General features: G+C 39.7%; 6 protein-coding genes and 1 long non-coding RNA gene across 15 annotated transcripts; 4 read left to right on the forward strand and 3 right to left on the reverse strand.

The window, feature by feature from the left end:
* The first annotated feature begins 530 nt into the window (after window positions 1-530).
* On the forward strand, window positions 531-19202 carry LOC146379479 (pterin-4-alpha-carbinolamine dehydratase 2). Its single transcript, XM_084940755.1, has 4 exons — window positions 531-771; window positions 1632-1763; window positions 14438-14518; window positions 16342-19202. The coding sequence occupies exons 1-4, from the start codon at window positions 673-675 to the stop codon at window positions 16435-16437; spliced, it is 408 nt and encodes a 135-aa protein (XP_084796881.1). The 5' UTR covers window positions 531-672; the 3' UTR covers window positions 16438-19202.
* Window positions 19203-28709: 9507 nt separating this feature from the next.
* On the reverse strand, window positions 28710-43432 carry pitx1 (paired-like homeodomain 1). 3 transcript variants are annotated; one of them, XM_084940756.1, is made up of 5 exons: window positions 43317-43432; window positions 42145-42199; window positions 37135-37284; window positions 35754-35956; window positions 28712-32807 (listed from the first exon to the last, which is right to left on the reverse strand). In XM_084940756.1, the coding sequence occupies exons 2-5, from the start codon at window positions 42188-42190 to the stop codon at window positions 32259-32261; spliced, it is 948 nt and encodes a 315-aa protein (XP_084796882.1). In that variant the 5' UTR covers window positions 42191-42199; window positions 43317-43432; the 3' UTR covers window positions 28712-32258. The 3 variants fall into 3 exon arrangements, with proteins under 3 accessions (XP_084796884.1, XP_084796882.1, XP_084796883.1); XM_084940758.1 differs by lacking the exon at window positions 37135-37284 and having other exon boundaries at window positions 28710-32807; XM_084940757.1 differs by lacking the exons at window positions 42145-42199; window positions 43317-43432 and adding an exon at window positions 37393-42137.
* Window positions 43433-50774: 7342 nt separating this feature from the next.
* On the forward strand, window positions 50775-121257 carry LOC146379481 (uncharacterized). Its single transcript, XR_014801437.1, has 6 exons — window positions 50775-50878; window positions 54618-54701; window positions 116924-117051; window positions 118008-118068; window positions 120314-120432; window positions 120906-121257. It is a non-coding gene; the product is annotated as an uncharacterized LOC146379481 (long non-coding RNA).
* Window positions 121258-153376: 32119 nt separating this feature from the next.
* On the reverse strand, window positions 153377-174384 carry macroh2a1 (macroH2A.1 histone). Of its 3 annotated transcripts, none has more exons than XM_084940761.1 (9): window positions 174225-174384; window positions 172718-172918; window positions 172108-172214; window positions 171817-172008; window positions 170904-171011; window positions 165049-165139; window positions 162859-162948; window positions 157033-157207; window positions 153377-154930 (listed from the first exon to the last, which is right to left on the reverse strand). In XM_084940761.1, the coding sequence occupies exons 2-9, from the start codon at window positions 172887-172889 to the stop codon at window positions 154765-154767; spliced, it is 1101 nt and encodes a 366-aa protein (XP_084796887.1). In that variant the 5' UTR covers window positions 172890-172918; window positions 174225-174384; the 3' UTR covers window positions 153377-154764. The 3 variants fall into 3 exon arrangements, with proteins under 3 accessions (XP_084796887.1, XP_084796886.1, XP_084796885.1); XM_084940760.1 differs by lacking the exon at window positions 165049-165139 and adding an exon at window positions 167293-167392 and having other exon boundaries at window positions 170904-171008; window positions 174225-174383; XM_084940759.1 differs by lacking the exon at window positions 165049-165139 and adding an exon at window positions 167293-167392 and having other exon boundaries at window positions 174225-174381.
* Window positions 174385-182127: 7743 nt separating this feature from the next.
* On the forward strand, window positions 182128-194167 carry faxdc2 (fatty acid hydroxylase domain containing 2). Its single transcript, XM_084940768.1, has 9 exons — window positions 182128-182234; window positions 183245-183288; window positions 185840-185937; window positions 186496-186599; window positions 187809-187930; window positions 190575-190780; window positions 191215-191320; window positions 191786-191952; window positions 193102-194167. The coding sequence occupies exons 1-9, from the start codon at window positions 182210-182212 to the stop codon at window positions 193256-193258; spliced, it is 1029 nt and encodes a 342-aa protein (XP_084796894.1). The 5' UTR covers window positions 182128-182209; the 3' UTR covers window positions 193259-194167.
* A 337-nt stretch (window positions 194168-194504) lies between these two features.
* On the reverse strand, window positions 194505-244108 carry larp1 (La ribonucleoprotein 1, translational regulator). 5 transcript variants are annotated; one of them, XM_084940764.1, is made up of 21 exons: window positions 243413-244108; window positions 223143-223207; window positions 221479-221544; window positions 217088-217159; window positions 213784-213934; window positions 210014-210148; window positions 209351-209503; window positions 206474-206636; window positions 204874-205018; window positions 204227-204407; window positions 203878-204044; window positions 203445-203534; window positions 202921-203247; window positions 201867-201990; window positions 199952-200157; window positions 199747-199853; window positions 199401-199558; window positions 199130-199274; window positions 198825-198934; window positions 198587-198714; window positions 194505-197856 (listed from the first exon to the last, which is right to left on the reverse strand). In XM_084940764.1, exons 1-21 carry the CDS (start codon window positions 243807-243809, stop codon window positions 197632-197634), a joined length of 3315 nt encoding a protein of 1104 aa, XP_084796890.1. In that variant the 5' UTR covers window positions 243810-244108; the 3' UTR covers window positions 194505-197631. The 5 variants fall into 5 exon arrangements, with proteins under 5 accessions (XP_084796890.1, XP_084796888.1, XP_084796892.1 ...); XM_084940762.1 differs by having other exon boundaries at window positions 203863-204044; XM_084940766.1 differs by lacking the exon at window positions 243413-244108 and adding an exon at window positions 226881-228445 and having other exon boundaries at window positions 203863-204044.
* Window positions 244109-258083: 13975 nt separating this feature from the next.
* Window positions 258084-261159, forward strand: LOC146379485 (15-hydroxyprostaglandin dehydrogenase [NAD(+)]-like). Its single transcript, XM_084940770.1, has 7 exons — window positions 258084-258246; window positions 258915-259038; window positions 259410-259516; window positions 259595-259691; window positions 259838-259914; window positions 260691-260848; window positions 260961-261159. The coding sequence occupies exons 1-7, from the start codon at window positions 258154-258156 to the stop codon at window positions 261082-261084; spliced, it is 780 nt and encodes a 259-aa protein (XP_084796896.1). The 5' UTR covers window positions 258084-258153; the 3' UTR covers window positions 261085-261159.
* The last annotated feature ends 2667 nt before the right edge of the window (window positions 261160-263826 follow it).

Genomic DNA, 263826 nt, shown 5'->3' on the forward strand with positions numbered 1-263826 from the left:
GGCACAGGTCAGAGGTCACTGGCAGAGTCCTTCCAAAGGATCAAAGAATACTCCGTTAGCTTATACAGTGGTGAAAATGACGTTTCAATCATGGCATATGTCAGATGTTCAGTAGTAGTGTTAATTAATTGGAGAGAAATTCGTCATCATAATTGTTACTTTAGCAGACTGATACCTATAGGGTGTATTAAAACATTCTATATTTATATATTTAACCTAATGAAACGTCTTCAGTAAGTAATTTTATTTGAAGTGAAAAAAACACCTCAAACATAAAATATCTGGCTATAGCAACTCTTTTGGGTTATTTTTATTTATATAAGCTATTTATATAAGCACATTTTAACAACAGAAATTGCATCCAGATCCAGTTTGAAAAACACATGAAGACGAGCGAAAAGTGACTTTTGTCATGTTAGATTATTAGCAGTGGAAAGCAAAAATCACATCATTTACTTGTCCTTAAAAAGCATTCACAAATCCTAATACATGGCTCTCGGCTATATTTGCATTATCATACCACTGCTTCTCAATAGATAACCAGACTCCATTGGAAAAATGCGTGATTTTAATCAGGCACTACGTTAAACAGCTATGGCAAAGTATGAGAGGGCAGTAGAGGAAGAGCAGAGGCATTGGTAGGGAGAGAGGACAGCTGACAGTTTACTGATAATGTTTAGGTTAATGTTTAGCCTGAGGACAGGCAGCCTTCTACACCTGCCGAGCAGCTTGAGGGCGCCTCCGTTCTGCAGCAACAACTCATCTAAAATGGTGAGTAATGCAGTGACGGGCTTTAGCTTTAGCATTAAAAAACAGAAGAAACACAAATTCCACGTGAGGAAAGTCTCTTTTTGAACACAGCTAAGTGTGTGGGTGCACTCCCACGTGACAAGCCAAGCACCGTTCCGACGTGTAGCCTCCAAAGTATCCAGCTAGCGTCGTTCTATCACGTGAGAAACCGTACGCTGAACTCTCCCAGGAAAAATGTAAATAAAAACTTTAAGGCGTCCATTTACGTTAAGGCGCAAACGATTAAAGTGTGTAACAGTTTTATGAATTGCTCTGATGCTGTTCCTTAATTCGGCGTTAGTAGTTTTTTAGATTTCTCAGTTAATTTGGTCCCTTTGCTTTTTACGTTGGCATTTGGCTCATGTGCAATAGAAATGTGAGCGGGGCGAGGTTGGTATTCATATTATTGCGAAGTTGAGATTAACTGTATATTAAAAGTTAATCATCACATTTATTTATTATTTTAGCCTGTGAAATGCCTGCATTTCGTACGCTTTGTTAGGGCTTGGTTGAGACTTTTGGGCGGGGCTTGAGTGGAGTTCCGCACAAATCCGTTATTTAAACCAATCAAGTTAGGTCCCTTATGCAGGTTACACCCAGGTAAGCCTGACCTGTGGTCCTGGAAAGGACGGCGTTAACGTTCATTTTTGGGTCTAGACCGCCACCTTTTGGACGCAGCGTGAATAACAGTCAGAGAACTCCTAATACTAGACTAAGCAAGTGTGTAAAGGTTGAATCAGCACTTTTCATTATAGTGCAAGGAAAAAAAAAATACAAAAAACGTGATTTGTCCTTTATAATTCCAGGGCTAAAGCGTTTAACCGTAATATGATTTTGTCCAGTCATCAGACTCACACTGGCTCTCCCCTGAAGACCGGGAGCAGCTATTGGTCGAGCTCAGGGCCACAGGCTGGATGGAGGTGGAGGACCGTGATGCCATCTTCAAAGAGCTTCACTTTAAAACCTTTAATCAGGTGTGTGCATTTATGTTAATATAGTAATTAGCTTTGTTGAAGTCTTAGATCTAATTTTGGATCTATGAGTTAGAATTTTATTTTTTTTATATTGCTGTTATTTTTTTCATCACTTCCTTTGATTTGAGTTTAGACCTAATTTAGATTATGTTTATGTAAGGCTAGCCATTCATGATCAGGTGCAGTTAGGTGTATCTAACGTCTTCTCCCCTTTCCCTGTCATGCATGTGTGCACTTTTTTCAAAATATGCATAGGTCCTATTCTTGATTTACCACGTATAGTTGAGTTGTGGTGGACTAGTCCACAAATTGCAGGGATGGCAATTCTATCACTGTCTTCTTCTGTCCACATTCCCTTGAGCAAAACCCTGAAACTGTAATTGCTTCCAAAGGACAGGCAGGCGCCCCTCTCTGCCACGATCAGTATGCATTTATGCGTGCAAAAGATTGAAAGACAGACAAAAATCAGCAGCTAATTCGACATCTAGGCACCATTGCATATGGCGATTGAAACTGAAGTGTCTGTTGTCATTAAATCAAGTGCAGGATGTAAGATGCTAAAGGTGTAATAAAAGAAAAGTGCCTCAAAATAACAGTTTTATATAAGTGCTGGGATCACAATATCAGACCACACCAGCCATGCCTGCACAGCTGGATGGTGTGTAAATGGTGTTTCTTTGAATTTGACATAAAGGGGGGGAAAAAAAAGAAACATGCACATCTGTTTCTGTCTTAGTGGTCTTTTTTATTCCAGGTGGCCAGTAGAGTCTGTGATGAAGCAGTCATTTTTCCAGTTTCTGTAGCCGTGAAAATCTGTTCATCTTTAGGAGAGTTGCTGCACGCTGCCAGATGCATGCCCAAAGTGTTGATCGGAAACTCATAATTTCAGCTGTGATTCTGGTAGCATACTGAGCATAAAATTGTGATATTGAAATCAGTAGTCAGACATGTCTCCACAGGTTATAACTGTGTCAAGTTTCAGCATTTTTTCTGAAGTACTTATGAATGACCTAAGACACCAAATGTGCAGGATAATAACATCTAGGGCTTGGTATTGTTTAAAAACAATACTGTGATTAGCGTTCTTCGTGTCAGTGTCATCGTGTCATCAATGAACTATTGTTTGGGGGTTATGCAATATCTCTGACTTGGTTTACGTGAGACTGAATTATAGACATTTTGTGGTTCAAGAAAAGACATGAAGTTGCAGGAAAAAGTTAGTGATTTAAATAATATTACGTCCCCGGCCTGGGGTAACCTGGATGTAACATGAGGTGTAGCTACCCACACCAACCACACCGAAGAAAAGGCCAGAAACAAACAAAAGACAAATCTCCAACCTAAACTCATAACCAATAAACAAGACAAAAATGGTTCAACAAAAAAGTTTTCTTACTCCTGCTACTGCTGCAGTGCTCAATATATACAGTGTAATAGTCAAAATTATCTATTTACAAATCTATTTATGAACAAACTGGTTTGTAGCTGCAATAATACAAAGCACACTGCTCAGTCCAGTCTACTCACTAAAAGACATTCAGATCAGATTCCTCATACTTAGCATACTTATTTTTAAAAAAATGTATTTAAATTAAAACACTTTTCCCTGCAATTATATTGTGGTTTTGCGCCATATACTCTGCTTTTTCGCTTTCTCAACAAAAACTACAATTTTAAATAGAAGCAGTGCCTGTGTTCTTATAATTCCACCAAACTTGCCAAACTTCTCAGTGCATCTGTGTTTAATATTTACTGAAAAAGGGAAGCTGAAGAAAACCTTGCCTTGAAAACTGTTATGATTCCCATTGGGGAATATTATTCAAAGAATAACTAAAACGGACCATGAATCCAAACAAGCCCTGAATGCCAGATTGTTACTTTAGTCTAGAGACACTTTGAGGCGGTGCTCAGGACGTTCAGTGACACCAGAATAATTTGATTGCACATGTTGCAGAGGTTTGTTCTTTATATAATTTGTGCCACTATCCATAAAAACCAGCATGCATCCTTTGAATATTTATCACAAAGTGTTTAAATTTTAAGTGCTTCTAAAGCCACACGAGGACACAGTGCAAGGATACTTTGGGATGCTAATCAGAGTCAACAGTAAAGTATGTATTTGAGTAGGGCGAATATGCCGGGCGGCGGAGTAATCCTTTATTTATCTAGATAAAAGTATCATTAAGATACCCAACCATGAGGGCATCTGAAGTTACACCAAATACAATGCATAACAATATAATGCATAAAGAAACAAATACACCTAGTATTCCATACAGACAAGTGAACCCGATCATGTGAACCATGTGCAATAACAGGATGGCGGTTAGCACTGTTGCCTCACAGTAAGAAGGTCTGGGTTCAAATCCAGCTTGGTCTCTTACTGTTTGCATTTCGCATTCTCTCCTCGTGTCTGTCTGCATGGGTTGTCTCTGGGAAATTCCTGCTTCCTCCCACAGTCCAAAGACATGCATGGGGTTAGGTTAACTGGTGTTTCTAACTAAAATGACTCTAGGTGTATAAGTGGGCATGACAGCCTGAGACGCTGAATTGGATAAGTGGGAGAAAATGGATGGATGGAAAAATATGCAGGTACTGTATGAGGTACTTAGATGAAATGGACAGGTGCACATTGGTGGTACAGTTTAGCTCTGAATTTTCAGGATTGCACTGAAAGTAAGTGTTTCATTTAAAATGAATTATGGCAATTTATCAGAAAGTTATTTATAATATTGGGCAAGTTACTGGTTGGTGACTGTGTCTACTGTAACATAGTTCCTGAGAGCTGCCTGGCAGCTGAAACTAGTTCTCTTGCTTCCTGGGGTAAAACAAACATTAAATATTCTTTTCAAAAGTTTTTTGGCACGTCTTGTAAGCAGCTGCTCCGTTCGCTCACTCTGTGCGGGGCGAAGTAAACTGCAGCATCTCAAGGCCACTTAGCGGACTTCCTCTAATCCCATCGTTAGTTGTTTTAGTCCCTAAAATAGTCTGTTTTTACACTTCCCCATGTTTGAAGTCGGAGGGTGAGCGCTGACCTCCCCCATCTACTCCTCCTGGCTCTAAAGCCTCTCCTCTTACCCCGACACGTCAGGCTGCATTACTCTGAGACTCGCCAGGAGGCCAGTTGGCAGCAATTAGGGTTTTGATCAGAATGATTTCTTTCACAAACAATCAAATTGGTTAAAATGTTTCATCTGGTTCACAAACCACTAACAACCCCATCATTCCTTCTGCTGTGCATCGCTTTCTCTCTTCTTTTTCTCTTCTTCTTTTTTTTAAAATTCTTACTCGTTGCCACCCTCCTTTCCCCTATCTCTGCCTTTCAGTCTTTGTCTGTCTCTCATTCCCATTCTGTGCCCCATGTTATTGGCGGAATGAGCTCATGTTGTTCCAATTTTACATGCTGGCAGCTCGCTCTGTCTGTCTGTCTCTCTATCCTTCCTTTTTCACCCTCTTTTATTCTCTCCAGACACCACTCAAACTCTCTGATGCATTTTCACAAACTCTCCAGCTCGTTTTTCATGGCTGCTCTTAAAGGGCTTTTACCGAAGGGGAATGGAGATGAGGAGCGACATGCTGGCTGATTTCCATTCGCCACTTATCTCCAAGTGATGGGCTTGAGGAAATCAGATCCCCAAGAGTTTATAATGAGAATAACAAATCCCCTTCCTGTGTATCGAAACACTTCCTCTCCTGATCTCTAGGGGGCGGTAGAGCTGTACTCATGCATTGAAGTGAGTACAGCAAGTTGAGTGAATTCATGAGATGCTCAAGAGCTGCAAATGAATTTAAAGGAAACATGGCAGCTGGGATTGCTTCTTTGAGTTTGTTTTTCTTTGATTACAGCAAGTGGAAAGTGTTATGATGCCTTTATAAATGGCTCAGGAGTTTAGCTGCGGCGTGTGGGTATACAGTGTGATGTTTGTGGCATTAGTCTGAGGAGTAACTGTGAGTTATTTTTCCTGTCAAGTCCAGTCTGTTTAATGTGCTTTGAGAGGTGAAATCCTCTTTCTGGAGTCGCTTTGGTCAGTGGGAATTATTGCAATCACATATAGACGTACGTGTGTGTGTGTGTGTTTAATACTGTAAATCTGGGCTGGAATTGAACGTGTTCTAAGTTGTGGTCGCTGATATTGTTTACACATCAAGCTTTATGTTATGTATGTTTACAGATTACCATCTGCTATACATTTCGGTGGATGAAGTGGAAACTTTCATGCGACACAAGTGAAACGGGTAGCTTTCGGGTGCAGCTTGTATAAGAGAGGGTGAGCTGTGCATGCTCAACTGTTGTGTTGTGTTAGCTGAGGTTGACATCGATGGCATTCCTCCTTCTCCCACAAATATTCAGTCAAGCAGCCCTGGGAAAAAAAAATCACTCAAAAGCTACATTTAGGATGGAGGGGAAAAATGGCCGGTTATTATCTTCAGTCTTTCTTGTAGAGTAAACAAGGGCAGTCTTAACCTAAGGAGGGAAATTTTTAATGGTTAAATATCTGCATCCACAGCATGCTCCACTGTTTTTATTAGAGGGATTAAAAAGCAAATGGGTATGTGCACCAGTGAAGAGGTTATTAAATTCATCAGTGATGGTATTATTGGCAATTAATGTTATTTTTGGACAATTTTCAATCGTTTTGAAGTTTTCGTTCATAAATTATTTTAAAAATAAAAGTATTTATTTTTCATTTATTTAAACAGGTAATCCCATCAGATATTGAATGTCTCATTTACTAGAGAGACCTGTTTCAGACGAGCATAATAAAATTACAACAGTTAAATAGAAACAGTAAAATAGTAAAAAATTGCTCAATGTTTACGCAATCATATTATAAATCTGGTTCATTTCTGTTTTCCACACAAAACATTGCCTTGAATGTTCATTTTAATAGTGCAACATGTTTGTTTGTAATTGTGCAATCACTGTACAATTCACAAAACATCAAGGGATTGGTTCATGATTCGGGTCAATTTGTTTTATTTATATGGCACCAAATCCAAATCATCATCATCATCTTTATTTATAAAGCACTTTAAAACAACCACAGCCGACACAAAGTGCCGTACATTTGAACTAAATAATAGAAATACATAATAAATAAAAACCAAATAAAAGAAAAAAGTAAAACCATTAATTAATTATTTATTTAATTACAAGAAAAACTAAGTCACAACAATAGTATGATTAAAACATTTCAATTCAAAGACCTACGATGATATTATTATATGAAATGATAACATATAGCAAATATACACATTAAGATAAAGCATTTAAAAACATTTCCTAACATGTGCTGTATTAAAATATATATGGATTCTGACAGTTTTAGTTAATAGTAAAAGTTAATAGTAAAATGTATTTAATTGCTGTATGTTTAACTATTGTAAAGGGATTACATATTTACATTATTCACTCACTGCTATCTCGTTCTTATAGACACCCCCCCCCCCCCATATTGGGATATAATACAAACATATTTCACTGGCTAGCTTAAAGTATAAACACTGCATCCACTCCTGCGTCCATCGGTTGCTGATAGTACGCTTATTTTTTCACATTTCACTTCAGCCAAGAAATGAAAAAGTAATCCTATCTTGAACACATAACATTAGTGGAACTGTAAATGTGAAATAAGTATAATTTTACTCAAATGCATCAGTAGTTACCTGGATTTCATTCCATACATTATTTTTAAAAATAATTTTGAAAGGCTGAAAAGACTCCCCTCCTACCCTTGTAACTCTTTTCCTCGGAAACGACTTCAAGCTGCTGTGGAAAATATTTTAAAATTAATTTATTGTTATTTTGAAAAATAGTCACTTCAAAAAAAATAAATAAAATAAAATAAATTCAGAACATTTTAGTTTTATTTGTGTGAAATAATTTTTAAGTATCCGGCATACACAAACAACCTCCCAAGGTTGCGGTTTGCCGCAAACAATAACTACATCACAAGCTCTGGGAAAAAGCTTCTGGACTTAACTTCCAATTTCGAGTCTGAGGTAGCGACTCTGATTTTTACTGAAGAGAGCAATGCTGTGTTCAGACAGCTGCCTCTGCTCCTGCTCTGCTCTTGGAGGCTGATCCCCCCCTCCCCCATCCCTTTTTTATATTCAGTCAGAGGCTCCCTCTCCTCCAAATCTCCTTCAAGCCTCTGCCTCTCGTTATGGGACTTGGTCTACTTGTGTTGAATAAGTTGTCCTACAACTAAAACTGAGCCCCTGGGTAAACCAAACTCCCAAAGCCATCCTTCTCCAGCTTCACACACACACGCACATGTTTTCGCATACAGGTTAGACTGATGAATTCATTTGCTCATGCTCCATACCAAACATGCAGGGCCTCTTCTCCCAGGCAAATAGTTGAGCAATCAGATTGGACAGTCTGTTGGGTTGATTTGTCAATTTCCCAGTCAGTCAATATCAATCAGTGAATTTATTTCTTTTTGAAATGAACGTCAATTCCTTTTGTCATATGTGCTGTATTTATGTAGCACTTTGAGTCTTACTGACCACTTTACACTGCAAGACACACCTATTCATACAGCCCTGAATGTTTTTATAACCTCAGCGTCTTCCTGTTACAGATAATATATTGTGGGCAGTTATGACGCTTTGCTGTCTTGCCCAAGGACATTTAAACTGGCGGATCGATTGGACAGCGAATCAAATCACTGACCTGCCAGTCGACCTTCTAGACCTTCCAGATACCAAAAGATAATCAGTTTCCACTTCAGTCGTTACATCCAAGAAGCTGGAACTAGTGAATGGTTGGGACTTTTCCTTGATACATGACTTTGGTGATCTATTATTTTAGCCACCTTTAAGTGGACTCGGGAGTATCCCACATTTCTTGACTATTGTTTGGACGCGATGATTCAGGGATTTGCCACCCTTCAAAGAGTTTAGGCAGTGTTTTACATTCCACCGGATGGGGAGAAAAAAGGAAAGCTAACAAGAAAATGTTATAATTTGTTCAAATGTTTAGAGGTATGCACACAGATTTGCATATACAACTCCTACACTTGTCCTCAGACGAGCGAGAAGCCAATTAATCGGCTCAGCGGTGTTCAGTTCCCACCTTCAATCTCCAAAGTGAAACTTTCCCTGGGAACCAGAGGCATCCTGCGTTCATCCCATCCTGTGAGAATAGCTGGAGGGAAGCCACAAGGTGTGGCACCCAAGCGGAGGTGGTTAGATAATCTGGCTATCAGACCTTGGGTAAAGTAAGATGGCCCTGACGTCTGCCGTCTGTTGACAAGCCCAATGCCTTTTTGAGCCCTCGCTACTAACCCCCGCAGTTAATGAGGGGTTTGCATAAGTTGGCCTCAACGCCATACCTGAGCGTTACGTGACACTCGTTACAAAAAGGAGCTGAGTTGTAACACATGATATTAGTCACTAAATGAGTGTCAACACTGGCGGAGAGTCAAACTGAAACCCTGCTCTGCGTTTCTCAACTTTTAAGAATCTCAATTTGAGAAGATTAATACCGCTGATGTTACACTTGCCCAGCAGAGCTCTCTCTCTCTCTGACTACATGAAAGAACTTTACAGCTGCCAGCTTTGCTTCATAATTATTTGATATTTTGCTTTAAGTTACATGTCAACTCAGCGGGCAGCCCACGTCTGGCCAGCTGGAAGCTCGTGAAGAGCTGTTTGGGGAAAGAAGAGAAATGAGGTGTGGTCATCATCATTATCATCACCACCACAACCACCGCCATCAAAATCACAGCTTTCTTCGCTTGCAGAGGAGCGAAGGTTTTCCAGGGGGCTAACACTGACGCGGGTGATGATGGGGCTAGCGGAGTAATCATCGGGTAGTCACGGCGGTGTGTAATGGAGGAGAGCGGCTCGTCTTCCTGTGCGTGCGTGTCGGCGAATACTCGCGCATATGCCGAGGAGGCTTGTGTGTGTACATTTGTGCATGCACCAGTGTGAAAGTGTGTGTCTGTCAGAGTAAGGGTGGGCACAATCTGCATGCACTTAGTCCTGGCAAAGCAGTGCAGGCGTTTCTAAGCCCTTGGACCGCGGGGTGGTGGAAAGCCGATCTGTAAATAACAGACACATGTGTTTGAAACTGAGTCCTATATTCCAGCCCAGAGCCGCAATGAGAGGGAGAACACCACTCCGCTCCAACGTCAAATTGTCTCATCCAGTGTTGTATGACAATCATGCTGTAATAGCACCAAAATGGCTCCTCAAAAGAGTGTGTGTGTGTGTGTGTGTGTGTGTGTGGAGGGGAGAGGGGCATAGTGGCGGTCTGCTGTCGGGTGTTTCTGATTATTTGAGATGGGGGCCTGCATAATGTCACGTCAAATTATGTGACTCTGACAGCTACAGCTTGTTGGGCCAGTTGGAGAGAACTGCTGGCTGGCTGGCTGAGAGGATGGATAGCCGACTAGCTGGCTGACCTGTTGGCTCGAGAAGTGTGGCCCGTACAATACAAATGGGATAAACAAAGCACTTTGAGAGGCCAAGCCCTTGACCTCTGCTGACACGAGACCTCATCTGGGAGTTGAGGATTGGTTTTAATTTCTGTTTGGCCCAAGTGGAGGGTGTTGAGATGACCTACAGATGACGGACAGGCACAGCACTGTCACTTTGCCTGTATTGTTTCCTCATGCTCTGTTTACTGCCCCCAAGGGAGCACTGTCTGTTGAGAAAAGGCTGATGTAGGGCAGGATTTATTTTCTGGATTTACTATTTCAGGTTATTTTGACATTCAACTCCAATTCATTTGTAGCGAGAGATTACTGCTTTTATTTTTATTTTTTTCTTGTTTCTCTCCATTTTTGTTTCTTTTATCAGGCTTCATGATACTTAACGGTCATCTTATGTTTCCCATTCCCTCCAAATGCTCTTTGGTTCATTTGCACATCACTGACAGCTGAATGGGGACAGGAAATGTCTTGGAAAGTGTGACAATACTTATGATAAAAACAGTGCAGCTTCCATGATATACAGCACTTTTCAAGCTTGGGTTATCAATATAAACTAGTCCGGTTTAGTGCAGTTTCAGTTGAATGAATTAGGGGTAAACAAAATGGATGGATGGTTAGATAATTCAAAATACAAATATGAATACAACATTGTTCTTGATCATTGGCAAACATCATGATACTGTTTAGCTGTTGCAGGATTAAAGTTCTGAAATCTGCATTTACATTTGATGATTAAAATCCTTGAATTTATTAAACAAGAAAAAATAAATACTTGCAATAGGGATTCATTCCTATTGTTTATAATCATTTTAGGCTGTTGGAAACAATGCTAACATGACAAACCTTTCTTTTTAAGAAGTTGCTTAATTGCATGTTCAGCACCAGTGAAACCATTTGTCATGCTTTTAATTTTTTGTTAGCTTGTCACATTTTTACACATTTGCAAATAAATTGATCGTTTCTATGTATTTTATGTAAGTCTTCAGTGAAAATAAGACTGCTAATATTTGTGGTTAGCAATAACTTTAGCATAGGATTGATGAAGCGCAGGCGGCGAGCATGATCAGTAAACGCACACCTACATGTCGTAGCTGTCTGCCGCCAAATGGGGACGGTGTCAAAGATATGTGGAACAGCTGGAAATGTAAGCTACTCGTGTTTGTGTTTGTCCTGCTGTTGATCCTTTAGCTTAGCCCCTGCTGTAGAGAAGACGGAAGTCACACAAAGAACTCGTTGTTTTATTTTTTCTCTTCTCGGTGAACTCTGTTCTGAGTAGTGTCCTGTTGGACACTGCGGTGTTGTGTAGTTTTAGTAAAAAGCTGTCTGAAGGCACTAGAGGACATTGTAGTTTTATGTACAAGTTGTGGCAGAGCACAGGGAGAAGAGGAAGAAAGATGAGCTGAAGCTTCTCCAGCTTGTATTTTTTACTTTTATTTAAAAGTGTAGGATGCTATACATGCATGCTTGTCTCTTTACGGTACCAGCATGGTACTGGGTTGGTAGCCTATAGGTGCTCCAAAAAGCTTTACAGATCCACGTGTATATATTTGTAGCTGTGTACTGTCATTTGGCTTGTTGTTGTTCATGTTTGTGCTGTTGTTGGGCTTTTAGCTTAGCACCTACTGCAGAGAAGACAGAAGTCATTTTAGACAACAAAACTTCTTTTTATTGGAGTGAAATTGAGTGTTAAAAAAGTTCATTACCCATGCCAGCCATTGATTCTGCTTCTCATTTGTGTGTGTGTGTGTGTGTGGCAAAGTATTTCTGCGCAGAGTACCAGGGGCACGAAGAAAAGTTGTCGTACCATAGGCACGAGGAGTGTGTGTGTGGCAAAGTGTTTCTGCGCGGTGTACCAGGGGCACGAAGAAAATGTGTCGTACCATAGGCACGAGGTGTGTGTGTGTGTGTGTGTGTGTGTGTGTGTGTATTGAATTATTTTGGTGTTTCTGTTGAAGCTAGCTTTTTAGCCTAACTAAGACAGCATTGTTGAGTTTTTAGAGTGTACATCAGTGTGTTCTTGTAGCCTTGCTATTGAATGTCTGCATAGCAAAGTGCTACGCTAATGGACACAAACATTCATAAGCACAGTTTTAAAAGCTGTGTAGACTGAATTTCTGTCATCTTTCTCTCTTTGAAACAAAAAGGTACTCAAGCCAAAAAACCCACTTGTGTACAGTATAAGCTAGTTCCTACCATAAAAGATTTACGTAGCCACTGTAATGTACATATTGTTACTATACACTGTGTTTCCATCAGTTTTCTAATGCCACACATTACCACTCTTGAATGAGAGTGTCAGCTAACACTAGCAAATTTGGTTACCATTCTTAAGTTGTATTTTTGTAAGGCACAAATTGAAATCTGCCAGTGAAGTAGCTAAATAGCAAAATACCAGAACTTCATTTAGCAAAACTCAAGTAGAAACCATTTTTTGTCAAATAAATGCATTAAAACTGCTTTATGAGGTCCCTACAACACAAATGCAGTGGAGCAGACTTAAATGACCAAAGGTGTGTGACAGCAGTTGTCTGTGTTAAAGTGGCCACACCCCCAAATCTAGTTTCCAGATAGATGAGTTAGAGAAACTGTCTATAGCGCCCTCAACACTTTCTATACTAGGCTGTGAATGTCTACTCTTAAATTCTGCTGTAAAATTGGGCACTTTAACATTGGATTGTATGGGGATCAATTCACTTTTGGAGCAAGCCTCTAGTGGGCACCAGAGGAACTGCAGTATTTGGCACTTTGCATGGTCTCAGCCAACATCTTGTGTAGTGGAAACCCTAATACCAATGATGGTGTCAAAAAAGAAGGAAAAAAATGTTAGCCTGAAGAATGAGTTATAAACATTCATAGACCATGTTTAATCAGTCAGAAGTATCTTAAAATACCACGAGATGACTTTTTTGTTCTATAACAAGGGACAGATTAGAAAGGGAGTTTCTGAAAAAGCACAGTGTTTTGAACTGGGACATTGTGCAGGAACCAAAAGTGTTAACACAGAATCCTTTTACCTGTCACTTAATGTTCCTCAGTGGTATATTAACCTGAAGTCAGCCCTTAGAGGGAGAAGACATGTTTGGACAACACCTGACATGACAGGCTGCTTAGCAATCTCCATTAAAGCCAATGAAAACTGAGAAAAAGCAGACCGCCCGGCTCTCTAAATTGGTGCCAGTGAGGTCAAGTTGCAGGAATATGTCAATTACTTAAATTGATCGGGAGACGGTTTCCTTGATAACCAATTTGATCAAGCTGCTGATCGTGTTACATGCATAGCACTACACGTGAATTGAGCAGGCTGTCTCAGAAATTGGTTACAACACACTAAAAAGGCTAAACGCAATTTCCTCTTTGAGGCTAATTCTGTTTCGTCATGTCAGGTGGTGGATGGGGCCACAGCCATAGCATGTAAACAATGGCATTTCAGTTGATTTAATTAGGCAGAGAGGAAGCATTTAGGGGCTTAATTGAGATTGCAGTGGGAAATTGCTCTGAAATAGGTCTACCTGATTCTTTTTTCTTCTTTTTTTCCCTCTCCTCACAGAGAGCATGACGAGGGATTTCACTCTCCTCTTTGTAGATAATTAGAATAACCGTAATCACTCCCTGGATGCCCTGTGATTGGAGCGAGTCACATGCCAAACTTATGAAGAGTGTGTATGTTTCTCGGTGTGTGCATGCATGCTCTAAAGTCCTTTTGTGGTTGTGGAAATTGAACACATGCATTCAGGAGGACCTTCTATATTCAGAAATCCGTCTTGTACTTCTCCCCGCCTCAGATGGCAGTATTGCACTTTATTAAGCTTTGGATTGACATTATTTTATTTATATAGTATTAAACTTTTTTATTCTGTCCTAACATGGTTCTCTATTGACATTGTGTTTTAATTGTTGTACCACATTTTGTGACCTTTATGTCAGTGAATGTGCTATATAAATAAACTTTACTTACTTTATTTATTATTTATGAAACTTATTTTAATTTAGATTTTGACCATTAAAAATGCAGGAGTCCTTTTCTGTTTGTTATTCTGATGACTTTGCTTTTAGCAGAATTTGTACATCTGAACATTTGTACATCTTTTTGTATTTTTTCCATTTATTTATTTATTTATAAAAAAGTGGATCAAATTTAATGCAGTGTATTAATCATTTTGTGCTTAAAAACATGCATTTTGAAGCATGCTCGCAATAAATTCAGCCATCATTTTATTTTCCCCCTAACAGGCATTTGGCTTCATGTCACGGGTGGCTCTGCAGGCAGAGAAGATGAACCATCACCCAGAATGGTTCAATGTTTATAATAAGGTAACAGGGACTGGAGATTCATTTACAGTGCTGCGTTTATTTACTGTCAATTAGAGTAAGCGCATCTTGCAAAATCAATAGTGGTTTGTTTGATTTGTTGCCATATTTACAGTTTTGTGGTTTGTTAATAACAAATTAGACACACTGCAACTGATCTTGTATAAAGGCTGATTTATTTACTTATTTACTTATTTATTTATTTATGTCAAACGGTTATCACTGGCCAATAGCCAGGCTTTCACACACTCCTTATGCAAAAAGAAAAAGGAAGAGAAAAAGCCAAAATCAGGTTCATACTTTACTCCCATAGTTTTTTTTTTTTTTTTTTTTTTTTTTTTTTTTTTGTGAAAAGCTCTGCAAATATGTCTGCCTTCCTTCACAGCCCCAGCACTCACACAGGCTCTCTCACGTTCCCTGCCTCACAAATAAAGTAGTGGTTGATATGACAAACCCAGTCCCTGAAAATCTCTCAGCATTAGGCTGTAGCCACTGAGTTACTGTGTGGCGGACCGGGCCGCTCTGGGAGGAATGCTGCTCCTAATCCACTCTTTATTAAAGTCTCTGTACAATGGTGCTACAGGTCTCTGGGCCCCCACAGCACTTTCCACCAGACACTTACACATAAATCCCACACCGACTGAGGTACAGCCTCGACAAAACAGAAGCTGTATGCTGAGCTGCTGCTAATATTCTCTAAAATTCACTCTAAACCTTCTGTTCTGTTTTGGTGGTTGTCAGTTTTAAGGGTATTTACAAAAAATGTTTTTGGAAGCCGGGGGGGTCAAACTGCTGCAGGAAAGGAGTAGTTATCACAGTTTATGTCAAATAAAACTATGATGTGTATCACAATATGTACAAAGTTTCACATTTTGTAAAGTATGATTAGAGAGTGGTTTTTAGGAGAGTATTGTTTGACAACAGTAGGAAGGCTCAGCGCCTGTGGGCAGTTTGCTTGAGTTTGTCATCACAGAAATGTCACACAGACCAAAAACCAAAACCTGTACTCACTGGCTGCATGTGGCAAACCACAGCACAGCTGGGAGCACTGCACGCTGTAGTTACACCTACCAATACACAAGAAGGTCACATTATACTTCCACCAGAATGTGCAAGAGCTGTCACAGAACTAGGTGATAGTCTTAATCTTTTTTTCCAAGGTTGCACAACACTGGATGGGACACATAATGCACTGAAAGCTGTGTCTAGATGGCCACACATATGCTATCTGATTTGTACCTTGCACTCTTGAATACAGACTGGAAATCAAAGGTGGACATAATTACTCTAACATTCCCCCTTTTAGACTGTGACCAGCATTTTGACTTGAGCCTAATAGCTTATACAACTGGAGCCAGACGCACCCATGTTTGGAAAACAGGGTGATTCTAATTAGATTAGTATATTTTTACAGGTAAAACATGGTATTTAATTTGACAAAACTGTATATTGGTTCAGTTAACCACAGAGCAAGCCATATTATTTGTCCCATAACTGATGACTTGAAATTGATCCAAAAGGCGCCACCAAAACAAACAGTTGCGAGACCTCCTGTTTAGTCACTCGAATGAATAAAGGCGAAGCCTGATGATGCAGATAGGCGCCGGCACCTACCTGTCAAAGTGACCACAGTCCTAATAATGCAAAACTTTGAGCTATACCACAATTTAAAAGAATAGAAGGTTTTCTGAAATAACAAAGAATGTAATTTTATTGGATTTTTTTTCTTTGCAACTATTAAACTCTTAAAAGTTGTTTTTAGGAAAATATTTGGATCATGTTGTCATTGCCTTGTGATTGACACTAACGTGTATATGTCTTCACAGGTCCAAATTACACTGTCTACACATGACTGTGGAGGGCTGTCAAAACGGGACATCAAAATGGCCAAATTTATTGACAAAATTTCACTTTCCATGTAGTTTTTTTTTTTTTTTTTGTCTTTAGTCTGCAATCTGTCACAGCCTTTGTAGATACACTGATTTTAGTTTCAACTCTTTAAAAAGACGACTGCACTACAGAGTTAAATGTATTTAGTCTTTCACATGTGCATATCCTGCTTCTGATTTTTGTCCCAAATAAAATCTGTCAAAAAAAAAAAAAATAACCATTTTACACTGTTTACAAATGTTCGAAATCTTTCTGTGACAGTTTAACTTGTTTCATCTCTAATTGTTTTAAAATGATGCAGTGTCTCTTGAATTAACACTGTGTATGAAAGCTCTTTGGTTTAGATTTCCCCAAAAGTCAGAGACTGGAAAGGTATCACTGGGTGATTTTCTCATATGGAATTAAAATGGATCGTGATTGGTCAGCAGTACTCTGTCAAGTTCTCACCAGTGAGCTTTTACATGTGAGTCCATCAGATCACATGCTCTCCTTTTGTCACTTGATCGTGGAAGGGGTCAAAGTCAGTAGGAAGGGAATTAATTTGATTTGCGATTTTGTAAAGGATGAACTAAATTCAGTGCCTTCTACCTCTCATGTGTTTAGTTGTAGTTTTTTGGGGAAAATCCAAGTTTATAAACATAAATATGCATAAATAAAGCATAAATATGCTTCCTTGGTCTTTCCTGATCATAGTGAGTTTAAAAAATGCTGTAAATTCTCATTTTATCGCCAAACTAAATTCAGAGTCAGCTCAAACAGATTTGCTACCATTTTAAATGAGGAACCTGACAACACTTCAAGTACAAGTCAGTGTCTGCTAGTTAAGCATAGAAAGTAAAAATGGGCAGCATGAACTGTCTAAATGTTACAAAATCCATCCAACAGTGACTCGTTTAACATGTTCCATCCCATTTCTTTAATTTCTACAAAATGGGTGAGATGTTGGAGTTTGACACATCCTCAGGACAGTTCAAACATTGGAGGTCTCCTGCCCTGCTCACATTTTCATTTTCTATTACTTAAATCTGATCACAGTCAGTCATATGTGCAATACCTAAAAAAACCTAAATCTTGATCACAGTTCTGGATTGAGGGATTCATGCTATGGGAAACAAAGGAAACACTGAATGAATGGAATGGAATTATCAGAAACAGGGCAGGTTCTGTAATATCAATTTTCTCATTTAATCATATTTCTAAATGTCAAATAGTTTATTTATTGCATCAACTTGAATGCAGCTGGATTTTCATTCATCACTGACCATGTGGTATGTGATTGTAATAAGCCAAACAGAAGCTAATTGCAGTCGTACTGATGCTTGGACTGGATTTTAAGTAACTATCAGCAATTAAAGAGTAAGGTTAAAATGTGGGGTGATGGACTGGGTGTGCTTCTTCTCACAATTAGTGGTAATTAATTACATGCTGTCAAGCCTGGATGACTATATTAGTAATTAGAAAGGCTTTTAGCGCAAAGCATCAGGTAATGACTTTGATGAGGTTTTTCTGGTCACAAACGAGTGACATAAAAAACCCCAAAGCAAAATATGAATTGTCTGTCAGAACAGCTTCAGTGTACTTTGACACTGACTCTACATGTCTCGAAACCTAAGCTGGAGGGACTCTTTCATTTGGTATTTAAATGACGGAGGAGAGCGCTAACTTGTCAGCCAGAAATCTCCCAGAAGTCAACTGGATTGCAATTTAGTGACTGGGAAGCCCATACCATATAATTCATATAATTTTAATACTCATCAAGCTATCCATAATCCCTTTGTCCTGTTTGAATGGAACCTTCTCATGTTGGAAGAGTCCATTCCCATCAGGATCAGAAAATTCACCCCCTAAACCCCGCCAGCAAAATGACCCCCCATGGCATATAACATAACTCTGTACTGTGTAATGCTTTTTTCAGATGGCATTGCTGGATCGCGGTATGCTGCTGCTAAATTCAGTTTTCTCATTGCTGCTAGGCCTCCACTTACAGGGTAACTTGAATATACATATTGTATAATTTGTCAAATTTTCACATTGTATTGCCAAGGCCATCTAAGCCCACACACGCTGGTGAGGTTAAATCACATGCTGAAAGTCATATATATATATATATCATATTACAAAGATTATTTGTGAGCACTAAAGTAGCCCCAGTTTATTCCTCTGTACGGGGAAGTTCTCACCAAAATAAGACGACGGTTGCATCTGTTGTGTGTTACATTGTACAACACTGACCCAAGCAGCCACCCTTCAAACTGCTTTTTGTGCAGGAGGACAACTTTGAGGCTGGAAACAATAGCAGTGAATTCAAGTGTTTTCAATGTTGCTAATAGAGACCACATTTCCTCTGTTTGCACTCTAATGTGTGTGTCATCTGTATTGTCTCAAAGTGAATGCACTAGCTCCTTTTTAACAAATTTCTGTGGAGGTGTGCATTGTTCTGTGGTTAGAAAACTGAGGTTGAAAACAATAATAGAAGACAGAGGAATAAAAAGCAAAGCTCTTTTTCTCCCTCAGAATTATATTTTTCTATTTTTAAATAAACCAACAGAGGAGGGATCTTCCTCCCCTGTTGGATTTATGCCTCCTTGCAACTCCTGCCTCTGCTCCACTAACTCGCTGGCTCTTTCTGCACTGACTGCAGAGACCAACCTGCAATCAATACTCCAGAAAAGTGCTGAGAAGACAGCAAACAAGCTGACCACATACTGTGAAATCAGTAACTGTGGTTTAATTAAGAGTTTCCAACTGTAACCCAATCACAAAAACAGTTACTAAAGAAATTAAAAACTTAATAACCCTTTATGGACCATGTCTTGGAGTCTCGTGTCTCAGAACTTGAACTAGCAAATGCTTCTTGCTTTTCCATGATAAATCTCTTAACTGGTTAAAAATCCACTCATTCATTCATTTCTCTTTATCCCCCTTTGGATTAATCAGTATATTTTATCACTTCAACACTCTATTTTCTCTGAGGAGAAGGAGGAGGGCCACTTTCTAAGTGACCGGACGGACCTTGCTACAAGGCCAAGCTGGACCAGGCCAGGCCAGATGTGGCTCCTTCAGATAATTGACCTCAGCTGATGGCCAGCAGCAGCAGCAGCAGCAGCAGCAGCAGACAACCGAGGCAGACCTCCCATTAGTGAAGTCCCTGGATTCTGGCTCCTTAATCCATTTCACCTACTAATTCTGTGCTGCCAGCAGTCCCGCCAGAGGAAGACAGACAGACAAACAGGAGAGGGAACGAGGAAGAAAAGAGAAGCAGAGAAAGCGGGGAGGGCAGTTAATGGGAGATTGCAGAGGTGGAGGGGAGTAAATGACAAACAGAGAGAGCGGGTAGAAAGGGACAGAGTCGAGAATGGATGAGTAGGACGGGCAGGTGGGGCAGGCCTATGTTTTGTGAAGACCTTGAGATGGAAAAATAATAATTCTCCCTTGCATAAATGTCTCCTGCCCCTGAGAGGAGAAGAGAGACATGGAGTTGGGAGGGAGGGGTGGGGCAGCAAGTGAGAAAAGAAACCACAAGCAGGAGAGAGGCTTTCTGGGATTTTTCCAAGTAGCTGCAGTGCGTGATAGCGGCCCATATTTTTCCTCTCGTGTGTGAACTGCATTTTCACTCCCTGGCCGTGGAGGGGTGGTGGCAATCAGATCCCGGCAAATAAAGATAAAAAGGTCATTGAAAGTCAGTCTTGACTTAAGTCTGCTTTTGGAGCCTCCAGGGGGAGTGCACAGGCCAGCGTTTAGCATGTGGGCTTGTCTGTAGTGGGACTCATTGCAGACACAGTGTGATAGTAATCACAGTGTGCGCTCGATGCCAAAAACAACCAGCAGCCTAACATTTGCACACACATTTGTATGGCAGTTGTTTTTTGATCAAATGCACCTCCGGTTGTACATTTCCCATGTGGTGCAGCAGTAACTACTGAACAACCACTGGCTGTTCTTATCTGTGTGAACAGAAACATATTGTTGTCTATTTACTGATAAATGGCAGTTTCACGCTGTCTTCTTCAATTTAAAAGACAAACCGTCTGTAAAAAGGAAAATCCATTTTATCTGGGATAGGAGGGACTGCAGAAATGGATATCATGCCGATTCCAGAGAGACGAAAAGTATCAGCAACAGAAGGTCCTAAATAAACTCACATCTGTTACCAGTGTCACTGTACTGTTAAAGCTAACTACAAAAATGTAACTTTGTATGAACCAATACAAACACGTTTTTTGAAGCCTTGTCACAATGCCATATTGTATGGAAAATAGGAGAGATCTATCATTTTTAGCATATAAATATTTCAGTAACTCCTCATCATTCCCTCTATAGTACATACCTTTTATAATTAGTGCTAGCATAGCTGGAAATCCAGGTACATAATGGACTCTTGATAAAAGAGTGCTCTGAACTGACGTGAAACAAACTTTTCTCTCTAGAAAGCCAAACTAGTTTAACTTTCCTCATAACTGATGCTATGCTTGGAGAACGGATCTTCCTGTGACTCTGTAAGGAAATCACCTCTCAGTGACATCAACCAGACCCCAGAGTACAAAAAAATGTTAGAAACTAAGAGTTTGGAGCGATCTAAACCTGAGCGGGCTGGCTCATTTGTCATTATGTGTAACTTTGGCTCATAAAAAACAAATAAAAAGTGCATTTTAAGTAGTGACTTGCTACTTCTCCATGAAATTATCATCAAAACCCAACAAAGAGAAAGCAGCAGTTTTGCTCATTTCCCTCCATTTTGATCCGTCTCTCTCAGTGTAACTTTGCACACATTGCTTTGATGGAGGTATATAGGTCAAGAAGTCAGATAACTGGTGGTCTTTTAAAATAAATAATGTTTATATCTTTCATATAATGTGCTTCATTCTTTGCTCAGCCACCCACAGCTTTCTTTGACTAGGCTGTGAAGTCCTAGCAGCTTGACTCAGCACAGTCACTAATCCCAAAATGACAGTCATGTGTCAGTTTTGTTAGAATTATTGCGGTACAGAGACAGAGTCCTGGAGGTAATAACATAATTTTCTCAGGACACATATAATTATAGTAATTCATGCTGTTGTACTTGGGCTTGCAACCATATTCTCGTATTGGCCAAATGCTCTTTTTGATTGTGTGAGCCAATATTTTGTAATAAATCTTCAGCTCCATAAATCAAAGTGTAATTTGCAGCACAGCATGAATTTTGGCTTGTTATGTCACTTAATGTTACAAGCAGCATGTTGACTTTGGCTTGATTGAAATAAACTCATTAATTAAGATAACGTATTGGGCTTTGAGTGTATCCTGAATGTACAGCTCTTCAGACGCTGGCTATGGCATTAACGTGGGAAACACAAGGAAATACTCGTGTGCTGGTGTCTGAGTCAAGAAGTTTTGTTGCCACCTCAGTGAGCCTCTACATATACCATCAACTTTTCCATACTTTTTCAGCCAGCATGTCCACATAGCAGCTTTTTAAAAAAAGTGTTTTCTTTAACCATGACTTTAGTCTCGAAATATTCAACATAAGAAAGTTCTCTCCAAAAAAATATACCTTGGGTCACATTAAAAAAGCAACATTTTTCTGCTGCTTTCAAGCTTTCCTACTCTGGTTGTAACTTTCAGCCACAATCGGTTTAGTGAAGTAGATACACTTCATTAAGTACAACTAGTTCAGGTTCAGCTGCTTGCTAATGCAAATATCTAATCAGCCAATCACATGGCAGCAAATCCATTCATTTAAGAATGTAGACATGGCCAACATGACCTGCAGAAGTTCAAACTGAGCATCAGATTGGGGAATAAAAGGTTGATTCTAGTTGTTTAGCTGTTGATATATTGAGTTTTTCCTGTACAACCATCTCTAAGGTTTAGAGAGAATGATCTGCAACCTGCAGACTTGGTTAGAAACTATTTGTTTTTAGAACTAAAGAAGCCTCTTGCATGAGAGGGAAACAGCTTCACAAACCTAAAGAAGTCCAGTTGCTTTCTTTTTTCAAGCTGCAAAAAACTGTACAAAAGAGTGGCACTTCCCGAGCCAAATGTGTTATGGATGTCAGAGGTCAGGGGAGAACGACCAGTTAGCTTCAAGTTAAAAGGAAATAAACAGTAACAAAATAACTGCTTGCTACAGCCAAGTTATCCTGAAGAGCATCTCTGAATATGAAGCATGTTAAACCTTGAAGCAGATGAGCAACAGCAGCAGAAGACCACCCCAATTGGCCCTCATGTTAGCTTAGAATGCAAAACTAAGGCTACAGTTTGTACTGGCTCACCAAAATGAGATAATACAAGATAAGAGAATCAGGATCAGCATATGACGTAAACAACACGAAAGCATAACTCCATCTTGCCATGCATCAACAGTTCAGGCTGCTGGTGGTGTAATGGTGTGGAGGATATTTTCTTGGCAAACTCTGACACCTTAGTACCAACTGAGCAGTGTTTAAACCCCACATGATACCTGAGTATTGTTGTCTCTGAATCTGCAGCATCTGCATGATATCATGTCAATATAAGCCAAAATCTCTGAGGAGTGTTTCCAGCACCTTGTCGGCATTAAAATTAAAGAAAAACCAAATGGGGTCCAACCTAATACTAGTATGCCTTACATAATGAATAGGCTGGTGAGTGTAAGTTCCAACTGAAGATTTAAATCACTTGATACAGTTGAAAAAGTCTAACAACTGTCTGAAGGTGATATACACTGAATGTCTTTCAGCACCTGAATGTATATCATTGTAATAAACCCACAGCAGACCCGGGTGCACCTTCATGCTTTGCAGCATCTCACACACTTTATTCTTACAATATTCACACGGCAGCTGGCTACACTCAACTCAGTCAGCTGCAGCTCCGCAGCTCACAGCCCGACTCACATCAACAACAACAAAACTGCAGGACCCAGTACCATATTTAAGTAGGCAGGGCATGATTGCGGATGCCGTGCACGTGCGTCCGTCTTCCCTGCACGGCATCCGCAAGCCACGCCCCACCACAATAACCTAGCTCTCTTCTTGGTGAAATGTATTCCTTTGCTTTTTGTGATCCTTTGTAACAGGATAGTGTTGTGCAAACTACTTCTCACCTAGTTTGCTACAAACTTTTATATCAACACCAATATTTCCTTTTTTGCCCTTTTCCCTTAATTAATTCATCCTGATTGGGTTGAAGAAAAATAAACCCAGATACTTATTGGATATACCCATTTTAAAGCTTGTCACAGGACTCAGACTCCGCTACTATGGCACACAACAAACCCTAATATATTACTCTAAGCATCTCTTAATTGGAGTCAAGTATCAAACTCCTAGTGTCATGATGTTGAGTGTTTGTTTATCCACTTTCTGTTATATTTTGTCAATCATAGTCATTTTAGACAGTTGTCAATTTCCCTCCTTTGTGATCGCTTGTCCTAGCCTCATTAATGTTACCTGTGTACAGTCTGCCTCACCTGTTCATTGAGCTAATTACTCCTGTGTGTGTGTGTGTGTGTGTGTACATATACTTCTTTGACTTGTACCCCTTGCAGTCAAGTGTTCTGACATCCCTTGGTTTTGTCCCCCATTTTGTTGTTATTTCTCACCCTGCGTGTGACTTTTTGGACTATTCTTGGATTTGCGTGTTGACAATGCCTTGCTGGATATGTTTGGTCCACTGAGTGATCATCTGTTAATGACCTCAGCCTGTTTTCTGATTAAACATTTGGACTGTGGAGCATTAATCTACCTCTTAGTGTCCTGCAGGGTAAGCACACAAACACATAAATATCCCAAAACATAAATAACAACAAAAACAGTTTTGTTCTCAACTTCCCAAAGTAATGATAGCACCAAATAGCATTGAAATCATCAATGTTAAAGAAACATATTTGATTAAAAAACAAACAAACAAAAACAACCCCAAACTATAGAGACAGGTCCCTACAGTTATCAGCGTTTAGGTTTTTTTATTTTCATCCTTTGTGCAGTTCTCGTTTTCTTCCATAACTGTCACAAACTGTAGACTCATGAATCTGACGATCTTATTCAAACACTAATGGATACATGGCATGAAATTTTCCCTCTGTAGATAAAAACCATCATCATTCATTGTCTGCAATAAAGCAATCATAGGCTTCCTCGTCCAGCAAGCAAAGGTTTTTATAGATGCATTTGACATGTTGAGAACATTTCAAGTTGTGGTTTATTTTTTGGCCAATTGTTTTATTATAGCAGTACACTCACATTCACAAACCTGATACCTGAAAAACGCGTGTTCACCCTCTGATATCAAGTGACGATGAAATCTGTGAATGAACAGTTTATGGAAACTTCCTTTTTGCAACGGCATGCAGGTTTCTGTTCGAGGGAAGTTGTACTAAGGGCGAAGCTGTTTTGCCCTCATATGTCATGCAGGCTGTACACAGCTCATCGCATGATGTGCTTTGTTTGTTACCTCTGAAACATCAGAGTCTTTTTGACATTGGAGCCGTTTTGCTGAATTTAAAAATACCTCCTTACGTTGATCGTGTGCACATGAAACACACATGAATCAGATACATGCCACTCAACATCAGGCTGCACCTATGATGATGATGATAAGATCTGAAAATGGAAAGTCCTGTTCCCGATGCTGACAAGGCAGGGAGCTTGTGCTTTATGTTCTCTCGTGGTAAATGTCACTGGCAGCATTGGAGGCTTTGTCCGTTTGTCAGTATCATGACATCACTTGATTTTAAGGCAGATATAAAATTTGTGGATCTTCTGTCATGAGATCATTATACATTAAAATACAAATAACACTTCAACATTACTGAATGTTAAAATCATCATTCTTTTGTTTTGAATATTTGCTTCTTTTTCTCCACTTAAGCCATTAGTAATAGTGTTGTGGGTCACAGTCAGCAATCTAGCCTTTAAAATGTCTTTATGGAGACAGGCAAGAGAGCTTTGTTTTACTATTCCATACTGGAAGCTTGCGAATGTCTTTCATGTAATGGCGAGCAAGCAAGTTATAAAGTGCTCAATAGAATGCAAAGCAAAAGTAAAATAAAAAAACAAACAAAATGAATACAAATAATAATAATAATACAAAATGAAGACATGGAAAACAAGACAAATATCATAGTAAATAAATATAGAGCTAGAAATAGTGAAAGATCAGCGCTGATCTAATGTAATATGATGAATTTAGTTTTGGATATACTTTCAGTTTCACAATGTAAATTTGTTGATTGTTATTGTTATTATTAGTATTAGTTGATTTCCAAATATTCTGAGTTTTGTGTTACTTCGATTTAGTGACAGCCTATTTATAGCAAACCATTGCTCGACTGTATCAAATTATTTGTTGACAGTATCAAGCAGTTGATCCAGATTTTCTTCACAACCAAACAAAGTAGAATCATCAGCAAACAATATGCATTATAAATTCATAAATACCTTACATAAATCATTTATATATATATAAAAAAAAATAAAGGACCAAGTACCAAGCCTTGTGGAACACCACATGGAACTCTTTATAATTATGAGCTTGTGTTATTTACTGGTACCGATCTTCTAAATAACTGGTTAACCAGTTCTGTGGCATCCCTCTTATTCCATACTTTTCTAACTTTTTTAATAATAATATTTGGTCACTGGTTTAAAATGCTTTTTGTAAGTCCAGAAACATTTCAACTGCAATGTCTATACAGTCAAATATTTTTTCTATAAAAATCTAGAGCCAGTGTTCATTTTTTCCCCTGTAACTGTACTGTTCATGCAAAAGTTGTTGTTTATTTAGGAATTAAATCAACCTTTCATGCAACCTATGAAGCATGAATTAGATGTTATGTTCGTGAAATAAAAATGATATGCTTTAATAAGGTCTTGTAGGTGCATAACGCTGAAAACAGGTCCTTTCAGCCTTTTGTTAGGTGGTTGCTAGGCAATTTTATCTTGTCATAATATTTTATATAGAAAGGAACCTTCAGGAGCATTAAATATGCCTATGTGTCAAGTTTGGTTGCTCAGGTTAATGGGATAGGAGGTTACTGATCCATCCATCGCACTTATCCAGTTCGAGGCCTGGCTGTTATGGGGAGAGAGGCAGGGTACATCCAGGACAGATTGTGAGTCTACAACAACAGTGGTCTTCCCTTTTAACTATATATTATGCAAAAAGATGTCAAATCTGAACATTTGGCAGATATAAACTAGATTTTATGTTTTAAAATAAGTGTGAACCAAAAAAGTAACTGATGGTTCGGATTTCTTAAATGGTGTTTTAGAACGCACTTCAAGGCTGCTTCCATAAGGAAAGAAACAAATCCTGAAAATGTGACTTACAAACTGCCTGCATTTGAATATTTGAACCCGGGACAATGGCAGCAACAGGGGCAGCTGCTGCAAGTTTATCATTCATGACAGTTTGGCTGAGCTGCGGTTAGCTCGCTCAATAATGACACATAACACAGAACAGAAAACTAAACAGTGGCTTAAATTGTGTGTGCGCTGTGGAGGTTCCTCTTCACTGAAATCTCAAACCCAAAGTGTTTGAAATGAGCCAAAGCACAAAACATGCAGCATCTTGAGCTACTATTTGTGATACATGTTTCATGGCAACAGTAATCCAGAAGCAATCTGATGTGAGCAGCAATTCAGGATTCAGCCTGTTGGTTTACTTTGCTATGAATGTCGGTTATTGTTCTCATAGTTATTTGAAATGTAAAAAAAAACTACATGTCTGAGAGAAGAATGAGAATAAATACTTCTTTGTAAACCTTTTCCTACTTTCCAGACAGTCCTTGCTTTAGATTAATTTGAGTGTGGTTTCAAAATCAGTGTGCAGGGATTTAAACACAGTTGGAATGGGGCTATAAAAATGTTATCTGTCACTGTCAGTATCTGCTTTTATTGATTGATTTGAAGCCCGTTATTGTCAACAATTTGCTGATATGCTGATAATAGATGCAGACGAGACGTTGATTAGGATGGATGGCACCCTACTCAGATCTTTGAGGTGTTTGAAATTGGATTTTAATGGCTTCCTAATACACTGAAATATATCTACTATTGCTCAAAATCAACATAATGCCATGGAAAGCCATCATTAGTTATGTTTCATTTGGGGTTTTATAGTAGTATCCTTACACCCAGAAATAAATGTTGATCTCCTTGTGAGAAAAAGTCTATGGGGTCATATTAGACCAAAGCTGCTTTTTTATTTAAATTAAAGTTTTGGATCTAAACGGAGACTTGGCATGTTTACAGGATGCAGCAGCTGTAGTACAGATTTCAGGATCATGTGAACTGCTGCAGGGACCTGGTGGCAGCAGAAGGAGAAAACAAACAGAAGCTGAGCAGCATTAGTGTAAGTTGAGGGGGAGGCCTTGGTTTAGCAGAGATTGTTTTGTTTCTAGATGGGCTGGATTGCAAATGTCAGTCACACAATGGGTAGAATATCCCTGTAACAGCTTTAAATGCAAGTTTTGGACTCCTTCACCATAGTGCTGTATATTCGACTTGTCAAATACTAATAACTGCGCTACACTCATGAAGCCTTTGTTTACATTTGTTAATGTTGCTTCCTCCTTTATGCAGTTGTGTCAGCAAATACCGTTTCAGTCTGGTCTTCTGGTTGCTTGAAAAGATTTCCTCCATAGCCCACTATGGTGAAACTTCAGCCATGGCCACATTAACCTCTTACAGGGCCCAAGGGTGGAAATTATGCTGTCGGGCCCCCACTGATCCCAACGCAGAATGCTGTTTGGGTAGCTTTATCATGTGATCAGAGACACTGGGATGGACCTGTGCTACTGTGGAACATCACCTGCAACATTTTCAGTAGAATTTGACTAATTAAATACAGCTTTATAAAAGAATGAGCACCATCTCATAAAGGATAATGCACTGCAGTGGAAAAAATTCACAACTATGACTGATAATCTGCTTCTTTGTAATGATGTCGACTAGTGTGTGTATGTGAGGTGGGGATTGGGTGTATTTTAAAGCTTTTTCATAAACAACTAGTATTTTTTATTTAATATCACTGTAGATTTTATAATAAAACTACTAATAAAGCTTTGCTTACAAATTAAACTTAGATTTTCTTGTGTTTATTTGTTTCCATGTTAGCATCGGCTTTAAGGCTTTAGCCATTTTAAAAGCTTAGCTACGAGTTATCATGCCACTGTTCAGAAACAGTCCTTGAAATTGTTTTGAAATCCAGCAGAATTTCTTTGTGATACTGGAGTCCTTTTGCTATATTCTGCTGTGGTCTCAAGTTGCTGGGCTTCCACTAAGGTTTTATTTAGGTATTTTCCACCCCACCCCCTCCATCTGATTTGCAGAAAACCATTAAAAACTGCTATTATTTCTTTTTCTTTTTTGTGGGGTTCAAAGGATGCCTTTAAATGTCTTGTTTTCTTCAGCAACCAGAGAGATGCACTTAATCTTCACAAATGAGGAACAGCAGTCAGTTGGATTGTTTTTTTGTAATTCTTCACAATTATTATCAATATAGTTGATCAATTAATGTCTTGTCTAACATGTTCTGTGTGGTTTTTTTCCCTTTTCTTTTATTACATCTGGTCTGTGTTTTAACTGTGTAATGTGGGTAAAAGAAGGGGCTCAAAATGGGATAAAACACAGCACATTATCATTATTTATTGCTGGCTCGGTTGCAGTAGTCACACTTGCTTTCTTGTGTGTCACATTTCCCTGTTTGTGTAGTCTGCAGAATGCAATGTGGGAATTTAGCAGAACTCACTCAAGTATATTTCGAGCACTGGGGGAGAAATAGTATGCAATTAACAGGATATTAAAAAAAAACATGTGGTCATTGTATATAAGGAAAGAAGATTTTAAATGCTTTATCTCATAAGTGATGACCTATCATTTTTATTAATCCCGCACCAGGTGTAGTTTGTTTGTATCTGGATGGATGTCTGGTCATGAAATGTTGGCTAGATTTAGTTGCAGAATTTGGAGAAGTGAAAATAAGTGTTGGTTATGTGCTGTGAATGTGTTGGAGTTTATCCCAAGTGGGGCACACCTCCCTGGAACCTGTAGACCCAAACGTGCAGAAAGTACCGGTGATACAGTGAACATACACCTGGTTTACTTTTTATTCTATTATATTCTTGTATCTCCAACAATTCAGGAGCAGTGGGGATTTCCTCAACAGAGATACTTTAGTTCAAATATTTACCGGCTATAATGCAGCGTGTTGAACTTTGCCCTCCAGGTTCGGGCGCATTCACGTCTTTATTTTCGACTGGAACCGGGTATTATGGGAAAGGTTTACGACGGCCTGCGCGCTTTGTTTTTGTTACGAATCACCGTGAGTCTTTGGCTGCGCTTTGTCCTCTCGTCAAACATTTCTAAATCAAAGCGGATTGCTGCAATTACACCCGGTGCGCATGCCCGTCTAAAGTAAATGTTCCGTGCGTCCGTGCGCTCAGGCGCGCCCTAGGAAAGAATTTGCAGCCGGGCACGCGGTTGATATGACTGTTGTGACTTGTTGTGAATAGTGAAATCTCAATGACAAAAGAGCGTCAGCAAGGCCACGGCAGAAGGTTAGAGAAATAAAAACTGTAATAAAAATGTGCAATAGTCCTTTAAAAGAGGATAACCTCATATCTAATCGGATCTGGAGAGCTATCCAAGAGCCACAAACTCACCCCGTGTTGATATTTCGTTTTAAATGAATAAAACGACTTTAAAAAGAGGGAAGATCTCCACAAACGGTCATGTGCTGAGATACAATTATGACGAAGTTGTGGGAGAATAATATGAAGCCCCCTTAGAAGATATAATTCATTCACACTTACTTTACGAGAATAATTACCACAGAATCAAGGTAAACTTACAGTTGAGCATGGGAAACAAAGAATTTGATACAAAATGTCAGAAGTTGAGTATTACCTTAAGGAAATTGCTGTGTGGACCGTGTAACTAAAAAGTATTAGTATTAGTTAAAAATTATTTTCAGTTTACATTGGAGTTTGCTGTCTTATTGAGATATGTATATATAAATCATTTCTTTTCACTATCCAGTTGTTTATTAAAGTGTTGCCTCTAATCCAATATCCTCTAAGACCCAGCGCTATCAGTTAAAGCACACACTGGTGGCTGCTCCAGCAGCGCACTAATATCAGTCTAATGGTGAGTAATATAGATATGGGGATTTCTGCAGGTGTCAGAAAACAAGATAGGGTATTGACTGAAATCATTTTGTGTGCACGGGCTTGTCGCCAGTTGCATTTTTTCCTTCCCCCGGAGGTGCAAATAAAAGATTCTAGCCCACAAAATATCCATGTAGATGTAATTAGATAAAATGTTCCCTCCAGGTGTGTTTGAAGATGTTTTTATTTATTTATTTTGTGAAATCTGCTCAGTGTATTCAGCCTTTTTCACCCCCTTTCAAAAAGTTTAACTGCCGTGTTTGTCAGTCCTTAATGTTCCTGAATGCGCACTCCAGGTTTCCACACAAGCTGGTGGAACTCTTAATAAGCAGCTCAGGTTTCAGGTGATCTGAAATCATCCTTTTAGTGGGACATAATCTCCGTCCTTTACGCAGACAGAAATAGCTCTGTGTTGCAGCAGAATAGCCAGGTTTGAATGAGCCCCCAATATAATCTTCTGTATAGGGAGTGATGGGAACAAAAGTCGAGTAAAATTAACCATAAATCTATTACTGGAAAATCCAGTGAGCGCTGAGATGTGTTCATTAACACGATGACCAAATAATAATGAGAGCAGTTCATAGAAATGTAGCTGCTGGGATCCCAAAGTTGGGTCAGGCGGATTTATCTACCCACCCTCTTCTGAAATAAAAATTATATTAAAGGAGCTTAAAAAACAAAAACAAAAAAACAAACAAACAAACACATAAAATTAAATATTACAGTTAAAGCTCGGACTGATTCCACTTTGTCGAAATAACCGCAAAAGATTCTTCATCTTTCTAAGATAATCCCCCTTCCCTTAAACTAAGTGGACCACTACGCTGGGGATATTTAGCCAACCTATTTATTTTTCTCATGTTTTGAGGGGGGAAACCCGGAGCCCGAGTGCTTGTCTCCTTAAACAAAGACTCCTCTAAGACATGTACTTGAAATAAACCTCTCTTTTCCTGGAGTTTATTCAAACAAACATGTTACCATAAACACATGAGGACTTTGAATCACCTTTTGTATACAGTTTAGGCTAATGAACGTACTTCTGTCTTACATTATTGTACAAAACACGTTGCACTCAAGTTAAACATGCAGGGTCTCACTCTCTCTCTCTCTTTTTTCTATTGGAGCAAACAAAATGAAAAGCATTTCAAACGGGAGGCGTCGTGGAGTCACCCTGCATATGCGGTAAATAGAAAGCACACAGAAGCAGTATAAAGTATGTACAGTAAAGGCCGGATTTTCTTCTGTTTTCTCATTGATTCGTTACATGCTCGATTTTTTTTTTTGTTATTATTATTATTATTATTTTGATGCAAATCCTCGCTTTGGTCGAGTCAGTCTTCAAAAGTAAGCAAGCACAAAAAAGAAAAAAAAATCCCACCGTCTGTTTCACATGTTAGACCTGTATATATTTACACTTAGATATGTACAGTGCAGCCATGTAACACGTCTTCATCATTTAAAAAAAAAAAAATCCAAAAAAACCTGGACATTTAAACTGCTGTGCAAGTTCACTGGTAAACACATGTAACCCGCATTATCCACGTTTTCTTTTTCATTTTCTTTTTCGAAAAAAAAAAATGATTGCAACTAATCCAGTTTAGTCGTCTTTGATTCCCCCCCCTCCCCTGATCCGCAGGTAGCCCATAAGCTATGACACCGTGTCCGCTTATCACATATTTATATATATATATATATTTGTATTTTTAAGGCCCCCTTTTTGGCCCGTCAGCTGTTGTATTGACAGGCGTTCAGGCTGGAGCCCGGGCTCTGCAGGCCGCTGTATCCAAATGTTGGATGCTGTTTGGATTTAAGTCTGAGAGAGGCCAGGCTGGAGTTGCAAGTGTCCCGGTAAACGCTGTACGGTGAGCCGGGAGGCCCGTAAGGACAAGCCGATGATGACATAGCTGAGTTGATGCCGGATGTCCCGATCCCATTCAGGTTGCTGATGTTGTTAAGACCTGGCGTGGGCATGCCGGGCACCGCGGAGTGGCCCATCCCGGAGGCCATGGTCATGGAGGAGATGGAGTTGGGGGCCGAGAACATGGACTGCGAGGTGAGGGGACTCATGGAGTTGAAGAAGGTGAAGTTCTTGGTGGACAGCGGTGCCGGAGTGAGGCCCTTGTTGGTCCAGTTGTTGTAGGTATAAGCCGGGTACATGTCGTCGTAAGGCTGCATGAGACCGCTGAACTGGGGCAGGTAGCTGTTCTTGCACAGGTCCATCTGCTGGTTCCGCTCCCGCTTCCTCCACTTAGCCCGGCGGTTTTTGAACCACACCTGAAAGGGACACAGAATCGTGAGCATTAACCACAGCAGAACGCTGTAAAATGTAAAATTAATTTTCTTGTCATAAAATAAACCTGCAACGTTGCTACAGATGATACAGGAATAACTCGAGTCCACATCCGAAGCAGCATTTCAAGCTCGTGTGATATTCAGTTCATGAAGCATAAGTGTATTTTTTTTTCTTAAAACGACACTAATGATCATTTATTGATGTTTGAATCATTTATTTCCACATATATTGTGGCAACAAGCTTCAGACCCCGCTTTGGTGCCCTTGAATTGTTGCCTTTAAGGTGAGTTAGTGTCTAGGGTGCTTTAAAACGTCGCGTGCTCATTAAAAGGAAACAAACAACAACAAATTAAAAAAAAAAACATTACAGAATAAAGGCATTTTTAACTAAATGATTTTTGAATTTTATAGCGGTTAATTGTTGATGAGTTAAAATCTTTTATAGGCCCACAGCCATATTCAGCAGTTTCAGCTGCGGTCCCATTTCCAATGTTCTCAGATGTCAAATATCAACAACTGCTTTTTAATTTATGATTAGTTACGAAACACGCACTTTTTTTGTTTTTGTTTTTTAAAAATACCAAAGCAGTTACTTACTTTTGCTTATTAAGATGAATCCGGACATTAAAAAGAAAGGATCCTTTTTTGAGTGAAACGCATATTCAGTCTCCATACCCGAGTCGACAAACTAGCCTTGGAGTCAGGGGGAGCAGTTTCTGCTGACGAGCTACAACCCGGTAAAATAAATACAGAATCAGCGAGACTGAATGAGTGGACATCCTTTAAGTTTATGTGGACGACGACTGCGGGATGTATTACTCCTAATCAGTGGACTGATGTTAGAAATTCGTTTTGGTTATATTCATATAGACTATACAATATATTCGGCACTCTCTTTACAAATGTAATTTTTCCTTCCTGTAGACTATTTTGCCCTTTACAAATAAACTAGCAAATACATTAAATCGTTTATGAAAACTGTTTGCAGGTGTTTTGATATTATACATATTAGTATAAGACTACCACACACTTGTACATCACAACGAGAATGTGTGTTTACACCAGATCTAAGATGGAGGTGCATTAATGTTGATTTTTTTTCGCCTCATTTCTAACAATGAAATAAGAAGTATTTCTAAAGATAAATCAGTGTAAATAAAAGGCGTGTGTGTCTGTGTAAGTCAGACGTAAAACCATCAGGTTCACAGAGCAACTCAAACAGTTCCGCGGATGACTCGAAATGAAACAGAAAAGCGCTTCTGGATATCCTCACACCTTATCAAAACCTAACAAAATACTAGTCGGTACTCTACAATTCATTGCTAATTCTTAGTAGAAACAATTTACAACTGGTATCACCAGACGGCCTCGCGGAAGCTATTTATAGTGGTGCGGGACACTGTGCAGCCGACAAATTGTCCACAAAGACTTGAGCGATGTGACAGAGAGCTGTGGAGGAAACACTCAAGACTGCAGTCAGAGCCCAGCCTCGAGTTTCCTGCACCCAGCTATAAAATGCATACTTTGGATTTTAATGACACTTGCACGACGAAAACCACGTTAAGAATATGAGTATAATCACTGACGTGTCAAAGTGTGCTTATAAATATTATGAAATTATATTTAAAATCACAATTGCATCTTATTTAAAGTAAATTTATCTTTAAAATATTTCCAATTATTTCAAATTTCACTGAATCTCAAATATTCAGCGTGCCATTACCCCCCCCCCCCCTTTTTTTTATTCCTAATATTTTTTTTTATTCCTAATGAAAAAGGGGAACGAAAGAAAAAAAAAAGAGTCTCGCTGTTTAAATCTGAACCTGCTCGTGACAGCAGTGAGTTTCTTGGCTCAAAAAGCATAAAAAGCAACTTATTTTCATTTTACACCTCAAACTGTGCTGATTCAAATCGACGAAACATGTTATTATTGTTATTATTCATTTTTACTCAAAACAGTTTAAAAATGTAGCTAGAATAAATATAATACATGTAAGTCCTATTCTTTAAAATGCCATCTATGTATATACGGAGAGACGTGAACGCTCTCCTCCGTGGAGATAAAAAAACAAGGGTCCAGATTTTCGATGATGTCATCAAAATGCGAATCATCCATTGGCTACATTAGCAGATAAACCCTTTGAAAGGACCTGCAATTTCCAACAGATTCAACTACTTTTTTTTCTCCTTACTTTCTTTTTTAAAGCTTTCCTTTCTTCTAAGTTTTCAGCACGAGACGTGTTAAAATGACTGCGTGCCATTAAGGCCTGTAACGTCCTCTGTGCCAGTATTGGGAATTGTGCACGTGCTGTAATAACGGTAGATTTACTTTTGGATGCACCGTAGCTGACAGCTGACAGTCAGGGATGACTGCAACTTAATATGTTAACAATATTCTTCTGAAAACCTCCGAGGTCTTTGGAGACGGATTTTCGTAAGCGTGTATTTGAAATGTATCACAGATTTAGTTTATTACTTCTGATCCGTTTAAAGTCTGTATGTGACATGGACTCCGTCAAAAATAGGAATAGTGACTAACGCATGAATTCAGAACCTTCAGGGAAATGTACTGACTTTAATATACATCTGATTTCTCGCTGTACTGACAAACAGCATAAATGTTGGGAAGTGAGTCTGTGACATCCTTAGTTGAAAATTTCTACAAAGTTCTGTTTTTGTTTGTTTTTGTTTTTTTAATACTTGAAATTGGGTAAAAAGTTTTGTGGAACCAAGTTCAAAAGTTACATATTTTGACAATTTAAAAAAAGTATAATTTTAAGTTATTAAAAAAATATCTTCTTCATTTTCTTATAATTTTTTTGTTTGTTTTGGAAGTTTAATAATTGCTGTTTTTTGATGATCGTCTACTTGGTCAGCTTGTCTTTATTCAAACTTTTCGTATGGTTTACGCACGGCCGCTATCTTACCCGGACTCTCGCCTCTGTCAGGTTGGTCCATACGGCGATCTCCTCCCTGGTGCTCATGTCAGGGTAGCGATTCCTCTGGAACGTGGCTTCCAGCTCCTGCAGCTGCTGGCTGGTGAAGTGAGTCCGCTGCCGCCGCTGTTTTTTCTTCTTGGGGTCGTCCGCGTTTCCGTCATCGCTCCTGTGTTCAGCGTTTCTTTCCTTTTCTGTGGGTGACAAACCGGTGTGAAACAGCAGTACTCCTATAACATATTTTGAATGGCATGCAAATAAGGGACGCTTAAACAATGAAGAAGTTAGTGTGTGTACGTCGACAGTTCAATATTTCCCATGAGGATTGAGTACAACAACGTGGATTTTTTTTTTAAGTAAAGCAATTGAAAAAGACCCACCGCGATGAAACCAACCATTTTGGCTAATTTATTTACGAAGTCATTCATAAAAAATAAACCTCAAAAGAACAGAAACAAATTAGTCACACATTCACAAACGTGTGTCAGAGTTAGCCATCGGATCTCTTCGGTTTTCGCTTAGAGATCAATATCTTTACGATGAGGTCTGCCCACTCTTATCTCCCAACTGTCTTGTATTTTGTGTCCTAACAATTGCCTCGTTAAACTTAAGAGGCCACACGCGCAAAGGTCAGTCACACACACACACTCGCACACACCGAAAGGGAGCTAGGATTTTGAGAGTTTCCTAAAAACAAAAAAAGCTTAAAATCACGACTCAAGATTGTAATTTAAAACGATTTACTGTCGTGAATGATAGCTAAAAAAAAATAGAACTAACTGACCTTGGTGTATTTTCTATTTGCTTCTCGTGCGCCCTGAAATACGAAAGGAAAGGCCAGAAAGGCCTCTGTTTTTTCCCTAAAATTTTGGAAAAGCTGAATAATAAAAAGTGTCTCCGGGAACTGTCAACACAGACCGCTTGGTTTTTAGTTTAGATTTGTGGATAGCTCCAATATTTATAGTTTGCTCTAATGCATTCACTGACAGCAGGCCAGGCTTCTCTGCACATTTTTCCCTGACACATCTCGGGTTCCTGCCAAATGTTTGGTTCTAGGAGCACAGTAAATAAAAAATGGGGTGTAACTGCACAAAAAGCGCTCACAAACACACTCAAATACTAAGATTTGATGGAAACACATTTTAGAGTTTGTCGTTTTCGTGCACGCTCCCCGGTGACACACGGAAATAAATCAAGCAAACACAAGGGATAGAAAAGTTAAATATTCTTTCTCTTTGTTCTGTAGCTTTTAAGTGCTGGGGATGCCTCTCTGACAGTTCGCCGTAAAAATGCTTACGGACACGTAAAATAAACTGTTACAGCACTCAGTGGGAAAAAGAATGGAGAGGCTAAAAGCACTCTGACTGTGTACCTGCCAACTCTGTGTCTGAAGACTCGCTGCTTGAGTTCTCTACAGTTTCTCGACTGCTGTTTGAAGTTCTCTGTAAATGAAACGCGGGGGTCACGTCGCGGGGCGGCGGTGCTCTCACTGCCTCTGCAATTCTGTCCAAATTCATCCCACCTTGAAGAGAAGGGTGCGTAAAAAGAGGAAACGGGGTGAATCCTGTGGATCGCGAGGCTTTCTTTCAGAGCTACGCTACAAAACATCCACCCGCTCTCAGACACACACCACGACATGGGAGATTTAACCATGCAGGTTCGTTTGTTCTTCCACGCAAAACGTGCTTCGAGAGAATAGAAGAAAGAAAGGACAAAAAAAATCACACGGCCCCGTTCCCCTCCTCTGAAGCAGTGACAGCCCTGTGCGCTCTCCTTCTATCCGCAGCAAGGAAAAGCTTCCACCCGCTGTGACCGAGAACAAGCTCCGGCTCTCCAACCCTCACATCAGACCCACCCATTAGCTGCGTTTAACCTCCCCAAAACAAGTCCCACCCACTAAACATGACCGCTGCAAGAAAATACCCACCCAGACAAGACACAGTCTGACGTCGCGCTTAACAAAGTGAAAAGGTGCATTTAATTAATTTTAGATTTATTAGACGTTTATGTCGCATTTAGATCAGGAAATTTCTTCCAGTGTGAGTGGAGCGAAACTATAAGAGGTGACTCATCTGCTAAACACTCCTAACAAAAAACCTGCCACGGTGGCTGTCTGCTCATTTGTTAGTCTTAAGGCTAGTTATTGTTATTACTTTGTATTTTATTATATTTTATTATTTTTTGCAGTGTACGCTTTGTCAGTTATCGAGAGCGCACAAAGCGAAGCTTTGCTTTCAGGAGTAAAAAGGGGCCTTTTATTCGCGCAGGCATGTTTGAAATGTGTCCAGAGCAATGCAGCTGGGCGCGCTTATACACATACGCTCGGCCACACAATGTATATCTCGGATATGTACCGAGCTGAATAAACATTTGCCATCCAACACGGTCCTGCCCAGTTACTGTGTCTCCAGTATGAAAAGTGCTCGATGATATCAGGCTCGTTGTGTGCATGAATACGAGCGCTGTAACCTGACAAGAGTCGCTCTGTCAGCTCGCTCATTCACAAAGAGACAATCGGGAGTAATACACGGAACATTACATCTCTCATTATTTAACAGGATGTGTTTGACCGTGCTGTTTTTTTATGTACCACATCGTTTGAACCACATCAGTCAAAGAATAAGTAATCTATCAGCAGCAGCAGATCGGTCTGCCCTGCACTTTGCCTAAACAGCCACCACCTCACCACTTCAGACATTACTGATATAATATATTTAAACTCCAACAACATGCACTCAGAATCCAACCGCTATAGATCCCAGCCTTTCAGTGACAACCGCAATATGACAAATGGACCGCTAATACTTCACCTGGTTACGCCTGACTGTGGCTGCGAATGATGACACATTTGACTTTTGTGCGTTTTGTTGGCTCTGACGCGCAAACAGCAGCAAGCAGTGGCTTGATAAAGGAGCCCCAACATCACCAGAACATAACGTCTTTGTATCCATTAGCAGTGCTAATTCAAACCAACCTCATCCCGCTAAAGATGGAAACAAGTAAGATTAAATTAGATGCTACAGGGATTATAATCTGACATTCAGGTATGCTGAAACTGTGCTTTAGAGCTAAGTGAACTGTAATGTTTCTGTGTGCAAAACTGAAGAGCTGAGTTGCTGATCGTCGTCTGTGTCGCACTGGCTATTTTCGTGTCTTTCTTTTAGGAATGCACAGATGCAGGTTAGATAATATTTAAAGTTTTACCCAAGCGCGGGGCTCTTTTATGGGATGGCAGAAATAGATTCCATGTAACTTTTGCATGAGAAAAGCTCTGCAGGCTTTCTGCCACAGACTCGCCAAGAAGTCTCTGTTTTAACCCAAACCATGAGCTTTTCATCCACCAAACCAAGTATTTCGTTCCCTAACCAAATTGCGCATGAAAGCTGAAAATAATGTAAAAGAAAAGAAGGCCAACGTAAAAAGCGTTTGCTTCAGACCACTATGAGTAACCCTTTACATTAAAGCAAAATGTAAAGGCCTTTACTCGTGTAACTGGAATCTGTGGGCAAAAGTCTCCATTTAGCATTAGGGTTTGAATCATTAGACGCAGAGTGTATAAATCACATTTCTTATTTAAAAGTTTGAGTTTGTATTTGAGATAAATATCTTTTCTATTTAAATGTGATGTGCCTATAGGTGGTTTGTTATAATATGACAAACACTTACGGGCAATAATAATTTATTGAGTTAAATCACCTCTGAGTGACCAGAAATCACAGGTTTACTGAATGTAAAGAGTTCCAGATTTCTCTTTCTAAGCTGATTAAAGATCACTATAATTTGGCCACATCTGCGATATGAGACCAGCTGACCTGCTGGCTTGCTCGGCCAGTCTGCTACCTCCTTCAGGTAGAGGCGCACATCAGGCCTCAGCGTCTCAGGCTGACAGACAGTCAGACTGTCACAGGCGCCAGGGTCGAAGACTTTCGGCCATTGTATGAGCGTATGACTTTTGACACGAGATCCTCGTTTTGTTCAAAACGCCCCCGAAGGGTTGTTTTTGTTTGGCAGAGAATTGTGTTAGCTCTCAGAAATCACCTGCCGTGTTCATCAATATTTGCTCAGTCTTTCTGCACAGAGAGTGTGGCACGTGTTTTCACAGACATCTACACTGAATGCACTCAAGAAATTTGAATACAGCGAAACTCATCAACGAACTCTTTACATTTTTAGTGCACAGTGTGTAACTGTTGTATTACTATGGCATAATTATTTGACTAGCTAATATGAATGCGTCACCTTAACCTACTGAGGATCACAGTCAACAAGTTTACCGCCGCAGCTTACCGAAGTGCTTTTGGGCACGACACCAGCATCGCCTACCTGTTTACTCATATTCCAAGATGGTTAAATGGTTTGGACACAATATTTGAAAACAATAAAAGTTCATCTGCATGTAAACTCTGGAGTAAGAAAGCAGAAAAGGCGTTGATGAGGTGAACTCAAGGACCTCGTGACCAGCAGGTGGTCTTTACTATTCAGGTTGCGAAGGTTGAGTGAAAGAGACTACCTGTTGGTAGCTGGTAGGGTTTAGTGGGGAGATAGTCTATCAATGAAGTGCTTAAAGCTCTAGCTTGTTTCAAGATTGCAGCGGACTCCTGAAAAACTAAAATCAGCCTAGAAAAAGTCTTATGTGCCATAAAGTATTAGCAAAAGCAAAAGCAGCGTTAAAAAATAGCAATAAACCCAGTGACTCTTGAGGTCTCTACGGGAATATTATGGGATTTACAGCACAAAGAGATTCGCCATGGCGGAGCTCTTATGAATTCTACTTTGTTCTGTCCACATGTTCCTGGCTGATAGATGGGGGTAATCTAAATACCCAGCCTCCTCAGCCTCCATCTATGCCCGCGTCCCGCTCCTCCAGCACTCTGGAGGGCACTTGCGTGTGATGGATGAGTTAAAAAGCCTTTCCATCCGGCAGGACAGGTTAAAGGCCAGTGGCTAAGCAAACACTCATATTTTTTCCCCCAAGAAGTGAAAATAAACTCGTCGAACGCCGTGAATCACACACAAAAATACAGTCTTGGTTTATTTTTCTCTCCAGGCAAAGCGAGCACAGTAAAGCTAACCACAGGACCGAAAAAACAAAGCATATAGAAAATTAAAGCTGGCGAGCTGATTCAAGAGCAGGACAGCAGCGGAGATGTAACTGGACACAGTGCGTAACTGGAGAAGGACAGAGCTGATTATTGCCTTGGTGATGGTTTCCCTGCTTGGTCCAAGGCCTGTTTGACCTGAGGTCTGACAACCAATAAACAGCCTGTGCAGGGAATGCAGGTGTAAATAAAACAACGTCTAATAACCAGCACAGGGAAACACCCATAGGACAAATCCACTAAACTGCAAGAATATGTAAAATTTCCTTTTAAACCCCTTCATTCGTTGTTAAACCAGAAACAGTCCGCCACACGTTCGGTCGTTTCTTTTAGTTTTACATACACGCAGTGTTGATATTTGAAAAGAGAGTGGTTCTTAATATGTGAAAACATAAAAATATACATATACTGCCTTTTAGGGTGAAACTTGATTGCTACTGCATGTTATTATTTCCTCGGGGAACGTTTTGTGAAATAGGTTGCACACGATGTTTCATTTAAATTTCCCCCAAACCTCGAAATTATTCCATCGTTTTTACGTATCTTTTTAACGAATGGGGGATTCTTGGTTTTTTGTTGTGATTAAATCCAGAAAAGATTGATTGATTTTTTTTATGTGAGCTACGACTGCTGGATCTGAAGACAAAAATTTAATGAAATATTTTCCACTGAATAGATTTGCATGTTTATGTGTCGTTAGTAGCTTCTGGCTTGATGTTTCTTTGTTTTTCCTTTTGTTTTTAGTGTATAAAAGATAAATGGTTGGGATTTATCACCAGAAAGATGAAAAAAGTTCATTGTTTGTATATGTATTTATTTATTTATGGCCGATGCCAATTTGTGACTTTGCTTCAAACGCAAAATACTTTTTCACAGAGCTCCATAATCATTTTGCAACTAATGAATCACAATATCCATTCTCTTCCGGTTATGCAACTGGGGGTCGCGGTCGGGCTGGAGCCTATACCAGCTGTCATAGAGCAAGAGGCGGGGTACACCCTGGACACGTCTCCAGTTTATCGCAAGGGTAACACAGAGAGACAGACAACCACTCACTCTAGACTTGTACTTCACAATCAGCAGTCATCCTAACATCCTTGCGTTTGGACTGTGGGAGGAATCCGAGATCCACAGAGACACGGAGCGAACATGCAAACTCGACACAAAAACGCCTCAGCCGGATTCTAACCCACCACACCACCGTGGATCTGAATATATATATGGATATTTTGAAAAGTCAAACATAATCAACATGTTAAACTGAGCACAGAAAAATGTCATACCAGATTCCCCACAAGAAATCACATTCTTCGACAGATTCAGTTCCATTCCAGTTGCCTGAAAAACACAAAAAAAGACAATTAAATCAAACTTTCTCCTCCAAATAAAAAATATATATAAAAAAAAATCAAAGAGGCTAAACACACTTATTCTCATTAAACCACATCATATTATAGTTACCATTACAATGTTGTTGTTGTTGTTTTTTTAAATATTGAATAAATGAAAGTTTGTTTAAAAAACAAGTCAGAGCAGGCTGTGTAACAATCCTACAACAGCAAGTTTAATTCTTTCTGGACCCTGGTCTCATACATTTGTATTAAAATTGATTGTGAGAAGAAACATGCAAGACAATTAAGGACAATAGCAAAATTAATAAATAAATTAATACAACTTTTAAAAAAAATAACGCGAATTTTGTGGTAATATTTATTCGTTTTTAAAGAAAGGATTTTCATGTTTTCGGCTCGCAGAATGAGAAACACCCTCTCCCTTGCCCATCACAGACCCTCAATTTACCCCCCTCTCTCTCTCCCTCTCTCTTTCTCCCTCTCTCTCTCTCTCTCTCTCTCTCTCACACACACACACACACACACACACACACACACACACACACACACACACACACACACACACACAGACAGAGAGAGAAAGATTGACCCTCTTATCTAGAGGAATCCCTTTGCTGCTTTTATGTCCTCAGTAAATCTTTACTCAGTACCCTTCGTCCTTTCGTCCTTCGCGCTTCAGTGCGCGCACACGCTTGTACTCTATATTAGTTACTCTAAGTATCTAATGTAGTGTTTTTCTGGGCTACAGTGGGAATAATGTTGTAAGGTGCAGCTGGCTGACTCTAATGCTCAGACAAACTATTGTCACACTCGCTGCTGCAGTTCTATGCCAGAAATCGTTGCTGTGCGCAAAGCTCTATTCGCTCTGTCTCTACTCCAGCTTTTTGACAACCAAATGGCCAACAGCATGCTCTTCCTAAAGGAGTCAGCGCTTTTAAATATTTTATTTTCTTCTTCACGCTGGACACATCTTCCCCTCTGATTCACATTCCCAATATCTTGAAATGTTAAAAGGCACAGAGCGACCTGCCCGCCGACCTTCTGACCAATTCCCACAGCTAAAATCCACTGACCTGACACGACACCGTGCGTGCTTTACTCACCAGTTGGTTCCCAGCAGAAGACAGAAAAACGGAATAAACCCTCACGGTTTCCCCATGCAGGTGTTCAGTAAATCCACTTTAGCGTCAGCTGCGCGTAAATGCTGCGTCCGCGGTAATCAGCACTTTGGTCGTCTCTGTGACGATACCTTGGTTTTCTTCACTGCTCTGCTGCACGCCTAGCGTTGACGTCATCACACCGCAACCCCCCGCTGCCGCCACCACCAGCACCACCACCAACACCTCCCCCGCCGTCACCCCCCCAATCACTGGTCTCCTTTTCATCCCATCGCATCTTCATTTGAACTTTTCTTTAAAAAAAAAGAAAAAAAAGACATCACTGAATTCCTCACCTGCGCTGCCATCATCACCTGACGTCACTCTCTTCTTCCTCCCCATCTTAATTCACGATTTTCTTCTCCACAAAATATGTTCTCAAACGCTTTTTTGTGACTTTTACTTTAACATAGGAAAGCAACAAGTGATGTAATAATAATAAACTTAGGTGTGTGTGTGTGTGTGTGTGTGTGTGTGTGTGTGTGTGGCGTTGACGAAGGACAGTTTCGGCGCAAAAAAAAGGTGAGAAGAGTTTTCTTGATTTTCATCAGAGGGTGTTTGTCCTCACACCGATGACCATCAGCTTGAGGAAAGAAAAAAATGTATTTTGAAGAATTCACATAAAAGAAGACGCACATCCTGTTATATGTAGACATATATATATATGTGTGTGTGTGTATACATATAAAGATAAAGATAAAGATTTATTTGTTTGTTTTTTTAAATAAATTTAAAAAAACAAAAACTGTAAATCACACATAACCACACATCTTAAAGTTTTGTGTAACACATAGGTTAATTAATTAATTAATTTATTTTTAATGTAATGACTTAAGTTGTTTTTCAAGCACGAAAAGATCCCAATATTTTGCTGACACAGGCGACAGCATTTTATTTCTATAAGTTGGCATCAGGCTTTTGCGTGGTTGCGCACTGGCCGTATTTTCCTCTTCGATAATGAACCGGGTCGGCAAACAATAAGCCGTCTGACCATTGTGAACCTCTCTGTTAGCAGATGATTATTTAACGACTAATTGTTCATTTTTGCACGCAGGGTCCAGATTTGTTTTGTCCTTCAAAGTAAAACATTTGATCTGCATCCCATTAAAAATGGTCTGAGGTTTTAAATGGAGGAAATATGACCGAGCTGTGAACAAGCGTTTGCGCCCTAAAAAGGGGAAATAATTAGGCTAATGTTTTCTGTAAAAGGAAGACGAAACCATTCAGGCCTTTGTGTGTCCGTGAGCGGTTGCAGAGAGAGCGAGAAATAGAGTAAAAACGCCATGCCAACAAAACAACTCTTGCAAAAGCAAATAAACGGAAGATTTAGGTCGGGTAAGCTCTGCAGCGCTGCTGTATCAACGGGCAAAAAGCTTGAAGAGAGACGCAAAGTAACAGCGAAGGCCACAAGAAACACAGACAGAGATTAGAGTAGTTACACCGTAGCCGTGGAAGGACTGCATCACCGATTAGGCCACGAATGGAAATAAAACAAAGAAAATACAATAAAAAAAAAACCTAAAAGAAATTTATTTTAAAAGAAAAATGAGTGACTGAAAAGTTATTACAAGTCCTAATTGTCTTTGCTAGATAGTTGATCCTTGGGACAAAACACACTTTCAGGCCGGATTTCAAGCGTCTGCAGCCAAGATTGTGCAGCCCACGCACACAGCCGGCCCCACCACTGAACCACCGCAGAGTTCGTGTGGCAGGGAGTATTTCCAGCTTCACATACTCAATTTACAAGCTCCTTCTTTTGGCCTGAGACATGGGAGAAAGTGCGAAATTTGTCCCACCCTTACACTTTCCTTTTTAACTCGGCCAAGAGCTGCGCACAAAGCAAAGCCCAGCTCTGAGAGAGGGATCCCGGAGGGATTAAAGGCGAACTGCAGGCCTCCCTTTAGGACTCGGAGAGACCTGCTTCCCAAGGTGCCTCTTGGAGACAGGGAAGGCTGTATCTGGTCATGTTAATATTTATCCTGTGCATGCAGGAGATACTAAGTGATGGAATCCACAGACCCGAAACTGCAGAAAAGCCAGACAATTTGTACCATAATCATTTACTACCAGGAGGTGCTTGTGCTTAGAATCAGGAGCCACTTTTTGCTGGATATTACTGTCACAATCAAGTTTATTATGGTAAAAGACAATAATAACAATTAAAATATATTTCATATATTTTAATGTAAATTAAAAGTTTGCAGTTAAACCAACTTTATGCCTCAGACATGTAAAATTTCTGCTTGACTGGAGCAACAAAGTAAATGTGTTATGGCTCCTTTAGACTCCAATACTGACTCCAGCTACTTCGTATGAAATTGTATCCAAAAAATAGTAATAATACTCCATAAGCATGTGTAATTGTCAACCTGTGAGACCTGGGATGCTAAATAATGAGTCTTTTACTCTCTCTCTCTCTCGCGCGCGCACACACACACACACGCTCACACTCTAATTAGGCAGTAGGCTGGCAGGAGAATGCTGTGATTACTCCACGAGTTACTCGAAGAGTTAAGTAGTACCCTGAAGGTGAGGCAGTGGCCTCTTCTCTCCTGTGCAAATAGGTGGAGGGATTGTTAGGGCTGTTAAGAGTGTATGTGCGAAGGGGGAGGAGGTGTGTATCTGTGGCCAGGAGCTGTCTGATGGTCACCTCTGCAGCGTAAATAGTTATTCCTAAATAACACAAGGGCTAATCCAAGTTTGAGAGGTGGAAAAAAACAAGCCCAGAGTGCACAAAATGCCAGATTGCTTTTTGGAGAAGTCGGAAGGGTGAATTTGTGTGTTTGGGATACATTTAACACGCACACGCACACACACACACACACACACACACACACACACACACACACACACACACACACCAAGCATTGCACATTTTATATTTATTGTCTTTTTTTGCTCTTGCCAAGCCCACAAAAAAACAGAAAGAAAAGAAAAAGCTCACATTTTTGTGTTTTTCTCTTCACTGTGGCCTTTTCAGCAGTGACGCTCAACAAAGGCCCCATCCCTGATGATCATAGTAAAGCAGTGCTGGTTGCATTAAGGCCCATTTCCGCTGAGCGAGGCTTATAGAAGTGCTTTTGCACCACGTGCAGTCCAGACTCTGTAGAATCAATCAGGAAGGTCTTGCAAGCTTGACGCCAGGCTGCTCGATGGGATGGAAAACCTTTTGTAACATCACAGCCGACCTTCTAACTCAGAGCAGAGCTGGAGAATCTGCCGGCATGTCAACAAGCTAAACACCCAAACAGCCAGCCTGCCCAGATGCTCAGACGGACACACGGCAGCCTGTTATACACACTCTCAGCAAGCAATGCCGAGGTATTTACTGCATAAAGTTTCCACTACTGTGGATATATCCTCTTCAAAACATTTAAGTGGACAAGGATGAAGTCATCCTCTCATCACTAGGGTTATTATAAGGAATGGATGCTTCCCAGTTGCCTTTCCCCCCCTTTGAAGAAGTCCCCCTTGAAGTGTGTTGAAAACACAGATGTCACAGTTTCCAATCGGCAGTGAAATTAGTGATGTTTTGATTACACTGGGCTTGGAGATTACTAACATAAACAGGTCTGGTGCATAGATCATCTTTTCAAGAGGAGGCATCATTCCCTTTTTCCACTCTGTCCAAACTCGGCAGCTCTCTCGGGCTTAGTGCTGATGAGAATCGGACGTCCAGCTTCCAGTTTTTCATCTGAGCATAAACTTAATGCTGACTAAGTGATATTTCCTTTTGTTGTAATGTTTCACTGGCTAAACTAAAACCGGCTGACCTGGAGAGCCTTACTCAGCACCAGAGTGACAGAGTTTCACTTCTTTATTATATAAAGTATAAGATTTACTCATCTTATTTCATTCATGCTTTTTATATCTGACAGACTGACTTCAATAACAAATTAGTACTGTAAAACAAAAATCTGAAAATGATCAGCTGAATACATGTGTTTGTTTTTTAGCTACAATAATAAAATTACATTTAATTTCTATTGCACCAAATTACAACAGCAGTTGCCTTAAGGTACTTTATATTGTAAGGTAGAAATCCTACAGAGAAAGCCCCAACAATCAGACGACCTTCTTGAGCAAGCACTTGATGACAGTGAGGAGGAAAAACTCCCTTTTAACAGGAAGAAACCTCCGGTAGAATTCAATTCAATTCAATAAAACTTTATTGATCTTGAAGGTTGACCCCAAAGGAACCGGGCTCAGGGAGGAGCAGCCATCTGCCGAGGGGAGGAAGACAGGACAAAATCAAAGCTGAATTGAGTTATTGTGCATGTTGATTGGATGACATAGCTGCAACAGGTTAGCTGCGTGAACCCCATTTTCCAGTATTTGGAGTAATATCTGTGGAGCCAAAAGAATTTAGCAGCCGACCACACTGACCTAATTTCCTTCAACTGACCTGACACCATAATTTCAGCTATGAAACGGAATAATTCTGTGTGTTCTATGCATAAATTGTTAAATTATAAATTATATAAAAGACAGATAGAGCTTCCAGGTCTGAAAAGCAAAGTCAAGCGGAGCCACGGAGAATTCAGGGTATACTGATTATGTACATTGTTACTGACAAGTTACCACAATATAAGCGTGTATTATCCCTCTGTAAACACTCGATGTAAGGCTTCACTAAACAATGGAAGCCATTATAGTCCATCCTTTATTTCCAGTTTATAGGTCTAAGTTGGCATTCGATTCCAGCTGCTCAAATACAAAACAAAACAAAAAACTTCACGCAGTAGCTGCACATCTCTCGGTGCTCTCTTATTACATTTTATTCATCAAGCCAGCTGAAAGTTGAGAAACGTGCAGTAGCAGCATTGACACAAGAGATCATCAGCATCCAGCAGGAGTTCATGTCCAGAGGCAAAGAGTCTTAAACAATAAGCCATCGCCATGTTCTGGACGATAAGATGTTAAGCCTCAGATATTTGTTCCACAATGAGGCTTCCATATCTGTTTATCCTTCCAATCCACGTGCACCATAAATGATAAAAACTAATCCAGAGGAGCAGGCCTGTTTTTTATTCAGGAACACCTTGGGCTACAATGGACCAGTGGTGCTATAATATCTATGTTATCCCAAATGGGATTAACATACTGATTTCACTCACTGAGGGAGTTTCTCTATGTCTGCCTGTTGCTGTGTATGCTATTTAATTTGATAATGATTTAAAACAGGTAGAGAATTTGTGCTTTTTAATATCAGCTACACGAAAAAAATCCTATTTTTCCCCCGTTTTCAGTTTTGATAGATTGTTTTATTTACTATCTCTTTCTTCAACATCTGGATTCTGGCCTCTGGAGCAGCACACAGCACTGAAAAAGCTTAGCTGTGGACGAGATCTGAGATTTATGGCGGTGGCTTATAGCACTCTGCTGTGTTTGGGATAGCGTTGTCCTGCTTCGTCCCACTAAGTTCGCTGTACTCTCACCCGCTTTCACTCCAGGCTCTGGCTCATCGAGGAAAACTGTCCGCCCACTTTTCCCCCTCTCCCTCTGCTTCTGTCACCAGCGAGGGACAATAAAAACCTCGAGGTCATGTGGCTGCTCTGGTTACAGGGTTTTGACTGTTGGATTTGCAGGAAAGTGGCTGAACTTTGGTGCTTCACATTCAGATGATTTAACTGATTTTTGATGGGTTTTCTCACCATGGCAGTTCATTTGCTTGACAGAATAAACCTCAAGTATTTAATTTACTTGTCCACTTTTGTGTAGCAGAAATAAGTTGAACACAGTGCCAACTTATCATCGCCTCTAAAATTGATGTGATGAACTACTTTACAAAATAAACTATTAGAGAAAACCACGATTGCTCATTTAGAGCCCTGCATTTGGGCAATCTGATATTCATTCTCTCACTACCAACTTATGTAGGAAGCATAGCCATCACCATCTTGGTTTTTAAAACCGGCTGTGACGAGTGACAGGCTGATCTGACTGAAAACACTGCACACTTGGATGGTAGTGACTTGTAAAGCATACTCTACTTTATCCTCCTTTTTGACTCAAATGGAAACCACAATTTAGAAATGAATACCATCATGTGTTCAACTAAATCGAGGGAGGGTGCAATCTTTTTATTTTTATTTTTATAAATATCTGTATAATCTGGCTTCTTTTTGCAACCACAGGAGTTGCTGCCTGCTGACAAATTGGAGAGAATGCAGATTTAAGCCAAATGTGTATTGCTTTTACTTTTCAAACCCAGAATCCTCATCCATGTTTTCATTTCAGTCAGTGTTGAAATATATATCTTTAGCTGCTAAAAACTCCACATTCATCTGTTATGTGCCTCATTTGAGTATACAGTGGGGCTTTTAGAGCTTTTATTCTGAAAAATGCTGCTTCTGTGAGGCTTTGCTTGGGTGAAGTTGCCAAGAAGTTGTTGAACAGTGAGTACAATAAGAAGTGCCAAAATCACAGTTCGTGGAATGGCCACTTGAGGCTGGCTCCCATGCTAAAACATTTGCAGCACGACACATTAAACATGTTTTTAATCTGGTAGAAAAACAGATTTTTGTTTTAATAGCTACTTCATCCCTTTGAAACCACAGTAGTATGGAAGCAAAGGTGTTTTTATGACCTGTCCATTTAAAATGTGTTAATCCAATTCAAGTTTGCATTATTAGGGCTGTGGCCGCTTTGATTGACAGTTGGATACCAGGACAGGTGAGTATAGCTGGTAGATGTCTGCTGAGCTTCAAGCCCTTTTACAGCATTTTTTATGTAATTATTTCAGGAACAATGTGGCCGACCATGCGGTACTCTAAGGAGCCTGTATATTAAGACTTTTTAGCAGACATCCTTCTGTTTGCCATGAATTCACACAGTCAATGCCAACTTTCTATGGCACTTAGCATTAGCTGATAACTCCATAACAGCAGTCCACTCTGTTGTCCATATATGGTCACCTCAGGTGCAACCCCCCCTCCCCCAAACAAATCAAAAACATAACTAATAAATAAAGAAAATAAAATTAGGAAAACCCCTTAAAAGGAGTTTGCAAACCAGTGCGTGACTTTGGCCATCTTTTATATACAGTTTATGTGATAGCGCCTTCAACCGCTCAGTTTTTGCACAGAAAATGACAACAAATACAAGATTACAAACAGTATAGTATTTCATACCTTTGTGTACTGTCAGCTGCTCGATGTTCCAGTTATCAGTAATGCCAGGATCAGATAACACAGTTTTAAAACACTAAACTATTTGGAAATCGGGCCAGGTCACACATGTAAGGAGAAACTTGACAGATATTCTACTGTCACTCAAAGTGACTTTGGCAATAATAGAATAACATCCACACTGCAGGAAATTATAATCGTCATCTTGTCAGAGGACAACACGCACGACCTCACGTGATGTCATGGGGGCGTAGATGTAAACAAAGATGGAGGCTGTGGTTGTAGCAGCATTACTTTGCAGTGAGGTGGAAAAACACAAGGTTAAACTGACAACAAAGTGGTTGGATAGACACTGTCAGCAAAAGTTGTCTATTCAAGGTAAGACTTTGACTGCCAACAGTATGGTCGCTTATATTCCCTTTTATATTATGGGTCTCAGATTTGTCTTTGTCGCGGCTGATACTATCAGCATGCCAGCAAGCAGTTTGGGAGGTTACCAGATAATCTGGGATGACCACTGGCACTCTCAGAATAGAAATTAGCCTACTTTAATGTAGCCTTATTGTGGTATAAAGGCTTCCCAGTGGGGTGGTGCACACTGTGGTCATACCCATATCAGAGGTTAGTTATTTGTGCAACTGTGTTTTTCAAAAAAGTTTTAGTTTACTGGTTGAAATGGACTGGCATACATGTCATTTTTCTACTTTTAGTGACCACGAGTCCAGGAGGGCAAGGTTCTAACCTCAGTGTGTGGTGAAAGTGTCAACTTCTGCTCCACTGTACCACATATATGCCAGAATGTTAAAACATAAACAAGGAAACATTCAAACTTCGTTAAATTAAATTTTACATCATTTTGTACGTTTTCCTCATATTGCACATTAAAGGAAAAATTGTGTTAGTACCTTTTACTGCTTAAAAATATACACAGCCTCCTTGGAGTCCAGTGACTCATGAGAGTGTAAAGGCCAGTGTCGGAAATCTAATTAGGGGTGGATTGTTGCTAAATGTTAAATCCAAAACTCTCATAATCTGAGCCTGGCATTGTGCAACAAGGCCAATGCATTAAAAAAAATCATAGCTTTTATATAGAAGCATATTTCTTAAACTTGAGTTCTATTTTAATGAAGTATTTTTTATATAGAAACCTCACAAACAGTTTTTAAACCACTAACACGCTGAAAGAGAATTTGTTTTAAAGAGAATGAACTCTGTTGTGCATCATGCACAATATTAGCAAAAATTCTTTTTGGCCATCTCAAAAAAATTCAGTTTAAACATAATGGAAGTGTAATTGACGGGTATTTTCTAAATAAGTTGTTTTTGGCTTTAGTCAAAGAGCCCGAAGCTTGCTCAGCTTGATGATGGATTTTTCTGGAACACTGAAGCAGCTAATGTTCAGTCTTGCTTTGTATTTGAGTCATACGGCAGAAAAATGTTCATAGCATGATTCGCTGTTTCACGTTGTGCATCTCTGCAAATACTCCTCCAGCTTACTGTACCTGGCCACGTGAAGTAACGATACATGGAGAATGAGAACTGTTAAAAGAGACAGCTCCAGCCTCTGCACCATGCCTATATAAACCTACTGACAGCAGGCTGGAAAAACAACTTGGCTAAGAAAGAGAATAGAAAGTAGAGGAGAGTTAATGAGGAAAAAGAGAGAGAGTGTGACCCACCCAGGTTTTGACCTATAGCTCTCTTTGTATTCCACTGACACAAAGATTTATTATGCAAACATCACCGGTCCCAAAAATACATATTGAAACAATTTTTGGGCAAACATGAAACAAAGTGAGCCTCCTGTGCTGTCACGGGAGTTTGCAGCTCAGTGTGGGCCGATGAGGCGGCAAAGAGAGCAGCAAGTGCATTAGTAGTCTCGCTTCACGAGCGCTGAAAAGGTATGCAGGCCGGGGCGACGTTGTGGGCCGTCACACAAGAGCGAAGGACTGTCAAAAGAGAAACAAAAAGGAGGGAGACATGATTGAGAGGCTGCCATGGACTCCCTGCCTGTTGGTGTACCTGCTTGCTCGGAGGAACCAGGCTGAGCAAAGCCGGAGAGTGTAAACAGTTATAAACACACTTCTGTGTGCATGTGCACAGACTGACACACACACATGCAAACTGAGATACTCGCACAGCTGCACGTTAACTCTTTCCCCCATAAAGATGGCATCTGATGACCTCGCCTGTGTGATGAGTTTTGCCTCTTCAATATATATCAATAAAGATGGCAGTTTCTGGGTTTTTTCCAAAGGTAGCTGCACAGGCAGGGACCACGCTCACTATGCAAACTCAGTCATTTTGTTGTATAAGCAGGCCTGAAACAGCTCAGTTCAGAAAAGAGCTTCAAGGCTTACTCCTAGTTGAGCTCCAAGGGGTAAAGGTTTAAGTGCATGGACCCACAGATATATGGATAACTGCAGCTTTGAGCTCATTTACTGACTAGGCTGTATGCTAATTTATACATCTGAATCCAAATGTTCCTGTACTCGCTCTGCCAGTAGGGTGAGGAACATTTTTCAAAGACAAGTTTGTCCAGCTACGGCAGAATAGAAAAGACAAACTGGCCAAAGCGTCATATAAGTAAACACAGTTCTCACGGGATGTTCGGCATCATGTCATGACTCACTGCAAATCTTTGCATAGTTCTTTGGACAGAGAACTATGTAAACTATCATATGCTACTAGAATAGCTTTGGCCATTGTGGACCACATATGGACCTCACCCCATGAGAGAGATGTCTCTTTACAACTACATGTCAAAACATTGCAGGGGGTTAATTAAGGTAGCCCAGGTGTCCTTATGTCCCATGATGCTCCCAGATCAGATTGGGTGTCTTATAATCTTGTGTTATTTCAGTCTCATGGTGAAGATAGGTATTTGATTCAGTTTTATTCATGATGTGCCAGATCACAACAAGTCACCTCAAAGCACTTTATATTATCAGGTAAAGACCGTCAAATAATATAGAAAAAACTCCAGCAATCAGATGAGTAAACACTTGGCGACAGTGGGAAGGAAGAAACCTCTAGCAGAACTAGGCTCAGAGTTCTGCCAGACCGCGTGATGCTAATTCTGAAATTTTCTTCGCTGAGATGGTGTGAGGAGAGATCTCAGTGATTAATAATTTGGATCAAATGAAGTGAATGTGTAAAAAAAAACCTGATCACAAACCACTTTAGAGCTTTTCTGCTAATTCAGTTTCTTTGCACCTTTGTCACGCTGAGTAATGCACAGGACATTATCATTCTCAGGTGGCTGCAGTGACTTCCTGTGTTCTTGTCATGTCAAATAACCAAGATTTTTCATCTTTAAAGAATTTCTTTAATGTGAAAATATTGATGATATGTTTAGGAATATTTACCTTCTGATTAATGGACAAAATCTTTAAAGCTTAACTTTAAAGAATAGCCTTCCATTTGTTAGATATCCCGCTTTTTATGGGTTTGGTCTGTTTTGTACTTGAAATATGATAATAGCATTACCTGCTACGGCACTGCCACATTAAAGGTGCCGACATTTACTTGGTTAAGCAGTAAATATTGCAAATGACTCCTCCTGCACCGGTAAAAATGAGTCTGCCAGTCATCCATATGGTGCACTGACTTACACCTCAGCCTTTAGAGAGCTGATAACAAACCCTGAATTGACCACAGCATCGCCTTGCGGATTTAATTTCTTTCTGAGATGCCAATACATAAATATCACATCCTGCACATTAGCCAGAGGTGCTGACATGTTCTTGGCGAGGTTTGAACTTCTCTGCAGCGAGTAAACGTTGCAAACTGAACAAGAGGTTGAATCCGCCTCTTTCATATTTGCTCTGGAGCCTCAGTGATGTTTGTCCATCAACAAAAGGTCAACCACATATTTAATTTCTCTGAAAGTACCGCACTCCCCATTCATCTCAATATAATAGGTGGTGGACCTGAGAAAATCATGGACTGAATGCATTTAAGCAGATATTTACATGAACACACGCAGATGCTACTCCACCTCAGGCCTCCCTCGGAAAAAAAAAAGAAGAAAAAAACGAAAAGTGATGTATGTGTTTTTCAGAAAGGACACATGGGTGAAACTCAACATGCCTCCATTCTTGTCTCGTTTTCTCAGGGTGAAAGGTATTCAGGAGGGAGAGGACAACGTCTCCCCGCTGGACAATTTACTGCCCTTCTCTGGGAATTCTACATGATCCAGGTATGGGAATGGAGAGTGGGAATAGCTGGAGCAGTGAACTCACTCTGGCAGTTTTATCTTGATTGCCAGATAAAACAGTATCTGGTGTTTTAAAGTCCTACACGAGAGTCTTTAGCAAGAAGCACTTTAGCTCCTTCTCACGTTCTGGTTTCTGATAAAAATCACAAAAACACTGTCATTAAAAAGGCCAAGAAAGGTGCAGGGAGGCTGGAGATTCCTTAGAAGACTTCTATTTAAAGCAGCAACATATTTGTGGAGAAATAAAAACCTTTCTTAGTTCATCAATCAAAGACTCAAACGCTGATCCTTTACTCTGTGAAAGCAGTATATGTCTGGCTGTTCTCTTTGTAAAGTGTTTTGATTATGAGGGATAAAACTGATCCTTTATAAATATTAAGGCGTATGAAACAGCACCACAATCACTTCTTTGGTGATTAAAATTTGCTGTACTTCTTGATTTTTAGGCACAAATGTTGTGTAAAACATTCATCCTTTAATGGGTTTCTCTGTATTTTGCCCTCGTTCTTTCCCATGCTCACCGCCGAGCCAGATGCACAAACACAGGTATAGATCAACACAGGTATATACATGCGCTAATACCAGCACATACACACAGTAGCCTGACCCAGCAGCCCAGGTTAAATAGGGAGGAGGAGTAGGAGGATGAACTGCTGGGACTCTGGTTATCTTCAGTCGGTAAAATGCATTTTCCCAGAGCAGCACACGCAACAGCAGATTCACATGGCTGCCTGTGTGACGCAGAGTTCAGCTCTTCTTTCGCTCTGTTAGTTTTATCTGATCATGAAGATTCCAATAAAAAATAACCTATGACCCCTGTGCTGCACCGTGCATACTATACATTTAAATAAACCAAGCATGTGCAGACACCAAGCTGAGCAGATGAGCAGATTTTAATATGTTGAAATGCAAAAATGTCTCTAACAAAATAACAAAATGGGCCATTTTTTCACTTTCTCAGAGAGACACACTTTTATGTCTCCATTATGTATAAACATATTTTTGTTTCTTTTAAAAGAGTTACCACTAAACTAGACTTACCATGTCTCTGTTGTATGCTTATGTCCACTTACAGCTTATATCTATGCCATTCTGTGACAATATAATTTGAAATATAACCCTTGACCTTTGACTTTTTGCATCATCATCATTTTATCCTTGTGCTAGACTTTTTTTGTGAAAGCTTGTCAGTTAGATTATGAATCCTTATGCTACAGGCAAAAATGTGTTTTGTGAGATCGTTGTGTTCTTTGACATTTTACTACTAAACCCATCGTCATCTTTAAATCAAAGTGAACAGTCGTGTTAAATTTGAAGAAATTTCCTCAACATAGTCTTTTTCTAAATGCTTATGGTAGCACTTTCGATTAAGGATGGTCCGTCCGTCCATTAATCCATCCGTCAATCGATCAATCAATGCATAATCTGTGATTTATTGAAACGTGGAAAGGCAAAAGGCCAGTTTCTTGAAGGAAATCCAAAGCTCTTCTTTGGATGTTGGTTGCAATCCGATGGTGCTTGTCTGTGTTTATAATTTTACCCGTTTTCAACAAGATCCACCACTGGTTGAAATGTAGCCACAAACCATGACAGAGCCTTACGGATGATTTACAGATGGCTGTAGGCACTCACTGATGTAACTCTCTCCAGACTCCTCTGTACATATTGGTGACAATTTGAACATAAAATTAAGTAGCTTAAGTAAATGAAGTCCCACTTAAAAAAAAAGGTTCAAATATTTTTATGACATATCCTTGGCGATTTTAATTTGGTTTTGGTACTAACTGAGCAGGAAACAAGAGTGTTTAGATGTTTAGACGTCATAACATAACAGAGGGAGAAATGGATAAGAGTATAAAACTTAGCAAACCAATTCAGTTATGAGAGATGAAAATGACTAACATTAGCCACCATAAATGCCTGCTGATATCAGACTGGCTACATTTGTGGCAGTAAAAGATTGTGTTGTGTGTGTGTGTTTTAATCCTTTTTAAAATTTAAAAGGATTTACTTTTTAAAATGAAATCTATTCTAATCATTTTAAAGCAATTTGTCCATTCTTAGCTAGCTAAAAAAGTGTTAAATAATTAGGTGAGAAAACCTTTTCTTGCTGATCATTTATCTTTTAGCAGGGTCTTTGTACAAAATTTCTAAATACATTATTCATTCAGTTCACTCAGTTTGTTTTGGAACTATTAGCCTCTTCTTCCCTCTCTGTCCTTGTAGTCGTGGTTTTCCCCTTGTCTAACATCTGCTGTGCAAAAAAGAGCAAACCCGTTTCCAATGTTTAGTTGGAGGGAAAACACTAGAAACACACTCCAGTGATAAAACAGGTGTGGGTGGCTTTTGTTAGACTCTTGTCTTACGCTGCTCGACTTTATTCCCAAATGTTTTGAATTGTTTGGAAAGGCTGAAGTTGACAGGGATTTGCTGCCTGAGTGTGTGTGTGTCTGCATGTGTGTATGTGTGTTCATCTCTGTGCACTTAAAATAGCAGTGTATAATACACTTATCAAACAAAATGTCACTGTCCTAATGGCCTGGTTACTTGGTTTGATCAATATTTGTCAATTAGTGTGACGCATGTTCAGTTTCCATGTCGAAACTGACAAACATACAGGGTTTCGTGGCATTTTTAAACATGTTGCAATGCAAACGATGAAGATTGGTGATATGCTATTTTTGGTTTGAATTTATCGGAAAAGATTTTTACACAATTCAGCATTGCAATTAAAACCTTATTGTTGGGTAGGAAACACATTGAATCGACAATGTGCCATGCCAAATTCATATTATAGCATCTAAAAGTGCTTTATATATTTATATATTATATCTATTACAAATTCCCTGATTTCAATATGGATTTTAAGTTATTTTCTGACATTTGACTTTTATTACCAGCTTTGATTAAACAAGACCATTCAGAGCGACTCACACTGCCCAGAAAAATGGTTAATGCCTCAGCTGTTGTTCTGTCTTGTTAAAAATGTCTTCATTTTTTTGTTTTGTTGTAGCTTGTAAGATTAAACATCTTTGCCCCGATCTGCACAGTGAACATGATACTGGAACTGTTGATTCTCTTAGGAGTCATGTTAAGTATGTAAATCCAAGCCCTGAGGTATTTTGTATTTTAAAAAAACATTTACACATAAGTTAACTTGTTAACACAAGTCTGCAGGATAAAACGTGAAGCAGTCATGGCAGTCCTTTACGTAGATTCTGAGTGATTTTAGGTAGAGAGTCAGCTGACACCGCTACTTTCAGAGGAATCTGTGATATAATAATACGATTTCATTAGCTAGCTTTACAATAAATGTGAATATTTTGAATTATGATGTACTGTGCACAGACGCAGTGCTAAGCATCGTCTCTTTTCCGAACCATGTTGCACCAAATTAATGCATTATGAAAATGCAGGCCTACATTTAGAGCCATAGCCTAGTGGTGTTATGCTGATAGATGTGGGCATCATAGTGTATTATACTATATTGCATCCATCAGAATATGTGCAGCCACTACAATTTCAGTGTCCTTCTTTTCAAATCATAGCTGTATGAGCAATGGGGATTTATAGTAAAATATTTTTTCTGGTAGGTTCTTATTAGTAAAAATGTTGTAATGTTCTTTACACACTGAAGCTGTTAAATGATGAAAAACATAAAAACCTTTGCACTGCGTTTATATCCACTAACACAACTTTCTGCAAGTCTGCAGATTAACACGTAGGATGGCTGGAACATATTTTGTTCAAAAGTTTTACAATTGTAAATGCAATCAGTTGGAGAGCTGCGGAGCTCAATATGGCTGCTTTGTTACGTCACTTGCGAGGCATCTCATGTGTAGCACCTTAACAGTTTCAGTTGAGAGCTCTGTTTTCCTTCAGAGCTATGGATTGCATCAAGGTACGAAGTTAAAGGCTAGGCAGATGAGGTTTCAGACATGAATCGTAGACCCAGGCAGGGGCATTGGGAAGTTAGAACCACTGGCTGGAGCTCCTGACAGTGGGAGGAGGGTGTGATGGGAGAGGCTGAGAAGGGTGAGAGCTTTACTCAGGTAGGTCTGCCCAAACATGACTGCTTGTTTACCTGTCAGTTTGTTGCTTTTGTCTGGGCCTCCCACGAGAGACAAAAAAAAGGAGCTTTAGCTCTTTGCAAGCAGGACCACCAGTGTTGCCAATGTGTGTGCATTTTCCCCAATTGTGTAGTACAATTTCCTAAGAGTGTGCTCATGCTGAAATGATTGTCTATAAGTGTGCCCATCCATCTATACTTTCTCACGTGTTTCTGAGCGTGTAATTGTACACATAAGGTTTTTTTGAATGGCCTGTTACATGAATGCATATGAATTGCACATGCAAGGACAGCCCACAGCTCCTGTTGTGTTTGTTGCCGGGCGGATTTGTGTACAAACGTAAATACGTGTGACTAATGAGCTTTTAGGAGGAGCAGACAAAATATGCAGTAGAGGGCTGAGGAATTGGGTTTAGGGTTAGCATTGTGTGTTTGTGTGTCTGTGCTTTTTTGTTTCCATCTATATGCAATGTAAGTGTTGCAATTTGTCATTTAAGACATGCATTTATTATGAGGTCCTGCCTTTGAGTTATTGTCGCTGATGGTATATAGCAACATGAACACATAGTGGAAATAATGATCTAAATTGCATTCTTCTGGGAACTAATTGACATGAAAAAGGATAAATCAATCAATCAAAATTAACATCAGGTCCATCTTTTTTCTTTTTTAAAGCTTTTAAGAGACTTAGCTCATGCAAAACATAACATGTCCTTGGCCGGAAAAACACTGAAGAAGACATCCAGCCTTCACATCAAAAACCCATCTTTTAAAGTAGTTCATGAATAAGTGAAAAATTGTTTTGGTAATAAAACAACAAACAAATCCTTGTTCTGTTCATCTGCTATGATCAAATGTTAAGTTCTCCTTGCACACAATGGAAATTTAGACAGAAAAAAATCTATACTATATTAAATGCCGCAATATGTTTTAAGAAAAAAGTGATTAAAATGAATCTAATTATTTTAAATTATTAAAAAAATATTATTTTATTTTATTTTATTATTTTATCTATCATGTACAAGTAATTGACACATATTACAAGAACAAACTATTTCATTTCAGCTTTTAATGTAAAAATGTTGATCTTTTCTTTTTTGGAATAAAATTAATTGTAACTAAATGAAATACCTTTTTAAATTGAACTGGATATAAATCTGTGCTTTTCAAATTTAGTTTGTGAGTTGTGACAGCTTTGTACATATGGAAAAGAAATTTTCAGAACATAATAAATCAGAAATGCTTAAATTTTACACATATTTTTACTCAAAGGACTTATATGTAATAGTATGATTTACTCATTAAAGCAGGCATTTTTGCCTATAACACAATAGGAAAATTACAAGTAAGCAGAAATCATAATCCAACAGAGCCAGATGCAAGTCTTAAAAAACTATAAAACCACATAAACATGTATTACTGGAGATAAGATTATACATATATATACGTGTAATAATAATAACAATTGTGTTCTTGCCATATGACTTTTTTCACAGCACAAAAAGGGTGAAACCACATGTTTTTTAATGGTGACAATATCTGTGAGCTTATATGCATAACCTTTAAAATGTTTTCATCTGACTGGTATCCAGTCATATCCAGAAATCAAAACTGGACACTATGACACATGCAAGCCTTATAAAACCTTAAACATTTATTACTGGTGTGAATATTAAATTAGTATAAAAAAAAAATATTTCTAGTTCAACAAGCTCAATGTAATGTTTGTTTAAAAAAAAAAATCTGTTCTTGACATTTAATGTTTTCCACGGCATAAAAACATTTTTTTAATGTCTGCAATACCAGTGAGCTTACACGCACAGCCCTTAAAACGGCTTCATTTAAAAGGAATCCAGTTATTTACACTTGTTCTTTTCCTGCTATGACGAATCAAAATTTCTGCAGTAAAAAAAAGTGGTATTATTCCACAGAGACTTTTTGTTTTGTCGTTACGTATGCTGTAGGCTCAGCAACATTCAAACGAGATCATCGCTAAAAGTTCCATGAGCAGTGTTCAATGGGATGCTGAGTACTGCTTTTAAATGGGGAAATAATGTTGAAGACATTACTGATCGGAAACCCCCTAATTGGTTACATTTTGTTCTCAACAGTTTGGTCAAAGGTTATTATTTGAACTATACATAAAAAAAACCCCGAAAAAAACAAAGGTTTAAAGAACTTTTGCAGCTCCTTATGTGACTTAGTTTGTGGATCCAGCGTCATTTTCTTAAAAGAACAAAATTTGGTTTAAACTTTTTAAGATTTTTTAAGTAGAATTATGAATATGAAAATCAGCTATTCCAATATAAAAATTACTAATGTACTAAAAGTATTTGCTGGAAAAATAAATTTAAGCATACGTATATGGCTCATTAAAAAGCTATGGGGCTAAAAATAATACAGTCTTTCTGGTGATTAATAAATAATCTGTGGTCTTAAAAACAATTTATATAACAAAAATCATGATATCTGTGTTTGCTTATGGTCGAACTCTTCTGGGTTTACCCTGTATAAAGTCTTTCCTGATTCATTTCAGCAGAATCCAGTGGTTTCAACGCACCTCTTTCCCAAGATCCATGGAAACCACAAAGTTGCTAAATGTTTTTTATATAAATAAGAGACAACGACAAAATTTTCACAATGCATCTTCTGAAGTGACGTAAGGGCTCTTTTCAAAAGGGGGAAATAACCCTTAAACTGAAACGGCGCTTTCAATTCTAAGAGGTAAAACATTAAACAAGTTTTCTTGCAAAATTGAGCAGCAGTTCAAAGGGATTGCAACAGTGTTGGATCCATTTTCATGTGTTCGGTGCTTGTGCTTAACTGTGTGTATCTTAAGGCTTTAGCTGCTGTCTGTGTGTGTGTGTGTCTGTGTGTTGTGAATATGCGTTTGACAGAGTGTCTACCTGTGTGGCAGTAGGTAAGCCCAGTAATCTCTGTTTGTCTCAGTCTGAGAAGTATAATGCTGTGACTCATTCCTAGAGCGGGTGTGCTAAAACCCAAAGCACTCGATCTATCATTGAAATCAACAGTCGCCACTGTAATTTACTAAACTAATCCTCAAATGCCAAATTAATATGTTAAGTATAGGTGTGATTAAATGATGTGAAAGATGAATGTAGACTGCTAATGTTCAGCCAGTGTTCCCATCTGTGGTGAGTGAGGATGAGTTAAATGTTATAATCCCAGAGATCTTTGCTTTTTCTTTCATTCGGGCCTGTGTCTGTGATGCTGTGTGTCCTCTTTTTTGAAATGGAATGTATATTGTTGAACGGTTGGAATTCTTTCCTCTTCGGCATTGATAGTTGTTGTTGGCAGCAGCTCTAAAAGCTGTTGTCTACACTGAGCTTAAATCTGAATTTTGGAGGCACTCATCTGACATTGCTTTCTGTCTTTGGGTTCAGTGTTTTTGATATCTGCACTTTACAAGCTCTTATTCAGTCTCATGGCTTTTGGAAGTCCTCTTATGTGCATGTGAGAAATGCCACGTACACAAGCAAGCAGGCATAAATCGCAAGAAACAGTGCCATGGATTTTCACTATATGTAACAAATACATGTCCAGAGGTTATTAGTTTATTTCAATTGTGAACATAGAGACTCAGATCTTCTTGTTTAGGTGTGGTAAACATGAACATGTGGCAACATCTGCAAATAGCAGTTGTTAAATATCATACTGATTTAATCCACAGTTGTGGCTCAAGAACAGTCGTTCAGATACAGATAGTCAACCAATCTATTGCTCTGATCCAGACTAGATTATATCTGAAATCATCAAATAGACTGACAATATTTAATTCTATTTATTTATTTATTTATTTTTCATTTAAATTTCCTTGAAAACAACTTTATTGACTTTGAGGGTCCTGATGCATTAACTCTTGGGTCAGAATGAAAAGGTTCTGCAATGGCCCTCTTTTGATGTTAATTTAAAAAAAACCCCAAAAACTACAGTTTGTTTTTAGCAAAGCAGCACAGTCATAGTTTTGCGACTGAAAGATATGGGCACAGATATTTTTCTGACTGACCTTATTACATATACTCGCTGGTCACTTCATAAGGTGTACATGTCAAACAGCTCATTAACTCTAATATCTAATCAGCCAATCACATAGCAGCAACTCATTGTATTTAGGCTTGTAGGCATGTTGGAGATGACCAGCTGAAGTTCAAATCAAGTTTCCAAACGGGGAAGGACAGTGATTAAAGTGACTTTGTTGTTGTTGGTGTCAAATAGGCTGGTCTGAGTATTTGAGAAAGTGCTGAAAAAAACTGAGAAAAACAAAAAATATGCAGTGAGCAGCAGTTCTGTGGGAGAAAATGCCAGAGATCTTTATCCTCTGGAGTATGTGCATCAGACTGTTTTGATGTTAACTCAAATAACCACTTGTAGCAAATAAGGTGTGCAGAAGAGCATCTCTTAACACACAGCACATTAAACCTTGAAACGATCTACAGCTGCAGAAGACCACAGTGGTTGCCACTCCTGTCAGGTCAGAATAGGAAACTGAGGCTACAGTTCAAACAGGCTTACCACTGGATAGTAGAAGGTTTAAAAAATGTTTCCCGCTTTGATGAGTTTTGATTTTACAGTCAGACAGAAAGGAACACACCGTTGAGGTGTTTTGGCTTTAATCACAACCTTTAAGCAAATTAAGCAGGACTTGTTTATGATTGGCCATTTTGCTATTTAGATGACATTTATCAACATGCATATATAAATAACACAGATTCTGGTTTATTAAGGGTAATGTATGGGGTGCCACAGGGTTATGTATTTGGACCATTGTTGTTTGCATTATTTGTTTTCCAGGTTTCTGAAGTGTATTTTATTTGCTCATGACCCAACTGTTTTGTTGCTGGGAAAATTGAAACACCTTGGAAATCAGTAGGTCTACTGATTGTTTAAAAATGGCTTGAGTCTAATAAATTGTCCCTTTGTCTTGGAAAAGGGAAAATAAATTAATGAAAATGAAAATGAACAAAGCTGAAAGTTCTTTAACCTGAATTTGTGGGAGTTAGTGTTGATAACAAATCTAACAGAAATTGCATATAAGTTATGCCAAAGCTAAAATGCCTAAACCTATTCCAGTACTGTACAAAGTGAAAATTCTTATGTCAAAAATTACTTCACGTATTGTTCCATATATGACTTACTGTTTACTGTGGACTTACTGAGGTGTGTGGAAACACAAGACAAACATCAAGTTTTGCCAAAAATCCATAAGAATGATAACAAAAAAACCTATCAAGAGTCAACAAATCCATTATTTATTCAGTTAAATATACTGAAACTTAAAGATTTTGTAGATCATAATCCAAATTATATACAAAGCATATAATAGACAGTCACCACTTAATATCAACAAGCTGTTCAAAATCATAATGAAAGCAAATCAATAGGAAATTGTATTTTTGAATACCCCGAGGTTGGCATCAATTAGAAGTGTCATTCTGTTACTGGGGTTAAACTTTAGGACTGTCATCCTGAAGAAATTGACATTTGCAGCACACTGAAACTGTTTCAAAAAATTATTTAAAATAACATAATTATTCAGTATTGTGATAAATGTTTACTCTAAGGATATTCTTGATACAAAGAGGTTATCTATACCCAGATTTAAAGATATAGTTCATTTAATTTCTTTAACGTTACGTGATGATTGTTGTATTGGGCTCGGTGTTATATAAGCTGTAGCTTCGCCCTTTTGGTGTGTTATTTACTTTATTTTTCATCATTGAATTTCTTGTGATGCAAGTCAACTGAATAAAGATAATAAATCGATCTCAATCTCAAAATGCTAAAGATGCTAAAAATGACAGCATCAACACAGCGTTTAATCTGTTATTAGACTCAATTGGCTTCTCTCAAAATATATATAAAAAAAACCCCACCCACCACTTTAATCACACTCTAGATCTTGTTTTAACATATGGCATAGAAACGGAACATTTGGCAGTGTTTACTGAAAACCCTCTCCTGTCTGATCATTTCCTAGTAACATTTACATTTACAATAATTGATTACACATCAGTGGGGAGTAGACTTCATCACAGTAGATGTCTTTCTGAAAGTGCTGTAACAAAGTTTAAGAATATAATCCACCCACTATTGTCATCTTAGATGCTTTGTATCAACACAGAGCAGCTACCTGAACACTACTCCAACAGAGGTTGATTCTCTTGTTAATAATTTTGCCTCTTCACTACGTACGACTCTGGATACTGTAGCTCCTGTGAAAAATAAGGCCTCAAATCAGAAGTACCTGACTCCGTGGTATAATTCTCAAACATGTAGCCTAAAGCAGATAACTCGTAAGCTGGAGAGGAAATGGTGTGTCACAAATTTAGAAGATAATTTAGCCTGGAGAAATAGTGTGATGCTTTATAAGAAAGCCCTCCGCAAAGCCAGAACATCTTACTATTCGTCACTGATTGAAGAAAATAAGAACAACCCCAGGTTTCTCTTCAGCTCTGTAGCCAGGCTGACAAAAAGTCAGAGCACTGTTGAGCCAACCATCCCTTTAACGTTAACCAGTAATGACTTCATGAACTTCTTCACAAATAAAATTTTAACCATAAGAGAAAAAATTACCCAGCTAGTTTGAGTACCATTTATATTTATGTAGAGTCTTTTTCTCCAATTGATCTTTCTGAGGAAACTTCAATAATTACTTCCTCCAAACCACCCCATTCCCACAAAACTGCTCAAAGAAGTCCTAACACTAATTAATGCTTCAATCTTAAATATGATCAACCTATTTCTAATAATCGGCTATGTACCACGGGCCTTCAAGCTGGCTGTAGTTAGACCCAGCAGTCTTAGCTAATTATAGGCCAATCTCCAACCTTCCTTTCATATCAAAGATCCTTGAAAGAGTAGTTGTCAAACAGCTAACAGATCATCTGCAGAGGAACGGCTTATTTGAAGAGTTTCAGTCAGGTTTCAGAGCTCATCACAGAAACAGCTTTAGTGAAGGTTACAAATGATCTTCTTATGGCCTCTGACAGTGGACTCATCTCTGTGCTTGTCCTGCTAGACCTCAGTGCAGCGTTCGATATTGTCGACCATAATATCCTATTAGCGCGATTAGAGCACGCAGTACGTATTACAGGTACTTCGCTGCAGTGGTTTGAATCAGGTCAACTCCCTGAGCCTGGTTCTGCCGGAGGTTTCTTCCTGTTAAAAGGGAGTTTTTCCTTCCCACTGTTGCCAAAGTGATTGGTCACAGGGGGTCATATGATTGTTGTTTTTTTTTTCTCTGAATGTATTATTGTAGGGTCTACCTTACAATATAAAGCGCCTTGAGGCGACTGTTGTTGTGATTTGGCGCTATATGAATAAAATTGAATGGAATTGAATAGAATTGAAATCGATAATAGATCTTAAACTGAGCATTTCTTTAACATTTTCTGTCATGAGTTATTCAAATGGCTTCCACAAGCCTCAGATTTCAATCCAGTAGAGCAGCTTGGGACAAAAATATCAGAATTTTTTTCCCAGTATCTGGTTGAATATATGGCACAAAGAAATAAAGCAGTTCTGAAGGTAAAAAAGTTATCCAACCGATTAACAGCAATGCGTACCTATTTGTAGGAGTGCAAAATTTTGTAATGAAACATAAAACTTTAAGGTTTAAGGTTTTCAACCATCAATTTACTGCAAATTCAGCCAAATTTAATGGTGAAAAAATTCATGTTTTATGCCCCTTGTTGTTCTGTTCTTTATTTGCAATGAGAAGGTGGCATGTGAATGATTGTGTAATTGGTGCAGGTGGATGACTGAAGCCTAGTAGCAAAGTTCCTGAACTTTGGTTCTGTGCTGTAGTGCTTCACTCAGTCTTCACCCTCCATGATTAGAGAAGCCGAATCCTATGTATTTGTGATCTTCAGTAATACTGGCATTTAGATGAAATGGAGCGTAGCTTAACTGAAATGAACTTAATGTTGAGTGTCTTTCTTAGTGAGTGGGAGAATCCCAATAAAAGAATGCAATAAAAAATAAATAAAAAAATGCAATGATCGAGCTTGTTTTGCAGGCCAAGCCAAGTTACTTTTCACAGTGAGCAGAGCGGTTGGCAGTTTTTCAGGTTTTTGGTCACATTACTACACAGGGCTGTTTGCACAATGAAAACCTTTGTGTCTTGTGCATGTCTTCTTTCAGCAGTGTGTACACAAAGAGGGACTTTTGAAATATAAACTTATCTCAAGTATCAATTCTATGAAAATCTAAGTTGAAATGTCCTTCAGCATCCAGCAATTAATGGCACTTGGAATGACCTGAGCTGTGTTAGATTAATGGCTGAATGTATCAACATATCTCTTTCTGGGTTCCTTTGTAACCTCCTAGATGAGTTGTCGATATGCTAATTTTGGTCGCTCCTGTGAAGCTTCACCACTGTTCCAAGCTTTCTCCATTTGTATATATTGGCGCTAGAAATGAACCACACTGCCTTATTAGGCTTTGTAAACTTTTGCAGATTGTCAGTCACTTTGTTTCTCAGGTGTTTGTTTGGATGTGTTGCTTTTTGAGAATTTTTAGCCTCCTTGGCCCAAAATGAAATAATTTCTTGATTAAAATTTTTTGAGTGTGTGAAGCTGAACTCAGCTTTCCAAAAAATGTGGTTAATCACAGACCATTCATTATTTAACAAGGGGGGCAGTTACTTATTTGGAACCTTTCTCCTTTAATCAATGAAATCATCATTTAAAAACTGCTTTTTGTTTAATGTATGTTAAAATTTGTTTGATGATCTGATGACTAAACAATAGTAAATCAGAAAGGAGGGAAACACCTTTTCAAACCACTGTTAATGCATTAAGGAACCTATAACTAATAAAGTGGCCACTGCATGTATAATTGGACTAATATTGCCTAACAACAAACAGCATTAAGCCTTAAATTTTGCAAGTTTCTTTTATTTTATACTTTTTTTTCTTCAGTTGTATGTAAGTGTTACAGGCGGTTTTTTAATATGTAAAAAGTGGTTAATGGTAACTGAAGGTTAAATGCGTATTTTGGCGAACTTAACAGTTGTAGCTTGTGTTTGAAAGAGATTTATGAAATGCTTAATCTCCTGATCTTTAGTGCGGGAAACAGGGTTGGTTTACGCCTGGAATAATTTGGCAATAACAGTGTGGCAATGAGTGGTAAAGAGTTTATAGCCTGGTGATTTGCTCTCTGAGCTTGGAAATAATTTGGATTTTGGTGAGTAGATGGCAGAACTGTGGAACTTTAATAGGAAGTGAGTGCACTACAGGATCCTGGTGGTTTGTCATTGGATAAAGATAGATGTAGATTGCTCTACATAAGTTAATTATATTATTTGTTCATGTTTAAATGTGTTGGTTTGTAAATTTTTAAAAGCCATATTTATATTGAAACATATGTTATTACACTAGAAGTTATGCTGCTGTTACATCGCTCCACTTGTGGGTGCGATACGATTTTTGGTTATGTTTTAACATCTAAACTCTTACTTTCTGCCTCGCTGTATAAATTCCTTCATTTGATGTGAATGTTGGATGTAAATATTAAGGATTGGTACAACATGGACATAATTCTTAAGATACTGGGAACAAATTTACCTTCTGTAGTCATTGCTTTCATCCGTCTCCCACTCTTCCTTAGTCACGCTCTGCCATATATCTCTATCTCCCACTCCCTATATCTCTCTTCCTATCTACATCCATAACCCTCTATTCTACCCCTTCCCCCTCTCCATCCATCTATCCTTTCCTCCTGTTGTGTCAAACCAGCTGCTTCTCTTTCTCCCTCCTGGGTTGCTGAGTTGAGTGCTGAGGAGGAAGAAGCTAAATCCAGCTGCACATATTTCACAGGGACAGAGAAAGATGTGGATCTGAAAGAGAGGGAACATGGTGAGACAACACATTAGACATTTGGGGATGGATGAGGTTCATATGCAAGAAACTGGATAAACACAAACTAATTGTGAAGAGCAACAAAGAGAGACACGATGTGGAAACCCAGAGACAAATTTGGAGTTTGGAGGGGGTCTGGGGAGGCTTTTGAGCTTTGATCTGGGCTACGCATTGTGTGTAGGTGTGTGTCTGTGTGTGTCTGGCCTGTGAGAGAAACTTATTGCCAGAGGCCAGGGCTGCAGGATTAGGGAGCAGCTCTTGTCTTCTGGCACAAAAAGCAAAAACAAAAAAGTACCCTCCTTCAGTTTTTGTCCACTTCACACTTATTTAGACACTGCTGTGTGAACACTAGACTGATGTTCTGTAAAACCCTTGATTTAAAGAATCTTATTTATTACAGCATAATTTAAATTCAATTTTTTGTATAATTAAAACAATTCAGCTCTTTCATACTCAAGCTATTTTTCATGTTTAAGTCAGTTTACTCAGTCTGATTGATACTACTCAGGTTGAAAGAAACTGTTGTGGAACATCTCTTATGTCTGTGAGGAAGTTTTGTCATGTCTGAAAAATAATCCTGTTTAAGTCTGGAATTATCAGGATGCCACTGATTCTTTATATGTAGGTGAAGGAAGCAGTGTTTGATTAAAAGTCAGAGTTTCTCAGGCTTTCCTATAATCTAACCTATTAAAACATAATATAAATATAATTCTTTAATATAACTGTTTATTGTTTGTATGTATTTGGGATAATAGCATTATATCTTTAAAATTAGTCCAATCTGAGAGATGTAAATACACCGGATGATCTGCCGCTGCTGTGAAGGCAAAATGTAGTTTTCCTGCAGGTGTGCTTTTCATGAACGACGTTTCATGCTCAGTCAGTGGATCTAACCTTTGCTCTGTTTTAATCAGGTAAAGTAGTGCTCCAGTAATCCATTGTTTGCAGCCGTGCTGCTGTGAGATACATGAGAGTGTGTCTGTGTATGCCTGCTAGTCAGACTGAGGTCTTGTAGAGATTGGAGTGGCCTTCAGGTCAAAGGTCAGATAAACACAGCTGGCACTCTCCTCCTGGCTGGCTTAGGAAAGCTGTTTTCTCCTCTTTTTATTTTCTCCACCTCCTCTCCCTCTCTCTTCCCTTATCTCTCCCTCCCTCGTCTGTGTCAGTCTTATTTTGTGTCACGTCTGCCTCCCTCGTGATCTTTCTTTTTCTCTCAGTCTTTTAGTTCAGCAACTTTCTTGCCGTCTTCATGTTTCCTTCTCTAATCCCTTTGCAATTTTCTCACCCACCTCTCTCTTCGCAGCCCTTTAACTCTTTCATTTGCCTTTTTGTTACTATTCTTTCCTGCTAGTTCTTCTTCCTTTTCTGTCACTGTGATACTTTTTTTTTGTTTTTACAGTTTGCTCTGATTTTCCTCTCTATCCCTCCTATTTCCCTTGTTGCTTGTTGCTACTCCTCTTCACATCTGTTGTCTCTTTTCTCTCTCTGTCTCTTCATCATCTTGGTTCAGACTGGAATGTTCCCCTGATCGCCAGATCCCTCTCATCATCTCTACACTTTTATTAATAAATCATTTTTTTCTTATTTTCGTCTCCTTTGTGGAGCTATCTACACATTGTGGCCAAAACTATTTGGATACCTGATTTTTACACGTGTACATTGACTGGTTTGAATGCAATTACATGAGCATTATTAAACCTGGCCTTTGATGTTGGACTCAAAGTCAGAGCTATCAGTATATCATATGGACGTATCCTTTTCTTTAGGATCTTAGGAGTCTTTCAGAGTTATTGTAAATATTATCTTGTGGTTTGCAAGTTAAGCTGTTTATTATGCTTGTTTATTATACAATTTCTTTTGTTAACCCCTGTTTATTGTTTTACTTTTACTGTATCTGTATAGTTTTGTGGCTGCAGTATTTGTGGTAACTTATTTATTGTGCCGCACATTGTGCTTCCACCTGTAATGTCGTGCTGTATATAAAAAAAAAATTTCTTTCTTGTTTGCTTTTGATCTGTATACCTAAGCACATGTGTTGTCCAAGTGTACAAAATCCATTGTTTTTGATAAATGTTTTTGAAAAATTATTAAAAGCGCAGTATTTTTGTAAGCATCTCAAACAGCCTGGAGTGATCTGTTTACTTGCTGGCATGGACTGATTTTCATAGATCATCCAGCAGACCTGTATGTGACAATGCAAATATCTGATTTAGACATTACACAGTCTTTAATCTGCCAGATTTTTAGTACAAAGTCTTTGTAATGTAATGTGACTTTGCCCTTGCAAGATTGGCACAGGTTACTATCTGGTGATTTCAGAGAGTGGCCGTGAGAGTCATGTTTCCTGCCTCCTCAACCACCTGCTGCTTGCCTAAACCAACCAAAGTTAAGAACTGATTTAAGGTTGCTGTCCAAAACTGATCCTCCTGATAGTGTCTGGATTTAATGAGTGAAAATGACTTTCTTGTCCATGCAGTGGCTGAGATATTTCAGCAGACCAGCATTGCCATCCTTCTGAACATAGCATGGGTAAAAGAAATAAGAAGTAGCTACTTCTTTTTCCTGTGTTTCCTGTGTACTGTTTGATAAATACAAAGGGTTTACTGATGTTTAAACACCTGATTATGCGGGCTGTTGTTGGAAAATTTGTATTGGATTAATTTACACTAAATTGTGTCCTATAATAGGTCATTTCCCACGAGTCTTTGTTCTCAAGATCTTAAGGCTGGTTCTGTTATGAACTGAAGAACAAGTGGACACCTTTGACAGGCCGTCAGCATGTTCTTATAGAGGCTTCCCCTTTCAGTCAAGAAGATTAGAGTCTGTGCACAAGATTTATGTGTCTAAGTGCTTTGGTGTGTATGTGCACGCATATGTGCGTTAGGAAATATTTGCTCTAAATTGTGTGCACATCTGTAAGTTTGTTTCAAGATTCTGTGAGCTACACGCCGGAGAGTCTTTCATCCAGTTATCATTTCTAGTGTCTGCTTCCCTCATACAATTTAGTTGATGAAGATGTCTCCCCAAGAATGTCAAACAGCAGCTTCCTCATTGTCTTTAGTTGCTGAGATTCCATCCATCAATGCCATCTCGTAGGGGAACCGTATCCCAAAAAGCAAAATGTGGGCAAAGAATATCTTTGTGTGAGGCTCACATGTGTGTCATATTATCTCCATACAAATTAGAAAAAAAAAGAAAAAAAGAAAGCTTCAGGAAGAAAGCCACCAACTTTCCCCTAAATAGAAACAGTTTCATGTGCTTTGTTATTGCTGATGTTCAGCAAATTCTGCTAAAATGCCTGCCTTGTGCCTTTGAACAACAACATTATTTTTGCTTTCATCACAACTGCTGGATTATAGCCAGACTTTAGAAAAGTGTTTGTTCTTTTAAAGGCTTTTAAAAGCTATCTGTCCATTCATCCATATACTACTGCTGCTCGGCAGACTCAGAGCCACCCAGACCTCGATATGAGGCTTTGACATAGTAGTTGTCCCCTAACTACTGCCTACAGCACACTGAGGGGACACCAAGGTAACTGAGCCTTTTCATGGTATCTTGGATCTATGTAATTTCTTTTTGGTTGGTCTTGACCAAAACACATCATGACCAGATCTGATTTCTTCCTACCTGGAAAACAAGAGCCAATCATAATGTAGGACAATCTCAAAATGTGAGATCATTCCCACAAAAGTCCCACAAAAACTCCTGCCCACCTTACCACCACCCGATGGGTTGAACATGTTTCTCTCTTTTTGCAGTGCACTGGCACCATGGCATGTGGTACAACAGCTCTGTGGGCTGCTCTTGCTTGTGCTGTTGCTGGTCCGACAGCTGGTTACAGAGAAGAGCGACGTTATAACGTTAATGTATGTTACAATGATGTTATAATATGCAAACAGCTGAAATGAAACGAGTGTTAAAAACAAAGAAAGTATTTTTTCATGCGTCTTCTGTTCCTACTGAACTCAGTTGCTCCTTTCCCTGTTCTGCCCACTTGTCAACCAGTCAGCTATTTGACTGGTTGACATGTAGGTGAGCTGCTAACTATTGGGTTTTTGGAGGACTGCACGGGGGCATGTTTGCATAAGTTGAAAACCACTCTTTGCCTCCACGAACGGGTTTGTATAGGCAAATACCTACACAAACATGCACAACCACAGTACCATAAAGCAAGCATTAGTTATCAGACAGCAAATTGTACATTATCAAATCTATGAGAATAGCTGGACACATAAGAAGAAATGCTACGTCAGTACATTTGAATTGTTTTAGCTGAGACGTGAATTCCTGTATCAACTTTGAGAATCATAGCAGGAATATTATAAGTGTACAGTTCTTACTTCTGTGTGTAAAGTACTTTTGAATGGAGCTTGACTGCCCGGCTGGTCAGCAGACAGCAGCACACAGTTGTGGGTTTATTGATGTAAAATAGACAATTGATAAAATATCAGCACAGAACAATAGAAGACAAAAGACTTAAGTGAAAGCTGTGTGCTTAAGTGAATAAATATTCAAGCGGAATTACATAAAGGTTAACAAAAGGTTACACCTTTCTGCTGGAAGATGTCAACTGAGAAAATATCCTGTTTGTTAGAGTTGTGGTCTAACTGAGTGAAGCACATACGGATGTGGTAATTGTGTTTAAGGACATTTCTACAGTAGGTGTGCACTTTTTCTTTCTTTGGGTGGTTTCAGCATTTGATGTTATGAATTGCTGCCCTTTTCTCAACTTTTCAAATACTGTTTTTAAGCACACAGGATCCGTCACTGTGATGCAGTTTGTTGTTTTGTCTCAGGAGGCGTGCCTGACCTTTGGAACTTCCAGTGGTTTCAGGGCATTTTCTTAAAGATCTCTAGCATGTGGCAGTCTTTCCTCTGCTCGGTGCTGGTCTGATTGCTTTTCTGTATGCAGATGTCAAGGCTATTCAGAAACACTGTCTGATTAATTCATACACTCCCCGCCCTTTCCTAGCGCTACAACTAAATTTACACCTCTTCTGATTGTCTCCAACCAGCTCTACCTGCTTAATATGAAAACTGGCTTGCTTCAAGGTAGGCTGGGGCATCTGCATTGCATGCAAAGGAACTGGTTGGCTCCTGACAAGAAGCCACAGCTGCCAAATGAGAGACAGCTTCATCATTGTCTTCACGTTTCAGATGGATGGCAGTGCTGACAGACAGGTGGAATAAATTGGCAAGGAGATCAAGGAGAGACAAGCTTACATTTCACCCACCCTTTTGCTCTTGTTCTTATAGATTCAAGGTGTATTTTTATTCAGATTCAGCAGGCAGATGATAGAGACCGTTGGCCTGGTGGTGCATATGTTTTGTTACAGTGAGTGAATGCAAAGCATTTTCTTGTACCAATTTCCAGAGTATATAGCACAACACACTTTGCATAACTACGCGCTGTCGTGTAGAGCCTAATAGCTATGTACATGTGGGGCACGCCGTAAGATAAAAGAAATGAACTTGTACAGTTAAGTTCAGAGTTATGAATGAATGCACATCAGACTACTAATATTCAGTTTTCTTTCCTTTTCACAATCATCTGTTGTTGTCTTTGTGTGAGGCTGGCGTATAAGAAAACAAAAAAGCGGCAGCTTCTCACCTATAAGTCATACATAGTGTTTCCTACATTTTTAAATGCTGTTACTTTATTTTTCCCTGAAGTAAACAAACCTTGTTCAGTGTGATTCCAACATAGTAACTCATCAGCAATGACCTGATGACTGTGGGAACCATGGGCAATATTTCAGAGTTTCTGATGAAGTCAGCAGATATCTGGGCCAAAACTTCCTGTTATGCTTGCAGGTCATTTTACATGAAAGTGGATACATTTCAAACGCTAGTATTGTGTCACAACAATGATGCAATATTAGCGATTCTGAGGATATATTTTAGCAAATGTGTCATCAATGATAATAAATTCCTCAGAAGACTGTGAGTGGTATAAATAGCTGTTGAGTCCTTCATAGTCACTGTTACATGCTGTAGCAGCAGAAAAAGCAACAACAAAAAAAAACCTGAAGGCAAATGGTGTTTGTGCACGCTAAGTCTTTTGAAAAGCTGCATCTGTATCACGTTCAGTTTTCACACATTCGGCACCTCCCATATAATGAATAATATGTTCAGTTTGTGCTGAAGATATTAGATTATGGTTGTAAAATAGGTCAGCATACATGCATAGAGGTACGGGGTCATAGATGTATGGGGTCTAAGCAGGCTTTTGCACACCCCTGTCCTAGAGACCTTTGGTTTGTAGTGTGTTTGTAAGGTGGGAGAACTCACTGGAGTGTCTTTCCAGATCATTTTGTTTGGCTGTGCTTCCCAAATCTAAGCTTGACTGCTATTTCTAGATTGCTTTGTGTAACTGATGTCTTGTAACTACATGTCTGTAATGAGTGATGAATCATGCTGCAGCCCTACAACTTGACTTGTGTGGGGTACAGAAAGATGTCACAGGTTGCCATTTGTGTGAGGAGAACTGGTGATTGGCCAAGTTTGTGTTAGTGTGGCCAAAAATACTCGTGCTTCTTCAGTGCCTTGTGTATAGTTGTACAATGGCAGGAAAGTTTTTTTTCTACAGAAAATCTTTCCCCAAATGGATTGCAGTAGAACTCTGGCAGTCTAACCCTGAATGAATGTGCAAACCAGTGAAAAAAAAAGTAAAAAGAAAACCAAAGAGAGCCCTTAAAAACAAACAAAATGCCTACTTTGCATCTCAAATAGTTGATTCTGTTCATCTGTACGTATCGTTTTCAGTGGGAATAACTTTGTCTCCCTTTGATTTAGTTCCTGATACGATGCATCACCTTGACATTCCCACTAAAGGCTGCTGTTTGGTTACATATATACACTCTTATAAGCAGTGATGATTTTCAACAGGCCAGTTTGAATCAGAAGTCACTGTTTGTTCTCTGTGCAAATGTGATGTCCGTGGTGTGCACTATAGATGCAGAGTGCACTGTCAGAGAGAAACCTTAAAAACAGCAGCCAGAGATGCACAAGCTTGAAGGAGAGGTCAGCCAAATTTAAATTGGGTATGGCTGTTCACTTTGCATGGATGGAATTGCAAATCTTTGTGACTGCACCTTAAAGAGATGAGACTTGTCTCTTTCACATCAACCCACTTAAAGCAAAACTTCATAATGGAGCACCTAAAGTACTTTTTTTTTGCCATCAGAGCCATTAATAGGGACCGTTCTAGCTTATTTAAAGGATGGTGTCTGTTTTCTGGACTTATGGTTTACTTTTCAAACTTTGTGTCAAAGTCGAGTAGTCCTCCTGCGTTTTGGAACCACATTGCAGCATCACATGTCGTTTCAACACCCATTTTCAGTCTTTGTATAGGCAATACAATTATACAGTACTATATAATCGAGGCACTCAAAGAAATAAAGGGCAGGCTTTATAAGTCCAATTGCCATAAGCCATACCCTAAACTAGATGTTTAGTGGTGTTTTAAGTAAAACCTGAAAGGAGCAGAGGCCAGAGTGGAACCAGATAGATCATTAATATATAGCGTGACATGAAGGCTGTTTATTTGTATCATACAAAAAAAGAGTTAATTGTGGAAGTGTGCATGTGAAATCTTTCTGCCCTTTGCGCATTGGCATGGTTGTAACATTAATATCTATTTGTACACACTTGGCAGGATTTTTGTTGATCCATTTGGTGTAAACAATCAAAAGTAGTGTGTTTTAACCTAATGAGCCATCATGTAGTGTTTGACAGATCTGGGTTTGTAATCAATATATAACAAAGGGGGATATCTTAATCATCAACCGTTTTAAGCGACCTGAGCACTGAACCGTGTGAAGAACAAATCATTTGCTTTTTTCACAGCTATAAAACAAACAAACAAAAAAAGCAAAAGAGATTTTATGGCCCACGTGATTACCTCTGTCAAAAAACGTGACCGCAGTGGCAGTTTACGGCTTTCAGGAGGGCCGGAAGCCAGGTATTCCCCACTATACATATAATTAAAACTGATTATATATCTGTATCACTAGCTTTGCCTTTCTCAGCGAGTCCTTGTTTTCTTTTAGATATTCTGCGCAAGCTGTTGAAAACCATGAGTGTGGGACTTGATCCTCCTTAGGTTGCTTTTCTTTTCCTAAGAGAAAATTGCATGTGATTAAAGAGAAATGTCAACATTTTCCGACAACTTGTAACCCTGCACTGCATAGCTTCTCTAATAAAAACAGAAATTATGAAGAATGCTCTTCAGCCGAAGTGACGAAATGTTTTTTCTGTTGTGCATTCTCCTTCACGATGAAGAACATTGAACTGTAGAGATTAATTCTACTGTTGAGATCTAAGAGTTACCAAAAAGTAGTGCCATTCTGCATAAAGAGTGCAAATGACAGCAGCTGTACTACAGTGCACTGTACTTCTAACAGAACATGTCTGGAGACTTAAAATTTGGCTTTTAACGGATAATCATTGTTTCTTGTAGTCACGGCTGGTCCTCACCTTTACCTATATTATTATAAATATAACAACAAAGGTCCTATTTACATTAAGTACTTTACTATCCCAAGCATGATGTTTTGCCTATCCCAAATTCTTAGTGATGTGTTTTTTAAAAAAGCTATTAATATATAATAACTTTAGTAATAGTAATATATATTCTATAGGTTATCCATATAGAAATCCATCCAAAATCTATATGGTTGCTTAAGTCAGAGGATCATTTACATTTAAGTAAACAATATCAACTCTTTGTCAGGTAAATATCAGGGGAGGGAGAAAATATTTTTCTTTTGATCAGTCTTTCCTTTTTTCACTAAATGAAAAGTTTTATTGTGTGTATTTTTATTTGCATGTTTATCGTTTGTGGGGGGGTTTGTCCATATGCAGACATTCTACAAGACAAACTTTCTTTGCTTCCCTATTTATTAACAAATTTTGGAGTGTTGTGACTGAATGATTGTGGAAAAAATCCAGGGGGATTCAGGTGTGACAGTGATACTGTTGTTTTGACAGCATGTTAAGGTGAAGTCCCACCTGAACTATTCAAACATGGCAACTGAAGTCATTGCACACGAACCCCATGTGAGCCTTTGATAAGCCGTGTTTGGAGAGATGGAAAACAGAGAACAATAAAAACTAAAATCGTAGACGAATGCATGAAAAATGGCAAGAAAGAAAAAGACAAAGATGGTAAGCGTGACTGGAAAAGTCATGAAACAGAAAAGAAAGAGCTGGAAAGACAGAGCGAGGAAGAGACACTGAGAGAGTAAGGACTTACTGTGGACTTATTGTAAGTCCTCAGTGTGTCACTCTGATATCTAAGCCTAATGCCGACACCTAAGTGGCCCTCATTTAGTCCGTTAGGAGCCACCCCGGTCAGCACATGTAAGTGAGGTGGAAGCAGACACAGAAGAGGACAGGATGTGCAGGTTAAGGTAGGGATTGACTGGATATGGTGCAGCGCAGATGTAATCCTGTCTCTCCGCTGCTTGAGTTTCGATCTCTGTTGACGAGGCCATGTGTTGAGATTTGCTCCCGGGCCTGGAGATACTGCATCTTTGAATTTGTATCACAAAACCGTGCAGCCAATTTGCTACAGGACAGTGACAGAATATGCGGAAGAGAGAGTTTACATCTGTATACCTGCGCAATCCTTCTAACCCCCTCTGGGGAGATAACCGGTCATTTTGGATTCTGCACTGTTCAGCTTGAGGTCCTGGCTGTGTGCTTAAGGCAGCAGCAGAGAACACAGTGCTTCACTGTCTTAGTAGTCTTCACACAGGCTTCACAGACAAAGTGCAGACAAAAGTCTGAGCTTACACCTGTAAATGTGCCTCACTCAGACTACCTGCTGTAATCCTGTGAGCCGCCACAATCCGCCAGTACAAAGAGAATTGATGATAGGGTATTATTGCAGTATAGTAAATACGGCCCACCCTTAGAAGTGCCTGAGATTATATATTAACACTGTTTTCCTAGATGCAACTGTACCAACACTGAGCTGCTCTTTAGTTTGTAATTAGATGATGGATTTCTAGATCAATCGTTGGATGAAACTACGTTGTGATTATGGTTGTTTGTGTAGATTTCAGCTGCTTAACGAATAATAAATGTTTAGCCTAAATTGTTTTGTTCACTCTATCATGCAGCGTCATTAAGATGATGATGTTCTACAAAATCTGCATACTTAAAAGGTTAAGTAATGATGCCAGTATTTCACTGTAATACCTGCCGATCATGTCTCAAAGCTTTTCAAAATATAGGTTATGGCAGAACTGTTATTACAGTCACAGATGTCAAGTGTCTTATATAGTCTTACCGTAAACTGTAAGATTCCTGCCATCAGAGATGGTGTGGTGAATTAAAAGATTATTTAAGAAATTGCAAACTTTTCTACAACAAACCATGTCTTGGAATAGAGTAAAATAGATTATTAGAAGTGTGGCTATGTTGACTGACAGGTAGATGTAGATGCACATTGTTGCTACTGCTGCTATCTGCCTGCTCAGCATCACCTCAGCTAATTAGAGTCACTAACCTCGCCTTTTGCATTGTGGAGCATTTTTTAAAAATCCAGCTATTTGACAAATATCAAGGCTTGTGTGATTGCTATGTGATTATTTGTAGTAACATCCTGCATAAGGGGTCTGTGATCAAGTTGTGGAGGTTGAAATTCTAGCATTTTTGTTTATATGTTACTTAACACTAACTAGTATGCACTCACTAGCCAATTTGTTAGGTACACATGTTCAACTGCTTGGTAACACAAATATCTAATCAACCAATCACATGGCATTAAGACATGTGCCTACATGTCTAAATGCACTGAGTTTCTTTTCCTGCTCGTGTCAGCCTGCTGAAGTTCAATGGAGCATCGGAACGTGATATGGCTGTTGGTGCCAAGTGTGCTGGTCTGAGTATTTCAGAAACTTCTGATCTACGGGGACTTATCATAATCATGTCAATGGTTTACGGTCAGAAAAGGAGAAAGTAGCCAAGTCAGTAAAAATGATCTTTTGATGTCAGAGGTGAGAGGAGAATGGCCAGACTGCTTTGCACTGATAGGAATTAAACAGTAACTCAAAAAAATCACTTTTACAACCAAATGCAGGAGAAGCAGATGGGCTACAGCAGCAGATCATCATACCGGGGGTCACTCCTGTCAGCTAAGAACAGGAATCTGTGGAAAATCTGTGATCTGATGAGTCTTGATTACTGCTGCGGTATTTAGAATATGTCATAAGCAACATGAAAGCCTCAATCCATCCTGAATTGTATCAACGGTTCAGGCATTTATGTATTTCAGATGCACCCCTACAGTCTGTTGCTCTATAAGCAATCTAGCATTAACTGTTAGCTTACCCTTCCGCAGCCTGCTCGGTCCAAATGGTCATTTCTCACTCGAAAACACTGATGGAAATGACCAAAAAGCATTCTTCTTTAGTTAGTCGAAGTCTTTAAACCTTCACAAACTAAAGAGTGACGTTGTGATGGTGACTCTTTCTATGTAACAGGATGATGGTTATTTGTCTTACCTTAAGGGTAAATGTTTTTATACATTTAATTGAATCACTTCTGGTGATGATCTAAAGAACTTTTTCTTTTCTTTCTTCTTTTTCCCCCCGTTCTTAATTTATAAACTCAACATGGTCACTTACTTTACGGATGATAGAAACTAAGTTGTTTGACTGGCTTTTATAATCAGGTTGATGTTTCTTAACCTGATTGAACTAACAAGTCTCAGTTAAAATAAGCAGATTTTCAATGAAGTAAAGGCAGCATCAGATAAATCCTCTTGATTCTTGTTTGTCTCATTTGGACTCCAACAACAACAGCCTGGCTCAGGGCAGTAATAACTTCCCAAAACTATTTAGCAGAAGTTCAGTGGCTTTGAATAGCAGGTAAATCCGAGTCACAAAAAAACAATGGAGGCTTCAATCAGAGACATTACAGCCTCGAGTTAAATGTTTTGCCTGTTTGTCACAAAGTCACTTCGGCGAGGATGGGCTTTGAAATGCACAGATGCGCAGAGATCCTGCAATGAAACGTCACAATAACTCAGCTAAAGAGGCATGTGATTACAAAGAAAGCTGGCACACACATGTGCGCACACATACACACGCTCTTCCCGTTTACCGTTCTCCCTCTTGTTCTGGCACAGTCGGTGTGTCAAAGTGACAGAGGAGCATTTGAATAGCTGTAGCAACAACATTGAAGGCAGGGCGACCGCGTGATGCAAGACTGACACTCTTAACCTGCCTCTATCAACACGCACGAACTGCTTCAATGGCAGAGCGGCAATTCTCTCACGGCTCTAGTCAAAACAAGGTGTTCACACACTTTGCATTGGCCAGAAAGCTCCTCTCTTCTACACACAATGCTTATTTGTTGTATTCACACACATAAAGAGCACAAAAAACAACATGCTGTTCTCATAAACTCAAAAGAGCCCCTGAATCCAGGTGAAAGCCCTCATTTCCTATTGATTTCACCTGTTAAATCCACTTCAAGCATGAAGGAAAAATGGAAAAAATGAAGTTTACAAAAGAATTTTCAATTCCTAAGAAGATTTGGAAGCTTACTATGGACAGGCTGCAACCTAATATTGAAAAGATAGTCTTTATAGTTTGTAAATTCATGGTAGAGTACAACAGTCTTTTTACTAATCTGTTAAGGCCTAGAGATAATTAAATTTAGCTTTCTGAGTCAATCTTGGGAAACTGATATAAAAGATTATTGGCAGGATAATCCCAAGAAAGCACTTTAGGATCTTCTTACATGCACAAATTAATGGATGAAGTGTCATGCTGTAACATCAGAGTTATGCCTCCACTGTCTTTTGTCAAGTAGTAGCTTTCCAGGACCAAAATTTGACAGGAAGTGTACAATGTGCCAAAATACAGTCACAGAATGTGACCGCATTCAGATTATACAGATATCCACATTAACTACTTACATTCAGAACTGAAACAGAAATTCTGAAATTCCTCAAAAAGTTGCTGCAGAGTTTAAAAAATTTTTTTTAGTAACAAGAAGGTTCAGATAGATCGATAGAAGATAGATACACAAGGGAAATTGTTGAAATAGTCTGAGGTTTAATCTTTTCATCGCTCTTTCTAATCATGCCTCTGGTCATCATTAAAACTCTTGTTTGTGGTTTGCCTCAATCAGCTATGGTGTTTTCTTACCCTGGAGGAGTTATGACTAAATTATTTTTAACCTGTGACGAAAAATAAGCCCTTGAAAAACAATCTGCCTTACAGACAGCCCACATAATTTCCACTCTGAAAGACTGAGAGAGATTTTACACCAACGGTGTTTACATTAGGCAACAAACACGTGTAAATGTAGCATGTTGGTTTATGAATCTGTATCCCTTCATATAGCTGCACGTGGTAAATTACATGGTTGAAGGATGGTTGAGTATAGAATAAGGGTTGAGAATAAAGGTTGAGAAAGCTTCGTCCAAAGACACCATTAAAATTAGCACGTGCGCTGGAGATGCTGAAGAACTTTGGAGGATTTCTTGTCCACGCTTGATTAACCTGAAGTCCAGATTTAAATCTTTAGCTCAGAAGAACAGCCTAATCACAAGCAGTTGTTCCCTGCAGCATGCAGTGATACTCTAACAATTAAAAGTAAAAAATGAAGATGATTAAATTAATAAAGTGCATGCATATGTTGTACATATTAACATTATCATATTTTACAGTGAGCAGAACAAGATCAATGGACTTTTACACTTTATTGTGGCTATCTTTGATATTCCTTATAGAGGTCAGTCCCCCTTTAGTGCTTGACTATCATTACCTCACAGATAGTGCTTCCTGTAGAGTGACAAGAACGATTTTGGTCTACATGATCTTGAGGTTAAGTAGAGGAGGTGAAGGACAGTGTAATTATCACCGTGCAGATTTTCCCTAGAGTCCTTTGCACTGTCTCTCTCGCTGTCTGCTTTCCTTTCCTTAGCATGACAGAATTCCCCGAAGCGTGACCTGTCAGTTACTGCTGTTAAAAGAATTCGCTCACAAACAAAAACAAAGGAGCCGAGCATTGGCGAAAGCATGCACACGTGAGTAGCTGCAGTAACAAGTAAAGATGCAGGAAGTCTAGTTTAGAGCACACCCTGGGAGACTATTACTCTTAATGTCTGGCTTTGAATTGAACAGTCAAAACAAACATAATCATGCACATACAGTGTGCGGGCATTAGTACACAAATAAATAGATTTACATTATGTGAAGAAGTTTTTGATTCTGCTTTTTTTTTTTTTTTTTTTTTAGAATGCACGCAGTCAGCTGGACAATTGCAAGAGCATGCATGTGCATGTGTAAACTGTGGCTCATGATTAACACTCCCAAATGACTCATCATGACATGAAAATGAGAGAGCGATCAAATTATCTTTTATCCGCCGGCTGCTGCCTGACAGAATCGCAACTGTGTTTGAAAGCCTCTAAGGCTGGGCTGAAGTTCAACGGTTTCAGGATGTCTGCCATGCTCCACCCGTGTACTATGTAAATCAGACAAATGAGCAAGATTGCATGATGTAATAAGGGAGAAGACTACAATGTTTGGGTGTGTCAGAGCATGGAAAGTTTAAACCAATGAGGTACCTCGAAGACAAAGAAAGGCATGAAGTCACCTTTGGAGAGCCTGTTTTTGATAGGCATGAGAATTTTGAAAAAACTATTCAGTGCACTTCCGTGAATTGACGTATTATCGAAAATCACTCATACTCAGTACTTTTCACTTCAAGTTTCACAAACATGCCAAATGTTTTTGATTGGTCGCCTTCATTTAAGGAGTCATAGTTTGTGTGCAGAGAAAGTTCATTATTTTTTGCATTATCGTCTTGATGCATTTAGTTCAGCATGTTAGATTAGAGGCAGTTATTGTCATTTGTGATGGCTGTCCTTTTCATAACGCTACTGAAGGTTTGCGATATTACTGTCAGTTCTTGGATGTTGTGTTTTGGAGTGCAGAGCTGTGTTCAAAGTGCTTTCCTGCTTTCCATTATAACATTAAGGGAGATATATACAGAATATCTTATATTTGATCATCATTTTATAAGTCATGATTTCCAGAAAGCCTCATCTTGTGTTACTTCTAATATTAAAAGATGAAACCTTAGTCTTTGTGGCTTTTGATCAACACATTCTTCTTGCTCCTGTAGGTTTGTCTACAGGTTTAACCTGATTCTGCCTGTGACATGGACAATTGCCTTGCAAGTATTCGAAGAAGCAGAATTTGCCAGTCAGAGTTTCTAGTAATAACTCCTTTCAAATATCATCCTCCATTTTACGCACGCCATCGTTTGAAGGTGTGAGATGTGTAGCTCTAAACATTTTGACAGTTTATGGAAAGTGTTCATGCTTTCTGCAACTATAAAAAAGCACAGTGAAACTAAGGGCTTGTCATATTTCATACCTACCTCTCAGGGTTTTTTCCCAATCTTTTGTCACATTTGAAAAAGAAGCGTACAGCCGGGCAAGTAGTTTTGTGAGGGACAAAGTGGCATTTTTGTCTTATGCTTCCACTGGATGCCAAGTCATGGAATCAGCGTTACTGATTATAACTTCAATTTCACGGTTATCAAGGCAGCGGCTATTGAGATTTCGTCAAAGAGCTTAGACGTGAATCTCCGAGGAAACATCAGGGGAGAAACATAAACAGATTATAGTCATAGTTAAATATAACACATTCAGATATGGGTGTGGAGTTGGTACAGCGCATAGCTACCACGAAATTCCACCCACGCTGTTTTATACAAATGGTTTGTGTAAGTTCCGTGAGCTTTGTTAGATTCAGACGTGCATGGCTGAAGTCAGTCTGTCAAAACTCTTTTGTGAGTCATGCATCTGTCAGTACACTGTAGCACGTTAACAACTAGTGCCAACTTTGTAAAGGTCAGTTCACAACATCCCATGTGGTTCTTACTGTATTTTCAAGGTATTTGTTGTGACTTGCTGGTTTCAAGTAGTCTGAACTCTTGAGTGTTATAATAGAATTTTCAGTGAGTGACAGGTTATGTGGTTTTTGTTAGAAATACCTCACCTCACAGTGACATCTAGAGTAACACTGATCCAGTAGTGCTCTATAGATTATAGGTTGGTGTAAAGGATACTAAAAGATTCCTGCATACATGGAGTGGAGTGTTGGATTTTCCTGAATTCCTAAATTGCTGATGTAGATTTAGATGACCTCCATTAGAATAACTAGGCAAAAAAAGGTATTATCAACATAGAAATTTTGCAGAAAGCTGAATTGATTGTCAGGTGAATGCCATGTTATTACTGAACCACGCTGAGCTTGTCAAACAGAATTCTAATCAATTCACGTGAGGGTGTCTGTTGGTTGTATTTCAAGTAAAGCTGCCTCGGGCCAAAGAGATATCAAAGACACTGGGCTGTGACAGCTCACACCAAGAACAATCAACACCTTTGGATTTTCAGATATTAAAACATTTAGAGTCTTTGTAAAGGTGGATCATGTAAAGGCATGACTGCCTGAGAATGTGAACGTTTGTTTTTGATCAGTGGAATCTATCTGCATTTTTCGTCTTTTGTCTCTGCAGCTGTTGTTTGTTCTCTTGTGACCTGAATCAGGATGAGAGCTGATTTAGCTAAGCTAATGACACATATCACACTGAAGAATCATCACTTCAGTTCCAACGCATCACTTCACTTTCCAGCATTTTGAACTGCTGCTTAGATCTGAAGCTTCCACTACGTCTGCTAATCAGCATTACATGCAAGTCAGGATCAAACTTGACAACAAGAACAATTCAGATAGTAGTTCTGTTTTTTTTTCTCTGCAATCTGTTAAATTCTTTGGCTTGTAAATATTTTATACACACACACACACACACACACACACACACACACACACACACACACACACACACACACACACACACACACACACATATATATGAATTGTTTAAAACTCAGTTTGCAAGTGTGTTTAAAACCTTGCATCAAGCAGGCAAATACTAAACTTTCACTATAAATGTCACTGAAGAATAGCTGCATTATTTTTGTATAAGTTCATAATAACTTATAAATTGGCAGTATTGGTAAATCTACCACTTTGCTGGAAAATGCTTTAAATAGAAAAGCAACTTGTAATGGGACTTTAAAGGAGCCAAAGGGCAACTGTAAAAACTTTTCCCTCTGCAGTGTGATCATTTGTCTGCTCCAGAGAGCTTTAACAACTCTTATAACAAATGTCAAAGTCTCCATTTAACAAGTGTTTTTCTCCTCTTGGCATTCGCTCCCACCTGTCTGGTGTCAAACTTGTCCTTTAATTTCCCGAAAACATATATGTCTATATGCATTTTTCACCCTTAAAAAAGTTCCCATCTTTTTTAATTGACTTGTCTAACAGATGGGCTGTCATATAGGTTTCTCTTAACAGCCACATCCACGATTCACCCACCAGAGGATAATGGCCAAGTGGAAAGGTGCCTTTAGGTGCCTCCGAGCCCTTTTTCTCCTGCTACCTTGGCCTGATTAAAACAATTGAAGGGGAACACACAGGATACTTGACCCAAACGGTCTATCGCAGTAAATTGCTTTTGTTAGGTGAGGCTAGTGCTATGCCTGGCCTGCCTATCTGCCCGTGTCTAGAGGGGATTTGAGATGCATATACATGAGCGGTGCAGGTTGGGAGGGGAGTCAGGTGGAGTCCTGGAGTCCAATTTAGGTCTGCTGGGAGAGGTGAGGAGCACAAAGGAGAATGGAGAAAAGGGCATGAGGCGAACCTAATAGAGCTTCCTGCTAACAAGCCCCATCTCTGGGCTTTAAGTCTGATGTCACCACATCTTCTCCTCCTCTTCTAGGAACGCTCACTGTTTGCCTCTGCATAATGTCCCACACTCATTTTGTTATGCTGTAATGCTACTTTCTCGCCTTTCCTCCTCTCACACCAATTTGGAAGGGCAGCAGTGAGTTAAAGACCATTTCTCTTTCTGCCTCATTTGTAGAGGCATAGAATAGCGCATGTTCTAGTGTTTGTTTGCATGTTTGTGTATCTGTGCATGTGTGTGTGTGTCGTCTGTCAGACAGGTGCTTTGTTAAGCTGCTGCCAATCATTGTCTGGGTTGTCTTCACCTCCCACGGGAGCGAGGTTTTTTCTTCCACACACTGTTTGTTTGCAAGTGTAACCAAAAGGCAGCAGACAGGTTCAGGAGAGGAGATTACATCTCTAGTGGGTTTTTTTCCCATCTTTTTGATATTTCTCATGCGTCCCACACTCCAGACAGTCACAGGAGTTCATTAAGGTGGAGTCCTTTTTAGCAGTGCTTGGGGTCTGATAGGAAACAGGTCAAAATGTTTCTCTTAGGCAGCATCCTTTTTTTTAACAAAGTCAAAAATCTTTTTACTTCTTTTTGTTATCTAAGTTCAGGTTATGGAAGTCATACTTCTTGTATGTGAAAACTAATTTCATCCAAGATGAAAGTGGAAAAACTGACTGAGGCATGTCTATATCAATTAAAAATGTGAAACTCAAAAAGCGAAATCAACATGGTCACAGCCTCTTTAGCAAATCCCCTCCTTCCTAAAAACTGATTTCTCTCTAAACTCACTGTATTAAGGCTTAAAGGACGCTACTTTGATTCACTGGTATCCAAACACATTAAGCAGGAGCCCAGCGCTTTCTGCTGGGACAAAACTCTTGTAACTCAAGCTAGACCCTTCCACCGTGTTGGTGGAGTTGGTGGCTTTATGATCATTTTAATTGCATTTTCTGACAAATAACACAGCGTACTGTAAGGTACAGACCATCTAAGAAGTTGGTGCTCCACTTTTGACGTTCTTTATTCTGTTACGTGATCAATACGCTAACGTTGAGGTTTCAAAATGCAGACATCAGAAGTCATGGTGACTTTGACCATATTTATATGCACAGTGTATATGATTGATTATTGTGGTCATTATAGTACAACCTAGTACCATTCATTAGTGTACCTTGTGGGCCAAAGTCTGACACACATAGTTGACCACATACTGGACACTCAAAGGAATGCTCTGCAGTGTTGGTTCTGGTCCTTGATGCTGCACGCTTTTTCACTTGGCTGCTTTGTCTCTTATTTTCTGTAAACGTCTCTTACCTTATATCATCATATCACATTTCCAGACGAGTTATTTCAGGGTGTTTATAGCGAAGCTTTTAGTCATCCTCTTGGCTGTTATGCAACCAAGATGTCCAGATCGCTTTAGTTTATGCTTGGCATCTGGGCTTGCAAATTGTTAAGTTGCAATTGATCTATTGATCTGTATTTCAGGCATGTTTGCTGTTTAACCCAGGGGTGGGCAATCTCAGTCCACGAGGGCCGGTGTCCCTGCAGGTTTTAGATCTCACCTTGGGTCAACACACCTGAATCACATGATTAGTTCGTTACCAGGCCTCTGGAGAACTTCAGGACATGTTGAGGAGCTAATTTAGCCATTTAAATCAGCTGTGTTGGTTCGAGGACACATCTAAAACCTGCAGGGACACCGGCCCTCGTGGACTTAGATTGCTCACCCTGGTTTAACCCCTTTCCAGGTTGAAACATCAGTTCAGTATTCTTAGTGCTTATTGTTAGTTCAATTGTAGGATTTCTTTTATTTCATTACTTTGTGACAAAAATGCTAACATAGAGGTTTTTAAAATGCAGACAGCAGAAGTCATGGTGACTATGACCATTTTTTATATATAGTGAATCATTGAAGCCAATAAGTTCTGCTCTTTTGATTTAAATTACAGCATAGCTGCTTAATAGAAAGTTTCACAAACTCGTCAGCCCAAGACTGTGAGGCAATACGTTTTCAGTCAGGAAAGGTGTCTGTACACAGCCTGCACCATATGAAAAGATAATGCCAACCCTGCTGCTGTTTGGCAAATGATGCAGAATTGATGGATCCAGAGATTTGGATTTATTTCTTAGGATAAGTGAGCCATTTGATCTACTGCTCTTGGCAGTAGAGAAAAGTCAGCATGTTCACATTCTTAAGACTTTTAAATTTTGCACATATATTCAAGCAAATTTATCCAGTTGCTCTGAGATATTCTAGTCTTAACCAAACTGTTAGACTGGCCAATATGTCCATTCTTTCATTTGCTAGCTTAGTTGAAATTGCCCAGCATATGTACCGGTCTTTCTCGCACACGCACACACCAAAAATTGTGGTCGATTCAAATGCAAAACCCTTTTTGACCCCACAAAACCTCTTGAATGTGAACAGCTGCTTAAATTGAGTTGTGTTACCACTTGATCATTCAGGAGGTGCTCTGTCAGTGTGCTGGGTTAAACTGGGAGCTTGTCTGCTTGTCAATCAAAGCAGTACAGGATGAAACATCTCTGTCAAAATCAAATTCACCCCCGTCAGCTGCACCGCACTGCACTCATTTTGACATCTTTGTTAAACAAGGCCTCTGACAAGTCCTCTCTCTGCAGGCTTAGATAGGCTACCTGGGGAAATCACAGCTGTCTGGGTGTGTGATTGTGTGTATGTACATGTCATACATATCCATGATGCCACCTCTCCTCTACCTAACATGAAAGAATGGCTGCGCGCAGGTCTGTGTTAGAGCATCGATGTGCTTGGGTTTAGTAACTCCTGGGGGTAATTGACAGGCTCAGGCTCCCTTGCTAATGCTGGTCTCACGGGGAGCAGTTAGGCTGCCTATGCTCAAAGCTGCAGACCTCCACTCATGGAGAATGCATAAAGGGATCTCTAGTGGATCTGTGGATTAGCTGCACTGTAAAGAACGAGGGGGCAAACAAGGCCACAGCAGGTGAAGTTATTCATCATGCTTCACTTGTGTGTATTTGTATGACTTTACAAATTGCACCAAGTATTATAAAGAGAAAGACCAATTATGCCTGCATGATATCAAATTCAAAAACCTATAATTGCAGTCCAGTGAATTTGGGCTTGAATGCAGAATTTTAATAATTGCACAGGGTATTTCTTTTTACGTTCTGAAACCATAGTGATGTGTTTATCTTGATTTATTAAAGGTTTTACTGATTGGTTTAGTACAGTTTCATTATTTTATTCAGTATAACTCAAAATATGAGCAGTTATAGTATGGTAATAGTATGGTAATATACAGTATAGTATTATGTATGTATTTGTACACATTTGACCCTCTGTGTATTAGAAAAAAATGTAAATACATTCAAACTTGTGCACCCAATACTTATTTAAGTCATTAAAATGTATGCTGTATAATAAATTCACCCTGGAAAAAGAGCAGTTTAAAGAAATCATTAAAAGTTCAAACGTACCATGACATTCACACTCGTGATGAATACATGTAAACTTTTGGGCACAACTGTACAAACACAACTCAAACACACAGAAAAGAGCACACCTCTGTCCTTTTTTTCCACAGCTTCTCCTTCCATATCTGAGTATTTCTAAGGTAATGTTTGCCACCCACAGGCAGCCTGACATGACCCAACTTGAGGTAGTGCTGACCTGGTGGGTCTCTGCCAGTAGTGGCAGCATTAACAAATACTATCTCTCATCCAGAACATCAAACAGGGCATGGCCTCAAGGAGGAACTAGGGGAAAGGCTAACAGGTATTACTAACGTTGTGTTTGTAGATCTTATCATTTAATATTTAATGAGCTCTTGTATTTACAATGACCCAGTTCTCTACCAAATCAGGCGTGCATAATTAATTTACATAGCCATAAATCAAGTATTAGTATTACGAGCAGAAGTAGCAACTGACAAAACACCTCAAACACAAAGGGTTTTTTCATCACTCTGGAAAAGAAGACCAACCATCCAGGCAAGTGCATCAAGCAAAGAAACAGCAGGCACTGTAGTATGTAATACCCAAGTTCTATATTTAATAGTAGTAACTAATAAATATTGAGGGTAAAATCCATTTGGTCACACTTACATGTTTCAGAAAATCAGAGCAATGTTAATTTATCTGTGGCAAAGATGACCTGAGTAATTAGAAAATGCAGTTTTTAAAGCTATGCAAACCTCCCTGGCCTTATGTGGAAAAAGTAATTGCCCCTCTCCTTGCTAAAATATGAAGTAACTGGGAGTAACCAAATTTTCTTCAAGTTCTCTAGCCACACCTAGGTCTGATTACTGTCAGACCTGTTGAATCAAGAAGTCACCTGTCTGACAACACGAACTAGGCTAAAAGATTTCAATAAACAACACATCATGGCGTGGTGTAAATGTCTGTTTTTAATGAGAAACAAAGTCACTGACATCTGTCAGTCTGGAAATGGTTACAAAGCCATTTCTAAGGCTTTGGGACTCCAGCAAACCACAGTGAGAGCCATTATATGGAAGTGAGGCCTGCAGGTTGCACTTGCCTCAGTTAATGTCAGTGTGCATGATTAGAATAGACTGGGCAAAAATCAATGGGAGAATTCCACAGCAAAAACCACACAAAACCCCCCACAGAGGCTTGTTTCATATTTGTCAGAGAAAAAAAAAACATCTTTATGATTTCAAAGAATTTTGGGAAAACAATCTTTGGATTGATGAAACAGAAGTTGAACTTTTTGGAAGGTTTGAGTCCCAAAACATCTGGCATAAAATTAACACAGCATCTCTCAAAAAGAGCATCATACCAGCCGTCAAACATGGTGGTGATAGTGTGATGGCCTGGAGCTGCTGTACTGCTGGACGACTTGCTGTAATTGATGGAAACATGAATTCTGCTCTCTAACAGAAAATCCTGAAGGAAAATGTCCAAACATCAGTTTGTGTCCTGAAGCTCAAGCTCACTTGTTGCAATCTTCATTTAAAAATGGCATTTTTTATGATAACTTGGGTTATCATTAAAATTTGGTTGGTGATCTAAAAGATTTAAGTGTATACAAAAAAATAAGAAATCAGGACAGAGGATTTTTTTTCCTGGAAGAGAAGACTTATAAGATGACAATTGCTGTTTAAAACTCTCCAAATATCCTTTCCTATGATGCATCGACTGCTTTTTACCTCCATCCATTTCCATGATGATTTATATTCTTGTGATTTTATGATTCTTGAGCTGTGTGTTTAATGCTGGATCACAAGACCCGATAAAGACTTGCACACCTTGCTGTCTTCATAGTCAGACCTCACAGAGATAAAATATGAAACCAAACATAACACGCAAGACACTTGACACAATTAGCTGTTCATCAGAACGGCAACCGTGCCAGCAACACCTCTCCTAACACATCTGCTGACAGAGCAGGAGAGCATTACATCAAAAAGCGGCATGCCCATGCTTCGTTGGGTTCTGAAACTGCAGCGTGGCACAACTATTTTATGACTGTATGAAATACATCTTGTTGTCAGTGATGTTAACCAAGCATGGCTGATCACAGAGGATGTGTTTATTTTCTCTGTCTGAGCTTGGCGGTTATGTCTAAAGTCAGCAAAAGTCAGAGCAGAACGTGGTCATGTTAGATGGTTGTAATAAACTGATTACGATCTGACAGCATGTAGATAAACAATAGCTGATATATCACTCAGTGTGCCAGAGAGATTGTGTAGAAACTGGTGTGTTAGAGGAGAACTTTTGATGTCGCTGTCTAGACTTCTTATTGTCCCGCATTGGGAAATGATTGGTATAAATATCTAAGCAAAAGTAAGTAGTTCTGCTCCACTCTGTTCAGTTAGAGTCCACTTTTCTTTGCCCTCTTCAGCCCATTTATATGTCATTTCAGGTGGCTTCATAGCTATAGTCTAATTGTACAATAAATTCAAATTCCAGACACTGACAGTTTCTTGTATCTCTCTTATTTGTTGAACAAAGTACGACTGTACCTGTGTAACGCAGACAGGATGTGGGTGGCATAGGTTTAAGTGCTCCCGAGCAGGTAGCCCTGTACAGTTACAGGTCTGCTTTTTTGGGCTTGGCTTGGCACTGTACGGATGACATTCTTCTGGGGTAAACAAGACATAATCTCTCCCTGCTGCGTGTAATTAATCTCTGTCTTTTGAATATCCCATGTGGCAGAGAAATATACAAATATGTGTGGTGGAAGGCCACACAGTGCTAAACCCCAAGGCTTGGTTGCCTGGTATGGTTGCCTCCTCAGTGGATGGCTGTTTGATTGGTATGTTGGCAAGCTGACAACTTGATTGATGGTCTTTTCTTTTTTTCCCTCTCCTTTCTTTTTGCTAAGCCATCCGACTGTTTGTCGTACTCCTGCTATGTTTCTCTTAACTTAAGATGATTGGTTGGTTGGTTGATGCTCATCTGGCTGCTTGTGGTTCTTGCCCTGTGGGAATGAATATGATGTTAGCTGGTTTTCTTTAAACCTTAGAAATCAACCTGATGAGTAAAATGTTAATGTAATTATAGCCAATAATTAAAAAAAGGTGAAAATTACATTTATAGATCTGTCTTTATTCTTTGAATATTAAAACGAACATGGAAAAATGAAGAAAAGACTTAAGTTTAATGTTCTCGATAACAAAATCTAAAAAAACGAAGTTAAAAAACATAGCGTTTTGTTTCATTTTTAATATATAAATCTTATTCTTTCTTAGTAGATGGTGTAACTTTATTGTGCATTCACAATACAATGTTTTTTCTTAGTCTAGAACTAGAAAAACTGAAAACCTCCCCAGTTGGTTAAATTTCTTACTGTAGGTAGAGTGGTGGCCCCATGATCGGAAGGCTACCCTGAGGTACCCCTGAGCAAGGTACCATCCCTACACACTGCTCCCCGGGTGGCCAGTGGCTGCCCACTGCTTCACTGAGTGAATGGGTTAAATGCAGAGAGGAATTTCCCTGCGGGGATCAATAAAGTATAAATTATTATTATTATTATTTTATGAATATACAAAGGCAGCCACTGGTTCAAAGACGTTATAATGCCACCCACTACTACTCGGTGTTGCAGCCTTGACAGACAGCTGTGCTGTATCCTTGAATGGAACGATAAACAACAAACAATGTTGAAAATTAATTAATTATTTAAAAAATGCATAAGTAAAAAAGAACAAAAAACAGTGGCTGTCTGTTGGCTTCATTAGAATAAACTTGACTATCTGAAACTGAATCTAATCACATTCGGCACTGGGATGTGGACTCTAGCTAAGGTTAGCCAAACTCTACAAATGACTCTGGCATTGTGTATCATTATATGCAATTATATATTATATAATGATATTATGTTATTATATACAATGTAAAGTTTAAAATTGAAAACATGATTTGATTAAGAGTTTCATACAACTTCCTACACACTGAAAAAATATGTTATAAAAATATCAAATAGATAGATTGATTGATTAAATTAGGATTTAAAATTATTAGTGGCTGACTTGTCTGGTTTTTATTTTTCTCATTTAACTACTGTTAAATTTACCATTTGTAAATTAGTTGCCATGAACATCCCTAATTTTTCTATGATGGCATCAAGAAAGTTTCCATTAGAAAACGGAAACAAACATTTTTTTTTACCTTATAAATAATAACTTGATTTATTTTTTATTGTGGAGTTGTACCATTTCAAAATATTAAGAATACTGCCCAAAAAATTCATTTTTAATCTCCATGAGTGTTTAATGTTCAGTATGATTTAAAGTTTTTTTGGCAACACATCGTGAGTATGTCCAGACTTGCCCATAAGTGGTTCGAGAGACTCCTCTTCAGAAAGTTGGTGAGAAGGACGTTTGAGGACGTGATGTTTAAAAAATTAATCCCTGGATCTTTAATGAGGTATGTGGCTCTGCCGCATGTGGGTTTCAGCTGTAACAGTCATCACTGGGTATCAGCCACAAACATTTTTATTTTATTCTATTTTTTCCTGGAGAACTTTAAGTGTTTGTGGGTACAGATTTTTTTTCTGTGAAATGCAGAGATGAATAACAAAGAGAAAAATAGGACTGAGATGACAAAACCTACAATGTTTTCTTTTCTTTGTGTGATTTATATACACGGATGTGTATTGAAAAAGTGTATGAGTTTCTTGACACGTATGAATATAACTGATATATCTTTCACAATGCGACCCTGTCATTTAAAGTGATTTAGTTGGAGAAATGCAGAATCACACAAAGAGTGTAATTAAATTTGTTACAACAGGAACATAGAAAAGATACAGTGCACACTAACTTTTGTGTATCTACTTCTGTACATGAATACATAGAGTCATAACAAACAAACTTGCATAATATACCATTAAAGATTGGTATATTATTGATATATTACCATTTAAATTTTACAGTGAGACACAATTATAGATGACACAATTTCAGTATTTAGTCCTGAGAAAAAAAAACTAGCTTCATGATAGGCAGATTGAGTCTTTTGATAAGATGAAAGTGCTATAGAGTACTCTCAATACAAGAATGGGTTGAGGACATGGCAAGAGTCGCAGCATTTAAAAACATGTCTTACAAAATGCACTGAATATCTACTAATATGTTTTTTGTTTTTTTTGTTTTTTGACTCTCATCTCGGTCTATAAACTGTGCCAATGTTTTCTAATAATGAATTTGAATAAATATATGATTCATAATGTGTTTTGGGAAGTGAAGGCTCTGTGTTTGTTGTTGTTTTACAATTTTTTATACAGATTTCAATCAGTGAGAGAATGTGTGTAAATGCGCATAAATGTTATCAGCAAAAGAACCATAACCTTAATCATTGTTTTGATTTATATTTTTGTCGCTTTGCTTCTGGAGGATTTCTTATCTGCTAATCTGCTATCTTTTTTGCTTACTCCTTCAGCACAGGTGCGTAAAACACTTTACGAGAAAGAAAAGAGAGTTACTATAAGTTATGACTAGGACTCATCTTGGTAAGCCTGACTTTCATGGATCATCAGCAGCCTCTTTAGTTGATCCAACATCAGTCATGAAGTTCATGGGTGGGTTGTTGTCAATCGCCACTGTGTAGCTTTTGCTCTTCCCATTTCTTGCAATAGAGGAGCTAATGTACTTCCTGTAGTCCTGCAAAAAAAAAAAAAAGTTTTACAGTTTTTGGTTGTTTCAGTGTTTCAACTGGCAACATTTTAACACAGAATTGTACACATGCTTTGAAGGTAGGAAAAAAAGCATAAAGTAGGTAATCGATCATCCGCCAAGTTAATCAGACCATCATAACATTGTTTATTATTACATTTGAACAATTGTTGTAAGATGAATAATCAGATAAAGCAAGCATCCACAGCCCAGGTCTTCAATTACACAATTACACTGTCTGTAAAATGCGTCTTTGTTCTCATACGTAATTGTCAGACATTGCACTGTTGCTATTGAGCAAAGCATTTATCCATTAATCTTACTATTTTCAATCAAGTGTTTGTTCAGTCAGAATGCAGGATGAAGGTGTGTGTATTCTCGGTGTTATTTCCTGTCCTATTGTGTGTTGTCATACAGCGGCATGGTGGGAACATCGCAAGTGTGCTCTCATCTTTTCATAGGAGTGTTTGTCTGTGTTTCTGTGTGTCTAGCGGCCTCTGGTTTCTCACACAAACTAGTAGCTGCTTGCCTCGCGGCTACATCTGAGGTTGGAAGTGTGTGCGCCGTGAAATGTGTACATGTCTGCTGTGTGTGGGGTATGAAGTCTCAAAGCGTCAATCAAAATTAAATCCAAAGATTAAAGGAAGGGAATGCCCTTCCCTGCCTTTTAATCATAGTGTTTGTGGTGAAGGAATCAGGAAACGCAGAGGCTAATGTAGCGTACAGTAACTTGTGTTCCGCTTACCTGGACAGGCAGACAATACAATTCCCTTACTGGGAGTCTCATGCCTAATTAATCATTTTTATTATGGGTTAAAGGCAAAGAGGGTAGATGCCATTGTAACCCAGGTATTTGGTATATTGTTTAAAGCAGAAGGGAGAGGCTTGAGGCAGACAGGTTAATCCTCTCCAGGCAACCGATTATAGACTTCCCTGTCCCGTCCTTCCTCCCTTGTATCATCTCATTGACTCACCCTTACACTCCCTTCACTCCCTGTTACCTGATTTTTATCCCGAGCACCATACCCACCCCTTCTCTCCTCTCTTTCCTCACACTGCTGTCCAATTTCAACATATGGGATACGTAGCTCATGCCTCATGTCACCACTTTTACTTTAGCATACGTGTAGCTACTAGGTACAGATATAGTAGAGAGAACAAATTTTATTAATATTAACATTGGGAAAAGTTTCAACCAGAGTGTACAGTATAAACGCCTTTATCTATTCTTTTTCCCATGGTATGAAAAACACTTCGAAAAATACTGTTTGGTTTAAACCACTAGTATCTCCAAATTATGCTTACTTGTTCGTGAAGTATAGTCCTTGCTGATGAACATGTGAGTTACTCCACAGCCAAACCTTTAACATTTGCTACAATGGGATGATTTTTCACACCCTCGCAAATAAAAACTGTGTACATCATTTGATCTGACTAATAGACCAACCAACGACTTTACATGGTTTTTTCTTCAGTCACAATGTGCCGCACAATATTTTCTGACTAAGCCAATCAGCATTTTTACCAGCTTTTAGAAAAATGGACGTATGTTAACAAGGTGGGGCCTGCTTTGTTCTTACAGTGTGTTGATGTTCTCTGTTTGCCCCTGTCTGTTCTAAAGACATGCATGTGAGCTCTGAATGTGGTTGTCTGTGTCTCTGTGTTAGCCATGTATGGACTTGTGACCTGTCCAGGATATACCCCTCCTCTCATCTTATGACAACCATACGACCCTGAAAAGGGAAAGTGAGATGGTCTTCTCTGGACCAAAGCTCATCTACAAAGGACTGAGGCAAAGTGGAAAACTAAAAATTCTATGAAACATATGCTGCCATCGAGATGCCATGTTTTCAGGGATTGATATGTCGTAGCTATTACAACAGCATGGCTTCATATCAGAAGAGTCGGGTACTGAACAGTATAGGCTGAAACACTTTACGTCCCTGCTGGTTAATTCCACATATGAACACTTAGGAGGATGGGAAGTGATAGAATTACTATAAATAATTGTAGTAAAGTTGTTGTAAAATAAAATTCATGTCAGTGACATGCATGCAGGAATCTGGCAGTAGCACATGATAATTTATTGCAAAAACCTTCACATTTGTCACAAATATTTATTTATTTAGTCGACAGATGAAGATCCTGAAGTTCAGTGATGATTACATTTATCCCAAGATACATTTCCTGTAGCAAATACATGATTATAAATTAGTATATGAAAGTAATTTGTACAAGAGAATAATTTACAGCGTTGTTAGTGTACTTCTTGTTTTCTATTGTTTGGGTAATTGAGCTGGATTAGCTTTATTTCGAATGCATCGTAAAACAATGAGGCAAGAAAGGCGACGTACTGGAGCAGACGAGCTTTTCTGCTGAAGCTTTGATCTGCAGAATATCTAATCCTTTAATGGATGAATGCTGAGTCATCCTGACAGTCGTCACACGGAGAACCATCTGTCACACACACAGCAGCAGCTTATGAAATCAGGACTGTACCACGTCATGCTAAAATACGATGAGCATTACTTCCTCATAATTCATACAACATATAATGACTTGAACTATTTTTTAATGTGGTTAATACACCAAGATTATTTTTCAGTTTACTTTCTATATCTTTATAGCTTTACTGGCTCTCTCTTGTTTGTCTTTCATGTGGCTGTCATTTCCTTCACTTCCTTTTTCTTTTTTGGTTTACAGTTTCTAGTCACACTGCCAAAACCAGAGATTTTGATTCTGGATCAAACATCAATGTTTATCACCCAACTGTGTTTACTTTAGCACTGACAAAAACATCTTTATTTTGCCAGTTCTCAATAAAGACACAGAACCCACACACAATAAGCTTTCACTTTGTGCAGCTGCCTTGAAAAAACTAACAATCCCTTAGACACGTCAACAGATGTCTCACTGTCCGTTTTATCGTTTCTATATCTCATGTAGATAGCTGCTTAGGATGTAACTGGTTTTTATACAAAACCTATACATGCACTATGTACATGCAAGCTGATCCAGAATGATCTGATTCCACTCCATTCCATGAAATATTAAATAATGTTGATAAAATAATTCCAAGAGGAAACTCACATAATTGGACCCAAATTAAACTTAAATATGTTATGACAGATTTCCAAAGAATAGCTGTCATTATGGACTGACTAGCTTTAAAGGTCCCAATTAGGCCTTTGCTCCCTCAGTGCACCTGAGGGAAGCCATCACCCACAAGATCTCTCCCCCACCCCCCCACCCCTTACGAGATCAATCCCTGTGCAGGGATTAGAGATGGTTTGGATGAAACAGAGGACCCACAAAGCTTCTTGATCTTTCATGTTACTATGTGAGAGAGTAGGTGTTAGTTAGTGAGAGAGGAATGGAGGCAAAGGCTCCAGCATGCTACTGCAATGGTATTGCGTTAGTAACATGTTGGAAATACTTTATTACTAAAGAGCTTTTCATTGCTCCGCAGACACATGCCCGTCTATTTTATGCTGTCTACTGCGACTGGGTTAGGTTTAGGAAGAAAAATATATAGAACAAGCAGAAACGTTGAATACTCATGTGGGACCTTTTATCTCTTCGGAGCCTGCTGCTGAGAATACAGAAGTCAGCCTGGTGTTAATAAATTAGTGGTCGGTGTTGGGGATGAGCTAATATCCTGTATGCTGCATAATAATCAGTTACAAAAAATGCCCATGAACCGACCCATTGTTCGTTAGATTTCTGCTCATCACCCAGTTCATACTTAGCCTGCACATACAGCGGGGCTACGCACTCGATCGAATTCCCATAATCCTACTCACCGCGTAGGTGGAGAGTTGCGCAAATGAACACCAACGGAGATCTAACGAGGTGTGTCTGCACATTTGTGAACTGTCAGCATTCACTGGGAACTGGGTGGACGGTTTCTGTCTGTCTTAGTCTGTTGATGGGTTGTTCTGCTTTTGTACCTGTTTGCCCGCTAACCCGCTTAGGTTTTCATCTGTGCTGGGCTTTACCATAAGGAGATCACTACGCAAAACTTTGAATATGCTAAAATGGCAGACACGTTGCTCTGTAAAGCCTACTTACCAACCGGCTGTCATTACACATCCATTATAAAGAAGCCTACATTGACAACTCTGTCATATAAAGTGCCATAAGGTGCCAGCATCTCCAAGATTAGCCTTTCAATGGGATCATCCGCAACCACAGAACAACAAATAACCACAGATTGTATGGGGAAAATGTGACAAATAACAAACCTCTAAGATCTGAAAAAAACCTTTCCTCTGTTAGCTAATTTATGATAAAAAAAAAAAGAAGCATTTTTTGATTATTTGTACAAATCCCTGTTAATTGCATACTATTGATTTATAATACTGTGGTAATTCTGTGCTGCAGCTGTGGCTTACCCTGTAGCCTGAAATGTATCTATGAATAACAGCAACGCAGAGCGTAACAACTGTGATGAATCCTTTTGGTAGCACTGTGCTGTGTAAACATAATATTTTGATTATCACAAATATCATAGTGCTGTATAACAAATTGTAATTGTATCTAGTTTGCTCAATATTGACAAAGGAACAATAATTTATTGACATTTTTCTCCCCCACATTTGCCACAAATAATTTGGTTTTCTGGTTTTTCTTTTCTTTCATTTTTTTTTTTTTAATTTTAATATTATGTTAATATAAATTCTTAATTTGGAAAATGCTCACTTTTCAAAACTATGAAGACTCTTATTCATAGAGCTGTGATAAACGTCTGCTTCCTCACTTCATCATGCTAAACTACATGCAGTTCATATCTGAAAAAGGCTGTTCTGTTGCTTTATAATTCATTAGTTTGCTTCTTTTTTTCTTTTTAAAAAATCTGATCACAAGTGCTACTTTTCCAGCCCTCTCACTAAACATTGGACGTCGGATAGATTTAGAACTCATGTCTATATTGGGCCTGTCAGTCCATCTGTATGGCGTCTAGGTCCACAATTTGGACGTACAACTATGGCCCAACATGGACATAAATATGATGTTCAATATTTAAACTTAGGATGTTTAAACATTGTTGTAATCAATATGATAGATATAAATATGGATTATATATAAACAAACATGATTTATTATGTGTTAGCCTGTTGATTTATTCAGTACATGTTGGGTTTTTTTGTTTTGTTTGCTATTTTAAATTTTCCTGTTTTTCTTTAACTGGTTTATTTTAATTATTAGACTTATGTGCGTGTAATCAGATTAAAACTGACATTTATTAAGATTTTATGAAATATTAAAAACATTGAAATCCATGTTAAATGTCAAATAATAATGGTTAAAGTATGTAGAAAAAAAATGGGAATTCATGTTAAAAGGAGTACAATGTGTTTAATAAGTTTAACATAACATTTGCAATATATATGTTTGTTTTTGTTTTAGTGAGGTTGGTCTCCTGTTTTATTGTGAAGAGCTGTGTAAGAGGAAGTGAGTGTGAGAAGTTTGTGCAAGTGGCTATGTAAGAACTGGACTATCTGCTCGACAGTCTTTGTTGATGTGCACATTTTGCAAACTGTCTGTGCGAAGCTTAGGACATTTCTGCTCCAAATCTCCTGTGCAGCTGCTCACTTTTGTTTTAAGTCGAGAGCTCATGCCACCTTTGAGATTCCTTCAAACTAAACTGTTTCTGCACAGAAAACATGATCTCCACCCTCTGGAAACCGGGGACTTCAGAGCCTATACATGTGGAAGCAGTATAAAAAGTTTAACCTTGAAAAGATGTCCACAACAACCACATTTGGACTATAAATAGCCCGTACACGGAGGTCCTATGGACATCAACACTAGAAGTATAATAGACATCGAAAAAAAGACGTCGCCTGGCGTTGCAAAACAACCCCTTCAGTGGACCAAAACTGTACGTCCAAAAATGACTTATAAAGACGTCACTCCAACGACACTTTGCGCAGTGGGCTTGGTTGCACTCAAATCTTCCACTGCGTTAAGCCTCTTTGTATTTAGCAAACAGTTAGAGCTAACACAGGACACAAAGACATGCATGCATGCATGCACACAATGACGCTTGTTAGGCCCTGGCAGAGAGAAGAAAAAAAAACTAGTAAAGGAGGGAGAGGGAAAAAAATATCCCTGAGGTAGCTTGTAAATTGCACTGGAATGCTGATTTAACCAATGAAATCTCAGGAATTGGAGCCAGAGTGGGAGGAGCGGGCATTCAGCAATGATGATGTTAATACAGCCAATTAGAGTTGTGCGACCACGCTCAGTTTTCCCCCCTCCACAATGTCAATGGCAACATTTATCCCCCAATAAAACAGACATGATCTCAGGTGCTTGGGCCCTGCCAGGGCTTTCCGTTCCTACAAATTTCAGTTGATTGTACAGTGCTACGCCTGTAAGCACTTGGAGGGCTGATTACTGAGCTTGTGTTACATGCTTAAAGGGAGAATCCACTCATTTTTTTGAGTGGGGTGGGGTGTTTCTCTCTGCAGGTTAAAATATTAGTTCTTAAACAGATTGCCAACAACACACAGAGAGAAAGTTGACACAGTAGATGTATTTCAAGCAGGATTAACCCCCTCGGGTAGGAAACAGCGGGAAGGACACAACAACCTGAAACAGTTAACAAAGGGATGAGATCAAGAATCTAAATCACATCAAACATAAGTTTTTCCAGATCTCACTCTTTAGGCAGTTAATTGGCAATATACTTTATTAGATTTTATTAAGTTGGGTTGAAAGTTAAGTAAACGTGATAAGTTTACTCAAATATTAAAGGAACATATGAACTTTTGTATGTAGCATATGAGCTTCCTGGCAACTATAAAAACCATGCACAACACTACCTACTCAAGCATAACGTCATCAGATAAACTGTACATGGATATTCTCTGTGTGCAGACAAATGAAATGTGAAAACCCCCCAGAAATAAAAGAAAACAGACACGGAGAGAGGAGAGCAGAAAACTTCAGATGTATGTTTCGTATTTGTGCAAAAATTTGTGATTTACTGCAATTACAGTAGCAATGCAGTTAATCTGCGCAGGATTGTTTCATATTTTAGAAGGTATGGCTGAAATATTATTTTAAAATGTTTTGTACTCTAAACATCTAAGTTACCCAGCTGCCTTTGTAGATTGAAATGCATGTTTTTCAGAGGCTCGGACGTCTTTTTCTAAATGAACTAAGTTAAGGTAAAGTTGTAATTATGAATAATGCGTAACGAGCTACATAGATATGTTTATTCAGAGTGTTTTGTTCTTTGCGCTGTAGCAGGTTTAGTTTAACCAAGAATAAAGAATTCAGCCTCAGCGTAAGGACAAAGAAATAAAATACTGGACTCTTTTCTCCATTATGCTGCATTCATGCAGTCAACAAACGTTTAATTGGTAGCAGTTTATCTAATTCATGAAAACATCACACAATATTTAGTCATTTTAAATCTAACTTAAAGGTATTTTTTTCCATTTAATGTTGGCTAGTAGCTCATGTTACCACACCACAGCTTCTGCCCTACATTCATGCTGTTACCTTGAAATTACAGTCAAATATTTGGTTGCGGCAGCCTCACTGTCTAAATGGAGCTCTCTGACGCTGCTTGTGTGTTCTGCACCAGCAAGAAGGTGTGGATGAAGTTGCCGCTAATCTTGTTTTTGCATCTAAACACCATAACGTTTTAATCTGCACGACAATGTTGGCTTAAGCCTGAGGAAGCCTGCTGAATTAACACAGTACGGGCTGTGTGGTGTGTTGATGTTTTGGAGGAGGTCAGTGTGTATGCTTTTCTCTGCAGTACTTTTTTGTAGCTGAGTTTTCAAAAAGTTGTGCGTGATGGTTCAGATCCTTCATGTGTGTTTGTGCGCTCTTGTAAATTGTGTTACTGGTTCAGGAGCAATTAATTTCCTGGAGTGCAGCTGGAGTGCAGAAAATGTTGTGTAGCTACCTCACAAAAGAAGCAAGATTACACTAAAAGTGGAGCATGCTTCAGCTCTCCTAGCTGCATAATTGCACGTGTGCACGGCCTCCTTTTAGAGTTTTTTTGGATATCGAGTAATGGTTTTGCACATAATACAAGCTTACTTGTGTTATATACAAAAAGAATTAATTACATATGTTACTTTTTATTTAGTAATTAAACAAGTCATGCCTGGGAAAGTAAACCAGTTTACCTGTATCCTACTCCTAACTAAGGCAGCCAAAACTCTGACTGAAAGGATTTCAGCCTAAAAAAATCAGCTATGACACGGTGAAGTATCCTGTGTCAAAATAAGATTTAGTCTTATTAGGACAAAGCAGTTTCTAGGTTTGTCGTTGAGTGCGCTGCCAGATTTTGTTGTTTCATTATCACTTTCTGGAAAGGTTTGTCCAACCCCACCCCCCCAAAAAGCACATTTTGGCAAATTTGTCAGATTTCATGCTTCCTGTTAGTTACATCCAGCTGTGTTCTCCAGACCTCTACCTCTGTTTTCTCACTATCACACTGTTTTCATTTGATTGTGTTCCATAAAGACAGGGTGTTCAGCATTATCCAGCAGTGATCTTTACCTCTCCCTTGTCATTAGCAGTGCCACTTAGCAGCTCAGTTATCTTCCTGAGACAATGCTTCATCACTGGATTAGGCTTTAATTGGTTGCATTAGCTGGGTGCCTTCCCCCCGGCTCTGCAGCAGCTGTGATCTCAAATGCCCCGCCGCCTGAGCCAGACACACTGAAGGCTTTGCCTCGCCACTAAGAGTCAGGTAGGAATGGCAACATGTTTTGGAAACTAGTGCACTTTTGGATAAACAATACAATTCAACACTTGCTTGTAATTATGCTGCCATGGTTACTTTTCTAACTAACGCTAATCCTTTACTTTAGACCATAAAACAACAAAAAAGCAAGATGAGTAAACTCAGTGGCTCGTTAGCAACCATGGGGTCAGAGAAAAAAACCTAATCAACGTGTACATTTTTGCTGGGTCCTGTATATTTTTTTATTTTTTTTGATTAATTGGTTTGGGGCAGTTTACATATTTAAAAACACATTTCAAGATGTTATAGTCATTGTTAATGTCTTCCTGGCTCAGCAAATTCAATACAAAAATAAAACAAAAACAACAGAAAAACACACAAAAACCTGCATAATGGCCTTAAAAGGGTTCGGACCAGTACTGACATAAGTGAAACATGAGGTTTTCGGTCCTGGTATTCCAAAGCTGTGAAGGATTCAATTTTTATATGCTCACATAAAAAAGGTAATCAAGTTAAAATGCACAAACACGCTTCGGGTGACATGTTTCCGCTCTACATGCAAAGTTTTTTGCACGTCTATTGTCTTTTTCCTATCTCCGCAAACACATCTGCTAATCTTTAAGGTTTTTTTTTAATGAATCTTATTAGGACTATTTGGTTGAACTGAATTCATTTGTAATTATTGCTTTAATTGAAAACTAATTAAACAATATTAAAGGATCCAGGTTGAGGCTTTAGTGCTATAAAAGATCGGCTCGGCTCAGTCGAGGCCTTATGTAAGGCCCTGCAGCGCTGACCCCACATCTGCTGCACAAGCCTCCTATAGAAGGCAGGCAGAGCTTTGTGTGTGTGTGTGTGTGTGTGTGTGTGTGTGTGGGGCTTATGGCTCTGCTGGCCCAGAGAACAGCCTGGCAGGGTTTATAAGACAGTAAGGACTCTATTATAAAGCACTCTGTCTGCCTGTTTGGAGGTAAGACTGTGCTCTAACATAGTGGGAGACTTCAGTATAAATTTAAAGTCCTTATTACATCATTGAAATTCTTCTTTTTATTTGTTTGTTGTTTTTGTTTCACCCCTTTGCTCTGTAAAGCGTGCTGTTTGGTTTTTAAAAGGTTTTCTTTGTTCTGTTTTTTAGCATTATCTCCTTTAAATTCATGTTTCCTAGTAATTTTCACTGCTGAAGCAAAGGGATTTACAGCCATTTCTTGCTGTCTGCATTTTTATGAAAGCCTGAACAATAAAAGATTGTACTTGCAGCACAAGTAGAGTTGCATGTCGGGTCAGTTCAGAGCAGCTTTCACATTTTTTTAATTCACTTTTTATATAAGTATATGAAAATAGATTTAAAATAATAAAAAAATTAAAGAAAAGACTACATAAATTTCACTGCATGGTGCAGTGATGTTACACTAAAATATACATTGGTGTTATAAACACAAAAAATGATGTTACATTTTGGCATTTGATGCATTTCTAATAAAAACGGACTAAATTGCAAATCATTCACACTAATGTATTTAATTTGATTTAGCTCAATAAATAAATAAATAAATGCACGTTTAAAAGTGTTTTTGAAAGTTCTCGAGATCAGACAGGCTACAAAAAAAAAGAGACAACATGATTTGTTCTGAAATTATAGATACCTCAGCAGATATATTGGGTCTAATTAAAAGAGCGGGCATCCACGTACATATTTCAAGACTTTAAAGCGCAGTGACCTAAGAATAATTTCAAGCATTAAGACCACGAGTTAAGATACTTGAATTCCTTTCAGGAAGACAAATATTCGATGACACGCGCGCGCGCGCACGCATACACCAAGGGATGATTCATGTCTATAATGCGTCCTCAGCTGGAGACTGAGGTTTAAAGCCTGGAAATCGATCCGTGTCCATCAGATCAGGTGACATTTGCTGCCTCCTCTGGCTTCTGTTAGATGATCACTTCTGATATTTGCACTCTTTTTATCTTCCTTGCTCTTCTGGCCTCATGTTTTCGGATCATAATCTCTCTCCTCTTCTTTCTGTGAGAACCAAAACAACGAAACGGTTTCATCTTGTGACGCTTTATGTCCTCCGCGGTGCACTCTGGGACTTCTTTTCTGCCTTTTTTGGGGTCAGAAAAACTGAAGTGCGGGATTATGTTCTCCCAGTATTATTTTCGTTAAGTGGGGTATTTTTCTGCTCCTGGTAAATAAGGAGCTTCATTTGTAATATTTTAGAATACGATTAGAGATGCAAGCAATGTTTATTTTGCTTATCTTCCCGTCCTTTTGTGTTTCCGGTTCTTTAATTGGAGAGGGAAGGTGGACATTTAAACTGACAAGGTTTAAGTAGCCTAATTTTCTAAGAGTGTGTATGAAATAAGAAGCATTAGTTCCTTTTTTTTTCAGGAAGAAATATAAATACACGAATGCCCACATATTTTATAAAATAAAATAAAATAAAATAAACCACGCAGGCACTTTTTAAGGCCAGATAAATTTTACGCTGTGTATATTTTTTTGATGTTTAATTATTTTAAATTCCTTTAGATAGTTTTCCTTAGATTAGAAATATGGTATAAGAAACCGTTATAAAGAAACGATTTATTTACTTCTTTACAGTTACAGTTGGATTTGGTGAGGGACTTTTGAAAAATATTTCAACCGTAACTGACAAAATGAAACAGTAAATGTTCCTTTTTATATTTCTATGATGAATCACGTTCAGTTGAGCCTGAATCTGCCAACGTGTGTCACAGTTTGTTTGTTTTATTCATTAATAAAAGAAAAACTCTTATTTTGGCTTTAATCCCCTTAAATTCCTCCACTTTGTCTAAACGTCATCCTAATTGTATTTTTAACCCCGATGTCTTCTCTGGTTCAATAAAAAGCGTCTCTTGTCGACGTTTCCTTTTGATTAAAGGTTTTTGCTCGTGTTTTAATGAATATTAACAAGCGGAGTGAAATGTCAACGAGGTTCAATTAACGTCGGATTTCTCTGCCTGTCTGCCTGTTTGAATCATCCGTGGAAAGCCGATTTTTATTCCGAGCAAATTAGCTCATAAGATTTTTAGTCGTTTGGCGTTGCTCGTGGCTTTTTATTTCAAAGAGGGAAAATTCACTTGTCGCGATATTAAAATGAATGAAGACGCACACGGATCGTCGCTAATCGCCGTTTCTTGCACAAAATAATTTTCAGCTTTTAGTGGTGGCTCACAATAAAGGCTGTCGTGGAAAAGTTAACAGCATCTGTGGGTAGACTGCATGCATGGGTTAACCAGTGGTCTGTTTATTAGTGCCATGTCAAATTAAACGTGTTTGGCGTTTTAGTTCAAAAGCTGAGCAGGAAGTTAAAATAAGTGTAATTAAACCAAATAGACTGCTGACATGAACGCTTTTCTTTTTTCGTTCTTTTTCTCTCTCTTTTTTAAACAATGCAGTAAAATGATCAGTTATTAGTGCAAAATGAAAAACTGACAATAATCAAAATGCTGAGGTTTCTGCTGCAGGTTTAAATCTCCATCAGCTCAGCTCACTTCTTTTTGTTTCTGAACAAACCTCATGATGTCTTTCTCACACAGAGCCAAGTCTCTTTCTTCTTCTGCTTCTTTTTTGTCTTAAAGGGCGGTAAATTCTTCTCCCCTCCTTCTTTCCTCCTTCATTTTTAACCAAAGGTCTGTTTTTGATTGAAGCCTAAAGGTCAGCTTTGGAGTTTTACTTTTAAAGCATCTCTGACTCCAGCTTTGTGGCCAAAAGCTAACAATAAAGCCCTCAACTCCCCTTGAAATAACGGAGATTTTTTTTATCAAGCCTCTGAACACCCTTTTTCCTTCAGTGGGCTTAAGTGCTTTCATGTCTGTAATAACTTTGTATACAGTGTATGTATACACACTAAGCTACAACAAGGTGATAATAAACCAGCTGCTAACTGCTCATGGTGTGGCTAAAGCCTTGCAGAATTATGACTGGTGTGCCAAAGATTTGGAGATTTCATTAAAAAAAAAATGAGTACATGTCAATAGGTTTTGATTTAATATCACTGTGGTCACTTTCGCCAACTAGTTACAAAACCAGACAATTTTAATCAAATTCCTCCACTGGTTGGAGTAAAGTTGTGCTGCAGCTTCACCATAATGGGGCTATGAGGGATTTCACTGTCATCAAGAGGGAAAAGGTTCTGATTGATGCACAAAATGTTTTTTCTCTCAGTTTGCAGCAAGGTAACCTTAGCTCAGTTGCTTTTCGCTTTATAATGTGTATTTTACTACTTTTTTTTTTCCATCATTTGAATGTACTCCAAATACAATGCACTTACTGAAGTGTAAAGTACTGAAACTACATATATAAAATACATGCAGAGAATTTCTTGTATAATGTTTTTGCCCAAATTAATATGAATATTAAAACAGAACTGATTCTACTAAAAACACAAATGTAACAAACCAATTAAGCTCATTTATTGTTCTTCCATCGTGTATCCATCAGCAGCTCTGCAGCCCTCCCCTGAGCCCAGAGCCAGTGCTTGAGCCACCCTGACTGCTTGTATTTGATATGGTTGCTGGGATTTCTCTCTCCACTCCTCAATGGCCTGTGCAAATGCTTTTCATCAGACCTGAAGTGATCTTCATACTGACAATTGCTGATAACATGAAGTTCACACACAAGGACACAACTGCGTGACCGCCATCTGCTTCCTTGTTACTAAGATTCAGCATTTTTCCATTTGATCAGTAAGGAAAAACCTGATTTTTATCATTCATGTTGTCCAAGGATTTTCCTGGAGTTAAAAGCAGGCCCTCACGCTTTTCCTCTAAATGTACACTCAAGTAGGAAGGCCTTCTGACAGTTTTTTAGTAGATAGTAGATAGACAGTTACCTTTAGGCACGTATGTTTATCAAACTTTTCATGATTATTTTATTTGAGGTCTGCATGTGAGCTTGAAGTTCCTATATGCTGTATATGCACATGTGATAGGCCAAACATAAAAATGTGACATTTAGAGCTGCTGAGGATCTTCTTTTGAGGTTAAAGGTGCAGCCGTAGGCCTTTAGTGTTGACTCAATAAAATACACAAAGTAGAAGTAAAGATACTTGTAATTATATTGCCCAAAATTACAGGTTGGATTTTTAACCTTGGTTTTAAAAAAAAAAGAAAGAAAAAAAGCCTTGGGTCAGTATGGACGTTTACTTTGTCTCTCCTCCTGCTGCCTGCTGTTAGTCATGCACAGGCCTCCCGTCCTGCCTCCAGCTCTGGTAGACACAGAGGCACTTTCTCAGGGCTGCAGCTCGGCTCTGCTGTTCCGTGATAATGATAAGGCCTTAAATCCCTCTGTAGATTTGACCTTTGTCCTCCTTCTCTATTTTTAAACTGTCTTGTGCATTTTGAGAGTTGTGATCTGGCCAGTGCTGGAAGGATTAGGTGTATGTTTGGGCAGAGGTGACTTTGAGAGCCCCCCTCTGTTTGGTTTGGCAACCCAGCAACCACCACACAGCTGCTGGCATAACCCTGCTTGATCTACCAGATACCCAAAATCATTATGTGGTGTTTGTTATGGAGGGAGAAAAGTGAGGAGAAAAGAGGGGAGAAAAAAACAGAAAAGAAGATAGATTTAGTTTTGTTTGAGGAAGACTTTGAGAGTTCGGCCACTCAGACATGTTACAGACGTTCTTTCAAACTTGATTAAAATACTTATCATTCGACTTCCTCTTTTAAGACGTTACCAACGGGCTATTGACCGAGCACGTGCTATACTGGCTCGCGTGTTTAATCCATGCTACTTTTAATCAAAAATCATGCAAAATGATATGGTAATGTCCTCACCCCACCTTTTTCATAGAGTGTCTGGGATAACGGTCACGCCATACTAAAAATTCTTAGGCAAAACTTTACTGAATGCAATGATGCTCATGTGCTGTAAATCTAAACATATATCATATAGAACTCAAAATATATAAAACTCAAGGAAAAAGTTACAAAAATTCAGCACAGGTAGTTTTACTTTTAGCAACTCATTAATAGACTTTAATAAATGAAACTCACATTAAAACTCATTCTACATGATTTACTCTAACTCTAGCCCTTTTGTTGTTTTTGTGTATTTAAATTGAGCTTATTGTCACAAATTAATATCCTGTTACATTAAGTGGCTACTTTGTTTCACATTTTATCCTGTTTTTTAAAAATAGACTCATAACTGAAATCTGGAAAACTGCTAAAAAAAATCTATATTTTCTTCTAAAATGCAGTGGAGCATTAGAGTAAAAAGGACCAGTACATGAAAAATGACTATATGTATCTCAAAATATACTTTAAAAAGCTTGTTTCAGCTCTGAAATGAAGCGGAGGTAGTTTTCAAATTAATCAAATCACAAAGCAGGTTTTGTTCAGAATTTTTAGAAAATACACATCTTTAAAGGTTCTTTGAAGAAACTACAAAGAAGAATGACTTTTTCCAAAAAAACCATAAACAAACAGATCCCAACTCTGTTTCAAACCCACTTTTCCTCAACTGACTGGGGCCGTCTCAAGCATTTGAACAGTCAAGCAGTCTGTCATTCTTACAAAGACAAACTCGTCCTCCGGCTGACAGTTAATGGGTTTGGCCCACTGATTAATTGTGATAAATGGGAGCTCATTCATAACCCATTGTGCAGTTGGCCCCTGTGTGCTGTCAGTGGTGCTGGATACAAAGACAGCAGCAGAAAGTTGAGTCACTGTTTTTACAGTGGAAAGAGGCAAACTACTGCCCCCCATTGGCCTCAGGTGCTCACTGAGAAGACTGCAAGGGCTTTGGCATGATAGATGAAGAGTTTTCTGACTGCAGTTTTCCAAAAAGTAAAATTTAGTACATGATTGTGAGACTTTCAAGACAGATAAACAGGAAGTCAGAGGCCTAAAATACAAACACACACAGGCCCTGATTAAGAATAAGATATTTATCTTCTGTGTCAATTCTTGTGGTAATATGAAAAACACATGAAAAGTGTAGCTGCAAGCGGCGATCAGGGGGTTTAAGCCCATATGGGAATGTTAATAATTTAAGGCTGTCAGGGGTCAAGAGCTACATGGGAATGCTGGGAATGCTGAGAGCAGAGTTTCTGGCAATCGTAGACATAATGACATGGAAACTATCCACAAAAGAAAGGTTGCTGTTGTTATTATTATTATTGATATGTTTATCCTATTTCACATCATTGTTGTGATGGATCCGCTGCTACCTTCCTGTTTTAGGAGTAAATCCTGTATGTGATGTATTTCAGTAGGCGGGCTTTGCGTGCACGACATGTTTGTCCAGGAGTGTATAAATCTACTTTGAGTTATTTTAAGACACACCCAAACTTACAGGCCAGTAGTGCACCAAGACATTTGACTCTAGATTTAGACAGTGTGTTTTTATTGTATGTTAATGCCAAAGTAGTAGTTTTTTGGGTTTTTTTTTAAAATACAAAGGCAGCACGATAGAGTCATTGTTAAAGGGATCTCATTTCTTTCTTCTTCTTTTTTTTTTTTTAACTTTTATACTCTCAGTACTTTTTCTTAAAAAATATTAATCTGAGGATAAAACCATCTGTGGTTTCATGGCTAAATGTCAGTTCTTTTTTGCTTGGACTAACGGTTAAAGTCCATATTCTCCGAGCTGCAGACATTGATGTGGTTGCACGGTACATTTCTCAAAGTGTTTGGTGTTGATTGATTAAAAAGTTAAACCGTGTCACAGGAAATTTAATGTCTCGCCACATTAAAAGTCCATCACTGACAGAAGCTGATGTCAGCTTTGGGCAGAAACTAGCCAAGTTTGACAGGAACTTGGCTAGTTTCTGTCACTGACCTGTGACTGTCTGCTATTTTGTTGGTAAAAACCATCCATTTTTGCTGACTTTTTTTTAACCCCTTTGCCTTCAGAAGTGCAGTAATTAATCACAGATAGCACAGATTCAACAAGGTGCTGGAAACATTCATCAGAGACTTTCATCCATATTGAGACGATGGCATCACACAGTTGCTGCAGGTGTTTTGGATGCACATTGATGATGTCAGTCTCCTGTTCAACCACATTCCAAAGGTGCTGTATTGAACGAGATCTGGTGACTGCGGAGGCCATTTGAGTACCGTGAACTCACTGTCGTGTTCAAGAAATCAGTTTGAGACTATCTGAGTTTTGTGACATCCTGTGTTATCCTGCTGGAAGGAGCTAACAGAAGATGGAATAAAGGGATGGACATGGGCAGGAGCAACAGTCAGGTAGGCTTTGGAGTTTAAATGATGCTGAGTTAGTATTACCCAAATCATTACACCACTGCAGCAGCCTGAACTGTTGATACAAGGCTGGATGAATCCATGCTTTCATGTTGCTTATGCCAAATTATGACCTTGTCGTAGCAGAATGAAGAAAACAAGCAGATTCCAAACAGAATTGTCCCATCTGGCCAGTTGGATTTGAACCCAGGGCTTTTTTTTTGCTGTGATGTGATTGTACTAACCACCAGATGTATCCTCTTTAATATAAATAAAGAGTACACAATGCATTTTTATTTAATAAAATAGTGTCAGTGTATCTGAATATTCAGTGTGTATCTCATCTCCTACATTGACACATTTCCTGTTTGGCTCTGATCACTAGCCATCTCTGGCCATCACAGGTCAGAGCTAACTTTTATTTACTTCTGCCTGTGTAAATGAGCGCAATAGAAACGCCCATGCCAGCATTGCTTTATTTATCTTTAGAAGTTTTCCCAGTGAATAATTTGAAAAAACACATATGCAATCTTTTCCTCACCGAACATGGAGACCTCCTATTAAAAAGACCTCACTGGTATGATGAACAATGGGTATCTTCTATTGGTAAGCACCATTAAGTGGTTGCATGAGGCCAAATCAATCAACAATTTTCCAAAAGACAGCACTCTTAAAAGACTATATATAAATGATATGTGGAGCAAAGCAGGAAGTTTGGTGACATAGCTCCAGAGCCAAAAAGCCTGTGCAGGAATATGGAGGTCAGTGGAGTGGCCAACGCTATTTTGCACTTTAATGCAGCGGGCTGTTTTTTTTTTATACCTATTTTAAACCGATTGTCAGCATTACTTCCTTTAGCACAGATCATTGCATTAATCTTGCTAACTCTTGCTAAGTGCTTATTTTAATCCAAACCATTACCATCACCCAAACCCCACCGAGTTCTTTCCATTTCAGACCTCATCATAGGATTTTCATCTTATCAAAGGCTTATCTTTTTATTTTTAACATGGGAAATATATGTGACCGAATGCGTGTTTACCTCTGGCATAGCTCCTGCTGCCGGTGTCTGCTATTTTTAGATTGGTTAGCTCATTTGAGAGCAGCAGTAACAAAACTGTATTCTCCTTTCCTTCTTTTCTTAAATCTCTTTCAGTCACTCAGGCCCACATAACTTCCCTTATACACACACCCCTGCGCACACACACACACACACACACACATACAGCACCATGCAGCTTGACAAGATCTGAGGCCAGATATTTGATTTACACCAGCAAGGTCAAAGAGAATGCATTAGGACCTTTTGCCAGAGAGGCGCAGGGAACAGGCAAGAGTTATAAAGTGGTCAGATGGATGCTGACACATGGCCCTTCATAACAATCAGTAGAAGAGTTAGTTGCACTGGCCCTGACCTCCTCCTCACTAGCACTGTGATCTATACTCTCCAGCCCCCAGCTCCTATACACCACGCCCTGCCAAACATACCAACTCCCAGGTCCTGCCTGCAAGAATCTGGCTAAAAGTTAATCTTAATGTTCTTAGTCTTCACATTTTTTTTTCATAGTGAATTTTTAGCACTTTTTGCAAGCTAAAGGTGTTTTCTCTACTTCTAATAATTGCTGTCAACTAACACTGGTCAATATACCGGACACATTCAAAGTCACAGCTCTTTTAATATGTGCTATAACTTGGCTGTGAAGAGCCAAGGCTGAGTAACTCCCTTTTTAATGTGTTATCTGAAGATCTTTGGGGTTTTTATGTCTGTCGTTACAGCTCTTTATCTTTGTTTGAGCTTATTACATAGTGAAAGGATCCTTTAGGTCCATAAAATAGTAAAAAAAAATACCTTTGTTTGGTCAGATAAAGTTTTTGCAAACCATCATATATTAAGACAGTCACACACTTTTTAAGTTTAATGTTTACACGTGTACAAAATATTACATAGATTTCTGTTTTTGTGATATGAAGCCTGTTTGCTTTTTGGAAAGATACATACATGCAACATAGCATTTGGATTATGTGTGATTAAAAAAAATCAAAACGTGATTTTAGGAACGTGCAAATTAAAAGACAAACTCTTTGTTTATTGTGTTTTTGTTTCTCCATCTTTGCTCCCACTTCCCTCAATAGCCCCCATACCCAATCAGAGTGATTGAGTGTTATTGGTATTTTGATTGATGCTTTAAAAATCACTTTGCCAACAAGATGGCACATATATTATAATATGATCTATTTATCACAACTTATCACAACTATCTTAGCTTTAGGGTTGTGGCGATAATTTCTCAATCACCCAGTTAACTCTAATGCAATCTGGAAATACTGAGTGATATCCAGAGGGAGAAAACTTAAACCAAACAATTTGAAAATAGAAAATTAATCTCTACATGGGCGAAAACGGTAAGTTTAAAGCATAAAATGATGAACAAAACAAGAATAATAGTTAATAGTGCTCGTAGAAACCAGTGCAAAGTCGAAATGTATATTTCATCCAGCTGCTGCATTCTCCATTTTCATCTTGTTCTTTCTCAATATTTGGACTAAAATATATGAAAATTGTGATGCTGCAATAAGTGCTACAAAAACAAACTTGCACTAGATAAAGCATCAATTATGTACTCCTCAGGTATGTTAAGAAGTGGCTGATGTTTAATGTTTTACTGCTGTTTAATTGTGTCATTATATTGCAGCCTTCTTGATTTCTTCCTCTTCTTCTTGCAGTGATTTATGGTAGCTGATTTGAGAGTTACCTCCAGCAGCTCTCCAACTTGCTGAAGCAACTTCTAAAATTTGCACAAAGCAATTAAGTACATAATCTGCTTTTCATTTGCAGTTTTTTCTTTAAATCTGCCCTAAATTCTGGTGGAAAACCAGCTCGTAATTCACTAACGGTTCAATTATATACAAAAATTTAAATAAAATAATTAGTGGATGCTCTGCAGAACGTAATAACCTGGTCTATGACAGCAGTCTCCTTCATGACCTCTCTCCTATCTAGGCCTCTCTCCCAATGTTTACATCACTTTTTTATAAGTCTGGGATGACATTCACAGACCTACTACAGCCCAAGTTCTGTACATACATACACACATACACTTAGGCAGTTGTGTCTGGACAGCGTCAGGCAACACTTCAAAGTGCAGGATCCCCCTTTTTACAAGCCATATTAGGCTCACATCAAAGCGTGCTCCGCACTTCAGACCAGAGTTTTCTGGTCAGACGAACATCTCTGCTGCACAGTGCAGTGATGAAGCACTGCAACGCAGCGCGTCACGTCTGACCCGAAATCAGACGTGCATGCAGATAATATGGCACGGACTCAAACCAACGTACATATATGACATATTGGCATTTGAGCTATTGCTATTGTTTTATGAGCTTTAGCTGTGTAAAACATTAACAACTGAAGGAATCTAAGTTTTAATGTCGTGCTTGTTGGGAGTGTGTTTGCTCACGGCATCAGTTACCATGACAAGACTAGTGACAGGGCGAAACCGTCTGAAATGGCAAATTCCTTTCATTAATTTATATTTCAGTGCTTTTTTCCATGTGTACAGTGTGCCAGAAAACCATGAAGTAAATTCAGAGCAATCTTCTTTTCCCTCCTCCTCCTCCTCCTCCTCCTGTCGGTAATCTCCTGATGAAATGCACTTCAAAGTGTCACGTAAAGCTTTTGCTTAGCCGTTGTTGCTTTAGTGTGTTTCACGCTTGGATTCTCATGCAGTGCATGGTCCTGGTGAAACGCTGGATGCGTCATTAGAGAGAATGCCGTTGTCAGAGCTTTGAGAAACGTGCTTGCAGCCTACATTAGGTCAGTCCAACTGTAGTCACCAAATAAATAATGAGGGTCATTACGTAAAATAATGTTGACAAAGGGTGACTATCTGTCTTTTTGACAACAGCCGAGTCCTTTGATAAACACTGCAGCACCCATGACTTCTTAGAGATACTGTAGGCTTTGTTCAAAAAAGATTTTTCCCCACTTGAGCATCGGTCTCATTTCAGGTAAAAGCTGATCATAACTTTAAGTGTTGTAAATGGTTGAATAGCAAGGCCACTGTGCAAGAGTTTATTCAGTTGTTTTTGCCTTTACTGTACAGGCATTCGTGTCATTTGCCCAGTTTTAACTTCTCTTCCCTGAATTTTCATATTTGTCACTAAATCTTCTTGTAGACGTCTCCCTTCAACTGCTATATACTTTGTTTTGGACTAAGGCATATTTTAAAGAGTGCATCAGTGGATATTTTCACTTGGCACGAAATGACAGTGAACTTTCTCTAAAGTAAAAGATGTCAAACAGCATTTTTCTTTTTTGCTTTTCACTCACCACTCCTCGCCCCACCAAACAGAACATGTCGTCCACCTATTCATCTACATTTGTTTACTCTTTGTTTCAGACCCAGCTTGTTTTTCCAATGAATGCATTTTAAAGGGAAACTCCCTTCCAAGAAGTTTACTTTGTGCAACCGTACCACCAGGCTTGATGCAAAAGTCCCATAATTCATCCGTTCCTCTCCGTCACAAGGTAGCTGCCACTTACCCACTCACCCCACCCCTCCTCTACCTCTGCACTTGTCTCTGCACAGGTCACCATCCGCAGACAAGACACTTTCGTACTGTTGTGTACTCCTTGTTTATGATGCAGAAAATGTTCCCAACATGCAACATAACAGATATAAATACTAATAAATACTCCTACTACTTCTAATCAAAGTGGTATCTCAGTAAGGAGCTTGTTTTGTTTTTTTTAAATTACTACAGAGTATTACAATTGTTCTGCCATTTTTCAGCAGTTTTTCTTAAAATATCTACTTTACAGATCAATATTTTTGCAAATTACTGCACTGGCAAAAATTAAACCATTGAGTGGTGTTTGAATTATGCTATTTGACAATACAACCACTTACAACCAATTAGGTGCAAAGTCATCTATGGCACTGAGTTCAAATTCTGAGACCGGGAACGAAGCACATTAACTTCAAAGTAAAAGTTGTGCCTTTTGAAACGTGTTGGCTGCAGCAGAAAGGCACAGTTTTTCCTTTGAAGATGAACATTTTCTGTCTTCCATGCAAACTGGAGGTGACCAAAGCAAGCAAAAGAAAGTTTTCGGTGCAGGACACCTTTTTGGGACCACTTTTACCCACAGACTGGCAGCAACAGTTCAGAAACTGGTTGGCAAACACGCATTATTCCCTCCCAGTGGTTGACAGATGGTTGCCGACTGGTATGTATTTTGCTGTCAGGGAAGAGCACTGACACTGATTGAAAGGGGGGCCATTAGGGGGGCAAAATATTCACAAAGGCATTATCTTTTTACATCCTTCAAGAGGAAAAAAACTCCCTAACATTGTTCAGTACAACTCTGGCCTTGTATTAAAGGGTAAGCAAATGTTTTTGATGCAGGGAACACAAACACTCCCCATTTTTACATCTACGTGCTTTCTTCTACCTCTTCTTCTTCTTCTTTGTCTGTGTGTACAGAATGAGTCACTCCAAGGTGTTTTCAGTGCAGACCAGGCAGAAACTCCTATTCATCAAACAGGTATGTGTGTGTTGTCTTTGCTCACAGAAAGGATGCAGGGAGGGGGGAAAAAGGCTAGTGAGTTATTTTAGCAGTGTTTGGGCTTCCCTCCAAGCCTTCATACCATCCCCGGCCATCCTATCTCCTACATATGAGGCCTGGGGCTGGTGGGGGGGCGCAGAATCGGATTAACACAAAGTCCTCTAATGGAGCTCGAGGTGGACAGACACTGAACACACCAACAAAATTTAAAGATCACCACTTAAGCTTTAGGTACTTACTTAGATACTCAGGTAGTCTGGCTCCTGGTGTTCAGCAGTGTGGTCTGTGTATTCTGATGGATAAATGGTAGTTGTTAAAAATGGAAATGTAAAATTCTATAAAAACTTGCCATTATAGCAAGCTATGGCAGGCTCCCTTATATTAATTAAAGTGATTTATTTTCTGACCTTTGATTTAAGTTACAATTAGCTCAAGTCCCAATCTGATGCAGAATTCTGTCATTTCTGTTTCATTTCATTTCCTAACTCAGATATAGAGGCAGTACTTTCTTCTCCGATATTCATTTCTGAAAGTTTTGCATGCCATAAATGTTAAAGCACTCATCGACCAACTTCCTCAAACCACATCACTCCTGGTAAACTGTGAGGAAATCATCATCACCTTCTGTTTGAACAGGGATTTATATCTTCTAAAAAGGACACAGAGGTAAAACGAGATAGGCCACATTGACCAAATACTCCCAGATTCATTCACCCAAACTATCTTTAAGTCATTGAGCATTAACAAGGATCTAATGGGCTAATTGCCATTAGTAACGGTTGTTATCAGTAGGGCTTAGGCGGCCTATCGCCCAGTATGTAGCTTGTGCACATGTGCATGTGTGTTCCTCGCCCTCAGGAGAGGCTCTTGGGTAATCCAGTGTTGACCAGAGGGCTTCGTGGTCCATTACAGGTCACGGCTTGAGACGGAGGGTAAACAAATTCCTAACTAACGAGGGAGGAGGAGGGAGGAGGAGGGAGGAGGCCGGCCTTCACACCCTCCTTCTCCTCCTCCTCATCCCCCATGATGACATGACCCTGCTTGTGTCACAAAGGCAAATCCAGACTTAAATTACTGCTACAGTGGCTGTTGCATAACGGCAATATAATTTATTAAATTTTTTGAGTGCATATATTAGTTTAGACGAGCTAAACTTACAAAATTACTGAATAACAAACTAATGAGGCACTAAATACATCAAGCATAATATCAAACATGCAGAAATCTGGAGAAAATGTTAATAAAATTAATTAATGTTGGGGTTTTTTGTTGGTTTGTTGGATGTATTGTCACCCTCATTAAACTCCTGGAATTTTTTCTGCCTTATTAAGTAAAATTTGGAATAATTGCGTGTATTTTGTTATTTTGCTTTTTTGTAGATCTTCTTGGCAAATTGCTCAGCTACTGCACATTATTAATAAAAAAATCCAAAGGAATGAAGCCGATGCAAACTGTCTAAAACAAATACACGCACTGAAGAAATCCCTTCTCTCTTTAATTACAAGTTGAATAACATTAGAAATCTCAGAATATGCACAAAACCTTTTAATAGCTGCTCTCTCAGTCTTCTAACCAGTGACATGTGATGAGTAGCTGGCACTCGGCAGCAGCAGCAGTACAAAGAGCACTTTCTTACACAGCTCTGGACTCATGCACAGACCTGTAAGTGCTTACTGCGCTCTTTTAGACCACATTTACAGAGGATCAGAGAGAACATTTAACTATTTGTGGAGCAAATGCCACCTAAAGAATCTCTAAACAGGGCTAAAGTTGAACGAATATAGGCTCAGTCTGTGAAGTTTTGATCTGCGCTACTGAAGAGTTAAAAGTGTAATCTATTGTTTTGTGACTCTTTTTTTTTTAACCTTGTTTAGACAGTCAATTAAGGTAAAGACACAAATTTACAGTAAACTGTAATTTTTAGGTACTTTCCAGAAACCATGATTGGTAAATTCATGACTTGTAATAAAGTGAAACAATGAATAAAAAGGGTTTGTTAAATACACAAAACTCTCTTTAGCGGTCATATAGTCTGCTCAGGATCAGACATGTTGGTTTTACTTTAACTGTATTAGAAATAAACCACCACATAAGTAGGTATTTTGTTTATCTAGACTTTGAACCTATTGTTGTTTTTAATATTCTTTAACATCTAATTTATTATCTCAATTAATCAGTAAGTCCTTTAAATTCCAATATGATGATCCATCCATCTTTTTGCCAGGTATCTGGGTCCGGGTCTTTGAGGCAGATCTAAGCAAAGATGCCCAGACCTCCCACTCCCCAGCCAGGGCACCAAGATACTAACTGGAAAACATCACCTAGGAGGCAGCAAGATGCCTAGTGAGATGCCTTTACCACTTTAACTGAGTTTTTTTAATCTGAAGGTCCTTTCAAATGACCAAGCTCTTCACCCTATCTCTGTTATGACCTCATTATTTGAGTCTCTATCCACAGGTTGCTGTAAGTTTAGTGGTTAAGGTGCATTTTCCAAAAACCCAAATCGTCAAATAAAGAAAGATAAAATGTGTATTATGGTTATTTAGAGTCAAAGGCATTTACACCGAATGCCTTTCACTGTTGTTATTTAGACCACATTGAAAAGGGAATCAGCAACATATTTATGTACTGAAAAACTTATTTTTTGTGTGTGTTTGCATTATCTTACTGTGAAAACATTACACGGGAGAGAAATTTGGCCTCTTGGCGGCAAACTCAGCTATCAGGAGGTGAACTTTGCAGAAACCTTTCAGTGTGAATTGAAAATGCTCTCAAGCCTGTTCTGCACACAAGCTGACACTTCCTCTTTTCCTCAGCTTCACCCCTGGTTTACACAAGCAGCTGCTGACAGTGGATTGCTTCCTCCACGCTAAAATGCAGATCAGATAAGGACAACAGTCCCGCTCTCACTAAGACTTTCGAAAACACTAACTCACAAATCCATCCTCTCAGACATTGACAGCAGTGGGAAGAGGCAGTGTTGCACAACAATCTGCCATTTCATCATCTTTAACGCATGATGTGCCGTTACAACATGGCAGTATCCCATCAGTAAGCAGCGATGATACAAACTGATTTGGTAACGTTGTGTTCAAGGAAGTTAAGCAAATAAGTTTGTTAATGATGAGTTCCCTTTTTAGAAATAAAATGAGTTACAGTTACAAAATACATGATTGATGTGTTTTTGTGTGTTTGTGTCTAACTAATCCACAGTAAGAGATGCATCAGTGCTCTTTATTCTTGGACTCTTCCATTAGAGTAGCTTTGTATGATACATGATTTAAAATAATCCTTATTATTCCTGTCACCCCCTCAACTCATCGTCTGTATGAAATGATCCCTTATCATATCCTCTACCTCTACCAACATTCTTCTGATTGGCTGCCCCTAACGAATAAAGGTTTGAACAGCAGGTGAGTGGAGCTGCTGTGGTCGTAGCCAGAGCTGTGTGCTTGGGGTAACTATTTTAATGCTGTTCTTTGTATGTCTGTCATTGATGACACATAGCATTATGTCAACAAATACAGTTTCACATGACTCTGTGCAATTGTGTACAGAGCTGTGAAAAAGTATTTGCCCCGGATCTTACATATTTCAGATTGTCAAACAAATGTTTTCACCCTTTCTTATCACCTGACATCTTATCCTCTTAATTTTGATAAACCTCAACTGTTGTACCTAGCCTGGATTTATGCATATAGCTGGCAATGGCTAATCCTGAGTTCCCCTAACTATGACTGTCTAATTTCACACAACTTTATAGCTTGTCAAAGGAGGCCAGCACACTATAATATGTTTTTACACCACTTTACAATTGTTCTTGTTGTTGACTTTTTGTCATTTTACCAAATTAAGTCTCAAATAATCATAAATAGCCCACTGCAAACTAGTTCATTAAAGGCTAATTGTTATTTACCTACTTAACTGACCTACTTATTATAAGGCCTAAATATGTTTTGCAGCTCCATACAGATATTTTGACTCTTTTGATAGTAAAGGTTGGCAATCTGTGCTCTAACATTAGTTTAAAAAAATTTATTGATAAAATTCAATGAACAACAATTAAAATTTCCTTCCTCAGCTGTATATTATGTTTGTGTCTTAAAAGCAGATATTGTGCCTTTGAAAGCACTGAGGTAAATGAGTAAACATGATAAACATTTTTCCTGCTTGACATCAGTAATCATGTCATCAGCGTCAGTAACATTGACTCTAGATAGTGAAACAAGTCGCTTACAAACCGTTAAACACAGATCATATCTTCAAGATTGACACACTAGCTTTAAGGCCTTAAATACTCATTAAAAGAAACATATTTTACTTTATTGCACCGCACAGACACGCAGATTTTCTAACACACACTTGTCCCAAACGATGAGGCATAACTTGAGCTCCTGTCTAAGTTTTTAGACAGCGCACAAGCCGGACGCCCCGGAGCCGTGCCTCCCACTGACGCCAAACATCATACTTACATGTCACATGTGTCAGTTTCATTTTAACACCTTGGGCAGGTTATGGGTGGAAAAACAGCAGTCCGACTGACAGATGGACCAGTTTGACCTGACTTTCACAGCAAAAGCTGTGACGCATGAGCAAAATATTGAGGTAATGTCAACCCGGGCCTCTGGGATTTGTTAACTTAGTCTGTGTACATTATTTAACCATGTAGTATAATTGTACACACATATGAAGACAAATAGTACAATTAGAGCTATCAATCGTAAAACTTTTCATAGATTTTATTATCTTTATTTTCTAATTAGACTAGAAGACTTTTTTTGTGTGTCAACCATTTTTCATTGATAACAAATGTAACATAATGTATCGTTTTATTGCCAAGATAAGTCACTTTTTCAGTCAAAAGACAATTATTTAACAAGGGATCTGAGGACACACACACACACACGCACACACACACACACACACACACACCAACCCCATTTGTTTTTTAGATGTTTAGTAAAACTTTTTGCTCATTATGTTGCATTTCATTTCCACAGTGACATAGTTGTTTTTGAAATGTTATGATTTTTAATGCCCAATTGTAAACATAATAAAATACTACACCATAAAAATGTAGATATGTGTAAGTACACCATAACAAATGTCCCTGTTAAATGACAGCAAAACACTGACAATGAAAACTAGTGTTGCCATCCTTTAACTTTTATAGCCACAGTAAAAATACTGTAATGTGTTATAAAAAGTGTAACCTTTAGCATATAATACTATAAGCTGTTTGGTTGTTATTACACTGTTATTCTTATTTTATTGTTCTATGGTAATCTCCATAAATAGTTCATAATAGTAGAACATCTAAAAGTATTTCATCTACATGTATAAAAACACCATGACTTGTGTCTTCGTCTAAAGTGCTTTGGGTTTATAGGCTAAAGTGCTCTATGAATTTATGGTTAAATATCACTTATAGTTTAAAGGCTTGGTACTCTTTGTTCTTTTTAAATGCACATAAAGAAATTTGTATTGCAGTACAAATCAGAAAAGTGTAACATGACAGAGGTTTCCTTTGATTGAAAAACATTGTGTAAGCGTAGGTAATGCGGATTATTGGTATTGATTTGTAAATAACTGGACATGAAGCTTGAGTTTATTATATAATTATAATATACTACAGTATATTTCTAACTAACTAGGTAGCTCATTCTCTTGAAAATACTTTAAAAGCAACAACACTTTTTGGGGTCAACTTTAAAGAAATGCAGATGTAAAAGTGAGGTCAGAGGTCAACTGTGGCATGATATTTGAACATAAATGTGATATTTAGAATCCCCACACACCAGTATCATTTCCTAAATGTTACAAATACAAAAAAAAATTATAATTCTAAGAAATTTTTTAATGAAAGCTTGACCTTGTTTGACCTTGAAGAAGAGGTCAGAGGTCCAAAGTAATGAGGTATTTAGAATCCCTGTATATCATTCCCCATATACCTACATGTTGTCAATTCAAGCAATGACAATAAGAAACAGTTTAAATAGCTCGATTATCCTTCAGGTAAATCTGTTGACCTTAAAGGAGAGATCAGAGGTTTGAATTCTTTATACTTAATTCAATACTTTTAATGTGTTGACAATTCATAGCACACTTATAAGAATCACAGTTTTTAAGCTATTAGCCTTTTTGTCAATTTTCGACCAATAAATTGTCAAGTTGAGCTTGATGACCTCGGTGGCTCGAGCCATATTTCAATTAATTAACATGACCCCACTCCCTACAAAGTTTTATATTATATTATTCATTCAAAACTTTTTGAGCTATCAACAGAATGATGACACACACGCACACAAATGCTACCAAAAACAAAACAACTGATATGAACTTTAACCTTTGTATTCGTATGTATTTTTGGCCTCGATCACAAGGAGCTGTGTTTAATGGTTTCTGTTATCCATACTTTTTAAATGTTTGGTCAATGAGGTCAAGAACCGTCATGCAACATATTGCTCAGATTTATGAGAGTTATGAGTTGACTAAAGCAACAAAGAGTGACGTCAGTATGAAAACAATCCTGTGGTATAATGTATAATTATAAGATTTGAAATGGCTCGATTGTATTAAAAAAAAGAGCAGCGCAATATTTCGAATCCCCCAAAATTCTCTGTATTCTCACAGCTGTGATGTAGTTGTCTTTCCTTTAAGGGTTACTATAAAATGAACAGGTAACTGATCCTGTCGTGTTAGCAGGTTGCAAAGCCGCAACTTAATTTAACCTTTGATCTCTCGTTGCCGGTTTAGATCATGCAGGGTTTTTTGTATCTCTCATGACAAAACAAACTGAACATCATCACTATCCAAACATTAGAGCAGGTTCCACTTTCTGCTTTAATGACAGAAGACATCAACGGGGAGTCAAACACACCTGCATACACGAGGTATCAGCAGCAAAGATCTTCATGTAATAAACCTCCAAACAAAACCACATTTTTTTCATGACAGATCACAGATTAAAGGCCTCTTTTCCTGGCATGTAGGTCATTACATTGATCAATAACCAGCACATGCAACCTCTCCTCTGACACAAACCCAGCGAGTGAACAAATGCTTAGTATCGATTACCACAGATCCCAACCCCAAATTAACAGCCGAGGTGTTTATCACGATGGCCTCCTGTGTGTCCACTGCAGTTCCTGTCGCAACACAACGCAGGGGAGGTAAACATTGACTAAGAGTCAACAACACCAAAGACCGCTCGACAAACAGAACTCACACAGGTATGCATATAAAACTATGCGCAGGAATGTCGCAGGTGAAGGCAAGCTGACTGAGAATGAGTAACAATGAGGGGTTAATGTTTTGGCTTTTTAGGTCAAACCAAACACCAAATGTGCGACATTTATATAAGAATGTTTAGATCAGCTGCTTGTAACACCGTTTCTGTTATGACATTTTTTTACTATGAGACAAATTTTCATATATTATAATAAAGAATTTTTTTGGTTCTTTCAAAAAAATGTAATGGGGTAAACAAAGAAAAGAATTTAGTTTAGGTTCTATTTCACTTCCCAGGAAATAGATATAGAGCTGAAAAGAGATATGGTTAGGATTAATAATCCCAGATTTATTCTTTTTATTACAGATTAAATATCAGATAAAATTATGCTCATGGGTTTTTTTTATTTCACTTTTACTTTACTTTTTTACTCTTGTATTTCCTTAGTGATACTAAAACAGATACTAATAAACTTGAACCCAACTTTCTACAAATAATGACATCACAGGTGATGTGCAAGCAGCATATAATTGCTCATAGTTACATGTGAGCTCTAGTTACACCTCCAGTTTTCACCTTTAGATTGTGTAAAATTTGTGATGCTGGAAACCTGTCAAAAACAGCTTTCCAACATGTGTTTGCTGTTGTAAAACTGCCTGTTTGAACCCAAAACATAATCTTTCCCAATGGCTTTGTTTCTGAAACATAACCGAACAACGAGAAAAAACCCAACTTAAAAATAGTTCCAGGCCTGATTTGAACCCCAGGCTTTTGGTCAAAATTCAAATTTGACACTAAAACATTGAAAAAGGATTTTTATCATTATCTGGTGAAGATGTGATGTATTAACTATTGGCCTATCTCCTGTAAAAGCTCAACTCTTTCACAGAGATCTAGATGGTTTCTCAAAGATAATTCCTGAAATGCTACCGTGTAACAGCAAAGTGGTGCAGATGAATGATTAGTACACAATACTGATGCTCAAAATTCATTAGCTAAAGACTCCATTAAAAAAAGTTTCTTCTCTTTATTAATGACAAATCAGTCTCGTCTGTTTGCTCACCTAATTGCACGGCAAACATTGTGAGAGAAGACGAGAGCTTTTACCAACTCCTAGCAGCACATCCAACCTTGTTAGACATCGACGAAGCCCTTGTTAAATAAATATCTGCACATAGTGACACAGACAGAAGGCATAACGGCACAGATTTCGCATCACTGCATTTCACTGTCAACATATCATTTCTCCCCTCAGATAACATGTGTTGTTAATAAGAAGTTAATATGCACACGTGCAGAAGGATTCCCTAGATTATTTCCTCCTGTGTGTGTTTGTGTGTGTGCTAACAAAGTGTCAGTGATTGCTCTGCTATAATCAAATGGTGAAGTTACCGTCTCTCTCTCTCTCTTATTCAGGGGCTGGCTGAGAGAGATGAAACAAATCTCATAAATACTATCATTGAGGAAGGGAATGTACCTTAACACGGTAACTCTAGAGTCTGCTGCAGCACAGCCAATGTGGACCAGCTGTGCAGACTAATCTGTTACCTTACAGAGGCTTTGGGGCGACCATGTCAAATTTAATTGAGCATTAATTATAAACAGCGCAATTTCCCGCCGAGGTCGGCTTGGTGCATGATTGGGGGGGGGCACCTCTCTTTGGATTCTTTGGGTCTGAAGCTCTTCTGATTACCCCTCCTTTTGGTCGCTCACACTCTTTCTCCCACTGACTCTCATTGGTCCTTTTGCTATGTTTATGTCTCATCATGTTATGCAAAGGCTTGGCAATTTGTGGCAAGGCTCTAATGTGTTTGTTGGCTGAAGTGTTGCGTCACAATTTCAGTGAAATATCTGGAACTAAATATATAGCAAATATTGGACTACAGTGGATTGCAGTAACTCTTTAAAACCTGAACCATGAAATAATTGCCAGAAAGTGAGGATGTTTATTGATTCTTCTGACAAATAAAAAAAACCCAGACAGTGTATCAAATATGATACACTAGGTATTAAGTTGTTTATCTAAATACCTGAGAAATTAAACATATTCAGCCTTTTTCATTCAGTAAACACTACACCGCTGCATCAGCCCATGTGCTTTCTTTGTGAACAGGTTAGAGTGATGATGCTTGCACTTCGTTCGTGTACAATTAATGCCCTTCTACTCAATTTGCTGCACCCAAGTCTCCGAGTCATGACAAGCTGAAATGCATAAGGGCGACCACACAAAAATTTGCATGTAGCCTGTGATGATGAAATGTACTCGTCTTGCTGGTTTGCAGTTTATTTTACCCACCACATGTCTAATCATGAAAAGAAGAGTCATGGCCAAAAGTACTGGCAAAAATCTTGTGTTTCAGACGTTGCACCGCTTCAGGTTTAATTCTGAAGATTTTTTTTTACGTTTCTATGATTTTGTGAGGAACAAAAGAGTCAGTATTTACAGCGTTGGCCTTTGCTGGATATCAGCTTTTGAGCCACATCTTGACTGATGGCGATCCATATTTGCCTTACACAGTTTGTGAGTTCTGGGAGTTTCTCTTGCCCCCCTGCTTTTTGAGGTCCAACCAACACAAATTTCATCAAAGACCAACTTTTTCGATGATCTGGGAGCAATTTGGTGACTATGTGCATTTTCCAGCATGATGCAACACCATGTAACAAGGCAAAAGTGATAAGTGGCTCGGAGATCAACAAATTAACATTTTGGATTCATGGAAACTCCCAAGATCTTAATGTGACTGAGAATGTGTGATCAATTCTTAAAAAGCCAAATATTTTCAGTCAGAAGCAATGTAGCTGCTTAAAGGTTTTTAGCTTGGTTGTCATAGGCTATGCTCATTATTCTCAATTTATACAGTAAGTGGTGCTGGTGCTGCTTCTAAATAGATTGTTTATTTGTCTTTATAGCTTTAAAGCCTTTCAGAAATCACGTTGTGCAGGGGGAGCTGAAGAGGTTGGGGGATAGAGACACAGAGTCCTCTTTATTCTTCTGTTCAGTGTTTATGAAACTAACTGCGACGGTCTGTTTTGTGTTATGGTAACACCAGGCCACAGATATATGAGGTATCTGCTAAATAATGCAGATGCAAATGCAGCAACACACACACCACACACAGACAGATACAGTGTAGTGTGACAGGGTGTCGATCATCTCTTATCAGCTTGTTCTCTTTAACTGTGTTTGACCCAGACCTCTGCTGTATGTGTGTGTACACTCCAATCTTTTATATATATATATATATATGTATATATAGTAAGAGAGTATTATGAGACAACACGCCGCTTGGTGAATGGCTGGGAGTCACTGCAAAACTTTCCATATGATGAAATTATGAAAATTACTTATCTTGCTGATTTTATTTTGCTCACCACGTCTAACCATGATAAAGATGTTGACGGCAGAGTCATGGTCAAAAGTTTTAGCAGTGGGACAAATCTTGTGTTTCATACACTGAAACACTTCAGGTTTAATTTTACATGTTTCAATGATATAGTGAGGAACAAAAGAGTCAGTGTTTACCCTTGCTGTTTATCAGCTTCTGAGCCACATCCTGACTGATGGTGATCCATTTCTGCCTGCCGGTTGTCATGGCTTATGCTCATTATGCTCAATTTATACAGTAAGTGGTGCTAGTGCTGTTTTCTAAATAGATTGTTTACTTGTCTTTATAGCTTCAAAGTCATGAAATCGCGTTGTGCAGGGGGCGCTGAAGAGGTTGGGGATAGAGACACAGAGTCCTCTTTATTCTTCTGTTCAGTGTTTATGAAACTAACTGCAACGGTCTGTTTTGTGTTATGGTAGCACTGGGCGTACAGGAATATGAGGCATCTGCTGATTAATACAAATGCAAATACAACAACACACACGCCACACACAGACAGATACAGTGTAGTGTGACAGGGTGTCGATCATCTCTTATCAGCTTGTTCTTCTTAACTTATGTGTTTGTTTCAGATATATATATATTTATACATAATGTCTTTATGTATTATGTATGTATATATATATATGCCCACTTCTTCTTGCAGAGAGATTCAGTGTGAACTCAGTTGGTCTGTGGACAGACAAACTATTGCACTGTTGTCACCAAACGGGTTACTGTAGCAGCTGTGAGGGAGTTTACCTCAGCAACTGCTATTTCCTGTGTAACATGTAGATGAAGTGGAACACCAGTATTAGCAACTGACTTCAAAGCACTTAAAAAAAAAAAACAACCCTTTTCCTCATATAGTGGCTCCATAGTGTAGTGGTTTATCCATTTGCCTAATGAGTGAAAGATCCCTGTTTGATCCTGGGAAGATACACAAATCCCTTTGGAGTTGTGTTGGGAAGGGTATCCAGCATAAAAATGTAGTGACCCCCTTGTGAGTAGAAGTCATCCCTATTCATCACATACTCTCTGCCTTTTTTGGGTCAGCAGTTAGGCATCTATGAGCATTTTTCAATGGCAGCCCTCTGAATACAGGGTCTCACCTGATCTTGATTCCTCTAGTAACATGAAGATGTGTCTACATTTCTTTTGCATATAATGCTCCATTTTTAATCCTGGATTTTGAATCGTGTCCTTCAGCAGAAAGCTGAACATTTTACAGGGGTTTATGAAGACTGAATTTAAAGACAGAAATTTGCTGGTCAGTGCAAATGTTTTATCCGAACTTGAAGCCACTCATAATTTCCCAGCTTCTTCTCATTAGAGTGATAGTGAGAGCGTGCGGTGTGGTGACGGGTGGGGTGAGCAAGTCTGAGGAAATGAGAAAAGGATGAATTGATGGTTAGAGGGCTGAAAGAGAGAGGACAGAGGGTGGGAGGAAAGGCAGTGTTGGTTTATCTTGACCAGCTTTGAGTGGTTGTCCCCTCAGTCAAATATACACGTCTGACCCAGACGCTTTCATCGCTTTCATCTCCCCTCACAGAGAGAGATGGAGTCACGCTGCTGGCCCAGATTATACAGTGAAAAACAAGCTGTCCTCGGCCAAAGTATGCCGGGCTCGTTGGCTGACACGAGAGGGGTAAATGGGAGGGTGTCATAGTATAAACACAACTCAATCCTCAGAGGCCATCAGAAGAGGGAAGTCGAACTCAGTGTAGCATGCGCCCATTTACACCATTAATGTGATCCTCTCTCACTAGGTGAGCAGAGAGAAGCACTAAAGTTAGCGTTGCTTGTTGCTCCTGAGAAGGAAAACATCATGACCATACTCTGATGTCTACATCAGTTCCATTTTCAGTGCTTCAAACAATCAGAACTTGGCTTTCTCATTTTTAGACAAGAAAAACAAAAGAAAAAGAAGAAAAACTCCTTTCTTGCCTGAAATTACAACAATTTACAGACTCATCAATTAGAAGTTTCCACTCAGCTGAGCCGTCAAAGTTTTTTCTCTTACAAGTCCAAGTTGCACACGCATTTGTGCAGCAACTCTAACTATGCTGAAGTGCTTTCTAACATTTGCACACACACTCACACTCTGAATGATCCATCGAGAGAGAGATTTAACCATATTTCATCATAATTACATTAATGAACTGGAACAAAACTGTCACAAAATCAAATTCCAGTTTAACCTGACTGAAATATACAAAACAAGGCAATAAACACAGAAAAGTCTTCTCTCTAACTTGTTAAAATACAAGTTATTTTGACTGTCAGTTATCAGATTTAAAAAAATCAAACAATTTTGTCTTTCTTTCCTTGTTGGAAACAGTTCAGAAATATAATATGGTTTTGTGCCCCGGAGCTCTTGATTTGATCGACGATGTGGTTTCCACGCAGGCCGGTTTTGTCACAGCACAAAACTTTCTCTGTCTGTCCACAGTGTTTGTTTACATTACGCCTGGTAACAAATAGACATTTCGCAAACAAAACCATAGGATCATTTTACTAAGCCAACTGTATTCTGGCTGATGCGGGATATTATAATGTCTGCTACCGGCTCTGCAGAGCAGGTGGGTTTGCACAAAAAAAATGGCGTGATTTGGCAATAGGAAACATGACTGTGATTTTTGCTACATTTTACTTGTTTCTGTTTTTAAAATTGTTCATTTTAACCTGTTAAAGCTTTTAAAATGATTCAGTAACAATCTCAGAATAACATATGACTTTGTAGACTGTGCGGCTCATGGTAAGGGATTTTAGAAAAATATTGTTGACACAGTACTCCGGCATCAGTTGTTATAGCAAATGGCGTACTCTATGTTTACCTTCAAATCACAAAGGCATCTGTTGACCATGGGATTTATCACTTTTGTCCATTCAGAACCAATGAGGAAATAGAGTGACTTTGTTTTCTCTGCTTCACTTATTTAATTTCTAATCCCAACTTAAATATGACTCTACACAATTACTGGCCAAGGAGTCATTCCATTGTGCGTCTTCATCTACTGTTTATTTCTACTCACTTGAGGCAGAGCGGTTGAAATGGTCAACAAGTTACTGCTTTCCACTTCTAATGCAACAATGGTTTCTTTTAACCATGACTGAGAGTGCCATCCATAGTGCATTAAGCTCTCTGTTTTACTCCCTTTGTAAGTTATTTGTGGTTTTCCAAAAATCGATTAAAGTGACAGTTTTCACATGAAACTTTCCTGTGCATTTGGTCTGAACAGAGCTTAACATTTTGAGACATTAAATGGAACTTTATTGAGGTTTGTAATGGAAAATAAGGGTCTGATTACTGTATGATGCAGTGCATGAATGATTTGCACAGTGCACTCGATGTGTTTCTGAGTCCTGATTCTTTATTGAGTTTAGTAGAAATTTTGGAGTATTCCTTTACGGTTACTTGGGGTCGGGGTCAAGTGAAGCAACGTCTGTGCAGTTGTGTTGAGAAAATTTAATGAGTTTAATGCTGTTTTGCCAAAACTTGAACTTCATCTGAAAACCTTTTAACACTCAAAAAAGTAGTGACAAAAATGACCAAGATGGTGATGATATTTAATTAACTCTACTGTTACCTTTATCTGTGTTCAGCATTTTTAAATGTTCTAATGTAATTAATTATGGTTTACAATCATTTTTATGCAAAAAAGGAGATCTTCCCTGGAAAGAAGCATTTTCCAGATTAGACCTATGTATTAAAGGCCATCCATCAATTTTCTTATGCTCATGCAATAGTTGGGAGCACTGGACTGTTGGGAGCTGGAGCCTATGCCAGTTGTCACAGAATGAAAAACAAGGTATACTCTGGTTGGATTGCCGTTCTGTTGGAGGGCTAACACTTTAAAACACACATTTATACCTGTGAACAGCCAGAATCATCAGTTAACCTAATAGGCATGTCTTTGAACTGTGGGAGGAAACCAGAGTGCCTCGAGAAAATCCATAGTCTGAGGGAGAACATGCACACTCCACACAGAGGATTCAAACCCAGGCTTTTAGGCTGTGAGGCAACAGTGCTAATCTCTGCACCACTTTTGAAGGCCTTTAAACCCATTTGGTTACCGGCCTATTTTAAAGACCTTGAAAGTTAAACTTCTGGAAAAAAGATGGTATCAGAATTATCAGAGTTGTGATAGGATCACTACTGTTTAAGATGGACAATGCACTGCATAGGTTTTTTTTAAACAATAGAAGACACGTTGTCATGTTTTACTTATTCACCTTCAAAGTCTTCCTTTTCTAGGTATTTCAGCATGTTGCTCAGAGGTTTGGTTACACATAAATGATCTCCCCCCCGACATGGCTGTGAGGGAGTGTCATTTCACAATCATCCCTCAGTGTCACTGTGGAATGAGCCAGAGCGTGGACGTAAAGATGATCTGAGGTCTACAGATGTGGCCATCGCCGACATTTTCTCTGGTCACCTGTCGCCTCGTCACCATGTGTCTCTGCTCATCAACATTTTTTGTCCCATTCTGCTGCTCATTGCATCTCATTATCTGCATTGTTTGAAGAGACAAAATCATGTGTTACAAGTATCCGACAGCACAATCTGCCCGGTTCCAATCATTCTTCCACACCACATTCCTGAGTGCCGCAGACATTTTTGTATAAACCCTGACCGCATCATTGTGGCCCAGAAGTCAACAGAACCTGTTCAGTAGTTCCTCTCATGTGTTTGTTTATGTTAATATATTCCCAGTTTCTTCTGAAAGCCCTTCATACAGTTTAGCTTACTGATTTTCAGCTCGTCGTGCACGAAGATCAATTAAAGTGTGGTGGATGTTTAGAACTTGAGAACTACTCAATGAACTGTTATTAATTCAGCAGCTGCTGGTGTATTTTCAATTAAATTGATGGCCTAATGCAGCGGTCCCCAACCCCCGGGCCTCGGACCGGTACCGGTCCGTGAGTCGTTTGGTACCGGGCCGCGAGAGTTGAGGCTCAGGTGTGAAATGTTTGGTTTTCAGGGTTTTTATCGGTTTTTAGCGTTATTTTGTTATCGTTTTTATCGTTAACTCGGTTTTCCTGGGTCTTTTCACGTGTGTTATGAATAAATCTTCTTTTTTTCGGTACCAGTACTAGTTTCATTTTGTTGTATTTATCCGCGACACCTTAAAGGCCGGTCCGTGAAAATATTGTCGGGCATAAACCGGTCCGTGGCGCAAAAAAGGTTGGAGACTAATGGATAAATTCAAGTACATATAAAAACATGTTTTGTGAAGCATCAGTTTGGTAAAAGCGCTTTAGTTGAAACTTGCAGTTAAATGTGTACTACATCCCTGCTTCACTCCATGCTACTGCTGCTTTATTAAAGTAACCAACATATCTGCGGCTAGTCGTGCCACCACCACTTAACCAGTACATCAGGCTAGTCGTGGTGTTGCATTATGAGGACCTGTCTGCTGGTAGATGTCTGTTATTTGTATGTTTGTCCTCACAATGGGTGTTTGTGTTGTTGGGCTGCTAACAGGGGTGACGGCAGCTCTCTGGTTTCAGATTGATTCAGCTGCATGTTTCTGAGGATTAGAGGTAGTAGCCAGCCAGTCTAGACTGGTCTCCAGTTACAGTGGACGCACACAATGACTAGGATGCCGACAGTGGGGACACCATGGACAATGTGCTTAATGGGTGGAGGAGGTTTCTCTCTCTCTCTCTCTCTCTCTCTCTCTCTCCGTGTGTGTGCGTGTGTGTGTGTGTGTGTGTGTGTGTGTGTGTGTGTGTGTGTGTGTGTGTGTGACAGAAAAAAAGTATTAACTTCTACAAGCTCCCTAAATATGAGGATTCACTGCACTTCTCTGTTTTGCAAATGGAGTATCTCAAAAATGTACTATTATAGAGTATGGGTATTCAAATGTGGGGCTCTGGGAACTGGATATTTATTGTCATTTTGAAGCTTTATCGACAAATCAATACAAAATAGAAGAAAAGTACCAAAACACTTGTTACCTCAATTTATTTTGTTAAAACTCAAAATAAATACATTTACACTCCACAATAAGGTAATAGACTTTGAAATGAGGATAATGGTAAATAGTGAAGACTCTTCATCCTTGTCAATCTATAAGTACAGTCTGTGGAAGTCGTCTAACAGCCTTTATTTCCTCTTAAACAATGTCGATTTTACATATAATAGAAAGCAGACAGAAAGGCAGGCATTAAATGAAAGAAATACAGGCACAGAGAGATTTCGAGTGTGCTCCCCTGTCAGTATTTGTTAACCTGGCAGCAAAAGGCCCAGATCCCCCTGTAAGCTCCTAATTGAGCTCCATTGTCCTGCTGGACTTTGAACTCTGAGAGGTGATAGATGACACCCAGGGCTGCTGTTTGACTCCTGTACACCCTCTGTGGTGTGTGTGTTTGTGTGCATGCTGTGTGTGCATAGGATGGGTTAAGGCCTCAGATCCTGAAGGTACAAAAAGCAGAAGCTTAAAGTGTCGAGGCCCTGACACCCAAAACACACAGATAAAGGTGTACATGTGTGGCCTGAAAAAGCATGAAAACCCAGCATGTAAATATAAAAAGACTCAAAACTCCTGTGTGACAATAAACACAGAGGTACATGCATCTAAACATGCACTTTTCATGCCCAGACCAAAGTCTTTGTGATTCAGAGTGTCTCGTAAAGCATCCAGGCTGAAGACCACCAGGTTGGCTTCACCTGTCCATCTTCCCTGAAAAGATTTTCTCAGACATAATCTGTCTCCAGGGTCGTTTTCTTATCTCACAGTGGTACGTGTTGTGTAAAGGGGCTGAGATATCTATGACACAGGTTTGCACCATAGATGTTGGAGGGTTTTCTTTTGATATAATTACTAACATAATTGGTTTGTAGAGTCTAAGTTGCAGCCCCTGACATCTCAGAGCAGAAGGATGAAAAACATTATGCGATCAAACACATTTTAAGAAATCTCAGTCTCAACTTCTTTTTTGTTGACAAATTAGGCCTTAAAAAGTGGCCAGAAATTCAAGTTACTCATTATATTGTTCATGCTTAAATAAGCCATGTATATGTAGAAATACATTATGATATATGACATTTTTCAATTGCATTAAAGAGGCTAAAATCTGTTAAGGCGTGTGTATTTTTTGCCTCCAAGATTTTAATTTGACTGCATGCAGCGTGCTCTTGTGTTTTTTAGCCTCTTCACCTGCTTCAAAGCTTTCTGAGTCTTTAGACTGTAGCCTCCCCAAGACTGTAATCGAATGAACAGTTAAGAAAATGTGTGGCATTTGTATTTATTTCATTTCTTTTTTCAGTCAGATTCAGACTTGTACTCGCTGGGATGATTTAATTCCTCCAAATTCAACACTACTCACTGCCATTATGTGTCATGGTGGTCGTTTATGTGAAACCAAATGCATCCCAGGACATCTAAGAATCAATGAGCTGACACGTCCTGACTAATCCTTAGATGTTCTGTGCTGTAAAAATATTTTGTACCCTCTGGGTCATTTATTATTTATGATTATTTTTCACACAGATCCGTAGTGCAGATATGTAAGAAGCAGTGTTTGGCGCGGCTTGTGTGAAAATCATCCATCGTGTGGTTGAGTCAAGTGATTGGCAGTAAATCCTCCCTGATGTATCGGTTGCGGTTTGTTGTGTGATCACAAGCGGTTGTTCTTTGATTTGTAGACAGGTGTTTTTAGATACAAACGTGATTGTATCTGTTTTGGGTTCCATCAGGAAGTGCATCCGGCTAAAAAAAACGGTCAAATGAAATATGTGTCCCTGCCGTGACAACCTTCTGTGAATAAGGAGGAGCTAAAAGTAGCTTTTTATTCTACCTGCCATTCAAACCAAATAAAGACTGGTTCCAGATTCTGTAAAGCATTAAGGTAAATTATTACAAATATAACTATTGCTCCTTAACTCTGAGAAATAAGGAATATATTTATACCATCCAGACATCGTTTGAAAACTAAACAAATAAATAATTATGATTATTATTAATAATAATTTCATCTTATCAGGGTTTATGTTGGGTTTTGCCAAGGTAATGTATACTGGGACCCTAACCTGATTCAAAGCAGGGCCAAAATAATGAGTGGCTGTGTTTTTCAGCTCATTATTTTGATCGAATGGCCCCTCATTTGCACTTCTCCCTTCTATCTAAACTGCTAATCAAAGTGTAGATGCGTGAAACTCATCCATCGTGTGATCGAGTCAAATGATTGGCAGTAAATCCTTCCTGATGTCTCGGTTACTGTTTGTTGTGGCACAGTCTCTGGAGATTTGTGATTGGCACTAGTTGATTGTCTGTCTTGTCTCTGTGTTTGGAAACACGATTGTGTGGAGACGTGGGTCACTGGCACAGGATGTTTTTATTCAATTTTAGTGCAAATTACTTTCTTTGAAATTGTGAAATTCTGTTTGGCAAAAGATGTGGATCTGGAGACTTCCAGATAGGTAGAGCTATAAACTGTTATTGCAACTTACAAATTGTGTTGTGTAGCTATGTGACCTGGAGTGGCCATGGGAATACAACACTTGGCCATAAATAGTGATCCAGTGTCATCAGCTTTGGATTGGGAGGACATCATTGCTCTGAAATCCTAATGAAATGGAAATTGTGGAAATGTTCATATATGCCATTTCAGGAATAGCATATTTATGATGTTGTAGATGATAGAAACAGTGCCCATCAAGTTCTGGTGCACTTCGTGATTATACCAGCTATGTTTTATAAAAGAAGTGATTCAGAAAAGGAAAAACAAATCACAAAAATCTTTAAACACTGGCCTAAAACCAAAAGGAAAATCAAAAACAGACAGTTTCCTACTGATACCTGAGGGATGATCGTGTAAGCTATGATGTCTACACTTGCATTTTCCATCTGTGCACGTGCTGTTGTCTGTTAGTGCCAGTACTCTTGGATATCTGTTTGTAGATGCCAGATGTAACTGCTTTGGATGGAGATTAAGCTCATTACAGATCTTGTTGACAATTTCATTTGAACCATGTGAAAATAAATCCAAAGCCGCTTTGATCCAAGTATTTTTTTTTCAATAGTGTTCACGTAGTTTTGTGGTTTTTACAATGGTATAAGGAGCACCCATCGCCTGCTGTGTGATCACAAGCGGTTGTTCTTTGATTTGTCGACAGGTGTTCTTAGATACAAACGTGATTGTATCTGTTTTGGGTTCCATCAGGAAGTGTATCCGGCTAAAAAAAAAATGGCCAAATGAAATATGTGTCCATGCTGTGACAACCCTCTGTGAATAAGGAGGAGCTAGAAGTAGCTTTTTATTCTACCTGCCATTCAAACCACATAATGACCGGTTGCTCTTTACCTCTGAGGAATAATGAATATATTTATACCATCCAGACACCTGTTGAAAAATAAACTAATGCATAAATAAATTAATAAAAAATAAAAAATAAACTACAGTTTACAGCACACACTCAGAAAATGAACTACACTGTTGTAACCATAGATAGGTGCAGTCCCCTCAAAGGTGTCGCTGAACCGTTGACGGGGGGTAAACTTATCTTCTATTGTATCATGTAGCATAGAGACTCGTCTTCAAGCATTGGTGACAATATCTACTTATTTATTTCACCTACAGCCAGTTTAGAATTACCAATTAACCTAACATGCGTGTCTTTGGACTTTCGGGAAGATAGCATAGAAACAGGAGAAGAAGAAAAAACAAACACCAGGTGACACAGGGAAAACAAAGACCTCAGGAGAGCTCAAACCCAGAAACTTCTTGTTATGAGGCAACAGCGGCCAGATAACAGCAGGAAGGTTGGTAGATCAAGCCCTGGTTCCTCCAGTCTGCATGTCGAAGACACTGAACTCCAATTTGTCCCCGATGAATCCATGTGAGTGTGTGCAAGATTGATAGGCAGGATGTTTAGGATTGAAACATTTTGCTTGTATGAATTTATGTGTGATGTCTGACGTCTTAAATTTGTGCAAACGTGTCAAGATCTTTATCTGATTTATTTTTGTATTTGGGTCACACACGCTCTTTCCTGATATTGCACATAGAGATCTTTAGGAAATGGTGCTTACTTCTATCTTTTCCTGATTGGGAAGGCACTAAAAAAGTAGTTCATCTGAGGTCCAATAACGATCCCTAGGCATTTTATTTTTGACAGTATTTAAAAATGTAATGCTTTCGGAAACGTTTTCTTCTTTTGCTTTATATTCAAAAAGTTACACACCTGACAGTTGACTCCATATTAAAGTGTTCTCGCTGCTGGTGATGCATGTGAAAAGCTAACACGCTATTGTCCACAATTCTCGCCATGCCTCCATCTGTTGCCATCTTTCTTCTGGCCTCGGGAGATTCAGGAAATCAGTTGGCTGAAGAAAGTGGCGTCAGTGGGCCTGCGTGGCTGAGACCAGCTTCAGTGGATTTAGGGTCACACCCAGTGTTTGAAATTAACACCAGCCTAACACCAACCAAATGCTGATAGATGCAAATCTGCAAATGGTCTCCAGCTCTCTGACAATATTCTAGCTGGAAGAGATAAACCTTTAATGTTGGCTTTGTTCTATTTTAAAAATTATTTCAAGTCACTTGAGCACGACTGAATAAATATTATTTTTAAATCCCTTTGTTATTAAAAGGAAATTTAATAAGAAAATACTGCTTATGTAGTGCTTTTGTTAGCACGTATATATATTTTAGGCTCACTTGACTTATAGCTCATTAATTACAATATCATTTAGTTTTTTGGTTGGCGTGTACACTTACAGTGATTTCTGCTAATTTTACTTTGTTGATTTTTACAAAAGTCAGCAAGAAAATGTGTGAGTTAGGAGTTCTGATGCATTTTCTTTGTCTTTTAATGATCAATTATGGCGTTAATTGAGTTTAAGAACTTTTGAAAGACTTTGCCATTCCTGTCAGTTTTTCCCACTGTGTTCACTCCCAGTTACACACCCTGCTGAATCGCAGGAATGAGCAGTCGGACGCACCGAACGCACACTCACCTCCCTGTGTATTCAAAGTGTGCAGGCTTCCACATGTGCATGCATGCATACAGACAGGTATACATCATATATACACTAAGACACAGGTAAAGCAACACTTCCACCAACACGGAGCTGAGCCTGAGTCATGGTGCTAAAGCTCGCCCCGAGGTGAACCCTCATCTTACCTCCACCCTTCTCTATTCTCTTCATCTTGGGTGGGGAGGGGAGGCCTGGCGTCACCTGTCTGTTTCTGAAGGTGTCAAAGCACCGAGGTGAGAGCCCTCTTGCTGTTCTGAAGAAGGTTGGGATCCTAGGTAGCCGTAGGCCAGCATCCTCCTCCACATAAGCATCGCAGTGATGAAGAAATCTGGGGACCAAAGAGGCCAGAGGGGCGAGTCGTCTTTTTAAAAATCATAATGGCAGCTGCATGTTTTTTGTGGCCTGCTTTGTTGAAAAGCTGCCCAGCTGTTGGTGCCTCCCAGCCTCCATTCGCTTTTCTCCTCTCCAGTTCTTTCTTGGCTTTCTCTCCTGCACCTCTCCTCTTTGCCTCTTTTCCCCCCTCTTCATTCTGGCCCTCCCTTCATGCCAAACCCCCATGCTTTGATACCCTTCATTTAGCGTGTCAGCAGCGATGACACATGTACCCATTCAACCTCCCCTGTCTACATTGTTAGAAGAGTATTCCAAGTCAAGCAGGAACAAGCAGAGCCCTTTGCTTCCCATTGAAAATTTTCTGCCCAATAAAGCCTCCAGACATTCGACTGGCTGAATATTTGGCCTTTTGAAAAGGATTCCTCCTTGGAGGGCCCTCGTACAAAGCCATGAGAGAGTATAATTTGCGTGGTGTGTTTACATCAAGATCCCCTCCTGTCAGGAGTGAAGACTCTTTTATCTCTGCGGGTGTCTTGAGCGTGTCTGGTTCAGAACATGCAGGGGCACAAAGCTGAGCGACAGAATAACGTCAGCACGAGTGGCAGTGGGCTCAACAGCAGTGGCTCTGACAAATCCTCCTCTATCTGGCCCAGAATCCCACCGCTCGAACTGCAGTGAATCACACTGAGCTTAACGATTTGCAGATATACGCAGAGAAGAAAGCTGGAACCTCCGGGGCCGGAGTTTATCTCTGGACCTGACCCTTTGATCTGGCCCTCAGATTAACCCCACAGACAAAGAGATAGAGCCTGTGCGCGCGTGTGTGTGTCCCGTCAGCATATATCTCGTGTGAGAATATGTGTGTGGAGATGGTTGAGTGGTGAATAACCTCTGTATGACCCTAAAGACCCTGGAAAGATCAATAAAAGCTATTTACAACTGACCAGCAATGCATTACCTGACCCCGCGGTTCTGTTCCCAGGAGAAATTCACTGTCATGTTTGTCTGTCATGTAAACACCTTATCTATGATTCTGCAGCAATGCTTTTTCATTAATCACTAGAGTAAGATGGAGATGGCAGTCTCACACACACACACACACACACACACACACACACCGCATCATACTGTACTGTATCTCATTGGCTATTGGAGTGATTCTCATTCAGTTCGACCTTTTGAAGCTGGCAAATGTAAATTAGTTGTATATTAATGAAGATCCTTTTTTTTCTGCAAATTTATAGTAAAAGAACTAAATACTAATTTACAGAAAATGTATGATTAGTTCTTAAGCAGTGAACTGTGAAGAATCATATCAAACTTATTTGATATGCTTATTTGATTATTTCTAATCAAACAGTGAATAGCAGGGTGAACAACAGGTTTTTGCTGCCCCCTCAAGCACTAAGTTGAATGGGCAAGCTTCTTGCACCTGAACCTATTGGCTAGTCTGCTGACTTAGCTACTGAGGGCAGTATATACAATTTTTTTGAGGGGTCGACTCCCAGTGTAGACAGGATCTGTCAGACCCAAGACTTCAGTTCTGTCCATCTCTCACTTGTCAAACTATCAACAGCAGGTTTGAGATTACACTTTGGCAGATACAATTCCCCTTTTGCTTAATAAATGAGCCCTTTACCTACACACAACAAAAGCCCATTCAAATGTGATCGCTCATTTGCTCTTTGCCTAAAACCGCTCAACAAACATAACCCATAAAACTTCAGGTTCTAAAAATATTTCCACTGCATTTTCAGATATAAGAGCAGATATCTGAGGCGACTGAGCGCAGCATCACTCTCGCTAATCACATCATGCTACTGGAGAACACGTTTGCATCACTGCACCAAGCAACAAATTATCAGCATGTTACTATTTTCTGCCTGATTATACTGCAGTATAACCAAGCCCAGAATATTCATGGCCCCCAGAAGGTTTTGGTGGCCAGACTTGTGTTTTTTGACATTCTTGCTCCCCAGAGGATGAACTTTTGGACACTCATTGCAGCTTATGCAGCTAAAGTCTTTATTTGAACTCAGGACTTGTGATGCTTTTCATGCCCACAAGGTCTTTCCTGTAGTGCTAAATAGTAACTAATACCTTTTAGTTACTAACAACATGCTGCAAATTGCACAGCAGTGATATATTTGTTTCATCCTTCATGTTAATCTGGCATTGGTCAGCTGGCTGGTCTTGGAGAAAAAAAATGCATGCCCAACTCCAAGCAATTAAACAATCTAATGAGTGTGTAGCCAATAAAATACCAAAATATTAATTATAACTTCAATGCTCGCAATTTCCTCAGAGCTGAGGTAAGCCACAGGCTGAAACAGGTCAGTTTTTTTCCACTACCACGCTGTAATAAATGCATTATATACGTCATGGTGAGTGCTGAAGTTCTTATTAATAGTTTGGTCTTGTTAAAAACCCAGCATGGTATTAAGAAGGAACTATTTGTTCTTTACTATGTTAAAAATGTTCAGAAATTAGGTTTAATATGTTCAAATTGTAGAGTACATCTGATTGCCCCATCATTAGCGTGTCCTTCTCAGACTAACTAAGGTTAAGCTAATTTGCCTGGCAGTAAAGAGAAAGCCTCATGATGGTAACAGATTTGTCCTAGCTGTGTGTTAACGTTTAAGCCAGTGATAAAGTTTAGGATCCTCAGATTGTTATCAAATGTGATTGTGAAGCAGAGTTTATTTTGAAAGATCCAGCCGCAATCCTTAAACTGAAGATTTTTACTGAGGTTATTACACATTTTGTTTTCTTCGAAATAAGTTAGTAAAGGCATTTAATTGAACCTAAAGTTATAAAGTTGTCCCTTTAAACAACAGAGCAACACTGAAAGTGGAGCTACAAGGTCAGCATTCTTTGCACTAAAACCCAGAGGCTTCATGTCCTCGGTGGACAAAACTGGTTTCGCTTTATTCCACTATAATGAAATTCTGTTCCGGTTTGACTGCTCACCAAACGGTGGATGAAGACATCACAGCGGCCACCCACAGCTGCTCATGTATCACACAAGAACAGCACACAGTCTGTGTTTGTCTGCCGCTGACGGATGGAATAAGCAAGAAGGAAGGCGAGAAAGAACCCGAGAGCCAGCCCTACTCTACGTCTCCGTCCACACGTTCATATTAGGCTGGCTTTTGATGACTCGTTTAAATTTGTAATTCAACATGGATGCCTTGGGCTGCGCTGTAAATTCCTCACCCCAAAGCTAGTTTTTGATTCAGCTTTCTTGTCGGTCTCATTCACAGAGACAGACACAGATCTGAATACAGGCAAAAGATTTGCTTTTCTTAACATAAAAACATCCTGGAGTAATGGATGTATAGAAAGTCACGTATGTGTGACTGCAGTGTGTCTCAAACATGTCTTTTTAGGACCATATGAGAGGAAGAGCCTTCAGCTTTCAGGACTCTCTTCTGTGGAACCAGCTCCCAGTTTGAATTCAGGACACAGACACCCTCTCTACTTTTAAGATTAGACTTAAAACTCTCCTTTTTGATAAAGCTTACAGTTAGAGCTGGGCCTAGGCTGCTGGGACTTCCTATAATGCACCAAGTGTTTTATCTTCACTCAACACTTCACTCTCTATCTGTTTATACACCACTCTGCCTTTAATCTTTAGTTATCATTAATCGCTGACTTTCTTCCACAATGTGTGTTTTGTCTTCCTCCCCTCACCCTCAACTAGTCGCAGCATAACTGATGCCCTTCCCTGAGCCTGGTTCTGCTGGAGGTTTCTTCCTGTTAAAAGGGAGTTTTTGGTTCCTACTGTCGTCTGATTGTTGTTGATTGTTTTCTATGCATTATTGTAGGGTCTTTACCTTACAATATCAAGCACCTCGAGGTGACCATTGTTGTGATTTGATGCTATATAAATAAAATTGAATTTAAATGAGTACTTCTTTCCCCTCTCTTTGACATAATGCAGTATCACAGCTGTAAAACTGCAGCTCTTTGGGAGTTTTGTCCCTTTTGACAAAAGAACCGAGGATTATTGCTGCTGTCAGTCAGCATGTGATACTCTGTTGAGGAAATAATGTTTCACAGTTCACAGATATAAAGGACAAAATATAGATGGATTAAAGCAATAAATGAATTACTTGATATCAAAGATAAAAACAGATGATTACAGCAGGTATGGTCAGCCAGAGCTTTTATACCCTCTTCTATATTTACTCTTCCTTGCAGATAACGGGACGTAGTGAGGTCCTGCAGTAATCTGCAGCCTCCACAGATCTAAATAGAAAACATATAAGCAGACACAGAATTGTGTTGTGTTACTTAGACTACACTTACTTGATTCATAATATTTTACCAACAAATTAACATTACACACATTAATGCTATTACTAGGGTTAAAACTTTGTAATCCAGCTGGATGTAAACACTATATGCCATTAAAATATGTAGTATACAATATTAAGCCTACATATTTTTTGACTGTGCTATACAGGTTTTTTGTTATAAGAAGATTTTTTTTATTACAATATTAGCTTATGCAGTTTTAAAAATCTCATCTCAACCACTGTTATTTTTTCTTGTTTTATCATCCTTCAAAGCCCCCATGTTGCTCTGCTGTTCAGAGTCATGGGTGACATTGACTCACAGCGGTAGAATAAACGTATAAAACCGGCCTGTTCCCCTTTGTCCATAAGACTGGCGGCTCTACTAAAGCCCCTCAACCTGGAACAAGACACTGGGGATAAAGACTGAATATCTGGAATCTCAGACTCTTGAGCCACTTGGGGACACATCTCCGTCACTGTCCTCTGTGTAGTCATACCTCTGTTCACCTTCTTAAACTCTTTGCAGTGACTGACAGCTGCACTGAGGCTTTTCACAAAAAGCCATATTTTAAAATGTATTTACCATTTTTCTGACTGAGGTGGAGATTGATGGAGGAGGAGGGGTTGTGGACAAGGAGAGCAGGAAGAGAAGGAAAAGCTCCCCAGATGAAAATCCTAAATCAGTATGCCCTGCTGCTGCAGCTGAGGCCTAGGCTGGGATTGCATTTAATTTATTCTCTTAAGCCTGGGAATCAGGCCATCAAAAGGAACCAAACTATCAGGTTTCCTGCACTAAATGGTCCAACAGTGTGATGTGGCCAGTCTGGGATCCGACTTAACCCTTTCGAGGTGGCAGACAAGCATCAGAGGCAGCAGCCTTGCTTGTCCAAACTAATTTCTTTCCCGACACTCGTAGGCTGCAGACTGAGAAACACATCGACTTGTTTGTGTGTACTGAAGGTGACACCATGTGTGGAAGGATGGCACTCCCTCCTAATGTTTGGTAGATGTTGGCGATCCCTTCTTTAGCCCTGTTTAATGGTTGTGGATCATGGGATTAAGGGACACAGGCTCACAGTAGGTCACAGGAGTTCGGCATAGCCTCCCTTTTAGTAAACTGTTGAAATACCAGCCTGATCATTCAGCGCGGTATATTTTAAATCTAGTTGAGTACCCACACAAGATTTTTATAAAGTAAGGCAAAAACATGAGGACGTTTCTCTACCTCACAATTGAATTTGCTGCTATTGCTCTGTTGCAACACACAGCACGCAAAACTGGAACGCAAGTATGTGCGATGCATTCCGCTTTCGTTCAGGATGCGAGCATTTTCACCCGGTTACAGACCCACACCTTTCACCTTTTCCCAAGCTTTTCCTCAGAAAACTGGGTGTTTTATTTATCTAACCCGCACCAGAGTTTAGTGTTAATAAATTAAATCTCAGCTATGTTAAAGCTAGACTCTGTGGACAGAAAGCATGAATATAAAAACTGTCATGTTGAATGAAAGCTTGGCTCTAGTCCTGTCTGGCAGTGTACTTCATATAATACTGCGCATATCTCGCCTGTGACATGAACCAGTGTTTGCCATAATAAATCCTTAAGTCTTAACCATACTATTATAGTTGTAGCAATTCAGTACTGAACAACTTCAGCTAAATGTGATACTAATACAGTATATATATATATACAGGCTATTTCTGAATAGAAAGCTAGATAAGGAAAAGCACAGAGTTTAGTGTAACACGATACAGCTCAGTTTAACTAAATATGGAGTTGAAGTAGCCTTAACAGTAGTTTAAAGAGACTTTTTAAATATTGAAAGATTGTAGCAGTATGTTAGATAGAGGAGAAGAAGAAGAAGAGCTGGACAGCGTCTCCAGGACTGTGTGGGTGTGATTTGATCACATTTGACTGATGGTGGCATTTTCCTGGCGGCAAAAGAAAACAGCAGCAACTGCCATCAGCTTCTGATTCCAGTATTGCTAACATCTGCCATTTCCCCGAAGAGCGCAGCTCACTTCAAACCGACGGGGCTAGCGCAAGAAAAACAACAAATTTAGAAAACTATCATGTGAAACAAGCAAAATTGGCCTTTAAAGAGGTTGGCAATGATACTTTGAAAAGTTTAACTGAATATAATCCTTGTTTTGCAACTTCAGCCAATATCAACATTTTGTAAAGTGAGTGGAGTTTTTTCAAAATGCAGAAGTAAAAGCAGTCACATGTTATAACCCCCCAAAACTGCAATTACTTTCACATTTTGGATGTTTAGCCAACAAATGCTTAACTCAAATACTGCTAAATATTCAGTAAAAAAAAAAGTTTTCGCGTCACTCTGTGCAGTCCTGTGAAAACATCTTTACAGCTGCTAATCAAATCAGATCATCAAACAAGTGTGAGCACCTCCATAAAGGAGGTTATGGGGGTTTGCTGGTCTGGAGCATTCAGCTGTGTGTTAATACAATTCTACAGTCTTCCCAGCAAATTCTGACTCTAAGGTCAAACCGTCCAGCACTCAGAAAAATTGCAAGAAACAAACAAACATCTGAACAAACCACAAGACCTCTGAAGCAATGTCCTTTGGACAATATGACCAAAGTGGAGATGTTTGGCCATAAAGCACAGTGCCCCACCTTTTGTCAAAGCCAAGCAAAGCCTATCAGCACAAACACCTTATACCAACTGTCAAGCAAAGCAATGGACATGTGATTATTTGGGCACCTTGCTCTCACTGAGCCGTCTGTATACCAAAGTATTCTAGAGTCAAATGTGAGGTCGTTTGACAAACAGCTAAAGCTTGACCAAAACTTGGTCATGCAAAAAAACGATGATCCCAAGCACAGCAGCAAATCTACAACAAAAAGACTGCAAAGGAAAAAAATCATAGCGCTCCGATGTCCCAGTCAAGGTTCAGATCGAGGGAGCTTAAGAGAACTGAATGAACTGAAGCAACATTTAGCCAAGATTCCTTCACAATGATGTGACAGGCTCATAAAGTCATTCAGAAAACGATTATGTCAAGTTATTGCTGCTGAAAGTGGTTCTGCAAACTAATCAGTCATGGTGTGTACATGGGGTTTTTCACATGATTGGACGCAAATTATTGCTGGACGACTCAGCTAATGTTTTACATGGTCTACAACCATATTGTATTAAAACAACTTTTTATTTTAAAACTACCGTAACTGTTAGAAACCAAAGTTTAGTTTTATCTTAGATGAAATTCACCCCTGATGCCAGGGAGTAGAAGAAAGCATGTGAAAATAGAGCTCTTTAGACACTAAAGTTTGTCATTTTTGGACACAATTCCTGTTGTCTTTATGTGGTCAAACTGGGACCATCCGCTCCTCCAAAGAGTTTAAAATTTACAGTATACAGGAAGTGAGTCTAAGTGAGTCTTTTGTTAGGTCTGCTTTAAGCCCAGATTCCATGGTTTTCCCAAAATAACCCACTTGGGTCACATGAGGTCAGATGCAATATTTTTTTGCTTATGTGTAAATCCATCTCTTGAGTTCTTGGAAATTATCAAATTTCTCGCCGTGCTTTTGTCCTCGACCACATGAAACCCCAGCTTGACCAAAAAACAACCAAAGGCTACTGTTAAACCGTCTCAGAGAAGCACAAAACACCAACCATGCTCACAAATATACTTCACAGAGGCTTTATTTCCTGCTCGACTTGAAAACCAGTTTCACCGCAGAGGGTTTAGGAGGTTTTTATTAACTTATTCAAACATGAGAAGCAGTCTGGTACACAGGTTTTTTCAAAATGTCCTTGGAGCTCTGAGAGGCACCATGAAAACGTAAGCTGCGTATTTACACTGGAAAAGTGACCAAACTGAACATGCTTTTTAAAAATAGTAATAATAATATTTCTTTAACTTTATGTTAATGTACAGTTTTGTTTCATTTGGGGGGGGGGGGGGGCATGAGGTTGCAGCTGAAATGTATAAAACTGTAGAAGATAGTGACAATGACATCAGAAAGAAGCCAGAATAGTTTACCATTTACCTTTATTTGGAGGTTTTATGTTTTTTATGCCACTGAATGATCTGTATGTAGGGGTGTTTGCGTTGTAAGCTAACATAGCTGCTAATTAGCAGCTATGTTAGCTTTTTAGAACATCCTGCAATTTGCAGAGTCCGAAAGTGGCCAATTAATGGAAACTGTTTTCATTAAAAGAATAGAAATATAACATTTTCTTCCTCTCTGATTTCAGTTTTATGAAATAATCAAAGTGATAACACCTTTAACACACTTGTTGGCCTTTTCTTTGACCCTCTATTAATGACCCTCTCTTGTGTTCAACTCATCTCGGTGCCAACACGTACACTTCGATGTCCAAAACCAGTAGCAGTTGGAACCAGACTGTTGCTGTTATCAGGCTCCAGTCAGGACTCATGGCTATAAAGAACATAATATTGCTCTCGTCTTATGAATACAATGAAAAGCGGGGCAGATCTCTGATGACCAGCCCTTTACCCCTCATCTTTTCTACTCCTTGATCTTTCCTCACTGTTTGCTTTACTTTATTTTCTGTTTTTCCTTCCCCCCCTCCCCCTGTAATTTTTTCGTGCAAAGAATAAAATTTCATCTGCGCGGGCTCTGGGAAAGGCGACCATCGGATTGGCCCTTGCCCGTACAGATGCTTTGAATTTACGGGGCTTTTCTGCCTGCGAGCTGAAGCGGGGTTGGATGGAGGGATGGATGGTGAGATGGAGGAAAAGAGATGGGAGGGGTTGGAAGGGGGTTGAAACCTGCCTGTATTTCCTGGGGATTAGGCATCAGATGGGCGCCCTCAGAGGAGGTCTCAGGTCCCGGCCTCCCTGGATGGCTGGGAAACTGACCCCCATCTGACTTCCATGGTCTTCCCTGTTCCCTACCAGCATGTAGCCCCAGGACAGGACCAAGGCCTGGGCTCTATCCAATAACCAGCCGGCTCACCTTTTCCTGCATGGTGCACCAAATATAGAACGTTTATTTCATGTTTTTTTATACCTTCAAAGACTTTGGGTTTAGTGTAACTGTTTTTACAGTTTTTCTTCATCATTTCTATCTGAAGTAACAATATGATTACTGAGAGCTGGGAAAATCACTGAAAAAAGACAGCTTGTTTGATTTTGTTGGAGCAATTTTCCTCAGTAAATAAGACCGACATTAAAATGACTGAAATGATCCAAAAACTATTAAACCTAGCCTGATTTAAATGTAAATAAGAGGGGGGACACAAGTATACAGTTGGTTTGATGAGTCTGATTCACAGATAATATACAGATGAGGTTGAAAAGCGTGACATAAACTTGACACAGAGGACGCTCGCCTTCAGAGTAATGTGTTGACATGTGTTGGTTGGAGCACTGAGGCACAATTTTGACCTTTGTGTCAATTTTGTGTCACATTTTTTTTCTCTTACAGTTTCTCTGCTTATAGAACCATTGGTAAGTGTTGGTAGACCAGTCTGTGTCTTCCAAAGCAATCACACAGCGGTTTTCGGTACAGAACCGTATGCCTCACATCAGCCAGCTTTACCTTGGGACAGCAACCATTCAATCGGGGAATGCCAATTTTTCCTGTGGTTGCCAGACTGCCACCAACTGGTCTCCAGGCCTATGTCATTGAGGCCTACTGGTATAATCATACGAGGGAAGCCGGTGGTTGGACACGGCAGCGCAACCAAATTACTGCAACTGTGAGCAATGTTGCCTATGACAAGGTTGCTTTAATGACAGGTACTAGGTCTGTAGTCAATCACCATCAGCTGCTGTCTTCAAAGCAACTTGGGCATTAAAACAGAGTTACAATTGCAATAAAACTGAATTTTCAACAGAATGGAGTCAAGTTGGCATTTACATGCAGTCTGTTTGCGATAATACAGCCATTAACTGAGATAAACCAGCTAAAATTACAAATCTTTTGCTGTTTAGCATACAAAAATTAACATTTACTATTGACATTCAGACTCCAGCCTGAGGCTCACAGATTTGAAATTCAGAGATTCCTTCACAAATAGTGAAACAGTTACTATAGAAACTATCAATTCAACTTTAAACTCATAGACAATCTGCAACCTTGCTTTTATACAGGAATATAACCAGAAAACCACCAGTTGTTGAGTCCCGTATTGCAAAGACACACATCACAGATAAGCTGCTCAGCCCATACTGACTCAGATTGATTACACTGTGTTGGCAATCTGTCTGTGTTTATCACGTAGACCCAAATTATTTCCAAACCCTAACCAATCTGTCTGAGAGTGATTGCAGCCAGTCCCAGTCTGACCACAATTGTTGGGGGTGTTGCACGCTCAAACTCTGGGTAACCAGTTGGTCACTGCAACCACATGGAGTCACTGTGAAAAACACTCAGTGCAATCACTGAGCAACCACCGATTTTCCTAGGTGCAAGGAAGTTGTCTTGTTTTTACTATAGTGTGACTGAGACATACCACAATTTTTTACCAGCAATTTTAATGAATTTTAATATATTATTACTACTGTACCGGCAACATTTGTAGATCAACAATGGATCACATGGTGGTACAATATCCCAGTTTCCTTATTTTCATCTTTCAGCTAATTTTTGATTTTACCTGCTTTACATGCCCAACACCAAACAAGCTAGAGACAAGATAGCACCTGGTGGCTGAAATCAGTTGAGAACATAACTTCAATTTAATTGAATTTAATTGAAATTTTATTTATATAGCACCAGATTAAAATAACAGTCATCTCAAGGCGTTTTAATGAATTTGTTATAAAGAGCTTTTAATATAAGAGTGAGAACATCAACCATATGACAGTCCCCTGTGAACAAACTCTCCTCTCTAGTAGGAAGAGACCTTGAGCAGTAGAGTCAGGAGATGAGAAAAACAGATGAGAAAAAAGGAGTTTAAAAAGTAGAGTGAATATTAAACCTATTCACCACGTGCCAAGTAACACAACTCTAAATGACTCCAAATGTTTTGTGCTTGTTGAACGAGTCGGCAGAAAACACACACTACTTTAAAAATGATGGTGCATCATTATTATGCAGAGGCTTTTTGCTCAAAACACCAAATGAGTATTTCAGAGGGCCAGCTCAGGTTGAGCTAAAATGGTTTGGACATGCAGGGCAATGAAGAGCAGGGATAGGGGAAGAAGAAGACTACAGAGAAGGTTCATGGATGTAGTGAAGGAGGACATGGAGAGGGTTAGTGTGATAGAAGGGGATGGTATGTGTAGGGTGAGATGGAGGTAGATCTGAATGTGTGGCACTTGTAGGTCGCTTTGCTTTCACTCTTCTGTCCAGTTCATCCCAATGATGAACGATGGGGTTTAAGTCTGGAGACTGTTCTGGCCACTCCATGTTTTCAAGCTTACCATCTTGTTCTTTTTTCCTGAGGTAGTTCTGGCATAGCTTAGACGTATGTTCTGGGTCATTATCCTGCAGTAGGATGAACCCCTGATCAACTAGGTGCATATCAGAGGTAATTGGATGGCGCTGCAGGATGCTGTGGTAGCCCTCTAGTAGTAGTTTGGTTCAGAGTGCCTCTCAGTCTATTCAAGTCACCGACCCTGGATCCATCATACGTCCTCGTCCACGTTTGACAGTGGATGCCACACACTGTGGAGCCATCCTTTCACCTACTCAACAGCGTGCAAAGATCCTGCGTAACGATTTCAAATTTAGATTCCTCAGTCCATAATACCTCTTCCAGTCTTCAGTAGTCCAGTGGCAGTGTTTCATTTGTCTTATTCTGACATCTTAGCAGTGGCTTTCTTGCTGCAACTCGTCCTGTCAAACCTGCAGCTCGAAGTCTTCTCTTCACAGTTGAAACTGAGACTTGCTTACCACGAACACTATTAAGCTGTGCTTAAAGCTGTTGTCCTGTGAGTCACCTATCATGCAAGCTGTTAACTCTCAGAAACTTGTCCTCTGATTCAGTCAGAGCTTTGGGTCTGCCAGACCTCCTCCTGTGACAGTTTACCCTATTTTCTGAGTGCCTTTTAACGGTGAAGGAAGCTGTACTCACTGACACCTCGACTTTCCTTCAAATTTCTCTGTAGGAAAGATCGACATTTTTAAGTGTTACGATGGTCTGTCTCTCTTCCATTGTTATTTGCCCTTTTCTCACCAATTTTGTAGCAACACACTACTTTCTGCAGTACAATATAGTGCAACTGATGCTCATGGGGGTATGGTACCGCAGTGTTTTCCAACACTGCTTTCATGCAGACAGAGGGGGTTGTAAGTAATCCAGAAAAGTTGGAACACCTGTAAGAATTAGTAGCACCAGCTGTCAAGGCTTGATTAACTTCTAGCTTTAAATTGTGTTCCCTGAAAAAGGCCTTTTTGTATAATTCTGAAATGTACATTATTTTTCAGTTTTGAGTAACCTTACCTTTTTTTTTTTTTAAACCTCTGGCAGTTCACCACTTACCTTTGTACCATTTTAAGCTATTGATTGGACTTGAACAACTTGAATTGCAATAAGTAACTGGAAAAGTTTGGGTTTTCTATGATTATTATTTTAACATTTGCCTCCTTATGTTCTACTTTACACTGATGAAAATGGGAGATATGCGAGAAGCTCATGTGAAAAATCTGTAGGGAAATAAAAGTTAAGCAACGATGACAAACTCATCCTAACCAAAAACAGTTGCTTTAAGTCTTTTGGATTCATGCACAACTTGAACCAATCTTAAAGTGTGACCCTAAATTAAATTAAAAAAGAAATTAAAACTACTCTGGATTTCTTCCAGTGAAAAACTCGTTTGGTCCTCCTGAACACAGACACGCATATGCTCAATGAGCCGAGGTTCGTGAGGCTTTCGCTGTGGCTCTCAGTCAAATCAAATAAATGTAGCGTGTCATCTTTTTGCCATTTGTTCTGCAACACTTACAATTATGCTCACTTTAATACAGTGGAGAGGGATTTATTATTACATCCAGCACACACACTCTTTTCCAAAGGGGACAACGAAGGCTTCTATTTCAATTAAACTTCACGCTCACACATGCATTTTTAATCATGAAGCTCACAGTTACTGGCAGCATCCCACAGATCTCCACGAAACACAAAATGATCTCAGAATTTTTGAAGGTATTTTATTACCGGAGTGTGTACAGACCTTTTGCAATCATCAATTGTAGCAATTATTAGAAAGCACCTTACTTTTTTTTTCCCATAAAAAGTTAGACTGTTGAAAAGTCTAAATGCAGCAAAACAGTCCGGTTCCTCATATACGTTCAAATAGTCCCAATTCAAATCCAACCTCAAATCAACCGCTGTCTGTGTGAAGAGGTCTGCTGCTGCACAAGAAAATGGCTGAGATGGAAAGTCCAATTTGTGATTATAGGGCGCCATCTGGTGGTGGCTGAATGGAAAGAACCAAAAACCAAAAGCAACAGCAAGACGGCCTCTGAATGAGTACATACTGTATGTTTTATGGCTTAACAAAGACAAACACACTTCTACATTTTTTTTCCTTCCAAATACCGTGCCACTTAGAATCAGTCAGAAAATTAAAATAGAAAATAAAAATCTATGTTACAGTTTATTATTTTACTATAACATTTCACAAATACTCCATCTATATAAACACTTATAGGAACACACAATATAACCCATTGTTGCTCTGCAAAGACCTCCAATCTCCACTTATTGAATGTAAATGTACATTTTTCCAGGTGCAAGTATAAACTCTTAATAGTAGGGTCAAGACATATCAATAAACTCTTTCCAATTGAGGTTTTTCTTGGAAATTGAAGGCATCTGCAGCACACTGCGAAAGCATCTTTTGCCTGTGGAATCAAAGGCAAAAAAAAAAAAAAAGAAGAGGAATTTGCAACACACAACACAAAAACAAAAACTCACTCCTTTAGTCTTTAACACCGGTCTCGTAAAGACCAAACCAAACGGAGCTTTTCTTTACGCTTTTCATTACACAGTGCGATACCAACAGAAATTATCCAAAAATGTAGAATTAATACCCCAAAAAAATACAACACACAATTAAGTGTCCTGTGTTACTAAGCACGAAAGAATGAGGGTAGCTGTTTTTATTGACTGTACTGTGTTTACATGCATTAACCCGTATTTATCGGCCTTCTCTGGAAGCCTTTTGTACTTGAGGTGTAGCAATGTCTCATAGCATCTTTTTAAACTGTATATGTTCTGAAAATTAAATCTTAGAGTGAGTGTTCTCACTTGTTCAATCTGTTTTGTGTGGCACTGTGTGTTAAAAGACCGCAGAATGAACAGTGCACGTCTACATTTAAATGCCAGTGATGACAAGTAAATAGGAAATTAAAAACGATATAGGAATTTCACAAACTTAATGCAAAAACAAGTTCCCAGCCTTAAGAAAAATTTTTCTTTTTCTTCTTCTTCTTCTCTTCAAAATTAACCGATCACTAGTAAATGCCGCCTTCTTTCCTTGCAGGTAAAAACAAGGAGGGGAATATTCCATACTTTTAGCTCGTCTCCAGCTTCGCCATTTCTTGCACGTAGATCCCGATGCTCTCGCTGTCAAACAGCACGAAGTAGACGGTCTTGATGGTGGAAGACATGGTGGCCACAAAATAACTGGAGATGGCCTTGAGGATCAGCTGGGCTGCCGTCTGCTTCGGGAAACCATTCCTGACGGGAGAGTTCGCACACACTTAGTGAAATGTGGTCTCACACGCACACACTGCAGAGATTGTCATTATGTTAGTGGTAAGGATACACATGAAGGTAGTTATTTACTAGGCACATATTATAGATTGAATTTGGAACCAAGTTTTACTGCTTTCAACTCAGGCACCAATTTTAAGCTGTAAAAGGGTGAATGGCGAGGTAAAGTTTTTCCTATAGCTGTTCAAACCTCATGAACCTGAACTTTGGCTGCCCCCTGTTATTCGCTGGTTTCCAACCAGTGGCTTAACAAAGGTTGGGAAGATCAAATCTGAGCTGCTGATTATCAAGATAAGAAATGAGAAAAAAAAAAGGTTTCAAGCTAAATGCTAATGAGAACAAAAGTAAAAGTGCTAAAAAGTTTAGGAGGCTAATTACACATCGTTAGCTAAAAAAGTCAGACGTAGCCAGTATAACATCATCCACTGGTCTTGAAATTGTTGTCTTGTCGGCATTTTGGTCTTTAGATACTGGATGCAGCCACATTTGGATGAGTGGGTGATGTGGGTTAACTAAAGCTCATGCTAACCATCTTGTTTAGACCTCAGTAACACAGGCCTAAACTGTGTGACCATCAGACGAGGTTAAAATAAACGTTGACTAGTTTGGAGTACATGCTGAAGGTTTCTGCGTGAAGCTGAGTTAAATCTGTTGCAAAGAAGGTGCAGCACCAAAAAAAACCTCCATGTGATTGCTTTAGCAGATTGCTGCAGTTGTCTGTAGTTTGCAGGAAAAATGCCGACTTGTCTGCAAACATTCGCCAATTTAATTTCCCAGCCATAGTGAAACTTGGAAGACGTTCACGTTCAGCAGCCTTACTACGGCAAACATCATATTTCAAAAGGCACAGCTTTTACTTTAAAAGGTGAACAGCCTGGGTCACACTTTTCAGAGTTTCACTCCTGCTAAATAAAGACTGAGTTGCAAACAAGTCAGCATATTCCATGTAAACTACTATCACCAAAGAAATCGCAGAGGTTTGCAAAGAATTTCATGCTACCAATAGGCAACTGGTCAAGGAATACACTCTGGATTAAATCACAACCTATTTTATCTCAGTCTACTCTAAACGAGGCCATAATTATTATTTCTTCATTAAAATTAAATATCATTTATTTCTATGAAAATGCAAAGATGTGGCTTTAGACCAGAAAAAGCAATCTGATTGCTATGCAGGAGTCAACTTCTGCAGGCCTGTTCATCTTTTATAGAGAGTTTAAGAAAACAACAAGTGTGTAAAGACATAAGATGTTTGCAGATCACCAAAATTTTGCCAATTTATCCTCAGACAGATGTGAATGTGTGTAAAGTTGACTAATGTAAAGCCACATAGCATTTTACTTTGGAAAATGTTGCTTTATTGCTTAATTTTGATGCTACAACATGCAGAGTTAACTTTTCAATCAAACCTTTGTTTGAACCATTGTCAAATATTCAGTAAAGTAATTCTGAGTAATTAATATCAAGTATGTAAATCTAAAATGAAGATTGGCACTAGAAGCGGGTTTGATTTCAGCCTTATAGGGAAAAAAAAACGCTTAAAATGCAACATCACGTACAGTCAGGATGTCATGTTGGTCATCTCCATCTTTTATATACAGTCTATGACCTCATTGTGCTGCTCTCAGTGTTTTCTATGGGATCAAGCTGGATGTGTTCACCTCTGTTGCCAAAGAATTCGTCTCAATCCCCATTTTAAGTTACAAAATAAAAGGAAAACTGTATGGGTACACACATAAACATGAACAATATTTTCTATAGCCGAAGATCCAAGAATGCTACTCGAAGATGTTATAAGGAGATCTGAGACGTTTCTCCCAGCTGGAATGTTATTTCAGGAGAACTCAGTACAGTTTTTTGGGTTTCCGAAGTGTTCATATTATCCCCTTTTTTAAAAAACCACTTTTAGCTTTAGACCAAAAAAAAAAAAAAAGTAAAAGTAAAAATGTCCTTAAGTGGATAATCATACTGCATACTGGTGATATACAGGATGTGGACCAGATAACATTACATTTCCTAAGAGTGTCTTGTTTTTACAGGCGTCTTTCATCTGCGTGTTGTCTTACCTTCCACTCCCAATGGAGGGAAAGGCCACAGACTTCAGTTTCTTCTCATCTGCCAGAGCGAGACAGTTCTTCACCGTCTTGTCCAGCATCTCCTCGCACTTGTCGGAGCCCCAGCCTGGACTGTTACAGTGGATAACGTACTTAGCAGGCAGGCCAAAGCCAGCGGTCAACACGGCTGAGAGAAGGGGGGAGGAAAGAATGGTTAATCACTATGAAGGAAAGAGGAGAGGAAATAGAGACACCAGGCGGAGAAGAACTGGGAAACAAGTAAGGATAAATACTATGCTTGCACAACATGCCAACATTTTTAGTCTTGTTGCAATGATGACTTTTCTCTTTTTTTTTTTTTAAACACAGCCCGAGATTCATTTAGTCAGAACAGTCAAATGTCAAAGCTTCTTTCACTCCGTTTTGTCAGAAATCAAAACCTACAAGTTGTTTGGAGGCCAAAGGTGCTAAAAGATCACTGCTTAGTGGAAAATCTCCAAAATCTCCAGGATATTTCAGTGAGGTGGGCTGTTCCTCCAGACAGCAGAGAAGAAGGGGGAAAAAAGAAAAGTAGAACAGCAAAGACGGGGAAGAAAAAGGAATGAAGGGAAAGTAAGAGAAAGAAAAATGAGAGAAGCCTGTACTCTGTTGTTTAACATTTAGCTTAGTCTTCCCTCAAACCCAGCAGCTGTAAAAAGTGTAACTCAGCCAAAGCCTCTGATTCTGTGAAGTGCAAAAGCCTCCAGTCAGAGTTTATTAGCCCACAGCGAACGTGTGACTGGACCGAAGTCAAAGCTGAGGACGAGTTCATTTCCAGATGGCTCAGAGAGGACGGAGAGACTTCACACAGCTGAGCGAGAGCCAGTCACGCCGCATGTGTGATCTGGTTGTGAGGTAAAGTCGAAGGACGATGATGATTATGGTTTTCATGACTGCCTGCCGAGTCCAATTTGTTTTATGGTTTGGGTGGGAGGAAGTGTGTGTGGTGGTGTTTGTGCACTGCGCATAACCTGCCGATCAAACGATGATGAAATCCAGCCCTGCAACATTTATGTGGATTTTCTGCATCTAGGTGCAAGGAACTTATCTGGTTACGCCAATGATCGCTGTCTTTTAATCAATCTGCCACTGAAATATGAACACCATCACATTGCTGCAAGAGACGAGAACCTTCAGGAACCCAGCATGTACCTGTGGGTGTGATACTGCCATTTACAGGCTAATAAAAAAAAAAAAACAGTGCCAGCTACTGGTCGATGGCCAGGCTAATCATATTGTGCATTTAAATTTTGATACTCATGTTAACCCTTTATTGACCCCAGGTCTGTCAGTCTTAATTTCTCCTAGAGACCAAATTCAGATGTTTCGGAGAGAAGAACATGCTTTTATCACGTGCACTTCACATTAGCTTACCCCTCAACCATTTTGTGCTAGAGAGAAAATTCAAATGGTTCCTGAAAAGATGAAACTAAATTTTTGTTCAATTTTACAGATGAAATCCATCCATCAGTTCTGTATGAAACTTTGTTGATTATTATATGCATCCACTGGAAACATATGTCTGGCATTATGTGCTGTCATCTGACATATATTACAAAAAACAAAACAAAACAAAAAAAAAAAACACTAAATATTTTTATTACATAAACACCTTACATTTTTTTATTTACCCTCAGACCTTATTTGTTTCATCTCTGCTGGACTGGGATGACCCATCAAGCTGCCTTAGGGTTGCATGGGGCCATCTAGAGCAGCGGGATGGTGTTTGTGGGACTAATTGTGAATAAAGTGCAGTGGCAAGTTCCTTCATTAGTCATGCAGGAACATGTGCAAGAGTGTGACTAATTCCTGCGATTTTATAGGCTGGACAACAATGGAGCTTTATGGCACTGATGATTAAGCCATATCGAGTTTTGGCTACTTGTTAATAGATAAACCCACTGCTGCTTTTTGTGCAGAGTGTATTACAAATGAACCGATTTATCCTCTAAGAACAGTAAATATTAAAGATTTAATGAGCCAACTGTAAATCAGTAAAATTATCAGTTTTGCTGTTTACTCAAGCCAAAATTCAGAATCTTGGCTGCTCATTTATAAAATCCTCTATAATCAGCAGAGCAAGTCAGGCTTCGCAGAAAACTAATGAAGGGAAATTTCATGCACTCTGAGCTTTGCTGTATAAATAAAACAATTAGCTTTTACTTACTCAGCTAACGTTTTATTTTATGTTATTATGCAGGCAGCGGCAGTAATTTTAGAAATTACCACCTAAAAATCACTCGTAATTTCAGAATATTACACTAAATGAATAACCTTGGGTTTGAATAATTCACTTTAGTACCTGCCTGGACTTAAAATGTGAAACTTTGCTTGCAGAGAGACAAAAATGTTGGTAAAAGACATCACTGAGAACCTTTTGGACAGCTGTCCTGAGGCAGGTGTGGTCAGCGTGACCACAGGGCCGATCCCAGAATCCCCGTCAGGCTCTGCTGGCTTGGTGTTCAGTCACCTGGTAATCTATTTACGAGCTCCGCATAGAAAGCAGGATTAGGATACTGAGCGAACTTGGCTGAAGGTGGGCAGCATTTGAAAAAGTGAGTGTGATTGATGAATAATGAGAGAGATAAAGCGAAAGAACCAGAGACAGATGGAGAAAGAATAAGAGAGGCACTAAGAGGGAACAGACTGAAAGATAAAATAATCTTTAAGGACTAAAATAATATTGCTCTCTGAAGGCCGATCCCTGTAGCTGCAGACTAAAGTCGCCAAGAACAGATGTGATGTGCCAGTGCTAAATGTCTTTGATCACAGTCATGACCAAAAGGAAAAAAAAGTTCCTGGATTCACGGTTTCAAGTTCAACACTGAGCTTTTAAGTAAAGAATGAATTAGTCCAAGTGTGTAAAATCTAGGCTTCCATGTCCAAAGAGCTAATCCTGGCTGCGGTGTCATTTTCTTAAGCTGGAAGGCCAAAAAGACCCTGCCCTGCTCTGCATGGTGTGTGAGATGAGAGATTTATGAGACACGCTGACATCACTGTCATACGAGCTGGGTGGTGCTCGAGTGGATCAATATGCACTTTTCCAACCCCTTTCAATCATGTAATCAGATCAAAGTGTGGAAAAATCTGATGCACAGTGTGTGAATGTTAAAGCAATTTTTAAAAAGAGGCAGTTGCAGCGCATCTTAGTGTTACGCTCATACTTCCTTTCCAGCAAACCAAATGTTTCATTAAAAAGATTTAAAAAATTAAAAAAAAATCTAGAAACAACACTGATCAAGAATGTTTCTGGATACCAAATTACAATAAACTTGTTAACATCGTTAAAAAGACCCAGGAACAGTTACAATACACTTCGAAAAGAAGTGAGAACGAAAAGGTGGGAGTTGTTATTGAGCACTTAAAATGTTAAGCTAATCCTGTGAGGTGACAAAATTCATTTTTATTTTATGGACAGTTTTGTTTTTTCATCAGAGTGTGTGTGAAAGCAAGAGATTGTTTATTCCTAAATAAAAGGAAGACTTTGAAAACACACAAGGCCGTCAGGGTAAAGAAAATAACTGAATAATCATGCTGGATTTCTCAACTGACATCATGAACTGGGTGTGTTCAGTGAATCAGTGGATGCCACTTTGATTGATGGAAATCAAAATTGTCAACCTACAGGGGGCTGAGTTCAAAGACACACTGAAAATATTTTGGCAGGTTAGTCAATTTTGCTGTATGGATGGACCAATCACTGACTTCTACAGACATGGAGATGGACCCACGTGTTTGTTTGCATGTTTGACAACATCAGGGCGTGCTTCTAACGAGACAATGGCTGTATCCCAATTCAGGGTCTGCAGCCTTAAAGTACACAGCCTTAACGGTCCACAAGGGCCGCGTACTCAAAGACCGCTAAGGCCGGAAGTGCGAGGCTTGTGAAATGGGACGGTCTAGCCTCCGTCGCGCTGCCCAGGTTGCCTAGCAACCATGATACTAACAGCTGGAAACGTTTCATACAGCTTTGTGTGATAGAAATGAAGGAGAAAATCTTTTGTTCATTTGTTTGTTTGTTTCTACATGAGCTTTGATCATTCTCTGTAAGATTAAGCTCAGCTATTGAACGGCGTATATTTTAAAGTAAAGACTTTAAAACCAAGTTAGTACAATCGTCACTAATGTCACATAACTTTGCCGACATGTGGCCAACAGTAATGTTTTAATGTTCTTTGTTATTAAACATTTGCACATAAATAAGTGACATAATATTCAGTACTTAAAGTTTACTCTTCGGGCGCCCCTCATCCGCCGTTATTTTTCGGCAAAATTATCCACACCCACCGCCGCGCTATGCATTCTGGGATATGTTGGGCCACGAAGTCTACACCGCCACATCCTTAAAATTCAGGGAAACGAAGGACGCATTTGAGGGCCGCATTTCGAGCAGCCTTCGAATTGGGACAGCCTTCGTCGCGTCGCTGTGACGTAATCGGCCTTAAAATGCGGCCTTTAAGGCTGCAGACCCTGAATTGGGATACAGCCAATGTCATGGATACAGTCCTGGGGGATCTGGAGCCAGAAAGTCTGAGGTGCAATCTGACAGCATCGGATAGGTCCAAGGATGTCATTCCGATCCCTAACAGCAGTCAGGGTGCCGTCGCCTAGCCCGTAGAAGCCTGTGCGTCCCTCGACTATCATTGACCCATCAGCAAACCAGTCATGCTGAATGTTACAGGCAGCACAGCGTTCTCGGTTGCTTCTCTGTGCTGGGAGGTGCAGCAAACCTTCTGGAAAAGGCACCCTTTGATGTATCAGGAGTTGGACTACCTGTGCCACCTCTGTAGGGTCCAGGTATCACCTCATGATATCAGTAGTGACACTAACACTAGTGGCAGCACCTATGGTATGAATTTAAAATTCCTACATTGCTTTGTTCTCAAGTTATTGCATTCACAAATTTGGGTGTCCATGTCCTCGCCTGCCCAGAGGTGGTGCACCTGTAGTTAATTTCTTGTTAACACCAAAGCAGCAACAAACCCCTCTGCCATTTATCTGACCAGATCAATATCCCAGATTTTTAAATGACTTGATGCCACAGCCTTATTAAAAAGTGTTCCTCTAATTTTTAAATTGAGTAGTTTAAAAGTTTCAAGAAGCACATGCTTAGTTGTTACTGTACAAGCCAGTAACAAGAAGACAGTGAGAGGAGCACTCTGATGTGATTGGAGGATAAGGTTAGTGTAGGCAGGTTAAAGCAGTAGACCTCATCCAATCAGCAACTTTTTCAGACTCCAAAGAAAACTAAACTCTGAACCTGCTGGCTCATCACATGGTCTCATAATCATTACCAGAAATTATAAGAGTTCTTGTCACTCTTCAGAGGATTTATCGAGCCTAAAAAAAAAAAAAAAAAAAAACCCTCACTAGGATTATCTGGATATTCCATCATTAAGCCGGCATTTAGTTTTAAATTTCTGGATTTGGATCTTGTATTTATTTCTAAGTAAAATATATCATTTCCCCTTGTTCAGCTGATACTCCTCTTACTCAGTGACGATGATGTTTCAGTTCACCTGTGTTGCCAGCATCATGTAGCAGGTTTTTATACCCCTGTGTTTATGGCGATTTATCTTTTTATATCATTAAAATACACCAGCGTTTATTTGAAAAAAAAAAACATTCTGCCAAATTTTTATCATTTCCACATGTTTATCTGTATGTGGTGTTAAAATAATGGTGATAGAATGATTTCATGTCTTATTTACAGTACCACAGCGAAGTCCGAGCCAGATCTTTCAGGCCTCTACTTTCTGTGTCCAAAATATAAATAAAAATAATCCTCTGTGCACTTACCACCAGCCACCTCCAGAGGGCCGTTTTTCTTCTTCAGCTCTTGCACTGCATCGGTGAACTCTTTACCCCCCTTTTTCTCCAGAGCAGAGCCTGCGAGGGGAGAGAGGACTGAGGTGAATGCATCCTCACATACTGCAGAGAGAAAAACAGCAGGCAAGAAGAGAGCTGACTGGTGATCATGCAGACAGACAGGCAGGCAGGCAGACACACAACAGACAATGATGCTGTCAATCATTTCCCCCGGCCTCTCTCTGAATCTCTGCACTCACATTTATAATCAAACATACATGTTCCTGTTACTTTAATTTTAAGAGTCTGGGAAAGTCTCATAAATGAAGTGTAAGGATTCAAAGCTGCCATTTTCAGAATGACTCATTCTGAGAGTTAAACTAATGTATTAAAGCTTCAGTCTGTAATTACTTCCCTCTGACCTTCCATAGTGGCTTATATGCAGTGAGGAGAGTATTTTCTTTCACTCTCAAAATAGCAACAAAAAAAAGTGGGTGAGCGAATATTATAGTTAACAATGTAAAAGCTTTGCAGCACTGATGAATGGACTTAAAGTAAAATAGTCCTAGCAATTTAAGTTTAACTAGGATACTTGATTTCATGTGTATTCATGTCTCACTGACAACATTTATACCACTTTAAAATGCACTCAGAGCTAAAGAGAGAAGAGGGGAGGCAATTTAACGTCACCAGAAGCAGACAAATGAATGCTCTGGCTGCAACAATATTAAAAACAGGCAGGGGGGGTAAAAAACAAGATCTGGAAGTAAGAGTAAAAGTCAGCATTTTAAAGAAAAGACCCTCAAATCATTTAACAGTCATTACAAGAAAAGCAGACAAAGGTTGATGGTCCTCGTAGGTAAAGAGCTAGTTAATATTTGTTCAGTCATTAATCCAAATTGCCACAAATCAACCCTCACGGGTTTTAATATGAAGCTTCAGGAAACAGCGTCTTAGACATTTTCTCTCTTTCTAACCGTCTGAACTGACAGCACAGTCAGAGAGGTTAAATGTCACAGGAAATGAAGCGAGTCCCAGACTGTCTGCGTTTCAGTCGAGTGGAACAAAGCAACAACAAGCAGCAGCACTGTTTTAGGATCACACTGAGAAAGTGTGTGTATGCTTTACTTGATGCACTCAACTGCTCCGTGTGCATCGCATTTCTGTTCTTCTATAGGACTAAGAGAATCACTAGGAGAAGCATAAACATTGTGCACATTGTCTTTGGTGGGAATAACTATGAAAGGTTGTTGGAGAGAGCGCAAAACAAAAATATGCGCTACCCAGGTTAATTGTTACACATTCTGCAGGCCAGCTGGAAATAATACCTGGATGATGTGATAATAAACTGGCAAAGATTTGAAAGTTAGCCGAGACCATGAACGTTTACTGCAGCCCGATTTAAGATTTTGTGGCAAGGAGCCAGACTCACAAAGCAGGAGGAATAATTTAGGCAGAAGATATGATATGACTCTGAAAGCTTGTTGAACACGCTTACAAAAAGCTTATAACACACTACGCTCCAGATACATCTCTGAAAAGCTGTCACAGAAGTATGTGGCAGTCCAGCTTTTCATCCACATATAAACCTCACACAGTGTCAGCGCTTCGACCCCTGGTGCTGACGTGGGAGTTCGAGGTCACTCAGCTAACTACAGTTACACTGCTTTGCGAATGAGAACGAGCGGGAACCAGTTTCGAAACATTCTGAATCGAGATGAAAACCAAAATTTACATGAAGCAATTGAGTTGAGTGCCCACGTTTTGTTTGCCTACTGGCTTCGGTTTATGGAAAACATCGCATGTGAATGCAGAACATTTTTTTGGCAGCCAACTTTCAGATCTTGGCAGTTACCCACAAGTATCTCATTGCACTAATCTTACAGCCTTTACTTGCACTTTTCAAGCCTCTGCAAGTTAATTTTTCACTGATAATGAAGGATGGTTTTTCCTCCCTTTTCAATTTTTAACCATTGAGCAATTCTGATCATATATTCTGTGGTTATGCTTTAAGAACAGCAGGGAGCTTGGTCGTGGTCTAAAAAGCGCTTCATTAAAGAATAAAAACTGTGCTGCTGCTGCTGTGATGTTTGCCCACAGACTGCAGCGCTGACCATCTGGATATGCAGAGGGAGAGCAGACAGGCAGTCGTGGTGTCTGCAGTGTCAGTGGTTCCTTTACCTACTTCACCACCTGTATAGAGGGAGGAGTTGGTCGGGTGAACGACAGCGTCGCTCTCCACGATGGAAATGTCGGCTTGGACAACTTGCAACTACAGACAACAACAACGACAGGCAAACAAACATGGTGGTAAAAAACACAGTGAATGACCAGGAGCAATAAGATGGCAAAAAGAAAAGAAATAAATAAATGAATGAAAGAGAAGAAGAAAAGAGAAAGTGAGCACGCTCCTTATTGGCTGAGGACATCACAGGGAACAAGGAGGCAACTGAGGAAATGGTAGGTCATGTTACAGTATGTAATTAGGAAGCAGGACTGCACAGTTGGCTAGATTTGCTTAAAATAAAACAAGAATAGAGTAAATAATCCAAAAGCGTGTAATCGTCAGGGCATATAACCACACCCCAAAATGTTTTTATTCCTACAGTTTTCCAGCAGCAGAATTTAATCCGTCCAACTGTGTCATCCCGAGTCCTGAATGTTATGATCGCACTCCAGGTGAACAACCTCACAGTCAGGCTGAAGTGAGCGCCTAAAAGAGGCTCGTGTCGGGTTTTCTCTCGCTCTACTTCAGTGCACTACACTGATCTTCAAGCATTACAAAAGGTCCTGCAGCCCTTTGAAAGGAGGACAACCTGGAATGAACCGCAACACATTTACACAACAGGAGGAGCAAGCAGGATCGCTGCTCTGAGGAGCTTTGAGAAAATCCTTGAAAGTCTCCACAGAAATCGCTTTCTTCTCCTAGAAGCAGCATTTTATCCATGCTTTTCTATTGATTTGAAGGAAAATTTCCACCTTTCTGCTCTTATATTCACAAGTCAAAGAGCAGGAACGGCTACTTTAAGAATCAAAGCATCTCATAGTTTATTCACACTGTGAGCAGTTCTGTTACTTCCAAGGAGCTGACCATCCAGCAAGCATCGAATAAGAATACTAAGGAACGTTTACAGGAGCATTAACCAAATAGATTATAAGCATAAATAAAAAAGACAGTTATTTAAACCCACACCCAAAAAAAGATCTAATCTAACATTTGGCGTTTACTAAGCTTTAATATAACTGATCTTCTATTTCTATTAAATAGAACATTATACAGTTATATTTCATTTACATATAATTTAGAAAATTTCATTACTTCAGTGTTTTCAGACTGCTGCCACAAACGCTGTGTCTCCCCATGAAACCAATAAACAAAATTAGATTATTAATTTTATTTTATTTCCCTAATTTGTGTGCACTTGTTTCATTTCAGTGCACTGTGAGTGTATCTACTTTTAAATGCAAGTTTATCCCACAGTTCTCTTTAGTGCATGTATGAGGGAGGCACAGGAGAAGCCATTTGCTCCATGTAGCAGAAAAGAGGCAGTGTTACTTAAGTTTCTCTGAAACTGTTGACCTAATGTCAGCAGAAAAAAAAAAACTATTAAAGTATTAATTTGCCCCAAATCAAAGACGAACAGCTGATGTCATACAAATCTTATGGCAGGGAAGTTTTAGCTACAGCACTAAACGTCTCGATGCATTCTCAATCATTCAGGGAAGTAAATCTCCAAAAAGTTGATTCTGTTCATCTGGACGTAGCGTTTTGTGGGAGAAACGTTTCGTCACTTGGATGAGTGACGAAACATTTCTCCCACAAAACGCTACGTCCAGATGAACAGAATCACCTTTTTGGAGAGCTACAGCACTAAAGAACCTCTGCCTTTGAATGACAGCTGAACAGTGTAACCGCTGCAGAGGACCACCTGCCACCTCAAAGCAATCAACCCAGAGGAAACAATGATAAAAATCTTTTCTGATTTTCCCCCAATGGCCATGGGTGAACGTCACTAAAGCCTTTTTGCAGCAGCGTCAGCATAGAAATGCCTTAAGGAACAGAAAATGTAGATAAAAATGCATCTCAAATACCTGCTGATTAGAAATCACAGTTTAATACAATTAATGTCAAAACTACAGACTGGTTGTGCTTCAAATTGCATTTTAAAAACCTGATTTTCACCTTCTGTTAAACCGAAACCTAAATATCCACTGTCCACCATCTGAACAGAGCTGCTCACAGTGTGAAAGAATGGAACGGGTGGAAAAAGGCCCTCTAAGAAGCTTGAAACTTTGATATTTTTAACCCAGTAAGGATTTAAGTTAGAAGAAGCTGTACTGTTGAACCTTCAATGATTTTGAATATCTATGCCCACGCGGACGAGAGGGGGTGAAGGAAGGAGGGCAGGGAGTTGAGGAGCTCACCTAGATCATCTTTAAGTTCAAGTTCAGCATTGGTGGGGTTGATGACCCCCTCCACGTCAAAGCCAGCCAAGTTACTGACCTCGCTGTGGATGAGGTTGAGCTGCGAGGCGGAGAGCAAGGGGGGGGGGAGCAGGCATGCCAAGGAGGAGGTGGACAAGAAGGAAGAGGTCAGGAAGCACAGCCATTAAAACCAGAGTAACACTGCAGCTCAGTAGGGATACCTTGACTTTCTGGTGAATTACACAAATGGACACAGTGCACTTTGTTTCCTAAATTTAGATTCAAATCCAATTTTGCACAGGGCATGCAAGAAAACACCTGAAAACTCCCTGAAAAAGATTTAGTTTGCAAACCTTATATGCATTTATTAAACACTACTTTAAAGCTGAATGTTACAGTATCTACTTGAAAGCCAACTATAAGCACACTGGTCCTTTAAATGACATGATAAAGTGCTTTCATTTGCAACTGTATATTGTCCAGAGGGGATGCAGCCTATGGTATTCTACATCTAAATGCAATGACTTCTTTTTATTGAACGCATTTTAAAACAAGCTTATATTAGTAGGATGTCCCGTGGTGTCCCACAAGGTTTCCAACTCCTACATGTCTTGCAATAATCTTTGTAGAGTACAAAGGAGAATCCTGCTGCATTAACTGGAAAAGATAAATTTGCTTCTTTGTTGACTTGATTTTAAAGTTTTATTTCATGGTAGCAGGACCAACAGTTTCAAGAAAAAGAATTGAAAATGTCAAGGTATTCCTCTGAATGTTTATCATTTCAAACAGACATCCAGTAAAAGCACCTCTCATCTTAAGATTCAATAGTCATCTGCTATTCCCCAGACACTATATTTCAGCAACAAGCATTTGAAAGTCAGAGTTGATGATAAACGCCCAGATTGTCCCAAAGAAAAACAGAAGCCAAGAAGATCAGAAAGAACAATAGCAGTTACAACAATTGAATCTTAAAACACACAGAATAAAAGACTAGATTTTCTATTAATGACTTCATTATCACAGTCAGTGGGAGGTTTATTGCATTCATCTGATTAATTATCATCCACTGATGATAACTGCTGCTGTAATCTTTGGTCAGCTACACAATCAAGCACTAATACTCTGCTGCTGCCGAGTATAATATTTCCAATCCGCAAATGAAAAGCTGAAAGCGTTTAATATTTTCAGCATCTAATCATTTTTTTAATCCTTCACTAAAACACTACAGTACACTACATGCATCATCAAGGAATGCAAGCACTTCATTGTTCTTTGTTCATTGTTACAGCTCATAAAAGATTCACAAGCACGGTGCCAAGAGTCATTATGCTTTTAAAGTACCAGCGGTAGCAGAAGACGGCAGCTAAATCAGGGCAGAATCAATTCTAATTCACTAGCAAGAAAATGTCAAGTTAATTAGTATGAAATGACATATTAGCATCAACATATGCAGGGCAGAACAAAGCATGCAGAGCTGCCAACTGCCAGGTGAAAGCTAAACCCTCGGTCACACCGGGACAGAGAAGCAACTCCCTGGCGCATTTTTCCTTCGCAACCGGTCGTTGCCAGATTGTTGCTGACTGGTTTCCAAGTCTGTGTGACTGAGGCCTGAGGTGAAACCTTAAAGTAAATTACTTCTCCCAATGCGTTTTTTTTTTTTTTTTTTTTTGCATTAAAACAGTGTAAGAACATATTTTATGATTCAAGAATTTGCAAAATAAAAATGAGTTCTACACTTAGTGGACACTTTGTTGGGTAAACCTGTTCTGCGCATGTAGATATGGTCAAAATGACCTGCCGACATTCAAACTGAGCATCAGAATGGTTGAAAGACAGCTGATTTAAAAGGGGTACTGAATATGGCGTGGCTGACTTCCAGGTCTACCAGGATTTTCCTGCACAAGGATTTACAGAGACTAGCCAAAAAAGAAGAAATATCAAGTGAGCCAGGTCAGAGAAGACTGCTTTAAGCTGATACAAAGGCAACAGTAACTCAGATACACCCTTTTGTTACAACTTAGGGTATGCAGAAGAGCATCTCTGAATGCACAACACATCAAACCTTGAAGTAGATGGGCTACAGCAGCAGAAGACCACACCAGGTGCCCCTCCTGTCAGCTACAAACAGGAAACTGAAGCTTCAGTTTGAACTGGCTCACCAAAACTGGACAACATGAATCTAGAAAACCGTTGCCTGGTCTCATAAGTCCTGATTTCTGCTGTGACATTAGGCCTAAAAACAAACGCATGGATCCACCCTGCCTCATATCGGTGGTTCGGCGTGGTGGTGGTCTAACGGCTACTATTGTCTAATACAAGTAAAGTGTCCAGATGTTGTTATGTCATTACTAATGTGTGTTTAATTTGTGATAAAGTACCAAAAAAATGAGTGAAAGGTGAAAAAAGTCAGACTGGTGTTGCCAAACAGGAATGCTGTTCATTCAAATATTTGTCTACACATTAAAGAAAAAAAAAAGTTAGCACAAAGGGTAAGAATAAGGGTCAGATTCATATTAAATCAGCAGTTATCTTCAATTCCCAATGTGTGAAATTAATAAAAAGGGAACCGGTGGCACTTCTTGCATCATTCTTGAGGCATTCATTCTCTAATACACAGTGTCACTTCAGTGCCTTTTATGTTGTTGTTTTTTTTTTTTTAAACCTCCAGTGATTTTCATGAGCATCTGATCTGATGACAGTCTTATGCTCTTGAAGTATATTCTGAGAAAAAAAAAATCTTTTGAAGGGATTCTGATTATGACTTCTTGCAAACTTACTTTCAGGTTTCAGCTCAGCCAAAGGGTTAAAAAGCCGTTTTTAATGCTCAGCAGGACCAAAGCAATGGGAGCTAACAGATCACAAAATATGTAGACACAAAATATCTCTCCCTGTCTCATATATTATCTATCTATAGATATATATATAGATATAGATATACTCCAATTTAAGCCTATTAGACCTTCACATGAGTTACAACAAAACTATCACAATGTTCAGTGTGAGGAAACTTATATTAAACAGAATAGCAGAAGCTTCCTTTTAAGAGACCAACTGAATGGCTTAGATGTTATCAAATCATCTTTGTCGGATTTCCCGTGTTAGATCTAGTTCAGTCATGAGGGAGCAGCACAGATAAAAGGCTGAATAAAAACAGTCGGATGTAATATGGAGGCAACAGTTTGTAGTCTATTGAGTCTACCAAGAGCCTGAGAGACCCTGTGGCAGCGCATGAAGCATTCTTTTCTGCTTTTTATCTGATTTGAGTTGTACACACAGAGCATTTGGTTGCTAAAGAAACACAGGTCACATTGAAAACAGAAGAAAACTCACAACTGAAATAAGAAAAAGATTATCTCAAGCTGTCCATCCTTTAAATGAAAAGTTATTAAACGCTGACCTCGGCATTGCTTTTTAGCACAATAGAGTCCCCTTAAAACCCTCACCAGCCTTTAATATCCAACATATACGTATGTTTTACTGCATCTATAAAAGATTTGTGTAGACTTTCTTCGTAAGCCTCATGAATCACCATCTAAAACTTGAACTCGACTCTGTATAATTAGCGGTGACCTGTGTTGAGGTTAGTGCATGTCTGAATTGACAGGACTGACCTTTTGACCCAGGAAGAGGCTCTTGGTGGAGAGCACGGTGAAGCTGTCAGATGGAGATCCCTCTGTAGTGCTGTCTGCTGACGCCGCCTTGCTCACCTCACCCTGCTTCTGTTGAGGACACAGAATACATGTTGACATGTGACACTTCACTTCTAACTGCAGCAATAATGCCCCCACCATGGGAGGGTCAGAGGTCAGCTACTGCCTCTGTGTTAAAGCTGCAGTCTTTAATAATATCTTGCCTCAGTTGTGCCTTCAGTTGCATTTATTTCTGAAAGTTAAAACAGTAAATCCTGCAGTGCCATTAGTTCCCGTTTTATTTTATTTTCCTACCATGTGGAAAAGGATGAAATCTCAATTTTTAATAATAGTTTCCTGATGTTACCTGAATGCAAATTATTTTGTTCCAAACTTAAGCTCCAGAAGTGTTAAATCCACTCCAGACATAACTGGGGCAAAAAGGTTTGCTTAAACATTGTGTATGTTTTGTTGAAGGCTGGGGGTTTTCTGCTCCTACTTGTTTTTCCAAATTTGATTAGTCTCAATTTGCTTGGTTTCTGTTGTCTGCGTGAAATTTAATTTTGTGTAAAGAGGGTGTATTTCCTCTCTTACAGCCACAATGGGTCAAACGTGTGTTTGTGAAGTGGTGCAGCTCCACAGCTATCAGCAGGAGAGCTGCAAGCACTTTGGACAGGAATAGCTTCCCTGCAATCAGCAGTGGAGTGTCTAGCATCTGCCGCTATGGTCAGTATGGATGCTTTTAAAAAATAAATAAAATAAACCCAATAGTTTGGACTGATTTTGAGACGTGCCCGACAATTAAGCGCAGTAACGACCAATGATACACTTCAAACAGTTAAAATCAGTTACAGTCGCTCTTAAAGGCATCAGTCTTGTTCACATTAAGGCATACCTTAGCCTTGCCTCCTGCCTTTTTCCCACTCAGTTTCTTAGCTGTCGTTTTCTTGACCGACTTGGGTTTCTTCTCGGGGGCAGGTGAGACGGGCGTCTCCAGTTTCCCCTTGGCGCCTCTCTTCTTGGCTAGCAGCTCTGGATGGATGTTGGGCAGGACTCCACCTGCTGCAATGGTCACGCCTTTTAGCAACTGAAACAGTTGCAAATGTGAAATTAGACAAACCAAGACAATGTCCATGATGCCCTGCACCACCTGGAAGTTAGGATCATTATTTATAGAGCAGCTCACCTGGTTCAGCTCCTCATCGTTGGCGATGGCCAGCAGGATGTGTCGTGGTGTCACACGGCCTTTTTTATTGTCTCTGGCCGCGTTACCTGCCAACTCCAGAATCTCAGCTACATGGATTTTTTTAAAAGAAGAAGAAAAAGAAATAATCAAGGGTGCTTTAAAAAAAACAGCTTTGTGTCCTGAATGCATGAGTGAACCTGATTAACTTTCATGAGGTCTTCAAAGAGTAAATGTGCCTCCGAATGTGATTTGAAGCAAACATCAGGACAAACATGGGTGATCTCTGAAGTGTGAAATCCCTCAATAAACAGATTTCCAGTGCTTCCTCATCAGTATCCTCTAGCAGCACCATCACTAATAGCAGCTAATCTGCAGCACTTTGCATTCTATTGGATATCCATCTATTGCTATCCAATAGATTTACAAATATGTAAATAACAAAGCATGCTTTGTCACAGGGATTTTTTTTTTCTTATAGTGCCCTTACATACCCCTAAAATGCTTTTAAAGTAGTCATTTGGTAGTTCTATTGTCTTGATTCTGGAGTCAGTCCTTGTGTTGCTGTCTGTTAATATTTAACCACTCTCTTCCATTGCAAAATAAATCTCACCAGTAAGATACTCGAGGACAGCAGCCAGGTAGACAGGAGCTCCCACCCCGATGCGGTATTTAGGCAATCCCCTCTTGATGTAGCGCAGCATACGCCCCACGGGGAAGATGACCCCGGCCTTGGTGGACCGCGAGGTCTTGGTCGACTTCTTCTTTCCTCCTCGGCTGGACATGATGCTGTCACTGCTACCAGCGTCAGGCTCTGCACGGGCACATCAGCCACGATCCATTGACAAATCTGAACAACACTGATCTCCTTTATTACAAACTATTAATTTGTGCATGACAAAAAGACCAATACCCATTAGCCAAATATCAAAAAGATTTATCTTTACGAGCTTCTTAAATTGCTGCAAACATTGTGGACCAGACCCAATACTCTATTAAGCAATCTGCCAATAAACAGAGTAATCCTTTGATAGGAAAACGTACCCCTGCTTTAACTTTCCCGTGATTGGAGCCCCTTTCTTGGATTTACAAAGTAAAAATTATAAATAAATACACAGATAACAAGGACTGGGTGGAACAGCCATTAAATTCCAGACATAAATGAGTTTGATGTCATGGGGGCTTCATAAAGAGAGGGGGGGGGGAGGGGGGTGTTTTTTAGTACACAGTATGCCGCTTTCCCTCGGGACTCCTACTCTTTTGACCATTTGATGGGAAACTGCAGAGGACCCAAATAAGCCTTTCATTTTATGTCACCATGGGGAAATTGCGCAACCCAAATGTGACATTTTACGGTCCTGACATCTCGAGAGAGGTCGCTCATCAAACGTAAACGCGATACGCACGCGGTGAGGCAATAAAAACTTCCCAAGTCACCCCGCCGCTTTACGAAACGTAAAGATTACTGCGAGCGAAATCAATGCTGCTGCACCAGATGCAGACACCAATTAGCTGTGTGGTAATCAATTAGCCCACAGCACAGGCCACGCCACCCCTCCCCAAAAAAAACCCTTCTCCCAACGCAAACACTCCGCGCGCGATACAGTGTCCAAGCCCCCGTTTCCCGCGGCTCTTCAGCTTTTTTTCCCACCAACAAACAGCAAGCACGTTTTATTTCTCCCGCAACATCTGCAGCATTTCTCCACTCTGACCAGGTGTAAGGTGGGCTGAACCGCCACTGACAGCTATTTCCGCGTGTCAACAGCCCGCCGGATGTCTAGCGCGCGTGCGTTTAATTCCCCCACAGTCCGTGCGCGTGACTAACGCCAAGTACCGAGCTGTCAGACGACCCGAGGACGATTTTAATGCTCGGGTCAGCGGGCTCTACCGGAGTTATTTCCACCCGAGAGTGGCGGCAGCTGCCTGCTCCTCCTTCCCTCCCCTTCCTGCCCGTCAGCCCCAGCAACACGGTCTCCCTGTCGGCCTCCATGCCAGGGGAAAAAAAAGCACGAAATGGCAACGTTAACGTCTCAGCCGGGGTAACGGAGACCGGCTCGATCGACACGAAACGCCAACACCAGAGCTGACACGGCTGTGCGCGAAGCTGGCGGATTACTTACAAATGCGAGAGAGGAGCGGAAAAATTTTCCTCTCGGTCTCCGGTAACAAGCCTGGGCAGTGTCCCCGTCTCCCACAATCCACAGCGAGTTGAAATATCGGAGCGAGCCAGCGCTGCTCGCAGAGCGCGACTGCTGAGAGCAGAGAGCAAAGCTGCTGAATCTGAATCTGCTGCTGCTGAGATTATCCTTAACCCTTTACACCTTTTTACTTTTGTCAAAAAACACGTGGTTTGAGTGGAAATACTGGACGTTTCCCGCGCACATCCATAATAATACTACTGATAATAATATTAAGCAGATTTAAGCGGAGTCTTTCACTGTGCACCAATTAATCCAATATAGGCTACCTTGATTATTTTCAGGGGTACAAATATTTTCGTCTACATCAGACTACAATATGTTTATCTTTTAATAACTTATTTGAACATCCTTTAAATACCCTACCTTATGAATTTATAATAAGTGTCCCACATGGACATCATTCTTGGACGTTTCAGCTAGCTTTTACTTGTTTACCTAATTTCTTTTAATAATGATTTCCCCAATAGTCTTAAATCTGTTGTACTGTTGGATTCATAACCCTTTGGGCAGTTAAATTTCTACCATCACAGTGGATTTTAAATCAAGCTTACATAGTTGTAGAAAAAATAAATATATTTGGAGAGATGAAACCCAGGTTAACTTGTACCAGAATGGTGGAAAGAGAAAAGCATGGAGCAGGAGAAAAACAGCTCCTGATCTGAAGCATATCACATCATCTGTCAAACGTGGTGGATGCAATTTTATGGTAGTGGCATGCATGGCTGCCAGTGGAACCAGTTTATTGATAAGGAGATTTCTGTTAGAAGTAGCAGGATAACTGAATAATGGCCAAAGTCAGTGATCCAATAGAGTAGCTTTTTAGTTAATAAATACAGAAGCTGTCACACTGTCACACCAACCCTCTGCATCCACGAATCTTCTCTGTGGTCTTCCTCTTTTCCATCCTTTGTCCAGTGTATTCACTATCCTTCCTCTGCACATGTCAAACCACCTCAGCCCTGCCTGTCCAACTTTGTCTCCAAACTGCTCAACTATGACTCCCAATGAAAACCTTAACTCTGCCATCTCCAGCTCGGCCTCCTGTCTTTTTGTCAGTGACACTGTCTCCAAGCCATGAATCATAACAGGTCTCCCTACTTTCTCTTTCCCTCTTGCTGCCATCCTTCTGTCACAAATCACCTCTGACACTTGTCTCCACCCACTCCACCCTGCCTGCACTCTCCTGTTCACCTGCCTGCCACCACTGCGAACAAGAAGGAGCTTAAAGCCGATCCCTGATGTAATCCTATCTTCACCCTGAACCCATCTGTTACTCCTATTGCACAATGTCTAGCCATCCTCATATATATCCTCCACCATCCTCACACACTTCTCTGCCATTGCTGGCTTCCTCATACAGTATCACATTTTCTCTCTTGGCACCCCACTAGGTCTTTCTTTATCCACAGACAGTGCAACTCCATCTTTATACTTCTCCACCAACACTCTCAAAGCAAACATCACATCTGTAGTGCTCTTTCTCTGCATGAAGCCAGACTGCTGCTTACTGATCATCAGCTCTTTCCCATATCTTCATGTTATGAGCCATCATACCATGTCGTTCCTACTGCTCTGCATATCACCTTTGCTTTTACATATTTGTGCCAGTATGAATGAAAAGAGCTGTGGCTGCAAAACAGTTAATGCAAACTTTTGTTAAACATTTTGAATTAAATGTTAAAGTCTGCACTTTGATCACATATTGAGTGTTTGATTTAAAATACACCGGTGTGCAGTGTGTGATATGAAAACACAACAGAGGCTTATACAGCTTACAATTTAAGCACACTCCAGAGGCCTGTAGTAATAAGGTAGGTCCAGGAATACAATACATATGTGCACATGCTACATAATGACAGAAGAGATGATGTAGAAAAAATATAGCGCTGATTTGCTACATATTTCAGTTGATGTACATGGACTTTGACCCCCCCCCACGACCCCCCCCAATAATCAGACCCAACCAATAAAACCCCCCCCCAAATAAAATTATGAATTATCTTGTGTAAATAGGCTGTTGATTTTCTTTACTCATTTCAGTTATTACCAGCAAAATAGTTGCATGTTTAATCATCTGGAATTTACCCAGATTTATTTATTTATTTAGACACAGATCTCTCCCCACCCCATGTTCAGCACAAAGTTACACCAATCAAAGTCAAAGTAAAAAAAAATTACGATTAAAAAAAAAATGCCTGAATTACCACCACTGTCTATTGTAAGGTTGACCGAAGCATGCTGTGTGACAAATTTGGTTTTTCCAGATTAGTTTTTACACTCCTAGACCAAAGATAAAACACATGTCATCAACAAGTATGAGCTAAATCTTCAGTGCATCTCCTGGTGCTGAGAAAGTTATGCAGCTAATCCGTCGGCAGAAGTCCCAAATAAAATATGGCATTTATTAGAGCATTAATACTCCAACAGTGGAACCCCACCACCACCCACGTGATCTGAATAAAATATTTAAGCTGCAGGAAAAGCATAGAAACAACCATAAAAACAAACAGATAATGCTGCTGACCACCCTTCTTCCAAAGGTTTATCAGCTGTTTAGGTAGGTAGGTACCAGAAATCATCTAATACTTCATGACTGTTAAAAACTGTATATGTGCAAATCAAACCTGAAAAGGGGAGATTTAACACGAAAATAAACAAACAAAAAAAAAGCTGAAGGATATTCAAAGACAGTCAAGGCTGTGCAGGACTCACATCTGATGGATGTGTGCACCATACTGATGCAGTGCACACAGTTTCTCACCAGAGGTCAGACCTGAGCTGTGTAGTAAATTTGTATCAGTGTGAAAATACGCTGCAGGGACCGGATGAAATCAGACTGACTAGATCTCATTTAGTGCATAAAAATCTAAATCAGACTTAAGATGAGTTTTACAACAAATCTATTGATCCGTCAAAGTCTGCTATGCAGCATTTACAGTGAAACTATTTGACCTAAACTTGTGATGCATACTTCAGTTTTCTGATAAACCAATTAAGTTATTTATAACTTAATATAATAGAAATGTAATATAATAGAAAAGTACTGAGGATCATGTCTCCTCTTTCCTGTGATTCCCAACCAAAAGAAAGACAGAAATAACAGAAAACATAATATAATAACTGATATTATAATTTTAAAAAATGCACTGTAAATTTATATTTATTAAATCAGATCCTATGGCTTTAATAAAATTTGGTCACACCATGAAGGTTGGAGTAGAGTGAGTGGAAATTTGTCGCCCCCTCCTGGAGGGTCTGAGTCTGGATCTGAAAGTGTAGGCTGATAATACAAATAAATAATAAATTAATTAAAAAATAAAATCTGCCGAGACTTTCATTTAGTTCTGGCTAACTGATATCAACAGTAAAATAGTAAAAGACTACACTGCTGATATAGCACAATGTGTCATGTAATACAGGAACGGAGTCATCCAAAGGAATTAATGCAGTTGCCAATTTCATCAGTACAGGATATCATAAAATGTGTCATAAATGCATTAATTAAACAATTTAGAATCAAAGCCAATAGAAGAATAAAACAGCAATAAATCTTCAGACTACAGATGAGAGAAGCTCCTCCGGGATGTAAGAAGAGCGTCACCCCTCTTTCCACATTTTCTACATTTTATCCGCAGAAGTGTTTAAAGCATATTTTTTTTACAGTGTGCCGATTGCCTGTTTGACAATGATCGGTGATAATAAAAGGAGCCACATGTTGCTGACAGATCTGAATGTCTTCTTGATAAGGGAGTATTAAATGATAACTGCACGAGCAGTTACAGCACGGAAAATAGGGGAAAGTGCATGCACGTGCATCCTGTAGACATTCATGTCATCTCTGTAAAGCTGCAGTGTTGTACATGGAAGTACAGCATTGTGAAAAAGTTTGACCACCCCTCATTTGTTCATATTTTGCTAGAAAATTTTAAAAGATTTAGAGATTTATTGAAAAGAGTGCACATATACATGGAAATGCATATACAGAGAGCTTTGTAACGAGCTTGAAAGTAAATATTTAGTACCTTTATTCTTCGTCACCATCTGACATTTGTTAGGCCGCTTTCTTGTAATTTCTTTATGTAGTATTTAGGAACAGTTCTCCGGGCTTCTTAAAGGACATCCAAAGCTCTTCTTTGGTTCTTGGCTGCCTCGTGTTCTATTCTCTATCAGCTGCTTCATGACTGATAGCGTTCCATTGTGTGTTTTTGGTTTTTCTGCACTGGCAGTGTGTTTGGGATCACTGTCATGCCAATTTTGTCATGTCAATATTAACAGGAGGTCTCATTTTTTTCTAAATGATAGGGCAATGAAAGAAATCTAACAACATGGCTCTTTGGACCTAAATTGTGATGAATAAATGTTTAAAACTGCAGAAAAAGCTCTGGTAGCTCATCACCAGCCTACTCAGTGATTAAACAGAGCATTTTTGTTCATTCACAGAAAATGTATTATCTATTTATTTATGTATGTATTTATTTATGTTACTGTGGAATCATTGTAAAAACCTGAAATATATAAGTAATTGTTTATCTCATTCATAATTACTTTGGTGCCATGTGAATGATCACGTGGGAGATCTTTATTAGTAGCAAAAGCTGTAAAACTTGTGAAAATACAGTTAAAGGTCTAAAGTTTATGCCTTTCATCACATTTTCCAAAGCCGTCCTGTGGGACAGATTGGAGACAATTACTCTTGTAACTTTCTCCCGACCTCCTCTGTACATGTTGATGTGTTGATCCAAAAATGTTACATTTTGATTCATCACACCGTCAGACTTGCTACCACTGATTTTTAGTCTGGCTCTTGTGTAATTTGGCATACCTCAGAGCCTTTTCTCACTGTTTCCCTTTCTTAAAAATGGCTTCTTGAAAGCCACCCTCACACTTAGACCATTTCTGGTCTACTAAGGCTTCATTGTAGATTTAGATGGATCTACTGGAGGGTCAGCTGCATCTCTCAGGTCATATTTAGGGCCTTTGCAGGATTTTTTTCTCCATTTTCTAAGAACGTGACTTTCAGATACTGTTTATCTATTCCAGATAGTTTTTTAGGTCTGTCTTTTCCTTTTTTTGCACTCCACTATTAGCTGAAACTGTGAGTTTCAGCTAATAGTTGTTTGGAAATCACCCTATTGGTACAAAAACACTATTTTATTCCTGTCAAACTGTGTTACCGTTGGTATTTTTCATAGGTTCAACTAAAGAAAGTACGACCAAATCATATAGTAACAAAATGTCTAAAGATAAAATTTAAGATGGGTTCTTGACTAATTTGTTATTATGTGTAGCTATAACACTGGTTCATCCCTTGAGCTTTTTTGTTTGTTTGTTTTGTTTTAAGCGATAAGTCTTAAAAAACACTGATATAAGAATTGGATTGAAAAAGCAGCCACAGTCCACAGAAACCAGGTATGCTTTTACTCTACTGGACCTTTGAAACCTTTGAAAGACCTTCAAAATGCTAGAAAGATTCATCACACCATCACACAAATGCCAGAAAGACTGTTGCACACAACTGCCCTTCCAAACTGAAGGTTGGACTTTCAGAGTTAAAGCAATACTTTGAGTGATTAGATAACAATATACTTTGCCTTTAGGATATTTTTACTATAATTGGAAGAAACAAAAGTGATAGTTACAGGTACCGTCGGTGCAAAGCCTTACCTGTTATCTGTGCATTATAGCTTTATTATTGTTCAGGCGAGGGGTGGAGCAAAGGTACGACCACAGCCACCACAGACTAATGTCTCACCGGCCCTCTGACCATTTTACACAACCAATGGTGAAGCCCATTAGGATCAGCAACTCACATGAACCCCCCCTCCCCCCCAAACTTTTCTTTTTCATTGCAGTGTTTTGCAGAACCATGCCTCTAGCATTTCTTTGTATATGAACACATTTTAACAGCACACCCACTCATTTAAATTGCAACTATGCACTGTCAGCATGCACTGCCATGTTCCTCCATTGCCATGATCACTGTAGTTTATTTGGGGTTAGTACTCTAAACTCCACGTTCACAGTTAAAATAAAAATATTCACTGTTAACTCTTGTTTTTATCTGTAAGTTGTAAAAATAAGCGAGAGCTAATTTCCCTCAGGTGGTTTTTACAGTAGGGAATGCCAGGAGCACAATGTGTACAGCTTACAGACCCATAGTGTAGTACAGCATTTTCAGACATACCACTAACCTATTAGGAGATGCTTTCTACAGTAAAACACAGCCATATCATATATGAATATATGTAATATTTATGCACCATTCTATCAAATACGCTTTTGATGTATAGAACTTCAGACACATTTTCCTAAAATCTTCTTTGGAAATTTAAGCATCTCCACTAGAATGTCAACTGGAACTGCCTGCTGGCGCTGTTTGGAAAGAGCATGGCTCTGAATGAAGCGTTGAAGATTTTAATTCAGTTTGAAAGCACAGCTGAAAGAGTTCCAGGTCTGCGTTCACTGAGCTGTGTGAGAGTGAACGTGGCTGCACTGGTTTTAAAAGGTTGGAGTTTTCTTGCATTAATGAAATGTTTGTTTGTTTTTTATTCTTTTTTTTAATCATGTGCTCCCATGTCCCTGCAGTTTCTCAGTCATCTTGGTCATGGTCGTCTACAGAGTTCGAACTAAGAAGACAAGTGGAAGAAAAATATGTGCTCTTAATTTGCAAATTATTACTGTTTTTGTTCTTGTTAATATTAATTTTTTAAGGGTTTAGGTCATGTTCAGTTTTTTCCATTTTTTTTTTTTTGGGGGGGGGGGGGATCTTACACATTTAGTTATTTTTATTTCATTTTATTTTTTTGTTGAAAGCTAATTGCCAGCCTATTCATTAAAAGCTCTTTTTTTGGATCTTGGCTGCCTTTGGTTCTGTTCTCTGTTAAGATGATCTCACTGTTCAGGTTAAGGTTCAGGTCCGGGCTCTGGGCAGGCCAATCCATGACTGTTGGTGTCCCAGTGTGTGTTTTTCTATCTAGGTATGCTTTTACTCTACTGGACGTGTGTTTGGGATCACTGCAGACTATGGTGAAAATTGAAGCTGCTGACAGTCAGATGCCTTCCAGATGGTATTGCATGTTGTTTTAAAATCTGGGCTTCAGTGAACAGTAGATAGATCAAATGAAATTCCAGATGCATCTCTCAGGTCCTGTGGGCTTTGAGCTTTTCCTGTTTCTTAAGGACATGACTTTCAGATGCTGTTCGTTTGCTGTAAATAGTTTTTGGAGGCTGGCCATTTCTTTTTTTGTCCTCTATTCTTTGAGTTTCCTTGTTTTGAGGACACATCGCACACCATGCTGACAAATGCATTGTGTGCGTATATTAGCGTTTCAGCTAATAATTGTTTGGGAACAACCTTGTGCAGAAATATATTTTAGGTCGGTTAAACTGTGTTCTTTGGCATTTTTTTGCACATTTAACTGAGGAAATGAGAATAAATGATGTGGTTTATGACAAGCTGCTAATAATAAAGTGCAATAAAGAGAAATGATCCTGCAGTGAACAGTTATTATCATTAACGATTAATCTGGTGGTTGGTTTCTGTTTTTCTCAGCGAATCCAAATGAAAAACGATTTCCTAAAGACGACAATTTTATCGTGTTGAACAAAGTACGAAAATAAAATATCCAAGGACTCTGACAGCGGTATTCACTTAATGAGACAGCTATCTAATGCATTGGATCACAGCACTGACCGGACTCCGCTGTGGTTTCAACCTTCACCTGGATCTCACGTGGACCGCAGGAAAAAAACACACCGAGCAGGAAGAAGTCTCGTTTTCCGGGCTTGGGTCAGCTGACCGGGAGTCAGCCAGTAAGAAGTCGCTGGCTGTTGTAAATAAACTGCTTCTTTCCAGAGCTGCTGAACAGCAGCGGCCGGTGCGTGACTGTGAGCAGCGGGCAGACATGTCGGTGGAGACAGCAGCCAGCGGTAAGTCACCGCAGACTTGAAGCGCTAACGTCAGGTCAGGTTTGATCAGCGTGAAAAAGCTATTACTAAAACTGGGCACAGCCGTCTTTTTCCTCACCTGTAGGCCCAGTGATGGAAAAACAAAGGCACCTGGTGCGTTCAGGTACACGCAGTTCAGCTCGCAATATATAAACTCTGTATAACACTCCTGTAAGGTGCACAGCTGAGCATCATCTCAGTTGTATTAACGATTTTTTTAAATATTTCTTTTTAGGATTACATGCCTGTTAGTTTTAGTTGAATAATGGCGTTATAATAATAATATAGGTCACCATAATTTGCACGTGATTTAAACTGTGATTTTAAAAAAAAAGTCTGTGAATGATTGCTGTGAAAGTAATTATTAGTTGGATGGATGTTTGTGCTTTTACACCGTTACTGCAAAAAGAGAGGGGCCGAGTGGATGTAGGGCAGCCTGATCCCCAAGAATTTCACTAAAAACGTCCACACTCTAATAATAGGATTATATTTAATCCTCCTGTGGTACAAATTTGCACATGCACTCGGATGATTACTCTACAATGGAAAGATACAAAGAAGTTTGAGACAAAAATGTAAACGTTTTTGAGAAATGACAACATTTCAAAGAGAAACTTAATCTCTCAAATGTAATCACAAAAATGTAATAAAAAAAATAAATCTCCTGTTATCAAAGAGTCTTATTTTGAAGGACAGCTGGAGTTAGACCACTTTACTTTTCCAATAAACCTTTTTGCTCTGTAATTAGTTATTTTGAGATGGTACACTTCCTTAGGATTTTTTGCTTCCAGAATCATAGTTTGATTTTTTCTTTATTTTAAAATGTGCTTCACTGGCAATTACTGATAGATCATAGTGCCTTACAATAAGCGCCTTGAGGTATCTGTTGTTGTGATTTGGCACTATGTAAATAAAACTGAATTGAAATTGAATTAAATATTTGCTGTAGCATCTACATGTTTTAACTCTTGTATGCAATTTTGTGTTTGCAGGTGCGAGGGAAGCTGAGGAGAGCAGAGGAAGCAGCGGCCGACAGGTAAGAACAGGTCGTCCTTGCAGCCAAACACCTTGCTGTTATCACCATTCAACTGAAAAGATTCACAAACGGACAAGGCGGCAACACAATACAGCGAGTCCTCGACAACACAGGCACAACCCTCGATCCGTTATACATTACATGACTTTTTTTTCCTCTTAGCTGTCCGATGTGAATTGCTGGATTACTGCTCATCTGTTTTTGGGGAGGTCGTTGTTATGTGTATGTTATGTAATGTAATTTTGCCAAACAACTGCAGATACTTTGATGCGTGCAAAGCTTCAAATGAAACCTGTCTCATGTTGCCCTACATATCTCTATATTTCCCCCCGGGGGTGGGGGGGGGGGCTGAAGCACACACAGAAGCTGATGTTTGGCAAATCCTTTTAAAAAAAATCAAATCTGGATTTCTCACCTTCCCTGTGGGCTAAATACAAGTCAAATTTTAGCTTATTCTATTAGTTTTCTGCATACACTACTTGTTCGTGCATATTTTTCTAAATCACATCTTTAAAGGTTTAATTTTTATTTTTATAGCTGCAGCCTGATGTGTCTAATTAGGAATCTTTCCATCTGACTGCTGTTTTTAAACCGTGACTCCACCGAGACTCCACCGAGACTTGCCCTCTTTGCTGTATGTTGTTGACAACAGGCTTGACCTGATAGGCACATTCCTTTTTTTTTTTTTTTAATTTTTGAATCTATAGAGCAGCGGTCCCCAACCCCCGGGCCTCGGACCGGTACCGGTCCGTGAGTCGTTTGGTACCGGGCCGCGAAAGTTGAGGCTCAGGTGTGAAATGTATAGTTTTCAGGGTTTTTATCGGTTTTCAGCGTTATTTTGTTATCGTTTTTATCGTTAACTCGGTTTTCCTGGGTCTTTTCACGTGTGTTATGAATAAATCTTCTGTTTTTCGGTACCGGTACTAGTTTTATTTTGTTGTATTTATCCGCGACACCTTAAAGGCCGGTCCGTGAAAATAATGTCGGGCATAAACCGGTCCGTGGCGCAAAAAAGGTTGGGGACCGCTGCTATAGACAGTGTTGCCAACTCCTCAGTAAGGAAAATCGCTATTGGTTGTCCTAAAAGTCGCTAGAAGTCGCTAAATGACGTCATCGCCTAATTTGCATAATTGGTCATGCTAATCTAATTGTAACCTATGTTGTTGGAGAGAGAAATAACATCGTGGAAGAGACATAAAGTGAGTAAAAAACGTCCTAAATGCATTTAGAGTTTATTTAGAACTACAAATTAAATTTATTTTAGCAATTATTGTTTTTTTTAATGTCACAATTCCAACCCTGCTCCTTTACCCGGGCTTGGACCGGCAAAAGTGACCCGAAATAGGCACTCTGGCGGAGTTACTTTGTGTGTGTGTGTGTTTATAAGTAGTTTTAAACCTTGTGATCCACAAAACAGCATAAGAGTAAAAGAGTAAAAGAAGAACTGACTGCGTTACAGCACCCGCTGCTTGTTGAGAGTAAAAGCGATACGCGCTTTCACGTCTTTTTTTAGCGACTTTTTTTTTTTTTTTTTGAAAAAAAGTCGCTAAGGGGTCTGAAAACTCGCTAAATATAGCGACAAAGTCGCTAAGTTGGCAACACTGGCTATAGAGGCAGCAAACAGACAAAAGCAAATACTGGATTGTGTGTATGATCGTGAGAAAAGGAGAGTTTTGATCAGTGAAGCGGTAGAGACGGGTTTTGTTGTCACGTGGAGCAGAAAAGCAAAACGAGAGTGTAGCTCACAGGGAAACGATAGCTTAGTTACTCAATTTTCAGAAAAAATATATGGGTAATAAATGTAGTAAGCAAAAATGTCACAATAAGTGCACAAGGAAGCATGGGTGTATTTGCATCTTCATGATCATGATTGCATCTCTAAAAACGACCAGCTGAGGCGTGAGACCAGCACGGCATTTGTGTGACATTGTTCTCTCTGTTGTCATGGCTTGGATGAGGGCAGCTGAGGTGAAAAGCTGGCCTTTTAGAGAGTCTAGTGAATGTGACATCAATCCTTGGGCTTACTTCCTGCTGAGTGAACTGATCCGCGTTTCTCAGTGCAGATGCATTTTGTCAGAGTCATCGTGCACATTTTCTGTGTAAACAGCTACATTTAGACCTTTCTAAAAAGGTGTAAAATACTGTTATCCTTTTAACTGAGATGCTCTTTATGATGATTGAAAATGCACTATAAATGTGGGCTGTAATTACCTATGTAATAAATGAATAATGCCACACAGTATTTTAAAATACACAGAGTTTTCAGAGTCTTACTGTTTCCCCTCCTGCTGCTTTGCATTCTGGGTTATTAACTTCAGGCAGTTCCTGAAAACCCCACACTCAACAGGAACCACTCAGATCCACAGTGTTCTCGTCCTCCTGGCGAGATAGAGGTTTCAGTAACAGTCTCGCTGTTGTTTTTGAGACATTTCTGTACCAGGAGAGGTTTCTGTGGGGAAATGCTAATATAGCGAAACATCATGAGATTGCATTCTCATCGCCGAAGCAACAGAGGGCTTCACATAACGCTGTTTCTTTTTCTGTCTCCCAGGAGGGCCCCGGAGGACTGTGGGACTCTGTGAAGAAAGCCGGGTTTGTCATTGGATCTGGGATCTTATTCTTGGCTGCGTTCGGGAACTCACTGACATGGTATGTCACATTTGCAAAACAACAGTTTCCCCTGACATAAACTGGAGGAGTGGCATTGCCAGGTTGTTACGTTATGCAGAGTAGAAAGAGGCAGGCGCTACATGACAAGGTGTTGGACCCAACAGATGAGAACTGGATGGGAGGAGTGAGAGCAGGATGGTGCAGAGCCAGGACTGGATAGACGAGGACAGGACAGTACATGTTAGGCTGGTAAAGGGTGTAAAGAGAACACAGCATTACATGAAATTACAAATTTCATCACCTGAAATTACAAATTTCATCACCTGAAATGATGTAATGTGTACAAGTATTCAGATTGGAGTCTTTGATGGACTAGTTGTAGCTGCAGGGTCTCATGTTTGACACACTGTCCATCCCTGGGCGTTTTTATTGGTGGTTAGATTTTTGTTTGGAGGGTTCCATATGGGCTGCTGGAAAGGAGAGAGCATGCAAGCACAAGATGTGTAGACAAGTGTGTAACAAATAGTTTCCACAGAGGTTTGTTTAACACGTAGTCAGTTTTGTGAATTTAAAACTGAGCTGTAATTCCTCCTTCAGGCACCTTCAGAGATTCTGGGGAGCTTCGGGAGATTTTTGGCAGAACTTGTGGACCAAGTTGTACGTGGCATACGAGGGCCACGATGCTACTTTGTTCTTACTGGGTAAGAAATAAAGCCCGAGTGCAACATTGCAAATGACTGTGGATTTGCAAGCACTGCAGACTGCTTTAAACATGCAAGTAACTTAAATGACCTCCTTTTGTATCATATCATTTAGGTGGTTTCATCGATGCATAGATTTTTTCCCCTATATTTTGGATTTATGGTAACCAGAGGAAAGCACTAAAGGTCACATTAGCCAGCACAGAGGAAAAATCATGTTTGTGGAGCACTAAGAACACATTAGTTCAGATTTCTCACTTGCTGTCTCACAGCGAGCAGCTTTTGCACAATAGGTGGTTTACCTCATTCAGATGTTATCTAGAGTATGTAGGACATAGGATGTGTGCTAGGTAGGGTATGTATTTTCAGTTCAGTGTTTTCAGTCCACATAACATCTCACTATAATAACATTATCAACTATAATATAAAAATTGGGCGACCGTGGTTCAGGGGGTTGGGAAGCTCATCTTGTAACTGGAAGGTTGCCGGTTCGATCCCCTGCTCATTGTGTCCTTGGGCAAGACACTTCACCTACCACCTACTGGTGTTGGCCAGAGGGGCAGATGGCGCGATATGGCAGCCTCGCTTCTGTCAGTCTGCCGCAGGGCAGCTGTGGCTACAACTGTAGCTTGCCTCCACCAGTGTGTGAATGTGAGAGTGAATAGTGGGATTGTAAAGCACTTTGAGGGCCTCGAAAAGCGGCATATAAATGCAATCCATTATTAATAATAAAAAGACCAGTTATCCAGAATATCAAAGAACCGGATTTGATATTAACTAAATACTATCAAAGCTAAAAACTCAACACACACCATGCATGAATTGATTCCCTTGTTAAGAAAGCTATCTGGACCTGGATTAGGGTGTAATGATATCATCAAGGGAATGTTTCCATTAATTTTAATTAATGAAAATAATAATCTCAGTGAATCATTCCAAAAATCTCCAGATCGAGTGATTAAGTTTTGGATCGACTCCAAAACTTAATCACTCCTCACCATGCTGGAGCAACACCTTTGGTGATATAATTTAATGCAAACAAACAAAAACAGCAGGGTGCACAGTGATGATGTCATTGTGGAAGATTTTGCCATGGATTTAACTTGAAATCTTCTCCTGATGTGTTTGGAGTTGTGCGTAAATGAACGCATAATGAAGGCCCCGGTTGAGTTAAAGGTTCTCTAATAGTTATCTTATTTATCTCCATAGGGACCATGCTTGTTCCCACTCTGGCCTTTTGGGGGTCAAATGCTCTCCTGCTATGGGTGGACATCACTGGCACACCCTCCTTCATCACCCGCTACCGTATCCAGTTGGACAAGAACAACCCAGTAAGCTCCAGATTTTTTTTAGATTTTGTTTTATCTGCACTGTTACTTGTTTTGTTTTTTCATGCCATCTACATAAAATGTACAAGCTTATGATATGATCACATGATATCTTTTTTTTTTTAAGTGAATATGAGATTTAAAAATGAAAACAATTACATTTTAATTTTCAGTCCTGCTATTGGGCATGCTGCTGTAGGCCGCTGCTCTACTTAAAGATCCACACCATGCGCGTGTGTGCAGATGTGGTTGATAACATCTGCAAACGATGGGGCTCTCCACATGCCCGTCTGACCAAAGTCCTCTAACTGTGTTTGATTAACAGATGTTGTCAGACACCGCAGAGATAAAGAGGGGCATTACTGATAACCAGGGGTTACTGTGAAAAGTGTCCTTGTTAGTGATTGTTTTTCCAGTGCACAAACTGGAAACTCACTTTATCCAATTGAAAAAGACTTCCAGTTTGTTGTTTTCCCATCAGCGAGTGTGTTATCGCTTCAAAAATCCCTCCTCCTCTGATTTGCATGTACTCAGTGGAATTTGCCGCTGTTACAGATTGACATATATTTCTGCGGCCCTTAAATTTTATATCTTTAATGATGAGGTAATCTGCGAAAAGCTGCTGTCACAGTGTTTCTCTGTGACTCCGAGCAGAAATACTGCAGGTCAATGATCGAGAATAGCTGTCTGAACTTGGGATCTACTGGTCATAAACAAACCAGGATGTGCTATAATGGAACAAGATTATAAAACTGGGTAAAAGTGCTTGTGTACTTTAAAAAGCAATATAACTGTCTGGTTAAGAATGATAAAATTATATGACTTTATCAAGTAATGTAACTGTTTATCTAAATTATCTGATCAATGTGTCAGAGCCCATGTAGTGATCACAAATTTGCTTTAGAAACTGCTAAATAACAAGTGCATGTCACTGGTGAGTGAGAAGAGCTGTGAATTTGAATGTATAGTCACACTATCTCTAAATGTAGGAACATTTGTTTATGTTAAAATTAGCATTTTGTGGAGCTATTTACACTAGATGATAAAAAAAATCAATGTAATCTACTATAGGTAAACAGAGCTAATTCAGCATGATAGTTATCTTAAGGGACTTTATACTATAACGCAAACACCCTGTAGATTATAGGGAACCAATGTTTCCCTTGGCAACAGTGGGGAGAAAAAAAGGCCTTTCTAAATGGAAGAGAGCCACACTCGTGGAGCTATCTGCTGCAGCTGGTTCAAGTAAAGGGAAAAAGATGTCAAATAAAAGAACATTGAGAGAGAAAACAAAGAGCATTTGATAAAGAGTCTGCACAGAAACAAAGTCTGCTGTTCAGAGAGCGTGTGTGCATGCATGTTATGGAAAACACACAGATGTACAAAAGTTCAGTGTAAACTTCAGAGACACATTGTTCTCACACTCTGGAAAGTTCATTATGACATGGCATGAGTTTATAACTGGGTTCCAAAGGTTGGAGGTAAAAGGGTAAATTAGCTGATACAGATATCCACTCAAAGACCACTTTATTAGGTACATCTTGCTAGTACTGGGTTGGACCCCAACAGAAAGGCCTTAATTCATCATGACAACAATTCAACAAGGTGCTAGAAGCAGTCTGCAGAGATTTTGGTCCATGCTGACATGATTGCATCACTCATGCACATCCATGATGAAAATCTCATGTTCAATCACATATCCAAAGCTGTTTTATTGGATTTTTAAGATTATTATTAAGATCTCGTGTGGAGGCCATTTGTGATGTGTGTTATCCTGCCTCACGCAGCCATTGGAAGATTGGTACAGTGTGGCCATAAAGGGATGGGCATGGTTGGCAACAATACTCATCTTGCTGATTTGGTACCGAGGCACTCTAAACATGCTGAGAAAATGTCGTCTAGGGCTTTACACCACCACCACCACCAGCCTGAACCATTGATACAAGGCGGGATGAATCCATGCTTTCATGCTGTTTACACTGAATTCTGACCCTTCCATCTGCACATTTCTGTAGAAATTCATGCTGCTCAATGGATATTTTCTCTTTTTCACACATTCTCTGGAAACCCTAGAAATGGTCATGTGGGAAAATTCCAGTAGATTGGCAGGTTTCAAAACACTTTATGCCTTATTCAAAGTCACTTCAGTCGCCTTTCTTCCTCTTTCTGAGAATGAACTTCTGCAGATCATCTTAACCATGGATAAATGTGTAAATGCACTGAGGCGCTTTCATGTGATTGGCTGATTAGATAAGTGCATTAATGTGGTTGGACGGGTGTACCTAACAGGGGGTGTCAGATGAGAGTATAAAGACTTATTTATAACACACTTTGCAGCATAAACAGAAACAACAGTATGGAAAAGGATAAGACATGAAATAAGAATATATATCAAGTATTAAGTGAAGATGATTAAATATGCATGATATAGATACAAATAGAAAGAACTGGTCTGACCTTGTTATTGGTCGTCCTTTTAAAGAGAGAAGCTTTCAGTTTTTAATGTTTTCCTCTCTTTATGAAATAAAAAGTGTCTTTCAAATGAACGCAGTGTCATGCCATGTAAATTACATTTGTCAGTGGAAAGGGAAGCTTGGTAGTTTGAATAGTTTTGATACCTCTTTTGACCTCTCCATTTGTCCTCCAGGTGGATCCAGCTAAGCTGCGCCAAGCCTTGAAGTGTGTCCTCTTCAACCACGTGGTAATCTCCGGGGCCATGGCGGTGGTTGTTTACTACCTGATGAGCTGGAGAGGAAACCCCTGTGGCCCCGAGCTGCCCACCTTTCACTGGGCCCTGATGGAGCTGGCCGCCTTCGCCATCTTGGAGGAGATTTTCTTCTACTATTCACACAGGTAAAGAACATTTATTTTTTACTTTAAACACCCATGACACATCAAAATGAAACATGCAATCAGTGGATCGTTGGCAGTAGATGACATTTCTTCCTCATTTCAGAGATGGAGGCGATTGTGATGTTAACAGCTGATCTCTGCGTTTCTTTTATGTGCATGCAGCATGCAGCCACTCTGTTTTATAGCTATATACTGTTTTAATTCACCATGTTAGATTTTTAGCGACAGGACATGGACATTAGGTGTGATCCGTATAAACATTGCTTGTAGACTCACCCTACATAAAGCAATGCAACCTGCAACATCGTCTATCAGCGTTAATCAGATTTTTCTTATGTGAGCTCAGAGCCTTTGCCAGCGCACAGTTCAAACCTTGACGCAGGATAGGGTGCAGTCGTTTTATGCGTTCATTTTGTTTCTTTGATTTTCCTCAGGCTGTTCCACCACCCCAGCCTCTACAAGCATTACCACAAACAGCACCATGAGTGGACCGCTCCCATCGGTGTCATCTCCATCTACGCTCATCCTCTGGAGCACGTGGTGAGCCTTCCTCTTTCTCCTACTCAACAAAAAGAAATGAACTGTTTCCCCTGTGAGTGTCAAAGCAGCTGGAACTATCTCACGTAAACCAAACGGATTCTTATTTATACCTTTAGGAATCTGGTCAGACCTGATCCTGAAAGAACTCCCTGCACTCTTAGCACGTGACTTTAGCACAGTTAGAGCTGAGCGGATTAGTCCCTGAAGTATCCCTGCTGGCTCCGTGATTGCCACTGTAGTTGATATTTGTGTTAAACAGCAAAAATGGATCAAACGTGCAGATACGGATCACACGTGTACATTTGCTGTAAATCACAGAGACTATTTCATCTTTAAATATGCAAGAGAAGAATAAAAGAAAGAAAGAAGAATTGATAATTCACACCTCCAAGTCTCGCAGCACTTTACTTCTGCTAAGGGTAAGTGTGTTTCTGTTAAACGTGCTGGATTCTTCTCTGCTGTTAGATCTCCAACTTATTGCCGGTGGTAAGCGGGCCGGTTCTTCTGGGCTCCCACGTGTCCACCACCTCCATGTGGTACTGCGTAGCTCTGATCACCACCACCATCTCCCACTGCGGATACCACCTTCCTTTCCTGCCTTCTCCCGAGTTCCATGACTTCCACCACCTCAGGTGAGTTTACCTGTCCTGTCTTACAGAGGTCCTGTTCTGTTGTTTTGAAGGTGATATCTTAGAAATGCTGCTTAAAATGTTCAGTTGGACTCAAACAGGATCTCACACAAAAGTCTGCTGGAAAGAAATAATGATGACTTTGCAAATCCGAAAGGTCAAAGTTCACAGTAACTCGAGCGGATGGGAAGGCGGTGATGCTGGTACAGTTATCTTGTTTAGATAAGACCCGTGAAGGCACACAGAACCTTCGCGTGTGCAAAGACTCGGGTGAAGCTACTCCAAAAACTTTTACCTCGAAGAGATGAAGCTGATAAATGTATAACTTTGAAAAGGCAATGTTATGTACTGCACTTTGTACACAGTGTTACTCATACAGGAAAAAGTAATTATGTACAGTCTGGGAAGTCTTTCCATGTGGCTTAATATGGCATAAGCAAGACACCAGATTAATTAAAAAATATAGTATCTTGGTGTTTATGCTTGTATGACTGTGTGGCTCTGAAATGATTTTTAATAGTTAGTGGGACAGCACTGTAGGAATAATCCACTATCATTGGACAAGTAAATCAATGAAAATGTCCCAACAAGAGGAAGATGAGTAACATTGAGTTGGGGAAGATGACAAATTACAGGAAAATGCACAAGAGTATTTGTTGTGGCATGCACTCTATAGCTGTAATATTGTAAGCAGAGATGATATAATAATACAGAGAATTCCCCAACAATCAGATGAAACCCTAAGAGCAAGCACCTGGCGACAGTAGGAACTAGAAACTCAGTTTTAACAGGAAGAAACGTCCTGCAGGACCAGGCGATGACCAGAGGAAGAAATGTTACTGCGTTTCCCCACATTATTTGTAAATTCTATGCAAATGTGAGTTTGCTTCACAAAGCAGAATGTAAAAGCTTCAAATTAGTATCTGAGTTTTCACTTTGATACACAACAGCACTCACTGTGCAGTGCAGTGAGGATGACAAACTGAAGTCCACTATTATTCAGCTTTTTATAGGTTTTCTGTAGTTGAGTTGTTTAAAACTTAAATCTGACTTTGAAAATTATTATTATTATTATTATTATTATTGGGGCAATTGTTTCTAATTCTGCTTGGTGGATAACTAACAGTTGCCCTCACTTGTCTCGGTTTCCAGGTTCAATCAGTGTTTTGGCGTTTTCGGCATCCTGGACAGGCTCCACAGCACAGACAGCAAGTTCCGTCAGACCAAGCAGTACGAGCGCCACACCCTGCTCACCAGCTTCACCCCGCTGAACGAGAGCATCCCTGACACACAAAAGAAGGGCCAGTGAGGACCTGCGACGGTCGAATCTTATGCGGGGATATGTAATTCCCAATCGATCTTAAAAACTTTAATTTTTTTATTTTATTTTGAATCTTCAGTCAAGTTTGACTGTCAAAGTTTGCCCAGCCTCTGCAGTCACCCACCTCACTTTTATGTGCTAGTGTGTGGTCATTGCACTTTAACATACAGATGTGATTTTACTTTTAAGCTTGGTTACCTGTTAATTTTTAACAATAAAAAAAAAAAAATAAAATAAAAATGAGAGAAGTCAGGATGAAAACAAGCTTTTCCTTTTTCTTGTCCGTTGTCTTGACATTTGCTTCATTTCACATCTTTGAGTTTAGTCTGAATTACAGTCATCGGTGACTTAAGCTACAGCACATTTGAAGTCTTTCTGTGATTAACGGGGTGAAAACAGGAGTGGACCGCACTCTCACTGTCTCACAGTTTGCTGGCACTCGTCCTGAATGCATTTTTACTTGTACCCAACTGTTAAACCGTTTGAGGAAACCACTACAATTACTTGGTTTGGACAACGAATGCTCCCTCGACGGAGGTAAAAGAAGCGATATTATCACCGCAAGAGCATGCAAGACAAAAATGTAAATGTTCCTGTTTGATGTATCTTATTGTAGTTTTAAATGCAATCGTTAATTTCTAATGAATTCTTTAACTTTTCGTAAGTTTAGTAAAAGCACTTTCACCCATTGACTCTTCTGATGCGGTCACTGACCACTGGGACAGACGAGAATCTGTATTCTTTGGCAAATGACAAGCAATTCCTTTGCATATCTGTGGCACTTATACTTTCAGAATATCAATGTCTTTTTGGATTACCAAAAAAGTGATTAATACAAATGTAACAGATGTTCTGATAGAACTGTTTAATATTAAAGTATTAAAAAAAGCATGTGGTCTTTCTGTGGGTTTCATAGACCAGCGGTCCCCAACCCCCGGCCTCGGACCGGTACGTAAGTCGTTTGGTACCGGGCCGCGAGAGTTGAGGCTCAGGTGTGAAATGTATAGTTTTCAGGGTTTTTAGCATTTACTCTGTTTTCCTGGGTCTTTTCACGTGTGTTATGAATAAATTTTATTTTTTTCGGTACCGGTACTAGTTTTATTTTGTTGTATTTATCCGCGACACCTTAAAGGCCGGTCCATGAAAATATTGTCGGGCATAAACCGGTCCGTGGCGCAAAAAAGGTTGGGGACCGCTGTCATAGACAATAGGAATGATCACATGACACCTGGTGTTTGAGGTTTTTTTGTGCGTTTTGTGTTTTTTTTTCTTTATTAAAGGAAAAGCATAATTACTACAAATTACAAATAACACTAATAGCGAATCACGTCAGCCTACAAAGCAGATATTATGAATATTAAATGTTATAATACAAGATCTCATTCAAGTATTTTACATTTTTCCATTTTATATATTTTTTTGTTCCTTTTTTCCTCGTTTTCATCTTTTTTTTCCTCATGACAAGCCTAGGATACTGTAATGTAATGAACTATTGATGTTCATATACAGTTATTTCTTATTCATATGGCTTTATGGAATTTTGTCCTCCCAGTCTCCAGACATCATAGCCAGCCATATTCCTCTGAGCGACATCACATCTTGCTCAGTTTCCTCTCTTCCTTCCATACTTCCATCTTTTATCCCGCACAGCTGGGAACTCTGACCAGCTGAACAGGCAGCGCCCCCTAGAGTTTATATGTTCAGCAGCAGTTCAATGCTGATAGAGATGGATGAAAACTCCCAAAGCACCTGAATCCCCTCAAATGTCCCGAGATGAGTGATGATCACATCAAAGGCTTTGCCGGCTTTGGGAAATGAGTTTTCAGTTCTGAATTATTTCATAGCTCTTTTTTTTCCTCCTCTCCAGTAAACACTTTGATGTTTCAACTGAAACTGATCCAAATCTCCCTGAAGATAAAAGATTAAAGGGGAGGGTGGGCAAAAAATAAAATAAAAAGCAAGTACAGCTTCACTTTGCATTTTCATACAACTCTAAATTTAAGAGGAAGAAACTGAACAACATAACACTGACAGGACAATGTGACAGCCACCTCTGGGGGGAACCCCCCCCCGCCCGCCCGCCCAAAAAAAAAGAAACACAGGCACAGGTGTCTGATGCAGTTTCAAACTGAAGTTATGACTGGAGCAAACATATTAGCTACAAGCACTCAGTAGGTCAGCAGGAAACACTTCTTCCCACATGTCTATTTGCACATGTGCATTTTTTTAATAATTTCTTTTAACTAGAATTTGATGAACTTCTGGTTGAGTTCAAACCCAAAAATCAAATAATTTTCTTCAGTTCTTTTTAGACTTTGCATACATTCTAATTGTAGAAAAACTGAAGGCTGCATAAAAGAATAATATTAGAGATGTTTCTCTCATCTTCACTAAAAAGAAAATATCAAATCAACTGATTTCAACATGAAACACTAGAAGCTTACACATTATTTTTCGTTTTAAACATTGAAGACCCGTTGACGCCCTGATGTCAACTTTCCCTTTTGCGATGTGAGCTACGTTCCCATTTCTGTTTTTATATCAGCCCGACACAGAGTGCTCCTCCAGCATTACAACACTACAAACACTGCAAATTGAAATTAAAATGCATTAAAGACAAATCATGAGACCATTAAAAAAAAAGTTAGAGTACGTACACATGTAAGGCAAATATATATCTGTACTATAGACAATAAAACAAGAGGTGGGGAGCTGTTATCTTTTCTGTTCATCTCTCAAATTTCACATTTACACTCGTGGAGGAAGAGTCGCTCTTCTGCTTGATATCATCAGATTTGATCGTCCTGCACGAAGAGTGACGACTCAACAGGTTGTGAACAAACAATCCAGTCCACGGTGAGGCAAGACGTCGAGCGGTGCATTTTCTACTGAGCGTGCTCACGCTGCTACATCAGTACCTGCCTGTCAGTGTTTTTGCCTGCACCTTACGTTTGGATCCGTGTGAGAACCGGGAAGCGGTGGCGGGCAGCTCGCTGAACGTCTTAGCATCATTAGTGTCTCCACCCAAAGCACCTGCGTCACAGGACGACGGTCCTCTTTGTAACCATCGCCTCTTCAAGTAATCCAGATTGTAATGATTTCCAGTCCTGTAGCGTCACTGATGATCAAGTGATGGATGGATGGATGGACAAACGGATGGATGCAGCTCATCTGACGGGAAGGTGGAGGACGACAGAAAGTCAGGTAGCACCCAAAGGGAGATCAACCCCAACTCTCTATCACGTTTAAGTGTTTTTTTTTTGTTTTTTTTTTCGCGAGGGGTGGGGCGCTGACAAACTTTCACCAGGTTGATGTGTTTCAGCACAAAAAGCCACAACTTGCAATCACAGCGATGAATTACAGGACTTGTAACAGACCAAATGACACTTGGAAGACAGATGAAAGGGGACTGAGGGGGATGGAAAATAAATTTGGCAGAGAGCACCAACTAGTGGCCTCAGCTGGAAATGGTGGTGAGATATATGGGTGACTGATGCTGTACAATCGACAATAAGGTGGCGGGCACAACTTAGAAGCAGTAAAACCATTAAAATAAGGCAACTTTCAATGATCTTGTCCATAGCAAGGGGTTGATGCAAGTCTCTCTCTCTCTCTCTCTCTTTTTTTTTTTTTAAATCATTTGCTTCCTTAAATATTTTCCCCTCAATGTGCAGCCATAAGGTAAATTATTTTTTTCATATATTAGCCCTTTGAAAACTCTCAGGGCGCTGCGGATGACAAAGTTAGTTGCTCGGTTCTAACCACTTTGGTCCAACTGGATGTCAAAGAGCAGTACGGCCTCCAGCGGGCCGTTACTGGGGCTTGTTTTTGTGTTTTTTTTTAGATGCTCAGTCTTGTTCAAACTATTTCCACATCTCAAATTCCACTTCGTGCTGAAGAAATAGTCATCATTAATCTGAGATTTGGATGAGGGATCAAAGATCTTTCAACCAGCAGGACAGTGACGATCAAAGAGGGTCCCAGAGACAGGGAGGGAGGGGCCAAAAACAAGGAGGGAAGAAAAAAAAAATATCCAGAATGTTAAACCTAAACCATCCGGCAAAGGTCTGCACAAGTGTTTTGCAATGGATGGGTTTGCAGACCCATCCATTGCTTGCCTCATTAAGACAAAAAGTTCAGAAACCTTAGCAGTGATCAATAAACCGAGGCATATTATTTATTGTCTCTCTTATTTATCAAACCTTTCACAGGCACAAAAAAAAGAAAAAAAAAAAAAGAAAAAAGATATCACATGCTTGAAATGAAGAGCTGGATGCCCCTCCCCCTCCTGTGGCGCAGAGAGAACCGGCGACTTGCAGACTTGGTTAATTTAGTCTGTGTGGGCCAGTGTGTTTGTGGAGTTACTTCAGTGTTTTGGCATTTGATGCGGGATCAGCAATGGGAGCCGGGGCTTTGTGGCTGGTAGGTTTGGCATCATCCTTGGCTGTGGGAACCTGGGTGGTGGTGGCGTGGGTGGGGCCTGAGCTGGCCTGACTGTGGGGACGGCTGGAGGGCTGAGAGGGGTGCCGGCGGCGACCATCCCCACTGGACGAGTGTCTTCGGCGACTTCCTTCCTCCATAGGCGGCTAAAAGCAGAAATAATCGCATTAGATAACACGCCTAAGGCAACAACATGCTGCGCTTCAAAAAAAACCTTTAAGCTCTTATTGATACAAACGGGAAAACTTGAAGCACGTCAACTCCTGATAAAACAGATAAAACCTAGTGAATCAGCACCAAGGACAGTATCTGTTTCCATGGGACGCCTCAGTCAGTGAGATCATGATAACAGTATAAGGAAACATGCAAACAGCTTCTGCTGCTCAGGCTCAACTCCATTTTCACATTTCACTTGCATCCATTTGGTCCGACTTTCTGTTTTCCTCCCTGTCAGTAGACGCATTGTGAGACCATCATCCTAAATCGAAATGTTGTTTGTTTGCAAGACACCCAACTTTGAAACTGTCCACAGTGTGACATAGGACCACACATCTTTCATGCTCATCTTCTTTGACCTGTCAGAAGTCACATCATCTTCCTGAAGTTAGTTCGTGAACCAATTTTAGGCTCATCTTAGCATTTAAATATCATCAGGTTATATCCTTTATTATCACAGAGAGCTTAAATCCGATATGACACTTCATGTGTGACCTCAAATCTTTTCAGGATAATTTCTTATGAACTTTTGTATCTCAGTTAATCTTTCTTACCTAAGAACTGATCATCGATACTGGAAGTAAGATCATGTCTCTTCAGCCCTATTATACACCTTACAGCCTGCTTATACCTACAAACTTCAAAGAATATTTAACTTACGTCGATTCTGAAATCTTCGAGGCGTTTAAACTTGCCCAGGCACTCCTGCAGCTTGGGTTCAATCTCCAAGTTCTTGGCTTTGGAGTATTTAAGGAAGGCCCAGAACTTCTCAAGTCCATACAGCTGCCCTGTGGTCAGAAAACAAATGTTATTAAACGTGACTGTACAGAAGAGAAGAGCTTGTTCATATAAAAATCTCTGCTGAGGTGCCTCTGAGAGTGTTTTAAGGTTTCCTCACCAGCTTCGTAGTCTTTCATGGTCTCCTCCTGGAAGTCCTTAAAGATGTCTGGTCTGAACTTCTTCTCTAGACCGTAGCTGTAGTACCTGAACAAGCACTCTAAACCGTACCTGCAACACACGCACGTCGAGAGAGGAAAGACAAGAAATATTATATCACACTGAGCTTTGGAAATAACAAAAGCTAGATTCAGACAGCTGCACAGAGCCCGTTTCCACTGTGCTGCCAAAGCTTTACATCTACTCTTCTCCCCATCACTTTCCAATAGTAATGTCACTGCTACATACACAGGTTGCAGATCTTACCTATATCCTTCTTTTCCATCCTCGACCACCAGCTGTCTGAATTCCTCGTACATTTTCCTGTTGAAGTGGTCCCGCAGGAAAAATGACCAGAATCGGAAGAGCGTGTTCATCTCCTGCGACTGGCCGATTCCCAGCCGTTTCCGCTCTGTGATGGAGAAAAAGTGGTCAAATACATGAAGATAAAGGACATAGTTTCAATTAACTTGTAATAATTAATGCTAAACAGTCTCTGATCAGAACTTAAGGGATGTTTAAAAACGAGGAAACGCACCGTTTAGGCAACGCCGGCGGTACTTGTGGTAAACGTGTTGCGTGAAGCCGTTCTCCTTGAGCAGCTCGTGCGATGGGTGCTGGAACTTGGGGAGGGACTGGGGAGTGCAGCCGATGTTACCCAGGGCGGGGGTGCCCTCCGATGGGCTTGCATTAGAGCTGATAGAGAGAAAGGTGGAGGATTAGGTGGAGATCTACTAAAGTCCACCTTCAGTAAACCTTTAGTCTTGTGATCATTTTACGTAAAGGACAGTACACAATATGAATATCTTCTATGCTTTTCCTTTTATGTTCTGGTATTATCAAAGCTGACTGCAGAGCGTGTAACAGAGAGCAGAGTGTCTCACCTGACGGAGGCGGTACGGGACCGATGCTCTCTGGAGTCCATCACCCAACCGACGTGGCACTCCAGGGGCGGGTTGGAGCTGTGCCGGGTCTTCCTCTTCCTAGGCGTCTAAAAGGGCGCGGAAAAAAATCAACATGTTTAGTCGCTGAGCTTTTCATGCTGAACCCAACAGGTTTTGCCACTAAAACACAATTCCAACGTCTCACCTTGGCATCGACGGGCCGACTTTCCTTCACGACTGGGTAGAAGCGAGGCGTCATGGTCGGGTCCTTCCGGTGAGGCGTGCGAGGCGTGCGGGGCGTCCGGGCACTGCGGTAGTTGGGCGAGTCAGGCACGGTAGTTGGCAGCGAGCGAGCTATTGAGGAGGGCTCGGGGGCACCGAAGAGTTTGTTTGCCAAAGCGTCTGTGGGGACTGTGGACGAAGATAGATTTGTTGTAGAAAAGAACCGAAAAACTTCACAAGCAAAGTTTTTAAATCGGCAATCCCGACACACACTTAAACACTTTAAGAGACATCTAATGTCACAACATCTTTGATCTTATAGCTTCATTTATTTCACAGTGTGATGATAATGGACTACAGTAAAGCCACAGCTTGTACCACAGAACCAACATGGATTCAGAACTTCTTAATGTCGCTTTAATGCGAGTGATGTTGAACAAAAATGATAACTCAATGAAAATAATGAGCGTTATTAAAGCCGTTTACAGCACATTTAAAGACTGCAGATTTTAACTGGAGACCAGTAACAGTTCCTACAGAGTACCACCAAGTTGCTGGAAATTGGGTCGTCTCTGTCTTTTAAGTCATAAAGCGAGACCGCATTTCTGTCATTTTAGGCCGACCTCTGGACAAAACACTCAGTGGTTTTCCACAGTAACGTGTGGAGCGCTTAACAGAGCATGTTTAATGGCGAGGTGGTGAGTCGATCACAATAAAACTAATTTTAGAGAAAGATCAGAAGAATATGACATTATTTAGAGCAGCATGCTGCCTCTCTTCTACTCAATCCTTTGTCATTCCATCCAAATTTTCCTCTCAGGAAATTGTTCCAAAGGGAGTTCAAAGATTCCTTCAGACCATTGTTCACATAGGACTATGTCGACATGTTGGCATATTTATTAGCACTGTTGAATGTATCTGCTGTAAAATAAAAATGTGATTTCCATGAATCACTGCTCTGTTTTTGCTGACGCCCATCCTCTTCATTCATTTTCCAGCCTGTTTCTGTCTCGCGTCAAATCTTTCTTTACACAAGCAGCAATACAAAAATCCCCCCAACAACTATGAGATTTATTTTTAGTTTTTTATCTCTTCTAGTTGTGTTGCCATTCTTCATCTGGGTTCTGCTAGGTTGCCTGGTTTTTAAAAATGGGTTCATCTTCTTAGACTTGACCCCCATCTAGGAATTTTTCCAAGATGGGGGTCCTACACGAGGGGGGGAAAAAAGAAAAAGAAAAGGTCTGGGCAAGCCGAGAACTGCCCGACTGTTCTTTCAGTGAAACAGAGCCCAGTTTGCAGCTCTCTCTGTATCTCTTATGGATGATTTAGATGTTCGTAGTGAACTTTGTACAGCTGTGGGTCGTAGCATCACTGCCAGCATTTATGACCGTCTGTGGTACATTATGTGTTAATAACCTTGTGGTCACGAGTGTGGTAGTGTGTGGTCATGTGGTGCCAGCCACTTGATTCTTTGTTGTGGACAATTTGTTTTGTTTTGGGGGGTTTTCACCCCAAAAGGCACTCCTCTTTTATTTCCACTTCTTTGTACACTCCTTCGTGTTCATTTCAATAGTTTTGGCAATCTCCGTCTGGGAATTTACTAGCATTTGTGAGTCCTTATATTGATGCTATGATTGTACTAAGACGATGATTATTATATTCAATGATAAATTCAAAAACTGCATTGAAAAGGTAGCCAGAAATGCAAAGGAGAATTCAACAGCAGTGAACAGGCCTGTCATGGTATTTTCCAGATGTGTAGTTTTCCTTCTAGAGAGGTCTCTAGAGTTTGTGACATGTATACAGCATAGATTTCCTCAGAATCCCCAGATTTGGGTGTGATAATTATTTAAAAACACAAAAGCGTTGTATATTTGGCTGTGTTTATGAGTCCTTACTCTGCTGGGGTCGTGGGGGGCCTGGTGGGACTTCCTGGTTGGGGTCGACAGGCGGCTCAGGGGTCAAGCAGTCAAACTGTTCACGGCTGATCAGGTGGACCTTCTTGAAGTTCTCCACCTCTTGCTGTAAAAATGAGAAAAATCACATGTTAATGCACGAGGCGTGACAAAATGTCTCTTTCTGGGAACCATGATACGAAAACGTCACAAATTAATTAAAATATAAAAGTTTAAAGCCAACTCCAGTCTTCCAGAAAAAAGCACATAAAGTCATTTTCATATTATTTCCCTGTAAACTCCAAAACACCACAGGAAATGTCTCTTACATTCTGGACAAAAACGATTATTAACAGACCTTATCTTCAGCAGTCTGGAGAGTGAGATACAGCTGCAAAAAATAGCTGCTAGAAACACTCTCTTCGCCCTCATATCTGGCATCTGACTGCTCTGACATGAGCGCAACAGCCAGCAGGTTCACGTCAACACAAGTACCCTGAAGTTTCTGCACATGAATACATCCCTAAAGCATGTTTTCTTGTTCCTTCTACAACAAAAGCTAGTTTAAAAACGCCACCAAAACCAAACAGCGATGAATCATCCTCCCTGCCAAGATCATCAAGCGCGACTCACACTGGCTCTATCCCTCCGAGCATCCTCAGATCTCTGACCTTCCATCTTTAGCTCCCCTGCAGCCCATCAGCTCGAGCCCTCAGGCCGAGGCCTTGCGTGTGGGGTTTATTTATAAACAGCATCACTCTGTTCCACACGACACAGGATTTGTGCCGGCGAGTACGTGAAGGTCGCCACAAAGAGTTCAACAATGCAACAATGGGCAGCCACGACAACAAAAAACACAAAAACAACAAAAAACTCTGTTGGGTGTTTTGTTTCCATATCCAGAAACAGCTGAAGGATCTACTCATCACCAGGCTTCAGGTGGAAACGTGTCTAACATGGCAGCGACACAACCTGGACGCTGTCCGACTTCTACATCAGGACGTCGTCGTCTCATAACCCACCAGATTAAGTGCAGAATCAAGCAGAACATCCTCACCTTGATGGTGGCGTATTCGGGCTCGTACGTATCGTCCCACAGGTCCTGCTCGTAGTAGAAGAGCCCGTCGTTGATCACCTTGGCCAGCTCGCTGGTCAACTTGGCGCGCGATGTGTGGTGGCCCGTGCGGTCGCCTCCCGGGTGCTTCCTCAGGTAGGGCGGCGTCTGCGTCACGATCAGGATCTTGTTGACGTCGTGGTCGTCGATCTCACCGTCCGTCTCCTCGTCGGACCAGTCGGTGAAGGTGTTGCGGCGTCCGTCCATCTGCTCCATCTCCTCGTCGAACATGAAGTCGAGCTCCTCGGGTTCGTCCTGCTCGGCTCCGTCCTGAGTGACAAAACAAAGCACAAAAATATTCAAACATTAGCTGATTATGCAAGTTAACTGAAAAACTGATAAAGATTAAAAAGGTGCAGATTTAAAAATCACAGCGTTGCAGAAAGATGAAGCAACAGTCTCAATCTCAAGAAGACTCTAAATAAAATAGCACAAACACATTATATAACACACATTCCCTTCCTCACCTTATTTCCTGAGGTAGCAGCGGAGGGTGAGGAGCCAGGCTGGGGCAACGGGGAGCGAATCGACTCATCCTTTTCCTTCTGCTGCTGATGCTGCAATGAGGAGGACTTCATCAGTCAACCGATCAAACAAGGGGAAATAAAGGAAGGAGGTGGTGGAGGAGGGTACGGAAAGCGAGGTTTGATTAAAGAATGATGTGAAAAGACTAAAACAAAAGGAAAGTGATGCAATGGGGTCATGCAAAAATATATGCTGCAGTTAAAAGAATAAAATAAACTGCAGTGCCTGCTGCTGTGAAGCAAAAGTGATATGATAGACAAAATGAACCTCTAATATAATGACTAACAACCACACATGATCACTTCCTTCTTAAAATGTTTTTAATTCAACATCTTGTTTGTGTTTTGCTCTGAATTTCACCTTTTCTGAGCTGACCTTGGGTCTGGCCGGGGAAGGTCTGGGTCTCTTCTTAACCTCGATCCAGGACTCGGAGTCCAGGTCAGGGAGACTAGCTGAGAGGCCCTTGGGCATGGTCTTGAGGTTGGAGACATCCGGTTCAGCCTTGGTCTGTTGTTGCATTGGTGTGGAGGCCCTGGGAGAACCTGCAGCAGAGAGAAGATTACAGTCAACATTAACTTTGATCACCAGGCAAGGATTACTTATCTTAAAATTCTCACTTTCTTCATGTAAATGAGGGAAATGCACGTTTCAAGCGTGATGCAGAATTGAGGGTCAGTAAATGCTAAACATTACAAAATGTGCAGCTTCAGGTCAGAGTGCTCACCTCTGGGCTCCTCAGCCATCTGTCTTGGAACAAACTCGGGGCAGTTGATGAGCTGGGAGAAGTCAGTATGCGTGTGCGGCATGTTTGGCATGTTCAGGCCCGGCAGCGGCCACTTCTCCGGGTCCACCTTCCGACGGATCTTCATGTCGATAATTTCCACTTCCTTACTGTCCTTCAACGCCTGACGGGGCAGATGAGGGACCGGTTAGCCCAGGTGATTAGTAGAAATTTGCGACCATTCATGTATTGACAAGAAACGGGAAAACTACCCAGACTGACTCTGTCCAAAGGTGAAAATATCCCAGTAGCAAATCTAAAGGTCACTAATTAGAGCTGCATCATTTTTTTAATGTATTTATTCATTTTTTGAAGTTGTACAAAAACCCAAAAATGACCTGCCAAATATTTGTTGTTTGGTACCCTCGAGCTAGTTCTGGACAGAAAACTGTTTCACATAATGAACTACAGAAGCTTCTGGAAAACACAGTTTTAACTTGAACGCTGCTTCACATTATTTTTTCTGCAATTTAATTGCTTGTTTTTCTGTCCTACAGCTGATTTCAGACCAGTTCTGACTGCGTTTAACATGAATTTTTAAATGTGTTCACTGACTGACATCATTCAACCAGTCAAAGAAACGCGCTTACATCCAGAATGATGTTGACGTCGGTAGTGAGGGCCTGAACTCTGTGAAAACTGGCGATGAGTCCGATGGGCAGGAAACCCTCCTGATCCATCTTCCTCCGCAAGAAAAAGTCTCTCTCCAGGTTGTCTAGGCTGAAGTAGTACTCACTGGAAGGAAAAAAACACAGGGAGAAAAGTTGTCAGCAGATGCTGGTATTTCATGCCTAGTCTTTGACATCAGAAGGACTAAAACTAAAGAAGACAAGTAAAGTGAGAAAAGAATAGAAATCAGAGGGAAAGACTGAATGAAAACCAGTCGTAACAAAAATAAGTTATGTAACATTGTCTAGAGGTCAACAGTCATCACATACCTTCCAAACTAAAAACAGAGGATTTAACAAGGTTGCAGAGCCTGAGTAAGTCGGCCAAAAAATGTATTGTTTCGACACACACAGCATCTCCAGCAGCAGGTGCTTTACTGGACTATGTCAGGTATAATCTGAACAGCTTCAGTAATGTTGAAAAGAGATACTTTATTCTTATAAGTGAAGTAAACTTAACCACTTATCAACAACAAGACTGTCAAGCATGCAGACCGGGGGCCAAATGTGGCTTTCTGAAAGAGTCCAAAATCAACTAAATGTGTGACTTTCCAAAGAGTGAAAATGACTCCAATTTCATCAGTGAAATGCACTGCTAGTCCTGCTGTGGGGATAACATTCTTACAACACAGGAGTGTAAACGTATGAAAACTTTGAAGGATTTCTAGACGTCACTTGAAATCTGAACCTCCTAAGATCAAACTGGGCCCTAAGGAGCTGATCAACTTCAATCAGTTTAACAGCTCTGGTTTAAAGCAGTTGACTGTAATGGGAACAAAGATGTGATGAAACCAGTTTCTTTTTGATCCATCATAGTTTGGTTCATTATCTGTGTGACACGGACACACACAATTTGCCTAAAACAAATTCCAGAATATGACACGATGAGGCGGAACAATAGCCGTTTAAATCTGGTGCCAGACAAATGAGGTCACACTACTCAGAGAATCTGGAGAGTGAGATGCAACTGCAAAGTGCTGAAAGATGAACGCAAATGATCAAAACTGATGTTGCAGAACCAGAAATACTGTCTTTTTTTCCATGTTTCCTTATCAAGCAAATCACAGTGCAACTCGGCCACCAACCAGATTCAAGTGTGGAGGCTCAAGCTGCTAGTGTCAAGCACAGATGATGTTTAGCTCCATCTCCAGCGCCACACCACAAATGTCTAGTAACAGTTTGTACCAGTTGAACCCATTCAACTGACATTAGTGCAGCAATTTCCCAAACTAAGCAGATCTAATCTTAGGAGGAAGAAAAGCCAAGCCATGAAGTCAAGATGTGACATCATGCAACCTTAAGGTCTGCCATCTTTGCAAAAGCCAATCATTTCATCTCATTATGCTTCAATGCTGAGATCAGAGTTGTGAAAAATTCTCTCCACCGTCATTTGGTCAGAGAAGAGACATGAAGAGCTCATCACTTCTGCAGCACATCTGCACATAATGTCCGAACGCAACCCAATAAATACGAGTTTACCCCCGACATCGGCCTATTCCTGTGACAGAGAAGCTAAACTCACATTTGCCGCTTGATGTAGTCCTTCAGCAGATCCTGATCGACAGAGTAAAGGTCATTGCTGCTCATGTTGTCGTAATAGTAGGTCACTGAGTTGCTGAACTTCTGTCCGTAGGGTCCGTCTTTTACGTCGTAGGACTTGTAGCTGTAGTGATAGTCGTAGTGGCCTTGAAGGGAGAGGAGCAGTCGGTTAGACAGAAAGCGTGCAGCACGGCGTGCATACATTACTCGTGTGAAAGACTGTGCACGGGAACAGCAGATGCTCTCTGCGTTGTGAACCTTCTCAGCTATCAGTGCTCACATTGTTTTTCCCCTTTACTATTCATTTCTTGCAAAACCAGCCAATCAAAAGATTAAAATTCTTCCACTTGCTATTAGTAGGCAGCAAAATTGATTGGGAAGTGCATCTTTGTTCTCAGATCGATGCTATCTGATGGCTCTCACATTGAAGACCTGAGAGAAGACTCTTATACTGACACTCACCCCCAAAGCATTAATTCTTATTCAAGTACTGTTAATTTTATTCTGTTTCACCATTTCTATTAAAAATCCCCTAAGAATAGTTTTTAAATGTTCCATTTATTGCATCTCTTTCGTACCATATTGTCACTTACGCTGCTAGTTATAGTTAGGAGTGAGAATTATCGACGGTTACACAAGAATGAAAACAGCAGACTGACAATCAGTAAGTACGAGCAGATTAATGAGAATAAGTCTCAAGTTTAACTGCTGTTTAACTCAAAAGCTATTCAAGGCACAGCTAAGAAAAAAAAAATGTGTTAAGATGTAAATCATAAAGAGCGCAGAAGTGAAGGAGCAGTGAGCCTCTTAAAATACAATTACACTGTGTGTGTGTGTGTGTGTGTGTGTGTGTGTGTGTGTGTGTGTGTGTGTGTGTATTGGCATATGTAGGAGGGCACCCACTTGAGGGCTGAGTAAATACACAAAGACAAAGTTCATGTGCTGAGCATTAACTGAAAGTCTCTTCAGCGCTGCTCAAAGTCAACAACCTCAAAAAAGTTGAAAAAAAAAAGGGAGAAAAGTGGAAATAAAATTGCTTCACTCACATTTTTGGCCACCGTTATAAAGTTTATGAGTAGCCGGTGCTTCTGGGAAGGAGGGTGTAGGATAAAATGAGGAAAATGAGTACATGAAGAGAGAGGTGGGGGCAGGAATAAGGGAAAATGTATGTATGAAAAGAGTGAAAACAACAGGGAAGTGGGAGGGAGACTCTGGCCAAAACCAACAAGCCTTCAGGGAAACCAGTTTCTCCTGCTGGAGCCAAGGCCAGTCCTCATTCCAACACTCTCTGGTTGTTATTGCACTTCTTTGTTTTTACTCTAGCCTTGGTGGGGGCCAGATCAGGGTCATCAAACACTCGGATTCAGAGCCGTGGCAGCCAAAGAAACCAAAACTAGATAAGACACTGTCTACCTGTACCAACTTAATTCATCCAATTCACCAGCTTAAATCCTTGAAACACTGATAAAGAGAAAGTTACTGTACTCCATGATTGCAGATGAACAGAAGACTGGACTGGAAGTAAAACCCTCAAACTATACTATTAACACAAGTTCACTTAAGTTCATGGGGAGTCTTTCCACAAAAGCTGTGTGGGTAATGGGTTTGTCAAAGCACTCAAAACACTGACATCACCAACCAAACAGTACAAAATTAAAAACTGAGATGTCTCCTGTGAAAGTAATTTTGAAAGGATTTAGCCCAGGTAGCTTTACTTTCAGTGCTGAGATCAGAGTTGTGAAAGTTCTCTCCACAGATGTTTAGTCAGAGAAGAGACATGAAGAGCTCATCACTTCTGCAGCACATCTGTTATAGTGATACCAAGCGCTCTGCCATATCACAGCGTCTGCAATAATAGCTGTAAATTCTTAAGTGATATAAAAATGTTATATAGCGATACCCCACGTTTACGTCCCCTGGTGTGCACAATGGCACGTCCAAGACCGAGGAACACTCGTGTGCCTCCAATGATGATTCAGTATCTAAAAAGAGGCCTACTTCAACAATCTCCACACACAATACTCTGCAAAAATATCCATGAAAACAGTTCCTGCCAACAGTGAAAAATAAACTTGTTTCGCCACTTGGTGCTAAAAAATACACAGTAGAGTACAGCCAGTGCAGCTCAAATGTAAACACATTCAAACAAGCGTTGCTAGCTGCGGTCCATATGACAGGAAGAACAAATGGTGGATGGAAGTTTCTGCTGCTGCTGGTTAAAAAGCTCCAACCAGGATACGCCATCCAAGGAAGAAACGCTTTATTATGTGACAATACTGTGCAGCTCGTTTTCTCCAGCATTAAGAAATCATGTTATACTTAGAATTTCCAGAGAAAACACTACAAGGCTACTTTTGTGCTGAGATGTGACTTCTGCTGTGTCACTGTTATTGCACTATTATCTGGCTACCACCTTGCTTCAGTGCATTCAGACCTCAAATTAGGAAACATGTCATGAATGACAGTGACTCAGGACAAGGTCTGAACATGCCCTTTGCTTACCTACATTTTTTTCTTGTATCAAATTTCCTTGAAATATTGTGATCTCTCTCTTGCACCAGTGCACATTCAATGAACCCACAGTGTATTGTATTTACATCACATTGTCAATTTCAGTGTGTAAGTATCCTGCATGATGCTGATTTGTCAGTGCAGTCTGGTCAGCCTTTTAACTTAAAAGGGAAAAAAAAAAAAAAAAAAAAAAACAACTTACTGTGCTTAAAAAAACAAAAACGATGTTCATGACCACAAACTATATTAAAAAACTATATTACTTATAAACATTTTGAGGACACCTGCCTAGCGGTGAAAAAAGTGTTCTTTTGATATTTCTGAGTCGTCTAAAACGAGTAAGACGTACCTCTCCCGGCACCTCTGCCTCGTCCCCGACCTCTTCCTCTTCCACGTCCTCGACCTCTGAATCCTCCGCGGAATGGCGCCCCCTCACTCTTCACGCTGGAAACCTCATCGTGGTCGTCACGCCACTCGCGCTCATACTTTTGGCTATGCCAATCTGCAGGGAAGCCAACCATATTCCTGTCAGCAAACACTAAACCAGACTGGATAAGTAGGTCTGAACAAATATCCAACGAGGCTAACTAATTCTCTTTCTTACTAGTTTTCTAAATTGTGATAAAACACATTTGAATACGATACAGCGTCTTCCTAACAGCGAGTAGATTTCATTTCCTGAACACAAGTGGAGTAATACGTGAAGTGCACAGCTGAATGGTGAAGCTATCAAAGCAGAAGTATAAAATTAGCAGTCGAGCGTGCACACACACACACAAATCTCTCCACATCCTGCTGCTGAGTCATGTGCACTTTCTTAACCAGCTAAATGTAATAATATGCTCTGTATTATCAACATCTAAAGACACGGCAGCAAAGCCACTTCCAGTAGTTGCATATTCAGATGTGCTATCATGTGCAAGCACCAGAGATGACCGCCATGTGGAGCCAACTTCCTACTACCTCTCACCCAAAATAAACCTGTTACCAAGTGAAGACGTCACAGACTGACCTCTGAGGTCGTTCCTGGCGTTGGGAGGCAGGCGCGGGTTTTCATTCTGTCTGCTGTTGTTCCTAGAGGCCGAGCGCTCCCTGGGCCCCTCTGACTTCACCTCGATCATCAGAGGAACCCACTTCTGCTTGTTTCCTGTTTTCAAATGACATGTAGAGGAAACACCGTTAAAAGGAAGAACAAATCCATGGACTGTTTCAGATGACTTTATTTTATTTATTCATTCTTACATCTACCAAATGAATATCTTAATCACCACCATGCTTTTTGTGTTTAGAAACAGCATATCTGTAAGCTAGATGATTGGCTGATTCTAATAGCCTTTAGATATGTGCATGTGATAAACATACAACTTTTATTCTGAAAAACTGATCATCGCTTCCAGGACTTTCATAGATGTAAATGTATCCTGCAGTACCCTGGCTGTCCAGCAGGGTGCCTCACAGAGCTGCCATCTGAAAGGACTGCAGGTTGTCAGGGTGCTGTGTGGACATGTGGTTAAGTTTGTGATAGACAGCACGTGCAATAAAGAAGGGAAGTGACTGTCCCTGCAAATGTAAGAGATGTGGTCATCAACCCTCTTGTTCTTAAAATACTTGGTTGCTTGTACTTGACAGCAGGTCTTTGTTTACTTATGCATCTCGCTTAAAAGGTAGCTTGTAAATTTACTTATATTCCACATTTTGTGGCAATTGCAGCCTTCCGTGCAGGCCCGTCATTTCCCTTCTCCCTCCCTCCTGCTTGTGGTATCTGAAAACCTTACCCATGTGTCCACGTGACACCGTGACAATCAGCTGTCCTTTTAAACTGCAGCTCTGCAAGGCAGCCTGCTGGACAACTAGAGCCAATTAAACTCTACTTAAAACAGAGCCTGTTTTACTCAGTCCTGGTGATTTACCTGTGGCTGAAAGCCAAAACCTTTTTGATGGGCACGAAAAACATGATTCATTTGCTTCAATACTGTGATCAGAGTTGTTCAAGTTCTCTTCATTTTAACATTTTAGTCAGAGAAGAGACATGAAACTCATCACCTCCACAGCACATATACAAAAACCGACAAATGCATCTCCAGGAACAAGAAGTTTTACTATTATAAACCCAACTGCTTTAAAATTGATACGAGTACATAAAAATGTGCACTGTATGCACTGAACTTAAATACTGCAATTCAGTGTATAAATAACTTCATTGTTTAAGTCTCTTCATCAATACAACAACTGGCCTGAATTGTTAGGAAAAGAAAACGAACGGGCAGGTCGGTGCTAAAATTCGTGCCAGACCATTTGTATGACGGTATGTTTTTTGAGGGGTGATGAAAACATGAGAGCCAGGAAACGCCCCCCTCCTCCACACACACAGAGCAAATTCAGCCATGCACACTGAGGGCCAGCTATGCTGTGAAGGTCAGAAAGCACTCGCTGGCTGCCTGGCTGGCACGGTTTAAACCTTTAACTGCTGCCAAAACTGCTAAACTATAACCAGCCACCACAAACTTCTCCTAAATGATCTGTTATGGGCATGAATTTAAAAGGCAACCTGTATTTGACTTCGAGTGATACAACCTTGTACTGTAACTGACTCTGCTTATTTAGATTTGCTCCCACACTACTAACGTGGTTATTACAATTAAAACACGCTTTGTTTAAGCAGCCATGAAAGACCCAACTTATCTTGCACTCACTTTACCCTTTACACGTGGAGTGAATGCATCAAGCGACGCATTTGAGACACTGATAAACATAGGCAAAGGTGGCCTTTTGTTCTCTGATATTACACGGGGAGTACGGCGTACAGGGAGTGCAGAATTATTAGGCAAATGAGTATTTTGTCCACATCATCCTCTTCATGCATGTTGTCTTACTCCAAGCTGTATAGGCTCGAAAGCCTACTACCAATTAAGCATATTAGGTGATGTGCATCTCTGTAATGAGAAGGGGTGTGGTCTAATGACATCAACACCTATATCAAGTGTGCATAATTATTAGGCAACGTCCTTTCCTTTGGCAAAATGGGTCAAAAGAAGGACTTGACAGGCTCAGAAAAGTCAAAAATAGTGAGATATCTTGCAGAGGGATGCAGCAGTCTCAAAATTGCAAAGCTTCAGAAGCGTGATCATCGAACAATCAAGCGTTTCATTTAAAATAGTCAACAGCGTCGCAAGAAGCGTGTGGAAAAACCAAGGCGCAAAATAACTGCCCATGAACTGAGAAAAGTCAAGCATGCAGCTGCCAAGATGCCACTTGCCACCAGTTTGGCCATATTTCAGAGCTGCAACATCACTGGAGTGCCCAAAAGCACAAGGTGTGCAATACTCAGAGACATGGCCAAGGTAAGAAAGGCTGAAAGACGACCACCACTGAACAAGACACACAAGCTGAAACGTCAAGACTGGGCCAAGAAATATCTCAAGACTGATTTTTCTAAGGTTTTATGGACTGATGAAATGAGAGTGAGTCTTGATGGGCCAGATGGATGGGCCCGTGGCTGGATTGGTAAAGGGCAGAGAGCTCCAGTCCGACTCAGACGCCAGCAAGGTGGAGGTGGAGTACTGGCTTGGGCTGGTATCATCAAAGATGAGCTTGTGGGGCCTTTTCGGGTTGAGGATGGAGTCAAGCTCAACTCCCAGTCCTACTGCCAGTTTCTGGAAGACACCTTCTTCAAGCAGTGGTACAGGAAGAAGTCTGCATCCTTCAAGAAAAACATGATTTTCATGCAGGACAATGCTCCATCACACGCGTCCAAGTACTCCACAGCGTGGCTGGCAAGAAAGGGTATAAAAGAAGAAAAACTAATGACATGGCCACCTTGTTCACCTGATCTGAACCCCATTGAGAACCTGTGGTCCATCATCAAATGTGAGATTTACAAGGAGGGAAAACAGTACACCTCTCTGAACAGTGTCTGGGAGGCTGTGGTTGCTGCTGCACGCAATGTTGATGGTGAACAGATCAAAACACTGACAGAATCCATGGATGGCAGGCTTTTGAGTGTCCTTGGAAAGAAAGGTGGCTATATTGGTCGCTGATTTGTTTTTGTTTTGTCTTTGAATGTCAGAAATGTATATTTGTGAATGTGGAGATGTTATATTGGTTTCACTGGTAAAAATAAATAATTGAAATGGGTACATATTTGTTTTTTGTTGAGTTGCCTAATAATTATGCACAGTAATAGTCACCTGCACACACAGATATCCCCCTAAAATAGCTAAAACTAAAAACAAACTAAAAACTACTTCCAAAAACATTCAGCTTTGATATCAATGAGTTTTTTGGGTTCATTGAGAACATGGTTGTTGTTCAATAATAAAATTATTCCTCAAAAATACAACTTGCCTAATAATTCTGCACTCCCTGTATTTGCAAAGGCACAAGTGGAGAGCACAAAATCATCTACCACATAAAGTGTACCCCTGTACTGGTTTGCATTAGTCATCCTTTGATTGGCCATTTAAAAGCAAAAACAACAACAACAAAAAAAACCCCAAAAAAACAAAAAAAACCAGCAGCACAATCCTAACATCTTTTAGTTCACAGTTCTGGAGTCATTACTGCCATTTTTAAAGCCGCTTAACTGAAATCCTTTCATTTGTATTTCATCAACCTTACCACCAACTTTAGCACCAGATACTAATGAAGCCAATTATTTAAAAGCGAGAACCCCAAAAGCTCAGAGTGGACTTTTTCCTTCAAAAGTTTTAATGTCAAAACCAGATTCTTTAGCAAGCACTATTATTATAGACAAATTATTAAATCAGTTTAATCATTGGTCACCTTTTTTCTTCGGTCCGTTCTTCTGGGAGTCGTCGTCACCGTTCTTTTCCTCTCCCGAGTCGTCTGACTTGGCCTTCACGTTCTCCTTGCTCTCTTCATTGCTCTCCCTTTTCTCCTTTAACTCCTTTTTAACCATCGTCTTTTTGGTGCCCTAAGTAGACGGGAAACACATTCAAACCGCTATTTAGAGGAGGCGAAGAAAAGTCCATGAAAGGAGACTGAGACAATTTCATGTAAGACTTGAATTATATGGAACTTGCTACAATGAATTCTTAATACACTTGCTTAACAAATTACACTGGCAAAGATTCTGTATAATGTTACACATTTTTACCATTTGATTTAAGTAAAATTAAAGCATTATTTAAAAAAACCTTTAACAGTTGGCACTTTGACTGGACAGGTTAGCTTTCAGTAACCAAGGGCTCATTTTCACTGAACCAACATCGCTTTTATAATCTTGACCTAGAGTTGAGCAACTCGGTATGTTTACATACGCACACACACAGCCAGCAGTTTTTTTTTAGTATTTTAAATCTTTTTTTTTTTTAGTTTTTAAAAATAAAAAAGTTTGCAATAAATCGAATGCAAACAGGAAAAAGAAGCTCCTAAACCAGCAGTCTAGTGTGTAAAATCAAGAGGCTTTGGATTAATAAATATTGTGGGATTGATGTTTAATGAAGGCTAAAACTGCAAATACCCACCAGGTCATAAAGGTGATTGGGACAAAGGTAACTTTGCTTGTGGTTTGGGGTTTACGTGACCTTTTTTTGGGACTGCAGCAGAGTAACACACTGCTCCTACTGCCCTACACCCCAGCCTAACCTGGCACAGTAACGGACACTGGGTAGTTCACCATATATAAAGTGGCTCTGCTGGTTATCTTTGCTCCCAGAGCTGATATAGTAGTTTATTCAAATCGGCCGCTCCTCTGTGTTACGACAGCTCAGCTATCAGCAACATGCATATCTGCAAACTATGGCACTCCTGAGGTCTTTGCACAAGAGTCACGTAAATTTGTGTGAAGTTGGGTAAATAAAAGTTGGGTAAATAAAAGCAAGTTCATTTCCATGAACACACACACAGCCATGCAGACCCTTTATTAAGTTTAATATGATCATACAAACTCAATTCAAAGACCAGACCAACCCAAACAGACTTGGTATTTCTGAACAACAGTAAGAAAGAAAGCAGTCTGTAAAAAAGTCAACATTAAAAAAGTGCAAAATATTAAATTATACTACAAAATAAAAGCATTTTTAAATTAAATTACACCAAAAGCTAAAAGGAACCCATTTCAAATCTTGCTACTGAAAGCATTTGTATTACACATAATTTTATTTGTTTGTAGCTTTAAGAGAGACAATTTGTAATCTGTCTTTTTAACTTTGTACCTCCAACAGAAAATTAAGAATCTTGCAAGGCTTGAACGCTCCACTTTGCTGAAAATAACATAAACCAGATTACTCATAATTCTTAATACAATTTCAGACAGTGACTGCACATCTGACCTTACACACCAGCTAAAGTAATTCCTTTCAAATATATAACTGTGTATTATGCAAAGCTGACACGTGCTGGGCCTAAACATTACATACTGTGAAGTTTATTTTTGAGACTTACCCTACAATGATTCAGTCAGCTAATATATTATTAACCCTTTTAACCAATGTAAAATTTTTCCAAAGAAATCACTGAGCTATAAAGACAAAAAAAAAAGTTAAACCAACTCCAAACGAATGTTAACGTTTTACCTCAGATGGCATCCAACCCCTATATTATACAATATAGAGCAGCGGTCCCCAACCCCCGGGCCTCGGACCGGTACCGGTCCGTGAGTCATTTGGTACCGGGCCGCGAGAGTTGAGGCTCAGGTGTGAAATGTATAGTTTTCAGGGTTTTTATCAGTTTTCAGCGTTATTTTGTTATCGTTTTTATCGTTTACTCGGTTTTCCTGGGTCTTTTCACGTGTGTTATGAATAAATTTTCTTTTTTTCGGTACCGGTACTAGTTTTATTTTGTTGTTTTTATCCGCGACACCTTAAAGGCCGGTCCGTGAAAATATTGTCGGGCATAAACCGGTCCGTGGCGCAAAAAAGGTTGGGGACCGCTGATATAGAGAACACAAATAGCACAAAGCAAAGAAGTCTGGCTTTATTGGGTTATCTCTGTCATCCTCTTTTGCCAACTCTTTCTTTAGGCCAAGCTTAGAATGAACAAATCTTTTAAATCTAATTTGGAATAAAATGGGATAAATGAGAAGGAAAGAAAAAGAACAAAATCCTAACAGCACAACAGGTTTTCCAAATTCAGTAGTGCAGAGTTTTGTAGCAATACTGAGTCTGAAAATCACTTTCTGTTCTAGCACATGTAGTACCGTTTTATTCAACAGTCCAAATTCTTGTCTACATTCATCTACTATGCTGTGCCTTTGATGGCAATCTATGATGCTCATTTCTGCTTTTTGGCTGCACTGCAGCAATTTTTTTATTTTAGCACCCATCTCCTTAACACCCCCTCTCCCTCTGACCCCACTTCCGATTGACTGCCCCTCACCAGGCTTCCAAAAAGAGAGCACAAAACTTGTAGGCTCCGCCTCCTCTGACATCAGCTCATAATAGATTAGAAAACCCTTTGACATCAGCTGCTCAGAGCAGCCTGGAGCTTGAACATCTGACTCAGAGATTACATTTACAAATATGCTGACCTTATTATATGAGCTCCACCATCATATGTGACAGAAACAAAGGAACAACACAACAGGCCCCCCTCAAAAACTGCATAATGAATCAAAAACATGGCACCGGTGACCATTACATGACTCAGCAGATGATGATGATGATGATGCAAAATGACACTGACAGGGAAGAATCATAAAAAAATAAATAAGTCATTAACTTACTGCTCACTGAGTAATGATTGTTGTTAATGGGAAGAAAATACTGAGATTTCCTCTGAGTTTAAATGGACAGAAGTTGACAGTTTGTCTCATAACAAAGGCTCTCCTAAGGTTACCATGGGATACGGCCACTTAAAGGCACAAGGCTTACCCAGTGTCTTAAAAGAAATGTTCAAAAACTTCTTTCACATACAGAAAAATTACAAATAACAGTCACAGCACAAATGCCTTTAGTCAAAAAGTGAATTATCTGGATTTTTGTTTAATTCTAAAAAGGGTAAAGCGATACTTCTGTGAGTGTAATGCTAAGTTTTACATATTCCACTTGTTTTTGGTCTAAAAATCAGATACAGTTATTGAAAGTGAACAGGTAGGCAGGCAGCAGGGTTCATGGGTTGAACTTACAGTGAATTTCCATGAGTCTCTGACCTGCCTGACAGTCGGCGGGCAGGACACGGTCCGTGTCACTGCCTCGATCTGAACAGAGGGAGGGAAGAGCAGTTTAGAGAAGACAATGAGGTGAACCATGATGCACAGACAGACAAACACACAGACACACACGTACGGTATGTAAAGATGTTTAAAAAAAAGAAGCTCTAATGCTAAGCAGTTAAGATGGATCAAAGCTTTCTAGCACCCGACCAATTAATCAGTGTACTTCCCAGCCCTGTAGTTATAATCTGGTAGTTTTCGGATATAGTGCAGATCAGACCTACTGGGCTTTTATAGCCTGCACTCCTCTGCTCCAACAACATCATGCTTTTTATTGGTGTTGTCAAAAACAATGAAAATGCCAAGTCAATGTTGCACAAGCTGTGGATAATAAGAAGCATCTGCTGCAACTATTAGTCGGCCGAGCTCCCTCTGGGCCTTCCACACTACAGCCAAGCTCATCTCAGTGGAGACAAAGCTAATGTGTGTCATAACATCAAGAGGTTTATTGCTGTGAAATCTGTGCGGCTTGGAAGAGGAGTGAGGATACTTTCAGCGATGACAGAATGGTGTGAGATAAACCATTAAAGGATCAGGTGTGAGCGGTTCAGTGAGTTTTCTTAATCAATAACACTGCTGTCGGCATTTTCAGCCGCACAAAGCTAAGATCACAAGGATGCTGAGTCATTCTTCCTGCGCTACAGGAAGGCACTGATGACGCGTCTCTTTCAGCCACTTTCATAATGAGACATTTCTAATCCCAAGCATAGGAACAGTTAACCAAAAACCCATCCCAGAAAGCAGCACCGCCCTGCTATTTACGGTGGGTGAATGAAAGAAAGAAAATTACAGGCAGGACACTGATGAGATGATAAAAATGGGGTGAAAAATGAAAATACAATCAAGTATAGATGACATGACACCAGAAGCCACTGTGGACTAAACAGTCACATGCATCTATATGGCTTTTCTCCCCGGACTGCAGGGGAAGAGGGGCTTACTTCTGCCTGCATGACTCAGACAACCTACAGTTATATATGTGGCAGTAGCTACTTAGGCTGCTGCTCTCTAAGAGGTGTGGAGTGGTTCTGACTGTAATGGCACAAAAGGGCTGATAACATGACACACTGAATTTTATACCATTATTTTTTGCAAGTTTTTAAATATAAAAACATTAAATTGTAATAAATTAAGATGGATTAGAGAGATTTTTGCACTTCAGTGTTCATCATCATAATTATTCCCCACTAGGCAAGTGGGCCAGTGGATCCAATTTTTACTAGTCCACAAGCCAATTTAATTATTTTATGTACCAATATCTTCAATATAGCAACATAGCATAATTTGTTGATAGTGGAGTACATGCATGCTCCTACAAAGAGCTGGAGTGGCTGCGGTCAGCCTGAAGCAAAACATCTGAAAGGTTAAAAATCTAGCACCTTCTTAATAAGATAAGATAACCTTTATCAGTCCCACATGTGGAAAATTTGTTTTGTCACAGCAGGAAGTGGACAGTGCAAAAGTTATGTAGCAAAATTAGAATATAATAAGAATAAATACAGTACACAACTGTACAGAATACAATAAAATACTATATACAGTAGAATAAAATAGAATAAAATATGTTGGTTGTGTTAAACAAACTGGTGGTGGATGGGAACAACTGAGAAAACTGCTTTTCTTCACATGTAAACTGAGGGGCCAGTTCAGCAAGTTTGCATCACAGGTCAACCAATAAGTCGCAACGCCGTAAGTGACCCAAACAGGATCAGCTGCCTAATCAACTTGACTAGTATACGCACGACAACAGTTGCCCCAAAGCATTTTATACTGTAAGGTAAGCATGAGCCAGCAAAATCTCAACAATCACATGACTCCCAATGAGCAAGCATTGGGACGGAAAAAGGGCCTTTAAAACAGGAAGAAGCCTCCAGCAGAACCAGCATCAGTGAGGGGGCCGTCATCTGCAGCAAGCGGTTGGGGGGTGAGGGGAGGAAGACAACCTTTTTATTTGATGATTATTCTAAACATTTGTCCCAAAACAGAGGTGTGTACACGCTTTTCAGTGTTTCACTGATTTAAAGAAGAAGAAGAAGAAAAAAAGTTTAAAAAAAAGTGCAACCTAGCTTGATTAGTATTACAAAACTGTTGCTAAACTTGGATCCAATTTATTCATCTAATTAATCTTACAACAAAAAAGTAGCATAAACCCTTTTATTACTTATTCAAATCTACTTTCAGTGTCTGGACTTTACACTTTGTTAAAAAAAAGTTGTAATGTGTTTTGTCTAAATGTGTTATTGCGCCGCACGTTTCTTTGAATCTCTGCGGGCTGCCCAAACAAGTGTGAAGTACTTTCTGCTTGCATTGCTGTGCTGTAGTTCGTGTTGCATCATGGAAGACAATTCTAAAACTTAAAAAAGCAGATTAACTTTATGCTTACTGACTGAGACCTTAGGTTTGACTTTAACCACAGCACTGGAAAATTAAAGTACACTATGCAAATTCCCCACCTTCTCTTAAATATCAGAGTCCCCAGCATGAGTAATCCGTGGAATTGAGTGACTGATTTACACCTTTGAATGTTGCATGATGGATGGCGAACTTCAGCCCCCCCCCCTAAGAATAGCACCACCACAGATCCAGGGGTGGCTTCTTCGAGGGGGGATCCCTAAAAGGACATCCTTTCCCAGGCCTTGGCCTACCTCCAGACTCCACCCTTCCCACCAGTCCTGCAGGTTATTCCTGGTGCTGATGATATGACCCACATTTTCGTGCTCGAGGACACGCTCTCTCCTTCATGTTCCCTCAGACCTGCCTGCCTAAAATAGGGGAGGTTACCGGGGGTTGCTTGCCCAGTGACATACTGTCATCCAGAGACCAGAAATAGAAAACAGTTCTGGGGGGGTGACTGACTGCTGGTGCTACTGTAAGTGGACACAAATTAGACACATCCCACTGCTGACCTGCAGCTCTAAGGGACAAGTGCAGTTTAGAGGGGAGGGGCTTAGAGTGTCATGGACCTCTGGGTAAAGCTTATATGCAGGCGCATTTCAAGATGAGTTAATCACTAGCAGAGAAGAGACTTTTTTTAAATGTACATTAATGCAATTTTAAACAGACTCCCACCTCCTTACAAGTTATTTTGCTACATGACAGGAGACAGCGCAGGCCCAACAAACCTGTAAACATCCCTCAAATTTGAAGGTTTAACACTAAGGTGCAACTGCAGGATCAATGACTCATTTGGACGTTTTTTAAGGCACTTAAGTAACCAAATAGGCAGCTTGAAGACTCAGAACAGCTTACTCCTAGAAATAGCTAACATTTTAATCACAATAAAACATGCAAAGTCATTTTAAACTCACTGAGTTTATAATGACTCAGGCCTTAGATACCATCACAATTTTCTCTTTTTGAAAGAAAAAAGAAACTAATCCTTAAGAGTAAAAAAAAAATTTTGGCAGCTGCTCGTTTTGTGGTCAGCCATCTTTGCTTTGTCTCCACAGATGGAGACATGGTGGCAAATCTTGGCTAACCCACACCTTAAAAGAATCAATCAATCCTGGGGACACAAAGTCAGGACCAGCAGAAGCAGACTGCTCTGTCTGGATGTGCTGTTTAGCTGGCGTGTAATTACAGCCACTAAAATACCCATTGAAGAAAGCTGCAACCACCCACTACAGCAAAGTGTAGCAGGCTCGGCTCCTCATTTTGCTTGGTGAATATTTTTAACTTAAAAGTTATTGAAATCTGCTTCCAACTCTAAACTGTTGCAACGCTTGTGTTCCCTCCAGTCTTCACCTTCTTCCCATTACTATACAAAGGATTTCCTCCAGACCCCGTAACACCACAGCTCGCTTATAAAGGCTCCAGGTCGCACATTCGTCCCAGAGCAGTCTCTACATGCTGTACCTCAGATTTTGTGACCCTTTACCCTGCAGAAATTTTCTGCAATTTTGGTCCATATTTTTCCAAAGACACAACAACTCCTGAACACAAATTTTCAAAAACCTTTCTGCTAATGCTTTTCTCTACAAGACAGATGTGCTCTGTAGGAATGGGTTGAAATAACCAATTCTAAAAAGAAAAAGTTCTGTAACCAGAATGAAATGACATATCATCATATCCGTCTACAGCTGAAACCTAATGCACCAGCTGAGCGCAAAAGAAAAAAATATGCAAATCAGATACGTCTCATAGCATAAAAAACCTGTTGTGCACGTATGGATGTCGCTGCTTCTACTCAAACATCAAACAATGTAGTCAGCTGAAACAGACCTTAATCTCTCCAGTGTATCTTCTACATATACCAGGCTACAAAAATACAACACGCAGTAATAACAATAACAACAACCACCTACCTGCATGTCTTTAGTTGCAATCTCCCCTGGAGTTGGCCAGCTGTTCGTATCTCCGAAGTCTCCAACCTGAGGACAAAAAACAAAGAAATTACGAAGAAATTCAAGAGGGGGAAAAAAAAAACAAAAAAAAAAAACATCCAAATGCTGCTTTTCTGTTTAAAAATGTCAATTTCTTCAAGAAATAGAGAAAAAGGAAAAAAGGGAAAAAGGAAAAAAGATAAAGTAGTAGTAGTAGTCCTTACACCTTAAGCTCAAGTATAATCTGGTTAAAAAACACTTTACATGAGTGTTTTTAACAGCTTTTTACTGTTTATCTTCAGCAATGTGTTGCCGGCTGATTGCCAGTTTCTGTCTTTTGTTCCTGGGACTGGGTAGTTAACTCCAAACCAGCCATAAAACGTTTATAGTCAAGGTGTGGCTACAAACAACCAACTGTAGAGTACTACAGTGTCAGACAAAAGGGGTGGGAAGTTCTGAATGAAAGGCTTCATCTCGCATGCCATTGGTTCACTGCGAGCACATCTGCATTCCAGCATGTGAGAGGAGGTGACTGCACATTTCTCGAGGCATTAAAGAAATACCTGCACTTGAGCTGTCACATGGGGGGGGGGGGAGAGAACAACTTTCCTTCAGCTCATGTCATAAAATAAAGGTTGTCATTTCAATTTACACTCAGCAAATATTTCATTAGATACATTTTTCTAATACCAGGTAGGACTGCCCCTTTTTCCATCAGAACTGTGTTAATCCTTCACGGCATAGATTTATTAAGTTTATGGAAACATTTCTTGGGTGATTTTAGTGCATATTGACAAAATATCATAAGGTTGCTGCAGATTTGTCAGCTGCACATCAAATTTGCACTATTGGGTTGAGATCTGGGCACTGTGGAGGCTGTGAGCTCATAATCATGTTCAAGAAACCAGTTTAGAGAAGACTTGAGCTTTGTGGCATGAAGACTGATCATGATGGAATAGCTTTACTCGAGCAGGCTGCAGTGTTTAGTTTCAACTAGGCATCATTTTAAAGGGGACCAAAGTGTGCCAAGAAATTACCCCACACACTTTACACCACCAGCAGCAGCTGAGACAATGCCATTAATGCCAGTTTCTGATCCTACCATCCAAATGTCACAGCAGAAACAGACTCAGAACACAGATTTTGTTGATTCAATCTTCTAATTTCCAGTTTTGCTGAGCCTGTGTGAACTCTAGCCTCGTTTTGGCCTTCTGCTACTGCTGACATTTTGACACCAAAGCAGAAAGCCTGATACTACAACAGAAATAAAAAGCCACTTCACCTAAATTTTAATAAATCATTTTTGTTTTTAAATGCAGCACAACAAAAATCTGTTATCTGGTGAAAGTTATATAAAATATTAATTTCTTGGCTGGGAATTATTAAACAATGACAGACAAAAATAAATCTTATAAGCTTACTCGATGGGGGGAAAGTGTCTAATTTTTCCCATCAAGTAAGCTAATTTCCCTTTGGACAAATTCCCGTCAACACAATCTGGATTTTAAAAGCACCGAATTTTCCTTCGAGATTTTTAAAAACAAATTGAGCCATATTAATACGTTTAGAGCTTGTAATTATTATAAACCCTTTAACTGTCCACTGCTTAACATTCAACACACGGACAAACGCATGCAAAGTATTACCTTGCCGCCACGCCTGGCTTTAGGTGGGTTGCCTGCTCTCACTACCTTGGCAGGGCCGGTGGACTCTGTGGGGACACAAAGATGACTGACATTACAACTTGGTCTGCATACATGAACAGAGTAAGATAGAAGCACAAACATTTATATGCATTTGATTAAAAATGTAGAGTCTTGTAGGGAGAAAAAAACCCCCGCATAAGACAAACTTGCTTCTTTCTCCCACAGGTACTCGCTTGTCTTTCAAACAGTTCAATTTACATTCTCATTACTTGTCTTATCTACCAGCAGCAGGCAGGCTCTCGGTGAATAATCTGGCTTTATGCGTCTTATTTCCCCTTTAATAAACTGCTGTGGTGTCTGTTTTCACATAAACTAAACTACAAGCCGACACCATCATTCTTCTTTACTGACTCTGTTGCATCCAGCGACATTCACTGCAACAAACCCACACAACACAATCACTCGAATAAGCAGCCACATCAGGAGAATACAAGTTCAAAAAGTGTGTTGAACAACATGTCAAGGCATGTCAGAAACTCTTCCTCTTATATTTAATATAATCACACTACGAACGGACAATAATAATAATGGATTGGATTTATATAGCGCTTTTCAAGGCACCCAAAGCGCTTTACAATTCCATTATTCATTCACTCTCACATTCACACACTGGTGGAAGCAGGCTACAGTTGTAGCCACAGCTGCCCTGGGGCAGACTGACAAGCGGCTGTTTTTACGTGTTGTCGTTAGCAACAATGATGGTAAAACCATCGCGTGGCTCTGCTGTCCACTTGTTGGTTTTCCACGTAAACCTTTCACAAACAAGCTCAAGATCCTGTTGAGACCTTTAAAAGTAAACTGAATCACATGAAAGAGTATGCAGAGTTTACGGATGAGAAGCAAAAAAGAGCCACCAGGTGCTAAAAAATAAACCTTAGTCTCAATTTTTTTTTTTTTTTTTTGGGGGGGGGGGGGGAAGAGAGATGGTGGCCATTACAACTTATGTCTAAAAACATATAGCTTCATGCATCGGTTGAAACACTCGACTCCAGGTACACGACGCCCAGCTGGAAACACTTCACGCAAGTCGAGCTGCCCGAGATTCACAGAATTTACAGAAAATGTTACATTTTTATGATTTATATCGTTGTCAGGACGATAAATGTCTTATATCGGGATATGAGATTTTCGTACAGCCCTAGTGATGGTGATAAAATTCTTGGCAATAAAAGCGAAAGATTTTCAAGAGCTTGAGGTTATGTTAAGTTAAAGTATAAAAAAAACAACAAATGTTTTATATTTTTCCTTTAAAAATGGAGCACTTAGCATACCGAACACACAAACCAACCAATAAAGGATTAAAATATATATAATACTCAACTGAGGCCTGACAGCTAATGTGTTGTGTATTTTGTTGGCTCTTCCTCAGAACAATAAAATAAAACATATCACAGCAGGATCTGAATTATTCCTTAAAATAAATACATAAAACAGCAGGTGATCTCCATACAACATGACCAGCTCAACAGCAGCACACACCACCATCTCTTACATGAATGTAAATTAGTAGATATAGAATTTAAACAACAAAGGGTTAAACACGTTAGTAACAAATTATTGCTACAATCCAGCTACAATTACAACAATTATCCATAAAATAAAAACAGAACAAAGACAACCTCGGAAAGATAGACACAAACTTGTTACCTTAAACCAGTTCTGAAGAAAAGGTGCACGTTATTATCAGCCTTTAAAGACGTGAGTCTGGTATTGCTGTAGTTTCCCCCCCAATGAAAACGATAGTCAGGCTCGCCACCTCATTGTCTGGCTCATGCCCTGAAATCGCAGATGTTTCCTCCTTTCCATCTCCTCCTGCACTGTCACCAGCCACAGTGACACGAGCGAGGCAACCAGCTCCCAGGCAGCAGTTCACACCAAAGAGTAAATCTTACTAAGCGCCTTGAGGACAATCACCAGGAAGAAAGAGTGGGGGGAATAAAAATCCTCTGGTGGATACATCGCCAAAAGCACAAAGAGAAGCAGCATGCCGGGGTTTCAGTAGAGGCGTCTATGCTCTACATGTTAATGACAGCAAGATATTTCCGGTTTGGAGGACAGTACAGCCAAACAGGAATTTCTAGGCCCAGAAAACCTACTTATATTTCACTTTTCAATGCATATACCTTCTGAATCGCATGTCCACATAACACCCATCGCTCAAATCTTGTCTTTTCACCATTCAGGTAACCGTAAACAAAAGAAACTGTTTCCAACTTGGACAAAAAAAAAAAAAAAAGCATCTAACCTCCCATTTAGGAAGGAAAAAAAAACCAAACAATACTTGGGAATCTGTATGAAAATGGCACAAACTTATTAAAGACCCAGGCAAACAGTATTGCTGATTTCATCGCCATTTTTCAAATTCCCAACGACCTCCAGTAATGACAAAGCTTCTGGTGTCTAAAAAGTTTGCAGTCACAGTGCATGAATGAACATTTAAAAGTAGAAACAACAGGAAACAATGAGATTAAAACCTTAACCAGTGCAACATGTTTAGCTGCTGTAAAGCAGCTGTGTACAGGCGCCTTCAGTGGCGTCTCCTGACTCCAACTCCAAAGGGACTTACCATACTCCTCGTCTCCAACTATCTCTCAATGATCTAATAATCTCTCAAGGTTAAACACCATAGTGTTTTAAAATAAAATGAATAGTTAGCTTAGGACATGGTCAAAGTTGGCATCGGTTTTCAATACTGATGTTTGCAATTAACTAACCAACATCCAATATCAACCACAGATTTTCTATTTTGTTTTAGCTTTGTTCATTTAGCATCGGAGAAACTGATGAGAAAATATAAAGAACAAACCCATTCTTAATCACGGTCCACTTCACAGGTCAGAGCGTTTGCATGTGTTAGAAACAGAGCGACACTATGAATAGCAAAAGGTTGGGCTGGGTGAGAAACCCACAACTGCTGGGTAGAAACTGACCAAGAACCTACAGTTGTTCCCTGGGTGGAAATTTACCAACAGAAGAGTTTCAACTATTTAATAATTTAATAAATAAAAATATTAAAAGAAATGTGTGTCATGACAGTGTAAGAAACCAATTCAGAGGCATACTGAGATTTAAAAAGGCCATTATGTACTTAAAGAACACTGAATGAACTCTAAATGGACACAAATTTACAGCCTTTTGTTATTCAGCTCTGTTAAGAAGTGCAGTAAAAGTGTACAGGGGAAGGATGAGGGAGATAAGTGCAAACACAAGAGTCTACTATAATATAAGTTGGTCTTATAAGCATTCAGAAAAACAAACTAAAAGTCACGTTTACAGAGAGCATGACTGTAGAGAATTCTTTTCCCCTTAAATCCACTATAGGTATCTGTCTGACGCTTGTCTAAGCACCAACAAATTTCCCACGTGTGGGACTAATAAAGGTTATCTTATCTTAAAGACAAAACTAAACATCAAAAGAAAGAAGATCCAGAATTTAACTAGTTCTCCTTTAGTTTGGCTTTCAGATTGTATTCTCTCATCTCAATGCTTGCTGTTGTGCAGTTTCTTTTTCCCAGGCTGGGAACGCCGTCATAAGCCGATTCTGAGGCATTTTAAGTACAAGTGAGGATGAGGAAAACACTGAAAGCCACAGCAAATGCTTCGCCAGCTAATCGCATGGAATTATATTAAATTAGCCACTGAATTTAAAATTTCTATACAGAAATATGTCTACATTACCCATGATGCAAGTTGACCAGTTTGGTTAGCAATTCAATGCTAAAGACCTCAAGATGGTCACATTAAGCAGATGAGGAGGAGGAGGCGGCAGAGGTTTTCTTTTTCAACATCACTCTTCAGCCCATGTGGAGCCACAAATATCCTTACACACAGGCTTAATAATCAGAGTCAATCTTCAAATCAGTTGTTTTTAATCAAATAGAGGACTGCGAGCTGAACCTCATGTCTCTTTACTGTCCCGTAGTATCCCTGGACTTCATTTACATGATTCCTGGACTTCAAACTTAGAGTGTTTGTTTAACTTTGAGCCATGAATTTAGGAGATGGTGCAACAGTGGTTTAATTTGAGCTTCCTGACACTACAGTCTTTAACTTTTGCTTCATGCTAGGCCGTTTAGGAGCCTTGTATCCCCCCGGGATTACTCAACAGAAGTTGCGTAGTAAATAAAAAATGATTTCTTGGAGAGATCAAAGATGGGACGCAACATACGACAGCAATCACGCAACACGAGCTAACAAACAGGGCGAGGGTGTGGTGTCTTTCTGATCGCTAATACATTTGTGCAATGCCTATTTAGATAAAACGGTATGAAGAACATTCAAAAACCACATTTTCTTTCAACATCAACCAGCCAGGAGAATCACAGTGTAACTGAATAACCCATTTAGAAACTAAGGTGGAAGGTGTGTATATTTTTTTATTTTAAACATCCTTCCTTTAAAAGAACAATTTTATGAGCAACACATTTGCAGATCTTCTCTAATAACAAAGGATTTGTTGCAGATACAGACAGCGCAATTTTTAGTCAGCCCCTCATTAACTCCAATCAGAGGACTTCAGGTCTATCTCCCAGGCTACTACTTTTTTTCATCAATGCAGTCTTTCATAAAGAAGCTGTGTGAAATAATTAAACAGCTAAATGTTTGCTTTGTGAAACTGGCAGCTTTTTACCCTTAAACAAAGGCTTCTTATAACCTGGTGACGTTTCAGGTGGCGAACGCAACATCCCACACTTAGCAGGCATAAAGTTGCGTCAGCAGCTGGCCGCTTACACTAATCGTGGCTGATAATGTCACATGAATGTGCCAGTCTGATAAAACTCACTAATGGCAGGTGGAATCCGAAGGATTTCTCCAAATAGGAACCTGATTCTGCGCTAACCTGGTTTGCTATTTTAAGCTGGAACCCCCCAGTGTTAAGCGGCCTCATGACCGGACTTTTCAGTCATCCTGGCCTGTAGTCATTTTACCACATTTTACCACCAAAATTAGGAAAATTCCAACAGATACAATTTGAGACACAAGTGAAGTCAAGTAAACAAAAATCCCTGAAATCTGTTTTGTTATAATAGAATTTAAACCTGCAAAATCACTAAAAGTAGAAGACTTTTACAATTAATGGAAGAAAACTTTGGTTTACTTTGACCTAGATTTGTACATCCTTGTTCCTGACCTTCATAGGAAAATAGAAATGTGCAGCCAAAAGTGGACAAAGTGTGAACTATTACCCCTGCCTCTTCAGCTAAAGAATACACGTCTCCACAGAAGATCCCGCAGAAAGTTATGAGACCAGCAACTGCGCAAAAAGCCTGACATCAAACTTATTTTCCTCCAAAAAAAAAAAAAAAAAAAAAAAAAAAAAAAAAAAAAAAAATCCTGCAACTCTAAAATTAAAATTTGTACTCCCCTAATAGCTAGGAAGAGCAAATGGCACTCCTCAGCTGGATAGTTTGTTCATGGTATGCTCAGCACCAAAAATAGCTTTAACTGGCCTTATAAGTAAAGATCCAAAGACACATGGATCATTTGCTTGTGTCACATTGTTCTGTGACCAAGTCTCAACTACCAAACAGGACTGAACGTATCCTCCTGAGCACAGGTATGCATCTGCAAACACCTAAGATTTCCACCCACCCACCTACTTAAACTCCAGCTACATTTGGGTCAGGTTAATGCATAACTGAAACTCCTGCTCTCCTGTCAGCAGACCCATGTTGAAACACTGGCCAGCCTAACAACTTTGCACTTATTTAGTCAAGGAATCCGTGTTAATTCCTCAAGCATTTAGCCCTCTCTTATCTGCTTAGTGTATGAACAATAGTAGATACAAAAATTTCTCACTGCTCCTTGTTGTGCATGATTGTTCATTTTGTGCCTAATCACAGGAAGTGGGACAACGGAGGAAACACTCCACTTTCCTCGAGTCTTTCTACCTCGTCATCATGACAGAGCACTCTGACGTGGCCTCCAACAATCAGACCACTAGAGGAGCTTTTTCAGTTGGGCAAAAACACCAACTTTTAAAGTGCATTTAAAATCAAAAGTCAGAATACTTTATTAATCCCTAAGGAAATTACGTTCTCTGTAAAACATTACGGTCCTCTGTGAAAGGGGTGATGCCTTGCCCATTTTTGCTATACTCTGTACTGCTTCTGTGATTCAGCTGCTTTTCTGGGAAATCAGCTGTTCGGTGGTATTAGGATTATTAAAGATAGATTTGCATGACCATTACATCAGTGAGCGAGTAAGTGCAGAACAGAAGCAGTAAGTGAGAAAAACAAAAAAAGAAGTGTGATTTTCTCTGGACATAGTATCTATTATAGGTTCTAATCTAAAAAAAAAAAATTGACAAGTGACATCAGGAGCCAGGTTTACCATTAACAGCATCTATCAAGTTACTTATGTTTTGATTACCCCTCCCTTACCTGTGTAAGTGGTAGTGCCCAGGTAAATGAGGCTGGTAATGCAAAAGCAATGGGATTAGAGAGAAAACGTGGCATCTTCCTGTAAGTGTGCATTGTGTTTAGTTTTATTTTAGAGTCACATTGTTTAGTTGATGTTTCCAATTTTTCCCCCCTTTTGTTAATAACTACCAGATACAACTGTTTGTGCACGTGCTCCTGCACATCGTCTCCCTCTTAAAATATGGACTGCACAACTAACATCCCGGAGACGTCACCAGGCGGCAAGATTTGCCACTAGAAGGACTTGCTGATGTTTTCTCACAAACTGATCTCTTTTACTTCTAATTGTTCATACAATTACAGCAATTTATTTAGTTTTATTTTTTTAAATATCGCTTCGACCACTTCTGGGAACCCAACAGCAGCAATGAACCAGTCTAGTTCCTGAAACTGTAATTACATTGCATAGTTAACCAAACTCTGCAAAAAGTGGACAATCAAGTGTTGTTCAGTAGTAAAAAGCTGTTGAGCTAAACTGCCACCTCATGATCATCTGAGCCGCATGCTAGGAATCCTCCTCGACAGACATGTAGGCATTACTTACAGGGCTGCTCAGTGTTCAGTGCACGTCACATGATGATTGCAGATGATAGTTTAAGGTCAGAGGAGAGCCTCCCTGGGCCAAGATGTTAGGCAAACTATAAGCTGATGCTCCTCAGGCAGTTACATCGTCAGTGGGTTCATATAAGATGCTCTTTGTGTATCTAACTACCTTCCAGGGCATTTAAGTAATGCAAGCAGTGACTGATTATTGCAGCAAGACTCCGTGGTATAGCCATTACCTTAACCTCTCTACTAATTTAATGCTTCAGCCCAAGAGTACAAACAAATGCAACATTTCCCTCATTAACAATTATTTCATGATACTTTTATAGTTGTAATGTCACTTGAGAAGCTAAAATTGTATTGTCAACTGTATCAAGGGGACTCAATTTAAACCACAGAAATCCATCACAAATTTCATTGCTTCTGCCCAAAAGCAGAAAAAAATAAATGTGATATGTGGCCTTGTGTTCAGGTCTTTGAAATATTAAGGACGCAACTGTAAAAATATTTTACCACAGGAATTATTGTTGATGTTGGACAGTGGTTGTGGTTTTGTTCACTATTGTTCTGACACAATAGCAGCTGGACAGCGTCTTATCACACAAAAATCACCTTGAAGACGGCACCTGAACGGGCGTGGTTGCACAGCTGGTCACTTCTAATTTCACTAGTGTGACTCTAGCATCAGTTTGAGCATTTAGCTGAAACTGATGACACAACCCTTCAGTTTTCTCTGTCCTGTTTGCGTCATAATGCTTCAGAATTATTACACAACTACTGTAACACCTATTTAAAATGCTCTCATAAGCCAAATTGTAGATTTTAATCTCTTTAATGTGGCCCATTTCACAATACTTTACTCCACCACATCAAAAAGTTTCCATCTGTGATCCCAAACCTTCACTCCTGAGCTTTGCTTCATGAGTTTTAAGTGTTTTTGACTTTTGGCACCTTAAAAACCCCTATCTGCAGGTATGAGTACAGGCTGGTTGTATTTTAAGTTTTATGGGGGCAACTGTAATAAAGCTCTGACAACTGTGCTACTGAATACTCTCAAACTGAAAGATGGGTGTAGGTATGACTATGTGTTACAAAGAGAAATGGCTAAATAACAGAAACCCTACAGAGAAAAAATGAGTGAAGATGTAAATGGGGGAGGAGGAGAGGGAAGTGTACGACAATCACGTCATCAGACCACGTGGTGCCAACGTGAAAAAAGCTCAGAATTAAAAGAAAAGAATTTATTTATCCTGCCCATAAAGAAGAAACAAGAAGAATAAAACTCTGGCCGACTAAAACACCCACAGTGAGAAGAATTAATCAGTGAGCTCATTTTTCATTAAAAGTAAATCAAAATAATACAAACAACTTCACCATTTGCTGTTTCCCGATCCTCAACATCAGCTGTATATGAACTGAGGCAAAGCCACTTAAATACAATCTAAATGCACAACAATTAAACAATGCCGCACTCGCACACAAACAAGTGTTAAAGTAAATCTAAATAATTGAAAGCCAGTCATGAACTAAAACGAACTGAATTTGACTATAAGAAGGAGTGTCCATATTTTGTTTACAGTGTACACAAGACTAAATTATATGTAGCTTAAGCTGCGCATCAGCTGATCAAAGAAAGCACAGCCTGTGGCACACCTTTATTCCCCTTTTAAGTTCACAGTTTGAGTGTTAGACCCTGATGAAAACTCAAGTTTTTCTTTGCTGTGCTTCTATTCATTTTATTAAATATTTTTAATTTATGTCCTAAAAGTTTCTGCTTTTAGGACATGTTTTTACCCCACTGAGGAGCACCTATGCTTTAGAAACCGCACAGCACTTCCATTTGCAAATAAAACAAACAAACAGAAAGACTGCTCCATGTTGATGGCTACTTAAGTTAGCTAGACCTATTCTCATGCATGTTACAGATGAGTCACCGACTGTTACATTTTTAAATGCTTTAAAAAATAAATAAAATAAGATAGACAATGAGTTGAAAGGTGAGTCTTCAGAGTCAGGTAACACCGGGGTACTTTCAGCCTCTGGGAACCTTTTTAAGACTTCTAGGAAGCGTTACAGATAATTGTTCCTGTGTCTGCGTGCCAGATACTGGGAAATAGGGCTGTTCGATATAACAATATATATCGGATGACGATATAAAAACGTCTATAGTTTCATTTTACGCTATCGTATGTTTCGTAGTGTCACAAAATAAACTGTTTACGGCAATATTTTTTCATCGTTTTGATGGTCACTATAATTTCTTCTAAAATGTATCGTTTCATGCATCGGTTAAAACACTCGACTCCGGGTACACGACGCACAGCTGGAAACACTTCACGCAAGACGAGCTGCCCGAGATTCACAGAATTTACAGAAAATGTTACATTTTTGTGATTTATATCAGGATAGAATTCTTATATCGGGATATGAGATTTTGGTCATATCGCACAGCCCTACTGGGAAAGTCATAATTCGACAAAAATCAGCGTTTACAGACGTTTCTTTTAGCTCCTGCACTGGATTAGACATTTTCTCAGCATTGGTAATAGGCCAACACAAGAATAAAGCACTGGGGACAACCACTTAAACAAAAGTCTTAACATTACACATGTAAAGAGCCTAAACACAAAAATGGGGGGAAGAAAGATTTTAACAGACCAAAATGTGATAAATATGCTGTTTGCAATTTCTCTCAACTTACTACTTAGCATCCACCAATGAAGAGGCTGAAACAACACCACGAGAAAATAAAATTGTCACAGCTGACTGGATTTACACCATTACATAATTTTTATTAGTGGTTTGACGGCAGCATGTAGTTGTAGTTGGATTTTCCCTGCAGGTAGTCCCCGAAACCGTTTGCTCCAGCAGCAGCTCACAACTAAGTACTCATAACAACTGCACAGACTGATGACATCCATTAATAATATAGAAATAGCCCCTAAAGGTTTGAGATGCTTGCACTCTCATACAAACTGTAATTTGCTCACATGCTAAATGTAAATTTCTTCAAATCTGTTTAAACAGAGGGACATTTAACTCTTCAGGACTATTAAAAGATTGCTGTTGTAACCAACAGATTATTTTTAGACAGAATGTAAAATGATTATTTACATACCAATGTGAATGTTTGAGAAGCTCCAGCTGCTAGAGGGGAAAAAAAAACCATTCACTGCTTAACTGCTTCACCAAGACCAGCGTGCTCTTGTCTAAAGACATTAGTATGTAGTGACTCTTCTCTCAAGCACTACATCAACTACTTCTTTCAATTCTCTCATTCCACCCACTCCTATGTTTATTCCCCACAGTGCTCACTGAAGGTTGTTGCAGTCTGCTGTGCATGCTGGATTGCCAGAGGCTACCATTAACATTAGCCACTACCAACCAACAGTTCAAATCAGCCATTGTCTCTTAAAGTTTCTCCAGTGGGAGCTTCACATCTGTTCATTTTGTAATTCTAATGCTTTACTGTAATATACACTTAAACTTATTTTGCAGTCAAGTGCTCCAACTTGACAAAACAGATTTCTGCACATTTCTGAAAAGCTCTTCCTCCACATCTCGTCCTTCTTCCTGATCAACAGCCCCAAGAGTGCCTCCCCATCCTCGCAAACCAAACAACCACTCTACACAACGCACATGCCTCATGGGAATTTCTGTTTGGCCTCCACCTGAATCCTACAGCACGGAGCAACTTCAGTACCTGCCCAAAGATCCCACGGGGGCTCTCTTGGTGAATCCTATAAATAAACTTTATGCCACGTCGGCTCTGCAGTCTTATACAAACACAGTCGCAGCATTGGGAAACGGGCCCATTCCTCAGCCAAACGCTGGGGTTTTTTTGTGGTCTGAATCACACAGGTTTTTCCTCCACTCCCACATGTGTTGTGTCATGATTTCGAGGTTGTACATTCAAAAGATTTGTTTTTTTTGACTCCATGTTTGGCTTCTGGAATTTCCCCCATAACTGTCACATTCTTGATATATGGAGAAAAAAAAAAAAGTGTTGAACATAGAATCCCCGTTATGATTTCTTTAATTAAAATAAATCCAGGCAGACCTTGTTTAAATGTTTGAGACACACCACATTTCCCCCAAAAGGCACCGAGGACAGCAAACATCACTGGTTGGATAAAGCAATAATCACCTTAAATAAATAAATAAATAAATAAATAAATAAATAAATAAATAAATCACCAAACACTGGTCACAGCCAACATCTCAAGTTATGAGTGTGACACTTTCTCTTGAGTTTCCTCTACTCACTGTTGCAGTCTGAATTGTTAACAGAGCAGAGTAACCACTGAGGAGGGAAGCCTTTCTGCATGCAAGAACCAAATATGGAGGAAACGCGTACAATCGCAGCGCATGCACATTCGAAGACTCCCTCTGAAGTCACGTGATCTGTAGGATGATGACATCACAAGCTCACATGGAGTAAAAAGACTAGGAGGCGTCTCGCTCAGTATTCTGCGCTGCATTCGCAGCCAGCACAGAGACACACATCAAATGAAGCTCAGGTGAGCGACCCGGGCTCCAACTTCACCTCAGATGTGGAAAGAGTTCAAGTTAAGAATAAGATGAAAACTGTCCAATCGCCAGAGTCACGTACAAGCAGGACAGTGGTGACAGATGATGGTGGTGGTGATAAACAGTAGGCAGAGCGAAGAACACATGACTTAAAGCTTCAACAATTTTTAAATGAACTAAAACCAAAGCTGCTAAACTGTAACAGTAGAATATCCACAGTATCCTGAAGGGTGATGATCAGCTATGATGAAGGGCTGAACAATTATACCAACTTCAACTGCTTAAAAAGCTGTGGCCACTTTATGAGTGCCTGACAACGATTTCTACATCTCAGTACACTGTGTACAGTACTTGAGCCACCCCACATTTCTTTACTTTTTTCCCCCCTTTCAAGGAGTGAGACTTTCTTATTGTTTTAAACGTGCGCTTCAGCAATATTTCTCCATGCTATCTAAAGGTATTCAGATACTTTTCCTTTAGATATCAGCCTTTTCAGTCCAGTTCCTCTGCCTAACGTCTTGCACAAAACTGCCCTATTGATATGTTCCAGATTAAGTTGGAATTTCTGAGTTTCCAGTCAAAATTTTCATCTGGAATGCCCCCGCCAACTTCTGGATTTTGCCACTCAGAAATTAGGAGCAGCCCCACCAACCCGGGGTTAACAATCCAAGATGGCAACAGCGAAATTAATCTTAAATAAATAAACAAACTGCCACCGTTGTGCATTTGTGAGTCGCTAAAAAAGCAATACGCACAGCAAGATCCATGAATGTGCTGCAAAACCAAATTATGTTGCTTCTTAGCAAGGGGGAACCATTGCTTTATCGACTTTCCTACAGGAACGTACCGAGTTCCGACATGCAAGACTTCCAATGTAACTGGAACTGCATATGAATAACTGCAACATAAAAAAGGCACCTAAGTCAGTCGATGAACCAACGTTACAAGGAAATTTAAAGTATCTTCAGTCACTGAATCTACCAAATAAATAAATAAAAATACGAAACAGTCTGACAGGGACAAAATTAATAAAAATACAGGGCTACAGTCATTTTCCATTTTCCTAGCAAAATATAAAGAAATGGTTAATCGTCCAAGGCTTCACAGAACTATAAATGCCAAAAGTGATTCAACGTTTGCATGAACATTACCACAATTATTTCCCCCCATAATGTACACACTTCATAACAAAGGAATAAGATGAAATATAACTGGCACCCACCCACCCTTCAAGCCAATAAAAAAATACAGAGGAGCCAAGTCATATTTCAATGTGCCACCAACTGGACACGTCCGCGATATAAACTGTCCACACCCGAACCTTCTTGGAGGGATGTGCCGTTATCACAGGGTCCAGACGCAAGCCAGTGATAGATAAAAGTAACTCGAGCTGGACAACCTAAGAGAGGGACTATAGTTTGTATGTGACATGTGTGTAGTGTGTGGGGAGAAGTGCAGTACAGTGAGTACAATAGACACTAGGCTGCTACCTAGCTTAGCAATGCTACACTTTGTGAACAAGCCATGATGTTCTCAGTTTTGATATCTGGCACTTTTAAAAAGTTTTTTTTAAGAAAAAAACAACACAGGATTGGTTATGTTGAGACTTCCATTTTCAACTTTTGGTTTTAATTCCTTCTTACTACAGAACAATGTAAAACTGTGCATTACATCCTACTCGTAGCCCAAGAGCACACATGTTAAAATGGCTCATTATGCAGTGGCATTAAAGAGGGAAAAGCAGAAACTCCTAAAATTAGAGACACTGTTACCATATGTATTTCAAATATAAACATTTTTGCCAGTCAACTCATTATTTGACTATGACAATAATGAAATCTTCAGAGAAAAAAAAAAAGGAAAACTCAGGAGCACCAGAGCATTGAGATGCTTCTGTAGGTTCAACAGAAGCTCACAGAAGCTATCAAATTTCCCCCTAACCTCCAACACAGTCTCATTTACACAAGCCGACCAGTCAGCTGAGCTCCCATTAGCACATTAAGGACCCATTCAGCAGCTGAAGCATGGTGGCAGCCTGGTCTGCAGCTGTAGTTCCATTTTACCCATTCAACTGTTAACACTCGTTCAGGGATGGCAACCTTCGCTGGGTCCAGACACCTCGTAAAACCCGCCAACAAACAGATCCGTGGTGTGTGACGACACAAGAAGGGGAGGTTTTTGGGGTTTTTTTTTTTTTTTTGGGGGGGGGGGGGGGGGGGCTCTTCACTAGTGGCATCAAAGATGACAACGAGAGCTACGGGCTGGGACAAATGCAGGAGACAACAGAGTTGTCCATGCTAATTTTACAACAGCAACCCCCTACAAAGTGCTGAGCAGCTCTGAATATCCACAGACTACCAGAGTACTTCAGATTTACAACTGAGAGGTGAGATGAAAACCATACCATGCTACAGAAACAAAAACAGCACATAATCTTATACAAATAGTGTGCTAAAAATAAACAATCTAAAGTGGTGACAATTGAAAGTAAATAAACTAAAGGCATGTGATGCAAATTATAAAGAGAAGACAGTTTAACTGCCTTCCTCTACTCAACTACTCAAAGGTTTCTGTACATGCTATAGGAATGCTAATGCACTGAGCTCAATCTATATTTGCATGTATACTGTAGATCTGCCGATTGTTTCCGACTCCCCAACCAAGCTAAGGTCACACCTCAGCTGACAATTACCACAACAGCAAAAAGAAAACAACACTTTAAATCATTTAGGTGCTTTGAGCTGGAAAAATGCATAAATCACCTCAAAAATTGTGGCTGTGTACACCAATGTCTGCACTAAACCACAACTCTCCAGCTTATACTTTTAAATGTGCCAATTCTCAAAAACACAAGAACACTTGAGTAATTAAGGACAATTCAAGACTATGATTAGCTGGTATGTGCATGTTAGCATGACTTCATCACACAACACAGCAGATGCACAGCACCTCCAGTCCTACTACAACTACGTTTAACTGGAAATAGGTAAATGGAACGCAACATTACACCCACACAAAACTCCTGAGTGAAGAAAAACACCAACTCCTGATCTCTAAATGAGCGAAAGAGTCATATCAATGTTAGGGAGATCCACAACGAGTTAGCCCTGTTGCTGTTTCGACACCATTAGCCAACACTGAATTCCCAACAGATGACAGTGTCTCTCTTCCATCTGTGAAGTTGTAAATTTGAAGCTCAATTATAGAAGAGTATACCAACATAACCATGCTACCCATCCAAATTGTAGCTCAGGGAGTGGACGCAATGTTAGGTACAACACAAAGTGCAACACATTAAAGCAACATTTAATACACTTTGATTATTAGACAGCATTAACCTTAAATACACACGAAATATTTGCATTACCAAAGTTTAGCCATTAGTCTGCCCTCAGTTTATTGTTTTCTGACTTTTAGACTAGACTAACTACCAGGAACATCCATACTGAACATTTTGAATCTGTTATTGCCAATCACATTAAAATTATGTAGTGACCCAAAGAATAAGACTGTAGATACAAGTGGTGGAAATTAATTTCCTCTAAAGGGTGTCTGGCTGTTCGGGAAGGGCTCAGTATAGAACAACTCCTGCATATTGAAAGGAGTGAGTTGCGGTGGTTCAGGTACCTGGCTAAGATGCCTCCTAGATGAAGCGTTTCATATATGTCCTGATAGGCGGCGGCCCAGGGCAGACCTAGTATACACTGGAGAGATTACAGAGCTGAAGAAGAAGAGCTAAAAGAGAAGGTGGCTAAAAGTCAGGTCTGGGCTTCTCTGCTTAGAGTGCTGCTATCATGACCGTTGAAAACGATGGATGGATGGTTGAAATACTAAAGTCATGGTAAATAACTGGAGTGAAATCTCTCCAGAAAACAGCCCTGGTACTGCAAACTTGTTTAATTTTATTAGTACCAGAAGCAACACACAGAGCCAGAACACAGCAGTGAGGTGTTGTGGGAGGAAAGGAAACAGTAGTTTAGCCAAAGTGGCTGCACTTTGCTCCTAATTACAGTTCATTTTATGCACTGGACATTGGTCAGCTCTCTATATCACCTTGTTTTTAGCTAATTGATTTTTGTTATCACCAAAACTACTTTGAAAATTAGCTGGAAAAACACTTTTGTTTAATTGCCCTACTTTGCCTGATAAAGACACACAAAACAACATACTACAGATGTTAAAGAAATCTAAAGGTCATCAGCTTCAGCTTCTCCTAGGTCAGACCTCTCTCGGTAATAGTGAAGGTAGACTGGATTTTTTTAAATGTACTTTGCTGAAGTGGAAAAAAGTAAACAGGACAGGAAGTAGAAACAAAACAGCTCATGGGGTTGGCAGGGCTGACAACTGCAAGCCACAAAGTTATCGCACCCCTCACTCTCACCTGGTTTTGTTAAATTTCCAACAGGCAGCAGTGGTGGGGTACACATGCAAATGTGTGCATGTTACAAATGGAGCTTTCATCGTTTCACAGTTTAAAATATTGCATCAGCCAACTACTTTGTGACAAAAATCAAATATAATCAGCTGTCTGTGAAGATTCTCCACCCACAAATGAACTACAACTCCACCCCGTCTTGTACTGCAGTCTTTGTTAAGCCACAGAGTTTCTTGTAATGGCTCAACCCGTCACCCGTCACTAGAAACGAGCCCATCAGCATGAAGTCCATGGCAGTGGAGTCAGACTACGTCCAACTCAAACGAGGATACGATCCTTGTTTGATGAGCAGCTTAAATTTATTAAGGACCAATATTGGTACCTGGTCATTTATTTGTCTAGTAGGAAAGAAGAGACAGGAAGCTCTGATTTTTGCGCTACCAGTAAAAATCAACTGAGGATGGTGGTGTCCCATCAAGTGGATAACAGATGCTAAAATCAGATGCCACACACATACACAACACTGGCACAGTCCCACACTGCTCCACAAAGAAAGTGAAGGAGATCAAGATATAGTGTACCCTGTGGGAGTTTTGACTTCCAGTAGGTCTACAGAGCAGTTGTGTCATGCATGTGGACAAAAAACAAACAAACATACAAACTTCTCCTAAAGACATGCCAAAGGCACTGAAAAGCATGAGTGCAATTAAGGAAATCCCAAAAACTTGATTCTGTTCATCTGGACACACTAAATCACTTGGATGAGTGCCGAAACATTTCTCCCACTGAAAACGCAACATCCAAATGAACAGAATCAACTTTCTGGGTAGTCTCAATTTAAATATACTCAACAAGCCATTGTTGGAAATGATTGATGAGAAAGGAAATGCTTTAAACATTTGCCATATCTTAAGGAGCCCAAGAAAGTGCTTTGGTACACAACACCGGATGTAAACATAATTTGTGTGCTCATGGTAACTCCACAGTGCACCTTTAAGCCTGTGGTCATTACTCTTTACACGCCAGCCTGGGGGAAACTGGTGCGGTGTGCCTGAGCGCCAGTGGTGGTTTGGGGAGTAAACATTAAGCCACACTCCCTGAAGAACAGCCCCACTTATGTTTACTACAAATATTAACAGTCTTACACTGAAGCTAACAAACAAAAACTGCGCTTTACTAATTTTGATCCATCATCTCTGAACAGAAAGGTTACACATGCCTTTAAATTTCAACCAGAGTGTCGTCTCGTATTTTCTCTAGGACAGCAAATTCAAAGGTCTGATAAGAATGTCCTCTCTGAACTCTGTACGATGACATGGAGCAACTACCCATCCAGGTCCTTACTGGGTCAAACATTTTATCTCTCACTCCTGTTAAATGTTCATAATGAGTCAGCTGATGATCTGTCTTTTAAATGGTGGATGGTAATGGTAATTATGACTGTATATGTAACAACTTTTAACATATAGCAACATACTCCCACTGTGACATGTGGATAACCATCCCCAGTCATGCAGGTTCTAGCTTTATCCATAACAGGATTCCAGGATCTTGTTCAAGGACACACAGAGTACAAACGGCTGATTAGAAACTACAGTGTGATCGCTTACAGGGTTTTAAACTCCATTTCCACCTTCTGTCTTACCAATTTCCATGATGGAGGGGATCCTAGTTTCCCTAAATGATCACTTGAAACTAATCATAAGCCTACTTCTATTAGCTTTTTAAGGTGACACTGATGCAAAGCCAGACCAACATAAAGGTTTGCCAGGGTTTGGCAAAGTAACATCGGTTCAACAGCCATCAGAGATGGCCAAAAAACACCCACAAGCATCCCCTGGCTATTTAAAATATCCCACTTACAGAACTCCACTCAAGAGTAGGATTATTCCCACCAATGACTCTGACTAGCTAAGGAGCAAAATCTTGACCTATTGTTTTGTTTTGTTTTTTAAATCAAAAATCTACCGTTTTATGTCAGGAATTGGTCTGTGTGGTGGATCAAACTGAGCCAAAAGTTCTGGAACCACACAACCACAAAGACTTATTTTATCATTTCTTCAATTAATATAAAATAGCTTATTTGGACCAAATTCAGTCCTTGTGAAACATCTGAGTCGTAAACATCATATATGTGTGTTATTAAGACTATTTTGCAGAAGCAAACACTTGTATGTTGACATATTTTATGCTAAACTTTCTCACAAAAAAAGTTTGTTTTTGTACATATTCCTTATGTGTTCTCATTCTTCTTGGCTTTTACCTGGGACCTGTGTGCAAAAATTAGTTTCACTTCCTGCGAATGAACGTGTTGGAATTACAAAAAACAGAAGAATTAAAAATTCCTCATGGTAGACATATTTCTATATCACTGCCCAACCCAAAACCATGGTTTACCTACATACCCAAAAACTGAAATCTATTTTCAGGGAACTGCTCATAAGTCATGGAGACAAAAACCTGTGACTAGAACTTCCCAGCAACACTGGTAGTGGCCTTGAATCATAAGTAAACAAGAAAACAAAAAGGTTTAGAGCCACTGCCTCAAAAAGTCAACCAGCAAACCGGTTTCAATCAGGATAAAGAAGGGGTGGAGGGGGGCAATGCTGCCTGGCAAGCTACAAACTGGCTCTTCATGTGCTGATGTGACAGATTTAGGAGCAAGAAGCAATCCAATCCACCCTGAGTACAGGCTGAAGTCTGCATGAGTTACACACGCTTTCAGCTCTTGTGCAAACAAAGACTCGGACCTGACTGAGCGGCTGCAACACAGCCGGCGTGCAGGAAATCACACATGGCTGTGAGACATGAAAACCACGTTGCTTTAACAGGACAGGGAACTGTCCCCTACATGTGCATCACCAATTATCACTCCACCTGATAGATTATCGACAAGCGGTGTGGATTCTGGGGCAACTTCGTGTGAATTGTTACAGACAAAAATATAATAGTAATCCGTTTTCTAGATCACTGATCGATAAGATAAAATCCACGATGAAATCTGCCTGCTAGCTTCCAAGCTAACGATACCTAGCAGGGTGGAGGAGCAGACTAGGTACCAGGTTTTGCTCTGACAACACATGCACGACGTGACAACCGGTTTCTTTACCACGAAAACCCCCGGACCGCCTCAGGCAAGACCGCCACATGCGACATCTGCCCTCTAATGCAGCGAAGTCGCCCAAGCAGACAGCTAGCTAGCTAACAGCTCTCATGCCTTTCTCCAGGGGAACACGTGGAGTGAACACGTGACGTCTCACAACAAACATGCTCGTTTTTAGAGCTTAAACCACCAAATGTTTCAGGTTTGACAAGAATTTTAGCACCGAGGAGGGCTCTCTAAACGACTGAGAGGCTGACGTGTTTTACACGGGCTGAACGGAAGCGAGTATTAGCCACATGGGAGCTAGGCTAACATCTGAATGAGAAGGGCCCGGCGAAGGACTAGGCCAAAAAGGGAGTCAGTGTGCTATTGTTAGCCGGCTAAGCTGCTACACAACCGAGCATACTCGTGCCTTTAATGATAATTGATGCAATGCGAGAGACATGGGCGGATGTCTCGATCGACTGATGCGGTTGATGCTGTGTCGAAACCGGTCCCAAAAGCAAACAGTAGTAAATACTGGTTTAAATATTTGGCAAGCTTGGTGTGTGTCAGCAGAGCAGAGATGTGGCTGTATGCAAGGGTGGGTGTCAGCAGAAGAAGGGGGAGGGAGATCATCAAGACAGGGGAGCTTCTTTCAGTCTTCTCCTCCTAACTTGAAAGTTTAAAGTCTATGCAAGCAAGCATGCACGATGACATTGCTAAAAATTAATACGCTCCTTCTCCTAAAAAGCCCCAAGAAAGAGACACCAAAACTCTCTCAAGTAAAAGAAAATGCACGATCTGATGACACACCAGTGAGCAACTTCACAACCTTTGCACCACAACACACAGTGCCCATAAAACGTCCACGCAAGTGAAGGGCTATTTGGGGTACCGGATCCCTGAACTGCACCTTTAAATTTCAGAAAAGCTGCAGGCACTTTAGAGCACCTTTACTTTTTTTTGGGAAGGGTGTGCTCACTTGTGCAATCAGCCACCCATGTTCCCCCAAGAATAGCCTTCACTATGAGGTGGTGGAGGGAGGGCTTTAACTCCAAATATAACCAGCCTGCAAAATACCACAGTTAGAGCTTGTTCATCAATTCTGTTGCCTCTCTTTTTTCCTTTCTTTTTGGTTCAATAACTCACCCCCATGACACCCCCTGTGCAAGCAGGACGACCACACCTGTGCAGGCAGACACTAAACACAACACTGACAGCCAGTAAATCAACACGTAGGGAGGGTACAGACCGTGGTGTGCTTGTCCATTCACGCTGACCACGGTCACAGCATTCATTTTCCTCGTCCACGGGTTCACCTTGGGCGGGGGAGCTTCAGTAAACTCCTTTTTGTTGCCACCGCCGCCTTTAACTCCCTCCTCGCTTTGCTTGTCTTCGCTGTCACAGCCGCCTTTGCTCTCCTCTGTCGCCCTCTTGGAGGTCTGCTCCTCCGAGCCGGTGGTCCCTCCCTGTCCTGGACTGCTGCTGCCGCCTCCGCCGCTCCCCTGATCGGCGACACCCGTCTGCCGCTTGGCCCCGTCGCCCCGGCCGCTCGCCTCCTCCTTAGGCTCACTGCGGATCACTTTACCGTGCTCCTTCGCTTGAGCAAGCGGGTTGCCGGGTAGGAGAGCCTCCACCTGAGTGGCCATTTCCCACCACCGTCTTTCTTCCCCCCTCAGGATTACCAGTCCTCCCCCCCCCGGCCCGAATTCGCCTTCAATTTCAGGGAAACGTGAAGTTTTTCCGCAGAGTCTACCGCCTCTGTGTCGCTCCGAGACAAAAAGAGCTTCAGTCCACGACGCGGAGCAGTCAGCGCCGAGTTAGAGCATATACAAAAACCCAAGAAACGTCTCCGGGGCCTCTCAGGATTACAACCTTATCTCCACCACTAGTAGCAACATGGATGATCCCCACCACGCGATAGAAAGGTGCGCGCACGTACAGTGCGGAGGGGGAGGAGACACGTAAAACGCAGGGAGCGCGCTTTTGGGTCAGGTCGACGTGCTGCTTTCATGCGCTTCCTCGTCATAAAACCTCTTAATTTCCAATTTGGGAAGTCGTAAAGTGGCTCTTTGTCGGGCGCATTCAAGTGCGATCAGTAACGAAATGTATCACTGAGTCACGCTGTGTGTTTTGGACGAAGTTAGCTGTTGAAACCAAGGACTCACACCAAAGACAAAGACATTTTTATAAATGAAAAAATAATTAATCATTTTAATGCATTTTTTTCCACAATGAAACTGGAATAAAAGTGAAACACATCATTTATATATATTAATGACTTTCACATAACAATTGATTTAACCCAGCTGTCTCAAATTTTGCTGTTGGGGTGTGGCTCAGCATGTAAGCCCACCATGCATGAAGTTACAATATAGGAATGACCAATCAAATGCTCCAAAAAGGTTTCCCATCATGACTACGTAAAAAAGCTGTTTAAACACCTGTAATGTTTAAGCTGTATTTAACTAAGTAAAGGAAGCGTGAAGGCAAAATAAAATAACTTAAAATAGCAGTGCCTGTCCCACAGAAAATAATATCAGTGTGAAATGTGTTACAAACATGCAGTCAGCTCTTTTTGAGATGACCAAAAAGTCTGTTTACATTAGGCTACTGTTATTGATTTTATACAATTTTATTAGTAAAAGACAACAATGTTGGATGAGATGTCTTTGAACTTTAGGAGGAAATCCAAGCACCTGTAAAGGTGAGCAATTAATTTTCCCAAGAGGCCACATGCCAACCAGGGACTGTTGTGCAGGGCTGGACCAATGACCTTATAAAGAGATTAAATAAACTTGTGCACTTCCGCAGTTTCTCATGTGGTATCTCGGAAATATGAAGTGCCCACCCCCTGATCCTGGAGGAAACTTATGCAATTATAACCATTATCACCATCTATCATTCCTTATACCCTCGTCTACATCCACGTCAGATTTTTCCGATAGACGTAAACGCATCACGGATCTTTTAATGACGTCTGGCTCGCTCTTTGGACGTGTCACCGTTTCATCACCTTTACCTCATTGACTAGCTGACCAGAACACAAGCTTATTATTGTAACAAGTAGTTCACAAATACATGTTCGTGGGTACCACGTGGAATTTGTCCTTTTATATGCTTGTATGGATTGTTTTCTCTTTTTTTTAATTTAAAAAAAAGGAAAATAAAGAAAAGGAGAAAAAAAAGGTGGGCATGCAAACCCCCTTCTCAGAGTTCACACACTATACACACACGTGTGCATACCGGAGCTGCACGTGTGTGCTCCCTCCTGATTTCCCCCCCAAAAAAACCCAAAAAACAAAAACAAGCTCTTCCTATGAAGTTTTCTACTTTTACCGAAACACACAGATGTCCCAGTCGACTATGCGTCCGTTGTTCTGCGTGTGTTTGTGTTGTGTCTTTAGCGACATTACGCGTGGCTCAGCATTACAGACCTTTTTTTAGCTGGTCTGGTTGATTATATAATGTGCTACTTGATACTCGGCGTGTGTAAAAGCGAGAGTATGGGAAAGAGGGGACGCGCCTGTGCGTTTGGAGAAAGAAAATGATGACTTGTGTTGAACGCAGAGGGGAAAAGTGGCTGTGCATTAGCAAGCTGTCCCTCAGGCAAATATTCAGTTTACTGAATGCTCCAACATTAGATCAGAGTCAGAGGCTCTGAGATATAAAATAGCAACATAAAATATTGCATTCAAACTCTATAGTAAAACATTATCTGTGCAATATACAGTATATGAATATACTAATATAATATATAAGTACAAAAAGCAGTCATGTAGGGCCTGGAAGTACTTTTAGAGTGTTTTTGGACTGTAGAAATATACAAAACCTGGATCAACCCTGGTTTCCACAATAGGACATAGTTGATTTACTCTAAAACATTTCAAGTGAATACAATTTTATTTATTTAGTACTGAATCATAACAGTTGTTGCTTCAGCTAACTTTATATTGTAAGGTAAAGGCCCTGCTAAACCACTGAAAACCCCAACAATCAGACGACCCCCTACAAGCAGCAATGGAAAGGGAAAACTCCTTTTTAACAGGAAGAACTCCAAAAGAACTAGAACATTGCATAATACATAAGTTAATGGACGTAAATATCGTATCTATTCATATTTTTTACAGCTAAAATGTGAAATGTACAGGACTGAATAATACAATAGTTCCTTTTCAAATGTACTCCCTGGTGCGGTGAAGTAGCAAAAAACTAACCTAATACGATACATATAATATAAAAGTGATACAGTGCAAAATACCATTTAAATTATAAATTCTGTACACTGTAAAATAAACATAAAAAAGTACAGTACTGTGCAAAATTCTCGAGCCACAACTCATGTCGTTATATTCTGCTTTTAAGGAGCAAGACTTTCTTGTAATCTTTTTAAAGTGGCTTTGAGCAATAGTTCTACAGGCTTTCTGAAGGTCAGTTTTTCTTTGGACATTTGCTGTTTTTTCACTTATTTTCAGCCCACTCCTTACACCTGACTATTTTCAGATGAATGTTTTTGTCTTAAGCCACTGACCTATGAATCATTCGAGCACAAAAAAGGCACCCAACTCAAGGAAAACCAGTGTTGTGTCTGCACAACAGGCAACTAAAGAAACATTTTTACATTGTATCTTTAGAAACTTTGTTACCAGCAGCTTGCCACAAAAACATAATGAACAACGCCAAATAAAACACAGTTTGGCAAGCATAAAATAGTATTTTTTCAAGCAACAAGTTGATTCCCAAAGAGCTCTTAGCTCAAAAGTTCACATATCTGGGTATGGTGTGCACAGTGTCCTTAAAAAAATTGAGGAAATTGGAAAAGTGGAGGAAAAAAGAAAAGATGGTAGGCCCAAAAAATATCTCCAGCAGATGAACAGTATATTTGTTATATTGCAAAATCTATCAAAAAAAAAAAGAAGAAGCTACAAATAGCAAAACAAAAAATAAATGAAGGGTTTAAAAAACAGCAAAACTAAATCTGAGTTAGCTGATTCTTGATTCATGGAAAAACGCTTTCCAAATAAATATTGCAATCACCAGCTCTACTAAAACACTAACTTCACCAGCTTCACAAAGTGTTTTAAAAAAAAACAAACATATGTTATGTGTTACAAAGCATTTATTAAAAAAATTGACACATCAGCCCAGGAGCTGTAGTTGTTGTACTCAACCGACAGGATTCCTGGAGTGTTTTCTGAGTAAAGCCAGAACTATGCTGTCAGCCAGCACTGATCATGGCATGCACTTACTTCCTCTTAGCCTACTAATGGTTGCATTATTATGAAGGGCGTAGCATCAGTTGCTATATTTGAATGACGGGTGTGTGCAAGAGAAAACAGTTCTGTGACAAGAGAAAGTAATGAGAAAAAAAAAAGTTTGGTTTGATTTAAATTACACCATATGAATGAATTCACACCCATCACATTCCTGCACACACATTCTCCAGCTTCCTTAAAACGGCTGGTCCTGACTACTGAGATCAATAAAAACTGACAGGTCTCTTTAAAGCTAGCACCACCAATTCTGCAGCATTCATATAGCCATAAATAGTATGCTATTTTTAAACCGACCCAGTAGCAAAGTGACCTCACTGCAAAGAAACCAACTACACGTTAATTTTTAACATTAGACTATCTCCCAAATCCTCTATTAGGGATGAATTTTCATCTAAGCTGCCAACATTATTGTGTTTTTTTCAGTCAGTGCTTCACCACAGGGAATGCTTTAAAGTTAAAAATAAAAATAAATGCTTAGTGGAAGAGTATTAATTAGTAGCTGTTACACCAGTACCAATTTGTGATACCAAAACTGTGAAACCTCAGACACCAGCTTATGTAGACCTAAATCTCCCACATGAATGAGGGCATGGTGGACAAAACTGGACCAGCTGCTTTTCTCTAGCTGTTATCCACATTATAATCATATAACTGTCATAAAAGTCAGTCGTCCTGCTTTAGTCCTGCCAGAACACAATGTGTTTAAAAAGTGTGTTCAGGTATGTTAATTAATAAAATACTTTCTTTATTCATAGAGTTGAATATGAATGTTTCCAGCAATACATTTTTTAAATAAGGAACATTAAAGGTACAGTGTGCAAAAATCTCACCACTAGATGTCACTAGATTGCAGGTTGCAGTCGATTGGATTCTGTTTTCTTAACCCTTCCAATTAAAGTGCAGAATCCTGGGTAAGGTGGCCACCGTTCTTCTGTAGTGAGTGTGGGCTGTCAGGCCACTCTTTACCTCAGCTGTCAAAACGTGTCCACATCTGTTTACTTTGCATGAGGTTGTAAAACGATTGTGTTGATGAGCCAGGGACGTTCGCTTCCGTCTGATGACAGCAATACTGAAATGAGTTGTCGAGGATATCCTGAAGTTTCCTGTCAGTAAGCATCACTGTTTTTGCTACTGTTAGCCAGCGTTTGTGAAACTATCTTTGAAGTGGATTTAACATTTTTGGACTCACTCATATCTTTTGTCTTCTTCCTCTCACCTCAACTGTTTGCCCTGAGCCTGGTTCTGCTGGAGGTTTCTTCCTGTTAAAAGGGAGTTTTTCCTTCCCACTGTCTCAAAAGTGCTTACTTATAGGGGGTCATATGAATGTTGGGTTTTTATCTGTATGTATTATTGTAGGGTCTACCTTAGAATATAAAGCGCCTTGAGACGACTGTTGTTGTGATTTGGCGCTGTGTAAATAAATTGAATTGAATTGATTTATATGAGAGGGAATAAACGCTAATACAATGTGAGAATGTAATCAAACTGTTCATCAGAGGGAAAATGTGATTTTTGGGACACTCAGGTCTAACATTAGCATAAATTTAGCTGATAACCAGCTGTGTTGATGTTTAGCCAGTTTGTTGTCAGCTTTGCGCAGAAGAGATGGCCACATGTCTAATCTGCTATCAATAAGTAATTGTAACAATACTGAAAATAAATAAGCATTTTTTGTGCAACTTTGTGTGTGTCACAGCCCTGACTTCAGTTTAGGAGACAAGGAATGAGATGAGGAGAGAAAGATGCAGTTTTTTCTTTTTTGTCCTTTTCCTTCGAGTCTTTGCTTCTTTCATGATCCTGGGCATCTTCAGTCTGAAGGTGCAGATATAAATTAATCAGTTTGTTTGAAGATATAATTACACACTAATCAGTGTGTATTTATGAGTATAATTTTTCCCCATCAAGTAAACTTAAAAAACAAATGAGTGTACACACGCACGCACGCACGCACGCACGCACACACACACACACACACACACACACACACACACACACACACACACACACACAACTGTGACATGAACCATAAATTCAGAGGTTTGAAGTGTTTTTAGGTCATTTAGATATCAACAAAAGTGATAATATTTAGGAAAAATGAAAAGTGAACTCCGACAGCATTATACATAATTTCACTTTTAATATATGAGCCAAATAATGTGCAATTCCAGTGGCTTTCTCATGTCGCATGTCACAGCATTCAAACAACACAACAGTGTCTGAATGACATAAATGCATCTGCACAGCTGGATGCAGCCTGTAATGTTGCTTATTCCACATATGAAAAGCAATAAAAATTAATGACCAAAGGTTTTAATGTGGGGCACTGGGGCGCTTTGTTTACCATCACAATTATAACACTTAGTGGACACTTTCCCAATTTATCTCATAAAGCACGAGACCTAATGAATGTTGTGCAGCAAACTTGGATGAAATCAGCATCTAAAACAAACAGGAAGTAGCTTACCTAAGGTCATCTAAGACCCTCCTGAGACATTAAAATAGAGAGTTTATATAATGAATCTATAAATGAAACGAGGGAGGCAGTGATAATTGAAAAGAAAGGGAGTATGAGGAAAGATCCCCAATTCTTTGAACCAGCTCCCTAGAATCATTGGCCTCTGAGAAATAATTTCACCCCAGGCATCTCTTTATCTTTTGTTGTGCGACTCTGGTGTAAACAATGCGACACTTGAAACTGTAATATCTAATCACTGTGTAATTGTAAATGATTGCCTTTGCAGTCATTTTATTATTACACTGACTTCATTAATCTCACTTTCTGGTGTCAGGTTTTAACAGTGCAGTGATGATGCTTTTGTGGTTTTGATTGAAAATAGCACATGACACATCAGCATCAGACCTATGTTGATGATACTTCCTAATCTCTCTTTCTCTCTCCTCCTCTCTTTTGTCTCTGAAGGGCTACTCAATTCATGACAACAACACAACACACAGCTGAGTAGACATACACAAAATACACAAAATGTGGTAAAAATGTGTGTGACCGATGCTGTCACCGCAGCATCGGTCAGATGGTGGCTTAGTCTGCTCATTAAGGGATGTGGCTTTCTGAGTGTGACTGTGTTCACCAGCTGTGCTCAGGAGGACTACATACAAAGCATAATTAGTTCAGAGCAGTGTAACGTGGTAGTTTTGTCATTGTCCTCCAGTCCTCCTGTCCTCTCTCGCCCTTTGTTCCTGCACATCCTGCTACTACTTAAGACAGAAGTCGTTCGGTTGTTGCCTGAGTGTTGGATTACCATGTTAGTGAAAAGTGACTCTGTTTTGCTCCACATCTACAACTCAGCTGTTTCCTCATCTGCACAGAAACCCTGATGTTATCCTGAGAGCCAGTGATCAACGAATGTGTGGAGGTGAAATTTGACTCTGACCTGTCCTCGACCGAACTCTCAACCTCTGGAAATCCTATTTCGATGTGTGCTCTTTTGCATTTTGGGAATGTGTTTTGCTGCTACAGTTCATGTACATTAAGCTGAAAGCAGGAATTTCTGTTGGTATTATAGGCAAATATGTCACATACCCTCATTGGGCACTTTTTTAGGTACACCATGGTTGTACTGGATTGGTCCCTCTTTTTGTCTCCAGAACTGTTTCAGTTCTTTGTGGTATAGATTAATTTGTCAGAGATCACACAGTTGCTACAAATTTCTGCACATTCATCTCCCATTCCAAAAGAGCAACCCTTGTTTTAAAAAGTGCTCTTTTGGATTGAGATCTGGTAACTCTGGATGCCATTCGAGTACAGTGAACTCATTGTCATGTTCAAGACACTATTGTGATGATCTGAGGCTTTTGATGACTCGAGGTGGATTATCAGAAGACACAGACACGGTCAGCAACAGTTCTCAAGTAAGCTGTGACATTTAAACAATTTTTAGTTGGTGCTAAGGGCCCCAAGTTTACCAACAAAACATTCCCCATGCCATCACACCACCATGAGCCCGAACTGCTGATACAAGGCAGGATGGATCCATTCTTTCATGTTGTTTGTGTCAAATACTGATCCTACCATCTGAATTTTGCAGCAGAAATCAAGATACATAAGACCAGGCAATATGTTTCCAAGTTGCTATTGTCAAATCCTCTGCAAATAGCCTCAGGTTCCTGTTCTTAGCTGACAGGACTGGTACCCAGTCTGGTCCAGTGGTCTTCTGCCGCTGTTGCTCATCTGCTTCAAGGTTCATTCAGAGATGCTCTTCTGCATACCTTTGTTAATACGAGTGGTTATTTAAGTGACCTCTGGCATCATTAAGTCACTCTAATCACCTTTCTTCCTTATTCTGATGCTGTTTGAGCTTCAGCAGGGTCTCTTGATCATGACTGCATGCTTCAAATGCATTGAGTTGCTTCCATGTGATTGGCTGACTACATATTTGCGCTAATGAGTAGTTGAAAACCTGACAAAGTGGCTGGAGACTGGAGAGTGTATTTATCATTGGTCCATGTGTAGTTATAATTTTAAATTCTTTCTTTTATTATATGTTTGATGATATAAAGTTCAGCTTTTACAAACTTTTAGAGTCTGATGGCTATATTCACGTTATAATGGATGCTATTAGCATTAGCAGTGATCTATCACAGATATACTGATGTTGGCACATACAGTAGTTCTCTGATTAGCATCAGTAAAGAAACATTGTTTTTTTTTTTTAATTTAACATAACAAAATGCAGAAAAAAATGCCAAAAAAGAAAGGTTTTTAGGTTTATCATTTATAAATTTGCCATTGTTTTCGTGGTGAAGTGGATCTGAATGCACGGTTTACAAGTTTCTAAGTAGTTTGTGAAATATATCCTGGACGATAACATACAATGAAGCCATATTTTTCCTTTTGCAATGTAACTCTTAACATGTTGTTCTAAAACATCATGAGAAATATCGACCAGATATATGAATACTGGAGGTGTTTTTCTCTGAGACACTGGTACTGGCATCTGTCTGAAACATCCAACATGGTTAAATCTCTAACATGTATTTCCACATTGTTAAAAAAGTTACATGAGGAGTAATGCAGTTAGGAGCAGTGACTTAGCTGACTGAAAAGATTGAGGAAGGCACTGACTTTGGAGAATGCTGTGCATAATATAACCTGATCACAGGTCCAGTTCCTTTTCATTATGTTGCTTTCATTCTCAAGTTTTTCCGTCCCTGGGATCAAACCATACATGTCACAATAATGGGGCGATCGTGGCTCAAGAGTTGGCAGTTCGTCTTGTAATCGGAAGGTTCGAGCCCCGGCTCGGACAGTCTCGGTCATTGTGTCTTTGGGCAAGATACTTCACCTGTTGCCTTCAGTTAGGAGCACTACTGGTGGTGGTCAGAGGGCCCGGTGGCTCCAGTGTCCGGCAGCCTCACCTCTGTCAGTGCGCCCCAGGGCAGCTGTGGCTATAATGCTCCAAATAATGAGAAAGGAGGACCTGAAGCTCTCCCAGCTGACTTTGGCCAAGAGCCGGGGTACACTGTGGGCAGGTTGATAGTCTATCAAAAGGCCGACAGGGCAAAAACGTTTGAAACCTTGACACAATGACTGATGACATGTGACGACTTCCTTTACAGCAGATGTGATCACCCTGTCGTCAGGGTACGCTGACTCTGAAACTAAAACTTCTAATAACTTAAACTTAAAGCTTTTATTCTGTCATTAAACACAGACCGATTGCTGTGTGTGCTTAAAGACATGAATGCAAAAAGTGTGTGTGTGACAAACAGCAGAATGGAAGTTTGTCAACAAACCACCACAAGGTCTGTTGTGGAGCTGCTTCTTGACTCATTGGCTTTTAGGTCGTTGTGCAATTGAATGAAGCTGCCTCTCATTTTTAGGGTCACGTAAACACGTGTGAATGACCGAGGAGTGAGGTGTGATCCACTATCTTTGTTGGCAAACCAACAAAACCCCGCTCTATTAAGTTCCAGCAATCACCACACACCTTCATACCACATAATCTCTGCACATTTGCACTCAGTCTCCTGTAGATACCGACATACAGACACAGACACACACCGGCAGCCCTGCTCCTCCCCCATCACGGCCTCACACTGTAAACAGGCTCAAATTTTGTTCATTGGCGGCTGCCTATTCTTTGCGGCCGATGACACTGGTGACATGTAAAGCTCTCTGGCATTGTCCAGCTCGCTGGAGCTCTTTAGCAGTGTAATCACCAGTGAAATGGCAATGGGCCACTGGGATGAAAACACAAGTCAGCAGCTGGTCAGCAAATCACAGCTGAAAGCCGTTAAATGGTGGATTTGCCCTGTAAGCAAGACGAGCTCGGGGGCCCTTTGTGGACCCAGTTTGTGAATGTGCAGAGCTGAAAGGATATTTTTCGTAACAGTTAACGGGCATTTTATAACTCGGCCTTTCACACGTCTGACACATCAAGCTGATGAAAATAGTTTTGAGACTGTCTAAGCAGACTTCATGTCAGGGCTAGCAGGGTACTGAAAAGTTTGATTAAGGTGTTCAGACAAGCAGAATTCTTATCGGAGTCGAGTGTATTTATTTTAATTAAAACTTGACACAAGCTGAGCACCTTCCGTACAGATAAAGCACAATTTCCATATATGACTCACAGCCCAGATTTGCTAACTTTACGCTGACAGTGATTGGAAGATGCTGAAGAGAAACACTTTCACTGTCAAATCAATTTTTTTTACATTTTATTTAATTATTTAATTAATTTAGTTTAAAAAACAAAATAAAAAAGATTCAGGCAATAAAGGATATGACACTTACACCTCTCGCCAAGGCTCCCGGCAGCAGAGAGACAAAACTGTAATTATCGTCTTGCGGTTGCATGCCTCCAGCAGTGAAGTTGCAGTTTATGTCCGTTACTGTCCTGACTCATAATATGGTGGAGGCTTAGGAGGAATTTAATACGCGGGCATTAAAGATTAGTGTCACTATTTCAACATCTGTGCTAAATTTAAAGTCCAATGGCGTTTATGAATGGGACAGATCTATAGACAACCCCCAAAACATAATGATTCCTGCTACAAGAATGAATATCACAAACAATGTGTGTGCCTGGGGTTTGACGAAAGGCAGGAATGTAATATTGAAAATACAAAAGTGGAGCAATTTTAGCAAAATATGCCCCGTCAGTCTTAAAGTTTGATGTTTACATCAGGTGCTGGTCTCATGATTGTTGTTTCTTACAGTTCAGCCAATAAAGCAGACCCTATCAAAAAAAAGAAATAGAAGGAGAAAAAGTAATCTTTAAAGCACCGGATAAGTATAAAACTCATGTTTTATAATTTCTGTGAAAGGTAGAAGTTAGGAGTCTGAATGTCGAAGCAACTGATATCTGTGTTTATGGTTACAAAAAACTGATGAAATGACTTCACTGAAACAGGCAATCAATCACCATGTGGCCACCACTGCTATCAACTCTCTGCTCCACCTAGTGGCAGTTCAGGACCAGAGCTCTGCAAACCTCTCCACACCAAAATGAGACATGCTGCATTATGATGTACAGCTGTGTCATAAATTTATATATTCATCATGGGCATGAATGTCATGGTAATTTTGATCTTTTAATGATTTCCAGCGTGGAATTAGTTTACAGTTTTAATTACTTTAAAAAACAAGAACTGGGTGCACAAGTTTGAATTTATTTTGTGTGTTTTCCTCATCCACACAGGTTAAAAAGCATATATACAGAAATCTGTACATGCACTCCCACTAATATATTGTTAAATGTCCCTTAGAGGATAAATACCACTAATGTTCCTTGGCTGAATAGCTTCTTGACCAGATGCTTTTAGTGGCCATCAACACGCTGCTGGCATAATTCTAGCTGGATATTTGACCACTTTTATTGGCAGATTATCAGAGTTAATTTAAAAAGTTTTGGCTTCCTGGCACAGATTCGACTTTTAAGTATATTAAAGAATTTTCATTGCAGAATCTTGATGTTAGCCTACTTTATCTGTTCAAATCCAGTTTTGAAGTGCGTTTGGGACCATCGTCCTGTTGGAGCACCCAGATGTGTTCAAGTGTCAACCATCTAGCTGTTTATCTGAGGTGATGTTGAAGAATTTGGAGGTAGTTCTCCTTCTTCACAATACCACCCACTTTGTATAGTGTACCAGAACAACTGGCAGCAAAATAGCCCCAGAGCATGACGCTGCCACCACCATTAATAAAAAGACAAAAAATGAGGTGCTGGCTCTGATGCATATCAACAGGTGCACCTCAGTAGGGCGAAGAAATTCAATAAAAAAAGAGAAATTATTTTAATTGCTTTACCTTTAACAGAGTGCCTCAGCTACCAGCATGACCCTTGACAGTTGGCATAGTTTTACAAGTTTTGAAAGCCTCACCTTTACTCCACATTTGGCTCGTCTACGTGGGCAGCTGCAAATTTCAGTCGAGCTTGATGGTGCCAGTTTTGGAGCAGGGACTTCTTCATCAGTGATGTGAAATCTACTTCAGTGTGGAGAGTGATGCTGGTATTCCAGCTGTTTCCAATTCCAGGCTTGATCTTTCTACATGGTTTCTTTTAAAAACTCCTTTTTGCATAAAATGATTGAAAACCAGAAGCATTTCATTAGAACATTTTAGAATATCTATCATATGAAACAGAGCCGTGACAAAAGTATTCTTATATAATGGGGTCATTAATGACATCACTAGTTCACTTAAATTCCTAAAAAAGCACATACCTCACTGACACAAGGATGCAGAGTATCCACGCTGTAAAAACTGCTTTCTTTGAGCTGCTGTTCAGTTCAGGACGGCTGTTGAGTCACATCGCATTAATACTTAAGGTTCCCACCCTGCCCTAACAGCAATTAAGTGTGTTGCTGGAGCTGCAAAAACAAAAGTGATACAGTTCATAAAACTGTATCGGCTACTGACCTTCCTGCCTAATGGACTGAACGAAAAAGAGAAAATATTTCAAGCACTAAGCATCATCATCGTTATCAGCATCAAGTGTGAGCAATGCGCCGCTTCTGTTGCAATACTTTCTGTACATTTGTAGCAGTTGTGACAGAAATATTTTGCCAGAAGCCCACACAATGAGTTCTACAGTTATAATCAACTTGCACAGTCTTGCCGTGTACATTTATGCTCAAAACCCTTTAAGCAATATGTGTCCTGAGCACGTGCGTGCGCGCACACACACACACACACACACACACACACACACACACACACACACACACACACACACACACACACACAGCTCAGTATCTGGCTCAGTATTTATAAGTATGACTAATACACTGTATATGCATATTATCATGCGTGCTTAAACCTGCTTTCTCTGCCTGGCACTGAATAAAACTAATCAGACAGCTTCTTGACCTTTGATGACAATAACCACTCCTGTGTCTCCTGCAGAGCAGCAGAGAAGCAGTAAATGCAATAAATAGCAGCTAAATTAGCAAGAAAGCATCCAGCTTCATTGACCATTGCGCCTAAAAATCTAATCAGTGACTCATTGTGACTCCTCATAATAAGTTCTGTTTGTAGTGGAAAGTTTTTCCAGACCCCTACAGACTGCATGCCAGATGCTTTCCCGTGCAGTTTGTTCCACACTTGTTCATATTAAGGAGCTTTAACATCAGTGTTAGCTCAGAGTGCTGCTAGTCTTGCTTCACTGCACTGACTTAGTATCAGATTTGGGATTGAATTTAACTTCATGCTTTCTCAGGCCCCACAAAGAGTCTCAGGCTTTCAGCCTATGACCTGCTAGAAGCTAACTTTGGGATAACCGGGCTTTAGTTGTGCTGGAACCTCTGTTAATGGATCTGTTTGACTCATCAGCATTTCTTTTATTAAATGCTTCATTAATGCTTAAATATTAAAGTCAGCATATGGAGTATTTGAGCCAGCCAGTGGAGTGTCATATCGGTCGAGTGGGCTCAGCTATCTGGACCAGCTGATAGCACTGCTGCTCAAACTCCTTCCTAAAAAAACTTTAGGCTGTTTATTTGAATGCACTCCCCATAAATGCATGTGGGTAATTGGATTTGCCACTTGAAGGCCTCAGAAAAAAACACTTACAATGTGATTTAAAAAAAACAACAACTTTACATTGGGCTATTCTCCTTGAATTTAAAAACAAACAAACAAACAAACATTAGGTAAAAGCAGAAAAAAAGCTGAAAATCAGGTGTTTTTGACATTCTCTTTCACTTTTCTGACAGTAGATCAGAGACACTGGCCACAAAGTTGCACAGCTCCATACCTCCATCTGCTGGCCACATGCAGCTCCACTAATGGCTGTGGGGATTAAGAGATTTATGAACGTCAGGTCAAAATAGATTTCAAACATTTCCAAAGTATTTCATTGGTCAAACTGAAGAGTGAATTATCGTGACGGATTTAGCCCAAAATATTTAACTTATTTGTGTTGCCTGTATCAAAGACATCGTACTAAGTTAGACTGTTTCCACTTCAGTAAGTCTGAGAAACAGTTGCTATTGCTTGCAAAGAAAACATAGCTTCAATAAATGAGGGCAAATTATGTTTTATTGAGTTGGGCCAAGTTTCAGTCAGCAGAGCCACACCTCCTACAGGTGCACTCACTTACTCTGATTGCCTCTCCCTGTATTCCAGCTGGAAATTGTATGGCTTCCTGATGACCAGCGACATATAAAAACACACAACTTCTCTCTGCTTAACATTTTCACATTTTCTCATTTCCTTGCAAATCTGCTCTGGGTCTCTTCTCGTGAAATAGCTGAAATGGCTCTCAATGGTAAAACTGCAGTAGTGACCGGAGTTGCGATGGGAATAGGAAGATCAATAGCTGAACTTCTTCTGCAAAATGGTGCCAAGGTAGTGTTTGAGATCAGATATTCTTGTGCTTCACATTTTGAAGTGCTGAGGTTGAATACGTTCCCCCCCCCCCCCGCAATAAATGAGTAAATTTGTGGTGATGAATATGAGCATGTAACTGTGAGAGTAGATGAGTTTGTTAGTTTTACTAGTCATAGGTGAGTAAAATCAAATACTCTAAGTAGACTACTGCTTGGCCTATTTGGAGTTTGAAAGCAAATACAGGTTAAGTCAGCATGAATGAGTCTGATTTGAATTGCATCCTTTTATTAAGCTGTCTTCGGTTTATCCCCCTGGTATGAAGTTGGTTGCCCACCAAATTACTGTATTTGTGGTGTTGGAAGGTGGATGTTGGAGGGGAAACTTGCTATCCATTTAATAGCATTTATTATAGCTCTTTCACTAAAAACACTTATTGTTTTTAAACTCTAAGCAATGAAATTTAACTTATTTTTAGGGTTGTATTTGCAAGAATGGACCAAGGAAGACTCTATCTGATGAATTAAAATGAAATTTTCATCCTCACTGAGGAGGGATGGAAAAGGAACAGGTTCTTGACCTCTTTTAGTGTGTCTGTGGCTAAAACCCTTCATGGGGGTAAATCATAACATTTCACTGCAGGATGTGACCAAAAACAAAATGCCAAATGTGTTGTCCTGCACATATAGGTGGCCATCCTGGACATGAATGAAACTGCAGGACGGAGTTTAGTTGAAACCCTGAACAAAGAGCACGGACCAGACCGAGCCCTGTTCCTGCTGTGCACCGTAGAGTCAGAAGAGGAGATCAAAGGTAACATGCATACACAACAAAATGTAAATGGTGGCGGCAAAGGTGTGCGTGTGTGTGTTGCTTTCCTTCAAATACTTGTAGATTTAGTTCCAGACCATGAGAAATTACTTGCTGTTCATGTGGGAGTCAATGAGCCATCAGAACTTTACCAGACCACAAGGGTTTTGCTGCTAATAAAGCTGATCAGATTCCGGAGGTAGTTGTAGTTGGCATGCTTCTGTAGTCATCTTAAAGTTGCTTCATGAATTGGGAATGCTGCAACAGTTCTTGTAGTTCCCAATAAACAGCTAGAGATGAATTTGTCTTTTTATTGTTGGCTTGAATTTTGTCACTTGGTTTTGAAAGGACTGTTATTCCTGTGGTGTCTCAAGCTGCCTTTCAGAAAACTGTAGAAACCTTTGGTGGAATTGACATCCTGGTCAACAATGCTGGCATCTTCAATGAGATAACGTGGGAGAAAACTATTGGCATCAACCTTGTAAGAAACACTCACATTGAGCTACTCAACATCAGATATACAAGAGATTGCAAACGTCATGGATGCCTTTTGTCGTAGGGTGGCTGTATTAGGGGGTCTTACCTGGTTATCGAGCACATGAACAAGCTGACTGGGGGTCGTGGAGGGGTCATCATCAATGTGGCATCCATGGCAGGTAAACAAAATGATGTATTTGCGTCTAAACAGACCATTTCATGCATGGTAGTCACTTCATTTGAAATCATGAACAGCCTGAACTATCAGGACTATGACTGCTAAAGGAAAACTTGAGTTGAACTTGAACTGCAACCCATCCTACAGGTATTGGCCTTCTGTCTTGCTGCCCTGTGTATACAGCCACCAAGCATGGAGTGGTTGGGTTTACTCGAGCATTTGCGGTAAGGAAACTGACACAATTTCAGGAAAAATCAGTTTCAATTTGTTTGTACTGTCTGGAGAGTCAATGTAAGCTGCATGTTGGGCTTAGTGGCTACTAGGGCAACTGTGCCACTGCTATAACTTGCATGTTCAACTGCTCATTAACACATTGTCTAATCAGCCAGTAAAAGTTGATTGGGTCAATATGACTTGAGGCTCAAAGACGTCAAAAGAAAGATGATTGAAGTGATTTTAAACAAGGCATGGTGGGTCTGAGTACTTCAGAAACTGATCTACTGGGATTTTTTCCAGCACACTTTAGGGTTTACATAAAATGGTCTGGGGAAAAAAATCAGCGAGCATCAGTTGTGAGTATAATGCTAGGTCAGAATGACCAGACTAACACGATGGCAACAGTAATTCCACCAAGCACTTGTTGCAACAAAAGTATGCACAAGGGAATGGACTGGCACCATACACTGAAGCGCATGGTATTGAAGAACTGAAACTAGAAATTGCGTGGATCATCCTACTTTGTAACGTCAGTTCATCCTGCTGGTGGAATAACAGGGTGGAGGATATCCTGACACAATTACTGTTGCTATTCATGTCATGCCTCTGACCAGTGTAGCAATCATCTGATGGTTGCTGCTAGCAGGAGAACATGCAGGTCACAAAGCTCAGTTTCTCTTCGGTGTTCGAGTGGACTCAATCACCATTTTTCTCCTGTGACCATTTTTCAGCCCCTTATTGAATCGAGAGCTACACAAAATGTAAAGAAACTTTTTCTTACTAGGCTGCCTCAGTTGCATCAGGCTATGGTATACGGATGAATGCCCTCTGCCCAGGATTCGTTCAAACGGACCTCTTCTCCTCTATCAAGTCCAAACTGGGACAATTCTCCAACTTGGCAGGTGCCAACCAGGAACTGATAGAAAAACTTGGCGTGTTAACGTGAGTCTAAAATTGTACAAAGCCTTAAAATGTCTGTACACATTGCATTATGTTTTTAAAAGTATTTTGCAGTGGAAATGAATAATCATGGTAACTGTATCTCTTGATGTAGGCTTGCAGAAGTAGTCGAGGGCTTCCTTGAGCTCGTGACAGATGAGACCAAAAATGGAGAAGCTCTCCTAGTTCTCCCAAAAGAGAAGAAATATGCAAGTTTTCCAGCATCGCCCACTGATTAACTCATGACAATATTTCAAGTCTTTCAGGCAAGAGTTTCAACTTCTGTACAACATATGAAATGTACTGCAATAAAAGATGAAAATATAAAATCTGTGTGGGTGTTTGATCTGCAACATCCTGCCACTGGCAAATTTCAGTATTGTTATTGCACAAGACTGACACTTAAAACATTTGACTGTAGGGGAGCTGCTGAACTTGTAGTGTTGCAATAAAGGTAGCAGATGTATTCATACTGATCAACATTGATCACCACACAGAAGCAAAACTTTATTCAGGGTTCCAAAACATTTCCAGGTCCTGGCTGAAATGTCTCAATGCAGTGTTTTATTGACAGAAGCTTGTATAGGAATGCTTGCTTGGAGAAGGTGACCAAATATTAAAATTGCTTTTAGTTTTATCCATATGCTGAATATGAGTCCAGAAGTGTAGAGACTTAAAGGGGGAACTCATAGCTAAGGAATCTTTATGACTGTGAATTTCATATGGCAAAGCTAGGCCTCACACTAGCAAGAACAAATATTTGGCCCAAATAGTGACTGCATCTGACTATTAGAGCTCAGAGCACAATCATAGCCCTGCAGGCACCACACACCGCAAAGATGTAGTATCACCTGTATCTAGCTCCCCCTAGTGTAACTTTTCTTCCCCTATTTAAACAAACGCCTGACAGGGATGTAGTCAGTCACCATACCGGCATAGAATAAACTAATATATCAGAACAGAAATCAACTTCCTCTGCCAATACCCGAAATGACAAACCACAAGGGAAAATGCATTACATGTGTTTACAATTAGTATTACATGTGCAAGAGCCTAAAACAAAGATGTACTTAAACACTTGCTATTACTAATGGTACAGTTTCAGTTTCAAAGTAAGAGTATACATTAATCATTCACATGTCACATTGTTGCTGGGCAGATTTATCCATAACAACACTTCATCATAATTGTAGATTTATGTTTAAAAATCAGTGAGTTACTAAGTAATTAAAGCTTTTTGATGGTATTGAGAACTTTGTCTTTCAGCTGCTTCCTTAAGGGGTCGGCTTAAGAAGAAGTACTCTGTACCACTAATGCTACAGCTTTAATTACTTAGTATATCGCTGATTTTAAAATATAGTGTGTCACGATTTATCAATTTAGAAATTCAGAACGCATATTTTTATTTTCTAGTTAATGCAACAAAACAGGTTTCAGGTTTTCATGTACTTTGAAACTGCAGTTTTTTCTAAATGTGCCCGTCTCGGAATCAACTTTCTTTTGTTTAAATGCGTTACAGGCTTAAAATCAAACAGGTGTGACACTTACCAGAAAAACATTTATCACAATGCATGTTTGAGGTATATTTTTTTTATTCCAAAAAGTTTATTTAACACAATTATATGGGCTACATATTAACTTAAAGGATATAAAAAAAGTATCGATCCTATCAGGTTAGTATCAATCAGACACCAACACCAGCTTTGGCATCGATACTATTGATATTTGGATCAATCTGCTCATGTTTACTCCTTGTTTGTAAGGGGTTACTGCAGTGGATGGATGTGCAATACTCAAAATATACTTACATTTAATTGTCTCCTGAGAGTGCAATGACACAAGGCGCAGTATTCTGGTAACATGACTAATCACTGGCCCTATCCATGTGTATTATCCAGTTATATTGGGGGTAGTAAAATTAACAGTACTCCTCTCCAGGGACTGTGATGCTGGAGCAGTCATTTCAGGGAAATTGGTGTCACCCATGACCCCCCTCTGAGCACGCCCCTATGATGGAGTTTTAGGCCTACATTAAAATAAATAAATACATTAATTAATAAAAAAAAATACATTATTAATCATTTTGAGAATAAAGTTGAAAATCTATTTTGAGAAAAAAGTCGACTGATTAGTTTTTTGTTTCAAGACAAACTGCTATGGTAGGTATATCCTCCGACTTAGTGAACTCGTACTTCAGAATCGGTTTTAGTAACAAGGAAGTAAATGGTTTCTCTCTTAGCACATTTTTTTTTTCTCTTTTAGCACATTAACACAGTGTGGTGATCTGTATAAGGACGTTGAAAAGATTAAACAGTCTTTTCAAACGGAAAAACACACAAACTCCAAAGAGTGGATTTGTACAAAATGAAATGGCGCGTAGTGAACAGAGCCGAGGTTATCGGGGATGTACGTTGTATCACAGGACAGCTGATCAGTTTGTTTAATTCAGTCATCTATACGAGGCGTTTTGTAGAGGATACAGCTGCTTAGAATTACGACTTTATTCTTAAAATTTTGACTTTAGTCTCAAACATAGATGGGCAGTAACGTGTTACTTGTAATCCGATTACTTTTTTCAAGTAAGTAAAGTAAGGGATTACTATTGCAAAAAAGGTAATTAGATTACTGTTACTTTCCCGTAAGCACACTGCGTTACTGCGTTACTAAAACCGTGATTTTTTTTTGCCAGAGTGTCTCATAACAATGACCTAAACGAGTGCAACGTTGGCAACAGCTGTGTGCAGATCAACAATGGATACTACAACGAGTGCGGGAGAGAGTATGAGTGTGTAGCATTTAAAGCGTGGAAGTACTGACCTTACTTTGAGTTTGATTCCGTAAAAAGTGACAAAAACATTAGCGTCCGCTGCTCACTGCGTGGGAAGAAAACTTCTTTTTACAGCGAAAAAACCCCTAAACTTCCGAGCAAGCACCAAATATGCTGCCACTGGAATGTGAAATTCACAGAGAAACTGCCATAT

This window comes from Perissodus microlepis, chromosome 10 (genome assembly GCF_051167445.1).
Source record: "Perissodus microlepis isolate ML-2025 ecotype Zambia chromosome 10, ASM5116744v1, whole genome shotgun sequence".
Lineage (NCBI taxonomy): Eukaryota > Metazoa > Chordata > Actinopteri > Cichliformes > Cichlidae > Perissodus > Perissodus microlepis.

Excerpts from the sequence above, each read along its gene's own strand:
- macroh2a1 (XM_084940759.1), bottom strand. The coding sequence starts at position 172,889 with ATGTCCAGCCGAGGAGGAAAGAAGAAGTCGACCAAGACCTCGCGGTCC. Across the intron at positions 171,012-171,816 it reads AGGCAGGAGGCAAGGCTAAG|AAGCAGGGTGAGGTGAGCAA; the intron begins GTATGCCTTAAT and ends TGTCCTCAACAG. Across the intron at positions 167,393-170,903 it reads GCCTCTTCCTGGGTCAAAAG|CTCAACCTCATCCACAGCGA; the intron begins GTCAGTCCTGTC and ends TCCGCCTCGCAG.
- LOC146379479 (XM_084940755.1), top strand. The coding sequence starts at position 673 with ATGTTTAGGTTAATGTTTAGCCTGAGGACAGGCAGCCTTCTACACCTG. Across the intron at positions 772-1,631 it reads GCAACAACTCATCTAAAATG|TCATCAGACTCACACTGGCT; the intron begins GTGAGTAATGCA and ends GATTTTGTCCAG. Across the intron at positions 1,764-14,437 it reads ACTTTAAAACCTTTAATCAG|GCATTTGGCTTCATGTCACG; the intron begins GTGTGTGCATTT and ends TCCCCCTAACAG.
- larp1 (XM_084940762.1), bottom strand. The coding sequence starts at position 243,809 with ATGGCCACTCAGGTGGAGGCTCTCCTACCCGGCAACCCGCTTGCTCAA. Across the intron at positions 210,149-213,783 it reads GAACGGACCGAAGAAAAAAG|GAAACAAGCAGAAGTGGGTT; the intron begins GTGACCAATGAT and ends ATTTGAAAACAG. Across the intron at positions 197,857-198,586 it reads TCGAAGATTTCAGAATCGAC|CCGCCTATGGAGGAAGGAAG; the intron begins GTAAGTTAAATA and ends TTCTGCTTTTAG.
- faxdc2 (XM_084940768.1), top strand. The coding sequence starts at position 182,210 with ATGTCGGTGGAGACAGCAGCCAGCG. Across the intron at positions 183,289-185,839 it reads GAGGAAGCAGCGGCCGACAG|GAGGGCCCCGGAGGACTGTG; the intron begins GTAAGAACAGGT and ends TCTGTCTCCCAG. Across the intron at positions 187,931-190,574 it reads AGTTGGACAAGAACAACCCA|GTGGATCCAGCTAAGCTGCG; the intron begins GTAAGCTCCAGA and ends TTTGTCCTCCAG.
- LOC146379485 (XM_084940770.1), top strand. The coding sequence starts at position 258,154 with ATGGCTCTCAATGGTAAAACTGCAGTAGTGACCGGAGTTGCGATGGGA. Across the intron at positions 258,247-258,914 it reads TTCTGCAAAATGGTGCCAAG|GTGGCCATCCTGGACATGAA; the intron begins GTAGTGTTTGAG and ends CTGCACATATAG. Across the intron at positions 259,915-260,690 it reads GGTTTACTCGAGCATTTGCG|GCTGCCTCAGTTGCATCAGG; the intron begins GTAAGGAAACTG and ends TTTTCTTACTAG.
- pitx1 (XM_084940756.1), bottom strand. The coding sequence starts at position 42,190 with ATGGAACTGAATCTGTCGAAGAATGTGATTTCTTGTGGGGAATCTG. Across the intron at positions 37,285-42,144 it reads GATTTCTTGTGGGGAATCTG|GTGGGATGAATTTGGACAGA; the intron begins GTATGACATTTT and ends CTTCTCTTCAAG. Across the intron at positions 35,957-37,134 it reads TTCAGACACAGAGTTGGCAG|AAAAGGAAAGAAACGCTGAA; the intron begins GTACACAGTCAG and ends TGTCACCCACAG.